General features: G+C 39.6%; 3 protein-coding genes across 5 annotated transcripts; 1 reads left to right on the plus strand and 2 right to left on the minus strand.

Annotated features, from left to right (window-relative positions):
* Window positions 1-93,292: 93,292 nt before the first annotated feature.
* On the plus strand, window positions 93,293-212,921 carry LOC126259270 (uncharacterized). 2 transcript variants are annotated; one of them, XM_049955905.1, is made up of 12 exons: window positions 93,293-93,417; window positions 98,704-98,905; window positions 116,711-116,914; window positions 132,112-132,265; window positions 132,348-132,493; window positions 147,888-148,044; window positions 148,189-148,292; window positions 158,431-158,613; window positions 163,704-163,921; window positions 183,514-183,652; window positions 196,860-197,081; window positions 211,957-212,921. In XM_049955905.1, exons 2-12 carry the CDS (start codon window positions 98,711-98,713, stop codon window positions 212,131-212,133), a joined length of 1,899 nt encoding a protein of 632 aa, XP_049811862.1. In that variant the 5' UTR covers window positions 93,293-93,417; window positions 98,704-98,710; the 3' UTR covers window positions 212,134-212,921. The 2 variants fall into 2 exon arrangements, with proteins under 2 accessions (XP_049811862.1, XP_049811863.1); XM_049955906.1 differs by lacking the exon at window positions 93,293-93,417 and having other exon boundaries at window positions 98,777-98,905; window positions 116,760-116,914.
* A 14,118-nt stretch (window positions 212,922-227,039) lies between these two features.
* LOC126260542 (uncharacterized) lies at window positions 227,040-235,207 on the minus strand. The gene is made up of 4 exons (XM_049957877.1): window positions 235,018-235,207; window positions 228,191-228,388; window positions 227,882-228,080; window positions 227,040-227,229 (listed from the first exon to the last, which is right to left on the minus strand). Exons 1-4 carry the CDS (start codon window positions 235,205-235,207, stop codon window positions 227,040-227,042), a joined length of 777 nt encoding a protein of 258 aa, XP_049813834.1.
* On the minus strand, window positions 234,419-241,917 carry LOC126259272 (uncharacterized). Of its 2 annotated transcripts, XM_049955908.1 has the most exons (4): window positions 241,358-241,917; window positions 237,479-237,717; window positions 236,994-237,381; window positions 234,419-236,582 (listed from the first exon to the last, which is right to left on the minus strand). In XM_049955908.1, exons 3-4 carry the CDS (start codon window positions 237,033-237,035, stop codon window positions 236,205-236,207), a joined length of 420 nt encoding a protein of 139 aa, XP_049811865.1. In that variant the 5' UTR covers window positions 237,036-237,381; window positions 237,479-237,717; window positions 241,358-241,917; the 3' UTR covers window positions 234,419-236,204. The 2 variants fall into 2 exon arrangements, with proteins under 2 accessions (XP_049811865.1, XP_049811864.1); XM_049955907.1 differs by having other exon boundaries at window positions 236,994-237,717.
* Between the last annotated feature and the right edge of the window lie 1,876 nt (window positions 241,918-243,793).

Below are 243,793 nucleotides of genomic sequence, written 5' to 3' on the forward strand. Positions count from 1 at the left end.
TTTCCCAGTAGACATCGGCCCTGACATTAACTTACTACCACTTGGTAGCTCATCGACAGTGGAGGAACCTATGGCATTGCAATCGCACGAAACTGCCAGCTCATAAATCACAGATCTGCAAGTGGCATCATCTTGCCACCTCACATCGACATTCTCTCATAAGGACATCATAAAAACCAGACCTTGTGATGGACTTTTTATGCCAGTTACACCTCTCCCTCTTTTTCATCATGCTATGCTCCTGTACTTCGACATAGGCCACTACATCCCAGGATCTTTTGGCCTATCACCTCTGCCCCAACCTGGTACATCAACTATTGCAGGGAGAGACAGCAGGAAGACAATTGTACATCCTTTGACACACTCAAGCAGTGTGCCTTCTCAGCAGACGAATTCTCTGTGCTCCACCAACACTATAACAACTGCCGTGCATCATCAGAAGCATTCCATATGGAGAGCACGTTGTTCCCACAATGTGATGATGACACATTCATAACCCTCACCATGTTGTGTGAGCAGCTCACAGTCTTGACACACAACCATCGTGACAATGGTGTGGCAGCATATGCCTGACCCCAATAGCGGTGGCTGGTCACACCTAACTAACATATGACCACATTTGTTCCCCTCACTCCAATCCGCATCTGCACTGTCTCTGATCCCGGACTTGCAACAAAACATGCATGACAGTACACCGTGTTTCTCCTTGCACCAGGCTCCTCCACCGCTAGCATTGTCAGGCATGCTTTTCCGGCTGCACAGCACAGTGTCACCATGTCTCTTCTGCATAATTGGATAAAATGCAGCTCAATCCCTGCCTACTGCTGATTTCCACAAGACATCATCTATTCCACTGAGTAAAACTGAAGTGATATCAGGTGTTCCCCAGGGAAGCGTCCTGGGACCTCTGCTGTTCCTGATCTATATAAATGACCTGGGTGACAATCTGAGCAGTTCACTTTGGTTGTTCGTAGATGATGCTGTAATTTACCGTCTATTAAAGTCATCCGAAGATCAGTATCAGTTGCAAAGCGATTTAGAAAACATTGCTGTATGGTGTGGCAGGTGGCAGCTGACGCAAAATAACGAAAAGTGTGAGGTGATCCACATGAGTTCCAAAAGAAATCCGTTAGAATTCGATTACTCGATAAATAGTACAATTCTCAAGGCTGTCAATTCAACTAAGTACCTGGGTGTTAAAATTACGAACAACTTCAGTTGGAAAGACCACATAGATAATATTGTGGGGAAGGCGAGCCAAAGGTTGTGTTTCATTGGCAGGACACTTAGAAGATGCAACAAGTTCACTAAAGAGAAAGCTTACACTACACTCGTTCGTCCTCTGTTAGAATATTGCTGCGCGGATTGGGATCCTTACCAGGTGGGATTGACGGAGGACATCGAAAGGGTGCAAAAAAAGGGCAGCTCGTTTTGTATTATCACGTAATAGGTGAGAGAGTGTGGCAGATATGATACGCGAGTTGGGATGGAAGTCATTAAAGCAAAGACATTTTTCGGCGCGGCGAGATCTATTTACAAAATTTCAGTCACCAGCTTTCTCTTCCGAATGCGAAAATATTTTGTTGAGCCCAACCTACATAGGTAGGAATGATCATCAAAATAAAATAAGAGACATCAGAGCTCGAACAGAAAGGTGTAGGTGTTTGTTTTTCCCACGTGCTGTTCGGGAGTGGAATGGTAGAGAGATAGTATGATTGTGGTTCGATGAACCCTCTGCCAAGCACTTAAATGTGAATTGCAGAGTAATCATGTAGATGTAGATGTAGATGTCCCAAGTTCATTACCACACACCTACTGCAGGTTGACAATGCTCTACAGTGCTACATTCGGGACGTATTGAAGGAATCTGAACTAAACGCAATGCTGATGCGACCACTGTCAGTTGCACTATTCACCTCCAACTGTCACTAACAACTTCAGTGCCTCTTCCCAACATGAGTTCAACACAACAGTGCTTGCACTGACTTTAACAACGACGCAAAATGGTACCCAGAATTCCTGCATCCTCTCGGCCTCCAGCCTATCACTGTCAGTCACCGCACAGGCTACATGCATCACACTGGCTAATAAGTTAGCAGCTCACATCAGTTGCACCACCCTCTTGAAGTAAACCATCACATTGATCAGATCAGAGTCCCTTTGGTATGCACGGTGGCTGCATGCCAACATCCTCATCACTGACATTCCACCCACGTCTCTCTAGTTGCTGTCCGCCCCGATAGCTGAGTGGTCAGCATTTTTTAATATGTGACTTGTAAGTACTGCATCTTTTTCCAGTCAGTACAAACTTTAATTTTATTAATGTATTATATACTTAATATGTTTTAGAACAGTTAGTCTAATTCTGAAGACGACGCTCATAGTAGCATAGAAACTTGGTCAATTTTGACTTAATATTTGTGATCAAGGTCTTATTTGTTCTAATATAATTCTGACATGGTCACTGAACCTTATCATCTATGTTCAGAGTTTTATATTTAGATAAGATATCTGTATGGTGCGATAAGTGGCAATTGACCCTGAATAAGGAAAAGTGTGAAGTTATTAACATGAGAACTAAAAGACATCAGCTAAATTTCGATTACACGATAAGTCACACAAATTTGAAAGTTGTAAATTCAGCTAAGTACTGAGGGATTACAATTGCAAATAACCTAAACTGGAATGATCAAATAGATAATATTGTGGGTAGAGCAAACCAAAGACTGCGATTCATTGGCAGAACACTTAGAAGATGCAATAGGTCTACTAAAGAGACTGCTTACACCACGCTTGTCCACCCTATTCTGGAGTATTGCTGTGTGGTGTGGGATCCACATCAGGTCTTGTGGAAGTGCCTGCCATGGTAAAATTGGTTACGCGCATCTGCACCTCATTGCCTTCGAGAAACGGGCTATGATGCGACAGGTCAGGCAAACTTTCCATACACAATGCCAGTGCTGACTGACCGCCACATTGCCTTGTTGACCTCAGCATTGCTTCAACAGTTCCTCCCTTGGGCTCCACACATTATGTGGGGGGGGGGGGGGGCATTTTAGTGGCTGGCTGTCGACCACAACAACAACATCGCTGACCACTGAGAGCAACTGATTGGACTCTGACTGTTCAGCTAGCACTGTACTCTGATCATGTGCAGATGTCTCATGTGAACATTTTCAGTAGAATGTTTGTTACTTTATGTACATATCTTTGATTTTCTACACCTGTCCGTATCCCAAATTCTCACAGAAATTTTTGGAACAGCGGGTGAAATGTAGGTGTCAACGTCATTGCTTATTGGTCTGTGGTATCTTATCATCAGTGAGTGACTTGAACTGGATATGGCATATCTGAAGAAAGTTGTGGACTCTCTTTCTGCATGAATTAAGACCATTATCAAGTAATGTGAAGTTTCCTGGAAGTGGCTCAGTTTTTGTTCGATATACTTAATAATGTATTTGGAAATAATTATGAGAATTTCTTGTATAAAATGTTTAAAGTGCTTTAATATACTAATGGTAATAATTTTTTTCTGTTGTTATACTTCTCTTGAGCATAACACACAAGAAATTAAGTTACAGCATTTGAATAGCAGTTATCTGAAAATTTGAGAAGTACATATGTCGTGAAATTGATTTAAGAACTACGATTGCTGTTCACCCTGTCCACCAGATCATTTATGTATACAGAAAATAAGAGCAGTCCTTTGCACTTCCCTGTGGCACTCATGTTGATACCCTTGTCTCTGATGAACACTTGCTGTCTAGGACAACATGCTATGTTCTGATACTTAAGAAGCATTCAAGCCACTCACATATCTGGGAATGTATTCAATATGTTTGTACCTTCATTAACAATCTGCAGTGGTTCACATGTCAAATGCTTTTCGGAAATCTAGAGATATGGACTCAGTTTGTTGCCCTTCATCCATGGTTCACAGGATATGTGGGAGAAAAGGACATACTTGAGTTTCACATGGAGTGTGCTTTCTAAAACCATGCTGGTTTGTGGGCAGAAGCTTTTCAGTCTTAAGGAAATGTATTGTATTCAAACTGAGAAAATGCTTAAGAATTCTGCAGCAAATCAGTGTGAAGGATATTGGTCTGTAATTTTGCAGGTCCATTCTTTTAACTTTCTTATATACAGAAGTCATCTGTACTTTTTTTCCAGTTGCTTGGGACTTTTCGCTGGACAAGATATCCACAATTAATGTAAGCTAAGTAAGGGTCCAATGCTGTAGAGTACTCTCTGTAAAACTGAACTGGGATTCCATCCGGACCTGGTGACTTATTTGCTTTTAACTCTTTTAGTTGTTTCTGTACACCAGGGATGCTTATTCTACTTTGCCCTCCATATACAAGTCTGTGTGAACATGAGATGAAGGTATGTTTGTACAATTCACCTGAATGAATGATTTCTTAAATGCGAAATTTAAAACTTTGGCTTTTCTTTTGCTGTCTTCTACTGCTACACCAGATTGGTCAGTGAGTGACTGGATAGAAGCCTTAGACCCACTTAGTGGTTTTAAATAGTACCAGATATTTTTTGGGTTCTCTGCAAAATCTTTTGCTGAGGCATGATGGTGATAGTTGTTGCATGCTTTATGCATCAATCTTTTTTACAGCTGTACAAATTTCTATTAACTTATGCCTGTTATCATTTCTGCTTCTGGTTTCAGACAGATCTCAGTCCCAATAATAATTTGAGTGCAAGAAATTTCCTGGGTGGCTGTAAATTTAGGTGCATGTTACAAATGCTCTGACTATTTACTAATAAAATTTTGACAGTTGGAGTGGCATTATTCTGAACATTGTCCGGTTTCACTATCTGCATGTCATTTGGCAAGTGTTCATCAGATTACCTCAGAGTACTGCACAGCACAAAACACCCCCACCTGCAGTGTTGCCCTAGTAGCTGCTTCCTTTGTGTAGTGCACCCCTGACCTATCAAGGGGAGTCCTACAATTCCCCAACTGCTGCTTGCAACCCCCCCCCCCCCCCCCCCGCTTTCCCCAACTGAATTTCACATGACTGTTTGTTCATTTATATCACACTTGCTTGACAAATATTAAAATTTTCTCTGATACAGTCTTTTAAATCTGGCACAGATGCAATGACATGAGCATCTCTCTGTTTGGAAACTAATAATACTTCTTGAGTTTGAATCTATATCCATTTCCCAATTGCATCCCATTTAAATGGGTATGATATACCGTGTAACACTGGTCTTGTACATTTATTCCTACTACTGGAAATTGTATTTTATTGTGCGATGTAGCATGATCAGTATCCACTCTTAGTGAGATACGCGGTAAAATAAAGCTATATTCTTACTGGTTGGAGGCTTGACATGTTGTAGGCCCTCTGGAAAGGCTCTTTGTGCTTTCTGTAATGTCATCATAATTTGCTTTGGATGTAATAACATTGCACTCGGTTGTGTATGAGGAGCATGATGTGCTGCTTCATGCAGAATGTTGACCTCAATCCTTGCATTGTCTAATCTGTCTGCTAAGACCTCAATCCTTGTATCATTTAATCTGTCTGCTAAGGTTCATAACAATGTTGCTATCACCACCTCTCATCTAGTTTGCTTCACGTGGTTTGTATTTTCTCTAGATCACTAATTAACGCATTCCTGGTGTTGTGCGCATATTGTTTTAATTCTGTTGCTAAGTTCCATGCTGTTTTAGTAACATTGAGTATTCCCTGCTCCATGTTTCCTGTGCATGTTGTGTGCCAATCTTCTTTTGCTTCTGTATCTTGCACTAACTCCTGCACATTTCCAGTTGTATTATTTAAATTTCCGATATCATCATTATCTGCTGTTCCAAATACAGTTTTTAACAGTCTTCCTTCTGCATCCAACTAACATCATTTCTTTTGTATAAGTGTTTGTGGTACTACTTCTGTTAAATGTTCCAACTGAGTCATCAATGTCTCATAGAGGAGTTTTAATTCCTAAGAGAAATGGAAGTACTATTAATCCCATAACTTTTTTATACAAGTACATAAACACAGAATACGACAAGTAAAGAAAATTAAGACTAACCGTAATAACTAACAAATACCGTATGTGCATTTCACATGAAATTCACACTATATGCTAGACCTAAGTGCATAAGGTACATTTTTGTGATGTTCCTTTTTCCTTGCTAGTTCTTCTTTTTCTGCAGTGGCTGAAGGAATCTGTGACAATGCGTCAACCTCACCTCTACTTGACTCTTCTTACATGGACTATAGAAGCTGTAAGTGGCAACTGACTGGTGAAATAACTTAACATATTCTACCCTCTTTAAAGCTTTTGTGTTAGCTTAAAGCTTTTGTGTTAGCCCACTTTATCCTGTACCAAATATCGTTCAAATTTTGTCACTAAATTATTCACAGTTCGCTCTGTGGACCTTGTTTAGGTTGAAGTACATCAGAAGGTGACTGCATTTTCCGCCCATGTATGGCGAGAGGGCCACTTCCAGTATGAACTTTTGATTTATGTGTTCTGATGACAAAGTGTAAATATACACTTCAGTCCAAATGCTGTGCATTTTCGTAATGAATTATCATTTTGTATAAAATATGGTGGACTTGTTCTGTCTGTCCATTCATCTGAGGATGGAATGGGCTGGTATGTAACTTCTTAATCTTCGGTAAGCAACATAATTGTTTCATTAGTTTGGATACAAAGTTAGTTCACTGATCCATCATAATGGTTTCTTCCACACCAAATTTCAGTAACCAATTGTCTACCAATGCCTGTGCTACAGTACTTGTCTTCTGATCTGGAATTGCTACCATTACTAAATATCATGAAAACTGCTCTATCATCATAAGAACATATTTATTACTCTTTTGTGTGCTATTAAAAGGTCCTAAGATAGCCAGTCCTAGAATAGAAACTGGTTTGTCAGCTTCAGGTAGTCACTGTAACTGAATTTCCTGATGACTCCAAAGTGCTCTTTGTGCACACGGTACGCAGTTTCTTACCTATTGTTCTACATTACTGTGATGTTTCTTCCACCAAAATCTTTCAGCTACACTTCTATCAGTTTTTTTTTCCCTCTATGGCCTGATAATATGTGGCTGTGCACTCGTTGTAATACTTCTATTTTCAGCGCAGCAGGAAGTACAATGTGAGGTCGTCACTTTCTAGACCTGCATTCCATGCATAAAATGGATACTATGCTAGGGCCCCCTGTTTTCCACAAAGCCCAAAGCTGGTACCAGGTAACTTACATGCCACTATGGAGGCAATCGATGAATTGTTACTGTCAGGGATTGTACGACCTATGGACAGTACTTGGGCTTCCTCCATCCTCCTGGTGCCAAATGCTAAAAAAAGAACGGATTAGTGGGCTCTGAACACTTGCACAGTGCCAGATAGATACTCCGTACGCAACAAACAGAATTTTTATCCTACATTAGCCAGCACATTAGTTTTCAGCATGCTCAGTTGTCAGACTGTGTACTTAAAGACATATTCATGTGGCCCTGGAAGATGGCATCATTATACCATTTAGAATTTACAAATTACTTTTCATGCTGTTTGGGGTAAATGCTGCCCAAACAATGCAACATTTCATTATTAAGGTCCTCCATAAGTTTCCATTGTGCTTCGCTTATTTGGATGAGTTTCTCATATTCTCAGCTTCTTCAGAACATGTAGAGGGCATTTGCAGAAAATCTTTGAAGTGCCACAGACATTCAGAATAGTTGCAAATGACAAAAAATGCCAGCTGCGCAGGCAGGAAGTTTCCTTTCTTGGCCATTCATTGTCATGGTATGGCATTCAGCCAACACGACAGCATTCAGTGCTTTCGGACAACAGCATACTGTCCCCAGATGGCCTCATCGAATTTTGGCAGCACACACTTAAGGCGGTGCTAATGCGCTGCACCAACCAGTGGACTTGAGCATCCTTGGCGGGGATTTTATATGGTGAATGCATCATTCTCATGGTGGATTTTGTTGATCCTTTTCGCTTTGAAAGAGTGATTTAATCTATCCTCTGTTGAGTGTTTCATAGTGGAATGTCTGAATACAAGCTTCTCAGTTTTCAAGCCGCATCATTTCAAATAAAGACTTGAGCTTTCGATGGCCATCATTGTCAGGAGTGAAACGACTGACTGCTGGGGCTGGAATGGTTTTCTGCTTGTGTAGGCACGATTGCGACATTAGGCACCAGTCAGAGAGGGCCGAATCAATACGTTCACAGAAGGTGAGTTTGGCAGCTGATAGTAGTGTGGGACTGAGTGACATCAAGTTACGCAGGGGCCTGGCACCCGGTTCCCTGCAGGTGCCAAGCATCCATCATTGCTTACTTTTGATATCGAGAGACCGCCCCCATTCCCTGCTAAGTGTGTACGCCTGGTCTCTGTTGTTAAAATTGTTGCTGTTTTATTGTAATATCAGCTGCCTCCTTTTTAACAAAATCCAAGAGGTTGACACATGAACCAGCACTCTCATCTTTTCAAAGTGTATTTTTTGTGTTTTCCAGGCAGCTATGGCTAACTTATCAAGTTCCCTTTCGTTAATATGTCATTTGTGCACAGTACAATACTCTGCAACTGTGCAGATTATTTGACCTACATAGATGCTAGTGCATTCATAAGGGATACGATATGCGCTGGGCACATCAAGAGCTGTATGATCTTGAACAGGGTGCATCTTGGGGGCTAACTGGAACATTGATTGAACATTGATCTCAGCCCAAGTCCTAAGTTTCTGCTCAGTGCCCTACAGTATGGCAGGAAAGCAGCTGGCTTGGCCTCATTTGCCAATTCACAATGATTTGCAATGTCTCCCTTGCTATAATAATTCTCTCTCAACCCATGTCTAAATTGCTGAAATTCAGACTGTAGGTGATTATCAACAGAAATAATCTTTGTTGTATGTACTAATATACTAATGTACTAGCTCAGGGCCACTTTCTTGTGTATAAGGTGCTGAAAACTCTTGGTGTTCAAGTATCGATCAGTATGCATTGGTTTCCTGAATCTTCACTCCTGTTCAGATGGTTGGTCTCTCTGAGAAGCTCCTCGGGCACTACTTTGGACCTTATAAGGTTGTAAGACAGTTGTCTGATGTTACTTATGAAGTTGAAGATTTCGACCCTGACACAAGATGACGAAAGATCAGAGATATGGTCCACGTCCCTCGAATGAAGCCGTATAAGGATCCTGCAACCCAGGGTAAATTCGAAGCTCAAGCGACAGGCAACAAGCGGAAGGTGACGAAATGCATAGTGGCAAAAGGAGTTCTAAGAAGATCACCGCCAGGGTGAGAATCAGTCATCAGGAGTCGGGAGTATGCAGGACCAGTAACTCATTCTGGACGAGGAGGACGTAAACACCGAGGCACTCTTCCTTAAGGAGGGAGGAATGTTGCAGAAGAAGCTGAGTAGCACTGAGATGTAGTGGTTATGATACTCAATTGTTGCATGGAGGGTCATGAGTTCAAAACTCACATGGACTGTACAGTTTTAATTTCTGTATTCTGTTCGAGTACATTCAAGAAGTATCCACAAATGTCAAGAATCATTGTACTGGAATGTTCTGTAGCTATACAAACAAACACAAACATACACACAAAATTCAAGCTTTCGCAACCAACGGTTGCTTCGTCAGGAAAGAGGGAAGGAGAGGGGACGATCAAAGGATGTGGGTTTTAATGGAGAGGGTAAGGAGTCATTCCAATCCCGGTAGCGGAAAGACTTACCTTAGGGGGAAAAAAGGACGAGTATACACTCTCACACACACATATATCCATCCGCACATACACAGACACAAGCAGATATAATTATAATAGAGGGAAACATTCCACATAGGAAAAATATATCTAAAAACAAAGATGATGTGACTTACCAAATGAAAGTGCTGGCGGGTCGACAGACACACAAACAAACACAAACATACACACAAAATTCAAGCTTTCGCAACAAACTGTTGCCTCATCAGGAAAGAGGGAAGGAGAGGGAAAGACGAAAGGATGTGGGTTTTAAGGGAGAGGGTAAGGAGTCATTCCAATCCCAGGAGCGGAAAGACTTACCTTAGGGGGAAAAAAGGACGGGTATACACTCGCACACACACACACACACACACACATATCCATCCACACATATACAGACACAAGCAACATGGTCTTTAAATATGTCTGCTTGTGTCTGTATATGTGTGGATGGATATGTGTGTGTGTGCGAGTGTATACCCGTCCTTTTTTCCCCCTAAGGTAAGTCTTTCCGCTCCCGGGATTGGAATGACTCCTTACCCTCTCCCTTAAAACCCACATCCTTTCGTCTTTCCCTCTCCTTCCCTCTTTCCTGATGAGGCAACAGTTTGTTGCGAAAGCTTGAATTTTGTGTGTATGTTTGTGTTTGTTTGTGTGTCTATCGACGTGCCAGCGCTTTCGTTTGGTAAGTCACATCATCTTTGTTTTTAGATATATTTTTCCCACGTGGAATGTTTCCCTCTATTAATTTATATCATTAATTTGAACCCAACAATCGCGTTTGTTATTGTCACTGTTGTATTTCGAAATCTTTTCTGTCATCTTATTTTCTCTTTTTGTTTGTGCCAGTAGTTTCACTTTGTATTCACCTTCTCCTTTTTACCGTAATCTACTATACAATTTTATCCCGCCTATATAGACTCAATAATACGTCACCCACTTCCAAACCATAACCAAAAATTTTTTTCCGCTTTCAACACTACCGCTGCTATAAAATCCACCGTTTTTAGTCCACAAACAGTTCATTTCACCTATTAAACAACCTTTTCGTCTAGTTCTGATAACTTTCACTTTATTTCCATTTCCGTTCTTCCCACGTCTTTAAATATGTCTGCTTGTGTCTGTATATGTGTGGATGGATATGTGTGTGTGTGCGAGTGTATACCCGTCCTTTTTTCCCCCTAAGGTAAGTCTTTCTGCTCCCGGGCTTTTTTCCCCCTAAGGTAAGTCTTTCTGCTCCCGGGATTGGAATGACTCCTTACCCTCTCCCTTAAAACCCACATCCTTTCGTCTTTCCCTCTCCTTCCCTCTTTCCTGATGAGGCAACAGTTTGTTGCGAAAGCTTGAATTTTGTGTGTATGTTTGTGTTTGTTTGTGTGTCTATCGACGTGCCAGCGCTTTCGTTTGGTAAGTCACATCATCTTTGTTTTTAGATATATTTTTCCCACGTGGAATGTTTCCCTCTATTAATTGTAAGTGTTCTGGCTGAAGGCATTTCGCCCCGTGCTCTTTTTATGTGTAAGTGCTGAATAAACCTTCCTTAAGTGAAGTTAGTGTTCATCATTCGTCTAATTACACCTTCTTCTACTACGGGACAGTATGATATCTTCCTGTTTATGTGTTTCTGAGAAAAAGTATAACACAGGAGGAGGCTTATTCACTGATAATCAGTTTCTTAATTTTTTATAATAATGCAGTGTATGACCTAATGTAATTTCTAATATAGTAGTTCATTATTATATTACATGATTTGAGACAATCTATTGCTGTAATGACTTTGTGACATTATTATTATTATTTGGGATATTAAATTTTGCGTTTTTTTTTTTTTTTTTTTTTTTTTTAAATGTACAGCAGTATGTTCTTTGTTATTAGGTGTCTGCACACTATCCACTGTCACATGTAAGTTACCACAATGTGTCCTGTTCTCCATTACCTTTGAAGAAAGATGCTTCATACCCACTGTACTCTCAGTTCTTCAGCTACTCACAAAGAGATGGTAAATATAGTCACCAATACAGAGAAAATGGTAGTGGATTACTTGTACCTGATAAATACAAGATATTGTACCTTGTGACTGTGAATATGATTTTTTGAATAAGAACAAAGAAGAATCTTTATTTTGTTTGGTTTATAAAAAAAACGACAGTGACATTTTTGAAACTGAAATCAGACATGAGCATACTGACAATATTTTTTGATCCAGTGATTCCAAAATATTTATTTAGTAACTGAATTTACATTATTTATAAATATTTAATGAAGTGTGTTTGGTCATTATACTCTAGAATAAGACAGATTGCTACTTACCGTAAATAAGACACATTAAGTTGCAGACAGTTGCAATTAAAAGACACGTTCATAAAACTTTTGGCCACAGCCTTCATCAGTAAGAGAGACACACACCATTCATACACAGAAGCAAGCACACCTCATGCAGACTGACTGCCATCTCCAGCATGTTAGGCCGGAATGCATTCAGGCCCAAGATGCTGGAGTTGGCAGTTCTGTGCATTAGGTGTGCTTGCTGCTGAGTATAAATGGTGTGTGTATCTCATTTACTGATGGAAGGCTGTGGCCAAAAGCTATATGTAAGTGTCTTTTAATTGTATCTGTCTGCAACTTGTCTTTACGGTAGGTGATGACCTGTCTTTTCCTACATTGTTGGTATTCCTAGGTGGAGTTTCCATTGTTTTATACTCTAGAATATGCATGTATCTTTATAAATATGTAATAGTGCCAGTGTGTTATACCTTTGGATACTGTGCTAAACAAGATTTAAATTAAGCTAAGTTAAGGAAGCAGATATAATTTTGTGTGTGCATTGGAAAATTTGTATGAGATCCCCAATATTTTTATTAGGAACATGTAAAGGTCTCATTGCTACTGCTGTGGAAGCCGAGTTGCCAGTGTTGTCATGGTAAGCCAAGTTTGTGAGTTTTTGAAACAGCTTCTTGTGCAGTACACTGCTAATACAATTTCTCCCTGCCACTATTACACAGCTATGCTTCAGGGACAGGTAACTGGATAGGAGAGTGAAAGTTCTACAACAGTCCAACAAATTAGTAACATTAGTAACAAATTGGCCTCTGTATATGTCTGCATGTGTCTGTATATGTGTGGATGGATATGTGTGTGTGTGTGCGCGAGTGTATACCCGTCCTTTTTTCCCCCTAAGGTAAGTCTTTCCGCTCCCGGGATTGGAATGACTCCTTACCCTCTCCCTTAAAACCCAAATCCTTTCGTCTTTCCCTCTCCTTCCCTCTTTCCTGACGAGGCAACCGTTGGTTGCGAAGATTCCGTAGATTTTCCCAGCGTCTTATATGTTTATGCTCTGCACGGGTATGCTGCCGTATATGATCGTCTTCACTACACGATATTTTGGCCACCATCTTCAGGTGCAATTGCTGAGTACACAATCACGCTGAAACTGAAAGAACATCAGAAACAGCAGAAGATATGGAACCCTATTTTATCTGATATTAAACAACAACGCTCTGGTTTTTGATCCGTTACATCTTAATTTGTGATTTATCACTTTTGCCAGTTTCGCTTTGCAGGGCCGGCAGTGCTGCAATTCTTCGCTTCGCAGGGAGCAGCTCTTCTGCTTCTTGCGCAGGCACAGTGGCCTGGACCCGGGGTATAAATGAGCCCCTGTTTCTGATGTTCATTCAGTTTTGGCGTGACTGTGTACTCAGCGACCGCACCTGAAGACGGTGGCCAGATGGCCTGCCGAAATATCATGTAGTGAAGACGATCATATCCGGCAGTATACCCATGGAGAGCATAAACGAAACATTGTTGTTGCTATTGTGATCATCTGTCTGAAGACTGGCTTGATGTAGTTACCCAAGATAGTCTATCCCACGCACCTCTAAAAAATCTAAACAATTGCTGCAAATTATATCCACATGAACCTTCTTAACATATTCAAGTAGTCGTGTTCCTCTATAATTTTTACCCTCTACATTATTCTGCAATATGAGTGTTGTTTTTAACATTGGAGGCATATTAAGCTTATTTGGTGCTCAGTGCTTCTCTTGCATGGCGAGTAGTTGTTGTCCTTCACACTGTAGTGTATACTGCACCAAGAGTTTTCCATTAAAATATTCCCTGTAATTCTGTGCATTGTTATTCCAAGAAGCTAGACTTTGAAAGACATCAAAAAACACTAACACACCAAACTGAAGTTAATAAGAATGAAAGCAAATCCTTGCTAATCTTCATTTTGACAAGAAACGAAAAAGGAATATTTTTCATCAAGATTGATCCACTCAACATGGACATTGTTTTCTGAAACATGGATAATAAATACAACAGAAAAATACTTGCTTTAGCAACTATCTTGTATCAGATTCTTATGTTTGAAATTGGACACTGAATTCACCCTTTGACTGCTGTTGATGTGTTAATGCGCACCACTGCTGCTATCCCCAGGTGCTCTGGATGTGTTAAGATGGTGAAGGCAGTTACATCTGGTACTAGTCACAAGATGAAAGAAACATAAGTAGAATATCAGATGCCTCCATATAAAGCCCATTGCAGCAATAGGTTACTGAAGAGAGTAGCTGGCAAGCTGATATTACATTTAGCTGTAATGCATTCTATAGGTTGCTAATAGACAAAAGATCTCAATGGAAACTGAAATAGCTATACATTTAGTTACTTAGTGATTAAATCTTGTGAAATAACAGCAATAGGGTTTTGATTAAAACTGAGTATCTCACATCGAATCTTGTAAATATTATTAATGTGTACAGTGCCACAATATTCTTTTTTGATGAAATATTAAATCCTGTTAAAATAAGTACATCTTTCCATCGAAAAAATTGTAGTTACATCTATATTTTGAGGTATAAAAAAGTTTTGATTATTAAACATAATGCAATAGAAGCACATGTTTGCATGTTACCATTTGCGAAATACCTTGTTTCGATATCTTGAACCATTTATGAAATACAGTGTATGTTATGGCCAACTGGCTCATTTTGCACCTGGCCAGAACAGTGGATGCTACATGCACAACTCTCCCATGTATGTAAAAACCAGTATCTTGAGAATAGTATATATGCTCTCAACTTAAAATACATTTTTGATATGTTAGCTAAACTGCACACACTGTGACTGCAGTGTAAAACATGCCATACGCAATCTACGTAAAGTGTTTTTACCTCTGCAAAAATCTTAAAATTTCATTCAGTGTTTTGTTTAACTGAATACAACCAAGTGAGTAAGATGAATAACGAAAAAAAAATTCAGTTCTTTATCAAGCAAAGATACAGTACAGCATGAAAGAATCAGGCTTTTTCACCAAATATTTTGCTAAAAGTCGGGTAATAAGTATTTCTTTAGTGGCTCACATGTCTGCTCAACTGCATTGCTGACTGTGAACAGAATCAACAAAAGTGGAGCGAAAAAGTTATTACTGTGGTTCCTAACGACTGCCGATGTATTAAAGCAGTATCACTGATAGATTTGCCATTTTCCTTATTTACTCCAGTCATGAATATGTGAAGGACAGCAGGTTTATGGAAAGCTATGTATGATGATTTACCGAGATGATCTGAGAGTGATACTTTCGTCATAGGATTCTAACATCCTACCAAAAACACCAGGAAAGCTGTAATTTTTAGACGTGAAACAATATTGAATACTTGTGTGTTTGTCTATGCAGTGTTCATTTCTAGATGGGTTTTAAAGTGAAAAACGTAACCTCAACATAAACAAAAAGTGTGCAACGTGAGAGATAGCACAGGGAAGCAAGTCTGGAATAGTTCACAGGTAGTGGCCAGAACAAGGTCACTCAGCCCTGGCAGCAGTATATTGTGACAACAAAGCCTCGCTCTCCACACAATACATGTTCTGGTATTGTGTGGAGAGCGAGGCCTTGTTGTCACAATATACTGCTGCCAGGGCTGAGTGACCTTGTTCTGGCCACTACCTGTCAACTATTCTTCCACACAGACTTGCTTCCCTGTGCTGAATATACCAGGAGGGTTTTCCATGACAATTTCATCTGTCACTATGGGTTTTGCCACCCCTCGCCCCACCCCGAATACAAAATACACACATCATAAAAAGTTTTGCATCACCTTGGTTCTTAGAGTTCTGGAACTTGTACAGAAAATTGGAATAGAGATCAACATAAACATCATTTCCACCCTTTTTATTGCTCATGGAAACCACACATCGCATGTTGTACCACCATACAGCGAGATCTTCATTGGTGGTGGTCCAGATTGCTGTACAAACCAGTACCTCTAATACCCAGTAGCACATCCTCTTGCATTGATGCATGCCTGTATTTGTCATGGCATACTACCCATGATTTGATCAAGGCACTGTTGGTCCCAGTTGTCCTACTCCTCAATGGCGATTTGGCGTAGATCCCTCAGAGTGGTTGGTGGGTCACGTCATCCATAAACAGCCCTTTTCAATCTGTCCCAGGCATGTTCGATAGGGTTAATGTCTGGAGAACATTCTGGCCACTCTAGTTGAGCGATGTTGCTATCCTGAAGGAAGTCATTCACAATATGTGCATGATGGGGGCACAAATTGTCGTCAATGAAGACGAGTGCCTCGCTGATACGCTGCCAATATGGTTGTACTATTGGTCGGAGAATGGTATTCATGTATCGTACAGCCATTATGGCACCTTACATAATGACCAGCGGTGTACGTCGGCCCCATATAATGCCACCCCAAATCAGCAGAGAACTTCCACCTTGTTGCACTCGCTGGACAATGTGTCTTAAGGATTTCACTCTGACTGGGTTACCTCCAAACATGTCTCCGACGATTGTGTGGCTAAAGGTATACACTTCATTCATTGGTGAAGAGAGCGTGATGCCAAACCTGAGCAGTCCATTCGGCATGTTGTTGGGCCCGTCTGTACCGTGCTGCATGGTGTCATGGTTTCTAAGATGGACCTTGGCATGGATGTCGGGAGTGAAGTTACACAGCATGCAGCCTATTGTGCACAGTTTGAGTCATAACACAACATCCTGTGGCTGCATGAAAAGCGTTAGCCAACATGGTGGCGTTGCTGTCAGGGTTTTTCCGACCCATAATCCACAGGTAGCAGTCATCCACTGTAGTAGTAGCCCTTGGGCGTCCTGAGGGAGTCATGTCATCAACAGTTGCTGACTCTGTATCTCCTCCCTGTCCAAACAATATCTCTTTGGTTCACTCCGAGTCGCCTGGACACTTCTGTTGTGGAGAGCCCTTCCTGGCACAAAGTAAAAATGCAGACGCGATCGAACCCCGAAATTGACCGTCTAGGTGTAGTTGAACTACAGACATCACGAGCTGTGTACCTCCTTCCTGGTGAAATGACTGGAACTGATCGGCTGTTGGACCCCCTCCGTCTAATAGGGGCTGCTCATGCATGGTTGTTTACATCTTTGGGCAGTTTTAGTGGCATCCCTGAACAAAGGGACTCTGTCTGTGATACAATATCCACAGTCAGTGTCTTATCTTCAGGAGTTCTGGGAACCGAGGTGAAGCAAAACTTTTTTTGATGTGCGTAAATACAGTTACTCACAATACATTAGTAGATTGTTATTTCCTATTTATTCTGTTTAACCTGTGTTTTGTGATATGAATTTGCATAACTTTTCCTTCCCTTCATCATGTGAATGTATACTGTACTTTTTTGTCTTTGTCCTTGTAAAAAAAGGTTCAGGAAATTAGAAAAGCTCTTAATTTAAAAATATTTTTAAATTCCTGCTTCAACCAATCTGGTTCCTTTAACTGCTAATTAGACATTCACAGTAAATTTTGTGTGTGTGTGTGTGTGTGTGTGTGTGTGTGTGTGTAACTGACTATTGAGATACTCTTCAATAGGTCTGGATACTATCGAGATACTCTTCAATAGGTCTGGATACATTAACCCTGCCCTCTCCATCATGTTAGGATCTTATTTATTTATTTGTTACACTCTTAATAATGTAAGGCATTACAAACCACATTCTGTGACTTTCCACAAATTTCATTTTTTTAGTGTTGTTTTATATGTGGTGGACTCGGTGAAGTTTCATCTTTATGTCATTGTACAACATTGTGATATTTTTTTCCTTGTACTCTTCTGTCAGATTTTTAACCACTAAATATTTATTGATTACTGAGACTGTAAAATTTTTTTCAGTTGTAGGAAATGGAGCACCTTTATCAGTCATTGCTGCTCAGCCTTCTGATGTGACGACATTTACACCTGGAGCCATCATATCACATACACCACTGCCATCACCATCTAATTATTATGCATGGTTTTCTCAGAGTGAACAACGCCAGGATAAACAATATCACAACAGTCTTCCAGGTAGTGTGCAAAAAGATGAACATATATCTAATAAAAACAAACCTGTGGAAGAAATGTTTTGCCATTAATCTTGTAATTGCTTGAATAGACACAGTTGCTGTTTCCTCCTGTGCCTCACCTACCTACTTAATCTCACAGTAGTTCACTTTCTCCAGTCCACTCCACTAATTTACTCTGCAGACAACTTAAATGCTACAGTTTGAAATTCTACTGTAAGATATGTTATGAGATTGTACTTGATTTTAAGTGGCCAACAGTTGTCAGTGTACAGTGTTTATTTTTAGAATTCTCTTGTTGTTTAGCACTCACATGCTGCAGCTCACCTTCTAGTAACAAACACACTCATCTTATTTGCAAAATCTTATTATCCCTCTCTCTCACAACCTTGCTGAATTTATTTCATTAGTCTTCTTTCTTTTCAATCTAATTTTTATTGTGTTTCATTACTCTTTCCCTCCCAAATTTTATTGCCTGAACTACAAGCATCCATTATAAATTTTCATATCTCGTGGATTATTGGATAAAACCATGATTAAAAAAAAACGCATTTTGCTCAGAATCCAAATATATATATATATACACACACTATGCAGGATAACACTTAATATTAAGTATCTTGTTGTAGGAAGGAATAAATCTGCCTCATTCAGAGGACAAGCTGTAGTCAAAATCTGAAACTCCATTATCACTCCTCAAGTCTGTTATTAAGAAAGTAAAACACTCACACTATGGGGGAAAAATACTTTTAGCGACCGTAAGGCCTCGAGTTCTGTAGAGGACAGGGTAGAGTCATGTTGTAGGAACATGAGGAAGGGTTGTGAAGCAATTCTGGATGTGAGGAATTCTCGGAAGGCTTGTAAGGGATGATTTTGAGGTAGTGGTAGTGGATCAAGTTGCGATTGCGATCGTGGTCGGAACTGTTCAAGACCGGTTTTAGTGTAAGGTTTGCTTTTGGAAATTTTGGGATTGGGTTGCAACCTCCCTGGGATCCATAAGCCTTCAGCCTCTGTTTTGGTTTAGATACATTGATGACATCTTAGCCATATGAACTCATGGTGAAGTCGACCTGCTAAAATTCTAGGAATCTCTAAATGCCTTCTCCCAATTAAATTTCACATGGTCCTCTTCCGAGTCCCATGCCACTCTCCTTGATGTTGATCTCTTCTTCACAGAAGGCCAGCTGTACACTTCCATCCACATTAAACCTACTAACATAAAACAGTACTTACATCTTGACAGTTGCCATCCTCTCCATGTCAAACGCTCCCTAACATTCAGCCTTGGCAATCGTGGGAAACGTATTTGTTCAGATGCAGACTCTTTACAGCAATACACCACTATTCTCACATCAGCCTTCACTGGACGAAATTACCCGAAAGGCCTAGTTCAAAAGCAGATTTCTCAGGCCATCAAATCCAGTCATGGTACTGCTGATCCCTCCAAAAAACAATTTTGGAGCACACCACTTGTGACTCAGCATTATCCTGGTCTTTAATGTATTAATCACCTACTTAGACACGGCTATGACTTCCTAAAATAATGCCCTAAAATGAGATCCATGCTATGAAATTTTGCTCACCACACCTAGAATAACTTTTCATCACCCTCCCAATCTCCGCAGTGTCTTTGTCAGAGCCTATGCTACTTATGCACCGATCTCCCTACCCTGTGCCTCCTACGCCTGTCACCATTCCTGCTGCAAGGCTTGCCCAATGCACTCTTCTACCACCACATACTCCAGCTCTGTAACTGGCAAAACATATAATATCAAAGGGAGAGCTACCTGTGAAACGACACGTCATATACCCCATATACCAGCTGTTATTCAAACACTGTTTGGTCTTTTACATTGGCATGTCAACCACTCAATTATCAGTCAGGATGAATGGGCATGGGCAGATATCCTGCTGCAGAGCATGCTCTAAAACATGACACTCAGGACCTCGGTACGTGTTTCACCACATGTGGCATCTGGATTCTCCCCCAAGACAGCAGTTTCTCTAAACTCTACAGTTGGGAACAAGCACTACATCATGTCTTTGGTTCTGGCACCCACCTGGCCTTAATTTGCGGTACTTCGATCTCAAAATTTCTTCGCTGTAACTACTCCTCTCTTCACTCCATTTTAGTTTTCTACACCTGTCATTTCCTGACCTGTCTATTTTTCGCCATCCCCCTTTCCACCTCTGTTACATACAACACACTTAGATCTCGGTCTTAATAATTTTTGCAGTGTTTCAGTAGTAATCTCTGTCTTTCCTATTACCCTGTCTTCCACAATTAAGCTTTCAGGTTCTGAAACCTCTTCTGGTGCAGTCCCCAACAATCAGTCTTTCCTTCTCATTCCGTCCAGTAAGTCTCCCATGACCCAGGGTTCTGGGTGACTTTTCTGAACTGTACCCCTTATCCTAAACCTCTCCAGTCCTTCCCTTCACCCCTCTTCCTTCCCCTTCAACTCTTCTGGCAGAGGAAGGAGCCATTGGCTTGTATAGCTTGTAAAAGTTAAACCTTTGTGTTATAACTAGGAATAACACAGTAAATATACCACCATTCTATGGTTTATTTACACAGCACTGATACAAAAAGTCTGTTACCAAGCGCCAAATTGTAGATGAACACTTTAAGGAAAATTATATAAATTGGTGGTTATTATACCAATGTCCAGGAAGTGCAAGTGAAATGCAGAATTCCAGCGGAAATCACAAGTCCGTTAAGATGGATTTAATAGTGATGGATACCAGACCCCTTCCCCCTTGGGGAAGCATATGCTGCAAATGAACGCCACATGCGTGGGGTCCTCCTCCTGAGTCCTCAGCAGCATTGGTGACGCAGAGCACAGGAGCATAATATGAAATGCCCTAGCTGGGGTTGAAGGTTGTATGTTGAAAGTGCAGACCATCCTTTCGGCTTCTCCATTCAATTGTGGATGGAAGGGGGGGGGGGGGTGTTAGAATGTTGTGAATGCCATGCTGGGCACATAAACCACAAAACTCTTTGCTACGGAATTGTGGGCCATTGTCAGTTACAAGCACTTCTGGCAAACCTTCAATAGCAAAAATTTTTTGTAAGTTTCTGGTGGTTGACATGGCATTGCATCGGACAGTGTACGGAAATTGGGAGTAAGCATCAACTACTATCAAGAACATGGCATTAAACACTGTCCTGGCAAAATCAATGTGTACCCACTCCCAAGGAATAGCACATGGTGACAAATAAGCAAATGAATGTAATGGGGCTGCCTGCTGGCTTTGACAGGATGTAAATGTTTGTGTCAGTCATTCGGTTCATGCAAGGCCAGTAAGTTAACCTGCGAGCTATGACCTTAATTCAGAATATACCCCCCCCCCCCCCCAATCTCCCCCCAGAGATCTTGGTACAATAGTTGCAGGACAAGCTGACGTAAAGGATAAAGAACGAGAACTCGTGGGAGTCTGTCATTGGAAACAAATAAGAGTTAATCCATCAATCAACTTGAGCTGATGACAGGAATTAAAGAACTGTCAGAATTGTGTGGGAGCCTTGGGAGGTTGTCATTTTTGCCATCCATGAAGTATGTGACTCCGGACTTGTTGTAGTACCTCATCGCTATCGGTTGCGTCTGCGACGCAGGAGCCTGTAATGGGAAGAGAATCTATGGCAGCTGCTGCTTCTTCATCAATGTGAAAACACAGAGTTTCTTCTTTGTCGAACTTTGGATCAGGTCCCTATGGAAGGCGAAAGAGAGGGCATCACTGTTGGCATCTTCAGTTGTGTTGTGGAAGTGAATCTCATACTGGTAGCATGCCAAAAATAAATCCCAGCACTGGAGGCAGTGAGCAGTCCTGTCTGGAATCTTTGCTGCTGGACTGATTAATGAGATCAGTGGTTTATGGCCTGTGACGAGGTGAAACTTTGTGTCATATACAAAAATGTGGAATATCTTTAATTTGAAGATGATATCCAGCAGTTGTTTTCTATTTGGGTGTACCTGCATTGGATGTCAGTCAATGTTTTCGATGCATAGGCCACAGGGTGCTCAGAGCCATCCAGGTTCTCCCAGTTACGGTGATGTTGTCTAAATAGTTAATGCATCCATCCGTTCTGAGTGCTAATTGTTCAAAAAAAACATTGAAAAGGCACATTCTGTACCAAACATTAGGCATTTCAAATGATAAAGCCCATGTAGTGTGTTAAGTGTAAGAAACTGTTGAGGTTCTGCATCAAGGGGAAGTTGGGGGTGTGCATGAAGTAGGTTTGCTTTAGAGAAGAAGTTGCTACCTTTTAATTTTGACAGTAATTCTTCCAGCTTTGGAATAGCGTATGTCTCAGTCTCTGATTTTGCATTGACAGTTACTTTAAAACCAATTCTTCCTTTACTTGGTCTCGATAGCTAATGGAATGATTTTCCCCAATGGCTGTCACAGTATGATTAATGGGGTAGCCCATTGAATAGAAGGAATAGGTTCTAGGACTCCGATTGCAGTTAGGCGGGGTAGCCCATTGTCTAGAAGGAATAGGTTCGAGGACTCCAATTGCAGTTAGGCGATCCAATTCTTCCTTTACTTGGTCACGATAGCTAATTGAATGATGCAGGCCTAAAAATATCGAGGCCATGCATTATGCTTCAGTGCAATGTGCGGCTCAAAATCCTGTGCGGTTCCAGTTCTTGGGTGAACAGGTCCTTATAATCCTGGCAAAGTGTCTCTAGGTCTGAGTATGGAACATCTTCGGATACCAATTTCACAGAATCGTCTATTGAAAATCCACAGTTCTGAAAAGAGTTCAAGTCCAAACCAGTTCTCCGTGAAATCACTGTTAATGACTAAGAAGGTAATGTGGTGGGTGACATTATGATAATGTCATTTGCAGTTTGACTTGGCCATGTACGGGGATGGTATATTTATTATACGCCATTAGATGCCTCTTTGTTTCTTGCAAGGGAGAAGCTCCAAGTTTCAAATAGGTACTGTAATTCTGCTCATGGCTGTGCCAGTGTTGTAATTGAACTGGTTTCTTTGCCATTTACACTTCTACAAAAAGCTTGTTGGAGGTCTCTTGATGGTCTGTAGTGGCTACCAGGTTAATATTCATGTGTTTGGTAGGAGTCCGTATCCTGACGGGCGTGCAACATACAGAAGCTAAATGGCCATTGGCAGAACAGTTTTGGCAGTAGGCCCACCTGTCAAGACAAGTCTTCATGTTGATGTTTTCAAAACAATCTGGACATGATGGCAATTGTTTTGGTACCCAAGACCGGTTTGATGAGTGGCTCGAGTGGGGTGGAGGACATTGTTGGTTAATGGTATGACATCCCGCCTGGACAGCTACACCTAAATCCCTACTAGTGTTGCCATTGGCTGCTGGCTTGGATGTGTTTACATTGACGGCTGCTATGTTGATCCACGACTCCAGTTTCTTGCCTGCTTCTGGGTCACTTCGAAGCTCTGTGCTAAGTCCAAAAATTTGTCTAATGACGGGTCTTCGAGTTGAAGTGCCTTTTGCTGGAAATCCCTCTCTGGAGTACCCTGGATGATCATGTCCCTGATCATTTTGTGTGCAAATGACTCCTTACTTTTAGGGGTAACAAAATGACACTTTCACCCGAAACTTTGTAACTCTGCGTACCATTCCCTGTGTGAGTCTGGTTTGGCTATTTCTTGTGCATTGGGAGGAAATTACATGGGTATGCCACTGGTAATATTTAGCCAGCAACAAATGACTTTTTTAAAAGGTGAGCTCTGAAGGTTTAGATAAGGGGGCCAGTTTGCACAGTAGCCGGTAAATCTCAGGTTTTGACTGTGACAAAAACAAAGATTTCGGAACACATTATGGAAAGTATATAAATTGGTGGTGGTTACACTGATGTCCAGGAAATGCAAGTGAAATGCAGAATTCCGGTGGAAATCACTAGTCTGTTGTCATTCTAAGCCCAGTGAATATTGTCTGAGTTCCAGTATAGAATTCAGATTGTAAGTCCAGAGCACAGCCGAATCAACATTGAATAGCAGGTCCACTGCAGGGTAGCACTTCCATGTTGTGGAGTAGAAACATAGCTCATTGAGAACTGGCTTGTAGATGTCAGTAGTGTCAGTAAATAAAATAAGACTCCATAGTTAATGGAGCCAGTGGCCAGGGTCGCTGTTTATTTCGGGCAGCCAATTGCTGAGTGACCAGTCGCTGTGTTTTGAAGCTCATGTGCTGAAGGCAACCTGCAATGTTAACAGTGAGCTACACACGGAGGAGTGCGGCCAGTGAAGCAGTTCTCGGCTGCATGTAGTGGAGCACGCCACTGTGTGGTGCAGAGATGTAGTAGTGGTGGATACCACACTGTGTGTGTGTGGGATGTCCAGTTGCCGCTTGGTGATCAGGATTTTTTGTCTATCCATTTATGTTATATTGTCAATAATCGATATTTTTCGTTGTTACATTCAACATTATGTCACTCTGAGATTCTGCTGACTTCTATGGAGGGGTTGCTGACCAATGAGATGCATGCCAGTGATCTGTGTTCTTCTTTTCCTTCCATTTGTTTCCTAGGTACAGCCTGCCTAAACACAGTCTTTATCTGCTTGCTGTTGTACCCATTTCTTAGAATGTTGTCTGCGGGTTTGTCAACTCAGTTGGAAGGCTGTCTTGGGTCACAGATGAATTGTGACCTGTAAACAATTGTGCATAAAATGCCTTCGTGCTGGGAGTTGCGGACCTTGAAGTGATCGAGGAGTAATGGCCAGCATGTGTAGGACCTCAACAGGAGTGGAATAGGAATCATCAGGGACCACCTGAAGATGGTAACAAATCTGTTTGCCGAAATACCATGGAGGAATTACCACATTACCTATGCATTATACTATGAACTGCTTAAGCATAAATAGCCAGACATCAAGAAAATTGATTACTCTTGCTGAAAGTTGCTCACTGATGTCTTACTGCCTGAGTGACAACACCAGATAAGAAATCATATTTCTAACAGTTACAAGGCAGTATAATATAAGCAAAGAGCAAAAACGATAGTCTCTACATGACACCCATATCACAGGCCTGTTTTCTGTAAAACAACATTTGCGACACAACAAAATTACATGATGATGATGATGATTGTGATGATGGACTTAGAGGGTTTTGATGGTTTGTAATGATGGACTCGGTGGGAAAGCGTCTGGCCACATGTGCAAACTTCCCAGGTTCAGTCTCCAGTCAGTCCTACAATTTTTACTTGTCACTTATCACATTTTTCACCTATGGGAATGATCATTAATGTAAAAAATACTGTTTTGGACTGTGGTTCAGAGTCTGTATTAAACTGTAGGCCATTCTATAATTGGCTGGGTAAGTCGGTTTAAAGGTCGGGGGAAGGCAATGACATACCACCTTTAGTAGTCTGTGTCTAGTAAAGCACTGTTGTGTTCAAACCAAAAGCTTTTCCATTTTTACATTGAGATTGGAAACTGTTAACTCAACAAAGGCTGCCATTGTTCTTTCCTCCAGAGCTTCAACAATAGCACCCAAAATCACTTCAGCTGGTTCTTCTCAGTTCAGCAAGCTACTATCCTCAGGTCAGCAAGCTAGTACCCCAGATTTTATTGTTCAACTCTCTGATGCACTAAGCACCAATAGAATCAGCATTTTGACTTTTGCCCACTTCTGAAAGTCACACTTTTACATCCTTGCCACCTGCAAGTGCCATGTCTGTGATGAGAAGCAGGAAAAGCTATACAAATGTGGTAATAACTGTGACAGAGTCCTTGGAGACAGATAATAATTTTTCCTCTAGCTTAGAAATAGATTTTTAACTTCATTTCTTCGTATGAAACTTAGAAAACTCATTACCTATGTATAATATAATTGGATAGACAGAAAAATCTACTCACCAAGCAACGGCAGGAGAACACACATGTAATGTCAACTGGAAAAATCACTTTGCAACCCAATCCCAAAACCTTTCCAACAGTAAGCCTGACATAGAACCCTGCTTTGAACAGTTGTGACCTTGATCCCACCTTAATCCACCACCACTATCTCAAAATCATCCCTTACTAGCCTTCCAAGAAGTCCTCACATCCAACATTGCTTCACAACCCTTCTTCAGGTCCCCACAACATGATCCTAACGTATCCTCTGCAGAACTTCAGGCTCTGGGTCCCCTAAAAGCTGATGACTCGAGCATTATTCCCCCAGCAGACAAAGAACCTTTTTTATACTTCTGTTCTCCTGCCACTGCTTGGGGAGTAGATTTTTTATCCATCCAATCACATTATGCTATCAAAAACAGAATATTTTCATTGTTACAGCAGCTGGGGGCGATCTGAATTGTTATATTATTCTGAAATATCAGGTATGCCGAGATTGTTTCTAAATCTTTTATTGATTACCTGTTTCAACAGATCTGTGCTTTCATCATTGTATCTGAAAGTTTAATAAACAGACATTCCAAGTCAAGGTGGCTAATACATATATAACCTCATTTAAATACTGTATACGTTAGTGAAGCATTGTAACATACCTTTTAACATTAACAGAAGCTCATGATTTTTATGAACTTGCATGTCACATGGTGATGTTGCATCATTTTACAATTAAAAGTAGCAAGGAACACCAGCATGTCAAACATCAAATAGCACAAATGTAAAACATATAAAACATACTTCATGTTGTGCTGATATCCTAGTGCACTCATTCACTTAACAGGGACTTAGCTATTATGATATTTGCACAAATAAGTCTGTATACGGTTGTTTAGATTGTGATAATCAACAATCGATATGCCCTTGCATAAATCTCAAACCACATGTGCCACAATAGAAAGTCTTTTGTCACTCCAAACTCTTTAAAATTACTTTGACAGAATTCGGTAACACTTTTAAAAATTGCAAATTTACAATAAATGGTGTATTGAAAGTATAGCATCATTTTTTAAATGTAAATTTACAATAAAAATATAGTTCACATTATTTATCCACACCCAGAATATGTATCGACAGCATTTGACAGAAATAGATCACCATATATTTGACTTGCTGATGTTCATTGCTACATTTTATTATGAAACAATGCAACATCACTATGTGCAATGCAAGTTTGTTAAGATCATGAACTTTTGTTAGTGGTACAAGGTATGTTCAGATGCTTCAGTAATATATACAGTATTTAAATGTGATCATTTATGTATTAGCCCACTCGACTTGGAATGTTTGTCAACTAGACTTTCAGATCCAATGGTGGAAGCACAGATCTGACAAAAACAGTAATCAATAAAAGGTTTACAAACAATCTTGGCATACCTGATATTTCAAAATAATAACCCATTAACATTGTAAACAACTGCTTTCTGACATTCTCACATGTTTTTCACTGCATTTGGCTATGTCCAAAATACTCCCACCCACCACCACCACCAGATTTTTTTACTCATCCAACATACGCAATATTCTAATTGATCTCATTGCCACCCCTGCTCTCAACCCTGCACTCCTCTTTTTTAATCATTATCCTTCTCAGTTTTTCTTGTTTGTTGCTTACTCTCTCTTCTTTAGATGTGTGTCAGCCTATTAAAAAGATATGACAAATTAATTCTACTCACCACACATTATTGCATTTAACCAGATTATTCCAGTTTTGCTTTCCTGTTTCACCACTAATCATCACTTTACTCAGGAAAAATATTTTACTTCTCCTTTCTTTCATATTCCTACATTAATCATTTTTAAATAATGCAGCAGCGGTGTTTGTTAAAACTCATTATGCACTATTGTCCTTAATGAGAAGCAAAAGAAATGTAGAATAAAACTACAAGAGGAAGCCCTATTTACAATTTTCCATAGCTAACATAGTGGAAATATGTCCGGTGGAAATATATAATAGAAAAATGTAATAAAAAAAAAGACATAGTCTCTGGAGCTTTGAGAAACTGGTAGTTTTTTGTTAACAGAAAAATGGAAATAAAAATAAAGGAAACTGGATATGCTGAACTTTATCTTGGAGGGAACAAAAATTACGCTTCTCAGTACATTGTCATTTGTCATCTTGTATGTCCAATTGACCTTCCCTACTCTTCTCCAACACCACATTTCTAAACTTTCCAGGTATTTTCTCTCCTGGTCCACATCTCTGCTCCACATACTGTGGTGCTCCAGATGTAGCACTACATCAGCTCCTTCCCTTACTCAAAGCTCAACTTCCTGGTCAACATTGTCCTCTTCATGTTGAATGAGGCTTTGGCCATGGTGATTCTTGCTCGAATTTCATTTGTGCAGAGACCATCCTTTGTCAGCAAGCTTCCCAAGTACTTGAACTGCTCCACATTCTCCAGTCCTCTCAAAAGGTTGTTGCCATGTTGATATTCACATCACATTTGTTTTCTTGATGTTGATTTCCACGCCATATTTCCTCCCAGTTCCCACCCACAAGTTTATCCAGTGTTGCAGTTGTCTTGACACTACCACGTCATCTGCAGTCATCCTCCTATCCTGAAGTTTCCACATCTTTTCAAAGCTTCTCTCACCATCCGTTCTCCATATAGGTTGAAGAAACTCAGCGATGGGAAACTTCTTTCTCTGACTCCTCCTCCACACTGTTTGTTTCTGCACTGTTCAATCACACCTTTACTATTTGTCCCAGGTACAAATTGAAAATACCAGGTTAAAACATTAAACACTTTCAATCAGCTTTAGAAAGAGGTGATGACATTCAGATAAAAGAAGAAAGAAAATTTATCCAGAATTAATTATCTATGACACAACATACAAAAAAGGCAACACCCATCATGGAGGTATACTCTGATTAAAATTACTTTGTTAATGAATGAACTTAGTGGTAGGGGTCAGCCGCTAGTGATCATAGTCCTTTCTTGAGGGCCACATACTCACTGTTTTGCCTGTTTTGTGCTTACATGCAGAGCATTGTCTTACATTGTTGGCTGAAAACACCCCACATCCCACCCCCCGCCACTACAATCTGTCAATCAAAAAGTAATTTTATGCAGAGTATAGTACCAACAGACGTCACTAGATCACAGGAAAAGGAAAAGATTGAGAATTGGGCTGAATTGTGACTGCAATCTTTTATTTATGTATTAGTTGCAGTTTTTACATACGACCCACACCGTACAAGATATTTCAGTCCATCTTCCACAGTTGTTCGAGCACAGTGCTACAGAAAGATTAGAGGAACAATAGTGGTGCCAAGATTGGCTGAGAACTGGGATTAATATCTTTCTACGAACATCTACCACATTTATACTGTAGATTGATGGCAAAAGTCTAGGTAGAGGCCAGTGGCGTACTCAGGTGATTTGTGTAGCAATATTGTCAATACTCACCAGAAGGTGTGACAGGAATGAAAGAGATGTGTCAGCTACTGGTTCTACACAGCCAGTAAGATAACAGCAAGCAGACAATATGTTTGGAAGCAAGAGATGTTTTAACATTCTCATGTCAGTATAGAAGCAAAATCCAGTAGGTATTTGGAAAAATGCAATCTCAATAATTACAACATATTATAAAGAAATAGCCAAATACAGGGTGTTTCAAAAAGAATATATCAGTTTTAAAGCATTGTAGCATGTACTACATTCAACTTACATTTAAATAATACACCAAATGAAAGAGCAACTCAAATAGTTTTGTTTGTATACCTGTGCACAATGGGAAGAGTTTGGAATGACAAAGAGTGATTGAAAAATGTGTCGAACAAGTGCGAGTCTTTCACGCTTAGCCCCAAGAAATTTTCGGTGAATTAACTATAACCGATGTTTCTTATCTTGATGTGCTATGGCTATGCCCTGTGCCTCAATGGGGAGAAGCTGAACAACACATTATTTGGGAGCAAGATGGTGCGCTGCCTCACTGGCATAACTCAGTACGCAACTGGTTAAACGACGTCGTATCTGACAGGCGGTTTGGGCGCGAGGGGCCGGTTGACACAGCATTTTATGCACGACCTCCACGTTCACACGTGATCTTATGGGATCACGTGTACGTGCCTCCGATACCAGCTGATCTATCCGACTTTAGAAACAGTGTTATTTCAACAGTTACTTCTGACACGTTGATCACAGTTTCGGAACAACTCGCCTATCGACTCGATGTGTGATCGGTGTTCCCACTGAATAATTGTAAGAAAAACTGTTTGTGTTTTTCTTTTATTTGGTGTATTATTTGTAATTGGAAGGTGAATGTAAAATGTGCTACAAAGCATTAAAACACATATATTCATTTTGGAACACCCTTATTTGTGACAACGAATATTCAAGTTCCACTATGTGCTATTAGGATGATGATGGTGGTGATGATGATGATGACTAAAAATAGTGATGCCACAGATGACAACCATAGTAAGCAAAAAATGTAATTAAGACATTGATTAATGTAAGTTTTTTTAAATTTCCTCCTTTATTATCAAAATGTAGACAATAAATGGCCTCAGTTTAGAATAAATAAATGTTAGTTAGATACTTGTCACTAAAACAATTAGTAATTTTGATCAGTTCATATGCTCCAGTTTCTCAAGCATGAGATCAAAAAGTAGTAGTATGAAATTTTTATATCAATTTGGAATCATCATATTCTTCCAAATAATCTGTCTAATGTTCCTGTTTCTTCTCCTTTCTTGTTCTAACAAACAGTCTTACTGCTAATTCTGTAACTATTCCTGCCATTGTAAAAACTTACTAACCCTGCCAGAATCACATGTTCAGTTATCCTGCATTTAGTCTCTGGTTAGGCATTATTATGTGTTCGTAAAACGCAATTTCTGCACTATTCTGCGAAAAGAACTTAAGCGGCTGCTAACTGGGGACTATACAACTGGCCCTTAGTAGTGTAGAGATCTGGCAAAAACTTTCTAGAATGAGATTTTCACTCTGCAGCGGAGTGTGCGCTGATATGAAACTTCCTGGCAGATTAAAACTGTGTGCCCGACCGAGACTCGAACTCGGGACCTTTGCCTTTCGCGGGCAAGTGCTCTACCAACTGAGCTACCGAAGCACGACTCACGCGCGGTACTCACAGCTTTACTTCCGCCAGTACCTCATCTCCTACCTTCCAAACAGTTTCATATCAGCGCACACTCCGCTGCAGAGTGAAAATCTCATTCTGGAAACATCCCCCAGGCTGTGGCTAAGCCATGTCTCCGCAATATCCTTTCTTTCAGGAGTGCTAGTTCTGCAGGTTCGCAGGAGAGCTTCTGCAAAGTTTGGAAGGTAGGAGATGAGGTACTGGCGGAAGTAAAGCTGTGAGTACCGGGCGTGTGTCGTGCTTCGGTAGCTCAGTTGGTAGAGCACTTGCCCGCGAAAGGCAAAGGTCCCGAGTTCGAGTCTCGGTCGGGCACACAGTTTTAATCTGCCAGGAAGTTTCAAAAACTTTCTGTTGAATTTCATTTTCTTTGAGACACTGAGAAGATATTATGTAACCTTTCTTACCTGTTACTCCTGTTAGTCATTTATTACCATTCTGGTAGTCTGAATCTATGTATATAATTATAACAACACTGATCATTCACACACCCAATCGACCACATAAACAAACAGTGATTGGCATTCACTCATTCAGGTTTATTGGGCTGAGCTCGTATAGCCCTGCCCCCTTTTGTCTGTGGGAAAGTTTTTTATGTCTAGGTGCAATAGGGGTTCCCCTGGCAGAGACTAGGGGTTCCCCTGGCAGAGACGTCACATAAACTATGTATACATTCAAAAATCAACTCACGATTCATTGAGAAATCATCTTAGAATGCATTCAGAAATGTTCAAAACCGCAATTGGGATGCGTTTCAAAATCGTAAGAATAATCGATAGACCAACGTGTAATGGAAGCTAGGTGCTGTATGAAACAGGTTTTTTTTTTTTTTCGCCCTTCAAGAATATGAATTTGGCACCCTATGAAATTACTGCCAGGGGTCAATACCCAAGTTTTCCCCCCTATTGCACCCCCCCCCCCCCCCCCCCACCGCACCCAACAGATTTGGGCCTGCTACCCGTGACAGTGCTGCCGCTGGAAATTTTGACACATGCATGGAATATGTACAGCGTGCTGTATGTTGTGGAACCAAGGACATCTTTGTTAGTCTTCGATGGCTCACATGAGGATGATTGGTAGGTGCTTGAAATATCGTGAAATGTATTAAACGATGGCTGACTGATTGGCCCAAATTTGTTTGAATGAACAATTCACTGGGAAAATTTAAAAATTCACGACTTCTTCAATGCCTTCCTTTATTATTTATAATTTTCACATTTCTGTCATATTTCTCTGAACAATGGGGATTCATTAGTTATATTGTGGAATTAATACTTTGTTCAATGAATGACACATCTTTTGTAACCATCAATTTCCCTTATAGCATCTTTGAACGTTTCCTGTTTGTAAATGATCTAGCTTCCTGGTCAACACAGAAATATTGCAATTAATCTTTGTGAATTTATTCCCTCCGCCACTCTTTGTTTCAAGGCATGCCAGTGTATACTCATAATATCACATGAGGTACAATTTTCAAATGAACAGGGTGATTTGAATGAGCCTTATACTTCTGTATGCAATATACTCAGTGTTTTCTGAACAGTCAGACAGGTTATATGAATGTAGAGGCAGTCACTGCAGATCTGAGCCAGCTTTTTCCCCCACCATGCAAAACCAGTGTGTGGCTACTGCGCATGCTGACATCATTGCACATTGCTACATTGTGGTGACTATATTGCTCCCATAGGCATACCATTAAGGGAAACATCATTACCCCCTTCCCCCCATCATCTAACTTATTTTTCACTTCTTCCCACCAAACTGGAATCATCATCTCACAGACTTTTTGTAAACTAGCTCTGCTTCTACTGTTATTGCCATTACAATTATTCCAAACTACTCTCAGAATTTATTCTCACACTTCATTTTATGCTCACTTATGGTTATTAATTTTCTAATGTTGACTAACAAAATCTGATTCTCATGTATCTCCACAACCTAATTTCTGAACAATCTTCATCGTTATCTTCATTAATGTTTCATCATCAGTCGCATTACTATTACGTGATAAAATCTCTCTCCCTTTCCCAAATAAATAAATAGTCATCAGACTTTCCAGTAACATCAGAACCATTATGGTTATTGTTAATTTCTGCTCCCTCATTACTCATGAACTTATTTATACTAATCTTATCAAAATTATTGTTGAAACTTCTTTCATTTTTGATACTTGATTTCTTGACTGGCCACAGAAATTTTTGAGCTGCACTGCTTACAGAACATATGCATCATGCCCCTCAGTTATGTTACCCATAAGACCTTGAATTTCTTTTCCCCTGAAACCCTTTCTTGAAACTGGTAGCCCGATTTCAGTTCACATTCTGTGCCCCAGACAGACAGGCAGCAATGGGTTGACCATCAGTTTCCCTGAACATTCCACAGTTATCTGATATTCTCTTTTCTTGGGTTATATTAATTCTCTCCTGTTTCCTACCTGTGTTTTCAAACTTGCTATGTTCACATTCATCCTCCTTTCACTCCAATGAAAATATCTTCTTTATGAGGTACAACATAATGTAAAAGTGAGGATCAGCGAGTTAGATTAATAGTTTAATTTTTTGTGATTTCTGTCACAGTTGGATTCACAAATTTTTATTTGTAGTGATTACGGACTACATTGTCGCTACTCAAACCATAGCCAAACATTAATTTACATTTCCACCTGTGCACACATATGCATTAGCCATAATTGGGATTCTTATATGTGTATAAAATAATAATGCTTGTACAAGATTCAGTAACTACACAAAGATTAGAATACTATTTTATACATGATAAGAGCACCAGTTATGGCTATATTATATATATGTGGTAATGCAGGTTAACATTTACAACGAACGCTATGGTTTGAGAATGGTCAATGTAATCTAAAACTATTCACCACAAATAAAAGGTTATGGAGGCAACTTTGACAGAAACTGGAAAAAATAAAATATCTTCTGTTTTCAGCTCTCTGATATCCATTTCTGTAATTTCCTGCCTCTCTTCTTTTATGATTTCCTCCATTTTTAGTCTAATTCAGTTCCACGCAGATCACCTCCCATTGGCTGATAACTGCCAAATTCACCCTCACATTTTTCTCTAAGGCTCTGTTTAACTTGTCAGCATATTTAAAAAGTTGCTCAGTGGAGTCATCATGTCCATAAACTAAACTGTGCTTTTCCTGGTAATCTTATTTTAAGAACATGTATTTAGATTAAAAATATTTGTTTAGAAACTTTTTTCGAATTCACTAAAAGACATATCTAAACTAGCATTCTGGCTTGCCCATGAAAGTGCTTCACCATTCAAAAAGTTCTTTACAAATTTAATTTTAAATTTATCGATAATTTCGCTTACAAAATTGTCACAACAATGTTTTGTTTAATCAAATCTTCAGGAAAGGTTTTTATAGGTTTTTTAGCTCACACACCACCACAATTCCTCTCAAAACTTTTTGCAGCAATATTTTCTTGCAGTTAAACAAGTTTCTTACTAATGTTAGATACATAACTCTTTTCATCCTCTAAATTACTAGTAACTAATCTCTTTACATCTGTAAATGTAGTTTTATTTACAGAAGTCTGATTATTTGTTTTATAATTAAAAGTTTCAATTTTCTCATTGAGATTCTGTTTATTTTGACGTCCTTCTGATTTAAAAATTTGATTTTCTTGTTTCATGATCCTATGAACTACTTCAAAATTGTCTGTGATGTTTTCAGTTTCATTTACAATTTTACACCCAGTTACAGCCACCCAAGCAAAGAGCTGTTTTTGCCCCAATTCTACCATGTATTTTAATTTGTTGAGTTCCTCCTTTAATTCTGCAACTTCAGCACTGTTATTTAACATTTCAGATTTTCACTAATCTATAACCAGCAATAGCTTGTCATCAGGTTGGTTCCATTTATTATTATTTCCATTTTATTATTAGTGTCATTTATTGAACTACCTAATTCAATTTTATTACTTAACCCTCATTTCAATTCATTGTCGTTAAGTTTTTGATTTTATTACCTGTTTCAGTCACACAGAGGCTCAACTCTTATTTTGTTTCAGTGATTTTACTGTTAGTTTTGTCAGTTTTGTTGATCTTCTTACAACCTTACTCTATAGTTTTTACAATCAGAAGTTTGCACATAGCCTAAATCCTCCCCCATCCTTCATAATTTGAAATTGGTTCCTTTTTAATCATGTTTGTGCAATTTTTCAGTTCAATAAAACAAAATCTTACAGTCACTGCTCAGAAACACAATGAAACTTAAAAACAGTACTTATCTTTTGCACCACACATTGTTGCAGTTTCAGTTCAGTTTCAATTTGGTCCAGTAATTATGTTTTTATGTCAGGTAGCACACACGGTTCATTGACTTAATTTTCACAAAAAGTTTACTTTCCAATGACTTTACTGGTGTACTTATTGGATGGATCTTAAATAACTGTCATTAGAATGCCAGTCTTGCACACAAACAATCCCAGCTGACATCAGCTATATAGCTCACCTGATATTCCAACTATGATATTATTTTTAACTATGAAAATTTGTGACTTCATGTTGTGCTGAATGTTCAGAACAAAGCTTTTAACATGAAAAATCAAATGACATAGTGGAATATACAATTCAAACTATTAATACTTGAGTTTTAACAATGTAAGGAAATGATAAATTGCTACCTACTGTAAAAATGACCTCTTTAAGTTGCAGACAGGTTCAACTAAAATGCGCTTAGAAATTAGCATTCCATCACAGCCTTCATCAGAAAAAGAAACACTTATACATTCATTCACACAAGCAAGCACACCTTAGACACATATGACCACAATTTCCAGCAGCTTGGACCAGAATGCCATCGAGTTCCCAGGGATGGTGGTCGTGTGTGTGTGTGTGTGTGTGTGTGTGTGTGTGTGTGTGTGAATGAATATGCGCATGTTCCTTTTTCTGATGAAGGCTGTGGCCTGAAGCTAATGTGTAAGTGTCTGTCACTTGTGCCTGTCTTCTAATTAAAGTACCATCTTCAGCGTAAGTAGCAATCCATCTTTTCCTTTAATTTGTTGATATTCCAACCTGGAGTTTTCATTGTTTAATACTTCTATCAGCCAATAATGTAAGCAAACTGAACATTTCTTTTAATCAAAAATTGTCTAGGTCTCATTAGTGTGTGGTGGTAGCTACTCTCAAAATAAAAGCTTGGACACATATTCTGAATTATTTCAATTTTTAATAAACTTTCAGAAATTTTTTGATTGCAAGTGCCACCCTCCGCTAACGCACCTGCTCGTCTTTTCCCTTCCCTGCTCATCTCCTTTTTCACTATCCGTTTACTCCCTCTGCCCTCCCCACTTCCCTGCCCCACAGCCTCCCAACGCTGCACATGTTGACAGTGTATTCCGTGCATGGTCCGCCAGACAGCATTCTTTCTCTCCCCCCACCCATACTCTGCTATCTTTTCCCCTTCCCCACACCCTCCAGATTATTGCTTCCGTTCTACGTGACAGTTACATTCAGGTCTGAGCTGTCAGGGATGGCGGTCATGTGTGCGTGAGCTGTACTTGCTTGTGTGAATGAATTTGTGTGTGTTTGCTTTTCTGAAGAAGGCTGTAGCTGAAAGCTAATGTGTAAATGTCTTTTTGTTGTGGCTGTCTGCAGCTCAACATGTCATCTTTACACTGAGTGGCAATCTAACTTTTCTTATGTTGTTGATATTCCAACCTGGATTTTCCAGTGGTTGCTTTTGCCTAATGGCTTTTCTTCCATTCCACAACCCTGTGAGGCTTTCCTTTGTTACTAATCTCTGTGCCATTACTCTTTTCAGTGTTTGTTCTTTCTCGTCTTCTCTGTGTTTATTCACTGCCCTCCAAATTGCACACACTTCTGAGACACACCATATCAATGATCTTGTCTGCACACAACATAAGGCTATGTGACTGCGTGGATTGTTGATGCAGCACCTGATGCCCCAAATTCTTCGCATTGATAATTATATTTTTTCCTATTGATCCCACTTCCTTCTTCATGCACGCGTTTTATAGCATTTATTTTCCACACCTACCCGTGCCACATGAACTTGTGATCCTCAACCTAACCAATCCCCATTCCCCCTCTGTACCCTTATCCCAATACACACATACTCTCATACCATCCATTCCTTTTCTCCCACATGATCTTGTCTGCACACAACATAAGGCTATGTGACTGCGTGGATTGTTGATGCAGCACCTGATGCCCCAAATTCTTCGCATTGATAATTATATTTTTTCCTATTGATCCCACTTCCTTCTTCATGCACGCGTTTTATAGCATTTATTTTCCACACCTACCCGTGCCACATGAACTTGTGATCCTCAACCTAACCAATCCCCATTCCCCCTCTGTACCCTTATCCCAATACACACATACTCTCATACCATCCATTCCTTTTCTCCCACATTTATGTATTTGTGCATAATTTTACATAGTTTCACACAGTGTTATGTATTTGTGCATATATTTATGCATTTGCATGTATTTTTATGTGTTTTTATGTATTTTTTGATGCATCTTTTCTGTTATCCAGCTCCCCTCACAACCATCTAACACATTCATTAGCCCACTTTCACGTCATTCCCATTTCCCGTGTGCCATCTCTGCCACAATGGTCCCCTGCTCCATTTTTCTGCCCCAATTCAGGAAAGTACCCCCTTCCCTGGCTAAAACTCAGTCCCACATCCTATTTATTAAGCGCTCCATAAACCATGGATTCCCTCTCAATGGCCCACCATAAAAATTCCTTTCTCTGGATTGCACCCCTTCTTTTACAATGACATTCACCTTCTGAGATTGCTCCAGTCCCTGGGTGTCAGAAACCTGATGCAACGAAAACACATCTCCATGGAACAGGAATTCCAGAACCACCTCTCCTCCTTTCATAAGATCCTGCTATTGTGCAATCCCTGATATATAAATGACATCTTTGAAATTGAATCCATTGCTTTTCAGCACCTGGAGGAGCAACTGACCACCATGGATATTTTATATCCATCCTGCTGACATCCTACTGCTGCCTTGGGCATCACTATCCAACCCGTGTCCTATCCACAATGTTCCTCCTCATCAATCCCTTCTAGTACCCAGACTCTGCCTAGCTGACCTTTTCAACTTGCCACATCCCCCAAAACACCCTACCAACACGCCAGTACTTAGACATTCCCATAACACCTTTTTTAACCTTTCCACCAAAACTGTCAGCCCCAGAAAAGCTTCAGTTATGTCTAAAGACCTCACCTTTAGCCCTACACTCAAATTTAAACATGTTGGACTTGTCAAAGACCCACTCTCCTCCTTCCAGTTCCTGCAATGGGAACAATTCTTTGCCACCAATTCCTCCAACCGAAGCCAACCTAATTCCAACATTGAACCCTGCCCCTCCCAGTTCATACCACCATCCAACCGTTATCTTCCCTCCTCCCACCTAACCATCCCCTGGTCACTTTGCACAAATTCCTTACCTTCAACTTGGCCACAGCATCCTTTCCCAGGTCCCTTTCTTAGAACACCAACCTTTCAGCAGAAGAAAGGATAGCCATATACAACTTCAAAACCAATCCTGATCTAATCATCCTAACCGCAGACAAAAATTACACCACTGTTATTGTAAATGCCAGTCACTAACTGGCAGAAGGGCTCTCCCAATTGTCTGACTTCACCACCCATGAACTCCACCAGAGTGCTCCCATCCCAGAAGTCAACCTAACTTTCAGCCCCTACTTAAAGCCTTAGGCCCTTGCCAGAACCTTTCCCCTCAATCCATTTCCCTCCTCACCATTTGATGCTCCAATTGTAGATGGTTATAGTGGCCCCACTGAAAGAATTTTGACCCTCATTAATCAACATCTCCAACCAGTTGCCCATAATCTAGCCTCCCATGTCAAAGATTCCAACCACTTTCTTCACTGATTCTGCACCATCCCCACCTCTTTACCTCACGGATCTCAACTTGTTCCTGTGACACCGTTTCCTTAGACATCCGCATCCTCCATGTCCGTGGTTTTACCACTATTGAACATTATCTTTCCCAATGTCCTCCAGACTCCATACCTACTACCTCATTCCTCATGTCTTACTAACTTGATCCTGACTCACAGCTACTTCTCCTTTGAAGGGATGGTATACAAACAAATCCAGGGCACCAGCATGGCACCCAACTATGCCAACCTGTTCTCTCCTTTTCAGGGATGGTATACAAACAAATCCTTGGCACAGCCGTGGACACCCGCATAGCACCCTTCTATGCCGACCTGTTTATGTACAAAGTAAATGATTTTTACATCTGAAAAATTAAAATATTCATGACTACAATAGTACTTAAATGCTATTTCATAATTACTGGTACCAGTACTCAACGACTAAGATAACTAATTTTTGTATTACATTGTGTCATAAAGCAGTTATTTTTAATATGAAAGATGACATCACAAGTTACATTTGAACAGAAAATACAAGTATGTTTACATTTCATTCGAGTTTGATTTTAATATAGTTGATGAAACATTACATGAGTAGTGATCCATCGTGAAGCCCTTACATATGTAATCAGACGAAAGATGAACTTTCATACATATGAGGAAAATAAAATGTGAATGATGTAATATCATAACAACCATATCAGTCACTTCATTATGATGTATCTTGGTTTGCTACATTAGTTACCAGATTGTACTTGTATCATCCTGCAGACCTAGCACCGTGATTGTTAGGGCCAGTGGTTATGCCCTATCTTTGTGTCTCCATGACAATATCATTCTAGCAGATGATGAAAGATGGCATGCCCATACTGTCCTGACCTACCTTGATACAGAAGACTGTACAACTATTTCCTGGCCAGTGTGCTTTCCAAGTATTTCACCCACTGAGAACATCTGGTCATGGGTTGCTAAAAGACTGTCATACCACAATTTCCTGTCCACTATGGTTGATGAACTACAACATAGAGTTAAAGTAATTTGCAATGACATATCTTTATCTGTTATTCAAGCCCATTTTGATACAGTACCCAACCATGTTAGTGCCATTGTTGATGCTAAAAGTGGCAGCCCTGTGTACCAAATTTCACAACTATATACCCTAAAATCACCTACCAGTTTTATCATTTATTCCTTTTACTGTATTGTAAATTAAAAATAAGTAAAATTCCATTATTTGCTATCTTTCCTACTATTTCAGTTTTAGTAGCCAGCCATATAATTACAGAAGACATAATCAAACATGTGGCTCATTTTGTAGTATAATGAAATAGGGGAGAGTTCCACGGACATGATACTCTAATTGGGGTGGCAGTTATTAAAACAACGGCGTTTTTTGTTGTGGCAGGACCTTCCCATGAAATTTCAATCACCAACTTTCTCCTCTGATTGTGTTTTGTGTATGACCACTTTCGTAGGGAGAAATGATTATCATAATAAAATAGAGAAATCAGGGCTTGCACTGAAAGATTTAAGTGCTGGTTTACGCTATTCAAGTGGAATGATAGAGAAGTAATTTTAAGGTGGTTTGATGAGCCTCCTGCCAGACATTGAATTGTGAATTTCAGAGTAATCATGTAGATGTGGCTGCACATCATCAGTCAGCAGCCGTAATTGCTGCACCCACACTGGTGACCAGTGTGCCAGTAAACTCACAACAATCACTGACACCTTTCAAAGATTATATTTTTATATTCATATGCCATTTCAAGGTAATGTAAATATATATTTAATTGTGATTTGGATTATTTCTATTTTTGGATACTATAAGTAATATAATTTATTTACATAATAATACTGTGTAGTTCACAGCTCAGTAGAACAACTTCAAAATAAAATGCAAAGCAGACAACAGACTACAAGAAGCAAAATGTCACATGTAATCCACTGTATCATCTGATGAGTATGAGGGTGAAGAACTTAAAAATGCATCATGGAAATTTGAATATTTGATAAAAATGTGACTAACGCAGACAATTATTTTAACTTGTCCTGTATCATAGACAGCTGCTGATTCCTACATGGATGAAATAAAGTTAGTCAGAAGTGTTGGGCTGTGTTGTTTAGATGTTGTACATGCCTTGACTGAAGATCATAGCTTCACTCTACACTCCTTCCCTGTCTCTCAAGCTGCAGCTTCAGAGTTGTTCCAGCATGCTTGGATCAGTTGTTAGTGTAGTTGCTGGTTGTATACGCATGTTGATGAGAATTTAAACTGGAAAAAAACACATTTTGGCAGCAAAATTTGGGGAGAGACAAATCAGTAAACTGACATATTTTACATGTTTTTATTCATTAATGTCATATGGAACCCTCAAGGAAAAAAATTTTTCATTGCTCAGAAACATGCTGTAGGAATAATATGTGGTGCTCTCTCGCTGTCGTGTTGTAGATGTCTGTTTAAGGCATTAGGCATTCTGACTACCACTTCACACAGGATATTTATTCCCTCATGATGTTTGTTGTAAATAATCCTCTGCATTTCAAAAGGAACAACATTGTACACAATTAAAATACCAGAAGAAAAAATTACCCTCATTACTCCACATTAAGATCGTCTAAAGCACAAAACGGGGTGCGCAGTGCTGTAACCAAAAGTTTTGATCACTTACCCAGTGATATAAAATGTCTGACAGATGTGAAGAAAAATTTGATAAAAAGTTCTTCCTGACAACTCTTTCTATTCCATAGAGGAATTTTTTTATTGTAATGTGTAAAAGATTGTGAGTAGGAATTACTAACTCACATCTGTGTATTAACAATTTTGTATATGTTCAGCATGTAGCTGCCATATTTACTAATTAATTTGTGATGTCACAACTAACTAGCTAACTAACCTGTTATATATTGTCAGGATTGGAATTATATGATACAAAAGATTAGATCCCACTATATCTCTTAGATTTAAAAAAAATTATATTCTGTTTTTCTCATTGAGGCTTGCCTTGTTTCAGGGTATGAATTGAACAACAACATTTACATGCCCTCATATCAGTACTTCTGAATGTTAATTCAGAATACATTGATGCTGGACTGAAGAAAACTGTGATAAAAAACTGGCATTTCTTCCCTGTGGAAGAATGTACCTTATATACGTAGCAGTATTCAAGTTGTTCAGTATTTTTGAGATTGCACTGGTAAGGTAACATGTCAGATACACAGGGTGAACCAAAACACCACTGACAAAATTTCAGAGGTTTTTGTATGCCAAAATACTCAGATAATACTCCTGAACAACCTCAAAAGTTTTGTCAGTGGAGTTCTGGTTCACCCTGTATTTTAATTTGAGACAACAGTTGAAAATCCAGTGTTTTACCTAGTTTTTAATAATATTTGTTAACACACTTGAGTCTGAAGTGTATATATAACAATAACAAACAAATTATCATCGTTTGTTACCAACTAGATTGAATTTGAAACTTCCTGGCAGATTAAAACTGTGTGCCACACCGAGACTCGAATTCAGGACCTTTGCCTTTTACGGGCAAGTGCTCTACCATCTGAGCTACCCAAGCACGACTCGTGCCCCCTCCTCATAGCTTTACTTCTGCCAGTACCTTGTCTCCTAACTTCCAAACTTTACACAGGAGCTCCCCGCAATATCCTTTCTTTCAGGAGTGCTAGTTCTGCAAGGTTCACAGGAGAGCTTCTGTAAAGTTTGGAAGGTAAGAGACAAGGTACTGGCAGAAGTAAAGCTGTGACGACAGGGCGTGAGTTGTGCTTGGGAAGCTCAGATGGTAGAGCACTTGCCCGCGAAAGGCAAAGGTCCCGAATTCTAGTCTCGGTCCGGCACATAGTTTTAATCTGCCAGGAAGTCTCATATCAGCGCACACTCTGCTGCATAGTGAAAATCTCATTCTAGATTGAATTTGCTTATTATTCCTCAGAAGTCCTCAATTAGTAGTGTCCTCAAATTCATAGTATTTTTTTCACATCATCTCGTATTAACATTGTAATAATTTGGAAAGATGTCATGAACATGTGAATGACTTGCATTTACTAAAATAATCATTGTGTTACTTCATAAGCAGTAATGAGGTGAGTTATGATTTTTTAAAATATGTAGCAAGGTTTTATATAACATTATTGTCTAACTTACTATGAGCTTCAGTGCATTAGTACAGCATTTTTCATGCATATAGCTCCATTGTCAGTCATTTGCCGCGTTCTGTAGGTCTTGTCAAGAGGGAGAACCTTTGGGAATGTGGTACGAGTCAATGTATACATTAACATGAGACGAAGATGTCACAGAAACCTAATCTGCTACTTTGAAAAAAAGCTGATGACCCTTCATTGTCATTATATACCTGGTTTTAGTAGCTTAACATTTATGTCATTATTTGAATTTATAAATACAAGAAGCCTTACATAACTTGTGTAAAATGTGAAACTGTGCCAATATTTAGTTTAGTGGAATAATGACAATATTATGAAAAGAATAGATTGCTACTCACCATATAGAGGAGATGTTAGGTACAGTTCCATACTTTTAAACAAATAGTTGCAGTAACATCAGCAAACACATACGGATTAGTTTTCACATTTTATGCAAGGTATTTAGAGCACATTTATCAAAGTTACTTACATTTAAAAATTCAAATAATAAATTAGTCAGGACTGGGAGTAGACTTTTAGTTTCAAATCTAACTGGGATTCATACCAAGGGTATTAATCAAAGCTAAAGGGAGCATTGTGTGTGTAACACAATGATTATTTTAGAAAATATAAAGTCATTCATGTGTTTGTAAAATCTTTTCAAATTACTGCAGTGCTAATCTGAGTCTAATAATATTGTAAAGATTTATTTAATAAATTCCTACCATTTGTCTTGAGTTGGGAGATGTGAAAACATTATTTTGAATTTGATGATATTATCAATTGAGGAACCTTGAGAAATAATAAAAACAAATTGGTGAAATTGAAATATATTTATTTTCCTCTCTTTTTATTCCTGTCATGCTTACAGTCCAGTCTCAAGTGTGTTTAGAAATATTGTTGCAGCATAGTTAAAGATCATGCTTTTTGCGAGTTCTCAAATCCTCTGCCAGATTAGGTTACTAACGCTACCACAGCAACAATGTACAACTTGAGTAGAGCAGCACGCATGGAGATGAATGAGAAATTTAATGTATTTTTCACCAAACTATGGACTGTATATTTGTATTTCCACCGAAGATATTTTAAGACTCATATATATTCGATGTCAGTGAGCAATTGTATCTCTGTAGCTCTGTATGTGTAAGTGTTTCTTCTTTTGACATTATTGATTTATTTATTATTTTTATGTTCCTCAATATCGACTGAATGCCTTTCGAGGGAGTAAAAGTATTTTTTAAAAATTACTTTTCCTTTAAAATTTAAATTAAAAAAGACACGAATCTGAAATATTATTTTGAACAAAATAGTTAGAAATTACTGCCTTTCATAAAAAGGAAAGTTTAAAGAAATTAGTGAGGAGAAGTAACAAAGTGTAAAGAGAATCGGTTAAGTTCCTGGTATTACACTAAGTATTGCTTTTATTTCATATAATGATAAGTTTTGTAACAATTTAATGTTCAGTAGTTATATAAGTCGTCAGCTGCAGTGTCATAATGCTGTGGATATTTTATGAAATGGGATGACACTTAATTCAGTTTAAATCAGCAATAATTGCAAATCTCAGGGACATATTTGTTTCAATGTGCTGGCAATGCCACATTCTTTTGAACCTTATGACTTATTAAAGAACTGTTGAAGTAATTAACATTCTGGATTTGTAATGTTTATGATTTTATTTCATTTTATAAAAAAGTAGCTTGACTTAACAGTAAATCGTGGCTTGTGTTATTTTCTGTTTCCAATTCTAATAGGAATAAGTTGTTAAGTGATTTAATAAAATAATGGAGCCACTACTTGTGTGGTCAGGGTGAAAGAACTCCTATTAATTTTAAAGATACAAATGTGACTGGTATCATTTGTTTTCTAGAAAATAACAACTCTGAAAATTTTAGATTTTACTATGAATTAAGCAGTGAAACAGTCCAGTAAAATGCATGTTTATCAATGAAGTCATTTCTGACATTGTTTTAAAATTTTATTACCGCTTTTAGAAGGATACGAGTAAAGGCAATGTTTTAAAAATGATGTACAATACTTCTGCATTGTGTTCATTTAGTAGTATGACAGCATTATGACATCACAGTAACTTGGAGGCTTCCAATGTAATTTGCATCATGACCACACAATAGTAAGATTTTTCTTTTAGTATTCATTTCAGTCTGCAAGTTCGGTTAATACTATATATACATATATAAGATAAATGTAATAACGTTGCTATTGGTAAATACAAAATATGTAAATCAAATTTGTATCACAAGTCTGTGTTTGCATGTAGATCCTGGAATACTGATTAATTTATTATTCTAACTCTCACAAACATAAAGCATAACTTAAAAATACTGGATGAAAGTCCAATATTTAGTAGAAGAAAAAGTTTCTTTTGCCAGCTACTTGATGACTGTTTTCCTTTGGAAAATTTGTGCAGTCCTCTTATGTGGATGAAATAGCTAAAAATGTGATGATATTCTTTAAATAATGTGTAAGTTTCACAGAAATTAAAAATGAGTTATTGCTTTATACACAATTTAAAAAATAAAAGAGTTATTATCAAAAATTTAGTGATGTGAAGAAAAGATACTTTGAACAAAGGTGTGACATTAAGGAGATAATACCTGAATAAATTGAAAAACCAGAGGCTATTGAAAGTTTCAAAGAGAGCATCAGGCAACAATTGGCTAAAACAGGTAAAAGAATTACAATAGGAGAGGAGTGGATAGTTTTGAGAAATTGAATGTTGTAAGCAACACATGATCAACTAGGCAAAAAGACGAAGTAGAAATTCTTGGATAACACACAATTTAATTGATGAAAGGAGAAAATACAACAGTGCAGCAAATGAAACAGGCAAAAGAGAATGCAGATGTCTAAAAAATGAGATTGACAGAAATGAATGCTATAGTACAAATGCAAGGCTGTAAAAGCACACATGACAATGTAAAATATAGATGCTGTCTATTACTGTATTAAATAAATAGGGAAATGAAGCAGCTGTATGAATATCAATAACGTCGTGGCAAACAATAAAGACTGAAAGGTGGAAGGAGAATATAGAAAAGTCGTAAACTGGAAATAACTCAATTCCAGACAATATTACAGATATAAAAGAGGAAGTAAATGAAGATCAGGTGATAAATATGATACTTGACAAGAGTACTGAAAGACCTATAAGTAGCAACAAGGCTTCTGGAGTAGATACTTTAAGAAGAGTTGTAACTCTAGGATCTGTGGAGATCAGTTTTGTTGTGGAGAAGTGCAGGAACATATGAAGCAATGCTGACCTTACAACTTGTCTTGAGAACACTGACTGAAGAAGACAAATGTGATTGGAATAGACTTTTTGATATTCTGAAGGTAGCAGGGATAAAAATACAGGGAGTGAAAGATTATGTACAATTTTTACAGAAATGAGACAGCAGTTGTGTTTGTACAGCAAATTTGACTAACAAACGTGTCTAAACAGAAGTCAGGTTGATTTAGAAGTAAGAAAATTCATCAACAGTATAGAAAACCTTTTCCTTCAGTCAGGATTCTATGATCTTTTGAAACTTATTAGTTTTCAACTGCCTCATCCCATTTGGTGATTTGTTAAAAAGAAATCTTCCTATGCACAAGAGATTTCTGTAATCTAGTCCAGGGAATATTCAAAGAGTGCTTGTTCCTAGCATTGTAAGAGTGAACATTCAATCTTGTCTTGTCTATCCCAGTTGTGCATGGCATGCATAAGGCTATGAAAAAGTTAATTATTTGAGACAGTCATTACTTAACATACATTTTGTACAAAGTGTTGACTCTTGGACCATACATTATGTACTGGTAAGGGAATTAGATAGGAGAAAAAGACACTAAAAGGAGCAGATGAATGATGTAAATTGGACAGAGAAATAAGTGACGATGACTGAAGTTGACATGATATAAACTGCAAACTGGCAGAAGCAAGAAAAGCATTTCTGAAAAAGATAAATTTGTTATCATCAAATAATTATTTAACTGTTAGGAAATCCTTTGAGAAATTTCTGTGTGAACTGCTTTGTATGGAAGTGAAAGATGGGTGAGAAACATTTCAGACAAGAGAAAAGAAACTTACGAAATATGGCACTACAGAAGAACGCTGAAGATTAGATGGATAGATCAGATGATGGTATTCAGAAGGGGAGAAAAGAAATTTATGGCACAATTTGAATAAAAGAAAGAGGCTGTTGGCTGGGTGCATCCAGAGGTAACAAGGAATAGACAATTTGGCAGTGGAGAAAAGTGAGGAGGGGAGTTAAAATTGTACAATAAGACAATGGTTTGAATGGAATATGAAGGTTTAAGTGGATATAGGTTGCAGTAGTTACACAGACATGAAGAGGCTACCACAGGATAGACTAACTTGGAGAGCTACATGAAATCAATCTTTGGACTGAAGACCACAACAAGAAGAAGATTTGGTGCTATTGTAAAAGAATCATGTTTATATAATACAAACTTTATTATAAAATAATTTAATTGGATAGATAAAAAATCTACTCGCCAAGCGGCAGCAGAACGCACGCATAAGACGGTTGTAATAGTAAGCTTTCAGAGCCAGTGGCTCCTTCTTGAGGCAGAAGGCTTAAGGGGAAGAAAGAGGGGTGATGAAAAGAACTGGAGAGGTCTAGGAAAAGGGGTAGATTTCGTGAAAGTCACCGAGAACCATGGGTCAAGGGAAACTTTCCGCATGGGATGAGAAGGGAGTCTTTCCTTCTCATCTCGTGCGGTAAGTCTCACCTGACCCGCAGTTCTGAGTGACTTCCCCAAAATCTACCGCTTTTCCTAGACCTCTCCAGTCCTTTTGCTCACCCCTCTTCCTTCCCCTTCAAGCCTTCTGCCTGAAGATGGAGCCACAGGCTCCGAAAGGTTGCCAATTGCAACCGTCTTTTATGTGTGTGTCCTGCCGCCGCTTGGTGAGTAGATTTTTTATATATCCAATTAAATTATTTTGTCAATAATTGATTGTTTTCAATGTTATAAACTTTATTATAAAATTACATGTTGTTCCTGCAAGGTATGCATGACTTAATTTACAAGCTCCAGTAAAAGCTAAATTAGTGAGTCTAAAGGTGGTCACAACACAACTGTGACTGGTGTTGCGGAAAAGGAACAAATTAGTTATTTTAATTACAGTATACCTCATGTTTGGAATTTACCATTCAACCTACTGGAGATACACAGACAGTCTGCTCATCCTCTAAGCCAGCCGAAACACAGTGCTGAAATGATGTAGTGCTAGCTAATGGACACACTGCTCATCTTTAAGGGGGAAGAGAAGAGGTTCGTACTAGCCCTGAACATTTTACCACAACACGTGAATCTTTGACTGTTCACTCCAAGTATTAGGTTGGTTCCAAAGCTCATGTAAAATAAGTGTCTCCTCTACAGCTGTACTGCTCGTGTAAACAAAACCACAAATACCACTCATTTCATAACTGATAGCTAAGGTGTTACTCATAAATGTATAAAATTTTTGAAGTTTAGCGTGCTTTCTGCTGATTGACATTCCCTTAAATTATTTGCCTTTTTAAAAGCTATGCATTATATGGTAATTGGCTATTTTTATTCTGCTCAGTCAAAGATAGTTTTATATCTCTATAATAGATGGTGAAACAGTTGAGATGTCATATTATCCATGACATGACCACCTCCCATAATGTTTTAGAGTGCACAGCTTAAATAACTTTTAACTTACAAGAGTGTAGTTAAACCATTTTGTTTCACAGGAATAAAACATTTTTAACAGAACACTATTTTTCGATCCTGCTTTAAGCATGTCCAGTGCTAAGTACACAGGAATTTCCTACAACATGTCCTGTATGATAATGTGACCCCTTTTTTAGTGTATTACCAGCACCTCCCATTGAGCACAGAGACCCACTAACAACACCACCTATGCACACATTGTAGTCAGTGTCTGTTTACCATACAGCCCTGGGTACTAAGTATGTAAACTTAGAGCTTGCAGCTCAGGTAGGACAGTAATATTATGTTGCCCACTGGTTAATGGAATACTTTTAAATCACTTACCTGTACCAATTAATTTGCTACATACTTATCTGGAACTACTTCATCTGAAAGTGCTACCAATAATCGAAGATTATTGATCCACACACCTTCTTGCCTAACATGTTGGATGCTTATGCCACCATCTTCTTCTGCTAATGATGAGGTTTAATAATTATTATTAGCTCTATACTCCTAGTCTCTATCTTTCTTATGATTTCCTGTTTCTTTTTGGATGTCCATTTGTTTTGTTTAATCATTATGTAATTGCCTACTTTACCAGGTAATCTACTATTACTCTTCTTCTTCCTTTTTCTTCAGTAGTTACCTTTAGCATCAACTGACTTGCAAAGTATACCACACTCTTCCTAACACTACTGCCATAATACTATTCGACAGTTAGCTTATTGTTTCCTGAAGGCATATTTATCACTGCATAATGACCTTTAATTATGCCACTGGTTGGATCCCGTAACAATATAACTTTGAGATGGAGTGTTTCTAACTAGGTTGTTGCCAGGTGTTTTACCACCATGTGCAGGACCTGAAAAATGATGCCCCTCTTTTTAACTACCATCAGTCTCTCCAATAGTCCCCCCATCCTCCACCACCAGCAACATCCAATGACACAACAATGTAAATCTCCCATTATACTTATTGTTAACCAACTTCTGCAGTATGAAAGTGAGACTGTCATGGATTCACATATTTATAAAATACCAATGATATTTATTTCACAACAAAATGATTTCTTGTAAAAATTATAGACTTAAGCTGAAATACACATAATTTACCCATAAATAAATTTTTACTTTTTTCTAAAGTAATTTTAATATGTTAAAAATGTACCTAGTGACTACGATGGGTGATTATTTTAATATGACTACTAAAAATATAACAGTTGGTCTCTTATAAACACCGTTTGCCAGAAGTACTGAGCAATTCACCATCAGTTCATTATATTATAGGAAACTGTAGTTCTTGCTCAGGAAGTGACCCAAGAAAAAGTACACTACAAAATGCATTTGACAATAATATGGTGGAAAATATCGCCTTTTGACAGTTGGTTTCAGTTGACAGATGCAACTTAGAAACAATGCACAGAAGCTCATTGGAGTTCATTGAATTATTTTCTGAAAAATTGATAACACTGATGCTCCATGATTTCCTAGCAAAGCTATTTGTTAAATGAAGTCAGGGAAAACCTGAATGAGCGTGATTATGTTGTTAAATGTGTCTACTCAGAGAATTTTACTTTCGTGACTGAATATGAGGTTAACAGTTACCAATGGTCAGGTAGTGACGCAACAGTGCACCCTTTGTAGAGTATTACAAAGGAGAGAAGACAGCAGCGTGTGAACTGTGTCATAATTTCTAACTGTTCAAAGCATAACACCATAGCAGTCTACAGTTTTTTATTTATTTTTTTAATTTTTTTAAAGAAAGTTCCAATTTTTAAGAAACCAACCTTCAAACTGATATATAGAAGACATATTACTTTTCAGCTGACAGTGCACACTAGTACAAGAATGAAAATAATTTCATAAACTTCTGTTTCCATAGCAATTTTCACATGGAAACACAATTACGTATTTGCCTTTGCTGCGGAAAAGAATCTTTCAATTGTGTCAGTGCACTGTTACGAGATTAGCAGCAAAGCCAAGTTTTATGGTAGCCAAATTCTTCCTCCACAACAACATTTTGACTATCTGTACACTTTGAATTTTCAACACAAGAAGAGTACATTGAAACTGAAAGATTTATAGAAGAGTGCTTTAGTCAATCTGTTAATACAACAGATTCTCCTATGAAACAGTCACAAAAACTGGCTATGAGAGATATTTATGGATATGTCACTGCCATGTAAGGCAAGAAATGGTGGCTAGCTTAGTTTTAACAAAAGACGTAGGTCTTGATGAAGTCAGTTAACTTTCCTTCTTCCAGTTGGCCCATCACTGTCTTTCGTATATCCTGCAAAACTTGACATTCTATGGTATTTGTGAATGATGTTTGTAAAGTGAACCCACTAACACCAAGAGGAAGAATATATCGTATTCATGGGGATGACACTGTGAAAACAAGTGAAGCATTTAAAAAGATGTGAAATCCTTAATCACATACTGTTGGCTTGTGGTTTCGCAAGTGACATTTCAAATATCTGTGTTAACAGTAAATTTGAATGTGTATGTGTTAAGAATAAAGTTACGTACATTTATGCTTATATCAATAAATTTTACAAACATTAATTTTTAGTGAAATATTTACTTTTGAAGTTTTATAAAGGTGTGAACCCATGAGGGTCCCACTTTCATACTTAGGGAATTAGTTAACAAAAGTATGAAGCATTGTGTATCATTTTTCAAAAAAATTTTGGGGATACACTTTTTGATGAAATAAAAATTTTCATTTAAATTTCAAAACTAATTTCACTTTAAACCCATATTGTGTTGTATATCATACAAAAGCTCATAAATAATGCTGCAAAGTGACACCTCCCATCATTTTAACTCTTTATCAGGAGAGTTTCTTCAGGGATTTGAAATCAAGGCAGTGGGGCATTATCTGGTGATTTTTGATAGCTTCACATTGCCATATTTTAAATATGGGCAATGTATTTTAATAAAATTGGTTATTTTTCTTAATCTATACAGAGGCTACCTCTGTGCCTAGTTTCATGAAAATCTGAGGGAATAAAATCACTGTTATCTACTTGACATGAAATGGCTCTATGGAACTATTTTCTGGTGTGAACGAATTTTTCCTTGAATTTAGAAATTATGCTATACTGATGGGAGGGATACCAAAGCATCAGACTAGGTTGTCTGGATAATTGTGACATTATTTCGTTTCTGTTGTAATTGCAATATTTTTAGAATGAATAAATTTCATATGTTTCAGCATCTACTTTCCTGTGTTTAAATAAGTAAATGATGTACTGTTTGCATTTTCTAAAAGTTCTACAACTTTTATTAGCTGCCCCAGTGGTACAGTGGTCAAAGCAATTGGCGTCTGATCATTCCTCTGAGATGGGTCTAGGTTGAATCCTGGTGAGGCATGTGTTTGTCTAAAAGCACTGTCCCTTTCCCTTCCCTGGAGTCAGTGGCTGTAAATAAAGGACACGCGGCTGCTTATAGCTCATGAAGTTGCTCACGCTATTCGTTAAAATTCTAAGAAAGAAAAACAAAAACAACTTTTGTTAAGTACATTTTTTTCATTGAACAGTTTCTTCAAGCAAAGTTACTAGACTTCGAACATTCTTTCTCCTGTGTGATAAATTTTTGCATTTGGATTTTTTCTTGTACAGAATCTCAATTAAATTTCAGTATGAAATCAAAATGTGGCTTTGTTTTTATGTGCTTGCCCCCCCCCCCCCCCCCCCCCCCCTCAGTGAATAACGTGTAAAATTTATTGGAAGTGATATTTTGAATGATAGTTTTTTTTTACACGTATTTCACATAAAAATTATCACTCAGGTTCATCGTAAACCTACTGCACAGTCATGTTACAGTTCATTAACTTTTTGCTAGTCTTTGGCTTTACCATAATGTGCCAGGCATTGCTCTCAGTTATGTCCTCATTTTGAAACTTAATTGTCCTGAATTTTGTGCAAAAAAATCTGGTTACATTACATTAAACCCATTAATTTTATTAACATTTTAACACGGCAATAGTAATTTTGTAACATTAGGGTATTGGAACAGTACAGCGATTGTTACATGGTGTAATTGTTTAATTTCAACATTTTGCATTTTTGAATCATGAGACATGAAGAGGTAGCATTTCAAAATATATTATTGTATCATTCACGCTGCTGCTAGAAAGTTTAAATACATTAGATATAAAAGAGCCTGTATTCAGAAATAAGGAATATACGTAATGAACCATGGACCTTGCCGTGGGTGTGGAGGCTTGTGTGCCTCAGCAATACAGATTGCCGTGCTGTAGGTGCAACCACAGTGGAGGGGTACCTGTTGAGAGGCCAGACAAATGTGTAGTTCCTGAAGAGGGGCAAGGGCTTTTCAGAAATTGCAGGGGCAACAGTCTGAATATTGACTGATTTGGCCTTGTAACATAAACCAAAACGGCCTTGCTGTGATTATACTGCAAATGGCTGAAAGCAAAGGGAAACTACAGCTGTAATTTTTCCCGAGGGCATGCAGCTTTACTGTATGGTTAAATGATGATGGTGTCCTCTTGGGTAAAATATTCTAGAGGTAAAATGGGCCCCTTTTGGATCTGTGGGCAGGGACTACTCTGAGGATGTCGTAATCAGGAGAAAGAAACTGGCATTTTACGGATTGGAGCATGGAATGTCAGATCCCTTAATCAGGTAGGTAAGTTAGAAAACTTAAAAAGGGAAATGGATAGGTTAAAGTTAGATATAGTGGGAATTAGTCAAATTCAGTGTCAGGAGGAACAAGACCTCTGGTCAGGTGAATACAGGGTTATAAATACAAAATCAAATAGGACTAATGTAGCACTAGGTTTAATAATGAAATAGGAGTGTGGGTAAGTTACTACGATCAGCATGCTGAATGCATTAATGTAGCCAAGATAGACATAAAGCCCACAGTAGTACAAGTTTATATGCCAACTAGCTCTGCAGATGATGAAGAGATTGATGAAATGTATGATGTGATAAAAGAAATTATTCAGATAGTGAAGGGAGACGAAAATTTAATAGTCATGGGGGACAGGAATTCGATAGCAGGAAGTGGAAAAGAAGGAAAAGTAGTAGGTTAGTATGGATTGGGGGAAGGAATGAAAGAGGAAGCCACCTTGTAGAATTTTGCTCAGAGCATAACTTAATCATAGCTAACACTTGGTTCAAGAATCATAAAAGAAGGTTGTATACATGGAAGAGACATGGAGATACTTGAAGGTTTCAGATAGATTATATAATGGTAAGACAGAGATTTAGAAATCATATTTTAAATTGTAAGACATTTCCAGGGGCAGATGTGGATTCTGACCACAATCTAGTGGTTATGAACTGTAGATTAAAACTGAAGAAACTGCGAAAAGGTGGGAATTTAAGGAGATGAGATCTGGATAAACTGACAGAACCAGAGGTTGTAGAGAGTTTCAGGGAGAACATTAGGGAATGATTGACAGGATTGGGGGAAAGAAATACAGTAGAAGAAGAATGGGTAGCTATGAGGGATTAGTGAAGGCAGCAGAGGATCAAGTAGATAAAAATACGGGGGCTAGTAGAAATCCTTGGGTATCAGAAGAGACATTGAATTTAATTGATGAACGAAGAAAATATAAAAATGCAGTAAATGAAGCAGGCAAAAAGGAATACAAACGTCTCAAAAATGAGATTGACAGGAACTGCAAAACGGCTAAACAGGGATAGCTAGAGGACAAATGTAAGGATGTAGAGGCATATCTCACTAGGGGTAAGAGAGATACTGCCTACAGGAAAATTAGAGAAACTTTAGGGAAAAGAGAACCACTTGTATGAATATCAAGAGCTCAGGTGGAAACCCAGTTCTAAACAAAGAAGAGAAAGCAGAAAGGTGGAAGGAGTGTATAGAGGGTCTGTACAAGGGTGATGTACTTGAGGACAATATTATGGAAATGGAAGAGGATGTAGATGAAGATGAAATGGGAGATATGATACTGCATGAAGAGTTTGACAGAGCACTGAAAGACCTAAGCCAAAACAAGGCCCCGGGATTAGACAACATTCTATTACTTCTACTGATAGCCTTGGGAGAGCCAGCCCTGACAAAACTACCATCTGGTGAGCAAGATGTATGAGACAGGCGAAATACCCTCAGACTTCAAGAAGAATATAATAATTCCAATCCCAAAGAACCACGTCTGCAAAATACTAACACAAATTCTTTACAACTGAATGGAAAAACTGGTAGAAGCCGACCTCGGGGAAGATCAGTTTGGATTCTGTAGAAATGTTGGAACACGTGAAGCAATGCTGACCCTACGACCTATCTTAGAAATTATATTAAGGAAAGGCAAACTGACGTTTCTAGCATTTGTAGACTTAGAGAAAGCTTTTGACAATGTTGACTGTGGAATACTCTCTTTCAAATTCCTAAGGTGGCAGGGGTAAAATACAGGGAGCAAAACGCTATTTAAATTTGTACAGAAACCAGATGGCAGTTATAAGAGTCTAGGGGCATGAAAGGGAAGCAGTGGTAGGGAAGGGTGTGAGACAGGGTTGTAGCCTATCCCCGATGTTATTTGATCTGTATATTGAGTAAGCAGTAAAGAAAACAAAAGAAAAATTCAGAGTAGGAATTAAAATCCGTGGATAAGAAATAAAAACTTTGAGGTTTGCCAATGACACTGTAATTCTGTCAGAGACAGCAAAAGACCTGGAAGAGCAGCTGAATGGAATGGAAAGTGTCTTGAAATTAGCATGTAAGCTGAATATCAACGAAAGCAAAACAAGGATAATGGAATGTAGTCGAATTAAATCTGGTGATTCTAAGGGTATTAGATTAGGAAATGAGACGCTTAAAGTAGTTATTGAGTTTTGCTATATGGGGATCAAAATAACTGATGATGGTCAAAGTAGAGAGGATATAAAATGTAGACTGGCAATGGCAAGGAAAGTTTTTGGAGAAGAGAAAATTATTAACATCGAGTATAGATTTAAGTGTCAGGAAGTCGTTTCTGAAAGTATTTGTGTAGAGTGTAGCCATGTATGGAAGTGAAACATGGACGAAAATAATTTGGACAAGAAGAGAATAGAAGCTTCGAAATGTGGTGCTACAGAAGAATGCTGAAGATTAGATGGGTAGATCACATAGCTAGTGACGAGGTATCGAATAGAATTAGGGAGAACAGAAGTTTGTGGCACGCCTTGACTAGAAGAAGGGATCAGTTGGTAGGACATGTTCTGTGGCATCAACGGATCACCAATTTAGTATTGGAGGGCAGTGTGGAGGGTAAAAATTGTAGAGGGAGACCAAGGGATAAATACACTAAGCAGATTGAGAAGGATGTAGATTGCAGTAGGTACTTGGAGGAAGAAGCCTGCACAGGATAGAGTAGCATGGAGAGCTGCATCAAACCTGTCTCTGGACTGAAGACTGCAACAACAACAACAACAATGGACAGAGCTTGCACTCAACATGCCATAACGGTTTTCAGAGGATAAAGCATTCCTCAAGCGAGTTTGTTTCAGTGATGAGGCAACTTTTCATGTTTCTGGGCCATTAAACAGACACAATGTGAGAGTCTTGGGATCTGAACACCCCCATGTTGCTAGGGAGCTTTACTGGTATAGTCCAAAAGTGATTGTATGCTGTGGAATCATGTGCAACCAAATAATTGGTCCATTTCTCTTCAACAAGTCAACAGTTACTGCAGATGTTTACCTCGGCCTTCTGACCAAATATGTAGCACCACAACTGAATGACTTACAACCAACTATCATTTTCCAGCAAGATGGTGCACCACCATATTGGGGACAGCATGTTCGTCGGTTTCTCAATGAAACATTTCCAGGCTGATGAATTGGGAGCGATGGGCTAATTCCTTGGCCACTGCGTTCACCAGATATCACTCCCTTGGACTTTTTATTATGGGGGTATGTAAAAGATATTGGTATCAAACACAGATACGGGACATTGCTGACTTGAAGCAAATGATTCGTTATGTCATTGCCACCACTGATAACGCTATGCTACAGCGAACATGGCAAGATCTCGAGTATTGTCTTGATGTGTTTTATGCAACTAAAGCCACCCATTTACAGGTCTATTAAACACTGTTAAAAAAACTTTCATAAACACTGATTACTATAAAAGAAATGTTTTTAAAATATTTCAACGACTGCTGTTGTAATAAAATTTTGAAGTAGTAAATGGACTTTTTGGACACCCTGTATATTGTTCATGGGCTTAAAGTTTAAGGATTGATTCTCTTAACGAGGTTCAGACCTGCACGACTTTATGTGTGGTTAACAAACTCACATATGACTTTCATAATGGATGTTATTACATAGCTTACTGGATAATTTGTTAATGAGCTTAGGACTTGAAAGTAGTCATCAATAAAAAAAATTAATATTGCAACTTCAACAGTATTTGTAATTTATTGCATAGTTTGGTAAACCATACAGTTGCTGACATCATGTCTTCCAGAATCAAGTTAGTAAATATAAACTTATCTTTGAACTGTTGGCAGAAATATTCTTAAGTAATAAACTCATTTCCGTGGGGAATCCCCATTCTGAAGCTTCTTTTCCTAATGTCCCACTGCAATTCTAACTCTCCTCCTATAATCTCTTGAGGTTCGTAAAGTGTACTAGAATGCTCTCGGGGAACGGATAGGATGTATATCAATCCTTGGGCTTAAAATTAAGGATCAATTGGCTGTATGACCTCCACTTCCCACGCTGAACTCTTCATACCAAACATCGGCCATTGAATAGATGGCATTCATATGTTAACAATGCTGCTGTTACATTCAGTTCTCTCTTCTACATTTGAAATGTTACCTACCATCCTTCCCAACCCATTTACCTTGTTGGTTAGCGATATTGTAGAGCACGTAGAAAGTTCCTCATTATACATAGGGAATGCAGCCTTGTGATTTAAATTCATTGTGTACCAGGCAGGAATGGTGGCAATTACACCATCACAGCACAATGGCTAACATTCCTGCAAGGACTACCCAAGTCCAGTGCCCTCCCCAACACAAGCTTCAATTCACATCTTCAGCTTACTTTCCCCCCCCTCAATCATCACTATTGTGCCACGGCTGTCCAGCATTGGAATAGCACCCCAATGTGCGACGTACTGGAAAAATCCTGTACCTCAGGTTTATTTTTTCTATTGCTTTTTATTTACTTTTTTCACACATAGGGGAGGTATGGAAGGGAGGGCAAAGTGGGCTAGGCCTGGCTTCAGTGTTACCCTCTCCCGTCAAGGTATTAGTTATGGTGATGGGAAATCCAATAGTGGCAGATTCTTTTTTATTTATTTTATATTTTGTTTTTGTATTTAATATATTTTTATTTGTATTTCCTTTATATGAACCGAAAATACATGTACTAACACCGCGTTGTACACTAAGTAAACGAAACAAACATCTTGGTACTCTCCTACACTGAGGTAATATGTATGGGGTAACGAAAAACGTGCTTCATACATGATGCAGAAGGGTGCATCGCTACTCTTCTTACACTTCATCATCCACATGTGTCTTCACTCAAGTTGTATGTTATTCCACTGATAATGGGACATGTTCTTGTCAGCTCAGTCAATGGGTATCTTCTCCTACCTGTTGATGATCCAGCTGCGGGGATGGTCGCATAGGGCACACTCTAAGTAGTTAGAAAAATATTGTCCATATTTTGTATTCTGTACAATCTTGCAATGACGTTCTTGTAGGTAGTTCCGGAAGTCCAATATGTCTTTAGGTCCATCATGAAATAAATATTGTACCTCTTGCCCACGGACCCACATGAGTGCGTTGGTTGTGGTGCGCAGGAAATACTGTTCATCCGAAAGCCAAGGTGTGATGTGTTCTGGGGTTAGTCGTAGAAAATACGACAAAATTTGTTGCACCAGGCGCCATATGTCTTCTGCCGCACCACCTCTGAGACAGAGTTCACCCGTGTCCAGCACTCCGCAGTCTGCACAGAAAGGCCAGTCCGCCATATTTATCTTGCGGAGGTGTGATCGGGTGATCTGTTTACCACTGACTGTGATGTACCATGTTGATCGGACGTCTGCATTCAGTGTAATTATGTGTATCATCCTCCACACCACCTTCCAACTAACATGAGCGTTTTTGGCCTTTTCTGGGAGAAGGGTCAGTGACTCGTAACTGACTTTGAAGAGGATGCCTATACTGACGTAGACTCTGAATGCTTCTAATATACATCAAACGATCGGTATTGGAAGGATATGCGCTATGTGTGGAAGGTGCGATGTTAGGTAAACATTGACAAAGTGTGTCCTTTGAAGAATGTCGAGGTCTGGACCCGAATTTGTTGTAATAAGCGGTGATAATTAAGGGCTGCAGTGTGCCATATGTCGTCGTGAAACTCTGAGACATCTGATAGTACCACTAAGTTATAGGGGGTCGACACACGCTGGGTTCAGCATTTCTCCTACAGTCATGGTGACCAATTTGGTGACGACGCAGCTGCCTGAAGCCACACTGTATGTGGAAATCCATTCTAGTGCACTAGTTACATCGTCATGACTGCGGAGCATGAGAACCAGGTTGTCTGCATATGCTGTACAGCAAAATGTGAAGTCACATAAGGGGAGTTTGGTGAGGCGTTTACAGAGGCCACAGAGGAGCAGTTCCAGTGTCAGAGCGTAGAGTAAGGTCATGGTATTGACACAGTTTGTGTGGATGTTATTGATACCCCATAGGTAAGCCTGATCTGGTGACATGACTTGAGGTAGGGACTGTGATATACAGTTTGCTAATAGTCTGGTGAATATCTTCTTGTCGCAGTTGACAAGTGTCAGCCGGCGGTAATCATGTATTCAAGCACCACCTTCTGGTTTGTGAATCGGCATAATAATTCCTTTTACAAAGGCTGCAGGGAGCAGCACTGCAGAGGACATATGTTCCCGACAGATGTCTGTCAACTTGGGAGGCAGTAAATACTGAAAAGATGTATATAACTCCACAGGGAGCCTGCTGGGAGCAGGAGAGCTGTTCGCCACTCCTTTACCAATGGCATTGTTAACTTCGTCTTCTGTAATGTTATTCAATAATTCTGTTTGTGAATCCTGTGGGACAGTACCATAAACCAATCATGAGACTCTTGTCACGATCGCTGGGTCGGAACATTGAGCATAATAAAGTCATCCATAATGGTCGAAGAAGGCTGCACCAATACTGCATTGTGTGGTGTGGTGATGGCCTCTATTAGCGGCCGTCTTCACAGTTTACGTTCTCAAATGACGTGGTACATGGTGGGTTGTTCCAGTGCCAGTCTGTCATGTGTTCATGCTCAGACGATCATCCCTTTGAGGTGCCAGCACATACGGGCTATGATCTGTGCCTTTGCACACTGTACTGTCATCTGTCCAGTGTGGGTGGCAAGGAGGCACATTCGCGAAGGATGGTGAAATAAATCGAGGGTCTGCCACATCCAAGCAGTGGTCTCACGACCTTAAATAATCAAGGTTCTCTGTAGTTGGCACAGTTTAACTACCAACAGATTGGTGTAGGATACGTTGGGAGGCAGCGTATGCACGAACTCCACATGTCCTCGATGGCACGTTGACAATCCGGAGAAACGAGATGACCACGGTTTAACTTCCAGGGATGTCAGCTGCGCCACGCCTGTTGGTGACGAAGGGTGACGGCACACATATAATCCTCGTGATCAGAATAGGCTACTGGCCACACTTCCATGTCGCTCACTGTTGCTGCGAGAGAATGGGAGACGCAAACCCCATCTATGCGACTGGATGAGTGACTCGTGCAATGAGTGAATTCCAGTCAATTTCCTTCTACATGTTCTCATGTATCTACCAGCTGGAGACCGCTGATGAGTGTCCCAAGTTTGCGGCACAGTGAATGGCATGGCAGTTGATCTTTAGGTGCTTGGGTACTAATGCAATTGCCCCCTAATACCAAGCCATTGTGCCTGCCTTGAAAGATAGGTGCTACTCCTTCTGTGAAGAAGAGCGATATTGATTCATTCCAGAAGGAGCATACACATTGATAAACTATGTGCTTAGCACTGTTGTGGCCATTCCTCTAGCGTTGGGAAGATATCGTACTTCGTCTGCTTTGAGGCCCTGCCAGAGAACTGCGACCCCACTGTTAGTTGGCAAAGCGTGGGACACATGAGCCTTATAACCATACGTACTCGGGAAATCGTCGGCGAAGACTTTCTGGAGGAAGACAATGTCAATGTCTGCTGCACTGAGCATGTCTTGAGGCAGCGATAACTTCATATGGTTCTGAATGGTGGTAACATTGATGATCGCTAAGCAATAGGTCTGTAGATCATCCCCTTCAATGGGGGCTGCTGTCAGCATTGCTGTAAATGTTGGGGCCTATAATCTGCAGGCCACGTCCGTGCTGTCATCTGCAGCTAATCAGGAGGGGCCGAGGTGTGGGAGGAGAGACAGCTCTTCTCATCCACCACAGTGAGCATAGAATCTTCTTCAATGTCGTCCGTCCAAGGTCCGTAAGTTAACTGTGGCTGTGGTGGAACACTTGCAAACTGAGTGACCAAGGGAGAAACTGCAGCTGTTTCTCGCTGTGTGCCAGTGGCAGGCACTATGTTTGTGATCTGTTCGCCCAAGAGAGGACACAGGTGTGTTGAAGTAACAGGTGAGGGCGATCCTGTGTCATCCGTTTTTCCCATCTCGTCGGCCGTCCGGTCATCAACTGCAGAAGACATCTGCAGGAGGCAATCGTCTGAGGGTATACGATGTCACTTTTTATGTTTCCTCAGTGACCTCTGTTTGCGGATGTGGGTTTCTGTGTCCAAAAGAGTGTGTGGTTCTTGCAGCGCATCCCCCTCAGGGATAACAGCAGAAGTTGATACAACCCCAGCGTCGAGTTCCATTCCTTCATTCAAATATTCTTGTGGAGTCGATGGACAGCTTTCTGCAATCTTTGTGGACTCTATAATCATGTTGGTCAACCCAGAACGTGTGACAGGTGTGCATTCTATCACTTCCTGTCTTCCAAGTGTTCTTTTGTCTGCCATGACGGTCGACTGTGTCACCCCTGCGTAATTGAGGGGGAGGGCCGTTAGCTTAGAAGTTGGCGTCGTGTCATCTAATTGGATTTGTGTAACCCTCAGCGCAATGAGAACAAATACGAGGCTATCCATTGTACATTATGATTGCTCGATGTCTATCTATGACTATGTAGGATGGCATGTGTACCGTTAATTCAATTTTGACTTTTAGGACCAGGTATGTTTTGAAGGTGTTCCATTTCTGGCCACAGAGCTAATTACTGTCCCATACTGCGGTAACTATGTCCAGCAGCACTTCGAACAGGAGTTCAAAGACTTGGGTGTATAATCCTAGTCCTGCATGGTCAATGATAACCTCCCTGATGTGACCATCGGAGTGTTTCAACTTGAGAGTGTTCGCACATCTGTGCACAACAGCATGACATAATTCATCATCGACCATCTTGGCATAGACGACGCTACCAGTTATGGATAGGTATATACTGGCGATGCGCTTTGGTGGCATTTGAACTTTGTCATGGATGAATCGTCTGATTTCAAATGCTCGTGGCCTTGCGTCGTCAGACGGGAAGTTAATTTTGATGGTAGCTTTTCTATAGGAATGAGCCATAGTAACTCAATGTCAACAGGCACGAGTACTAGCTGCGGCGAGGAAGTAAACAAACTACACGCACTCGCGACAGTGGACAGGATGCAAACAAGACGTATTCGCCATTCACCTGCTGAAAGCAGACTGAATACTATGCAGGAATGGTGACCATTACACCACCGCAGCAATATGACTAACATTGCTGCCAGACTGTCCAAGTACAATGCCCTCCGTAACACAAACTTCAATTAGCCTAATAACTTCAGCATATTTTCCCCCTTCAATCGTCACTGTTGCCAGAGCTCTCTGGCATTTATTCAGCTTCCGCCATTATCGTAGATAAAGATGAGACTCAAATGTCTCGTGGAAAATGTAATTATAAGATCTATACGATCATCTGAGGTACAGAATTTCCCTATTTCAGTTCTGGAGAGCCCTGACAACAGTGACGATTGAGGGGGAAAATAAGCAAAAATATGAATTGACATTTGTGTTGGGGAGGGCACTGGACTTGGGTAGTCAATGTATCAATGTTAGCCATGGTGCTGCAGTCGTGTAATGCTCAGCATTCCTTTCTAGTACGCAAGGAGACCTGTGTGCAAGTCCTGGCTGTGGCGTAACTTTTAATTCATCTGTTCAGCTTCCTTCATTATGCTGATTATCTTTTTTTAATTTCAATTACACCATGTCTTAACAGCTAATTATCCTTTTTAATTTCAGTTACATCATTTTTAAGTTCCATATTATCTTTCATTAATTCTCAGCTAGTTTAGCTCCATTGTTTCTTTAAATTTTTTAATATCTGGAGCATTTCACCCTCCATTCTTAATTAACTGGATTAAAACGTATTTTGTGACAGGAAACTACTCACTGTTAAACACGTACTATATTTTCCTACCCACCATATCACCAAATATAAACACTGAGAATGGTTCAAATAGCTCTGAGCACTATGGGACTTAACATCTATGGTTATCAGTCCCTTAGAACTACTTAAATCTAACTAACCTAAGGACATCACACAACACCCAGTCATCACGAGGCAGAGGAAATCCCTGACCCCGCCGCACGACCACGAGCTGCGGACAACACTGAGAATAGCTGCCATTAGCCGGCCGTGTGGGCGTGCGGTTCTAGGCGCTTCAGTGTGGAACCGCGTAACCGCTACGGTCGCAGGTTCGAATCCTGCCTCGGGCATGGATGTGTGTGATGTCCTTAGGTTAGTTAGGTTTAAGTAATTCTAAGTTATAGGGGACTGATGACCACAGATGTTAAGTCCCATAGTGCTCAGAGCCAATAGCTGCCATTATGAAAACAACTCACCATTAACAAACTTATATTATCGTAGTCTCGCGGCTATAAACAGAGACCATTGACACTCGCATTCATTGCAGTCGACTGCACAGCTAGTGCTGGCCTGTATACTGCCATCGGATCATGGCAATATGATGATCTCAATTGGATCCCTTTCAACTGCGTCCTCAAACGATCACCATCTGCACACAGATACTAGAAACGGGTCTGTTCACGGCCGTCCCATGTCAACAAACTCGGCCAAATCTTCCCCATCTGCATTCTCTGCTACCCTGGCGCCTTGGTTGACACCATACACTGTTCTGCCTCCCCTCATGTCAACTGCAGGCTGCCTGCAACTAGTTATTTTATTGATAATAACTTTTATTTCTTGTGTAGATGTTGTGACCATGTACTGCAATGCTGCAGGTGCCGATTGTAGTCTAATCAGGAATTAGACAAACCTGCATCAGTCTTCATCCAATTAAAATCTTCTTGCATTAAATAGAAACAGGCATATTATTGGATGTAGTATGTTGACGACCGTTCAAGGGAAAAAGCTTGCAGTTCTGTGAAATGAACATAGTATGGGCACAGTCTAACATAACAGTCGTGATACTCACTGCTGTAAAAGTTGTTACCGTTAGACAGCTGGAGTGACACTAGCGCTCCAAGCGGCGAGAAGGAAGAAGTCAGATGCGTTTTGGGCATAATGCTTGTATCGCATCTCATTCCAACGTTGATTTACGAAATATTTGAATAATTTTTTTGCCTCCAGGATTTGTGTAATATAAAAAAGACAGATGTTTCTAAAAATGATTCTAAAATATGCGCAAGTAGGGATAAAAATCACGAATCCAATGGCAAGCTGCAACATATTCGTCAAGAAACACTTGTGACGTTGGATAGAACTGCAGATTACCACGTTGATGTCCAAGGAATGCAAACACACCGATTCACACGGAAGAAGCACAGACATGTACCTCTACGCGTAAAAGGGATCGATGCCTCATTTATCGTTCCTTCAGTGTACTGTGTTTTAGTCATTGTCGCCTGTTTCCACAAGTACGGCCATCATCTTTATATTAAGTGGGACAAGCAACTGCCAGATATTGGGAGAAATATGCTGTGCATGTGAACGTCAAGTCCAAAGCCAATAACAATGTCAGAAGAGCTGTCATATGTTAAATGCGCCATTAGAGACTTTATTTATGCAATGACATATTCTCTAGTTTATTAGTATCGGAGAAATGCTGTACCTTCTGTTTTAAAAGGTGGAATATGTTGTCACTTATCCCACATTTTATTGATATGCCTTCCACATACCTCTGTAATGTATGCAATGATGGAAACAATAAACATTTCGACAAAACCTGTAAGCCTGATTGCTATAATATATCAAATTAGGAGCAAACAGCTTATTTTCGTCTTTCCATCGTGCAGCACGTTTCTCTTTCATTGGCATGCTAATCTGGCTTAAAGACAAGTCAAGGGCATCTTTTTTTTTTTTTAAAAAAATATCGGTATCCTATAGTCTTCAAATTTTGTTTGTCGTTCTTCACTTCATCCTTCTGACATAGTTTCTGTTGCTGTCTGTACTCAAATGATAGACACTTTCCTTGTCTCGTAATAGTTTTCCATGAAGTCTAGCGATCTGCACACTCGGAAATTTCACAGGAATAACTACACGTAATCTAACAACTTCATTGTCAAAGCAGGTCTCTGTTGACGACTCAGATAAACCTGGCACTGACATATGGAGAATGGAACTGGCTGTTACCGTGCCACATGAGTGTTTTGCAACTTTAGACGGATTGCTGAATCTCTGTGGCAATTTCCTCTTCACCGTCAGTTGAGGTGGCTTATTAGGGATGTCAAACAGTGTAGATACTGCATTCCACACGAGTTTATTATTGTCTGCATTCATGAACTGGTTTTGTTCAAAGTGTAGCGAACAACACTTAACATTATTATTAAGGTAAACAGGGCATTTAAACAGAACATTTCTTCATAAGATCTTCTCGTCTGCTAATCACTAGTCTGGCGATACCCTTTAGTGACATCATATTATCTACCTCTCACGGTCCTTAGGAAACCTTAAAAAAAAGATAGATGTGGTATCTCCTTTTTGTTGTTGCTGCAATTTATTGCGCTACAGACGCTCCTGTTTGTAAAAAAAATGTACAAAACAAAACAAACAACTACTATCCGCTTTCGCTTTCACGATCGCGCCGAACTCAACAGATTTACTTACTGTTCGCTTGGAGCGCTGCCAGCGTAATACGCAACAACGAGGCGAAGTGTCATTATGTTAGACTGTGGTATTCACACAGTTCGGTAATTATGCTGGCAATGTCTTATTTCATGAACTCTTAGGGTGAAATTTTCTGTCACTAAGCCTTTTCAGAGTCTATAAGCGTCTAAATAACTGTGTGCAATTTGACATCACTTCGTTGTTGTTGTTGTTGTGGTCTTCAGTCCTGAGACTGGTTCGATGCAGCTCTCCATGCTACTCTATCCTGTGCAAGCTTCTTCATCTCCCAGTACCTACTGCAACCTACATCCTTCTGAATCTGCTTAGTGTATTGATCTCTTGGTCTCCCTCTACGATTTTTACCCTCCACGCTGCCCTCCAATGCTAAATTTGTGATCCCTTGATGCCTCAAAACATGTCCTACCAACCGATCCCTTCTTCTAGTCAAGTTGTGCCACAAACTTCTCTTCTCCCCAATCCTATTCAATACCTCCTCATTAGTTACGTGATCTACCCACCTTATCTTCAGCATTCTTCTGTAGCACCACATTTCGAAAGCTTCTATTCTCTTCTTGTCCAAACTGGTTATCGTCCATGTTTCACTTCCATACATGGCTACACTCCATACAAATACTTTCAGAAACGACTTCCTGACACTTAAATCTATACTCGATGTTAACAAATTTCTATTCTTCAGAAACGCTTTCCTTGCCATTGCCAGTCTACATTTTATATCCTCTCTACTTCGACCATCATCAGTTATTTTACTCCCTAAATAGCAAAACTCCTTTACTACTTTAAGTGTCTCATTTCCTAATCTAATCCCCTCAGCATCACCCGATTTAATTTGACTACATTCCATTATCCTCGTTTTGCTTTTGTTGATGTTCATCTTATATCCTCCTTTCAAGACACTGTCCATTCCGTTCAACTGCTCTTCCAAGTCCTTTGCTGTCTCTGACAGAATTACGATGTCATCGGCAAACCTCAAAGTTTTTACTTCTTCTCCATGAATTTTAATACCTACTCCGAATTTTTCTTTTGTTTCCTTTACTGCTTGCTCAATATACAGATTGAATAACATCGGGGAGAGGCTACAACCCTGTCTCACTCCTTTCCCAACCACTGCTTCCCTTTCATGCCCCTCGACTCTTATAACTGCCATCTGGTTTCTGTACAAATTGTAAATAGCCTTTCGCTCTCTGTATTTTACCCCTGCCACCTTCAGAATTTGAAAGAGAGTATTCCAGTTAACGTTGTCAAAAGCTTTCTCTAAGTCTACAAATGCTAGAAACGTCAGTTTGCCTTTCCTTAATCTTTCTTCTAAGATAAGTCGTAAGGTTAGTATTGCCTCACGTGTTCCAACATTTCTACGGAATCCAAACTGATCTTCCCCGAGGTCCGCTTCTACCAGTTTTTCCATTCGTCTATAAAGAATTCGCGTTATTATTTTGCAGCTGTGACTTATTAAACTGATAGTTCGGTAATTTTCACATCTGTCAACACCTGCTTTCTTTGGGATTGGAATTATTATATTCTTCTTGAAGTCTGTGGGTATTTCGCCTGTCTCATACATCTTGCTCACCAGATGGTAAAGTTTTGTCATGACTGGCTCTCCCAAGGCCATCAGTAATTCTAATGGAATGTTGTCTACTCCCGGGGCCTTGTTTCGACTCAGGTCTTTCAGTGCTCTGTCAAACTCTTCACGCAGTATCTTATCTCCCATTTCGCCTTCATCTACATCCTCTTCCATTTCCATAATATTGTCCTCAAGTACATCACACTTGTATAAACCCTCTATATACTCCTTCCACCTTTCTGCCTTCCCTTCTTTGCTTAGAACTGGGTTGCCATCTGAGCTCTTGATATTCATACAAGTGGTTCTCTTCTCTCCAAAGGTCTCTTTAATTTTCCTGTAGGCAGTATCTATGTTACCCCTAGTGAGACAAGCCTCTACATCCTTACATTTGTCCTCTAGCCATCCCTGCTTAGCCATTTTGCACTTCCTGTCGATCTCATTTTTGAGGCGTTTGTATTCCCTTTTGCCTGCTTCATTTACTGCATTTTTATATTTTCTCCTTTCATCAATTAAATTCAATATTTCTTCTGTTACCCAAGGATTTCTATTAGCCCTCGTCTTTTTACCTACTTGATCCTCTGCTGCCTTCACTACTTCATCCCTCAGAGCTACCCATTCTTCTTCTACTGTATTTCTTTCCCCCATTCCTGTCAATTGTTCCCTTATGCTCTCCCTGAAACTCTCTACAACCTCTGGTTCTTTCAGTTTATCCAGGTCCCATCTCCTTAAATTCAGACCTTTTTGCAGTTTCTTCAGTTTCAATCTGCAGCTCATAACCAATAGATTGTGGTCAGAATCCACATCTGGCCCTGGAAATGTCTTACAATTTAAAACCTGGTTCCTAAATCTCTGTCTTACCATTATATAATCTATCTGATACCTATTAGTATCTCCAGGATTCTTCCAGGTATACAACCTTCTTTTATGATTGTTGAACCAAGTGTTAGCTATGATTAAGTTATGCTCTGTGCAAAATTCTACAAGGCGGCTTCGTCTTTCATTTCTTCCCCCCAATCCATATTCACCTACTATGTTTCCTTCTCTCCCTTTTCCTACTGACGAATTCCAGTCACCCATGACTATTAAATTTTCGTCTCCCTTCACTACCTGAATAATTTCTTTTATCTCGTCATATATTTCATCAATTTCTTCATCATCTGCAGAGCTAGTTGGCATATAAACTTGTACTACTGTAGTAGGCATGGGCTTTGTGTCTATCTTGGCCACAATAATGCGTTCACTATGCTGTTTGTAGTAGCTAACCCGCACTCCTATTTGTTTATTCATTATTAAACCTACTCCTGCATTACCCCTATTTGATTTTGTATTTATAACCCTGTAATCACCTGACCAAAAGTCTTGTTCCTCCTGCCACCGAACTTCACTAATTCCCACTATATCTAACTTTAACCTATCCATTTCCCTTTTTAAATTTTCTAACCTACCTGCCCGATTAAGGGATCTGACATTCCACGCTCCGATCCGTAGAATGCCAGTTTTCTTTCGCCTGATAACGACGTCCTCTTGAGTAGTCCCCACCCGGAGATCCGAATGGGGGACTATTTTACCTCCGGAATATTTTACCCGTTAGTATGGTTAAATACCCGTGTTGACTTTCGATATAACTCGCAGTCAGAGATAACACCATCACTAAGAATCGGGATAAATGAGTGCTAAAATATCACCTCCATATTTGTCATATAGCACTTGAAAGGTAACAGCTAACATAAAACAGTCACAATTCGATAGTATAAGTTGTTTACCAAAGCCTAATTGCCATTAATAAGTCAATTCAGATCACTCAGTATAACTCAGTGTACTGAATTCGTAATTCCATAAAATAGTTCTTTGGTACCTTTTAAGTAACAATTCACTACTACTGATAGCTACAGCAGTCTCTGCAATTCAGAAAATGTCTTTTGAAGTCCAGTAAGTTATTGCATATCGACATGCTAAATAATTAATAAAGTCTTCCTCTATTTATTGTCAGAGATACTATTTTCACTTTTGAGTACACACAATGTGTAAGACCATTTATTAACATTAAACTTCCATTTAGCTTCTTTAGGGCGTCATACAAGTTATATGAATTTCCATTAAAGTTGCTTAGTGAATCATGCTGCAACTAGAAACCCTCAAAATTAAATAGCCTCATATTTCTTACCACTCTTATCCAAGACACTATACGTCTTCTGAAGCATTATTATCTACATTGAATCAAAAGACACATACCTGATAAAACATAACGTTTTAATGATCACCAATCGACATCAGATACAACAATGGTTACAATTTCATTATTTCATTTATTTAGCAAGATGGTTTAATAATCAAAATAAGTCGCAGCAATGTCTTCCAGGTCATTTGTTGCTCGCAAGCTTTCGGTTGTACTTTAACAGTGCCTTGTATACCCTTTGCCACATCTACATCTACATCTACATTCATACTCCGCAAGCCACCCAACGGTGTGTGGCGGAGGGCACTTTACGTGCCACTGTCATTACCTCCCTTTCCTGTTCCAGTCGCGTATGGTTCGCGGGAAGAACGACTGTCTGAAAGCCTCCGTGCGCGCTCTAATCTCTCTAATTTTACATTCGTGATCTCCTCGGGAGGTATAAGTAGGGGGAAGCAATATACTCGATACCTCATCCAGAAACGCACCCTCTCGAAACCTGGCGAGCAAGCTACACCGCGATGCACAGCGCCTCTCGTGCAGAGTCTGGAGTTTGCTAAACATCTCCGTAACGCTATCACGGTTACCAAATAACCCTATGACGAAACGCGCCGCTCTTCTTTGGATCTTCTCTATCTCCTCCGTCAACCCGGTCTGGTACGGATCCCACACTGATGAGCAATACTCAAGTATAGGTCGAACGAGTGTTTTGTAAGCCACCTCCTTTGTTGCTGGACTACATTTTCTAAGCACTCTCCCAATGAATCTCAACCTGGTACCCGCCTTACCAACAATTAATTTTATATGATCATTCCACTTCAAATCGTTCCGCACGCATACTCCCAGATATTTTACAGAAGTAACTGCTACCAGTGTTTGTTCCGCTATCATATAATCATACAATAAAGGATCCTTCTTTCTATGTATTCGCAATACATTACATTTGTCTATGTTAAGGGACAGTTGCCACTCCCTGCACCAAGTGCCTATCCGCTGCAGATCTTCCTGCATTTCGCTACAATTTTTTAATGCTGCAACTTCTCTGTATACTACAGCATCATCCGCGAAAAGCCGCATGGAACTTCCGACACTATCTACTAGGTCATTTATATATATTGTGAAAAGCAATGGTCCCATAACACTCCCCTGTGGCACGCCAGAGGTTACTTTAACGTCTGTAGACGCCTCCCCATTGATAACAACATGCTGTGTTCTGTTTGCTAAAAAATCTTCAATCCAGCCACACAGCTGGTCTGATATTCCGTAGGCTCTTACTTTGTTTATCAGGCGACAGTGCGGAACTGTATCGAACGCCTTCCGGAAGTCAAGAAAAATAGCATCTACCTGGGAGCCATTATCTAATATTTTCTGGGTCTCATGAACAAATAACGCGAGTTGGGTCTCACACGATCGCTGTTTCCGGAATCCATGTTGATTCCTACATAGTAGATTCTGGGTTTCCAAAAACGACATGATACTCGAGCAAAAAACATGTTCTAAAATTCTACAACAGATCGACGTCAGAGATATAGGTCTATAGTTTTGCGCATCTGCTCGACGACCCTTCTTGAAGACTGGAACTACCTGTGCTCTTTTCCAATCATTTGGAACCCTCCGTTCCTCTAGAGACTTGCGGTACACGGCTGTTAGAAGGGGGGCAAGTTCTTTCGCGTACTCTGTGTAGAATCGAATTGGTATCCCGTCAGGTCCAGTGGACTTTCCTCTGTTGAGTGATTCCAGTTGCTTTTCTATTCCTTGGACACTTATTTCGATGTCAGCCATTTTTTCGTTTGTGCGAGGATTTAGAGAAGGAACTGCAGTGCGGTCTTCCTCTGTGAAACAGCTTTGGAAAAAGGTGTTTAGTATTTCAGCTTTACGCGTGTCATCCTCTGTTTCAATGCCATCATCATCCCGGAGTGTCTGGATATGCTGTTTCGAGCCACTTACTGATTTAACGTAAGACCAGAACTTCCTAGGATTTTCTGTCAAGTCTGTACATAGAATTTTACTTTCGAATTCACTGAACGCTTCTCGCATAGCCCTCCTTACGCTAACTTTGACATCGCTTAGCTTCTGTTTGTCTGAGAGGTTTTGGCTGCGTTTAAACTTGGAGTGAAGCTCTCTTTGCTTTCGCAGTAGTTTCCTAACTTTGTTGTTGTACCACGGTGGGTTTTTCCCGTCCCTCACAGTTTTACTCGGCACGTACCTGTCTAAAACGCATTTTACGATTGCCTTGAACTTTTTCCATAAACACTCAACATTGTCAGTGCCGGAACAGAAATTTTCGTTTTGATCTGTTAGGTGGTCTGAAATCTGCCTTCTATTACTCTTGCTAAACAGATAAACCTTCCTCCCTTTTTTTATATTCCTGTTAACTTCCATATTCAGGGATGCTACAACGGCCTTATGATCACTGATTCCCTGTTCTGCACTTACAGAGTCGAAAAGTTCGGGTCTGTTTGTTATCAGTAGGTCCAAGATGTTATCTCCACGAGTCGGTTCTCTGTTTAATTGCTCGAGGTAATTTTCGGATAGTGCACTCAGTATAATGTCACTCGATGCTCTGTCCCTACCACCCGTTCTAAACATCTGAGTGTCCCAGTCTATATCTGGTAAATTGAAATCTCCACCTAAGACTATAACATGCTGAGGAAATTTATGCGAAATGTATTCCAAATTTTCTCTCAGTTGTTCTGCCACTAACGCTGCTGAGTCGGGAGGTCGGTAAAAGGAGCCAATTATTAACCCAGCTCGGTTGTTGAGTGTAACCTCCACCCATAATAATTCACAGGAACTATCCACTTCTACTTCACTACAGGATAAACTACTACTAACAGCGACAAACACTCCACCACCGGTTGCATGCAATCTATCCTTCCTAAACACCGTCTGTACCTCTGTAAAAATTTCGGCAGAATTTATCTCTGGCTTAAGCCAGCTCTCTGTACCTATAACGATTTCAGCTTCGGTGCTTTCTATCAGCGCTTGAAGTTCCGGTACTTTACCAACGCAGCTTCGACAGTTTACAATTACAATACCGATTGCTGCTTGGTCCCCGCATGTCCTGACTTTGCTCCGCACCCTTTGAGGCTGTTGCCCTTTCTGTACTTGCCCGAGGCCATCTAACCTAAAAAACCGCCCAGTCCACGCCACACAACCCCTGCTACCCGTGTAGCCGCTTGCTGCGTGTAGTGGACTCCTGACCTATCCAGCGGAACCCGAAACCCCACCACCCTATGGCGCAAGTCGAGGAATCTGCAGCCCACATGGTCGCAGAACCGTCTCAGCCTCTGATTCAGACCCTCCACTCGGCTCTGTACCAAAGGTCCGCAGTCAGTCCTGTCGACGATGCTGCAGATGGTGAGCTCTGCTTTCATCCCGCTAGCGAGACTGGCAGTCTTCACCAAATCAGATAGCCGTCGGAAGCCAGAGAGGATTTCCTCCGATCCATAGCGACACACATCATTGGTGCCGACATGAGCGACCACCTGCAGATGGGTGCACCCTGTACCCTTCATGGCATCCGGAAGGACCCTTTCCACATCTGGAATGACTCCCCCCGGTATGCACACGGAGTGCACATTGGTTTTCTTCCCCTCTCTTGCTGCCAATTCTCTAAGGGGCCCCATTACGCGCCTGACGTTGGAGCTCCCAACTACCAGTAAGCCCACCCTCTGCGACCGCCCGGATCTTGCAGAACAATGTAGGAACACCTTGCCTGGGAAGAGCAAATGCATGAAATACAGAACCAACATGACATTTTTTAGTACAACAATTCATGTAACACCTGTAACACAAAATTATGACATCTGTTTGTACTTGCTTGGTGTCGCTCAGTCGAACATATCAGTGTTTACCACGATTTATTGTAAACGCTATAACATGAACGGCTAACCATGGGATCAGGATGATTTATTTTATTTATTTACACGTCAAGTTCCGTAAGACCAAATTGATGAGCAAATTACCAAGGTCATGGAATGTGTCTGTACATGAAATTACAACATAAAAGTAATAACAGATAAAAATAAGATGTTTACAAACCCGAAAAAAGTCAATCCATTAGTTTAAGTTAATTCAATCAGCAATACAACAAGAATCAGGTTAATTTTTCAAAAAAAATGGTTCAAATGGCTCTGAGCACTATTGGACTCAACTGCTGTGGTCATAAGTCCCCTAGAACTTAGAACTACTTAAACCTAACTAACCTAAGGACAGCACACAACACCCAGCCATCACGAGGCAGAGAAAATCCCTGACCCCGCCGGGAATCGAACCCGGGAACCCGGGCGTGGGAAGCGAGAACGCTACCGCACGACCACGAGATGCGGACGTTAATTTTTCAAGGAAGTCTTCTACAGAATAGAAGGAATGATCCATGAGGAAACTCTTCAGTTTCGATTTGAAAGCGCGCGAATTACTGCTAAGATTTTTGAATTCGAGTAGCAGCTGATTGAAAATGGATGCAGCAGTATACTGCACACTTTTCTGAACAAGAGTTAAGGAAGTCCGATTGGAATGCAGGTTTGATTTATGCCGAGTATTATCTGAGTGAAAGATGTTTAATCTTGGGAATAAGCTAACACTGTTAACAAGAAATGACAGCGGGTTGGGTCATTGGTCTCATCGGATTAGGGAAGGACCGGGAAGGAAATCAGCTGCGCCCTGTCGAAGGAACCATCCCGGCATTTGCCTGGAGCGATTTAGGGAAATCACAGAAAACCTAAATCAGGATGGCTGGATGCAGGATTGAGCCGTCGTTCTCCAGAATGCGAGTCCAGTGTGCTAACCACTGCGCCACCTCGCTCGGTGGAGAAATGACAGTAACGAATATATATATTGAGAGGCCAAAGTCAAAATACTCAGGCTTGTGAACAGGGGTCGACAAGAGGTTCGTGAACTTTCACCACTTATTGCCCGAACCGCCCGTTTCTGAGCCAAAAATATCCTTTTAGAATGGGAAGAGTTGCTCCAAAATATAATACCATGTGACACAAGTGAATGAAAATAAGCAAAGTTGATTAATTTTCGTGTAGAACGATCACTCACTTTAGAGACCGTTCGAATAGTAAAAATGGCAAAATTAAGTCCATGAATAAGATCCTGAACTTCGACTTTCCACGACAGTTTACTGTCTATCTGAACACAAAGAAATTTGAACCGTTCAGTTTCACTAATCAAATATCCATTCTGTGAAATTGAAACGTCAGGTTTTGTTGAATTGTGTGGTAGTAACTGTAAAAACTGAGTTTTATTGTGATTAAGCGTTAGTTTATTTACTACAAGCCATGAACTTAGGTCATGAACTGTACTATTTGAAATGGAGCCACTGTTGCACACAACATCCTTTATTACCAAGCTAGTGTCATCAGTAAACATAAATATTTTAGAGTTACCCATAGTACTAGAGGTTGGAACTTTAATAGTGGCAACTATTTATTTACAGCTCATACAAAATAGATACGTGTTTCAAAGTTTTACTGGCCTTCAAAGTAGTCACCAGCATTGTGTGTAACCCATTGCCAGCGATGTGGATGTCGTAGGATACTCTTAGCAGTGCCGTTGTGCTGACAGTTCGAGCAGCGCGGTCTACTGCCTGACAAATTTGTTGCAATTCTGAAACGAATGCCGTGAAGTGTTTCCTTCAGTTTAGAAATCGAGTTGAATTTACGAGGGCTTGAGTCAGCTGAGTGCAGTAGGTGGTATAGCCCCATCAGTCAAACAAATTAGTTACACCTTGCACTGTACATGCTTGAGCATTATCCTGTAAAATGATGGCCAGGTCCTGCAGAAAGTGTTATCACTTCTGTCTCTATGTTGTTCATTTTTGGAACACAACCTACGACCAGCTTAGAGAAAGAAGTGATGACACTTCCTGCAGGACTTGACCATCATTTTGCAGGACAATGCTCAACCACGTACAGTGCAAACTGTTACTGATTTGTTTGACTGATGCGGCTGCTAAGTGCCACACATTTTAAGCACCTTACAATACTGTTTGTAATGGGCTACTGTAGCTTGATTGTGACTACTTACAACAGTTTGATGTAATTCCCGCATCGTTCTACATGGTATCCTTATCCCACTAGTTAGCTACCCGAACTGCCTATTACTGCTAGTACCCCGTTTAGAACGTTCTAATGGAAAGCAACTCTCAAAGAGCATGAGAAATGTGTTAAGGCTCTAAGCACTATGGGACTTAACATCTGTGGTTATCAGTCCCCTAGATTTAGAACTACTTAAACCTAACTAATCTAAGGATATCACACACATCCATGCCCGAGGCAAGATTCGAAACTGCGACTGTAGCAGCAACGTGGTTTCCGATGAAGCGTGTAGAACCACTCGGTCATGTGTTAAGTAAAACATTATATTTATCATTTATGTTATTGGCACTATAAACATCCTGCCACTCTTATTCCTTGACAAGGTTTAAAAAACACTCTATTGCTATTGGATTAAGTTTCCCACATACCTTGCAATTATATACGACATTTGTTTGAATACAAAAGCCTTTTAGTATAAAAATTTGTCCATCATGGTCCGAAAGGCCATTCACTTTTTTACTAAGAGAATGCCCGTGTAGTAATGAGGAATGAATAAAAATATTGTCTATGGCTGCGCCACTGTTTCCCTGCACCCTAGTTGGGAAAAACACAGTCTGCATCAGATCATATGAATTTAGGAGATCTACCGACATCCTTTTTCGTGCACTATCATATACAAAATTAATACTGAATTCACCACATAAAACAGGTTTCTCCTACTTCCTACAAAGTGAATGAAAAACACTCTCTAGCTTGAGCAGAAATGTTTTGAAGTCAGAGTTAGGGGAGCTATAAACAACAAAAATTAGAAGTTTAGTTTCATTAAATTCAACAGCCCCTGCACAACATTCAAATATCTGTTCAGTGCAGTGCCCTGATACATCTATGGACTCAAATGGAATACATTTTTTACGTACCTAGCCACTCCCCCACCCCACAAGGAACTCCTTGGAAAACAGCCAGTTAATCTGTATCCTGGTAAAGGAAGCCTATGAATTGTCAAATTATCTAGTGGTGAGCTCTTATACCAATAATTTCTGAGTCAACATCTATAAGCAATTCACTAACTTTATCTGTAATACCTCTTATATTTTGATGAAATATGTCCTCTGAAGGTGAGCCCTTAGTTAGAGGGACTTCCTTTAAGCAGGTATACCTATCAGCTGACTTCATTCTAAAAAAAAATGCAGCTCTAACGCCAACTAGTAAAGGAATTTTTCCATGAATTATGCCACTACCACCCACTACACTGTCACTTATAACTTGTGCCAGCCTCCCCTTCCCATACATATTGAGGTGCAGGCCATTCCTAGTGAAACCATATCAACTAATAGACCCAACTGGCACCACTTAAATGTTACCCATGCCCTCTGTCATCAGCGACCTGTCCAGACCCATGTTAACGGGCCTAACAGCCACATCAAGATGAAGCCGATAAAGATGTTGAAACAGTTGCACAAAATGCACATTCGTGCCACCAGTTTGAGTAGCTATCTTTACAAGGTCACCACCTACATCATATTCCCCATCCATATCAAGACTGTTCCCTGCTCCACCCACTATCACTACCTGATCCTCCTTCGTAAAATTCCTACATAACTCGCCCATGTTGTCAGTCACCTGTGAAAAACCTGCACGAGGCTTCACAATGCTGGTGACCTGGTACTCACTCCCCAACATTTCCTGCAACTGCTGGCCCACACCGCTACATCTACATCTACATCTACATCCATACTCCGCAAGCCACCGGACGATGTGTGGCGGAGGGTATCTTGAGTACCTCTATAGGTTCTCCCTTCTATTCCAGTCTTGTATTGTTCGTGGAAAGAAGGATTGTCGGTATGCTTCTATGTGGGCTCTAATCTCTCTGATTTTATCCTCATGGTCTCTTCGTGAGATATACGTAGGAGGGAGCAATATACTGCTTGACTCTTCGATGAAGGTATGTTCTCGAAACTTTAACAAAAGCCCGTACTGAGCTACTGAGCGTCTCTCCTGCAGAGTCTTCCACTGGAGTTTATCCATCATCTCCGTAACGCTTTCGCGATTACTAAATGATCCCGTAACGAAGCGCGCTGCTCTCTGTTGGATCTTCTCTATCTCTTATATCAACCCCACCTGGTACAGATCCCACACTGCTGAGCAATATTCAAGCAGTGGGCGAACAAGCGTACTGTAACCTACTTCCTTTGTTTTCGGATTGCATTTCCTTAGGATTCTGCCACTGAATCTCAGTCTGGCATCTGCTTTACCGACAATCAACTTTATACAGCATTCCATTGTAAATCACTCCTAATGCGTACTCCCAGATAATTTATGGAATTAACTGCTTCCAGTTGCTGACCTGCTATTTTGTAGCTAAATGATAAGGGATCTATCTTCCTATGTACTCGCAGCACATTACACTTGTCTACATTTAGATTAAATTGATATTCCCTGCACCATGCGTCAATTTGCTGCAGATCCTCCCGCATTTCAGTAAAATTTTCCGTTGTTACAACCTCTCGATACACCACAGCATCTTCTGCAAAAAGCCTCAGTGAACTTCCGATGTCATCCACTAGGTCATTTATGTATATTGTGAATAGCAACGGTCCTATGACACTCCCCTGCGGCACACCTGAAATCACTCTTACTTCGGAAGACTTCTCTCCATTGAGAATGACCACGCGAAGTAGCAGCAGAACCTTCTTCTTTCTGTTAGACTTTTCAACTGACCTAGGCCTCCTAGGTGAGGACTGCTGCATGTTCCCTACATCTACAGCTATGAGAGGCTCCTCTCCACTCAACTCTGACAGTTTGTCAAATCTATTGCATATACGCAAAGTATAACTGTCACAATACCTCCACCTCCTAACTGCCTTCTTGCCAACTGCCAGTTCCCATTGCCCACCATCCTTCACCCTCCTTAACCTATCTAGTTCCTCCTTTGCACGTTGGAATTGCACCTGAAGGGCACAGATTTTACGCTCCTGCTCCTCCATCAAGTTATTTCTACTACAGATTCTGCATTCCCAGGATAGGATCTCGCTAGAATGCCCACTGGCTTCCTCACTGCATTCCCAATGAAAATACTTCAAACAAATCCCACACTGTAACCCACTACTCACAAACCTACGACAAAGCCTACATTTCTCACTCCTGGCAAAACTTTACAGTTACTGAAAAAACTATATGTCTATGTTACGCAAGTTGAGTTACACCAGTAGAACTATTTATAGAACTAACAATAGCAGTCTCGAATTTCTCTGTCTACTAAGAAAGCAACACTTGTGTTAGTAATTGTACACCACATCTAATACCTCAAGGAAGTTAAGACACTGAATGAAAATTGTACTGAAATATTTCACAAGAAACAATATGAACGTCAGCCGAAAACTTAAGCACAAAATTTACTAAACGACTTCAACGCACAGAAAACTCTAAAAAAAAAAAATTATTAAATCGTTATTTCTCCACAAACAGCACGGAACACCTATGAACACTATTTAATAACTGTATAACAGTGCACAAATAACTTGGTCAGTACTTAGCTTTATAGCCGCTACAGCTGCAACTGCACGCCGCAAAAAGTAAACACACTACTGATGTTTTAGGTATTTCAAATTTTGACCTATAATTTCTAAGGAAGCATTGCTCAGAATAATCACTAGCACATGCAAAGGTATATACACCGTTCTGATGGATTTTATGAAGTGAAGTACCCCAGCTATGTATGATATCAACTCTGACGTGTTAGATCTTTTTTTTTTTTCGTTTTCAGACTATATGGGGTTCGATATATTTTGATGATTTGCTTATTATGCTACGATCTCATAAGAAAGTACAGTCCCACAATACAACTCTTTATCTTGACAATTCTGTTACAAATGTACAAAAAGATTATTTCAAACTGGGGCTACTTAATATTGATTATATGACGGGTCGCAAAGGTATGTGGGTAAAACTAGCAAATTAATGAACCAAAGAGGGGTCGTGAATCTGCTCATTGAGTCACGCTATTAGGCAATAAAAGTATAAATAGCTTCAGCGAGAAACTGAAGTTCTCAAACTGAAATAATGTAATACATAATTCCAGAAATATTGAGGAGTCTTGCAGCCGATTTCTTAGTACTCTATCCGAAATTTTCAATACCTCCTGTTCCATAGTTGCCAAATGAAACAAAACTAAAGCAAGCAAGCATGGCCAAACAACTCCACATAAATGTTTCATATCACATTTGAAGAAGCTACCTTTGATGGTACTGACCTACCATGATAAGGTTAAAAGTGGTAGCCATCATAAAGTAGTATACATTAGCCTCAAGAGACAGTACACATCACAAATCAGATTAGCTAAACGCAGAGCAAATGATAACATAATTGAAAAGACCAGTAATAAATATTGTCACGTACAAGAAGGTGTAATTAGATAAATGACGAACACTAACTTCACTTAACGAAGGTTTATTGAGCACTTCCACATACAAGAGCGTGGAGCGAACTGCCTCCGGCCAGGGGCCCTATTCTGTTTCATTCATACCGATCGGTGGAGTAGGTGTGTGTTCAGTCGTCTGTAGACTGTGAGTCTAGAGACAACAGTTCCAGTGGCTGCGGTAAGGTCCCAAGCTAGGCTACCTGCAGTACTCCGTGGCCGTCTGCAGGCACTGATGGTGGTATATCGGTCTTCTTGTGGTGTTGTACAATATGGACGTCCCGTACTGTAGCGCCTGGACACGTTTTCTGTCTGCTGGAATCGTTGCCATAATCTTGAGATTACACTTTGTGGCACACGAAGGGCCCATGCTGTGACTTGCTGTGTTTGATCAACCTCGGTGCCCGACGGTACGCCACGGTGCCCTAGTATTCTACCCCTCATAACGTCATCAATGTGTGTTCTTTGAGCCACTTTCAACACACAGTCACCATTAGCACGTCTGGAAACGTCTGCACCGTACTCCAACATGCACCAACACACCTCTGTGTTTGTGGACTGCTGTCAGCGCCACCGTGCGACGACCGCAGGTCAAATGCGCCGTATGGTCATATCCCGAGGTGATTTAAACCCGCAAACCGCCCACCAGAGCGTTGTTTCACCATGTATCAGCATTATCCTTAATTTATGAGCATGAGTGTAGAAACTAAAATTGTACAGTCCACGTGAGTTTTGAACTCACAGTCCTCCATGCAACAATTTAGTAACATAACCACTACGCCACGGTGCTACTCAGGTTCTTCTGCGACATTGCTCCCTCCTTAAATGGACAACGTATCGGTGTTACATCCTCCTAGTCCGGGAACGAGTCATCGGTCCTGCATACTCCGGCTCCTGATGACTGATTTTCGGACTGGCGGTGATCTTCTTAGAACTTCCTTTGCCGCTACGCTCTTCGTCACCTACCCACTCGTTGCCTGTCGCTGGAGCTTCGAGTTTACCCTGGGTTGCAGGATCTTTATACGGCTTCATTCGAAGGACGTGGACCGTATCTCTCATCTTTCATCGTCTTGTGTCGAGGTCGAATTCTTCAAATTGATAAGTAACATCAGACAACTGTCTTACAACCTTATAAGGTCCAAAGTAGTGCCCGAGGAGCTTCAGAGAGACCAACTTTCCGAACAGGAGTGAAGATCCAGACAAGGTCACCAGGCTGGTAGACAACAGGGTGATGGTTCACGGTATACCTTCGGCGATCGTTTTCCTGAGCCTACAGCGTGCAGAGTCGAGATAACTGCCGAGCTTCCTCAGTTCTGGTTAACACCTGGCCAATGTAGTCGTCGTCCACGTCATCAGGATGTAACGGAAACACAGTGTCCATCGTCGTAGTCACCTCACTCCCATGCACCAGGAAAAATGACGTAAATCCAGTGGTGTCTTGTTTGGCGGTGTTGTAGACAAACTTGATGAAAGGTAGCACCTCATCCCAGTTTCTGTGCTCAACATTGACGAACACTGATAGCATGTCGCCCAAGGTTTTATTAAGGCGTTCAGTAAGCCCGTTAGTTTGCTGATGGTAGCCAGTTGTCATGTGGTGAGTAATGTTGCGCCAATGGTTTATCTCTGTCAGAAGATTCGATTGAGAAACTTTCCCTCGATCCGTAATTAACGATCTTGGGGCACCATGCTTTAATACAATGCCTTCCATGATGAATTTGGCTACCTCGATTGCTTCGGCTGTTTTCACGGCTTTTATAATGGCACAGCGTGTCAGATAATCAGTGCAAACAATAATTCATCTATCACCACTAGCATACGTTGGAAATCGTCTGAGGAGCCCAATCCCAACACGCTGGAAACGCGTTTCAGCTGGTATGAGTCGGCCAGGTGGTTTCTGAGGAACTGCCAATCTCCTCTGGCACTCTCGACAATGCGACACATAGTGACGGACACTCCTAAATAAAGCTGGCCAGAAAAATCTATTGCAGATTCTATCGTATGTCTTAATAAATCCTAAATATCTGGCATCAGGTGTGTCATGGAATTTCTGTAGAACATCTAAGCGCATGTGTTTAGTAATCACTGGTAGCTACCTCTTTTCAAACAGATCAAAGTTTTTCTTGCAGAGTAATCCATTAACTACCTTAAATTGTACTTTCACATCCTCTGACCAATTTAAGATAAGCATAATTTGAGATATCTTGGTGTCCTTCTTCTGCTCAGCAGAGAGATCCTGGAGTGCAACGAGACAGTCACTATCTTCATCAAAGTCTTGATGGTCTTGCACAGGGTTTCTAGAGAGACAGCCAGCATCTTGGTGTTTTCTTTCACTTTGGTACACTATGATAACGTCATACTCCGAAGACGTAGTGCCCACCTGACGAGTCGTCCTGTTGGATCCTTAAGACCTGTCAACCAATGAAGTGAATGATGGTCTATAACAACTGTGAATGGCCTTCCATAGAGACACTGTCTTTCTGTAGATGAGTAGTTTCTCTAGGATTTTGTGTCCTAGAAGCATAGGCTATAACCTTCCCTTCTCCATTCGAAATTTGCAGCAGAACAGCACTGATCCCATACCCACGGGCATCTCTGTGTAGTTCTGTAGGTACTCTCTCATCATACAGACCAAGTACAGGGTCAGTCATCATAGCTTTTTGCAGCACATCAAAAGCATCTTGTTGAGCATCACCCCAGATAAATTTAGCATCAGTTTTTAACAACTCTTGGAGTGGACTGGCTTTGATATAAAAGCTTTTGATAAAACGACGGCAATAAGAACATAATCTGAGGAAGTTTCTCAAATCACTAATACTTTTTAGGAATAGAAAATTCCGTTTTGTATCTGACCTTTTGAGGGTCTGGCCGCACGCCTTCGTTTGACACAAGGTGTCCAAGTATTTTGATTTCTTTTGCTACAAAGGGACACTTTTTTGGGTTAAGTTTCAGTCTACCTTGTTGGAGACACTTAAGAACGGCCCTCAGTCTTTTTACGTTCATCAAATCTCTCTGAGGACATTATAATGTCATCTAAATAACAAAGACACGTCGTCCACTTCAGGTGACTTAGAAGATTACCCATCATCCGTTCAAAAGTTGTCGGTGCATTACACAAACCAAACGGCATTACCTTAAACTCATATAGACCCTCAGGGGTGATGAATGCTGTGTTCTCACGATCAGCCTCATCTACTTAGATTTGCCAATATCCCGAGTACATGTCCATGGTTGAGAAAAACTTAGCCCCCTTCAGACAATCTAGTGTATCGTCAGTTCGTGGAAGAGGATAAACGTCATTTTTAGTTATCTTATTAAGCTTCCTGTAATCAACACGAAAGCGCCAACTGCGATCCTTCTTCCTGAGATGGACCACTGGTGACGACCATGGGCTCTGCGAAGGCTGAATGATGTCATTCTTCAACATTTTCTTTACCTCGTCGCGAATTATTCGACGTTCTGTTGCTGACACATGGTATGCATTCTGGATTATTGATTGATGGTCTCCAGTGCTAATCTGGGGATTCACTGTCGATTTGTCTAATTTGCTCTTCACCTGTGGATTGAAGCATTCAGAGAACTCCTGGATAGTTCCTGTGAATTATTATGGGTGGAGGTTACGCTCAACAACCGAGCTAGGTTGATGGTTGGCTCCTTTTACCGACCTCCCGACTCAGCAGCATTAGTGGCAGAACAACTGAGAGAAAATGTGGAATACATTTCACATAAATTTTCTCAGCATGTTATAGTCTTAGGTGGAGATTTCAATTTACCAAATATAGACTGGGACACTCAGATGTTTAGGACGGCTGGTAGAGACAGAGCATCGAGTGACATTACACTGAGTGCACTATCCGAAAATTACCTCGAGCAATTAAACAGAGAACCGACTCGTGGAGATAACATCTTGGACCTACTGATAACAAACAGACACGAACTTTTTGACTCTGTAAGTGAAGAACAGGGAATCAGTGATCATAAGGCCGTTGCAGCATCCCTGTATATGGGAGTTAATAGGAATATAAAAAAAGGGAGGAAGGTTTATCTGTTTAGCAAGAGTAATAGAAGGCAGATTTCAGACTACCGAACAGATCAAAACGAAAATTTCTGTTCCGACACTGACAATGTTGAGTGTTTATGGAAAACGTTCAAGGCAATCGTAAAATGCGTTTTAGACAGGTACGTGCCGAGTAAAACTGTGAGGGACCGGAAAAACCCACTGTGGTTCAACATCAAAGTTAGGAAACTACTGCGAAAGCAAAGAGAGCTTCACTCCAAGTGTAAACGCAGCCAAAACCTCTCAGACAAACAGAAGCTAAACGATGTCAAATTTAGTGTAAGGAGGGCTATGCGTGAAGCCTTCAGTGAATTCGAAAGTAAAATTCTATGTACCGACTGGACAGAAAATCCTAGGAAGTTCTGGTCCTACGTTAAATCAGTAAGTGGCTCAAAACAGCATATCCAGACACTCCGGGATGATGATGGCATTGAAACAGAGGATGACATTCGTAAAGCTGAAATACTAAACACCTTTTTCCAAAGCTGTTTCACAGAGGAAGACCGCACTTCAGTTCCTTCTCTAAATCCTCGCACAAACGAAAAAATGGCTGACATCAAAATAAGTGTCCAAGGAATAGAAAAGCAACTGGAATCACTCAACAGAGGAAAGTCCACTGGACCTGACGGGATACCAATTCGATTCTACACACAGTACGCGAAAGAACTTGCCCCCCTTCTAATAGCCGTGTACCGCAAATATCTAGAGGAATGGAAGGTTCCAAATGATTGGAAAAGAGCACAAGTAGTCCCAGTCTTCAAAAAGGGTCGTCGAGCAGATGCGCAAAACTATAGACCTATATCTCTGACGTCGGTCTGTTGTAGAATTTTAGAACATGTTTTTTGCTCGCGTATCATGTCGTTTTTGGAAACCCATAATCTACTCTGTAGGAATCAACATGGATTCCGGAAACAGCGGTCGTGTGAGACCCAACTCGCTTTATTTGTTCATGAGACCCAGAAAATATGAGATAAAGGCTCCCAGGTAGATGCTATTTTCCTTGACTTCCGGAAGGCGTTCGATACAGTTCCGCACTGTCGCCTGATATACAAAGTAAGAGCCTACGGAATATCAGACCAGCTGTGTGGCTGGATTGAAGAGTTTTTAGCAAACAGAACACAGCATGTTGTTATCAATGGAGAGACGTCTAGAGACGTTAAAGTAACCTCTGGCGTGCCACAGGGGAGTGTTATGGGACCATTGCTTTTCACAATACATATAAATGACCTAGTAGATAGTATCGGAAGTTCCATGCGGCTTTTCGCGGATGATGTTGTAGTATACAGAGAAGTTGCAGCATTAGAAAATTGTAGCGAAATGCAGGAAGATCTGCAGCGGATAGGCACTTGGTGTAGGGAGTGGCAACTGACCCTTAACATAGACAAATGTAATGTATTGCGAATACATAGAAAGAAGGATCCTTTATTGCATGATTATATGAGAGCGGAACAATCACTGGTAGCAGTTACTTCTGTAAAATATCTGGGAGTATGCGTGCGGAACAATTTGAAGTGGAATGATCATATAAAATTAATTGTTGGTAAGGCGGGTACCAGGTTGAGATTCATTGGGAGAGTCCTTAGAAAATGTAATCCATCAACAAAGGAGGTGGCTTACAAAACACTCGTTCACCTATACTTGAGTATTGCTCATCAGTGTGGGATCCGTACCAGATCGGGTTGACGGAGGAGATAGAGAAGATCCAAAGAAGAGCGGCGCGTTTCGTCACAGGGTTATTTGGTAACCGTGATAGCGTTACGGAGATGTTTAGCAAACTCCAGACTCTGCACGAGAGGCGCTCTGCATCGCGGTGTAGCTTGCTCGCCAGGTTTCGAGAGGGTGCGTTTCTGGATGAGGTATCGAATATATTGCTTCCCCCTACTTATACCTCCCGAAGAGATCACGAATGTAAAATTTGAGAGATTCGAGCGCGCACGGAGGCTTTCAGACAGTCGTTCTTTCCGCGAACCATACGCGACTGGAACAGAAAAGGGAGGTAATGACAGTGGCACGTAAAGTGAACTCCGCCACACACCGTTGGGTGGCTTGCGGAGTATAAATGTAGATGTAGATGTAGAATGCAAGTAGCTTCTTCTGTTGTTCCTTAGTGAGATCTGGTGATAGTCGAGCTAGAAGATCTTGTCTCGTAGTGGTAGCTGTAATTTCGCCCACAGACTTGGCATGGGAGGTTTCTAATGTTTCTATGGCGCACGGCTGATCTCCAGTTAACGGCTCAGTATATGCTACACACATGATCTTGGAAGGATCTGCGCTTCTCGGCGACAGTTAACTATCCACAATTCACCGAATCCGTTCAGAGCCTGGGATGACCAAGTTATTCCCCAGTGGTATGCTTCATATACATTCCACTACAAGATCCATGGGTTGATGCATGGCATGACACGTGACAGTTATCTTTCTAGCACTGACTGCAGGAATGATCACTTCAGCCAGCACACATAATCTCCGCACACGCGGATGCACATCTTTCTGTCCACAGAGTCTCATCTCGTCTAGCATAATCTTCGAGCGACCACAATCTATAATTGGCTGAGAAGCTTTCAAAAGTCCCATCCGAGAATGACGTCATGACTACACTCTTGTAAGACGATGAATTCTCATTGCTGTGTATGACCACTTATACCCACATGAATGGTACATCTTCCTGTAGGTTTTACATATTTCCCATTAGCCACCTTCAGCAGAGATGTTTTGTTGTCGTCGAAGACAGCTTTCTGCAACTGACGACGGTACTTCTCCGAAATGATTGAATATGATGCTACAGAGTGTACAAGAGCTTGGGCTGATCGACCATCCATGAAGATATCGACGTAGTTTCCTATCATTTTTGTAGTGATCGACGGCAGAGGATTTTCCTCTTCGGCGGCCGCACCTCCTCGGAAGATCGCACCCTATAGTCTTCCAGGTTGTGGCGGCTGGGTGATCGGTTGGAGCTTCTGGGCGGCGATGGAGACCTTGGTCGGCGTCTTGAGGAGTGTCCTCCCCAGTGTCTAGCTTGCGGCTACGGTGTCCTAAGTCGTCCTGCACCCACAACGTCTTGTTCATCTTCGTCGTCCTGGAGTTGGCGTTGGCTGAGATCGGTCTGCTGTCTACTGGCGCGGGCGTCATCAAATATCCGCCGCCTTTCTCGGCAATAGCACATCACATGTTCCGGTTGTCCACAGTGAAAACATACTAGTTGGTTATCCTGGCTCCTCCAGACATCAGTCTTCCTTGGTGCGTATACAGGTTCCTCATGCGGCATTGTAGGAACGTAACTCTGCCTGGGTCTCGAAGAATTCACCATTTTAAAGGAAAATGAAGGACGAGAGATTGGGTTCAATGTCTGTTTCACTTCCTCTCTTATGACCTCTTGAAGTGTCTCGGTTTTTTGCTCGTCGTGCAATCCAGGTGCCTTCTGAACTTCATCTCTCACTATCTGACGAAGAACACTTCTTAATCAGTTGCTTCTTCCATCACAGACATCGATACGAAGTTTGGAAGCCGTTCAATCTACTTGCGTGTAATTCTTTTTTGATGCATTGTCTCGATATGCGATTTTATGAAGTCGTCTGCTGTCGAAACCTCCTTCAGGAGTAGGGCTTGATACATGTCCTCAACAACATCCTTCATGAGATGTGCAACCTTATCTTCCTCCTTCTTTCTAGGATCCACTATTTTACACAGTTCCAAGACGTCTTGAATGTAGGATGCTGTAGTTTCTCCAGGACGCTGTGCCCTGCATTTTAATTTATCTTCTGCCTTGCACTTCTGTCATTGTGTGTCGCCGAAATACTTTCGCAGTTCCGCCTGGAATATTTCCCAGCATGTGAACGTGTCCTCATTCTTCTCATACCGTTGCTTGTCAGTGCCCTTCAAGCACAAAAATACATTAGCCAAACACACAGTGTCATCCCATTTGTTAAATTTGGCTGTACGCTCCTATACATTTAGTCACTTGTTTGGATTTTGGCCATCGTCACCAGAGAACCCGTAAAGATGTCTCATGTGGTAGCACACAGTTGCTGTCATCGTAACATCCTCTTCTTCTTCTGTCTCCGATAGATTGCGATCTGTTGCATATGGCTCGAACTCGGGTTTCTCGCCACATAAACGGCGGCTCTGTCGTAGCGGGGTGGGAGCCACTGTGTCGTAGATCATGTGCGCTACCAATCCAATACCCAGCGTCCTCACCAGAATAGTGTCATAAAGGAGAAAGGTGTAATTAGATGAATGGCGATCACTAACTTCACTTAACGAAGGTTTAATGAACATTCCGGAAGAATGATTCTTGACATTTGTGGATACTTCTAGAATGTACTCGAACCGAATACAGAAATTACAATTGTACGGTGCAGGTGAGTTTTGAATTGACCACCTTCTATGCAAGACTTTACTATCATAGCCACTACACATGCTGCTACTCAGCTGCTTCTGCGACAATATGAGCTGCATGGAGCGTCGTAAAAGCAGATTAGGTACGGGTAGATGTTGCGTAAAAGTTACAAATGATGTTAATATCATTCCCGATGAATTTAACCTTTTTTTTTAAATCGATGCTGCAAATACTAATTCCTCATCTGAAGAGTTTGAAACCTACAACGTAAGCCAATTATCAATCTGCTTTAGTTTCAACAAAATTTGGTTGTTACTGTACCAACTTATAATTGGAAAAAAGTGGAACTATGTGATGTAATTAAACCAGTAGAAAAATAAAATTATCATGGAACAGAAGATATTTATGCCCTCTTAAATTTTGTGATTAAAAAAATAATGGACTTAAGATCACTCCACTCCTGTACTTTTTTAAACTGGATACTTGTTAGTGTTATTTTTCCAGAACATCTAACAAGACACAGTAGTAATTCCATTATACAAAAGGATGATAAATCCTGCTCTAATAAATATCGTCCAATTTCTCTGGCACCAATTTTCTCAAAAATAACTCGATGCAAGATTTCCATGCCTTTGTCAAAGAAAATATATCGAATAAGTCTCAATGTGGTTTTAGGTCTCAGTTATGAATAGTAAAAAACTATTAAATATGTTGTGTGTATTGTGGAATCCTCTTGTCAGTCCAAAATATCTGCTGAAGCCACAACAGTGGACATGAGAAATACATTTTATTATGTACATCACAGAACATTATTGGAGAAACTATGGTGTTACATCATTAGGGACCTGGAAGAGCCCTCATTAAATCCTATCTAAGTAACAGGAAAGAAATCTGTAAGCAACAATGGTCAAAAGTCAGAGTTTCTGAATGTTACTAGAGCTGTTCTGCAATATGCCACTCAAATCTGTGCCTTAAACAGTTGAATCAACTCTCATCAATTCTGGTAAGGACATCAATAAACGGAAGGAGCCAAGTAAATAATCCTTCTCATTATCTAATATGTGGTTTGAAGACAATGTGTTAACTACTAACTACGAAAAAAACTGTAAATTTTTGTTTCAGCTTGTTCAATGTTGATGATGTGTTCACTTCTACCAAACTTCTTGGCGTATAACTAGATACAAAATAAAGTTGGGAGAGTCACATAGACTTCATAGCTCGAAAGCTTTAATGGAAATGTCGTGTGACTAGTGCCTCCCATCTGGTAAACCGTTCGCTGGGTGCAAGTCTTTCGATTTGACGCCACTTCGGCGATTTGCGCGTCGATGGGGATGAAATGATGCTGATTAGGACAACACTACACCCAGTCCCTGAGCGGAAAAAATCTCTGACTGAGCTGGGAAGCTTTAATAAGTTATCTATCTAGTGAAAAATTACGAACATTTGTTTTTGAGAAACTGCTAATTAAATCCTATTACGCCATATTTCATTGCCTCCTAAGTTATGATGTTCTTCTATGGGGTAATTCTCTAGGGGCAACTAAAATTTTTATTCAGCGGAAGAAAGCTCTCAGGAGCATCTCTGGCATTACCAAAAAAGACATACCATGTAGGACATATTTCAAAGAGTTACTAATAATGACAGTACCGATCTTTTTATATACAGCTGCCTTTCCTACCTAAAAGAAAACCTTAATAAGACCCATAATGGCTGAAAGAGAAAGCTTTCTTAAATAGTCTGAAAACTCTTCAGAAGTAGATTTAATTCACTAAATAACTAACAATTCTGTTTGTTTGCACTTTCTTTCTGTCGGTTTTTGTCTCCTTTGGTATGTTGTGTATGTGATTATGTAAGTAACTGAATGTGTATGTCCTCTATTCTTTTATTTTGTGGAACCTAGTAACTTAACAATGTTTACTTCCATATTTAACCATCAACCATGTGGAAAAATCTTTATATATCACATGCCAATATGTTGCTTTATCATGTTCCTTGTTTTATTATGTGTACTTTAATTCTGAGTAGTACCATGGTATTTGTAGGTATGTTTCTTAACATGTCAGTCATACTTTATGATACCTCTCGAACATTACTCTCGACAGCATCAAATCGGAGCAAATGCTTGAAGATTGATGAACAAACAGATAAATAAATCTAGAATGAAATTTTCACTCTACAGCGGAGTGTGCGCTGATATGAATCTTCCTGGCAGATTAAAACTGTGTCCCGGACCGAGACTCGAGCTCGGGACCTTTGCCTTTCGCGGGCAAGTGCTCTACCAACTGAGCTACCCAAGCACGACTCACGCCCCGTCCTTACAGCTGTACTTCTGCCAGTACCTCGTCTCCTACCTTCCAAACTTTACAGAAGCTCTCGTTGCAGAACTAGCACTCCTGAAAGAAAGGATATTGCGGAGTCTTGGCTTAGCCACAGCCTGGGGGATGTTTCTAGAATGAAATTTTCTCTCTACAGCGGAGTGTGCGCTGATATGAAACTTCCTGGCAGATTAAAACTGTGTGCCGGACCGAGACTCGAACTCGGGAACTTTGCCTTTCGCGGGCAAGTGCTCTACCAACTGAGCTACCCAAGAACGACTCACGCCCCGTCCTCACAGCTCTACTTCTGCCAGTACCTCGTCTCCTACCTTCCAAACTTTACAGAAGCTCTCCTGCGAACCTTGCAGAACTAGCACTCCTGAAAGAAAGCAATGCCATATAGATTAGGTCAAAAACAATTATAAATAGTTCAGTAGGACCAAAAACGATCAATTGACAGCGCAGGACCTTCATTGTCCCTTAAACAACATAAGTTTGTATATATTTGCCGAATATGTTTCCCTCTTTCTTCCATTGGCCTGGTTTTTGCACAAATGGTGTAACCTACAATTAAAATACTATTTTAACAGCATCCTGACTAGAAAAGAGTAATGTGACTCTTCTCCAAATTCAGCTGGCAAAATCGAGTAAATAAATTCGGCCTGTCACCCAACATTCTGAACAATTCCACACACACCTACAGAAGGAAGTTCTTTTTCCATATTAATGTTTGACAGTCCCTGAGAACCCTTTCTGCCACTGTTAACAATTTGAATACACCATTTGGAGCAGTATAAAAACTATTTTTGATGCAGTTTATTGCAATGAAACCTGTTTTCCATCAATTTCCTCCAATTTATGGAGGTACTGCTGCAGTAAATTAAGTTTCACACTTGCTGTTAAACCATTAAGGAAACAATAGCCAACAGGAATTTTCCAACTCCTATTAATCCCAGTGCCAATAAACACTAGTGCCTCTTTTACAATTTGGCTATCATCACTTTCCTCACATCCTTGCGCTTAGTCAACATAACCCCAGACGTTATTACCATCCCATATTAAGTCTTTTTTAAGAGCCACCTCATCGAACATAAGTGCAGCTAAAATAGGTCCTGAACTACGTTGAACCTCATCTGCTAATTTTTTTAAGCTTTCTTCTGTAAATCCAGGACTGCCATTTACTGTAGTTGCACCTGCAGAGTGTTCGAGGATGGGGAAATTTAACAAACTTCCTCAAATAATTATAAGCTTTGGATGAGTAAAAATTGAGTGTAAGGGCAAACTGTCTTATTTCTTTAGGATATTCAGGAACTGAACATATGTTTTGCATTGCAAAAAGTGCTTCAGAATATCACTATTTTTGTCACATCCTATCACTTCAGAAGCACAGTCTTCAAGTTCTTATTTAGGCCTACAACCACTGTTTTATATGTTACAATTTGTTTCTTCTTTCTTGTAACACTTTGCCTTGCATGTTTCGCTTGCTTCCTCAGCTTCTCGGTCCTTTTCTGTAGTGCCTCATAATTCTGTTTCAATTTTTTGGGGCTAGGCAAACAATAAGAATGATCTGTATGATCATTCTGATTCACTCTTTCACCTACAAAAATGAAGTATTATCATTAAGCTTTATTTTTCTTTAAACATGCATTGATTACTAGTAAAATTCACACATAACCCATACAGAAAATAAATAACAGGAAAACTATTTTACCTGGTTCATCTGATAAGGAAGCTGATTCTTCACTGACAAGTCGTTTCCTTGGTTGTCTCTATACTATAGTTGTTTTCTGCAGATGGTCAGGAAACGTAAATATTGTCGGTACTGCGTTTGCCAGAAGTCGCCTTCTCTCGTTTGTACTATACATGTATCTATCTTCGAAGTGAAACGAGCATATGTAGCTATATTGATTTGGCTGCCACTTATCTCGCCTCATATTGGCTACCCACCGACTTAACAGCTCTTTCTTTTTCAGAGGAAATCTAAAAATAGAGAGACGTGTATACAGTAGCTTATTTACATTTTGTAGACAGCTTAAAGACGAAAATGATGCACAAGACGCTAAGTACAACACGCATTTAGATACTCACCTGAAATATGATATTCCAGTTGTTTTATCATTTCTATTAGCGCAATTGTACGCTGTACATACACTGAGCATGATTCGCGATCGGTCAATAAGACTTTTAAAACAAATTACAACTGGAAAACAGTAATTTTCTAACGCAGTACTACACAGAACACCAGTACTATACACCAAATGTAAATATACTGACATGTAGACGTTTCAAAAAATGGCGCCTGGTGTTGCTTTTTGCTGGCGCTGGGAGCGCTGTTACCTCACAGATGGCCACTCTATGTAGTTTATATACCTCCTTGGTCTTCACGGTACGATTTATCTGCGCAGTAAAAGCAGTGTGCGTCTTTTGATATCTTTGGTAAGTTGAACAACAGTTGGATTCCCTGTATATTCTTTGGACATGTTGTGATAGACATTGGTTAGGTTATGTGTGATGAATACATGGTGTTTTTGTTATTGTGATGCTATCTATGTATTTGAGTATTTAAAATAAATACGGTAAGTATTTTTATATACCTTTGATGATAAGTATCAACAATATCTTGCGATTTTCGTATTTTGTATGTTACATGGACGGCTCGTATCGAACATTTCTCTTTATCCCGGTTTTCTTTTCAGTTATGAGAAATAGTAATAACATGTTTCTGGTACAAAGAAAATAAAGTCAATATATTTGTTGCACAGTAGGCTTAAATTTTATTAGTGCTGATGTGATATTCATTTATATCTGATATGTGCGTTATTTACTTATAGTTTTTTTTATTTGGTTGTTTCGTGAGATGGAACATGTTAACTATTTGCATTAGATGTAGTTATGGCTCTACAGAAAAAAAATGGTTTGCCTCAAAAATTGTCATTCACCACCTTTAATCCACTGACAAGATAGGAAAAGGTTTGTTTGTGTAGCAGTAATTTGCTATTTCGCAGCAAAAGTGATGTACTAATATTGGATATGATACTTATTCCTTGGTGGAGGTCTCTATCTAAGGGGCAAAAGACAGTGGGAATAAAAGAAAAACAAGTCTGGTAGTAGAGTATCATCCAGTGTGTCAGTTCTCTGTTGTAGAAACTGCTAATTTTTTCTTCATGTTGCCCAAGTTGAGTGGTAGAACTGTGAAAGCTATCCACTATGTGAAAACCTTCTTTGGAGTTGATGATTAGTAGAGTTGGATTTGCCATCATACATTATTATATCATTCAACATGACAGCTCATGTATTTTAAAGATGCAATATGAATACATTTTCTCTGATGTCGGGAATTTGAAATGTGTACATGAAATTGATTTCTCGTTGGCAAAAGTGCTGGGTGTGTTTTAGTTCTCAGCAAGAATGATGATACTCAGGATTACTGTTTGTAACTAGTGTATGATAACTGCATATGTTATACACTAAATATTATGGCAGGAGAAATGAACAGCAATATTGGAATGAAAGAAGAAGCTAGGTGAAGTTATCAATGTGGAATAACAAATTAAATGGGATCGACTGCTGATGATGCCACTTCTTTTGTTTGATTAGATGATTGGAAAATGATATTTACTCTCTGCTTCACACAGAATAACTCTTTTCGAATATAAGATGGTGAAAAATTAATGCAGATCTAACTCCGACAACAGAATAGTTGTAGGTAGGCGTACAATAAATCTTTCTAGAAAGAGGAATAGGAAAAAGTACCGGTAGCTTATATTTTAACTAATTTGAACAACATTATTAAAACGTTGCTGGAAGTTTGGAATAGGAAAGAACAGGTGTTGTTCAAAGAAATCCAGCAAAAAAACCAAGGCAAGAGAACTGTTGACAGGAGAGATGGCATTTAATGTGCCAAAGTTAAGGGAAATGTCTGATTCCCATTTTTGTAGCTTTTGTTGTAGGTGTTGGTGTTTTGGTATCGTCAGATGCGGTTGACCTATATAGGTTAAGGGAAGTGTATTTTTTTTTTTTTTTTTTTTGGTGTGTGTTCATAATTTTGTGTGTTTTGGGATCTTGGTGTGTCTTTTTTTTATTGTTATACTTAGCTTGTCTCCTCCCTAAAATCCTCAATTTCCACTGTTGTCCTGTTAGTTTGATTGTATTTTTTGAAGGAAATGTTATTGTCTTATTTATATGTATTTTCGTGTTTGTTGCGGTGTGTATGTAGTGACATCATAGGCGCCATATTGGATATGCTTAGAATAGCTATTTCCATCATATCGTTGACGTCATGGGTCAAATCACTTAGATGGAATCGGACACTTCCATAATCCCCAGAGTTATTAAGCATGCTTGAAGGTGCCCAGAAATAAACTTGAAAGACATAGTGCTACAATCTGACCGGTGTGACGTGTGTCGTAGAGAACGCAGTGGTCCATATCATTAGGTCTATATGTTACTAACTTAAAAGTGATGCTACTAGCAAGATAAGTATAGAGCTTCTACTTTGGGTATCAAGATTACCAAGTGACACATCAAGAATGATATTCCTTGAAGTTCCAACAACACCATAGATCTTTGGGATAGCCTAACTAAGATACCCAAGGATCAATACGCATTATGGCCCTTTGTCAACAGTACTAATTCACCTACATTTCTGAAAGCTATAAAGTTTATATCAGTCAATGCACACACAATTTTTATTTATTTTCTATACCGATTTTGAGTTTTTAGTCTTGATCAATACACCATGATGTTTCGTGGCTGATGGCTGTATCAGAATATAGTAGGGGTGAGCAGTTCCTTGAGGTTCGTACTAGAGGACAAATTGAGGCATCTGGTTGGTCACACACAGTTACATGTTTGGGGCACTGCGCATTTTATCGAGCAGTTAAAAGGCCTGTCCATCTCACGCAAAGGCTAAATTGTGAGCTTCAGTATCAAATCATCCTGTTCCAATACAGGACACAGTGAATATTCTACAGGTGAACATTGCATTGGATGTATGTGATCCTGTGCAGCAGTGCCTGATGAGCACTCACCTCAAGTGAAAGGGAGACTCGGATACAATGGTGTTTAGGAAACCAAATTGCACAGCCTCCCGTCTCTGGCCATCCTGATTTAGGTTTTCTGTGATTTCCATAAATCACTTCAGGCAAATGCCGGGATGATTTCTTTGAAAGGGCACGGCCGATTTCCTTCCCCATCCTTCCCTCACCCGAGCTTGCGCTCCGTCTCTAATGACCTCGTTGTCGACGGGACGTTAAACACTAATCTCCTCCTCCTCCTTGCACAGCCAGTCACCTATTTTCCACAGCTCATCTCCAACCAAAACAAAAGAACTTGGTGATTATTAATGAGAGCCTACTGTATCAGTGGTATTGCCTGCCTGCCAAGTGAACATTGCAAACTATGAACTGTATCATTGCTAATGCCTGCGACGAGAGTATCGCAAAGAAAGTTGTGGGAACAAAGCATAAGATCAAGAATACTCAGGATCAGCTGCCACAGCTAACTGCCCAACTACCACACATAAGAGGCAATACTGATAGGATGGTAAAGATTCTACACTGAAGGGAGATGAAACAAATCTAGTGTTGTAACAACAAAATAGAGAGACTTCCTGACTTCCGCTCTGTGAACAAACTACAAGCTTAGCCACAATTGTGGAGTAGCATGTATTGATAACACGGTATGTCACATCAGCACACACATTGCTGAGCACAAGCAGTACATACAGCATGGTGAGCATACTAATTTTGCAGTGGCAGAACATGTAGACAAGTTTGGTGGATCAACAGAATTTAAACATGTCCACATTTTAGCTAGGCTGCCACTTACTACAAAGTGAAAAAATCAGGGAAGCAGTTGAGATGGCAAAGGTGCCATGCGGCATGAGCCACAAGGAGGTCTCAGGTTCTTGCCATCACTGTTGGCAGTAACTGTGAATCGGGGAGTTGAATTTGGTAGTGCAGCTGCCACATAGGGCACCGTAAGCATACCAAATCAGCGACAGCAAAAGCCTAACAGGTGAACATTGCAAATATGAACTATTTTGTTGCTTGTGGCTATAATGAGAATATCACAAAGAAGGCTATAGGAACAAGGGGTAAGATCAAGAGTACTCAGGAAGAGTGACCGTGGCATATCGCCCACGTACCACATGCAGGAAGAATTCGTGATAGCATGTCTATGCCGAAGGGGACCCAAACCTATGTACTAAAGCAACCATCCAATAAGAGACTTCCTGGCTGTCACTCTGTAAAGGGACTTCACATGACAGAAGTATACAAGCTGAGCTGTGATTGTGGAGCAGTCTGTATTAATGAGATGGTATGCCCCATCAACCCATGTATTGCAGGGCGCAAGTGATACATACAGCTCAGTCAGCATACCAACTTGACAGTGGCAGAACATATAGACAAGTGTGATAGACCCACACAGTTTAAACAAGCCCATGGTTTAGTTAGGCTGTCACTGCAAAGCGAAAAATCAGGGAAGTGGTTGAGATGGCAAAGTGACCATCCAGCATGAGCCACGAGGAAGTCTACAGGCTCTCACCACCGTGGTTGCCAGTAACTGCAAGCTGGAGAGCCGAATGTGATAGAGGAACTGTTCCACTGTGTGCCATAAACACCATATTGCAGGCAGCAGGAAGCACAGACAGCTCAATTGTGCTCATACGAAAGCAGCACCATCTTGGTATGGCAGCTTTCACCAGAATCACCAGTGGCAACTAATAAAAATTTACGTAAAATGAAAACTCACATCAAAATTCCCAGCAACAGCATTTGACGTCCCAATCAAAACTTAGTAAGGCCAAAAGGCCCAGACAATTTCAGATAAGTGCAAAGCAGTACCATCTGGTTATTCAGAAGTAAGTTTATGTGGTTTCTGTAATTTGCTTTGGTGAATGCCAAGCGGATTTGAAAATGCTGCTATTGATTTATTGATTTACCTAACTGAATCCGGTCTTCCTTTTCTATAGTACCCTAGTTTGTATTATGGGAGGAAGTGATAACACGTAAATGGAATATTTGTGCCCATATTGTTTTCCATGTTTTCCAATTAAGGAAGTCTATATCTTAACTTTTCACAGTTCACATAGTAGTGTATCTAGTATTTTATACAAATGTTGCTGGTTACTAGTTTATTTATGTAGTTAGGTGCAATAAACTCACAAGAATGCGGAGCCTAAGGGTCTTGCGTGAGAGAACAGTCATTACTCTCAGCTAAGAGCTCATCTCTGTCGAATACATTACATATATTTCAATTAAAAATGCAAATTCGAGGATGCAAACCGAAAGGTGATTTGTATACACAATTCATCAATTATCTAGAAGGTGACATGCCATTCAACAGGCTGTCTTCTTTGTAACTTAGTCAGTTCTAATGAAAACGTCAACATCTTTCAGGAAAAATTAAAATCTGATGTTATGCAGATGTCTGAGCTGTTCTTGTTCGATTATCCATCACCAGAGATTGTATTTTTGAGGGAAATGCTGATCTGCTCATGTGATATGTTTTTTAAGTTTGTTTTACTGGTGATTATACTCTCTAGCTACAAAGTCAGAACAGCTGCTACGGTATCGGATGTACTGTCATTAAAATGTGGTCTGACACTGTAGTGTGTCTTATTGTCACGCAGAGGACCTGGGCTTATTCTTCAATACTGCCAGGGATTTTTCCAATGGAACGGGGTCCTCTTAGCCTCATGATGTTAGTTGAGGAGATACTTGGATGATAAGTGTTGTTTTGACAGAGGCAAATGATGATGTATGGGTACTAATGTATTTTGTTTACGTTTTTGCCTTTTGTGAAAAACTTTTGAATCAATGAAACTGTATTATGATCGTGTACATTTTATGTTCTAGTTGAAACATGTATCAGCCTCTCGTAGAATTGGGGGATTTGAAATCTGTCCTGAGAAGTGTGCTGGTGTCATCAAGGAGTAAATTGACACCAAAGGAGCTCCAAAATGATTTCCGAAGAGTAGAGGGCAAATTTGTTCCATATAGAAAGTTTGGATATGCCACTTTTGAAGACTTCTTACAGTCAATCTCAGACGTTTGTTCAGTAAGTGCTATTATTTTTTTTTAATTCAGATTTATTTAACAATATTTTATTGGCAGAAATGCTATACTTAGTTGTAAAGTTGAGTAAGTGATGAACATGTAATCTTACATGTTGTTTTCTCTGCACCATTCATTGGTGAAGGCATCCAAGAAAAAAATAAATGAAAATCTCATTTGAATGTAGTCCTTTCATAGCTCGTAACTTAGCAGTTTTCTCCTTATATGGCCGGCCGCGGTGGTCTAGCGGTTCTAGGCGCTCAGTCAGGAACCGCGCGACTGCTACGGTTGCAGGTTCGAATCCTGCCTCAGGCATGGATGTGTGTGATGTCCTTAGGTTAGTTAGGTTTAAGTAGTTCTAAGTTCTAGGGGACTTATGACCACAGATGTTGAGTCCCATAGTGCTCAGAGCCATTTGAACCATCTCCTTATATGCAGAAAGAAACAATCCCTGTGACATTTTATTGTATATTTGTTATGGTTTTCTTTCACTATTGCAGGCAGATTCTGGGATAGTTCCTTAACTAGAACACAGCCTTGTCCTTCCTCCTTCTGAACCATTGCTTTGCCTCAAATGGGCATGACACTGACACTCAGACTTATGTTATCTGAAAGTGATAATGGTCTGGACATCAACCTTGTTTGTAGTTGTCTCTCCATCTCCAGTGCCTTCTCCCACTTTCTGTTCAGGAAGTAATCTCAAGTTCTAACTCTGTTCTTGCTATAGGAAAGAATCTTGCAATCTTCTGTATTGCAGTACTGCCAGGGCCAGGATTGTAGCATTAGGTCATTCCATGTCAAGTGGTCCAATTCGTAAATTATCCCCACCTTACCAATCAGATTGTGTTCATATTTTGTGAGTACCTACCTATTCATGTTACAGGCAATTCCACAAATTCTTAGCTCTCAATATTAGTCATTAGGTGCCACTAGAGTTCAAGTCTGTCGCATTTTGTAGTGAGGATGCAAAAAAAGTTCAGGTAGAATTATTAAATGAAGTAATTCTCAGAGAAAGCATTGCTTTTAGGAGTTTATTCTATATTTATTTCATTGTGAATCTGCGAAATTTAGCTTTCAGAAGTGGATGCTTCTGGAGAGAATTGGGGGAAAATTTTACTCTTTAAAATTTTTCTTGATATTTGGGCAATTTTGAACTTGTACATCTTAAAAAGAGGCTACTCTAATGCAGTTTTGGTATGTTTTATCCCTTAGGCCACAGACTCTGTTTCATTATCAAGAGGTTTCCTGATTACTTGAAAATAATTTACCAGTTACCCAAAAGCGCATTTTGCAATCGAATACTTCGCGACCATACTAGTGTGAAATGTTGCATTACATTTTCAAGCTCTGGGAGTGCCTCATCTCCCATTAGAACATAAGTTATTATTTCTACTTAACCATTTACTTGATCTGATACAGGTAATTCAGCTACATAATTTGTTATTTATTATTTTCTGAATACATTTCCATCGTGTAATTGACTCACTGTGCCCACATTCATTGTAGTAGCCTTGTAGTTTGGATCAATTGTTGCTGTACATAAATTGAAAAATGATTTTTATTGGTATAAAATGCTTGCATTTGTTTACCAACAAGGAAATAGTTATGCCTCCTCCAGCTGTGACCATGTCCAGTAAGAGGTTTGTGGCTATATGCGCAAGCTGCATCCCATTGCACAGCTTTGTCCTGTGCTATGCTGTCCTAAGTAGCTTGATGAAACTGTCTCCAAGTCTCTCGTCGAGAGAGGTCCATCTGAGCATAAGAAATACAAATATGGCTGTGGACTCATGTGGAATTTATCTTCTTTATGGACCTTAACTGTACCATCTGAAATTTTACATGTGTCATCTATAGGAATGTGACAGACCGTCATGTGTTTTTCAAGAAAGACCTGTGTCTGGATCAGTGTGTTGACCTTTGCTTCAATTCTTTGACTCACTATGAACTCTTAACAAAATTGTTTTAGTTGAAGTATTCCTTACTATTTACAACACGCTATCCACCTCAGAAGATATTTGGAAGAAAAACCCATAGGGATTTTTGAAACTGTGTTCTGTGAATGAACAAACATAAAAATATGAAGTTATTGTTCTAGTTTTCATGTGATAATCTTCTTATTTTCTTTGAAATTTTTATTTCCTCCTCAGGGCTAGCTGGCACAGTAGCCCTGAGACAAATCCTCATCCAGCAATGCAGATGTAGGTTTCCTTTGGGTTCATAGCATTGTTTCCGGCAAACCCATGCACCTCACTCCACTGTACTTTTCTCTCATAATTGCTTCCTGTAGGTGCCTTTTGTTGCCTTTTTGTCTAAAATTCCCTTCCATTATGTCCTTTATGAAGTTGCGACATTATAACCATCTTAGTTAGCACTCTATTTCAAATACTTCCTGTTTCATCTTTACCATTGTCTCCAGATTTTGTGTTCCAATCATGCAGTTTCAGACACCTTTTCATTAATTTATGTCAGAAGATTTGTTGAGAGAGGTTTTTCTGCATCAGACTACTCTTTAATGTCATACTCACTTCGTATGCCATTACAGTTTTGATTCGCAATGGTTACAAATAAGCGTGTTGTAACAGCAACTTTAAAGGGTAGTTGTGAAAAGCCTGTTTTAATAAAATGAATGGAATTTGTACAACTAAGCTTCGCTTAAACTGGTTCCTGCTGGATCTGTATTTAATAAAATTACACATATTGGTGGTTGGCTCAGTATTCACGAAGCGAAGATGTATGGCGGTAACTTCATGGACTCTGATTAAAAATGTTGAAATGCTGATTTTGCATTTATGTTTTGCATAGTTTCTCTAATTCGCTCAAGAAGAATACTGGGGCGTTTTCTGAATCAGTTTCCACAGCTGTTTCCTTTTAGTGTCCATATCTGCTTCATCTAGGACTATTGTGTGTTAATACCTGGGTAAAACTCTAGATAAGCTCCAGAGCCATACTGAAGTGTTTTATATGCTGCAATGTTGTCAGAGCTTGCTATGAGATATGTTGGTGAAATAAGGAGGGTGTGCCATATGCTGGGTCTATACAGCCATTGAGAGAGCATGGGACAGATGTGTTTCAAAGGTATAGTGTCACATTCTCACATCAGTATATTATAGCTTTCAAAACCATAACAATTCAGAAGAAATGGGCAAATATTTTGTAATTGAAGATTATCAGTTTAATTTAAGTTGAGCTATTAGGTCCCAACCTAATCACAATATTTTAATTCATGACATCTTCAGGAGATAAAAAATATGTGACAACAAAGATTATTAATTTAATTTATGTAATTAACACTGTTGTATTCCAATCTAACTTAAGCCTTGGACTAAGCTACAGATTTCTTGGTCACCAAAACGAGGTTTTGTAGTTTTCACATTTGTTGGTTTTGCCAACTCACAACTGAGCTGTCACATCGTAACCTAACCACAACCTCGTAATTCATAATGTATTCAGGAAAAAGTCACTCGTATGTAACAGTGAAGACTATACACTGAAGAGCCAAAGAAACTGGTACACCTCCCTAATATTATGTAATTATGTCAGGACCCTGCGAGCGTGTAGAAGTGCTGTGACATGACATGGACTTGACTAATGTCTGAAGTAGTGCTGGAGGGGATTGACACCATGAATTCTGCAGGACTGTCCATAAATCCGTAAGAGTATGAAGGGGATCTCTTCTGAACAGCACGTTGCAAGGCATCTTAGATATGCTCAATAATGTTTGTGTATGGGGAGTTTGGTGGCCAGTGGAAGTGTTTAAACTCAGAAGAGTGTTCCTGGAGCCACTCTGTAGCAGTTCTGGATGTGTGGTATGTCTCATTGTACTGCTGGAATTGCCCAAGTCTGTCGGAATGCACAATGGACGTGAATGGAGGCAGGTGATCAGACAGGATGCTTACGTACATGTAAACTGTTAGAGTCGTATCTAGACATATCAGGGGCCCCATATCTCTCCAATTTCACATGCCCCACACCATTACTGAGCCTCCACCAGCTTGAACAGTCACCTGCTAACATGCAGGGTCCATGGATACAAGAGGTTGTCTCATACCCGTAAACATGCGCTCGATACAGTTTGAAACGAGACTTGTCTGACCACGCAACATGTATCCAATCATCAACAGCCCATTGTTGATGTTGACAGATCCAGACGAGGCGTGAAGCTTTGTGTCGTGCAGTCATCAAGGGTACACAAGTTGCCTTTGGCTCCGAAAGCCCATATTGATGATATTTCATTGAATGGTTCACATGCTAACATTTGTTGATGGCCCAGCATTGAAATCTGCAGCAATTTGCAGAAGGATTGAATTTCTACCACGTTGAATGATTCTCTTGGTCCTGTTCTTTCAGGATCTTTTTCTGGCTGCAGCAATGTCTGAGATTTGATGTTTTACCGTATTCTTGATATTCACTGTATGCTCGTAATTGGTCGTATGGGAAGATCCCCACTTCATCGCTACCTCAGAAATGCTGTGTCCCATTGCTTGTGTACCGACTATAACACCACGTTCAAACTCACTTAAATCTTGAGAACCTGTCATTTTAGCAGCAGTAACCAATCTAACAACTGCACCAGAGACTTGCTGTCTTATATAGGCGTTACCAACCACAGCGCCATATTTTGCCTGTTTACATATCTCTGTATTTGAATACTCATGCCTATACCATTTTCTTTGGCACTGCAGTGGAAATTTAATCTGTGCACACTGCATAACTATACCCTTGGAAATCACAACATATTTGGGGAAAAATATGTGAATATTTGTGACATGAGTGCACACAGTGAAATTTGTAATCGTGTTTGTCACAGATACTGAGCTGCTGCAGTTGAAAGTATGCTATTAGGTTCTGACCTAACCACAACCTCATAATTCTTGACCTATCTGGGAAAAAAAGTCAAACGTTTGTGACAAGAATGAAGGAGAGAATAGTTTATGGTTTGGCCCTAGAAATTCATTGCCTCTTTTTTCACAACTCATTGGTTACATGGAAGTATCCTGCCAGTGACTGTGCCAACCTGTGAGCAGTAGGGAAACACTGCCATGACTGCCACTGGTCCTGATCTAGACTTTTGCCTAATACTTGTCATCTTCACTGAAGTGGTGCTCCTTTTCAAGCTGCTGTGTTTTTAACATGTTGAATCCATATAATGATACACCAGTATTTCACAGTTTAGTAGTATATTATGAAAACTTTATTACCCTCTCAGTAATGTATTAATCTGCCACCAATATTCATATTTACACTTTCATTGATCCTCTCATAGTGTATTCACCAAGAAGTTCATCAGTGAGCCGTCTTGATCTTCAGTACAGTTCTTGGTAGAAAGTATGCAGTTTATGGTGGCTCTCACCATCAAGCAGGTTCATCACTTCTGGTATCGTGAAATACATGCTCATTTAACAGCGAAAAAATTGTTCCATGTGATTTGTGTCACAAAATTAAATATAAAATCTCAGTGGTGCATCTTATGTATGAACTGTTCAAGAGTATTTCACTGAGTTTATAAGAATATCAAGTGAATTTAGCTGGGTTCCACCAGAAAATCGGCGAGCGATATGGAGTTTCTAAACATTTATTGTGATGCTGCCAAGTCTCAACTACACTAAGAGTCGGAAGAATATGTATGTTTTCATAGCTCACTTGTTTTTTTGAGTAGATCTAAACATCTTGCACCATGAAATATACTTGTGAGGTGAGGTGTTGTCAGGTACTGAGCAGAAGTAACACTAAAATAGCAAAAGAATGCTCCATGGAGTAATATTCTCATTTTGGTAACCTGTGTAAATTGTCGAAACTAGTAGTAAAGTAAAATAAGGAGAGATTGTTAATAAAGCTGAGCTAGATTCATGTTTTCTGAATAGTGGCATGCAGTTCATTTCAGATTTAATTCTCAATTGTCTCCTACTAACAGCATCTTTTAGGTTATCAGTATCCATACTAATTTCAATCTATCCACATTGAAGACAGTCTGAATAAAGTTGCGACATCTCTGAATGTTGACAACCTTGTGGATTTCCCAAATATTGTGTCAGCTAATTGTTGAAACTAAAAGCAGACAAACAGAGCTCTTCGTCATTACGGTGTGCTGAGTCAACTTTTCTTTGCTACATGTACAGTAATTCGTGAAATAGCCAAGGTTATACCAAGTAGTTTCCTGTTGTCAAATTCAATTTCCAATACTTATAAGTTTTGTGGGTAACCAGTTCCGGTTGCCAGGAGGAGCAGGTGTAGGTATGTCTTCTGGTAATGCTAATCTACTCGACTGAAAGAATCTCTGAAAAGTTTTTTAAGATTTTGTGTTTGGTAAAACTGACAGAAAAAAATCAAAAGTTAACAATGACATTTGTTTTCTCCATCTCACCCAATCATTTTCAGGTTTTTAAAAATATGTAATTTAATAGATTTCTGAGTGAGGTCATATAAATTGCTATTTATGTTCCCTTATATGGCTCATCCTGCCAAATTTTTGTATATTATGGAAAATTCTGCATGTACAGGATCTGTTTTGAGGCCAGTCATATATCAGCTCAACCCCTTTACCATTAATTTTAATGTAAGCTAATAATGATAGATGTGTGGGGCATTTGAATTGTCAGATATCAGGTAAACACAAATATTTATTGTCTTTATTAAAATTTCTTGAGTCGTGTACCAATAAAATTTCTTGTGTCATGTACCACATTACTAACATTGATATCTTTGTCTGAAATTTTGAGTCACTGTTGTTACTAGCCACAGAGCACCCTATACTTCTGCACTAAATAGCTATCAAAATAAATAAAGTAGGAGTAAAGGAGACCACTCATTGAATAGCAGAAATGCTGTGTCATCAAGAGGCACACACAAAAGAAAATGAAAAATTTGCTGGCTTTCAGTAGAAATCCTTTGAAGAGGTGAAGTACGCAAGATTGCATTTGCAACCCCCCCCCCCCCCCCCCCCCACACACACACACCAGCACACCAGCTGAACATATAATGCCACCAGGAAATTGGGGTGGGGGTTGTGTTGGGTGGGTGGGTAGAGGGAAAAAGTTTTTTTTAGAGTTGGGGGGGAGAAAGGTAGAGGCAGCAAGCAGTATGGGGGTTCAGGATAGTTTGCTTGTGCACTGCACCTCAGTGGCTCTGACTTCTATGAGTCACATGCCTAGCCTGTACATTTACCACCCCAGGCTGTAAAATTCCTATCCTTCACACATGCTGCCTCCCTCCAAGTTGCCAGCTACCTGTCCTGAACTCCTCCCCCTGCTTACCACATCTTTCTTTTTCTACCCCTCCAACCTGACACAACCTTTACGCCAGTCTAACTGCTAATGGTGCTGTATGTCCAGCCTATGCAATGTAGCTGCGCAGGTATGTTGTGTGTGTGTGTGTGTGTGTGTGTGTGTGTGTGTGTGTGTGTGTGTGTGTGTGTGTAGGCGGGGGGGGGGGGGGGGGCGCACGTGCACATACTCCAAATTTTGAGTTTTTTCTTGAAAGCTAGCATGATTTTATTCTCTTTTGTGTGTGTCCCTTGACATCTTGTCACTTCTACTATTTGGTGAGTGGTCTTCCATACTCTGAAATTATTTACATCCTATCAAATCTTTCCATACAATTCTGGATGAAAGCTAGTTTATAAACTACTTTATCAATTTGTCAGCTTCAGTTTTTCGTGTTTCTGTAGATGCATCTCCAAAGTGAATGGTGTGTTTTTGTCCCTGTCATATATGCTCCACACAATACTTAGTCTGTTTGTAATAAAAACTTTGGATGTTAAGTCACATGACAGTAAAGCACTTCATACTTGTCAAAATGATTACCAGAAGCAGGCACAATGTATTGTAGTTGATCATTGCACTAGTATGGGAATGACTGTATCTTTGGATGCACTGGAGGGATCTGGAGGATGAAGTGCTCAGAGGTGGCCAGCTAACCAAAACCTCCGTTATGAACATATTTTTGGAAAAAACTCATGACTGTGCTGTGCTTATTCATGTACTTCAGAAAATGGATGAAATACATAATAAAAATGTTGGAGAATGAGTAGACTTTCCACTTAAATTGTTTGTTTCAGTGCTGCTTTACCCACTAGAGCTCTGGAACATCCAGCAACATTCTCTTTAAATACTCTCTCTGTGAACTGCCATCACTTACTGCAAGGTAAATTAGATCTTTTGGCTGGTGTTTCAACACATGTTCTAATAAATCTGTCCTTGTCATGTTACTGCTAAACTATATTTTGTTTCTCTGCCCAGCAAACAATGTTGTTGCCTATGTGGGCACCTAATCTTGTATAACGAAATGATATGAAGAGCTATCCATAACAGTTCTAGAGTTGTTTTGTTAAGTTTTGAAACACAGTGTCTTCAAACAATCTCACAAAAGTATTGTAATTGATTTCTTCATTGTAGTTGGAGGTCTTGTTTGAACTGAATAAGAGTAGACAATTAGGAATGAAATCTTTCGATTTTCTGGCATGTGCTACAGTTATTTTTTTCCTCTACTGGTTGGAGCTGCCACACTACCACTTTTTTTAAACTTTGTCCCGCATTCCCTACTAATACCCTAAGAAAGCAGAATTATCAGGCTGCAATATCTTGACATTCCATTAGTAACCTGCGGCCAGGAATAGGTGTATAACGGAATCCTAGCTTTTTTGCTACTTATTCAAGGGTGATTTGCTATCCTGAAACAGATTCGCCGCTACAAGGGTAGCTTATAGCTTTTTGAGTGTTAGATACTCCTTCCTCGAGTAATATATTTCATGATGAATCCCATCTTCTGAAAAAAGTAGAGATTTGTGACCCTTTCCTTTAGGCGTCTCTTCTTACCTGGTGTCACCAATTCAGGTTACTCGTTTGATTCTTCTTTCACTAATTTCTACTTGCACGTCCTTCTGACTGACCATTTGCTGATTTGTAGAGCATCTGCAGTTGGTGTCATTACTTCATCCAAAGGAATGAGAGGTGCTCCTGCACCCCCCTCCCTTCTTCTCCCCCTTCCTTCTTCTCCCCCTCCCTTCTTCTCCCCCTCCCTTCTTCTCCCCCTCCCTTCTTCTCCCCCTCCCTCTTTTCCCCATCCCCCTTCTCCCACTCCCTCTTCTCCTTATCCCTCAGAATTTGCGTTTACATAATACACGAATTCATGAGACTGACTGTGTGTATTCACATCATGTCTGATACTTTTTGAAAGCTTCTTGGGAGTGAGCAGCCTCAGTCTGCCCCTCTTTTGACTACTTTTATCACACATTGTAAGGCATGTGAAGCTAAAAGTCACCCAAATACCTTATAACAATGCCTCACAGATGACTGAATGATATAATGCTGTAGGCAGTGCAGTGGAATTGGCAATGCAGAGCTGATAGTGCCAGGCTCCCATTGTTTAATAGATGGTGGTATCCATATAGTCCACTATCTGTCAAATGACAACTAGTTTAAATCAGACTTTAGAGAATCTACTAGATATGTGGGAACTGGATTCTGGCTTGTTTTAACACTGGACAGAATAGTGAAATGATCAGCACATTTTAAAAATATCCATTTTTAAATGTGACGTAACGAAAAAACTCTTACTATGTTTCTATGTTTGGTGTCAGCTTCAGGAGGCTTGACTACAAACCAAATATGTGGCTGAGAGATGTGATTCTATTATGAACAGTGACACTGTGAGCTACCATATGACAAGCACAATATCAGTCTTAACTAGCAAAACATTGTACTGCTAACAAATCGTTATTTTCCTCAGAAAGTGATGTGTCAATGTGGTAACGGAAGACAGGGTGTCTTTCCACAGGTCAGTGACCATGTTTATGTACTCACATAAAAATTTTTTCTGTCTTGTTTGCATTTCATTTTTTTCTGATACAGATTTCAGCACTTGACCATCCTCAGACCTAACGTCAGACAAACAATATAAGCATGGAATATATATTGTATGGGACAGAAACCCTAAGCACAACAAAGAAAACTTGTTGGTCCTCGAAAGAAAAATTATGAGAAGGATCTTTGGACCTGTCCAGGAAGGGAGCTCGTGGATACATAGAAAAAAACCAAGAATTGTATGAGCTGATGAGGCAACCGAACATCGTTCAAAAACTGAAAGCTCGGAGAATAAGCTTGGCAGGCCGCATTGTTAGGAGACCAGACACCTCTTGGGCATAAGCCTTACTTATGGGAAGGCCTGATGGTACCCATCCAATTGGAAGACCCAGGAAGCGATGGAAGGATAAGCTACAGAAAGACCTTTGCCAGCTAGGAGTCCATGGCAACTGGATCCAAAGTGCACAAGATTGCCATCTATGGAGAAGCATTGTGAGGTCGCGCATGATCTACAGAGTCCTCGATCACAGATTTGATTGATTTATTGATGGAATATACATTATTTCTCATGTTATGGGAAAGATTTGTCATAAGAATATAGAGTGTATGTTACTTCATCACATTACAAGAACAGCCAGACTGATAGGAATTTTGCAACAAGGTATAGGAACCATACTTACAAGTTGAAGAAGAGTTCATTGGGGGCTATTTAAATTCTGAGAAGTGTAACTTCACTTAATTAGAGAAAGCCTTAATGTGCTTAAAGCCATCTTCGCATGGGACAAAGAATCCATTGTTGATAAGACATGAATGGGACATACATCCTCATGAGACAGCACCCGCCTCACGTGGGATGTATTAATTACCATGACTTGTGATTGCAGCCTTCTTCAGCAGCAGCTGTCAGCATTATCTGCCTTGCAGACCACATATATTGTTTATGAAAATGGATCTGTGTAAAATTTCTTTGTTAGCTCTATTAAAATGCATGTTCTCTCCTTATCCGTGTTCTAGTCACATTGTTCTGTCAATAGTATACATAAATAAAATGTTAAAAGATAAAAAGGAAAGTTCCATGTTCTGTCAGTAAGGACATCAGGTTATAGAACTTCATAAAATTGGAAAAAAACTCACTCCTGAGAGACAGTGCACTTACATTTACATAACATTGAATATTACAGAAAATATTTCTGTTAATTTAATAAGGAAGTCCTACTACCTTTTAGAAAATGTGAAGCTGAAAACAGAAAACTGATACAGGAAGACATTCATTGTGTCATCATGTGGCGCCTCTACGAACTACACTACACCAAAAGTCTGCAACAAATGACCCTGTATTTTATGTTACTATCTTCTGATGGGTTTAATCTTTGATATGTTATTAACCGACATTTTTTATAACAAATCCAACCAAGAATGACACATTTCTTATTAATCTTCAGTGTGCTGTTTCCGTAAAAGGGTGTACTATCATAAGATGCAAGTTATAGTATGAAAATAATCAAACATTAAAGTCTTTAACCACCAATATGGTGTTTCCCATCATTTTATTACGACAAATTGTACCAGTAGTGATGTGGTTTGAGGAGGTCCTCAGTATGCTGGTGCTGTGAAACAGTATATACTCATAGCAGAACCAAATGTGGGCATCAACTGAAAACAACAAATACAATACAGCATCCCACAAGTTTTGCTTGTGACATAGAGCATTCTTCCTTCTTATTGATTCAACTTTTCATAGCATGTTACTGAAATATCACAGAAATCTTGCTCAATGCAGTCCCCAACAATCAGTCTTCCTTTCTCATCACATCCAGTAAGTCTCCTTTGACGCGGTATTCTGGGTGACTTTTCTGGACTCTAATCCTTTCCCTAAACCTTAATTAGTCTTTTTCCTTCACCTCTCTTCCTTTGAACTTCAACCCTTCTGCCAGAAGACGGAGCCACTGAGTAGATTTTTTATCTATACTATTACATTATGTTTTCAAAACTTTATTATTTTCATTGATATACAAAACTTGTGTTTCATACAAGGCATTGGTACCTCAACAACAGGAAGTGACACACAAAACTCTTACAGCTAACATGTCCCATGTGAAGAAGTCTGAAAGGCCATGTATTCAGTAGCTTAGAAGAACTTAAGTAAACTGTCTCAGAAAAAAGCAGAATGAGTGGAAAGGAGCAGACTGATTTTATTGAGAATCGGTTTTATGACATTTTCTACGACTTGTTATCATGCCTGACTGCTCTTTTATTTTGTGACGAAGAATAGAATGTTTCTGCTCAGGATCCACAGTTGGTTTGGCCAGTAGTTGGTTTCCTTCTGTCACTCTTAATGTGTTTTGCCATTGTGAGTCGTTTTAATAAAAGGTGTCTCATGTTGCATAATTCTTATGTAACTTGATGTTTCTTAAATATTTTACAAGAGCTGTATACAGTACCTGAATATGAATTAATCCACATTGATATTCACTGAGAAGCACAAATACAAATGTTAAATAGATTTTTAGTGTAATTTGCATTTTACATATGTTTGAACTTACATTACTTCTGTTAGAGTGTGGTTTTCTTGTGCTTGGAATGCCACCTGGTGGTGCTTTAATAATTTATTTTCTCATCTGTGGCTATATTACTGCCAGTGTACACTTATACTTGGTACAATCATATACTGTTTGACTATTTGACTCTTTAAGTTTATGATGTATATATTATTCATATTTACATACTGGTCTTCCATCGAGTGGCGAGCACATATTATTTCTTATAATATATTGAAATAATGTGTACACCATGTTTTCTCTTATGACAAATTTTTCTTGTAATGTGTGAAAAAACGTGTATCCTGTGTTCATACTTTTTGTGTTGTGACAGATCTGAGGATGGCTGATTGCCAAAACAAGTAATCAGAAATAATAAATTGTCACCAAGACAAAAAATTTTGTGTATTAAGTGTCAGTGTCATTGAGGAATGTGCAAGTTGCAAGGCATCCGTTTTGCCCTCAGATATATTCACGAATCAGCTTGAGGAAGTCATGTGACAGCAGTACTGTGAAGTTTAATCTGTTTTTGTGAATTTGAAATGCTTCTCAGCATAAGTGCTTGACTTGATACCGGATACCGCCTGGTATACTTTTGGCTAACATCACAATTTTATCTTTGTGACAATTACATCCTGAAGGAGTAACCTGCCTCCAGTGTGTATGTCAGTGATGGTACATGAGTGATTTGCAGAATATCACAAGATACTCTTCTCAGCTGTGCTCCTGGTGCACCAGATCATAATCCCCATTGAAAAAAAAAATATGGATGGAAAAGAAATAGGATGTTGATGAGTTGTCATGAATATAAGATAACCTTTGGAATGTCATCCTAGTTGCTTGTGACGAGGAGCAGAAAATGAAATCTTAACTGAGCATTCCATAGACTCCCTTTTTTCAGAAATGCAATTCAGCATTGAAATCATGAAGACAAGGGAAAGCGATAAATTGTTATGGAGAATCCACAGTCTTTGTTATTTTTTGGACCCAGAACACCTTACTAAGAATTATGATCATTTCATTCTGTTAATTTTATGTCCTCTACAGTGCAACAAATTAGAGCAGTAACAACAAAAACAGCACTCAAGGTGAGATTCAAACCACACGTAGCAACAAAAAGCCATATGCAAGTCTCTTGATAATCTATCTAAAAAGAAAGATGATGAGACTTACCAAACAAAAGCGCTGGCAGGTCGATAGACACACAAACAAACACAAATATACACACAAAATTCAAGCTTTCGCAACAAACTGTTGCCTCATCAGGAAAGAGGGAAGGAGAGGGAAAGACGAAAGGATGTGGGTTTTAAGGGAGAGGGTAAGGAGTCATTCCAATCCCGGGAGCGGAAAGACTTACCTTAGGGGGAAAAAAGGACAGGTATCTAAGGTAAGTCTTTCCGCTCCCGGGATTGGAATGACTCCTTACCCTCTCCCTTAAAACCCACATCCTTTCGTCTTTCCCTCTCCTTCCCTCCTCTCTTGATAATCTCTCTGTCATGTGACTGCAGCACTGTGTAGTTTGATCTGTTTATGTGAATTTATGTTCATTTTGCTGAATTAAGAATTTATGACCATATTATGCCTTTACTCATCATAACCAAAGTGGTTTCATCTTTCAGTTCTGTAATAATAGGAATGATAGTATAGTAAGAATTAGTGTAATAACAGGAATCAGACAATGCAGTTCATCTTGTAAATTTTTTGATAGTACATTCTTAGTGCCCAATTCCAAGAAGGTGCAGCTCTTTAATCAAATTCCCTACTACAAGTGTTTGTACTTTTAAGAGCAGTACTGTTCACAATTTTATGTGAGGCTCCCACATAAATAGGAAGCTCAGATTACAGCTTGGCCCATTTTTTGTAATGTGTACAGCTGAAGATCTCCAAGCTGCTTTCTTATAGTGATCAATTAATTAAGTGGCAAATTTGATGGGAAGGAACTGCTTAGTTCACTATTGTTGTTGACCTGAGACTGGTTTGATGCAGCTTTCCTTGCTACTCTATCCTGTGCAAGCTTCTTCATCTGCCAGTACGTACTGCAACCTACATCCTTCTGAATCTGCTTAGTGTATTCATCTCTTGGTCCCCCTCTACGATTTTTACCCTCCACGCTGCCCTCCAATACTAAATTGGTGCTCCCTTGATGCCTCAGAACATGTCCTACCAACCGATCCCTTCTTCTAGTCAAGTTTTGCCACAAGCTCCTCTTCTCCCCGATTCTATTCAATTCCTCTTCATTAGTTATGTGATCTACCCATCTAATCTTCAGCATTCTTCTGTAGCACCACATTTCAAAAGCTTCTATTCTCTTCTTGTCTAAACTATTTACATCCACGTTTCACTTCCATACATAGCTAGACTCCATACAAATACTTTCAGAAACGACTTCCTGACACTTAAATCTATACTCGATATTAACAAATTTCTCTTCTTCAGAAACGCTTTCCTTGCCATTGTCAGTCTACATTTTATATCCTCTGTACTTCTCACCATCATCAGTTATTTTGCTCCCCAAATATCAAAACTCCTTTACCACTTTAAGTGCCTCATTTCCTAATCTAGTTCCCTCAGCATGACCCGACTTAATTCGACTACATTCCATCCTCGTTTTGCTTTTGTTGATGTTCATCTTATATCCTCCTTTTAAGACACTGTCCATTCCGTTAAGCTGCTCTTGCAGGTCCTTTGCAGTCTCTGATAGTATTACAATGTCATTGCTGAACCTCAGATTTTTATTTTTCTCCATGGATTTTAATTCCTACTCCAAATTTTTCTTTTGTTTCCTTTATGCTTGCTCAGTATACAGATTGAATAACATTGGGGAGAGGCTACAACCCTGTCACACTCCCTTCCCAACCACTGCTTCCCTTTCATGTCCCTCGACTCTTATAACTACCATTTGGTTTCTGTACAAATTGTAAATAGCCTTTCTCTCCCTGTATTTTACCCCTGCCACCTTCAGAATTTGAAAGAGAGTATTCCAGTCAACATTGTCCAACATTGTCAAAAGCTTTCTCTAAGTCTACAAATGCTAGAAATGTAGGTTTGCCTTTCCTTAATCTTTCTTCTAAGATACGTCATAGCATCAGTATTGCTTCAAGTGTTCCAATATTTCTACGGAATCCAAACTTATCTTCCCCGAGGTCGGCTTCGACCAATTTTTCCATTCGTCTGTAAAGAATTCACGTTAGTATTTTGCAGTTGTGACTTATTAAACTGATAGTTCGGTGATTTTCACATTTGTCAACACCTGCTTTCTTTGGGATTGGAATTATTATATTCTTCTTGAAGTCTAAGGGTATTTCGCCTGTCTCATACACCTTGCTCACCAGATGGTAGAGTTTTGTCAGGACTGGCTCCCCAAGGCTGTCAGTAGTTCTAATGGAATGTTGTCTACTCCCGGGGCCTTGTTTCGACTCAAGTCTTTCAGTGCTCTGTCAAACTCTTCACACAGTATCGTATCTCCCATTTCATCTTCATCTACCTCCTCTTCCATTTCCATAATATTGTCCTTAAGTACATCACCCTTGTATAGACCCTCTATATACTCCTTCCACCTTTCTGCTTTCCCTTCTTTGCTTAGAACTGGGTTTCCATCTGCGCTCTTGATATTCATACAAGTCGTTCTGTTTTCTCCAAAGGTCTCTTTAATTTTCCTGTAGGCAGTATCTAACCCCTAGTGAGATAAGCCTCTACATCCTTACATTTGTCCTCTAGCTATTCCTGCTTAGCCATTTTGCACTTCCTGTCGATCTCATTTTTGAGATGTTTGTATTCCTTTTTGCCTGCTTCATGTACTGCATTTTTATATTTTTTCCTTTCATCAATTAAATTCAATATTTCTTCTGTTACCCAAGGATTTCTACTAGCCCTCATCTTTTTACCTACTTGATCCTCGGCTGCCTTCACTACTTCATCCCTTAGAGCTACCCATTCTTCTTCTACTGTATTTCTTTCCCCCATTCCTGTCAATTGTTCCCTTATGCTCTCCCTGAAACTCTGTACAACCTCTGGTTCTTTCAGTTTATCCAGGTCCCATCTCCTTAAACTCCCACCTTTTTGCAGTTTCTTCAGTTTTAATCTACAGTTCATAACCAATAGATTGTGGTCAGAGTCCACATCTGCCCCTGGAAATGTCTTACAATTTAAAACCTGGTTCCTGAATCTCAGTCTTACCATTATATAATCTATCTGATACCTTTTAGTATCTCCAGGATTCTTCCAGGTATACAACCTTCTTTTATGATTCTTGAACCAAGTGTTAGCTATGATTAAGTTATGCTCTGTGCAAAATTCTACCAGGGGGCTTCCTCTTTCATTCTTCCCCCCAATCCATATTCACCTACTACATTTCCTTCTCCCTCTTTTCCTACTATCGAATTCCAGTCACCCATGACTTTAAATTTTCCTCTCCCTTCACTATCTGAACAATTTCTTTTATCTCATCATACATTTCATCAATCTCTTCATCATCTGCAGAGCTAGTCGGCATATAAACTTGTACTACTCTGGTAGGCATGGGCTTTGTATCAATCTTGGCTACAATAATGCGTTCACTATTCTGTTTGCAGTAGCTTACCCGCATTCCTATTTTTTTTTATTCATCATTAAAGCTACTCCTGCATTACCCCTATTTGATTTTGTATTTATAACCCTGTATTCACCCGACCAAAAGTCTTGTTCCTCCTGACACCGAACTTCAGTAATTCCCACTATATCTAACTTCAACCTATCCATTTCCCTTTTCAAATTTTCTAACCTACCTGCCCGATTCAGGGATCTGACATCCCACGCTCCGATCCGTAGAATGCGTTTTCTTTCTCCTGATAACGACGTCCTCTTGAGTAGTCCCCACCCTGAGATCCGAATGGGGGACTATTTTACCTCTGGAATATTTTACCCAAGAGGACGCCATCATCATTTAATCATACAGTGAAGCTGCATGCCCTCAGGAAAAATTACGCTGTAGTTTTCCCTTGCTTTCAGCCGTTCGCAGTGCCAGCACAGCAAGGCTGTTTTGGTTAGTGTTACAAGACCAGATCAGTCAATAATCCAGACTGTTGCCCCTGCAACTACTGAAAAGGCTGGTGCCGCTCTTCAGGAACCACAAGTTTGTCTGGCCTCTCAACAGATACCCCACCGTTGTGGTTGCACCTACGGTTCGGCTATCTGTATCGCCGAGGCACGCAAGCTTCCCCACCAACGCCAAGGTCCATTTTTCATGGGAGGGAGTTCACTATTAATATACTGAAAGTCTAGTGTATAAATCAACTGCCTGTAGAAACAGGTGAAAGCAAACCGTCAGTTTTTTTTTTTTTCCAGAAAATATTTTTGTTGGGTATTCATAGTTTTTGTATTCGCTGAAGAAAATATGACAAGGGAAGAAAAAATTGATTTTTTACTGAATGTTATTGTGATATTACTTTAGTGTTGAGACTGTGTGCCACCATGCTAATACTTTGCTACTTGTTGCAGATTGAATACAAAAGTGACGGTTCTGTATATGTGGTACCTGTTTTAACAGATTCTTTGAAGTACATTGCAGACCTTGTGAGCAAACAGAAAGTGCTAAGTCTTAAGCTTAAACATAAAAGATCAAGATCAAAGCACATGGGTAAAAAATTTATTCCAGCATACTTGCAACACAGTCTTGAAAGTTTTGTCAGAAGTCGTCCCAAGGTATGAATGTTTTCATTTTGTTTTTTCTCTTCCAGTGTTTAATAAACTGAAATCAACATTTGCGAATAATGGTGACTTGGTAAAATATTTGTACTAACTGAAAGTAAAAAATGATTGTCTTATATGGAGATTGCATGTACGCTCTGCGCATCATTGCTAAAGCTGTTTGTTCTGAATTGAATATTTTAAGCATTACAAAATATTTATAGTAACAAAATGCATAGGTTAGATAAAAAGAAGGCTTCCCAGTTGGAAGTTACAGCTTTAAATCAATAATTATTGAAGAAAAATAGTTTTCATAAACGATGGGCGTTCAGTAAATAATGCAACACATTTTTTCCTCAGCCAGTTTCAGTTGGAAAAATGTGGATTTTGTTGATGGACATTGTAGAATATTCTCTATAGTTTCATGAATTCTGATAGATGGCAGCACCATATGTAGCCTTCAAAATCATGTCTGTAAAGGAGGTATGTTCCAAGCAGAGAGCTGTTATTGAGTTTCTTTTGGCGGAAAACCAGAGAATCGAATATTCATATGTGCTTTCAGAATGTCTGTGGAGACCTGTCGCTTAACAGAAGCACAGAGAGTAGTTGGGTGAAGCATCTGTCATCATCGCAACAAGGTCGCACAGACTTGTCCGTTCTCCTGCTTGCCAGCCAGCTGCACACAGCTGGGACTGCTGCAGTGTTGGAATGTGCGGGCACTCTCATTCGAGATGGACCCGTAGAAAAAAAACCAAGAATTGTATGAGCTGATGAGGCAACCGAACACCTTTCAAAAACTGAAAGCTCGGAGAATAAGCTTGGCAGGCCGCATTGTTAGGAGACCAGACACCTCTTGGGCAAAAGCCTTATTTATGGGAAGGCCTGATGGTACCCGTCCAATTGGAAGACCCTGGAAGCGATGGAAGGATAAGCTACAGAAAGACCTTTGCCAGCTAGGAGTCCATGGCAACTGGATCCAAAGTGCACAAGATTGCCATCTATGGAGAAGCATTGTGAGGTCGCGCATGATCTACAGAGTCCTCGATCACAGATTTGATTGATTTATTGATGGAATATACATTACTTCTCATGTTATGGGAAAGATTTGTCATAAGAATATAGAGTGTATGTTACTTCATCACATTACAAGAACAGCCAGACTGATAGGAATTTTGCAACAAGGTATAGGAACCATACTTACAAGTTGAAGAAGAGCACATTTAAATTCTGAGAAGTGTAACTTAACGTAATTAGAGAAAGCCTTAAAATCCCAGTTGGAAGTTACAGCTTTAAATCAATAATTATTGAAGAAAAATAGATATACGAGGGGTGTTGAGTAAATAATGCAACACATTTTTTCCTCAGCCAATTTCAGTTGGAAAAATGTGGAATTTGTTGAGGGACAATGTAGAACATTCTCTATAGTTTCATGAAGTTCTGATAGATGGCGGCACCGTATGTAGCCTTCAAAATCATGTCTGTAATGGAGATATGTTCCAAGCAGAGAGCTGTTATTGAGTTTCTTTTGGCAGAAAATCAGAGGATCGAATATTCATATGTGCTTGCAAAATGTCTGTGGAGACCTGTCACGTAACAGAAACACAGAGAATAGTTGGGTGAGGCATCTGTCATCATCGCAACAAGGTTGTGCAAACTTGTCCGTTCTCTTGCCTGCGAGCCAGCTGCACATAGCTGGGACTGCTGCAGTGTGGGAATGTGCGGACACTCTCATTCAAGGTGATCGACTGATCACAGTCAAATGCTTCACTGGGGAACTGTACGTTTCTATTGATAGTGCTGACACACTTGGCCACCAGTGGGGGCACTCAAATGTGTTTGCCCAATAAGTTCCTCGCCATATGACAGAAGATCACAAAGAGTAATAAAGGACCTTCTGTGTGGAATTGCTTGTTTGTTAGGAGGGTGATCATTGTCACAGGTGATGAAACATGGGTTACATCACCTCTCCTCTGAAGAAAAAGTTCAAAGTCTTGGCTCTGAAGGGGTTATTCTGTTTGATGTCTGCCATCGTGGTGAAACAATCAACTCTTAAGTATATTGTGTTAACCTCAGGAAATTGAAGATATGACTTCAGTGTGTTCGTCATCACAACAATGCAAACAAACTACTACTACTCCATAAAACCACATCTGAGAAGAACTCACACAACATGATTTGGCTGTTCTTCTTCATCCACACTACATTTCAGATCTCACTCCTTCCAACTTCCCCCTGTTTGGCCCAATGAAGGATGCACTCCATGGGAAGCAGTATGTTGATGATGGGAGGTTGTTGACGTAGCTAGACATTGGCTCTGACATCGACCAGGAGAGTGGTACCGTGTGGGCATACAGGCCTTCCCAGTAAGGTGGCATAAGGCCATCATACTGAATGGAGATTAAGTTGAAAAACGAGGTTTTGTAGCCAAAACATGGGGAGCAATGCGTTGTATTGGAATCCTGAATAAAATCATCCCGCTTTCAGAAAAAAATGTATTGCACTACCCATTGAGCATCCTTCATATATGGTTTTCACCAAGAATGGAGAATAATATGGTATATTGGAATCCTGGATGAAACCAACGTGCTTTCAGAAAAAAAACTATTATATTACTTGTTGAATGCCCCTCATATTTGGTTTTCACCTTAATCAGTTTATTACAGTGGCACCGTATCAAGTTATATAATACATGGTGTCTTAGATGAAGCACTTCTAATTTGAAATGTCTTTAATACAACGTATAATCGATATGTAAAAAGATTCATCCAACAACGTATACACAAAGTTTTGAAGATTCATTTGTTCAATCTCACGTTTTTACAGGAGCTCCATTAGTGGCATAGAGGTTGTCTAATTGATACTTGATTTCTCTTCAGGTATTCATTGGCATCTATAGCGTAACTGTCTCAGTTGTAGCTCTAATCCTCCCACGAAGCTGTTCCAAATTTGTCTCTTTGGTATCGTACACTCTGTCCTTGACATATCACCACAAGAAGAAATCCAAGGGAGTAATGTCAGATGACCAGGGTGGCCATGAGATTGGTGGTCCAATCCATCATATGGGAATTAGTCACTTTGGTGGTCCAATCCATCATTATGGGGATTTGTCACTTAAATACATTAAAAACTTCCATTTGCCAATGTAGATTTGCCAAATCCAGCAGGAAGAAGAGATGTGGGTGTTGATGCGTTACCTGAGAGGACACGAAATTAACCAGCATATCAAGATTTGAGTGATCAGTGATAGTTGTTTCTGCAAATAAAGACATCCAGTAATTTCACTAAACCACCCCAAACAACCATTTCATTTTCTCTTGTATGTAATATGTAATTCTCAGGATAAAAGTTTATGATCACCATTAATTTTTTGATTATTGTGCTGCTTCTTGATCTAACTTTGCAGCAAAACCATGTCTTTTCTTCGTAGTGAGAATCCGTCTCCTCTCCAACTCTGTTTCTGCTGGAAACTGGGAAATGTTCACTAGTCTTAAGCTCTACTAAATGATCAGAACATTGCCTCATAAACCTTGTGTATTGAACATTAGTTTACAGTCGGGAAACACTTTGTAACTATTTAGGCTATTATATGCTACCTGTATGACATGACATGAATGTTAGCTCTCCCTATTTTTAATGACAGTTCAGCTGCTTCCTTCTTGTTTCCACAATGTAATGCTGGTTGTCACAGTGCTCGTTTTCTACACTGTGCTGCACATATCTGAGCTGGGACAAAACTACATGGAATAAACCATTCAAATCAGCGGGTACCGCAACTGCTTTGGTCACCTTTTTCAGAAATGCTGTGTTCATCAGCATCAGATTTCATGCACAGATGAGACAAATCTCCAAAAAACAAGTCTAAACTCACCATTCAAACTGAAAAATATTTTCGTGGTGGTGATCATAACTCGTCAATACTATAGGCGTGCAACTAATCACTTCACCAAATTGATATGTTACATTACTACCTTCGGGCTGTTTTTTTTAAAAAGTTCATGGCCTGATGAGGATGCTCACTACCCCAAATTCATACCTTGTGTCTGTCTTATTAGCCTTTACAATGAGATGAAATGTTCCTCATCATAATCTTAGCGAAAAAGTTATTGTCTGTATTGATGCGCTGAAGCGTGTTTTCAGCAAACATTGCTCATTTGGGTTTGTCACTATGTTTCAACTTGCATAAAAATTGCACTTTGTATGCATAAAGCTTTAGGTGCTTACCTAGCACATCACGGAGCGTTGATTTTGGGACACCAAGCACACGTGATGACATACAAATGAATTTCTTAGGGCTTCTTGCAAATTCATGGAAATGACAAAGTCCTACATACAGACTGTTTTGACCCTGTGCCACATTGCGAATCCAAATATGACAGAAACTGACAATAATCTCATACTTGGTAAAAGGAGTTTCAGAAAACGTATATCAAGCTCTTCTGGGAAATACATCACAACAACCAAGACTTTAATTGAGTGGTACCAATGCATTGAGGAAATGCAACAGAAAAGAATCGGATCAAAGAAGTAGATTGACTCCCGAATGTGGTCCCAGTGGTGGCTGTGGAAGATCAGCATGCCCGCAACTCTCTCTTACGACACTTAGTAGGAGAAAAGGTACCACTTTTTATGGCGATGAGAATGGTTGGACGGAATAAGCAAGAGATCGCAGAGATGAGTGTTGACCCAATACATCAGGAGGTAATAGAGTGTGTTGGAGAAGAGGTACATCGACCTGTAGCACCAACAACCACCACCAGCCAAATGTACCAGAAAGAATGGACTTGGCTAACTTGGACTTACGAAGCAGCCATCAAATGACAGTCCAGTTCACAACCAACACAGGTACAACCAACTGCAGTGCCAATTATAATGCCTGTAGAAAAACAGACATTTGGAGGACAGAAGAACACTCCAGTGTGTTTTTGCTGTGGATGCACTGGACATTTCTTGTGGTACTGCAGAGAAAGAACGTGAGTTTCTGACAACTTCTACACTGCCAGATGTCTATCATCTCATTTCCAAATTTGCTGATGCCAGTGTCCGTTGCCGACAGAGGTACTAGCCGCTTACTTGGCCACTGACTTTAGGAAAACTAAGTGAGGCAACCATCTTTGGAGATGAGGCCGCCAAAGATGTAAATCCTCCATGGATGAACATCATCAAGATGTTAGAAAATAATGTTAATGTCATCAATGATGGCCAGCCTTTCCAGCTGCTAGTTGAACAGGCTACATTTTCTGTATTGGCAGATGCTTATCTTTGTCAGTTAAGGAAGACTATGTTTTGTGATACGGAAGCAAATGTGCTGAAAGTCACAAATGGGAAATTCGTCCGCTGACAGGCATTTATATTGCAAGAGTAACTATCAGTGGTAGAACGAGGGCCTTCAGATTTGTCATTTTTAATGGAATGTATTCATAACATAATTTTCAGATGGAACTTCTTGAAGGCATCAGAAGCAATCAAAAACTGCGAAGATCAGGGCTACAGAATGGCAAAGCTATTCCAACTAGCACACATAACAGAGATTGCTCTGGGCACTTGTTTGCTGTAGAAGATTTGTTATTCTTCCATCATCAAGACAAGTTCTACTCATCATTCTAGATGCTCAATTAAAATTTGAAGCTTCTCTCAATTGTAGAAAGCTATTTAACCTCACAAAATAAATCTGCGTGCTAGTGATGATCTAAGCATTGTAGATGGTCAAGGAGTATGAGTTTAGCAACAGCTGAACCAGTCCAGGAGAGGCAGTTTAGTGTCATTGATGAAGAATCATGCTCCACTACCACTAAAGGCATGCAGTCGAGGAATCTACTGTTAAACTGCCTGACCAAGGAACAATGTTGGTGAGAGACAGCTGTTCTGTATCAATTTTCGGATTGGTTTCAGATCTGGGGTGTGGAAAAGATAGGCGAAATGGCCCATTGTAAAACATCATGTCAACACCTCTGGATCGTCCACCAATTGGCCAGCACTCGTATAGTGTCACCAGCTGAACGACAGATAATCCAGGAGGAAGTGGAGAATATGATGCTATATGACATCATTAAACTTCAAAGATTCCGTGGTCCTCTCCTGTGGATCTTTGAAAGAAGGATGGCACATGGCATTTCTGCATCAACTGCTGACAACTGAACAATCATGAAGAAAGATGTCTGTCCATTACCTCACTCTGATGACACTGTAGACTGCTTGAAAGGAGCAGAGTACTTCTCAACTATGGCCATGAAGACAGGCTACTAGCAAATTGAGATTGATGAGGTGGGCCAGGAAATGACTGTTTTCATAACTCTTGATGGCCACACTGTGTAATGCTTCAGTCATCTTCGAACGTATGAGGTACAACCTGCTTGGGCACCTTAAATGGGCTGTCTGATGATGATCTTTTTTCAAAGACTTTTGAAGAACATCTTTGCTGCCTAGTAACTTTGTTGAAATGTGTTCAGATATAGACCTCCTCTTGATCTGAAAAATCGCCTCTCTGCTGCCTACGAAAAAGAAAACTCTTGGAGCATCTATAGTGGTGTGCACATAAGAAGGGGTGATGCAGAGTAGCAAGAAGCAGTGAACCACAGAACGCTCCAGCCAGTAGCATCATTCTGCTGCATCTGCCTGTAGTGCATGCATCGAGGTGTGTGTAGAAAGTCTAGTATTGATTTTCATATTAGTTTAAATATTGTGAGGTTATGTAGGTACTATAGTGTGAATTGTGGATGGCATAAGGCAAACAAGAAAAATGTGATATTAAAAAGTGACAGAGGTACGTAGACTGAATCAGAAGCAGAGAAACAGTGTCAGAACATAGCACTCACCCCTGCATTGTCAGTTACCAGGGTAGGCAACAGCTGGAGTGAGAAATGTGCAGCAGGGGCAGAGCACACACTGGCACCACTGCAAAGTATTCTCTCTCTCTCTCTCTCTCTCTCTCTCTGCACAGAATGCATCACACTATCATTGTCTTATGAACATTCCACTATTTACAAATCTTTAACATAATGCAGTGCTTCAGCAACTGTGAATTGTTCAGACAATAAGAAATTCAGCCTTCACTTGCAATTGAAGGCTGAATTTCTTATTGTCTGAACATTCCTCTGTAGTGAGTGGCAATGAGATCTGTCCCAACTCTAAGTAAAAAAAAGGTGGTCACAAATTTTCAGACTCCTCAGCACATTCATGACGTGAATTTTCTTGCTATTTCCTTGCAGCACCAGCAGTTCATGAAGGAGTTCTGTACAAAGGTGCATCCCTTGCAAGAACTACTGCAGGGAGATGTCAAATTGTGCCGGAATGAGGTGCAAGAAGGATCTTTCTATGTGCTTAAGGAGGTGCTGACATTTTCTCCAGTTCTAGCATTGTGCAGTGAGGATGATGGAGGCTAACTTCATGCCTCGCTATTAGATATGGAGGAGGTGCAGTTGTAATACAAATACAGGAAGGTGTTAAAAAGATGATAGTGAATGCTTCAAGACTTCTCTTCAAGCCCAAGAAAGAGCACTTTGCATTTGTTTGGGCCATCAAGAAGTTCTGGGGGTATTTATTTGGCAAACCATTCTTTATGCTGTCTGACTAGCCTGAAGGGTTTAGTCAGGTTGACTAGCAAGATGGGCACTGAGGCTTCTGTAATACAACCTCGCAGTGGTATTCAACAGTGGACGCAAACACAAGGACATCGACAGCTGTCCGATGATTCCTTTTGCGAAGTGCAGTTGTGTGAGTGAAATCTCACTCATCTCTGCATTAAATGACATTTCTGCTGAACAGAGGGAAGATCTGGTATGCTAAAACCCCTAGAAGTCTTGAAGGAGAATTCCAATTAATAAACAGAGCATTGTATAAGAGGAATTATTATGCATGGGGCAGAAATGGTTGCTCATTGTTCCAGCTCATTTACAGGCAATTATCCCGAGGCCCTATACAAAATCAGATTCAGGCATCATTGGCAAAGTCTACACCAATCTGTTATATACTATGTGAGCCATTGTAAGCAATGCCAATGCTCGAAACACATGCTGCAACTATCTCTGGGGCATCTGGTATTAATTCTCCCTGCAGCAGTGCTATTCTGTGGAATTGCAGTCAGCCTCTCAGGGAGGTTTACAAAGTCGACAAATGGGAGTTAATGTATAATAGTCTGCCCTGACTATCTCCCCCCACTATGCTATGAACAAAACTGTGCCAGCTGCTGAAGCTGCAGAATTGCAAAGTTCCTCGTAGAGTATATCATTTTGAGGCATGGAACACAGTATGTGATGACCTCTGATTGTGGAAAAATTCTGGAGTCTAGGCAAGTGTATGAGGTAATTCCACACTGTAACATCACCTACAGGAAGACAACTACCTACCACCCATTGATGAATGGCCTCACAGAGCACCATTTTTTTCTGCTCCATGGTTGCAGGTTAGAAATGACAGTCAGTACACTGTTCCCATTTCAACTGAACTATCCTTAGGATGGCTACATGAAATGCTTCATCGCCATGGCTAAAGATGCAAGGCAGTTGGCTTGCATATGGACCCTGGATGCCCAAAACAAAGACTGAGAGCTCTATAACGCTAAGCACTAGCCAGTGAGTTACAATCCAGGGGTTGTGTGGAGATTATTCGATGCCTGTGCGGAAAGTGGGGACTATCAGAAAAATAAACAAGTTAGTACTTTGAGCTGTGTTATAGCCTTCGTTGCTTGTCAACATCACATATGAATTATAAGATTATGATCCTTCATCAAGAAGACAAAAGTGCAGAGCTGCTGTCCATGTCCTCCATATAAACCCATACTACAGTCCAGAGATGCAGATTGATGATAGAAGGTTAAGGAAAAATGAAGACCCACTCGGTGATCTTGAAACTTCAACAGGAGGGGCTCATTCTATTGCAGAGGATGTAACAACATGACTGGAACCTGAGGATCTGCCAGTGTCACCATACAGACGACCATTGACAAGATCTTGATCCGGGCTGCTGTAGTCGGATCGAATAAGAACTTCTGAAGCAGCAGGTCACTCTTTCTCCACAAAAGGGAGCAATACTCAAACCTGTAGTGCATGTAGTGTCATGTAGCGGTTAGTCCTACTGGCTGCCATGCTGCAGGTTGTCAGTTCAAACCTGTCCATCAGCAATTATTTGCTTTTTAATATTTATCATTTCTGGAAGGTTCTTGGAATATGATTTGTATATTCTGGAATATTTGATTTTTGTGCTCATAAAAGCACTCTTAGTTCAGGAATTCATTTCTGTTCTGGCTGTACATTGGTGTTCGCAATATAAGTGCTTTTAGTGCTAAGTGTTGTAATTCATTGATGACCCTGCTGTTGAGTTTGGTCTTGAGTGTGGTTACCACATGACAATATAAGAACATGATGCAGTGCAGTGTCCTTGTCATCTGGACTCCCAATGAAGAAGAATGCCTTCACTTCCTGCAACAGATTAACTCTTTTATCCAACTCATACTCGCTTATTTCTTTTCTAAATCAAAAGCCACATTTCTTGACATTTACCTCCACCTCATTTAAGCTCACACCCAAATCTCTGTGCATATAAAACCAACAGATCAACAACAGTACGTGCACATTGATAGTCGCTACCCCATGCACATCCAACATCTCTTCCCTACAGCCTAGGCAGTAATGGCAAACATATCTGCTTTACCACCGAATCCCTCAATACTTACACCGAGAACCTCTCCCAAGCTTTCCTCTCCAACAGCTCCAGTATGGATTGTGTCCATAAGCAAGTGCTCCTGGCAGTTTTATTCTCTTACCCTTGAACAAATTCTTAATTCAAGCCCTGAAATGAGATCATGTTTCCCTGATATCCTTCCTATACCCTCCTAATTTCCGTATCATCCTTTTCATGCCGTATCATATTCCCAGATCTCTATCTCCTCATACAAATTCCTACCCTAGAAATTGATCCCATTGCAAAACCTGGACCTTGCACCTACATACTGCCACTTACTCCGGCCCCACCACACACAAAACTTACAATATCAAACATAGAGCATGCACTGAATTTACTGAATGCATGAATGGACCTAGAACAACTGTACACCTTTGGGACACCCAGTACTGAGTTGCTGAGCATGTTCCACAAGATGACTCAAAGGACTTAAGTGCCCTGTTACACCGCATGGGCTGTTTGGTTCCCTCCACACACCACTAGTTTCTCTGAATTCCAGAGATGGGAATTTGCCCTTCAAAATATGCTTGCATCTTGTCATGCTACATGACATAAATCTACATCTGCCCTCAGCAAGCTGCCTTATGGTGTGTGCTGTGGGTACTTTGTATACCATTGTCACTTGCTCACTTTCCTGTTCCAGTCACAAATGGTGTACAGGAAGAATGATTGTTGGTAGGCCTTAGTGTGATATTTAATATATCTTATTCTACTTTCATGGTTTTTTCCCCAAGATAAAATCAGAAGAAAGCAATAGATTGGCTGAATCTTCTAGGACCCTGCTCCTTCGAATTTTAACGGTAAACCATACAGTGATTCACAATGCCTGTCGTGTAGCATCTGCCACTGGAGTTGGAGGACCATCTCTGTGATGTTTTTGCACTTACCAAATGAAACTGATGAAACACTTTCAGCTTCTTTTGAATTTATGACTGCCTTGCTGCTACACACTTATTGTCTGCCATATCACAGATATTTTCTTTCTTTCTTGTTCTAAAGTGGGATGTGCTACTGATTCGAAGACTGAATTTAACCATCTTACATGAAGGTTCTGACTGATAAAAGCTATTTATTTTTACTGATAGCCTTTCCCTCCAACAGCAAACTTCATAGAATACTCTTGTCTGTTCATAAGTTGATGAACTAATTGTGAAGGGGGTGTGGGGGGTGGAAGAAGCAAGTTTCACCCACTGACTCCCAGCACATTGACTGCCCAGGGGTGAGGGGTGATGCAGGGGGAACAAGTCCCGCTTATGTCACATGCTTCTGGAACTAAACTTGTGCCAATGCACACAGGAGTTCCTACAGTAAACAACAATGCTTTTTTGTACACAAAATGGCCATTTTAAAGTAATTTGGCTAAAGAGAAATGTAGTATCAAAGCACTGTCAAACTGAAAAATTTGAATTTACCTCATTTTGCTGAGAGTTTCTGGGGATTTTTCAGGTTTATCTTTCCAAAAATTCTGAATTCTTGTCACAGAGTTGAAGCTTGTTCCTGTGTATGCCGCTGTTCTTCTCATCAGCTGAGAGGGAAGGCAGAGCAACTCTTTAGTTTTGCTCCCCTGGTCTCAATGTTCAGTGACTTTTTAATTGTTTTCTAGCTCCACTATGTAAAGTACTATCCCCTAGCCATTCTCCAGGGAGTAGAAAGAGCATTGTGTGCTGCTTGTGATAGGCAAGGAACTGCTTTGTCACTCATCAAGAGACGTCTTAATTTGCGACACAGTACAACGGTCACTTCGCAGTACCTACTTACACATGGTTCTCTATTAGATTACTAAAGTTGGCAGCTGCTGAACACAAAACATGAGCAGGCTTAAGTCAACTGACTTCTAATCGTTTCTTCAGATCTAGAGCTAAAAGCCTTTGTTCATCTCTTCGTGAGTGGATTGTATATGCCACTGACTTTAACCTTTTTGATTGGAGTACACTTTTTAAGGATTCAGCCAATGAACCTCAATCTGACACCTATCTTTATGCGATTTTTTCACTTTAAATCATTCCGTGCATATAATCTTATAAATTTAATGGGTTTGATTGCTTCCAATGATTGCAGTGATTGTCCCACAATCAAGTCATCATACAAATATATACCCCCACCCCTCCACCCCCTAAACACACACACACACAAACACCGCCCCACCCAATCACCCACCCACCCACCCACACACACACACACACACACACACACACACACACACACACACGGTGTGTCTTCTTAGAGTTGTCAGGTGCATTTTGCCTGGCATGTCAGCAGATATTTGCAATGTGGAGCTGGAGTCAGCCGAACAAATACTGCACATAAAATCTTTCATGTGACATCCAGTGCTAACAAAAAGCATTTCCCTTCATGAGCAATATTCTTTTTAAGGCAGATTCTTTATGTGCCCATTCACTTGAGCAGTTACAAAATAGTCTAGTGAGATATTTTGTTTATCAACATGTATTAACAGGAACAGTACAACATAAGAAAAATCAGTACTCCAGCAGCAGGTACTGAGCAGTGCTGCTGCATGGTGGGAGCAGTCAGCATAGGCCTGGGTGGTGCTGTAGCTGTAGGAGTACTGGTTGTTCTTTGTGTTTTACTGCCCCTGTTAATGTATGTGTGTTAAACAGATATCCCACTAGACTAATTTGGGACCACTCAGTTGAATGTGAATGTAAAATTCAGCTTTAAAAATAATTTTGTTTGTAACAGGAAACAAACTGGCATTTTCCATTGATACTGGGCATCGCATGAAAGATGTGACGAGCAATGTTTGTTGGGCCCGGCTCCAGTTACACATTGCAAAATCAAAATAGCAAATACCAGCCAAAACACTAGAGAAAAGATGCACGATGACTCTTGGAAAGAAACCCTGTATATGTATATTGTACACAGTAACAGACGTATAACATTCCCTTGCGGTATGCAGGAAGTTACCTTTACATCTGAAGAGTTCTCTTCATTAAGAATGACGTGCTTTGTTCTGTTTGTAAGAACTCCTCAAGTCCATCACAAAGTTTGTCCAGTATTCAGTATGCTTACATTTTGTTCATTAGGTGACAGTGCAGAATGATATGAAATGCCATCTGAAAGTCGAGGAACATGCCATCAACCTGGGAACTGGCATTTACTGAATTCTTGGTATCGTGGACAAACAGAGCTAGTTAGGTTTCATACAGTCATTGTTTGTGGAATCCATGTTGAATTCTATGGAGGGGATTTTCGACCTCCAGAAAGGGCATAATCTGCCAGCATAAAATATATTCCAAAATTCTGTAAGATAATGTCAGTGATACAGATCTATAGTTGCATCTGCTTTTGAAGCAGCCTTCTACTTATCTGTTACGGAATGTCATTACAATCTGTCACAGTTTTGTTCACTTCATACCTGTTGTCGTGTCAGCACAGCATGGAATTCAACTTTTACATGACACAAGCTCAGCACAGTAGGCTGTGGGGTGGTAGGACTGGACCAAGTGACACATTAGGCAATCACCATCAACAGTTGAACTTTTATTTGGCACATTTAAACAAGACAAATAACAAATAAAATCATCAACACATTTTTAAAATTATCATTTAGGTGAGAGCAAGTTACTTCAAAATTGAAACATTCATAAACCACGGCACTTATGGCCTATTACACATCTATCGTAATGAGTTAAAAATTATTTACTCAAAAACTATGATCAGCCTGAAGAACAATTTACTAAAATTTAACAAGGAAATGTAGTCTTTTGTTACTGCAGTGATTGGTATTACCAAAGTAGTTCAGAGTACAGGCAACAACAAATCAGATACCATGGCACACAACCACATTACTTAAATGGCAGGCACCCTGCAATGTAGGATATAAAATATAAAATTTCACGTGACCAAGCAACCTCATGGGATTCCACAAACTACACCCAGAAGCGAATGCCTGCCCACTCAGCTTTTTTTCAATACAGCCTCGGCATGGACCCCTGAACGGGAGCAGCAACCGTCACAAATAGGCATGAAAAATCCCAGAACTAGTGGGTATCTACAACTGACTGACATCTGCCTTGAGTAACTATAAACACAATTATTCATTACAGCACATCATCTGTAGAATTAATCAACCTATTAATGAACATCAGCTAAGCAGTACAAATCTATTATCTTATTTGCATAAGGCCAATTATACATTAAGCCACGAGCAAACTAGATACACAGCCAGCCGGCACGCGCGTGCTAAGGGGGTGGAAAATACACAACAGCACAAGCAGGACTTAACCCAAGACCCCGCACCCGCTACCAAGACAAACAGCAGAAATCCTGATAAAATGAAATCAAATGCAAGTAACTATCGTGCAAGCTAATGGTATATCTCCCACTGATACTACAACATGATCAGAAAATTTATGCACAACCTTCAAGTTTTCCCTGAAATGTGCTGCAGCTACTGCACCTAAGGCATGAGATCTCTAAAAGCTTTGATTACCATGTTTAATACATATTTCACACGTTTCTTCATCCAAATTATTTGGCTCTCAGAATCTGTATTAACTGCACTAGATATGTAAACACCCTTCCACCACTGGCATACAGAATATCATTGCAATATACAATGTATTTGAAATTTACAATTTCAGTGCTATTTACAAATGTTTCCCCAGCTTTCATTTCCTAGGACTATGTAAGCTCACTCTTTCACCTTTCTCACTCTGTCTTTCTATCATCTGTAGACTGAAGCTTACTGATGAAATATCTGTGACCTCTTAATAATCCCTCTGACACCTTCCCCTTCATTATTTTCTCCCCTCACTCTTACAACTTGTATGTCCCTCACATCCTGACCTCTCTTCCTAACCTTCCTCAACCCATCCCTCATTCCTCCCCGAGGAAGGAACTAATAATGATGAAAACTAGAGCAGTTTCTCTCATTGTTGAGAATTTTCTTCTGAATTTAAGTAGAGGCCAGCAGTTCTGTCTCATAATTTTAAAGTTGTAATTTATAGTCATAAAGTCAAAATTTGATGTAATAATATATATTGTATGTTATAAATTGGTTTTCAAATTTATGTGGGTACAGAAGCACGTTGCCACCAATCTTTCATCTTGAATACCACAGATCTAATGATGATGTAATTTTTAAATGTGTAATAAGTTGAAGAATAAAACATAAGTAAAAATTTTTAACCTAGGTTAAATATTTTATGCGTGTGGACTTCATCAGGCTAAAATTGTATTTCTGAAGAATATTTTAGTACTGTTTTTCTGGTATCTTTTTGTACTACTAACTATAGACCTGATTAGAAAACGCAATATTTCTCTTTCAGTTTGTTTTGTGTTGCTGTGAACTACTCAATATTGTCAAAATAACTAGATGCTCCAGGGCATGAATGTGTAACATTTTATTTAATTGTGTTTTGTGTGTCATGCATATTGCTAGCATAATTTCTTTGTCTGTGTTTCCAAGCCCCCAATACACCATTTGCCTTTGTTTTATTTTACATAAGTTGCAGTCAGTTGATATATTCTTGATATTTAGCTAATTTTACACATACACTGCATTTTTGTTTCAGGGGGCTCCTGTAGAGGTTCTTGAGAGAGAGGTATTGTCAAAATTCCCTCACATAATGCAAGGATTCGATGATATAGAAGAATTCCTTGAGTGTGCCACCCACATATTGAGATTTGACGAAAAATATGTGTTTCCATTAGTATTAACCTCAGAAAGTAAGTTAAACATTTTGTTGTGGATAGTTAATGTCATTACGCTCTCTTATGTTCTACTATGTGAAATGCTTTTGTTTTTTAGGCAATTACCATTCAGTCAGTGGAAATGGAAAGGACAAAGGAAATGACTGTCAAATGCTACCTTCTACCATTGTTTGCAACATTAAGCGCCTGATGAAAGCAAACCCAAATGGCATTTTAGCATCAGAGTTTTCATCAGCTTACGGGGTAAGTAAAGCAATTATGAATGCAAACTGAACTCCTAGAATAGCTCTAATGGACAAAATTTTGCCATTGTCATCATGCATTCTTATGTTCTAGTCCAGTAATCAGGCAGAAGAGGGAAGTTTGAACGGCAGCTTTACATTAAAATAGAACTACATTGGGACATTCTTTGTGTATACAAGAATTGGAGAACAGACTGTAATCAAGTAAAGGGTCAAAAACAAATATTGACATAATAATCTGCAATATAAGTCAAGCATCTTCTGGTTTCCATCCAAATTCCTCAACTAATGAGCCATAAAGCCTCATGCATTATCCTCATATTATGGTAAATCTCAGCTAGATTTTGTCATTGCTATTAGTGAATGATAACCTTCTCCTCTGACTTTCTGACCAACTTTGCTGAGTGAAGACCTTTGAATGATCGAACAGGGCTAGTGTGCGTGAATTACTGTGCACAAAATGGCTACAGAATTGTACAGGGTGTACGTAAAATCCGAGAACACTTTAAATTATTTATTGCACAATAACTAAGCATTGTACAGATGTCATACATATTTGCATTTTGAAAAGAAACTCTGAAAGTTTTTTTTTTTTTTTAACAAACATTCAATATGAAAACAATGAGTGACCTGGCAGACATCAATACAGTAATCGAATTCTTGCCATACTCATCCTAACATGGCATTGTTGACTGTGGCAGTCACTTCCCATAATCTCTCCCTAAGCTCTGCTTCCCATTAGTGTGAAAAGTGGCTTCGTTGCTAAAAATTAAGCAATCAACAATGCCATCCCCATCCTCATTCAGTTGTTGCAACTGCGAACAAAACTCAATATGCTTGTCTTTGTCATCGTCATTGAGCTTCTGCACTAGCTCCAATTTGAATGGTTTCATTGACAGCTTCTGTCGCAGGACTTTCCACACTGTCAATGGAGCTATTTCGAGTTCACAGGATGCATGACACATCAATTTCTTTGAACTCCTTATGAATGTCCTTCATATGCGCTCCACATTCACTTTGCTCACACTGGGACGTCCGCTTCTCTTTGCCGGGCACAAGCAACCCTTCGTAACAAATTTGTTGTGCCTGTGGTAAATGGTCTTTCTTGTTGGTGGCTTCTTACCGTACTAGGTTCTAAACATCCGTGGAACAGCTGTAGCATACTTGTTTTTGTCGAACTTCAGCACACAGAAAGCTCGCTCCGTACCTGAACTCGCTATGTTTACAACTAGTGCTGACTATTGGCAAATTACCAAACTACACTGTGGCGGTATACATGAAAAAAAAAAAACTTTCAAGGTTTCTCTTCAAAATGACATATGTATGATATCTGTAAAATGTTTGGTTCTTGTGCAGTAAACGATTGAAAGTGTTCCCTTGCTTTATGTACACCCTGCATACTTCTTTGACATGATAGTGTATCGATTTAATTGTAAATCTCTCTCTCTCTCTCTCTCTCTCTCTCTCTCTCTCTCTCTCTCTCTCTCTCTCCCCCCCCCCCGTCTCTCCCTCCCTCCCTCCCCCTCCCCCGTTTCCCTCCCTCCCTCCCTCCCTCCCTCCCCCCCTCTCTCTCTCTCTCTCTCTCTCTCTCTCTCTCTCTCTCTCTCTCTCTCTCTCTCTGTATCTCACACACAGACACATACACACACGGAGAGAGAGAGAGAGAGCGCCTTCTGGGTCTTTGATCTCCTTTGACAGAGCTAGCAAGTTCTTTAGTTTCATTCAGGTGTGGAATACACTTTTAATGTTGTGATTGTTGAGGATTCTTCTGATCCTTCATGAGATACTGCTACATTGTGGCAATAAGCTGTAGTGGCCAGTATCTCCATACATTCTCGGTACTTGATTAGTGACACTTTCCTTGGTAGAAATCTAAGGTGATTTTGTTTTCAGACTAAAAATAAATTAGTATTGTCACAATTCAACTGAAAAGGGCTACCCAGAAACAAGAACAATAGCTGAGTAGTAAGATGTCAATGAACAATAAACAGAAATCTGTATAGTGTGTAATACAGCATAATTGTATCTTTGTACATGGTTGTGGTTTCAGTATGAAAACTGGTTTGATTTAGCTTTGCTTGTTAGTCTACACTGTGAAAGTCTCATCATCTCTGCATAAACACTGCACTTCACATTCACCAGAATCTGCTTACTGTAGTCAACTCTTCATCTCTCTCTGCAATTTTCGCTCTTCTCACTTCCCTCTATTACCAAATCAATCATTCCTTGATACCTCAGTGTATGTACAATCAACCGATGCCTTCTAGTAGTCAAATTGTGCCTTAAATTTGTCTACTTCCCAGTTCATTAGTTGTCCAATCTACCCATATAACCTTCAGCATTCTTCGGTCGAAAACTTCTGGTCTCTTCTTGTCTGAATGGTTTGTTGTCCAAGTTTCACTGCCATACAAGGTAAACTCCAGACAAATAACTACAGAAAATATTTCTATAAAATAATTCCTAACACTTAAATTTACATTAGATTTTTAGAAACACTTTTCTCCCTATTTTCAGTCTTTATTTTACGTCCTCTATATTTTGACCCTTGTCAATAGTTTTTCTGTCCAAATAGCAAAACTCAGCTACAACTTTTAGTGTCTCACTTCATATAATTACCTCATATTCATCTGATTTTATCTATTACCCTTGTTTCTTTTAAAAATACTATCCATTCTATTCAATTGGTCTTCTAAGTAATTTACTGTTTCACTACAGAATTACAGTGTCATCAGCAAACCTTAAAGTTTTATTCCTTCTCCAGGACTTTTACTACTCTATCCAAATTTCTTCTTGGTTTCCTTTATTGCTTGCTCAGTGTACAGGTTGAATAACATCAGATATCGGTTACAACCCTTTCTTACACCGTTATGAATTACTGTTTCGCTTACTTGCAGGTCATGTCGGCTGGTGTATACAATTCCAAAAGAGGGGATAGTCATAATCATGTCTATATGCTCGTTCCAAAGCTAAGTTGTTGAACCATGCTTCGTCTTGCTGCAATCCTTGATGAGTCTTCTGCTTCTGCTGCAGTCCTCAGTGACACCCTTCAATTTGTTTCAGTTAATGTTAAATGCCCTCATCTTGTGCTTGGTGTGATCTGTCACTTGCAGTGCAGGCCTTCCTAGAAGTCTTTGGGCAGATGCTATCTCACAGTATAGAGTGTGTCAGAGAAGATGGAAGTGACTGATGCATTGTAAGTGTGCTAGCCACTGCAAGTGACATTCCTTGAGAGTGACAGTGATAATTGGCAGTTTCACAGTATTCAGGAACATCTCTTGTGTTCCTCCATGTTATGCCTAAAATAGTTTGTAAGCGTCCCTGATGAAAGATGTTGAGCTTACATTCTTGTTTAGCATATAATGTCCAAGTCTTAGCTTAGTACAAGAGTGTGTCAGCACACATGCTGGATAGACAAGTATTTTTTTTGTCACTGTAAGGTATTTATTGTCACATGCTCATGTGCTTAGCTTCTCAAAAGTTTTGGCCGCTTTGCCATTTCTCGCATTTATCTCATCATCTAGAGAGGTATTTTCTGACACTAGTGAACCAAGGTAACAGAATTTGTCAACTACATTCAGCAAGGAACCATCCAGTCTTATGGTAGGCAAATCTGTGTAGCCTTGCACCATAACAACAGTTTTCTTTACATTCACAAGTGTAGAGTAGAGCTTACATGCAATAGGAAATTTATTCACATGCCTTTGAAGATGTCCAGGTATGTAGAACAAATGCTGCATCATAATTGAACAAAAGGTTGCTTACAAGTAAGCTAGCAAGATAGCACTTTAGTCTGATTGGGGATATGCTTTAAAGTTTCCTGTTAGCCCTGGTATGTAAATATGCCCCCCCCCCCCCCCCCCCCAGTTTATTTGCTGAAAGCAGCTTTGTCAAATTAGCAAAAACAATATACCAAATGCGGTAGATGCCAGTACACAACCTTGAAGTACTTTCCTTTCCACAAAAGATGGGTCAGATGTGCTTTTGCTAAATATCACACCGCCCTCCATATTGTCTTGAAATGCCCTGATCATCTTCACTAGTTTTGGAGGAGACACTATCTTCACGAGTAAAGTAAAAGCCTTATCCAGGTCAATGAAAAAAATGAACATTGGGAATTTCTGTTCATGCCACTTTTCCTGAATTTTCAGTGTGTGAAAATCTTGTCATATCATATCATGTCAACAGTAGATTACCAACCTCAAAACTCACATGGAGACTCAGGGTACACATGATCTGCGAGCTTCTCCAGTCTACACATCACATACAGCCCACTACTTTTCCAACAACACCCAGCAATGAAATTTTGTGGTGACAATCACTGTGACTGTCTTTGTATAGAGTGACAATGTGGCATAATACATATTTTGTGTCACAGTATCTTCAACCCAATTTTTCAATAAAACCCGTTTGATAAGTTTTCTGAGGATATAAAAGTAGTGAAAGCTTGGTACTCCACAACTTGTAAATATTTGTTAAAGAACAGCTTGAAAAACAACATGAGCTGCATTTAAAATATTTAATAGCCAAACCAAACAGTGAAAAGTCCATGATGGAATAATGACAATACTAAGACAAGAATAAATTGCTACTCACCATAAAAAGGAGATGTTAAGTTGAAAACAGGCCAACAAAAAGACAGCTATACATTTGAACTTTTGATCAGAAAACCTTCTTCTGAAATGGAAAACACACACACACACACACACACACACACACACAGAGAGAGAGAGAGAGAGAGAGAGAGAGAGAGAGAGAGAGACCACTGTGTCCGGCCGTAGAGGCCAGATTGTGTAGAGCCAGTGTGGTCATGTGTATGTATAAGTTGTGGGTGTGTGAATATTTGTGCGTGTGTTTTCTACTTTTGAAGAAGGTCTTTTGGCTGAAAGCTGTAATGTATAACTGTATATTTGTTGTGCTTGTCTGCAGCTCAATTACTCCTTTATACAGTTAATAGCCAAACTGCTGCTTGAGTGTATAACCCACCGTCAGTGGCATCTAATACAGAGAAAACAATGTCATTTATTGATGGCATGATGACTTGTACATTGTTACGCTTAAGGCTATTTGGAGCCGTCAAGGACACTCCAAGGTAGGAAATCAGAGACACAATGCAGAGAGCAAGCAAAATTGGTAGAGTTTAGGTTACCGGGGATAAATAGCAACACTAGAACAATACACATTTCAGGCACTCTGTGCAGCTGTCCTGGGGGGAAGCTTCACTTCAGAGAATTATCTCTTAACTCCATCAACTCCCTAGACGCTGTCGTAAGGTGTCACTGTAGAATATAGCCATGAAAAGGCACGTCAGAACAGAGGCAGCAAGCTTCATAGTTGCTACTGAGAACTAGTGTCAGTGGGTTTCTACAGGTGCTACTACAGCAGTCCCCACCTACAGAAGGGGGGCCAAGTGATGTAAAACACTGTTGTTGCTGGCCATAATAGGAGTGGCAGTTACATTTAGCTTTCAGCTGAACACTGTTGATACCAAACGTGGAGTTTGTTAATGTAAAATCCAGAAGCATCCCTACCTACTGGGTAGGAGTAGGGGAGGAATCTAAATGTGGTTGGCCACTGCTCTGTGACAGTGTTTGGTGCTGATCCAAGTCATCAACCTGCCTTCACTGGGAATTTGTCTTTCTGCATGTGCTCCTCACTGCTTGGATAGAGCAGACTGACCACAAACCCCCTTACTTCCCTCCATCCCATGTCAGGACACGTCAACAAACAATTGCATGTACACTCATATCTACAACATAGCAACTGTGTACATAAGAGTAGAAAGATAAAGTCTACTTATGCATTACATAACTCTATATCAGTGGCATGTGTCAATTATACATTGTTTGTGATGTTCAACTCTGTGTTCGTCTAGCAAGCAAACAACCATGTGGATACCTAGAATCCAATTATAACATTGTCTCTTAAAATGAAAGGATATGAAATATGTCCTACCTCACAGTACACAGGTTGTCGTGAATGTTAATGATGTCAAATCTCAAACGGTGATGTTTGTTTGTTACATTGGAGACAGCTGTCATAAAGTATAAACATGGAACTGACTGATAGGTCAGAGAGACTTTTGGTCCAGTCAGTGAAGGAAGAAAATGGGGAAGTGGGGGGGGGGGGACCTCGTGTAGTTATAAATTTTTTTTGTACAGGTTGGGTGGAGTACCCTGAACAAGAAAATGGGGGGGGGGGGGGACCTCGTGTAGTTACAAATTTTTGTACAGGTTGGGGGGAGTATCCTGAACAGCATAACAAAAATCCTGATTGTTGGGGACGTGTGTTCTCTGCCTGGGGGGGAGTGTTTAAATGTCACTTTTTCATCTTTTTCTCGAACGACTCAAAACCCGCACCTTCTAGTGAAAATATTTCCCAGTACAAGATTAAACTGCAATAAATACCTTATTAAAAGGGTCATATTCATTTTTTCTATAGGGCTGGTAGTTTCTACATAGCATATATTAAAAATAGCATTTAGGGGTATGAAGTTAATGTTTATTGTTAAATGGAGTGGTTTAAGAACAAATATTAAATATGTGTACCATATCTAATTGCAGTAGAGCAATATTAAGGGGTAAATTGTGTTGTAGGTGTGTAGCTTAGTGGAGTGGGGTGGAGAGTAGAAGCGTGGGTGTGAGGCAAGGTAGCTCACCAGATTGTGTTCATGCTCTTCCCTCGTTCATAGGTCTGTGAACTGAAGAGTGAACAGGTGATTCCCCACCCTTTTTACCCCAGTACATCACAAGAAGCAACTATATGGTGTTTCACAAAATTCTAATGACCCTCCACAGTGTGCCTTATGAATCACTGGTAATACGGTGTACAGACATGCCCAGGCAGCATCGACACTACGTGGAGTGCAGATATGAGTTACGAATTACACTAACGCAAGGAACACACATGGACGTGCACACTGTTCTCAATGCTAGAGTAGTAACTGTTTGTTTTATTCCGTACAGCAGCTGTAGGAAAAGGCAACCTCTCCCAACATGAGTGCTGCTCATTTTTCAGTTTAGAAACAACTATACCTCCCTAGAACTTCACTGAGCATATCTTCATGGAGGGTAGTTGTTTTTCTGCTTATTAAATGGGTACTTATTTGCAGTTGTTACATGAAGTTTACATAAAATGCATCCCTGTTAACAGCAGTGGCTATGAAGTGTTAAATTTGTAATTGTGGTGTTGTCATTGACCAGTGTAGTGTGTGTGTGTGTGTGTGTGTGTGTGTGCGGGAGGGGGGGGGGGATTGGATCAGTAAATGTGGTGCCTTGCTGTTTTCTATTGTTGATAGCATATTGTAAAGCACTTACTGCACTTCTCTCACCATAACTGTGTTACTGATAGATTGAATAAATCTCAGGAACTGATGGCACTTGTAGAGTGGGCTGCAGTGAATGGAGCCACTTATCACACATCCACAGTATATCTTCCAAAGGAGGGAGAATATGCTTGATGGAATGGGACTGATCATGTTCAGTTCTAGAACAGTATCTAATGTAATGCATTTCTTGTCTTATGCTTCAATATCTGAAGTTCCATAACACCTAGGTGACCTACTTCTGTTGCAGAGGGAGACAATTTAAATTTTTAGCCTCTTCACTTTTTGAGAGAACTGAAGCTCGGGTGATGCAGTTGATACCCCTCATGCCGTGAAAAGTATTCCAGCCAATGATAGTGGAAACAATGAAATCAACATTGTCGAACACGTTTTGACAACAGATTATCCTTGGGACAGGCTCTTCAGTTTGGTAGGCAGTTGGCAGCTCCAGTTGTTGAGAATTTTTTCTTAATAGCTCACTCAACAACTGGAAATACTCACTCGCTTGCTTGCTTAGTTCCTGTCGTTCCCTCTGGAACATAGGGCCGTGGCGAAATTCCTCCACCTGGTACTTCACTCCAGGTTTTCCCATCCTCCGCAGCTTCTCTCTCGATCGTCCGTTTCCACGTCTGTTTGGGATGGCCATGTTTTCTAACTCCTTGAGGGCTTCAATCCAAAGCCATCCTTTCAATAGCTTCATCTGGTTTCCTCGATGTATGCCCAATCCAGTTTCATTTTCTTTCTTTGATTTGTATATTGATTGGTTGCTGATTTGCCTCCCTCCAAAGATCTTCATTTGTTATTATATCTGGCCATCTCGCATTTAAAATACATCAGAGACAGCGGTTGATAAAAACTTGGAGCTGGTTTTTGATGTGGTTAGTCACCTTCCAAGTTTCGCAACCATACAACAGAACAGCCTTCACATTGCCATTGAAAAGCTGTAGTTTGGTCTTCTTTGAGATGTTCCTATTTCTCCAGACAGGGTACTGTTATACAAATGCACCATTTGCTTTGCGGATGTGTCTAGGGATGTCCTCCTTAGCGCCTCCTGTAGTCATGACTATACTTCCGAGATAGAGGAAAGATTGGACCTGTTCTATGTCCTCTCCATTAATGGCCAGCCTATTTGTGATGGTCAAATTTATCCGCATTTCTTTAGTTTTGCGAAAATTTATCTTGAGGCCTGCAACTTCCACCTCTCTTTTTAACCTGGCAAGTTTCTCTTCGATGTCTCGATATTGTTATGCCATTAAGCAAATGTCGTCTGTGAAATCTAGATCTTCGAGCCTATCCCGCATCCCCCATTGTACACCTCTGTTCTGTCCCCCCATCACTCTCTTCATCACATGGTCCAACACCAAAAGAATTAGTGTTGGTGAAAGAATACACCCTTTTTGTACTCCCAAATTAATTTGGAAAGGCACTGTTAGTTCTCGATTATGTAGTACTTGGCATTCATAGTCTTCATACATTTCCTTGATGATGTTAATAATCTTTGTTGGAATGCCATATTTTGCAAGAGTATCCCACATGACTCTTCGAATGACAGAGTTGAAAGCCTTTTCAAAATCAATGAAGGTAAGGTAGAGGGTGTGTTGCCACTCTGCACTTTGTTCCAGAATAATTCTGAGAGTATTGTTAAGGTCCACTCAGCTTTGATGTTTTCTAAAAACCACCTGCTCTCTCCACAGTTATGCTTCCACAGAATCTTTAATGCAGTTTAAAATGATCCTCGAAAGTACCTTACTCAGTACTGACTATAGGGTGTTGCCCCACCAGTTGTTGCAGTTAGTAACATCTCCTTTTTTGGGTATTTTCATGATAACACCTCGTTTCCAAGCTGTTGGCAGTTTCTCCTCTCTCCATATCTTCTCTAAGAGGATGTGCAATAACTCGACAGTGGTGTCCAAGTCTGTTTTCAGCATCTCATAGGTTATATTATCTGGTCCTGGTGCCTTCCCATTCTTGATCTGCTTCAGTGCTATCTGAATTTCTGCTTTCGTGGGTGCATTTACACCAATGCTGGAACTAGCATCATTGTATTCCGTTTGTTCTCGTTGTTCTAGCTCCCCATCAAGGTCTCTATTTAGAACTTCTTTAAAGTGTTCCTTCCACCTATGTGATTGTTCTTCATGTGTAGTTAGTATCTCCCCTTTCTTATTCCTTACTGGTCGGTTCCTCTGGAAGCTTTTCTTTGAGAGCATCTTAGTGATACCATATAGTTCTTTCACATCCCCCCTCCGCGCTGCCTGTTCTGCTCTATCAGCCTGTTCATCTATCCCTTTTCTGTGGACTCTTCTCACACTCCTTTTCACTTCCTTATCCGCTGCTCTATAATCAGCTTGTGCCTGTGCTTTTTGTTGCCTGGTCCTGCTCTGATTTACTCTTCCCTTGGCCTCCTTTCTATGGGTGATTTTCCTCCAGGTATGTTCGGACATCCAATCTCTCCGCAGGTGATTTTTAAAGCCAAGTTGTCTCTCTCTCTCTTGCACAAAAGTATTCTTAACTTCTGTCCACATTTCCTCCATGTCCTTATCCTCAGCCATCTCCAGTTCCAGCACCTGGAATCTATTCTGGAGTTCCAGCTGGTTAGTTCAAATGGCTCTGAGCACTATGCGACTTAACTTCTGAGGTCATCAGTCGCCTAGAACTTAGAACTAATTAAACCTAACTAACCTAAGGACATCACACACATCCATGCCCGAGGCAGGATTCGAACCTGCGACCGTAGCGGTCGCTCGGCTCCAGACTGTAGCGCCTAGAACCGCACGGCCACTCCGGCCGGCCAGTTCCAGCTGGAACTCATCAGCTATCTGTGGATCTTTCAGCTTCTATTCCTTGGCTCGAATTTCTTTCTGGAAGCCACACTCTTCATTCGGAAACTGGCAGTAATAAGATGGTGGTTGCTACTTGCATCTGCTTCTCTTCTATTCCGCACATCTTCCAGGCTTCTCCTGAACTTCCTGGATACTACGATGTGGTCAGTTTGATTTTCTGTAATATGATCTGGGGATACCCATGTTATCTTATGACATCTCCGACGAGGAAACAAGATCCCTCCTATTACAAAGCCATGGCTCGCCTAGAAGTCACTAAATCTTTCCCCATTATCATTCATTTCACCCAAGCCATGCACCCCCATTATCTGTTCCAAACCCTCATTGTTATCTCCCACCTTGGCATTTATGTCTCCCATAACAATGAGGATATCTTTCTTGCTCACTTTCCTTACAGTCTCTCGTAGCAGGTAATAGAACTCCTCCTTCTTCTCAGTCTCTGATGTCTCTGTGGGGGCATAGCATTGGATAAGTGTCACGTTTCGGACCTTCGTCTTAAATCTGGCAATCATGATCCTACAGGACGCAGGTCTCCATTGTAGAAGGCTCTTCTTTGCTTTCTTGGTCAACAATAGCCCAAGTCCATCCTGGTGTTCCTTTTCCTCTTCACATCCTGAATATATTCACTCACTTAATAAACTGAAGAAGAAGGGATCGGTTGGTAGGACATGTTCTGTGGCATCAAGGGATCACCAATTTAGTACTGGAAGGGAGCATGGAGGGTAAAAATCGTAGAGGGAGACCAAGAGATGAATACACTAAGCAGATTCAGAAGGGTGTAGGCTGCAGTAGGTACTGGGAGATGAAGAAGCGGGCACAGGATAGAGTAGCATGAAGAGCTGCATCAAACCAGTCTCAGGACTGAAGACCACAACAACAACAACAACAACAACAACAACAATAAACTGAAAACAAATCCATTATATAAAAATGGGCTCAGTGAAATTGTTTTGTCTACTCACATAACAGTGCTGGACAGTAAATGCTGGGGAGGTACTGTCTTGTCTGTAAACTGTAAAGTGAGCAGCACTTGGGGAAGTTGCTTTTTCTGTTAGAAAACTATAGCTGCCATACAGGATGATGAAGAGTAATTTTCTCCCTAACAGTATATAACAGTGTGCAGAGATTTAGGTAGATTCTGTCTGTGTACATGTCTTGCATTAGTACTATTAGTTTTTCATGGTCTCCAATGTACTTAACCGATTAAGAACTCTAACATTCCAGGGTCTGACCCATTTAGTACTTTTTTTTCCTGGTGGCAACATTGTCATGAGTAGTCATTGGTCATAGTTGAATGGATCTATTTTACCTCTGATATATTTTTATCAGGATGATGTAACATCATTAAACTGTACAGTAGAGTTACAACTTGGTGGGAAATATAACAGTTGTAGTTTCTCCTTGCTTTCAGATACTCACATTAACAACGTAGCAAGGGTATGGCCTTCCCGGGTAAGTGTGCTATCAACTAAACTATCAAAGCATGACTCACAACCTGCCCTCACAGCCTTACTTCCACCAGTACCTGAGTCAGCACACATTCCGCTGCAGAGTGAAAACTCATTATTGATAGCAAGGCTATGTTTGCTGATGTGACTATTCCATGTCAGTCCATCATACAGGGTGCTTACCCCTTTTCAGGAGCCAAATTTTAGTCTGGTTGAATCTTTGGTATAGCTGTCTTTATTACTGAGGGATGCAAACCACTCCACCACAGCAATGCCCAGTATTTATTTTGTGCAACCATAGAACATCTGAGTTGTTTTCTAATTTGTAACGTATTTTGGTGATATTCAAAATCTTGAAATTCTATAGGAACAATGTTGGTATGAGCTTGTAGGATATTTGTGTCAGATCTGAATAAGAAACTGTGTAAATCAGAAACAGCAAAACTGGAATATTGGCTACAAACTGCAATGAAATGATTGAGCTTTGTGACTTGTTTAGCAAGAATACACGAGTTGGCGATATATCCTTGACTTCTGGGATAATAGTTGCTTTTGAATGTATCTGAAAGAAAATAAAATAAAAAGAAGAAGTTTTACTTCCTGTAGTATGTCTAATGTTGTCTTTGACAGGTCCAATGGGCTGCAATATGTGCTTGTAGTATATTCCTAGGTTCCTAATGTAATATTGGTACATGAAATTGGTATTCATGGAATAGGATCTCTCAGATTTTCTTGATATCATTGTTTAATGGTGTGCTTCCAGGAGTTCTGCCAAGTTGTTGTTTCCATTTTATGCACAATATTTCGACAACCGACTCAGCCACTTCTTCAGGTGTTGAGAGTTTTGCTGTTATATGCACTCGTGTAGTGGACATCAGGAGGCAGACTCAGCTATAAATGGAAGCACCAGACATACAGTAGTTCACAGTCTCGTTGGAGTCCAGAGAGCACATACACAGAGCAGTAAAATTTCTACCGTGAAGAAGATGGCTCTTGGAATATTGTGCATGAAATAGAAACTACAACTCGGCACAACACCTGGAAATGCATAGAATAATTGTTGTCTATCCTCAAGCATCATCTAGTTTACGTTTTTCAGCAGTCCTTCTTTCATCTCGAAGCACACAGGGTAACTGCTATCTATCCTCAGACATCGTCCAGTTTTATTTTTTCAGTAGTCCTTCTTTGTATAAACTCAATATCTCCTGTTAGTCCTATATGGTGTGGGTCTGACACACGTAAGTAATATTCTAGGATGAGTCACATGAGTATTTTGTAAGCAGTAGTTGGACAGCATTTTCTTCAGTATCCTGCCAACAAATCGATGTCTGTTTTCCTATGATTGTTTGTATGTGATCATTCCATTTATTTCCCTCCAAATTCTAACATCGCAGAATGCATAAGTTATCTGATTATAGTTGTGAGTCATTCTCATTTCATTCATAGGACACTATGCTTTTGCATTTTGAGAAACTCCCAAAAGTATTTATATTCCTGTACATTAAAAACAAGTTGCCATCTTTTCACCACTTGGAAATCTTATCACAATCTGACGAATATTTTTCAGTATTTTAAGACATTGCTTCATTGTAGGTAACTGTACCCCCTGCAAAAAGTTAAGAGTTCACTATTAATATCTTTGCGTGGTCATTAACACACGACAGGAACAATAAGAATCGCAGCACACTTTCCGAGGCACACCTGAAGTCACTTCTGTATCTGTCAAAGAATCGCAATACATGATAACATTCTGTTTCACTTGTACCAAGAAATTTTCAATTCAGTCATTTATATGTTTGTACTTTTGTTATTAAGCTTTGGTGTGTTACTGAATCAAATACGTTTCAGAAGTTAACACACACTGCATCAAAATGGTTGCCTCGATCTATGACTGTCTTGTGAGAGAAGTGTGAGTAGAGTTTTACACAACTGATGGTTTAGAAATGCATGTGATTTTGCAGAAATCTGTTCTGGTTGGCATATATGAGGTCAAATAGGTATTATGTATTCTGTGCATGGTTTGTGTTGGTATGTTCCTTTTCTCCAAAAATTGGTTGGTTAGACATAGTATAGTTGCATCTAGTTGTAGAAATTACATATGAGACCTGTCTAAAAATTATCTGACCTTTGGCAGGAAAAAATTTTTCGAATACCTGATGGGGTTGGGACCCTAATCCCCTTCAAAATAGGCCCCTTATGCTTGCATACACATTGCCCACTGATCCTTCCACTGCCAGAAACACCTCTGGAAGTCTTCTTTTGGAATGATGTTCAGTTCCGTTGTCGTGTTCCCCATTATTTCTTCTCTACTCTCAAAATGGGATCCTTTCAGTCAGATCTTGAATTTTGGAAACAACCAGAAGTCGCAAGGAGAGTAGGGAGGTTGGTGAATGGCTATAATTCCATGTTTGGCCAAGAAATTTTGGATCAAGTGGGATGAATGTGTGGGAGTGTTGTCATGATGCAGTTGCTAGTTTTTCGCCGTCCACATGTCTGGTCTTTTGTGCCGAACTACATCACGGAGTCATTGGAGAACATCTTGATAGTACTCCTTTGTCACTGTTTGTCCTCTCGGTGCGTATTCGTGATGCACAATTTCATGGACATCAAACAAGACAGTCAGCATCACCTTGATTTACTTCGCATCTGTTGCACTTTCTTCGGCCTTGGTAACTCGGGATGCTTCCATTGCGACGATTGTTTTTTTGTTTCTGGGTTATACCCATACACCCATAACTCATATCCAGTTATCACAGCGTTCAGAAACCCAGGATCAGTGTTACTGGTGTCCAGAAGGTCCTGTGCAATGTCAAAACAAAGGTCTTTTTGTTCCGGTGACAATAACTTGGGCACAAATTTTGCAGCTACTCGGTGCAAGTTCGAATCATCACGCAAAATTGCATGTGCAGAATCTTGACTCGCTACAACCTCTTGGGCAATCTCCCGCATTGTCAAACGACGATCTACCATCACCAAGTTTTGCACCCTCTCAACAAAAGCTGCACTCTGAGCTGTTTGGGGCCTGCCAGAACACTGGTCACTCTCCGCTGATGTCTGCCCATTTTTGAATTGGTTGAACCATTCCTTAATTTGTGTAACACCCATCGCATCTTCTCCAAACATCTGCTGAATCTTACAAATTGTGTCGCTTTGAGAATCACCAAGCTTTTGACAAAATTTGATGCAGTATCTTTGCTCAACACCTTCAGTCATCTTGAGAGAATCGATAATCCAACGAACGCATTGTGTAGCACGGCACTCAGTGATTGACAGGCAGCGACTGACGCGCTGGAAGGCAGAGACAAAATTCATGCATGCGCATAAAGTTCTCTTCCTTTACTGTGTACAGAGGTGCAGCACTATCATCTCTATTTTGCGCGGGAAAATCAAAGGTCGAATACTTTTTAGACGGACCTCGTAAAACTTTTTTTGAATAATTCTATCAAGGGAACTTCAGCTTATATTCACTCTGTATGCTTCATAACAAAAAGTTTTGTGTGAAATACAAACAATGGAAAGAATGAAGTTCACTTCTCACTGTATAGTTGGGGGCTGAGTGGTGTAGATGCATCAACTACATGGTGAGTGGTTACATTTACTGCTTACATAGTGTATTTTTTATTAGAAAAGTTCTGATCTTATCATTTACATAGATGTTATCAGATCACTGTAAAAGTGATAATGTTATTATAAACTACTTCATGGCCATTTCTTGATCACTATGAAACTAATGTTAATGTTAAATATATTTTGAAATGTATTTGAATGTAACTGTTTTCATTTTAGGAAATGTTTCATAGTGTCTTCAATATTACAAAGTACGGGTACATTAACATACTATCAGTAGTGTCTGCATATCCTGGTATGCTCCACTGTTTTCGAGTGACTGATGAAGATTTTATTATTATTGAAGCTCCAGAAGAACTGGAAGAAAAAGATGATGGTAATTTTCTGTCCGCTCATTTTTTATGATAATTGTCCTTATTGTATTATTTTAATCTAATTGAATGTTATTTTTATTATTTTTGTATAAGATGGAAGAATCTCTCAGAAAAGTCTGTACACAACTTGTTATTTTTATTTGCAGATATTGATGTTCCAGAGGTACAAACAGTGAAGGATATGTTGATCTGGTTGATAAGCAACTTTCCAGATGGCCTGAACAGTAGTGAAGTTGAACAAGCATTTGAGGTACTTGGCAGGCATTTAGATAGATGTAAGAGGCACTATAGCTCTGTTAATCATCACATACAGGCACATCTTCATTGTTAAATAATGAAATTTAAACACATTTGTTTCTGTGAAGAAGCCACAGTGTATATTTCTTAAATATTATGACGTAAAGATCTATGAGGTGTGTTTATTAAGTAAGTACCATTTTGAGATAAAAATAAAACAAGTAGTGTTTTCTTAGAAATTGTATTTTTACTTGAAAGCCAATAATTTAAACTACTTTCCTACATTATTCCCACCAATATTAAGGTAGTTATCATGTTGGACAACCAGCAGTGAATACCATCCTCATAGAAATCTGCCAGCCGAACATAACTTTTGATAGTTTAAGTGTTTAATTGCATAAAGCACACTTCTTGACACTTGTGAGGAGTGGGATGGTACAGAAATATGTGAGAGCTTTTAAAGGTGACCTTATGAATGTGCATGATGAGGAATGACGTGGATCAGTCATTACTGATGATTTGCTACAGAAAGTTGATGAAAAAGTGAGAGAGAGCAGATGGTTTACAATTTTGATGCTATATGATGAGTTTCCTTAAGCGTCAAGAAGTGTGCTTTATGTAGTTGGTACAGAACACTTAAACTATTGAAAGGTATGCTCAGGTGTCAAATTTTTACAATGGTATTATTGAAAGCTGGTTGTATGATGCAATAAACACCTTATTATTGTGGGAAATTATGTATTAAAGTAGATTAAAGACAGGTTTTCATGTAGAAATAAAATTACTAAGAAAGTCTACGTGCTTTATTTTTAGTACTAACTTTTTTTAAAAAAAAAATGCTTTGTATAACACGAGATATTATTTAGTGCCTTGTCTTTCAGATTGGTGATTTGTAGGGATTGTTATAGTGTGTTCTGTGATTACACAGTCTGGAGAAGTGCATTGCCATAAACATTTCCGTTAGAAATCGAAACTGCGAACAAGAGCTCTATATCTAGGTATGGAAAAAATTCACATTTGCAAATAGTACCTCAGAATTTGAAAACATGAAATTACCTATTTCATAGTGAATTGTATCCAGGTGAACTATTTTACTATGGATACTTTGAAAGATCTTTTTTTTATGCATAAAAATATAAAAAATGTAACCAATTTGTGGTTGCTGTTGTTGCACACTTCAGGGCATATAGGAGGAGAAACAATGGAGGTAGTTTCTATGTTCTGCAGCCTCAACTTCCAGATTTCTTCTGCTGGTGATTGCAGCCACGAAATTAAGAGCCGCTTGTTACTTGGTAGAAAAGCAATGCCCAGCCTTTATAAGGTTTTAAGGAGTAGGGACATAACTTGAACAACAAGGATCCTTATAGTAAGGGTTAAGATCTTTGCAGTTGTGATGTACAAATGTGAGACCTGGACCATAAGAAGGGTTAAATGGCATAGAATAAACACCTGTGAACTATGGTTTTGAAGGAAACTCCTTAGAACTCCGTGGACCACAAAAAGAATGAATAGGTCAGTATTACTGCAGATAAAACCAGACTGTTTCTCAGAAGGTCTGTTCCTAAAACAAAACTGACCTACTTTGTGCACAATATGAGAAAACATTGATTCTTTGGAAAAGACCATAATGCAAGGAAAGATGAAAGGCAAAGGAGAAGAGGGCAGCAAATGATGAGATGGGTTCATGGCATCTAAGAAGTAATAAATTCTGTTTGTGACTCTGTCAAATAACAGTAGAGCTCAGGTCTGAACTACCTCATTTATGACACTGCCAACCTCAGTAAGCAATTGCTCAGTAGCTGTTACCAAATGATTTGTGCTGTGCATTACTCATTGTATTCTTCTCTTATGTTCTATTGAGTGAAGCGACTTATCCTGGTCCATCACGGAGTTTGATTATGACCTTCACAACAGTAGAAAGTATTGATCATTCTATGACCATGTGGCAGTTCTCCTCTCACAGAAACACAGAACAGAGTGTGCCCTGCAATAGGGAGGCAGGCTTGTTTCCCTGCACCGCTTGTCTCCCCCGCCCCTCTGGCAGTCATAATTCTAGTTTGTTTAGGATCTCAGTAGACTGTCAGTTAATAATGTCCACACTTGCACTATAAAAACCAGAATACCAAAATATTATATAGAATACCAATATTTCAACCATGCCAAAAGCCTTCCCATAACATGTGAATTCAGTTATTTTTGATCTTATTTTCGTGCTAAGTACCTTGTTGGTTCTGTCTGTAGCATTGTCAGGTACTGGTTGCATGGCTATGAATACCCATGAAAAATTGCAAATAATATTCTGAAAATACTGTAATTATCAAATTGAGTGGGAAAAGAAAAATAATCTCGAGGGAATATCTCAAATTGGAGTGGCACTCTGTTCACCGAGGGTAAAATGCTGCAGTTTCCCGACATTCTCTACAACATGACAGTCATGACCTCATTGTCTATTTCACCAAACGTGCCATCTGGATTGTTCCACCCAGAAACCAGTTTCTCAGAACTCCACAGAAGGGAACTAGCGCTACAATGTGTCCTTGGTTCTTGCCACCCACATGGCATTAATTTACATTAATTTCTTCCACCTCAGCATTTATTCACAGTAACTATTTCTTTCTTCGCTCCATTTTAGTTTTATACATCTTTCATTTTCCACCTGTCCATTTTATTGTCCCCCCTCCCACCCCTGTTACATACTATGCACTTAGCTTTTCACTCTTATTAACTCATGCATGATGTTTTAGCAATAGTCTCTGTCTTACATATTACCTTGTCTTCAACCTTTAAGCTCTCAGATTTTCAAATCTCATCCATTGCAGCCCCCAAAAATCAGTCTTTCCTTCTCATTGTGTCCATCAAGCCTCCCCTGACCCGGGGTTCTGGGTGACTTTTCCAAACTCTACCCTTTTTCCTAAACCTCTCCAGCTCCATTCCCTTCACCCCTCTTCCTCCCTCTTCAACTCTTCCACTGGAAAAAGGAGCCACTGGTTCCGAGAGCTTGCATACATGAAACCTTTTTTAAATGTGTGTTGTCCTGCCACCACTTGGTGAGTAGATTTTTTTATCCATCCAGTTTCATAATATTGTCAAAAATTGATTATGTTCATTGTTATATTAGCCCATGTGTTCATCATTCTTTCTTATGTAACCCTCTTGTCAGTCTATGTCGTCGTCTGTCTTGTTCAAACTGTCATATGTTTTCTACATTAGCGTTTCCTACTACTTGTTTATTTATCTGTACCACCCAGATTAATCAATGCTTTGCCCCAACATCTTTTCTAGTACTGATTTCCATGCACGTAGACAGGTCCACCGTTATTTATGAATTTGCGTATTACAATTCCTTTGTAATCAATGAACTTGCCTATAAATATTTGTTTTCAGTTCACTACACTGCAAGACCTTGTCCCGATCGTCTTTTGCTGATTTATTTGCAAATTTGACAGCTATTTTCTCTCCCACCCCCCTCATACCTTGCTTACACGTAATTCTTTCATGTTTTTGTGCATTTATTTTGGGCCAAAGTGCTCTGCTCGACTTTTACTGCTGTCTCCTACATTACTTTATTTGCCAAACAAAGTAGCTAACATTTTCTCTTATGACTTTCTGTTTGCTCGGTTTTTAAAATTTTGTCTCTGTTCCTGACTTCCCCTATCAATTTTTTCTTTTACATTCATTTGTTCATATCATACAGACCATTTCTCTGGCAAGAAATTCTCGCCCACTCATTACCTCTAATTGACCATTGTCTGTTCTCATGATTTTTGTATGAATTTTTCTGATTTTTCTGAATTTTTTCCTTGCAGTTCTTCTGTTTTTCTATCTTTCTCCACCCTCTGCTTCCCTTTTTGCCACTCCCACCATTTCTAACTGTCCTCTCCTGCCGTTATGAATCCCATCACATATGACATCCATTCTTTTTGAAAACAGGCTTTTGCACTATCAAAACTATGGTCCCACATCCTGTTTCTTGAAACCTGCATGTCCCTTGGAGTTACTCACAACGGTATAACAGTGAAAGTTGCTGTTTCTGGATGTAATCCTACTCTACACTAGGCTCTTTTACAGTTTCAAATACAACAGTCTCTTGCACTCGTGCGGTTAATCTGTGATTTGTATGCCTCATCTGCCAATTTGCACTCACCAGACTTCACTCCTTCTAAAAACCATGCACTTAGCTCCCCCTCATGTTTCCTTCCATGGTATCATCCACTAAACCAACTCCAAACTGCAACAACATGCCAGACTTCACCTCAAAAAGCTATCCCACCTTCTCCTAAACTACCTCAACAGTGGTGTTTTACTTCCGGTCCCTCTGCAGCTCGCTAAACAGCCACACCGTCAGTCACCACTCCTCTTCTACTCGCCTACAAACCAAGTTTGGCAAACCTCCTTAACATCCCACAGCTTTCACCACTACCTCCCAAACCAATAATAACTCATAGTCACAAGAACCAGTTACAACAGTGTAGTGTTTTCAACCCCTCATCTAAAGTACTCTCCCCTCTTGAATTATCTGTATTATCCAAGGGTTTCACTTTCCAGCCTTAAACCTGCATTTAATCATGCTGCTTTGGTGAAGGATCTACTTTCCTTCACATGTAATGTCAATTGGAAATATGACTTTGCAACCCAATCCCAAAACCTTTCCAACAGCAGACCTGACATTGAACCCTGCCTTGAACAGTTTTGACCCCGACCTCAACTTGATTCACCACCACCACAACACAATCATCCCTTACAAGCCTACCAAGAATTCATCACATCCAGAAATGCTTCAGAACCCATCCTCAGGTCCCTGCAAAAATGGTTCAAATGGCTCTGAGCACTATGGGACTTAATTTCTGAGGTCATCAGTCCCCTAGAACTTAGAACTACTTAAACCTAACTAACCTAAGGACATCACACACATCCATGTCCGAGGCAGGATTCGAACCTGCGACCGTAGCGGTCGCGTGGTTCCAGACTGTAGCGCCTAGAACCGCTCGGCCACCCCGGCCGGCTCAGGTCCCTGCACTATGACCCTAACCTGTCCTCTGTAGAACTCTGGGTTCTGCATTCCCTAAAAGCTGATGACTCCCACATCATCCTCTCAGCTGACAAAGGATTTATCGGTGTGTTACTGTACCGACTGGAGTATGTTATTGAAGGTCTAAGCCAGCTCTGCATACAGTGTCTGTCAAGATCCCATCTCTGGATTCCAACTGACCTAAAGTCCCTCCTTAAAACCTCGGGCCCCTCACAAGGACTAAAACCTCAATCCATGCAACTTCTTACCCTACCCAAACCACGCAACCCAACCTTTTACCTTCTTCCTAAAATCCACAAATACAATCATCCTGGCCATCTTGTTGTTGCTGGCTTCAAAGCACTCACCGAATATGTATCTGCCTTAGTTGATCAGCACCTGCAGCCCATAGTACAAAGACTTCTCTCCTATACTAAAGACTCCAACCATTTCCTAGATTGTCTGAAATCCCTGCCCATCCCACTCCCAGCACACACCTTGCTTGTCACTATTGATGCTACCTCCATCTATATCAACATCACCCACGTACATGGACTGTCTGTTGCTGTATGTTTCCTCAGTGCCCACCTGATTCCAAACTTATGACATTCTTCCTGCCACCCTTAATCAACTTTATACGTACCATCAACTACTTCACCCTTGAGTTACAGACATACAAACAGATCAGGGGTGTGGCTGTGGGAACCAGGGAAGTCCCCTCCAAGCAACCCACGACAATCCTGTCCAGTATAAGTCTCCTATGACCTGGGTATTGGATGACTTTTCTGAACTCTACTCTTTTTCTAAACCTCTCCAGTTCCTTTCTCTTCACCCTTCTACCTTCCCCTTCAACCCTTCTGCTGGAAGGAGATTTCATTAGACATAATTACCCCACCTGGCTAGTTCAAAAGCATCACATCCAATCCTGGTATTGCTGACTCCTCCAAAAAACAACTTTTGAGGACACCATTTGTCACTCACCATTATCTTGGTATTGTCTGTCTTAATCAGCTACTTAAACAAGGCCATGACTTCCCAAAATCATGCCCTGAAATGAGATTCATTCTGTCTGAGATTTTGCCCACAACACCTACAATAGCTTTTTGTCGTCCTCCCAATCTCCGCAATATTCTTGTCAGAAATGATGCTCAGCTGTTCTGGTTTCATGTTCTTCTGTATATGCTATTGCTTACAAAACTAGCTACTTACAAAAATATTGTACTGTTAATGATAACACAAACCACTTTCAATTCAAGTTCACTGGCACCATAGACTGCAGTGATGCATCATAGTTTATACAGTGTTCTGAGTTTCTGATGGCGGAACAGGAGGGAGATGGTGTTAGCAAGCTTGTGAATCTCTGCAACTCATTTTTGTCACATCGGTGCCAGATAGAGGTAGATTTCTCATGGCATCGTACATGTGCCATTTTTAAGACTGCAGGAATTTAAAATAAGACACTGGATGTTATTGTATTGAAATGAAATGTTGTGTGGCAAGGGCCTCCTGGCAAGCATACCCGATTGCCTGGTGCAAGTCTTTTGAGGTGGTGCCACGTCGGCGACTTGTGCTGCAACCCAGTCCTTGAGTTTAGAAAATCTCCAACCCAGCCGGGAATCTAACCCAGGCCCCCCGGCATGACAAGTTGGCTCGTTGTCCACTCAGCTGCGACGTGGACATTTTTATATTAATTTTGAGTATGAAATGCACCTGAATTTTGGAGGCAATTTTTTAAAGAAAAAGTATGTCTTTTAGTTCTTAAAATATGGTAATAAATTTGAAGTAGAGAAAGGAGTAAATATAGTGAAAAGAGCTACCCTTTTTGATTTTGATAAATTCATTGCAAATGTGATTAAAGCACTTATTGAACTCTGAAAACAGGTGTTATATATAGCTATGATTGAGTTTTGGCAAGATAATTGATATCCAGTGCTATAGCATTGTTATTTTTATGTTTAAGAAATGTGATTGGGAAAAGTCTACAATTTACGAGGTATAGTTCTATAAACCTTCTGTTTCAAGAGTTGAAATTCCAAGCACTTGTCTAAAGAAATAGTTAAAAGTAAAGAAACAAACTATACAGCCTGACAGCAGTGGGGTCTGATTCAAGATGGGGCTTGTTCCAGCTGCCCCTCTTTTTCTGTCTTAACCAAACTATCCATCATTTCTCCAAGAGGAGGGAACATAAAAGTTCTGAAACCTGAGTACAGTTTTTTCCCTACTTTTAAATGAATCTTTCAAAGTTGTTAGAATTTTGCTGGACGGGAATTCTATCTTGTTTTACAATCTTCTTAATTGAACTTTTATCCATTATGGATGGAAAACACAACTGTAATGAAGAGAGGTATTGAGAAATAGCTGCAACCAGTCACCATTTTTGATAGTTCGGTTTTTATTATGTCGTGGCTGGTTTCAAGTCATCAAATTTGCCTAGTGCTGTAGGATAAATGGAAATTTGTGTACCAGGATTAAACTTGTGAATCCTATCCTCTGATTAAAATTACTTTGTGATTGACTTTTCAGCAAGTCGAGTGGTAGGTGTCTTGTCGTCAGCATATTGTAGTTGTTTCACAAGTGGCACATGCAGAGCCTTGTGAAGTGTGGTTGGCTACATGCCAGCAACACTGCCCCATGCTACTGTAGTCTGTCAACCAAAAAGTAATTTTAGTTGGAGTTTAATAACTCTAATGCATTCAAGTCGACCTTATGAGGTAACTAATTCCCAATACCTCACCACACTGAGAATGTATGTATTTTTTTTTCTGCCTTGCCACAGCTGTGCAACAACCCCCAAAATGTTACAATCATTGAAACTCTAATGGCAAGTAGCTAGGCGACTTGAAACCAGTTATGGTATAATAAAAGTTGAACCATCATAAAAGGCGACTGTTTGCAGTTATTTCTGAAAACCTTTATAATTGAATTTTGCTTTTTAATATAGTAAACCTTCTGTTTCACTAGTTTAGCTATGCAATTTATGGTAGCCTTTAATGTCTGCTTGTTTTTACTGTTGACTAACTGCTCATTCAGTGCTTATATCTGCTACCTCAGCTTCAGTTGTCACTCAGGATGAACAAGAATCCATATGAAAGCTGCATGAAACAGTGAAAGTTTGAATCTACACTTGATTGGAAGCAAATGCCATTGTGTGTGATGTCGTTTATTTTGTTAATATCCTGTGTGCATGTTTTTAAGGTCATGCAAAAGAATTAGACTGACATACATTGTTTATAAACTACTAATCACCTAATTAAACCAGTTCCAATAAAATTCAAAATGCAATGTAGAAAGCAGCAGCAGAATTATTGAATTCACCTCTCTAAAGTGGTAAGGAGTTACATATTAAATCATAAGCAAGAACAAATGGGCTCAGAGAGGAATATGGGTGGTAATACTGTAAATGCGTAGGAATGGAGGAATGAATTTGGGCCACGGACTTAATCTTTATTATGTGAAAGCCCTTTGAAAAGTTTTAAAAGAGGAACAAGGCAATTGTAACATATTTTTTAGCACACAAAAATGAAGGTGATAAACTGATACAGATGTAATGTCCAGAAAAGTCAATCGAATCCTTCAAAATGTAGTGGACCTAAACAGCAAAATAAAATGTTGTGACGCAAGATTACATACTACCAAAAAAATATTACAAACCTACTCTGAGACCTTATGAAGGCATATGGCCATCCACAAAGCAGACATATATAGAAATTTGTAAAAGATAAGGGAGCACTAAATAAGTTCTTATCGGTCAAGAAAATAACAACCAGTTTGTGTATCCTTCGAAGATCCAATTAAGGTTTTCTTTGTTATAGTGAATGTAGTAGTATAGACAGTAATGAGAAAGAACTGCAGTAAATGTTTTATTATTCACCTGTACTGTGATGATATAGAGGGAAACAGAAGCAAAAATTCTGAGTGAACTACTGTAGATATTGGTGAATCACTATCTCTGAGACTTGACCTAAAGTCATACAGTTAACTTATCAGTGTGGAGAAATATTTGGCACTTCCGTTGGAAGTTGGAAATGAAGAAATAATTTCATGGAAAACTTAAAATATTAAGGTTTTTATTTTGATGATATAAATTTGGTATTCAATTATAGATTAAAATGTCATCTGGAATGTACCCACCTTTTTTGTCAAGTACTACAAACCTGACTGGACAAGTAGGCAGTCATGTCTTAGCGAATGAAAATAAGTTCTTTGTTGTCATTACCTGGAGAAAAGATAAAATAAAAAAAGTGTATTGTAAAATAGCAACTCAGACTTACAAAAAAAGAAGACACACATTCCTCGCCAGGCCGTGGAGACCCAATGGATGTCTGCAGGCTGTTGTGTCATCCCCTGCCTTACGGTGTCATGCAGGTGCAGTATCGAAGGGCACGTGGTCAGCCGGACATTTTGTAGACTTTCCAGACTGTGAAGTCGCTACTGCTCAGTCAAGTAGCTCCTAAATTTGCATCATGAGGCTCAGTGCACTCTGTATCAGTCCTCCGACCAATGGAAAATCGTTGGCAGTACTGGGAATTGAAATCAGATCATCCGCATGGCAGCCGTCTATACTGACCTCTCATCTTTGGAGGCAGACTTAGACTTCAAAGGTACACAGTAAATGCAATAGATTTGAAACAATGTGATGGTTTATTCATCTAAAATAAATAATTTTGAGTAGGATCCAGAGTCAGTATTTTGAAAGAATCGTAACTATATATGATCAAGAGTAATCCTCGTGATATTGGAAAAAACAAATTCTCAAAGCCATTGAAAAGGTACACACCATTGTGGGTAATGTGAACCAAGAACTTAGCTTGGACAGGAGAGATTAGTATAATTTTATATCCCTCCTAATTCAGTTTGCAGCAACAGTATGTCAACTGTGATGCGTTTGTAGAAGACCATCATTATATTGGATTATTTGAGCTCTGAGTAATACATTCTTCCCATTGGAAATGGGAAAAGTGCAGAATCTTTTAAAGTTGTATTGAAGATTCAAATGATGATAAACTAAAAAAACTGAGCAAAATGTAAAGTAAATGGCAGAGCACCAGTAATTGTGATAAAATTTTATGTTGTCTTTTTTGAACATTTTTTACTGGTCCTAATTAATAACATACGCTCTAATTCCATTTTATTTGTCTGGCAGGTGCACTTTCTGAGAAGGCTTGAACCAACAGTGTTAGGATATAACAGTTTGGAGGATCTACTGCATCATTTGGAAAGTGAATCTTTGGTGACTCTGAGTACTGTGAAAAATGATATGTGGGTGTACCCTGTAACTACTTTTAGCAGCTGTAACTCATCTCTCCTAGACATAACACAGGAAGAGGTAAGATATGAGGTAGATTGCATTTCCTTGTTAATGATTGCAACTAGTTTGGGAGCATTATATTTTGTATAGGAACCACGTAATTTTGCTTTGTTTCGTTAAGAGATAAGCTCAGCAGTTTTGGTGAAATTGGATTCTTTTCAATGGAAGTTATCCGTTGCTCCAATTAATTCTCTTCACAGTTTAAATTCTGTCATTACTTCTCGTCTAATCCTCCCAGCCACCCCACCTTGCGGGTCCGGGGTTAGAATAGGCCGAGGTATTCCTGCCTGTCGTAAGAGGCTACTAAAAGGAGTCTCCCACTTTTCAGCCTTATAAGTTCATGTCCCATTTTATGGTTTGACCTGCCACTTTCCAAATTCTACAAAAGTGCGGGCCATATGGGAAGGATACCTTACATGCATCAGTAATCCATAGTGCCATTAGATTCGATGTCCTGCACCTCTTCTCGTTATGGCTTTGCATCTCCACCTGCAATTCAGATATTTGGGCGAGGACACTTTCTGGGTTACATCATCTTCTTCCGTTCCTGTCCTCTTTTGCCCCCATGACAATATTGGATTTCTCTGCACCCAATATCCAGCACGGTAGCCAGTCTGTTATGGTGGGGCCGTCATGTACCCATTTGGTGGTAGCCCCCTGACAACTCAGGGATCGCACTGCTGATGCCGGAGCTGCAAACTCCCCATGCGTGCCAAGAAATAGGTGCCCATCTTCTTGGGGCATCAGGACTCCTGGCAGTGGCCATTGTACCAGGTGGCCTTTGGTGTGGCTAGGTGGCACCTGTGGGGAGAGCCGCTGATCAGAGTGGGTGGCATCAGGGCGGATGACCTGCAATGAAGTTGACCAAGTCATCTCTTGCTGGTGACCGAACGGTGCCAGCAGTCTCTAAGGAAGGAAAGATGCTGACAAGTATGACCGTAAATCGTTTCCCTCCCTCGCTACACCATGGGAGGAACACAGGGCTACAGAAAGAAGAGAGCTGTATTCGCCTCGGTATTTAGTCTGTAGCAGAATGGGGACTCCTTTCTACCTATGAAGCCTCAGTTTTTTGTTGAACATCTCGAGGATAAGTTTGGGGAAGTGACAGCACTCTCCAAGATGAGAAACGGTGCAGTCTTGATTCAGACAGCCTTACTCGCCTGTGACCAGTTGGATGATATTCCTGTTTCCGTCACTCCCCATAAAAGGCTCCACATGGTCCAGGGGGTTATTTCCCACTGCGACCTCCTCTTGCAGTCTGATGATGAGCTCTGCACCAATTTAGAATGGCAGGGTGTTCATTTCATCCAGCACTTTTACGGGGGACCCAAAGACAACAGGGTTGCTATTGGTGCCCTCATCTTGGCCCTTGAGGGTGATTAATTACCTGATAAGGTCAAAGTGATGCTTTACCACTGTGACATTAAACCATATGTCCTTCCCTCCTATGCGGTGCTTTAAGTGCTGGAAATTTGGGCATATGTCTTCTCACTGCACTTCCAACACCATATGTCAAGATTGTGGACGTCCACTGCATCCAAATACTACATGTGCGCCTCCACCCACTTGTATTAACTGTGGAGAGCACCACTCCTCCTGCTCACCCGACTACACAGTACTCCAAAAGGAGGGGAAAATCCTGGAGTACAAGACCCTGGACCAGTTGACATACGAAGAGGCTAAATGTAAATTTGAAAGATTACACCCCATTCGGTTGACGTCCACATATGCTGCAGCTACTTCAACAATGCCGCCATGAGTGACAGTAGTTCCACACTCTGTGCCACGAACAGTGGTCCCTCTGGGCTGCCAGAATACATCTGCCCCCTTAGTGGTAGGAGGCAAAGCTTCTTCCATTGCTCCCAAAGTACCTACTTCAGGAGCAATAACCCCCCCCCTCCCTCCCCCCAAGCACAGGGGACATCGGTCCTGTCCCCCCAGCCCGAGAAGCAACAGCCTCCTCCTTCGAAGGTCTCCACTAATGCCACAGTGGACACTCGCCAGTGGCTAAAGGAGCCGAAAGCTGCTGGACAAAGAGCTTCACGGTCTTCCTCTGTGCCTGAAGCTACTTTAAAGAAGTCCCTAAAGAGAAGCGAGAGGGCAGGCAAACCAAGAAGAAGAATGTTAAGAAACAGGACTCTCCAGTGGCCCCAACACCACCACTCCCTAACGGTTCTGCATCTGAGGATGAGGTGGAGATTTTAGCGTCCCCTGAAGACCTGGATCTCACTGATGCCTCATTGGCAATGGCAATGGATACAGATACTCGGCTGGTGGCAGCAGTTGATGCTGGGGCATAACCTGTCTCCTTGGTCACTACATGCCTTCCCCAGTTTCAGAAAGTGTCATTATCCAGTGGAACAGCAGTGTTTTTTTCTTCCACCTGGTTGAATTACATCAGCTTTTAAGCATTACACCTGTTTTTTGCATTGTCCTTCAGGAAACCTGGTTTTCTGCAATGTGGACCCCTGCCCTTCGTGGCAATCAGGGGTATTACAAAAACTGTCCTGCCTGTGACAGACTTTCAGGTAGAGCTTGTATCTTCGTCCTTACCTCTGACTGTAGTGAACCTGTGCCCCTTCAAACACCTTTAGAAGCTGTGGCTGTCGACGGTGAGCACAACACAGAAAATTACCGTCTTTAACATCTACCTCCCTCCAGATGGCGATGCACCGCCCCGTGTATTGGCTGCACTCATTTTGCAACTCACTCCACCCTTTCTCCTTCTGAGTGATTTTAATGCCCAGAACGCTTTGTTATGGGGTGGCACCAAGGTTACTGGCCAAGGCAAAGGTGTTGATCACCTAGTAACTGAACTCGACCTTTGTCTCCCAAATACAAGTGCCCCCACATATTTCATTGTGGCATATGGCATCTGTTCAGCCATTGATCTCTCGGTTTGCAGTCCTGGCATTCTCCCATCTATCCCCTGGAGAGCACATGACGACTTGTGTGGCAGTGATCACTTTTCACTCTTCCTGTCCCTACCCCAGCATCCCTCATCTCGGCGCTTTCCCAGGTGGGCTAACTGGGACACTTTCACATCCGCTACCAACGTTTAGTATCCATTACATTTCACCATCAATGAAGTGATCCACATCGTCACTAATACCATTGTTGCTGTAGCTGAATCAGCAATCCCTTGTTCCTCTGTTTGCCCCCAGCAGAAGTCACTGCCTTGGTGGTCACCTGAAATCGCTGTGGCCATTAGAGACCGTAGGCAGGACGTCCAATGTCATAACTGCCACCCCTCCCTGGAGAACCTTATTGTCTTCAAATGGCTCTGAGCCCAGGTTCACCTCCTCATCAAACAAAGGAAGCAGGAGTGTTGGGAATGCTGTGTCTCCACCATTGGAACATGAACCTCCTCCTCCCAGGTTTGGACCAAGCTCTGCCGATTTTACGACTTGCGGATGCACCTAGAATTTCCACAAATGGAGCTGTATCTGCCAATCCAGACGTAATTGCAGAGCGTCTTGCTCAGCATTATGCTCGCATCTCTGTGTCTGAGAAATACCATCTTAGCTTTCTACTCCTCAAACAGAGGGTGGAATGACAACATCTATCTTCTACTCCACGCCACACTGATCCTTATAATCCACCCTTCAGTGAGTGGGAATTTCTCAGTGCCCTGGCCGATGGTCGTGACACATCCCCTCGCCCAGACCACATCCATTCACAAATGCTGAAACATCTGTCAGCGGATTCCCAACGCCGCCTCCTTGCCATCTTCAACCTCATCTGGAGCTATGGAGAATTCCCATAGTAATGGCGGGAAAGTATCATCATTCCAATGCCAAAGCCTGGACATCCCAGGATGGTTTTCGTCAAGGACACTCCCCCATCAACAACATGGTGGACTTGGAGTCTGCCATTCTATCGGCCTTTTCCCGGCGACAACACTTTATTGCCATCTTTTCGACCTGACGAAGGCCTACAATACCACTTGGCAACACCACATCCTCGCAACTCAGCATGAGAGGGGTCTCCAGGGCCTGCTCCCGATTTTTATACAGAACTTTTTGTCACTTGGCACTTTCAGATTTCGCGTCAGTGCTTCCCACATTGCACCCCAATGGGGTCTCACAGGGATCTGTCCTTAGCGTCCCAATCTTTTTAATTGCCGTCAATGTTCTTGCATTAGCAGTAGGATCGTCAGTATCTCCCCTCCTATATGCTAACAATTTTTGTGTTTCCTTCTGCTCCTCTTCTATTGTTGCGGCTGAATGCCATCTGCAGCGAGCTATACGGAGGCACAGTCATGGGCCCTCTCTCACAGCTTTCAGTTTTCGGCTGCAAAAACTTGGGTCATGCACTTCTGTTGTCATCGTACCATCCATCCTCATTCAGAACTTTACCTCGATGACCAACTATTAGATGTAGTGGAGACATGCCGCTTTTTGGGACTGGTCTTCGATGCCCGCGTAACTTGGCTTCCCCATCTTCGTCAGCTTAAGGACAAGTGCTGGCAGCACCTTAATATTACTCGATGCCTGGGCCGCACTGACTGGGATGCTGCTCGTCCTACACTGCTGAAGCTGTACCAAGCCTTCGTACGGTCTAGTATCCTAACAATAATCAGGAGTAGAAATTAGATCAGTTAATAGTACAGTCAGAATCATTGTGATCAAATGAAGAGCAACTGAATACGTCTTTTAGATACATTGATTTGTTATCATATACAAATTGTAGTATTGGAATTTATAATTTCTAGTTTCACTGGATAAATTCTTGCCACAGTTTCAGAATCTTACAGAAAGAATACATGTTTCATCAAGTAGGATATTTAAAGTTATGAAGGATACTCAGTTGTAATTGGAGAAACTGTGGTTATTATCACGATATAGTAAAGTCACTATGGATTCAGATCTTTTATCTTCTTAAAAAAAGTACACAATACTCAGTGACAGTGTCTGTGAGCCCTGTACCTGCCACACAGATAAGTTTATCCTTTCTGTTAGAACACTTGTTACACAATGAGTCTACCACTTTCTTTTTGAGTAGGAATGCTCATTACTTTTTTGTCAGTTCTAACTAGTATTATCTAAGATTAAGAAAAAGTAATATGGAATTGAAAATCACAGTTGCACTATGTAAAATATTTTTAGGGTGCTGAGGATGACCTGGACACCATACTCACAGCCTATTACCCTCCAGGTGCTCTCTTGGCTCATGAAGAAGTTCCATGCCAGCAGCTTCCCAACACAATGCCTGGTTTTACATTTGAAGTTGTTGTTTCTGATGCTTTGTCACCAAGCAAATTTTGGGTTGTTCTCAACTATGACAGCAACTGTGCTGCCTTTGATTGTCTTGTTGATGCAATGCAGTAAGTATTTATTGTACTAATTTTGATTTATGCCAGAGCACAACATGAAGTTTTTTATAAAGATTATTGTTATAACTGAAGCTTTTAGTTCTGCATTGACTAAGAGTGAATGTCATTATGCGTAAAATTGTACTCTGCCATCAGACATTTGTTGCTTAATCATTTGGCACAAAGATGATTTGTGTAACTTCTAGTTATTACAAATAATTTTTATGTTGACCACAGCTCATTTATGACTTTACATAGGGCAGACTTACATGGAATAAATACGGAATGAGTTCACATCTATATTTGGTCCACCCTCTCACTTTCTTGATCTGTCAGTATGTTCTTATTGGATGCTCCTTACTGGTTTCTTACATGTTAATACAACTGAAGGATAAATTCTTGCACTCTGTTCACTGAAGTCATTGTGTTGATGTAGTCTCTCCACACTCTCTTATGATGGTTAGAAAAACCATCAAAACTGTTATATTTAATGCTTACTCTGACTATTCGCAGCAGTAGAGTAGACAACTGAGTCCACTTTTCATTAGCATAGTCAGCTTAGTGCATGGTATTTCAGGAATTGTTGTGTCATCAAAGAAAAGTGAATGAAATAAAACATAAAAAAAAGGAAATCCTCATGTTGCTCACACACATTTCTTCTGATTGTTGTTGTTGTGGTATTCAATCCAGATACTGGTTTGAGCAGCTCTTCATGCTACTCTGTCCTGTACAAGCCTCTTATTTCCGAGTAACTACTGCAACCTACGTCCTTCTGAATCTACTTAGTGTATTCATCTCTTGGTCTCCTTCTATGAGTTTTACCCTCCACACTTCCCTCCAAATTGTTGATCCCTTGATGCCTCAGAACATGTCCTGCCAACCAATCCCTTCTTCTGGTCAAGTTGTGCCACAAATTCTTCTTTTCCTATTCAGTATCTCCTCTTTAGTTATGTGATCTACCCATCTAATCTTCAGCATTCTTCTGTAGCACCACATTTCGAAAGCTTCTATTCTCTTCTTGTCTACACTGTTTATCGTCCATGTTTCACTTCCATACATGACTACACTCCATACAAATACTTCCAGAAAAGACTTCCTGACATTTAAATCTGTATTCCATATTAACAAATTTCCCTTCTTCAGAAACAGTTTCCTTGCCATTGCCAGCCTACATTTTGTATCCTCCCTATTTCGAAAGTCATCAGTTATTTTTCTTCCCAAATAGCAAAACTCATTTACAACTTTAAGTGTCTGGTTTCTTAAACTAATTCCCTCAGCATTGCCTGATTTAATTCTACTGCATTCCATTATCCTTATTTTGCTTTTGTTGATGTTAATCTTATATCCGCCTTTCAAGACAAAGACACTGTCCATTCCGTTCAGCTGCTCTTCCAGGCTTCCGCTGTCTCTGATAGAATTACAATGTCATCAGAAAACCTCAAAGTTTTATTTGTTCTCCATGGATTTTAATTGCTACTCCAATTTTGTTTTGTTTCTTTTACTGTGTGCTCAATATAGAGATTGAATAACATTGTAGAGAGGCTTCTGATGATCAAATTGCTAATTCATTTGAAAGAGGGTACCCCATTTCAAGACCTTCTCTTCATCCTCTCCTTCTGTATTTAGGGAGTTCATATGACGATGAACAACTCATAAGCCAGAATATTGAATTAGAAGACATCAGCTGTTTGCACAAATCTCCTAGAATTCCAATGTAAGAAATGGCAAGTTTCCAAAACATAATCATAAATGAATTCTTGTTTGACGAGAGACATACTGGTCAAAAACTGTAGTCATTTGTTTGTTGAACAGAGTTCTTCCAGCAAAAACTTGTGCAGAGTCATGCCTGAACTGTTCAATGTCGCCATTGTGCCACAACCAAGCTTGTGTTGTCTTCCAGCATTAGATTAATGCACAGCATTTGATGCAGAGGGCAGCCCCATGTCTATCTGACTGCCTTAGCCGAAGGACAGGTGACAGCTGTTCTGGCAGCACTATGGTGATATGTGACAAATGCAAACTGACAAGTTAATTTAATTAGACTATAATTTTTTATTTTTTATTAAATTTTTACAGATAATATGATCATTTCATTAGTTAAAAGAATTTCCGCAATCCCCTGTTTTTAACAAGTGATTAAAGTTTACATTCATAGCACTGAATAAGAAAGTGCTGTAAGTAAATGATGAGCTTCAAAAAAAAAAGTGCACTCATGAAATAATTGCTCAGTGGGAACAGCTGGGTCTCAGGGGAATGCTCCCATTTAGAGTACTGGGCCTCAAGCATACATTGTGCTTTTGTTATCTATTCATCTGACTCTTGTAAATACAGGAATCATTATAAGTATCAGCAGTTCTGTTCCCAATCAATTCAGAGCTTTCTCATATCTCACCACACATTTAACTTCGTAGGGCTACTATTGTTATAAACTCTTGTTGCAGAACAGCTTCCAGCTCTGCCATTTCATCCTTCCAAAGTTAGAACTTCCCAATGATTGTTATGTTTATAGAAGTAACAAGTCATTAAATAATTAAAAGAAGAATGGCAGGCAGCTACATTTCCTTGTTTAGTCAGAATACTCTGTAAACTAATTAGCTTTTACAATGTTCCATGTGACTTCTGTTTGTTATGCATGTTGTATTACAAATATGATACAAGGAATCTTCATAATACTCTTCAGCAAGTGTAAATGGATGCTTGAGTAAAAAAAAAATGAGGCATACATATTCTCATTTTCGGGAAAATGCATTTATGTGTTATTATTTGTTTACTGTAAATAATGCAAGTAGCACACATCCAAACATTGTTTTATTATATGTCTGAGAATATCCTTATAAGAAAGATTCAGTTATGATGAAAGTTCCCTCTGTTGGTTACTTTTGCAGAAAAAGATTCTGACCCAACTGAAGAGCAGTTAGAATTTGAGGAAAATCAGACTATGTACATGTTATCTATATTCATTTCTAGAATTTTTCAATGACATGCTTTAAATTGGTGCTGTTGTTGTTGTGGTCTTCAGTCCTGAGACTGGTTTGATGCAGCTCTCCATGCTACCCTATCCTGTGCAAGCTTCTTCATCTCCCAGCACCTACTGCAACCTACATCCTTCTGAATCTGCTTGGTGTATTCATCTCTACGATTTTTACCCTCCATACTGCCCTCCAATACTAAATTGGTGATCCCTTGATGCCTCAGAACATGTCCTACCAACCGATCCCTTCTTCTAGTCAAGTTGTGCCACAAACTTCTCTTCTCCCCAATCCTATTCAACACCTCCTCATTAGTTATGTGATCTACCCATCTAATCTTCAGCATTCTTCTGCAGCACCACATTTCAAAAGCTTCTATTCTCTTCTTGCCCAAACTATTTATCGTCCATGTTTCACTTCCATACATGGCTACACTCCATACAAATACTTTCACAAACGACTTCCTGACACTTAAATTTATACTCGATGTCAACAAATTTCTCTTCTTGGGAAACGCTTTCCTTGCCATTGCCAGTCTACATTTTATATCCTCTCTACTTCGACCATCATCAGTTATTTTGCTCCCCAAATAGCAAAACTCCTTTACTACTTTAAGTGTCTCATTTCCTAATCTAATTCCCTCAGCATCACCCGACTTAATTAGACTACATTCATTATCCTCGTTTTGCCTTTGTTGATGTTGATCTTATATCCTCCTTTCAAGACACTGTCCATTCTGTTCAACTGCTCTTCCCAGTCCTTTGCTGTCTCTGACAGAATTACAATGTCATCGATGAACCTCAAAGTTTTTATTTCTTCTCCGTGGATTTTAATACCTACTCCGAATTTTTCTTTTGTTTCCTTTACTGCATGCTCAGTATACAGATTGAATAACATCGGGGAGAGGCTACAACCCTGTCTCACTCCCTTCCCAACCACTGCTTCCCTTTCATGCCCCTCAACTCTTATAACTGCCATTTGGTTTCCATACAAATTGTAAATAGCCTTTCGCTCCCTATTGTTTACCCCTGCCACCTTCAGAATTTGAGAGAGAGTATTCCAGTCAACATTGTCAAAAGCTTTCTCTAAGTCTACAAATGCTAGAAACGTAGGTTTGCCTTTCCTTAATCTAGCTTCTAAGATAAGCCGTAGGGTCAGTATTGCCTCACGTTTTCCAATATTTCTACAGAATCCAAACTTATCTTCCCCAAGGTCGGCTTCTACTAGTTTTTCCATTCGTCTGTAAAGAATTCGTGTTAGTATTTTGCAGACGTGACTTATTAAACTGATAGTTCGGTAATTTTCACATATGTCATCACCTGCTTTCTTTGGGATTGGAGTTATTATATTCTTCTTGAAGTCTGAGGGTATTTCGCCTGTCTCATACATCTTGCTCACCAGATGGTAGAGTTTTGTCAGGACTGGCTCTCCCAAGGCTATCAGTAGTTCTAATGGAATGTTGTCTACTCCCAGGGCCTTGTTTCGTCACAGGTCTTTCATTGCTCTGTCAAACTCTTCACGCAGTATCGTATCTCCCATTTCATCTTCATCTACCTCCTCTTCCATTTCCATAATATTGTCCTCAAGTACATCGCCCTTGTATAGACCCTCTATATACTCCTTCCACCTTTCTGCTTTCCCTTCTTTGCTTAGAACTGGGTTTCCATCTGAGTTCTTGATATTCATACAAGTGGTTCTCTTTTCTCCAAAGGTCTCTTTAATTTTCCTGTAGGCAGTATGTATCTTACCCCTAGTGAGATAAATCTCAACATCCTTACATTTATCCTCTAGCCATCCCTGCTTAGCCATTTTGCACTTCTTGTCGATCTCATTTTTGAGACGTTTGTATTCCTTTTTGCCTGCTTCATTTACTGCATTTTTATATTTTCTCCTTTCATCAATTACATTCAATATTTCTTGTTACCCAAGGATTTCTACTAGCCCTTGTCTTTTTACCTACTTGATCCTCGGCTGCCTTCACTACTTCATCCCTCAAAGCTACCCATTCTTCTTCTACTGTCTTTCTTTCCCCCATTCCTGTCAATTGTTCCCTTACGCTCTCCCTGAAACTCTCTACAACCTCTGGTTCTTTCAGTTTATCCAGGTCCCATCTCCTTAAATTCCCACCTTTTTGCAGTTTCTTCAGTTTCAATCTACAGTTCATAACCAGTAGATTGTGGGTCAGAGTCCACATCTGCCCCTGGAAATGTCTTACAATTTAAAACCTGGTTCCTGAATCTCAGTCTTACCATTATATAATCTATCTGATACCTTTTAGTATCTCCAGGATTCTTCCAGGTATACAACCTTCTTTTATGATTCTTGAACCAAGTGTTAGCTATGATTAAGTTACGCTCTGTGCAAAATTCTACAAGGCGGCTTCCTCTTTCATTCCTTCCCCCCAAACCATGTTCACCTACTACGTTTCCTTCTCTCCCTTTTCCTACTATCGAATTCCAGTCACCCATGACTATTAAATTTTCGTCTCCCTTCACTACCTGAATAATTTCTTTTATCTCATCATACATTTCATCTATTTCTTCATCATCTGCAGAGCTAGTTGGCATATAAACTTGTACTACTGTAGTAGGAATGGGCTTTGTGTCTATCTTGGCCACAATAATGCGTTCACTATGCTGTTTGTAGTAGCTAACCCGCACTCCTATTTTTTTTATTCATTATTAAACCTACTCCTGCATTACCCCTATTTGATTTTGTGTTTATAATCCTGTAGTCACCTGACCAAAAGTCTTGTTCCTCCTGCCACCGAACTTCACTAATTCCCACTATATCTAACTTTAACCTATCCATTTCCCTTTATAAATTTTCTAACCTACCTGCCTGATTAAGGGATCTGACATTCCACGCTCCGAACCGTAGAATGCCAGCTTTCTTTCTACTGATAACGACGTCCTCTTGAGTAGTCCCCGCCCGGAGATCCGAATCGGGGACTATTTTACCTCCGGAATATTTTACCCAAGAGGACGCCATCATCATTAACCATACAGTAAAGCTGCATGCCCTCAGGAAAAATTACGGCTGTAGTCTCCCCTTGCTTTCAACCGTTCACAGTACCAGCACAGCAAGGCCGTTTTTGTTAGTGTTACAAGGCCAGATCAGTCAATCATCCAGACTGTTGCCCCTGCAACTACTGAAAAGGCTGCTGCTCCTCTTCAGGAACCACGCGTTTGTCTGGCCTCTCAACAGATACCCCTCCGTTGTGGCTGCACCTACAGTACGGCTATCTGTATCGCTGAGGCACGCAAGCCTCCCCAGCAACGGCATGGTCCGTGGTTCATTGGGGGGGGGGGGGCTTTAAATTGGTAACATACCAACATTGGTATTTAAATTGGTAACATAACAAAACATTGATTAAACCATAGCATTTCCTTCATTACCAGCACTTGTCCTGCTGGTTTAGTCATCATCATTTTCAGTAGTGTATTTCACATGCTCTTCATTAATTCTAATGTTATATTGAAATACAAGATGTGGGATATGTAAGGAAGATTTTTGAAGGACTTTCTGTGTATCTGTTATTTTTGATTCAGAATGGCCATAGGCTCCAGCGCAATGGTAATCTTGCAAAGTCCACATTTCTCTAATCTTTAATGTCAACCACGGAGTATTTGAATTTCATTACTATTGGACAGATACATTTTACGTTAAGCCTGTGCATTTGCAGCCTCTTTATATTTTTTGTCCATCAGAAGCCCTTTCTATGTGAATGACAAGCTCTTTAATCCACTTAACAAGTGACACAATCATTAATTTGTATTCTCACCATCTAATATATTTTATTGTTCACAGCTTTCGGCACTGGTTCCACCCAGTGATCAGGCACATAAATGTCATTCTTGTAACACGCTTTCTCATTGGGAGCAACATTGATATCATTTGGTATAAAATTTTGAGCCGTTCTCATAAATAGTTGCACGAAATTCCCTGTCTCTTTGTTAAGAAGATAACATCTGTCATCCTGCCTTTTCCTACTAAAATATTATTCTTTTACATTCTCATTAACTGCAGCTCAGGCAAAGGCAAATCACAAAGATGAGCAGCATCAAGATAGTACAACAGCGATTTTTATAAGCTTTGCTAATGGTGTGTTAGATTTGTTGCCACCAATCTAATTGTGGCACTGCATCACGAAATTTTGAATCAGCCTATTTCTTTCCAAATAGAGGAATAAATGATTGACCACCATTTACCAAGTTATGTAGCGGAATGATAATGGCCTGAAACATATACGATCCGAAAGTTATGTGATTATGTCAATGAAAAATTGATTTCACTTCTCAGATATTGGACTTACTATTCAGTAAGATGCAGGTACTTTATGTTAAGGATAGATTACAAACACATTTGCTATGTTACACCACAGGACGGCTTCGCCACAGTACCAGACCACATCTATGAACTGCCGTCCAAATTTCTTTTCACTTCTCAATAAATGAAATTATGTTTAAGATTCAGATTTCACTATGAAATGATAGTCAACATCCAGTTAAATTCATCATTATTACTTTGATATTACCACATCTGTAATTGGAATAAACTTACAATTGATTGTTGTCAGAATGAAAAACAAAAGAAAGGCATATTTGTCACAAAAAGAGTTTAACTACATAATGTCAAAGGTCGCATATCATTTTCCTTTTCGTAGACACATCTTGCTATAACAATATAAATATGATAACCCCAGTTCAAACTCCTTTTTTGTCCTTCATCTACAGAATAATATTGTCGTTTAAAGCACAGTTTTCCAAAAAAGTTTAGCGTCACATTTCATCTCGTGTTTTGACCATTTCTATCAAATAATCCTTGTACATGTCTTGAAGAAATATTGGGACTGAAATTAAGTAGCACCTTATGTTGTTCCCCCCCCCATGAACCATGGACCTTGCCGTTGGTGGGGAGGCTTGCGTACCTCAGCGATACAGATGTCCGTACCGTAGGTGCAACCACAACAGAGGGGTATCTGTTGAGAGGCCAGACAAACATGTGGTTCCTGAAGAGGAGCAGCAGCCTTTTCAGTAGTTGCAGGGGCAACAGTCTGGATGATTGACTGATCTGGCCTTGTAACATTAACCAAAACGGCCTTGCTGTGCTGGTACTGCGACCGGCTGAAAGCAACGGGAAACTACAGCCGTAATTTTTCCCGAGGACATGCAGCTTTACTGTATGATTAAATGATGATGGCGTCCTCTTGGGTAAAATATTCCGGAGGTAAAATAGTCCCCCATTCGGATCTCCGGGCGGGGACTACTCAGGAGGACGTCGTTATCAGGAGAAAGAAAACTGGTGTTCTACGGATCGGAGCGTGGAATGTCAGATCCCTTAGTCGGGCAGGTAGGTTAGAAAATTTAAAAAGGGAAATGGATAGGTTAAAGTTAGATATAGTGGGAATTAGTGAAGTTCGGTGGCAGGAGGAACAAGACTTTTGGTCAGGTGACTACAGGGTTATAAACACAAAATCAAATAGGGGTAATGCAGGAGTAGGTTTAATAATGAATAAAAAAAATAGGAGTGCGGGTTAGCTACTACAAACAGCATAGTGAACGCATTATTGTGGCCAAGATAGACACAAAGCCCATTCCTACTACAGTAGTACAAGTTTATATGCCAACTAGCTCTGCAGATGATGAAGAAATAGATGAAATGTATGACGAGATAAAAGAAATTATTCAGGTAGTGAAGGGAGACGAAAATTTAAAGTCATGGGTGACTGGAATTCGATAGTAGGAAAAGGGAGAGAAGGAAACGTAGTAGGTGAACATGGTTTGGGGGGAAGGAATGAAAGAGGAAGCCGCCTTGTAGAATTTTGCACAGAGCATAACTTAATCATAGCTAACACTTGGTTCAAGAATCATAAAAGAAGGTTGTATACCTGGAAGAATCCTGGAGATACTAAAAGGTATCAGATAGATTATATAATGGTAAGACTGAGATTCAGGAACCAGGTTTTAAATTGTAAGACATTTCCTGGGGCAGATGTGGATTCTGACCACAATCTATTGGTTATGAACTGCAGATTGAAACTGAAGAAACTGCAAAAAGGTGGGAATTTAAGGAGATGGGACCTGGATAAACTGAAAGAATCAGAGGTTGTAGAGAGTTTCAGGGAGAGCATAAGGGAACAATTGACAGGAATGGGGGAAAGAAATACAGTAGAAGGAGAATGGGTAGCTCTGAGGGATGAAGTAGTGAAGGCAGCAGAGGATCAAGTAGGTAAAAAGACGAGGGCTAATAGAAATCCTTGGGTAACAGAAGAAATATTGAATTTAATTGATGAAAGGAGAAAATATAAAAATGCAGTAAATGAAGTAGGCAAAAAGGAATACAAACGTCTCAAAAATGAGATCGACAGGAAGTGCAAAATGGCTAAGCAGGGATGGCTAGAGGACAAATGTAAGGATGTAGAGGCTTGTCTCACTAGGGGTAAGATAGATACTGCCTACAGGAAAATTAAAGAGACCTTTGGAGAGAAGAGAACCACTTTTATGAATATCAAGGGCTCAGATGGAAACCCAGTTCTAAGCAAAGAAGGGAAGGCAGAAAGGTGGAAGGAGTATATAGAGGGTTTATACGAGGGCGATGTACTTGAGGACAATATTATGGAAATGGAAGAGGATGTAGATGAAGACGAAATGGGAGATAAGATACTGCATGAAGAGTTTGACAGAGCACTGAAAGACCTGAGTCGAAACAAGGCCCCGGGAGTAGACAACATTCCATTAGAACTACTGATGGCCTCGGGAGAGCCAGTCATGACAAAACTCTACCATCTGGTGAGCACGATGTATGAGACAGGCGAAATACCCTCAGACTTCAAGAAGAATATAATAATTCCAATCCCAAAGAAAGCAGGTGTTGACAGATGTATAAATTACCGAACTATCAGTTTAATAAGTCACAGCTGCAAAATACTAACGCGAATTCTTTACAGACAAATGGAAAAACTGGTAGAAGCAGACATCGGGGAAGATCAGTTTGGATTCCGTAGAAATGTTGGAACACGTGAGGCAATACTAACCTTACGACTTATCTTAGAAGAAAGATTAAGAAAAGGCAAACCTACGTTTCTAGCATTTGTAGACTTAGAGAAAGCTTTTGACAATGTTGACTGGAATACTCTCTTTCAAATTCTGAAGGTGGCAGGGGTAAAATACAGGGAGCGAAAGGCTATTTACAATTTGTACAGAAACCAGATGGCTGTTATAAGAGTCGAGGGGCATGAAAGGGAAGCAGTGGTTGGGAAAGGAGTGAGACAGGGTTGTAGCCTCTCCCCGATGTTATTCAATCTGTATATTGAGCAAGCAGTAAAGGAAACAAAAGAAAAATTTGGAGTAGGTATTAAAATTCATGGAGAAGAAGTAAAAACTTTGAGGTTCGCCGTTGACATTGTAATTCTGTCAGAAACAGCAAAGGACTTGGAAGAGCAGTTGAACGGAATGGACAGTGTCTTGAAAGGAGGATATAAGATGAACATCAACAAAAGCAAAACGAGGATAATGGAATGTAGTCAAATTAAGTCGGGTGATGCTGAGGGAATTAGATTAGGAAATGAGACACTTAAAGTAGTAAAGGAGTTTTGCTATTTAGGGAGTAAAATAACTGATGATGGTCGAAGTAGAGAGGATATAAAATGCAGACTGGCAATGGCAAGGAAAGCGTTTCTGAAGAAGAGAAATTTGTTAACATCGAGTATAGATTTAAGTGTCAGGAAGTCGTTTGTGAAAGTATTTGTATGGATTGTAGCCACGTATGTAAGTGAAACATGGACGATAACTAGTTTGGACAAGAAGAGAACAGAAGCTTTCAAAATGTGGTGCTACGGAAGAATGCTGAAGATAAGGTGGGTAGATCACGTAACTAATGAGGAGGTATTGAATAGAATTGGGGAAAAGAGAAGTTTGTGGCACAACTTGACTAGAAGAAGGGATCGGTTGGTAGGACATGTTTTGAGGCATCAAGGGATCACAAATTTAGCATTGGAGGGCACCGTGGAGGGTAAAAATCGTAGAGGGAGACCAAGAGGTGAATACACTAAGCAGATTCAGAAGGATGTAGGTTGCAGTAGTTACTGGGAGATGAAGAAGCTTGCACAGGATAGAGCAGCATGGAGAGCTGCATCAAACCAGTCTCAGGACTGAAGACCACAACAACAACATTATGTTGTTCAAAGATAGCATAGTATATCGTCCCTTTAAAAATTGCTCATCCTCTTGCGTTTGTCAGTCATACATTTAGGAATGTGAATTACTGTTTCACCAGGCCAGCAACTACATTGGACCTTGTTACTTCTCGCATGTTCAAGATTCATGCAAAATACATCCCAGATATTAAAAAATATTATTATTATAGAATTACCCATGTACATATATGTACATATTCTATGTTTTGATTATTTATTATGTTTTAGAATGGTTTTTGTTTATCTTTTCCCTTTTTTATAAGCCATGAGCAATGCCACTTATTCACTTTTTCTGTACATTAGCTGTGATATATGTTATAAAATTTTGGACGCTAATAATATTCTAACCACAAAAACACACAGACCGCGATGGCCACAACACATTAATAATCTAGAAATAACTTTTTTCTTTTTTTTTTTAAAAAAAAAAGAGGTACTTGTTATGGAGTGGCATGTTGCTAGTCCAATAGTCCTAGTCAATTTCAGTATATAACTGAGGGTGAGGCTGACCGGGCCCAATTCTATAAGCTATCAGCTTGCTGGTAGAGTGCATAGCGTAAAGGCAACACACGCGTCTATGAGTGACAGCGTCTGATGCTTCTAGCAACTGTCAACTTCTGTGTCACACCTCACAACACTGTATCCAGATTTCGTGTGTGGAATCTATGTGGATCACTAGAAATATAAGCTTTTTATTCAGGCTAAAGGGTGGTAAAGCTTTTGTTTCACACAATTCTGTTGCCAACCATTCGGAACCCACTCCTAATTTTATATCTGCTAGTGTTAATTAGGTTTTATAGTTTAAAAAATTCATATATTAAGTTAAAATTCCACCTAATCTATTATTACTAAATTATTTTTGTAATGTGATTAAAAAAAGGTCTCAAACACCTTTTTTCTTATATAACCAAAATTCAGTTCTTCTTATCTTCATTGTTATCCGCAAACTTATGTATAAAGAACCCACAAACAGCATGATTCAGTAATGCCCGCATGGGGAAAGCATTTCCTCCCAGGTAACTTCATCTATGGGCAGACGAGGAACAGGCTCTAACCATTCATTTTCTTTTTGATCTTATATATCAAATCAGAAGTCAAATAAAGAGGAAGCTTATTCATGATTATTTCAAGTACTCCAAGACATTCAACCTACTGTGCTTGCTTAAGTGAATCTGTGAAATTTATGGAAAACCCTCAATTGGGTTGGCTTACGGGTAAAAATAAATGGAAATGCCGTGTGGCTAGGGCCTGCCGTCGGGTAGACCGTTCGCCTGGTGCAAGTCTTTCGAGCTGACGCCACTTCAGCTACTTGTGTGTCGATGGGGATGAAATGATGATGAAAGACACACAACACCCAGTCATCACGAGTCAGAGAAAATCCCTGGCCCCGCCGGGAATCGAACCTGGGACCTCATGCGCGGGAAGCGAGAACGCTACCGCAAGACCACGAGCTGCGGACAGTGTGAAATTTATATAGTAAGATCCACTTAATCTGTTGTTCATTTAAGAACTGCTTCCATTTATTGATTATGAAATTAGAAGTATTGTCTAACAACCTGTCCATAGGCTTTTTCACAGTTGATATGTAATCATATAGCTTTCTTTTAATGATTGGAGCTGCAGCTGAGGACTTTACAACATACAACTTGACGTATTATGAAAAGTGTCGTATAAACCTACCAGCTCCTTACACCTTCTATAGCCAAAGGTAATGGTCCATATAGATCAGTAGAGACAATATGTAATGATTTCATAGGTATTATTGGCTGTAATTCCATTCTACAACATGTATTCGTAGGTTTAGCCTTCTGGCAAATTAGACAGTTTTGTAACATTTGTCGAATATGCCTCAGAACGGTAGTAAAATAATAGTATAAAGCAACTTTCCTTGCACATTTTGAAATACCAAAACCTCCTCACACGTGATGTGTGTACCAGATTAGTGCATCTTGACTATTAGCTCGTGTATATATGCACCATGTATCAGAAAGTATGTTCCATCTATAGAACAACGTATTATCCTTCAGCTTATAATGTGGCAATTCCCTTTGGTCCTGATTCTCAGTAAAAAGTAGCTTCACTTTCGATCCTGTAATAACTCCATGTTTCTACACATGTCCATGGAGTACTGTTTACAATTACTATGCTTCATTAATAATATTCTATAGTCTGAAGTTCTGCTACACTATTCCTTCGAATACTGGTAAACCTTATGTACCCTTCATGCATACAGTTTCAAAATCATATTCTTGTAAAAATATTGTCCATTGAGCCAGTAGAGTATGGAACAACTTACAGGTCAAAATAAAACGTAATGAACTTTCGTATTTTCGACATGTAAATAATAACTGAACTTTTTGAAAGCGCACACCATAACTAATGTTTCTAGTTTTGTGGTTGAATATGCACACTCACATTCTGACAGGTTTCCAGTAGCAAAACATATTATCCTTATTTCATGTTCATTTTATTTTTCATGAATTTGAAAAAGACATGTCCCCAGGCCAGAATGTCGGGAAGGTGTAAAATTTCAGTGTGCGAACTTGTACATGTGTGTATTTAATTGGCTCGAAATCTTCCTGACATTCTTGTGTCCACTTCCATTGTGTGTTCTTCTTTAACAGATTTACCAGTACTAAGCTATTCAGTAGCTGATTGGGCAGAAAACATTGAAAAAATGATTGTAACCCTAGGAAAACCTTTAGTTGTTTTCTTGGTCTGGAAAAGCTCCATTTTTTTGCATTTCTGTGTCTCTCTCTTGCTGCCTGTGCCTTCCACAAATGCAGTTCAGAGCATTTCAGTCTGGTTATAAATTTTAAAATTATTGACAGGCATCCTATTTTAGAATATGGAAAGGCAAATTAAAATCTATATTGAAACATTGTCTGTAGGCCCATTCGTTAGTAACCTGCAATTCTCTTTCCCTACATACTTGCAAATACAGATCATTTCTGAAATAAATTAACGGTACATATTGGCCTTACATAATCATTACAAATCCTAAATAATTTAGGAGTGAAGATCACTCACCAAATAGCAAAAGTATTTTGTGTAGAGGCACACACAAAAGAGAGAGAAAACTTGTTATATTTCAGAATAAATTTTTTGATGAGCTAGAGTACAAAAAGAAAAACAACCCCCCCCTCCCCCCTGCCCCCCCATACACACACCTATGCCCCTACATTGTGCCGACTGGACACGCAGTACTGGGATTGCATTTCAGCATGTTGACTGGGATGGGTAGTGGGGGAGAGGGGCGGGAGGCAAGAAGAGGTGTTTTGGATGGGTAGCTAGTGACTTGGAGGGTAGCAGTAGCTTTGCTGGCTAGTAATGTGGCAGGGTGGGGTGGCAGATGCATGGGCTAGGCATCTGATACACGGGTATAGGAGCTGTTAGGGTGCAGCGTGCGATGAAGTTGACGTGGAGGTATGGTTTTGGAGGGCTTTACGGGATGAAGGAAGGGGAACTGTTGGGTGAAGGATGTGGGGACAGTGGGTTAATAGAGATTATGGCCAGGATGGATGGAGCAAAGGATGTGTTGCAGAGATAACTCCCATCTCTGTAGTTTAGAAAAACTGATGCTGGAGGGAAAGATCCAGATGGCCTGGGTTGTGAAGCAGCCATTGAAATTGAGTATGTTATACTCACTTGCATGTTGTGCTGCTGTGTGGTCAACATTATTCTTGGCTACAGTTTGACATTGGCCATTCAGTCTGGTGGATAGCTGATTGGTGGCCATGACCATATGAAATGTGGTGCAGGAATTGCAGCAGATCTGTTATATAGGAAGTGATCAAAAAGTAATGGGAAATTTTTAGTTTTGCAGGCTTTATACATTCGATTTTCAAATTTTTTTATCTTGTTGGTACACATATTCCTCCTGATATATGTTTACATTTTCAGGTTTTATGAATATTTAGTTTGTTGTTGCCTGTTGAAAGGTTATACATATTTTCGAGTGGTGGATGAATTTTTACTTCCAAAAAAGATGGATCAAAGAATTTGCATTAAATTTTACTTGAAATATGGAATAAAGTGCAGCATCACATTTGAAATGTTGACTGTGGCTTTTGGAGAATCTACTATGAGTAAGACAGGAGTTTAGGAGTTGTACAAACATTTCAGAGAGGGTTGTGCTGCTGTGTGGTCAACATTATTCTTGGCTACAGTTTGACATTGGCCATTCAGTCTGGTGGATAGCTGATTGGTGGCCATGACCATATGAAATGTGGTGCAGGAATTGCAGCAGATCTGTTATATAGGAAGTGATCAAAAAGTAATGGGAAATTTTTAGTTTTGCAGGCTTTATACATTCGATTTTCAAATTTTTTTATCTTGTTGGTACACATATTCCTCCTGATATATGTTTACATTTTCAGGTTTTATGAATATTTAGTTTGTTGTTGCCTGTTGAAAGGTTATACATATTTTCGAGTGGTGGATGAATTTTTACTTCCAAAAAAGATGGATCAAAGAATTTGCATTAAATTTTACTTGAAATATGGAATAAAGTGCAGCATCACATTTGAAATGTTGACTGTGGCTTTTGGAGAATCTACTATGAGTAAGACAGGAGTTTAGGAGTTGTACAAACATTTCAGAGAGGGTTGAGAAGGTGTTGAAGACAATGACCACCCTGGACACACTAGCACATCATTTGCTGACATTACTGTGAAACAAGTAAAAAGAGACATTGCTAATGATGTCTGCATATCATTTGGCTATTGCCAAGCAATTTTTTCGGGTGTTTGGACATGAAACGTGTAGCAACATAGTTTGTTCCAAAATTGTTGAATTTTGAGCAAAAATGATATCATGTAGACATCACTCAGAAATTTCTGAATGAAATCAACAACAATGCAGAACTTCTAAAGGAGGTTATAACAGGTGACAAAACATGGGCATACAGGTATGACTTTGAAACAAAGACTCAACTGTTCCAATAGAAACTGCCTTAATAGCTAAGAAAAAAATAAATAAGTAAATAAACAATAATAAATAATAATAATTTAAAAAGTCAGCAAGTTGAGGGGATCATGTGTGAAGGTTCTTCTCACCGTTTTCTTCAATTACGATGATATAGTACATCGTGAGTTCCTACCTTATGGTCATACAGTCAGTAAGAAATCCTAGCTGGAAGTTATGCGACATTTGCATGAAGCAAACCAAAGAAGGTGACCAGAGTAGTGGCAGAACCACTGCTTGAAACTGCATCACAATAATGCTCCTGCTCACACCCCAGTGCTTGTTCATGATAAAAAACAAAAACCATTATGTTGCCTCAGCCACCGTATATGCTGGATGTGGCATCGTGTGACTTCTTTCTATTTCCAAGGCTGATGAAAAAAATGAAAGGAAGTCATTTTACCACCACTTATGAGATGAAAACAGAATTACTGAATGAGATGAATGAAAAGAGGGTTCCAGAAGTGCTTCCAACATTGGAAAAGGTGCTGGCATAAACTTATTATATCTCAGGTAGGTTACTTTGAAAGGAACAAAGTTGATGTTGATGAACAAATAAAGATTCTTTAAGAAAAATGTAAATTCCTGTTACTTTTTACTTTTTGATTACTCCCCATATGAATGTCTGTTTTCACGGTGGACTTGCCTCTGATGGGATAGGATAGGCCTGCAGCAGGAATGGAATAGAATGTGCTGGGTGGGTGAATCGGGTAGTTTGTGCAGCTGTGTCTTCTACTGGGATATGACCCCTGTGCCAAGTGGTTGGGAGTGGGAATGCCATAGAGTGGATGACGATGTTGTGTAGGTTGAGTGGGTGACGGGGAAGCGCTTTAGGAGGTGTGGGAGGCGTCTCACGATGGATGTACCTAATTTTTGATACCTTCAGCATTTTGGGCACAGGAATTCTCATCACTGCCATCACACCATACATGTGAAAACTTACCTACACACACACACACACACACACACACACACACACACACACACACACACACAGAGAGAGAGAGAGTAACTTATCCAACTACCACTACAACAATAAAAATCATACCATATTATTTTATGTGTTGCTTCTTTAGAATAAAGAGGACAAAGCATATAAAAAATTTGTCGAAACTGGTTGTCGGAATTACTAGCATAAAGTAATAATATTTACATCTACCTCATTTATACTTCGCAAGCCACCCAATGGTGTGTGGCTTGTTCATCATTGCATCAACAGTGGGGTTCAAATCTCTTCACTGCAGCTTCTGTCTTTCTGGCTTTAAGTGTTTGTGGGACTTTGCTGTGACATTCTGATGAAATTGAGGAACACATGATTGTAATTTTGACTGAAGTTTAGTAAACTTAAATAAAATGCTTTTCACAAACATTCACACACTGCCTAAACTGTCATGAATTGCCTCTGTAAATGAATTCCTGTGAACTAGTTTGGCAGACGCAGCCACCGATCTATAAGAGTATTTCTAAAAGTTAAAACCAATCCACTTGTTAATGATATTACAATTTGAATAAAGTTACAGATACTGGAATTTATAACACTTGAGGTGCACTATGGCGTATGTAATAAAGTATAAAAACAGATTTGTTACTCAGAAAAACTGAATGTGTAAGGGCCACTATAAAAGATCAAACAGTTTGTCAATCTTAACTAGTTGGTCAAATTATTTGGCAGTGTATGACTTTTCTTTCATATGTTTGTCAAGCATAGTGCATGTTTGAGAGAAATTTTGATTGATGGCCAATTTGATAAGATGTTGTATGGTGTTGTGTTCATGTTTTACAACATGTTTAGTGAGGAAGTTTTCATTACACTATATCTTAGTGTATCACAAATTTCCACAGTTGTGGGAATATGATCAAAAGAGTACATGAATAAAAACAAAAGAACACTGACAATGATGAAAATGGTAGAGGTGTTGCCTCTTGAACAGCCATATATTACACAGGAAGATGTTAAGAAGAAAATTAGCTTCCCAGGTATAACAAACAGCGGGTGTGTGATAAAATAAAAAAGAAATAAAAGTTGATTTTTCCAGAACTATTGTTCAATTTGGTTGCTTTGTTGGCTCCAAATACCATATCCTTACTTTTTTTTCTGAAACACATTTAAACAGTAAAGGTGATACACTATCCCCATCTTTACTTCCAATGGCTAACATACTTTTCATATAGATTTCACTTCAGATGTAGTGCTTGTTAGAGTTTCATGAATTATCTAGACTAACTTTGCTTTAACACCAAATTCTCTAACAATTATATATATATAGTTTCTCTATCTACAGAGTGAAATACTTTCTTGGAATCAATAAATAATACTATTACAAGTTACCCTGGTTAACATTGTGTGGTGAATGATTAATTTTATGTTAAAGATCCATTCTTCCCTTTTATTGTCTTCACAATTATTGTAAACATGAAACATCAAATCACAATCTGCCAAGTTCAGCACTAGATAAATAAGGCTCATTAGCTGCAGAACAAACAAATTTCATTTTTTAGAAGTACACTAGTCTATTATCACACTCCAGAACATGATTCTTTTTCCCCCTTGTCTTGGTTACAGCAATCAAAACATAGGTCAAAAATGTAGAGATTGTATAGTCTCCATTTTTTACTCTGTATTTTATATTTTTTGTATGAACTTAACATCAGGATATAAATATTTTGCATATCTTCTGTAGTAATTTGTTGTTATTCTGATTGTTTGGATATTGCTTTCATTGTCACAGCTCATGGAGTCATATCCACTGCTATAATACGTATGCAAGTCTTGCAGTAAGTACTTCCTGATCACCAAAGAAATGAAATATTTTGTTATTCTTCACAGCACGTTCCATGTAATTTTGCCACCGAGGCTTCTGGGCTAACCACCTTTAAATTACCTCTTATTCTCTTTCAGTTTGATTATAAATAATTTAGATTTTAACGACTAAACCAATCAAGTTCGTATAAAGTGACACATAATGTCCGTTTTAAAACCATTCTATCACTGTGGATGAAGAATAGTACAACAGTTCATAGACAGGCTTATTGGTGTTATCATGAAATAATTGTTTTGTCCATATACCAATAAATATGTATACATATGGATTTATCCTCTTCTGTTGGGCATAGATTGAACATATGATTGCAAATCATAATATAATATTTTATAGGCATTAGGAAGCAAGTTGTATTAGAGTATATGCCTACCTTCAGGTCTGAAATTTGGGCACCTTTCTAAGTACTGAAAGGCAATGGTAAAAACTGTTGTATGGTTTCTTCTTGTTTTTGTTGAACTTTATTCAGGTCATAATTATATGATAATAGTGAGAGAGTCTTTCCAACATGCAACTTTGTAAGTCAGTTAGTTAGTAAAATGCTGTTTCCTTTTAACTTCGTAGACTGAGAAGCTATTTGACATTTCCATTAAAATTTAAGAAGTACTTATTGGCTATATTTTGAAACTGCTTATATGACTTAATGTATTTCAGGTCATTCTACAGTCTCCACAGTGAAAACTACAAGATGATTGAACCTACAATTTGTGTGGGACATTATTGCGTGTGCCCATATAGGGGCCAGTGGCATCGGGCTCGAATAAGTAACATCACAAATGTATCGGAAGTGCAAGTAAGTGTAGGCCTGGTGCATATACTGTACTGGTCTTGATGGTAACAGTTAATGAATATGTAATATGCCATTAGAAACTTACCAGAATAATTTAATACCGTTTTCATGAAAACCATATGTGTAATTGGGAGAGGATGTAATATCTGCCGGCAGAGTGGCGATTCTTCTGGAAAACCCGGAACTCTCAGGAATTAAATTTTACCTGGAAAAAATCAGGAATTTTGCAAAATCTCAGGGTATTTTGTGTTTCTAATGTAATGAGGAAAGAAAGGTAATTATTGTAAGATGCTCAAAGTTCCGCATCCTCCCCCCCCCCCCCCCCAAGTGCTTTGCTCATTGTTAATTTGTCATGAGTATCTTATGGCAGCATCTTCCTCCCCATATCTGGAATTCTCAGGGAATCCTGCCCTGAGCTGAGCAATGTGGATGAAGTCTTTTGTTCTGCTGCTGAGCGGGGATTATGCTTCAGTCTGCTAGATAGTGTTACCTCGTGTGAATATTCCAGCTGCACGCTAGTGTTCGCTCTGTGTGCTGACAAAACATGTTCTGCATATTTTACTGTGGCAGACAATACAGAATGGAGTACCTGTTAAGGAAATCTGCAGCTGAAATGTAAAAGTACTGAAAGAAACATTTAAATGAGTGGACGTAAAAAAGGCAAATCCGAGAGGATTTCATATTTCAAACAGAGGGAGATGTTGCTTTAAGATCAGCTTTGACACCACCAAATACGAGTGTGATTTGAAAAGTTCGCAGAACAAAATAGAAAAAAAGTACTTCCATCATCGATTTTTTTTTATTTTTATTTTTCAGTGTAGTCTCCTTGTAGATAAATGCACTTAGTCCAACAATGTTCCAGTACCTTGATCCGATCTTGAAAATTAGTGTCCTCCAGGCCGGCAAAATAGTTGTCAACTCCGGCTATCAATTCTTCATTTGAAATGAATCTTCATCCACCAAGAAAAATTTTCAGTTTTGGGAAGAGATGGAAGTCTGACAGAGCCATAACAGGTGAATAAGCCAGGTGTGGCAACAATTCATACCTTGGTTTGTATAATTTTGCCATGGCGATGGCACATGTGTGCAGACATGCATTGTCTTGATGGAAGATGACTTTCTTCGTTGCTAAACCTGGACTTTTGTTGCAATTTGTCCAGGAGGTTAGCATAGTATTCTTCAGTAATTGTTTGCCCAGTGGGGAGATAGTCTACAAACAGAATTCCCTTTGCATCCCAGAACACTGATGCCATGACCTTTCCCGCCGATGGGTTGTCTTTGCTTTCTTTGGTGGTAGAGAATCAGCATGTTTCCACTGCTTTGACTGTTGTTTTGTCTCTGGGGTACAGTAGTGCACCCACGTTTCATCTGTGGTCACAAATCGGCGTAAGAAATCTTGTTCATTTCTCCTAAAACGGGCCAAGCATTGTTCCGCTATGTCCATTCTCATGCATTTTTGATCCAGCATCAGGAGTCACGGACCCATCTTGCAGATAATTTTTTCATTTATAATTCTTTAGTTAAAATGTGATATACCCTTTCAGATGACACCTGGCAAGCATGAGCCATTTCACGCATTTTCAATCGACAGCCCTACATGACCATTTTGTGCACTTTTGCAATGATTTCTGGAGTAGTGACACACCTTGTCCAATCACAGTGTGTGTCATCATCTAAGCTCTCCCAACTGAATTTAAATTCATTTGTCCACTTGACACAGTTGAATATGAAGGACCACAATCCCCCAGTGTATTCTGGACATCAGCAAGAATGTCCTTTTTCTTTTTTTTATTTACATGTCAAGTTCCATAGGACCAAATTGAGGAGCAAGTCTCCAAGGTCATGGAACATGTCAGTACATGAAATTACAAAGTAAAAGTAATAACAGATAAAAGTAAAATGTTTATGAACCCGAAAAAAGTCAGTGCATAAGTTTAAGTAAACACCATCAACAATACAACAAGAATCAGCTTAATTTTTCAAGGAATTCTTCGACAGAATTGAAGGAGTGACCCAAGAGGAAACTCTTCAGTTTTGATTTCAAAGTGCGTAGATTACTGCTAAGATTTTTGAATTCGAGTGGTAGCTTATTGAAAATGGATGCAGCAGTATACTGCACACCTTTCTGCACAAGAGTTGAGGAAGTCTGATCAGAATGCAGGTTTGATTTCTGCCGAGTATTAACTGAGTGAAAACTGCTTATTCTTGGGAATAAGCTAATATTGGTAACAAGAAATGACAGTAAGGAATATATACAAGGTATACAACTTCGCTTCCGCTGTTTTTTCCCCAACATTTGAGGCTTTAATGAAACGAATTGGTTACACATGTATCATTCAAAGTATTTTCCATTGCTGGTCACTACTTTCTCCCACCTTTCGGGCTGTGTACGAATCCCGTGTCAAAAAAATTGTTCATCTTTTGAAGCGATCTGCGAATTGATCCAATTTGTGACTTCTCCGTGAGATCGAAAGTGTTGGTCAGCCAGGCCATGCGCCATTGATCTAAACCGGTGATAGTCATAGGGAGCAATCTCTGGAGAATATGGCAGGTGGGGTAGGACCATTTTAATGTTTCCAAGTACATTTTGACATCTTTTGCAACATGGTGTCGAGCGTTATCGTGCTGCAAAATCACTTTATCGTGCCTCTCGCTGCATTGCGGCTGTTTGTCTTTTAATGCTCTGCTCAAACACATTAATCGCATTCGATAACAAGCACCTGTGGTTGTTTCACTTGGTTTTAACACCTCATAGTACACATCGCCAAGCTGGTCCCACCAAATGCAGAGCATGATCTTGGAGCTGTGAATATTCAGTTTGGCTCTCGACGTGGAAGCATGGCCGGGATAGCCCCATGATTTTTTGCATTTAGGGTTATGGTAATGAACCCATTTTTTGTCCGCGGTCACACTTTCATAAACAATATTTTTTAAAAACAGACATAATGTCTTATGGGATAACAGCAATCAGTGATTTTATAATGTTATTTAAAATCCGTCTTGATTGCAAATTTGTTTTTTATTATTCATATGACCGGTTTCGGTTCATTCAGAACCATCTTCAGATCTGTAAAAATAATTATACTAATTTACTATTTCACGAAAGCAAATCTTTTTCATCCTATCTAATCAACATCAAATGTACCAGAACGTACCTGATATTTCAGTTACAGGAGTAACCCGTCCAAATCCAGCAACTTTCACATGCTACGTCACATAAAATTGGTTGGCAGAGTGCCCGTCATTTATATTAATTATAACACTATTACCGACAGGTGGCGTCTGGTACATTTGTTACATTCCATTTGCACATACTGTATTCAGTAGATCTTTTTTATTAAAAATATTTAATTAAAATATGTAGATGTCAAAGCTAAAATCTGTACTTGTCAGGATTAAAAAAACAGTAAAATTATCATTTTTATACGATCTAAAAGGCATAGGGCGATTTATATATCTATGGTGTTGGTGTGAACTTGTTTTCTTCTACGGTCTGCTTCTGTGGTTCCCGCCATTTTGGTGTTGTGCTGCGGTCTGCTCAGTCGTCTGCTGTCCATCGCCGCGGGCAAGAGGGCCGCACAGGAGGGCCCCGTCAACGACGCCAGGCGCTGCACGCGTCTTCCGGCCTCTCCATCGCGCACCATCTCTCATCCCTCGGCCCGGATCTCCACACGCAACAGTTGTCATCTTAGTAGGTCGTCATAAATGCTATAATAGGCGTTATGATTGAATTCGCTTTGTTCGTTGAGGATTAAATCCGGATCTTTATTTTTGTGGGTGTATATTTCGATCTCTTCTAAAATGTTAAGAAACCGTCCCTTATGAGCTCTATGCAGGATGTCTAAGTTGTTTTCAATATTCGTGACTGAGTGCTTTGATGCAGCCATATGCGCCCCAAAAGCTGTTTTGTTTTGAGAGTAGGTGTGCTCCCTGAATCTGGTTTCAAAGTTCCTACCAGTCTGCCCTATATATTGTTTACAGCAGTCATTACATTTGATTTTATATACACCTGAATCCTGAAATTTATTCCTACTATTACATATTCTATGCCGGAGCTACTGAATACAGTATGTGCAAATGGAATGTAACAAATGTACCAGACGCCACCTGTCGGTAATAGTGTTATAATTAATATAAATGACGGGCACTCTGCCAACCAATTTTATGTGACGTAGCATGTGAAAGTTGCTGGATTTGGACGGGTTACTCCTGTAACTGAAATATCAGGTACGTTCTGGTACATTTGATGTTGATTAGATAGGATGAAAAAGATTTGCTTTCGTGAAATAGTAAATTAGTATAATTATTTTTACAGATCTGAAGATGGTTCTGAATGAACCGAAACCGGTCATATGAATAATAAAAAACAAATTTGCAATCAAGACGGATTTTAAATAACATAATATTTTTTAAATAATCCCACAAGAAAAAATAAGGAGATGTTACGTCTGGTGAACGTGGAGGACACTTAATTGGTCCTCCGCATCCTATCCACTGGCCAGGGTACAGTAAATTTAAAACATTCCACACATTTTTAGCATAATAGGGAGCTGCTTCATTCTGTTAGAACCACAGTCATTGCCTAGTTTCTAAATCAACATCTTCTATTAGCTCCAACAAATCATCGCGGAGAAGTTGTAAATAAGATTCCCCAGTAATATTTCTGTCAAAAAAAAATACGATCCTATCAAGTACCCATTTAAAATTCCACACCACACCATTAATGACCATTTGTGTTGATTGTCAACGGGTCTGTGCCAGTGTGGACTGACAGGGGACCAATAATGATGATCATGACGATTTAATTCACAATTGTTTTTGAATGTGGCTTCATTGGTGAACATAACGTATCTAAAAAAATCATTGTCACCTCTTATCATTTCCAAGGCCCATTGGCAGAAATGAATGCATATTTGCATATCTTTCGTCGTTAATGCCTGTATCAGTGTGATATGGGACGCATGATATTTATGTGCCTTCAAAATCCTCAAAACAGTTGATTTCGGTATTCCAGTTTGTCTCTGAATCGCACGACTACCTACTCATTTCGGGATCCAGTTGAACACAGGCGAGAATGGTAAGGGTACAAGCGTCATTTTTATTGTATTCACGATGACGAGGTGGACGGTGCATGTATCCATTTTGAACTCATTGAGTGCAATTTCGAAGAATGTTTTCGCTTGGATGACGTCTGTTTGGGAAAAGATCCGCATGCAATTGCGCAGCTGCATCGTAATTGTTATGGCATTCACCTAAAATGAACATCATATCAACATTCTCTGTGGGAGGATAGTGAGCCATGTTTTGCTAAAGAATAATTTACTTTCGTCAGTTGATGTTTATGGTTCACTATCTGAAAGTGAAGTGACCTCTGATCGCATTGCTCTGACATTTATACTTAGCCATAGTTCGCAGTTTGGTCGTGGTAGCACCACAGTCGGGTGAGTAATGCAATTGTGAAGAGTTCCCTGATGAGATTTTAATGCCATTCCACCTCCCTCCATCAAAAACTGTGGCGGATAGAATACATTTTATAAAAAAATAGCTTAATTTGGCATAATAAAAACATTGGTGCACATTTTGTATCGATTAGGTGAGTCCTTCTCAGATCATTCTAAATAAATCAGAGTTCTTCCCCAATTTTACTTTTTTCTTGATTTCAGCACCGTCTGTCAATGGTTTAAAAAATGTTTCAGACAAAACGTGATTACTTTTTTATGGAGAATCCAAATCTGCAATAAAAAATGGGGCTGGGGGTCACATGTAGTATCATTTGATGCCCCCCTTTGAGCTTACGAACTCGTCTTACCCGCTATTTTTACGCGATGTATAGTTTTTGAGATAATCTCATCCGAAACTTCAGATATTTTAACATACCAGTTTTGTACTGAGATGTTTCTCAGTATTGTTATGTATCTTTTTTGAGAACGTATTACATTAGTAATATTTTTGCCATTATTGGAAGGGGCAGATTATGCAACATTAGGAATGTTGTTGATTAATTTTGTATGGTGCTACAGTGTTATTGAAAGATGTGGAAAGCCTATGTTTGTTCAAAAGGGTATTGCCTTTTGGCCAATTTATTCTCGCCAAATGAGGTAGCGTTGCAGTGGATATACAGTGACAACAGCTAAATTCCATTGGAGCTGGGGTCTTACTCTTTAGTTCAAAAACTGAGATTCAAGCCTAAACTTGTTTCTTTGGCTTCATAGCCACAGAATTGGGAACCATATCCACATTCACCTTAAGCAATTTAAGGAAATCTGGGTGACCTGACAGAGATTTGAGGCACCATCCTCCCATTTACGGATCGATTGTGTCTCCACTGCACTCTTTTCCTCAGTTCAGTAAGTACAGGTGCAACATGTCAAAACTGCAGAAGCAACACAGTCCATGTCAAACAAACAAACATAAGTGAAATGACAAAAGAGAAGAGTGAGTGATTGACCACCTGTGACAAAGCATACATGTTTATAGTGGAAAATGATGATTAGACAGCATTAAGAAATTGCAATATGTCTTGTGTGAGGGCTGTTGACAGTTGTTGTGCCTGGAGGCCTAGTGGTAAAGCGCATGATTAGAAATCCAGAGGCCATGGGATCGAATCCTGATCGGGCCAAAGATTTTTTCTTTTTTAGTCTGTCATTAAACTGGCCTTTACCTCAATGGTGTGAGGATTCGTCAGGAACAACATGTTGTTCAGATTACATGTTACACTGTAGGCCCCCTTTTCGTGATAGGATTATAGAGTACCGTATTTACTCGAATCTAAGCCGCACTCGAATCTAAGCCGCACCTGAAAAATGAGACTCGAAATCAAGGAAAGAAAATTTTCCTGAATCTAAGCCGCACCTGAAATTTGAGACTCGAAATTCCAGGAGGGAGAAAAGTTAAGCACCTCCAAATCGAAACAAAGTTGGTCCATTGTAATATGAGACACAATTTAGGTCGAATGAATGACGATACAGCTGCAGTAGTTTGGTTCGAGTCATAAGCTTAGCAGTTAAGCTTTTCCAGGTAGCCATTGCTATGCGTCAGGCACTCCGTCCGTATTTATAGGGGTGCCCTTCCTTTTTCACGTGCTTCGTCTAGTTTGATTTGGTTGCTTATTTTTCTTTGATCTGATAAGTGCCGTTCTCTTTTTTATAGGTGTTTACGTCACTCTAAGCTGAAAATGCATTATTGTACTGTGTCATGCATTGTTTGTCGCATTCTGATAATGAGTGTTTACTGCTTACAATAAAAAAAAGAGAGGAATTGTCTCATAAGCGAAACAATGGCAAGAGACTGATATTTGTTGTTACTTACACTGCTGCTTTCTTTGATAATGATCAACAAGAACCCAATAATAGACTGTGTATGATAGAAGATGGTCTGAACGAGAGTTTAGGGAAAATTTTTCTCGGTTTGAAAATCTTTGCAGACGCCTCTTCAGTACATTACATTGTGCACAGAAATTAGAGTCATCTTAGATTTAAAAATCTAGTCAATTGCCGTGCTTCATTTCTGACTGTATCACTATTAGGCATAAGAATAATACGAATATAAACATGACATGATATGCATATTCTTCCGCATTTGCTGTTGTCTCACTCTAGTTTCATAGTTTATTAGGCAGACAGGATTTAAATGAGATAGCAGCAAACACGAAACAATACATGGCAAAATGTTTATATTCATATTATTCTTATGGTGAAGAGAATACTGCATGTGATTGACAATTCATAAAAGTTCCTATTAACAACCATCTCTTCTCACAGGTAGGAAAAAATTCAGAACGTAGAGTTGGCCATATTGACAAACATCCCGAACAGTCTTGCCAGTTGGATTTTCGTAGTACATTGAAATGCTGCTGCTACATTCGAAGATGAACAAATCGGAATTTGTATTTACTTTGTTGGATAATGTATGAAAATGCAGTGGTTGAAACTCGAGGCGGAGAAAAAAGCTCGTCTTCCACCTTTTTTTTAAATTTATTTAATGACGCAGAGGTTTTGGCGCCAGTATTTATCTTTGTGCCTGCAAAGCATGCCTATATATTCGACGGCAGAAGTTAGTTGTGGCGGCACCTATCAACATTTTTCAGAACTTCCGCTTACTTTGCACTTGATTCTAAGCCGCAGGCGGTTTTTTGGATTACAAAAACCGGAAAAAAAGTGCAGCTTAGATTCGAGTAAATACGGTAGGTTAGGGACAAGCAAGTTGCCGAAATGGTGTCCAGTTGGAAGACTTGCACCAGATCATTGAGCCACATGATATTATCGTTGACCACTCTCACATTTTACTGACTTTACCCCAGTCAGTGCACAAGACAATGAAATGCTGAGAGTTTCTTTTCCATATTTTGGACCTGTACATTTTAAATGCCCATCCACTCCACAGAACCATAATGGAGGATAAATGTCAATAGAAGATTTTCTTTTCCTTCTGACAGAAGAAATTGCTGAAATTTATAGAACAGAATAAAGTGAAACCAGCAGAGGAAAATGCCTCCATTAAAAGAACCTACAATTGGTAGACTTCAACAGCTGCAACCCATTCCATATCAGGAAGTCCCTCCCATACAGCCTAGCCACATGTGGGCGTCACATCTTTAGTGCTGAACGATCCCTCTTGAAGTATATTGAGGGTTTCACTGAAGTCTTCACAGACTGTAATTACCCTCTTAGCCTGGTACAAAAAGAGATGTCTTGTGCCTTATCTCTCCAGTCACCCACCAACTCCAAGAGTCCCATTGTCCGGTCACAGAGGAGCATTCCCCTTGTGACTCAGTACCACCCAGGACTGGAGCAGCTGAACCACATTCTCTGACTACCTCTCGTTGTGCCCTGAAGTGAGGAATGTCCTACCCACTATCCTTCCCACTCCTCCCATAGTGGTATTCCACTGCCCATCAAACATACACAATATCCTCATCCATCCCTACACAACCCCTGCTCCCAACCACCTTGCCTCATGGCTCATTCCCCTGAAGTAGACCTAGATGCAAGACCTGTCCTGTACATCCTCCCACCACCACCTGCTCTAGTCAGTTCATAAGCATCACCTATCTCATCAAAGCCAGGTCTACCTGTGAAACCATCATGTGACTACAAGCTAAGCTGTAACCACTCTACTGCATTCTACATGGGCATGACAACCAACAATCTGTCCACCTGCATGAATGGCCATGTATAGTCTGTGGCCAAGAAATAGCTGGACCACCCCATTGCTGAGCACACTGCTCAACACAACGTTCTTCAATTCAATGACTGCTTCACAGCCTGTGCCATCTGGATTCTTCCCACCAACACCAGCTTTTCTGAATTGCGCAAGTGGGAACTCTCCCTACAATATATCCTATGTTCCTGTAACCTTCCTGGCCTCAACTTTCATTAGTCATTGTTCTTATCCATCTAGCCCCTTTCCTGTTTCCATTCTAGCACTACATACTCCTCTATTCCACCAATGCACCCTCAGTCTTTCTACTTCTTTTCTTTTCCACTGTGTCGCCCCCCCCCCCCCTCCCTTCCTGTCTAACCACCCGACTGCACCTAGCTGACTTACCCTCTCTCCACCTCGTCCCTGTGTCACAGTATGCCCCCACAAGCAGCACTTTACTGTCCCCAACCCCTACACTGCTATCCCTCTCGCTACCTGCCCCAACCTACCCCACCATCCAGTTGCCTCTTACATCACGTGCTGCTGCTCACAGTCTGGCCTCAACAGCCAGAGACTGTGGTCGTGTGTGTGTGTGTGTGTGTGTGTGTGTGTGTGTGTGTGGGCACACATGCATGTTGCCTAGTCTGATGAAGACCTGTTTATCGAAATCTTTGTTTAACAGTCTTTTTGTTGTGCCTCTCAGCAAATCGTCATCTTCGCTATGTGATGTGTAACAACAATCGTTTTTGTGCATAAGCTACAGATAGATGTTTATGCTTTTCACAGTGAATGTCAATATAGTAACACAAGTGGTCAGGATATTTCACTCTCCCATATTTGACATAAATAGGATAGTTTAGTCCACAAAACTGTTCTAAAGTAAGTCACGTAGTGGACTGCCAGTATTCACCATAGCCAGTGAAATAATATAATCTGCGTCCCCATCGAACAATAGCTCATATGAGTAGTAGAAGCACAATAAGGGTATTACATGTGAGTAGTCAAAGTGAATTGGAAGAGATGTGCTAATTTTTTATCTTGTTTTACAGAACTCTGGTTAAACTACTGAAAGGGGTTGTTGTTGGTAGTGAAAGTAATTTTCACACCTCATTGTGTTTCCTAATGTAGTAATTCATCTACAGAGTAGGTTTAAAATCAGAAACTTTATGGTACTGATAATTTTTGATTCAACAGAGAGTTGCCATAACCAACTCTCAAGAAATATTCAGAACTAGACACTGCAAGCAATATGGATAACTTGACCACACACAGCCCCCTGAAGCAGAGGCACTCAGATCACGGTAGTCAAATTAGTGGGTAATTGACTCAACTTTTAATAAGTTTACATGCAGCAGCCAAAGGCTTGAGCAGATGAGGAATGGTGATCTTCCTTGCCTGACCTCACAGAATTATTTCTGGGCCTCAATAAGTTCAGTGTAGCGTGTTGCAAAACATTGTTTTCAATTCAAAGTAGTGTGCTCAAAACATTATCATAAAATTGTGCTTAAAAGAGATCAGTCTTTAGTCTTGGAAGAGATCAAGTATCAGAATCTTTTGTCAAATGAAGAAGGAATTGCTCTTCTGCAGCTACACTGCTGGCCATTAAAATTTCAATATCATGAATGCGACGTGCAGTCAACATCAAATTGGCGTGAAGTTACTACATGATTTGATACGCAAGTGATTATTGTTTCAGTGTAACTGCCTGATGTAGGTAGAACAATACTATCTACATTCTGTATACATGGACAGATAATGCAGTGGGTTTATCATTCAGAAATTACTCACTGGCAGTGTGGTTTCAGTTGCCTGAGACTGCAGCCGCGCGCACGCGCTTGTGTGTGTGTGTGTGTGTGTGTGTGTGTGTGTGTGTTTTGTTGACAAAGGCCATTGCCCAGTGTGAAAATCTTTTTGTTGTGCCTATATGCGACTCAACATCACTGTTACATTGTTGTTAGTAATCCTCAAACATAAAAAAATAAAAATGACCATTAAATATTCTAGCCAATATATTTCTCCAAAAATATAATAAAAAGTATGTCTCTTTATACGAAAAGTCACAAAAGCCATGTTGTACTAACTGATTTTTTTAAATAAAATGATTACATAGGATTTTAATGGGACGTTCAACTTTCGCAGTTATAGCAAATGTATTGTTAAAAGTATTGATGCTATAGACGCTATAAACTGTATACTAAATTTTACATCCTATACAACCCCCAAATCACACACAAATTTAATCATATATTCTTGCTGTTACACTGAATATGTGCCGTAAATAAAATTTCATTATTTGCCAGCCTTTCTGGTGTTGTAACTTTAATAGCCAGCATTGTAGTTGTCTTCAGCAGCATTTATATAGCTGGTCTGATGCTATTGAGACTGAGTACAAAAGTTTGAGCATCTACCAGTTGCTAGAGGTTGCTTTCAGTGAAGAATCAGAAATCAGTTGTACTTCGTCTTTCCTGAAGGCAGCTGTAAAAAATTTTTTGGTGCAAGAATTGTATACTTTCTGAGATAAGATAAAACTGCTAGGCAAGGTAAAGATGTCTCAACCTGGAGGTTGTTTTGAAAACTGCAGTGCTTTCCTAGGTGTCCTGAGGAAGTAATCATAAGTTTCTTGATATGAATTTGAATTATCAGCTGCCATAGCCTGTTGTAATTTTCTTAGTTTTGTGGTTAATTGTTACACAGCAAGTACTCAAAGTATGCTATCAAGAGTAAGAAAGTAATTTCAGAATTCATTATTTGTAGATAATTTTTGTGTTTTCAGCAGTTCTTTGCAATTGATTCTGCTCAAGCTGCAGTGTTGAGCAACAAGTGATTAAATAAAAAGAATTTTATGTCACAAGCACTGTAGGTAAATGTCCCTACAGTCTCCTGTTGCATCAATTGTGATGGTTACTGGTAATTATTGGGCTACAAGTCCAAAGGTGGGCACAATACTCAGTTGGTAGTAGGATTCTTTTTTTCTGTTATTAGTTTCTTCTTTTGCCTTTGGCAATGATTTGCGTGTGTGAAAAATACAGAGTTGCGCTGTGGTTTGGATTCTGCATTAAACTGTAGGTTCCCTATAACAGGTTGAGTAAGGTAGGTCAGAGAAATATAAGATCATATTATCAGCAACATGACCATGTGTAGTAAAACATTGAATTCTAAATTATTGACATCAGACTTGCCATAGGTTTCTGCAAAATTGGGAAAAGTGCCAATATGTTTGTGGTGGTGATGTAACAGGCACATAAAGACTAAGCAGTTCAGTGGGCACAATTTTTAATATGTTCCCCGTATCGGGATTTAAAATGCTTTCTGGATACATTCATTGTGTTAGCTGCAGGTGTGAATTTGATGCTGTAAATAGTGCAATTGGAGATATTAAAGTACGGTGACATTTCCTTGATTTCACAGGTACTGTTAGTGATCCATCAGATATTCAGTGAATATAGCAAGCAGAGAAAAGATGTTGCAAATTCTGCTCCATTACTGGCAGAGGTATTGAAAGAAAGTAGACTTCATATAGCTCCCAGGGTATTTTGAAATCCACCAAAACATGAAAACTGCTACAAGAGTCAGAGGTACCTTCTTACGGTATAATGTGACATATGATGTGTGTTCCTTACATACCGTTGCCTAGCTTCAGAGATAGAAATTATTTTAGCGAGAATACAAGGTAGAAATCATGTTAGCAGGAATATGAGTGAACAGAAGTGAAGGAGAATAAGTTTGTTGGCACAAACCATCAGTCATGTTATACTGTACGTACTTCCTCTTGGTAAAAGGGGACATTCTCATCTTTTTTTATCTGTAGAGTATTGTTTTCCACACACACATATATATCTACTTCAGCAATGGGCAAAACATTGTGGTTTGTGTGTCTTGTCCAAGATCCATTATGCATTGTCCTTGTCATTTTTTTGAAGAACGTATTTTATTTTCTACCACTGTAATAGCTTTTTGTGGACTGGAAGACATACTGTGAACTCATTAGTTAACAGGTATTGAAGTTATCATTGATTAATGTACAAATATGTGGTTGGTTTCATATAACCTCTGTTACAAATGTGTGTAGGTGCAGTTAATTGACATTGGTGCAGTAAGCAAGAAGAAGAAAGAACATCTTCGATATCTTGCAAGAGATTTTGCAGACCTGCCTTCACAAGCAATGTGTTGTCGCTTGGCAGGCACAGCAGCAACTGGGCGGACAGTGTGGCCTTGTGAAATTAGAGAGCTCTTCGTGGAAGCAGTAATTGGTAGAGCATTCACTGCCACACTGATTAGTATTAGCCACCAGGTTAGTAACATTTAAACTTCCCAATGTCCAGCTGTAGATTTGTAGTTTAGAGATATTAAATGCATGGAAAACTGCTTCTGTTGACTGATAACAAAGGTGTATAACATTTGAATATGAAGCAGTTTTTATTACGTTGAACGTCAACATAAATCAGTATATGTGAGATGGAAAGTGAAAAGGGGCCTCTTGTCAGAGAAGTAAAACTTCCAGTACAAGCAATAACATTTGATAATGTCTAAAATATCTATTTTTGTTTTTTGTATATTTTAGTAATTTACTTCATTCTGTACAGGCTCATATAAGTTCAAAAATTTTAAAAAATCTAACAGGGCTCAATAATATCATTAAAAGCAATTGATGCAAATCTTCTGAAAATGGTCCTCTTGCCATTACGGGGAAGTAACATTAGCCTGACAATGGTCTCTTTTTCTAAATGTCCCAGTTGTGTATTCAATACTTCAGAAAATAGTATCTCCTAAATTTTATCGGCATTGTAAGGAGCTTAAAATAGCTTTACTTACGATGAAGACAGATAAAAGAAATGGTCCCTTTTCTATGAGAGTTATAAGAACCTACAAATGTTACCAATTTGAATTTGGCAACCCTAAAATGCCAGCTGATAGTTCATGTTTCTGTAGCAACGAAAACCTACACCTACAATACATGTTACACCTGCTGTTGCTGGTGCAAATGATGGAGATAAAGTTGCTGTGAATATGTGTAACTGACTAAACATCTTGAAGAATAATAATGCTAACAAGATACTTCACATAACTAAATATAACCTTGAGTTCATTGTTAGCTATGTGTACAGTATTGCAAAATAGACATTAATGGAAATGAATCTGCACACCACATCTTTCCTGAAGAAACTGGACCCGTTGAGTTTACTTGTAAAGTAGTTACTGCAGGAATGACAAGACAATAAAAAGATTACCTATATGAAAACATCATGATCTAATGCAGAGAAGGAAAAACGACTTTCTGTGTTCTGAAGTGGAACCAGAACCTGAACCAGAACTCAAGGCAGTGAAAATGAGGGTACTGAGGAAGAACCTGACCAGCCAGAAAGTCCAGAACCATAGGAGGAGAGATGAAAACACTGCTCCTGAACGATCTTGAACACCATCAGGAACAATTATTTCAGAAGCAGAAAATCAAATCCTTTGGCCAATATAAAATAGTTGATTTTAGTAACCTATATTTGAGGGTTTTGTGAATTCAGAACTTTAGGTGGTTTTGTGCCCATTAATAGCTTCAGAGTCCGAATTTGATCTAAAATATGCCATAACACAGGGTAAACATACCAGTAGTGTGAATAAAAGTGCAGGATATTCTACTTTTTTGCAACTTGGGGCCAGTTTATTTTGTTTTAAATTTTTGTACACTATAATGTGCTATAGGTCTGCAGGGATTAACTACTTACTATGTTACATTAACTTGAAAAAAAGATGTCAAGTTGCAGACAGGCAGAATTAAAACACGCGCACACACACACACACACACACACACACACACACACACACACGCACACGCACACTTCAAGCACACACGACTACTAACTCCAGCATCTTGGGCCAGAATGCAACATCTTGTGGGATCCAAGCAGCAATCTGGAGGGGGCAGGGAAGGGGAAGAGATGGTAGTGTGTGGTTGGGGAGAGAGACGAACGCTGTCTGATGGAGTGTGCAGGGACTAGACTGCCAACAGGCGCAGCGTCAGGAGGTTGTGGGGCAGGGAGGTGGGGAAAAAGGGAAAAAAAAAAGGAGAAGTGCAGAGAAAGACGGGCAGATGCACTGGCAGAGGGCTGTAAAAAACAAGGTGAGAGACGAGAATGGGGAGGAGACAATAGGAGAAAGGGTGTGGGGACAGTATGTTATCGTAGGTTGAGGTGGAGAACGTGTTGCAAGGATAACTCCCATCTGTGCAGTTCAGAAAAGCTGGTGGTGGAGGGTAAGATCCAGATGGCTCGGGTAGTGAAGCAGCCATTGAAATCAAGTGAGTTATATTCAGCTACATGTTGTACCACAGGGTGGTCTACTTTCCTTTTGGCTACAGTTTGGCTGTGGTCATTCATCCTGCTAGACATCTGGTTGGTTATCATACCTGGAAATGGTGTACTTGCAGTGACAAAACTTCCTTGCTAAAGTATGCTGAGGATCTTGCCAAGGCTCTCACGGACAAGCATTAGCCCCCAGACCTAGTCCGCAAACAGATCTCCTGTACCATTTCCCGTTACAACAACAACCCTCTCACTACCTCAAAAAAACAGCCACAAAGGGGTGTTCCCTTCGCCACCCAGTATCACCTCAGTTCGAACAACTGAACCACATCCTTCCCCAGGGCTTTGATTACCTATCATCGTGCCCTGAAATGAGGAACATCCTACCTGAGATACTTCCCAACACTCCTAAAGTGGTGGTCCACCGCCCACCCAACCTCCACAACATTCTAGTCCATCCCTATGCCACTCCCAATCCCAACCCCTAGTCACAAGGATCATATCCCTGTGAAAAACCCAGGTGCAATACTTGGATGAACGGCCATCGCCAAACTGTGGCCAAGAGCAAAGTAGACCACCCTGTGGCACAACATGCAGCTGAATGTAACACACTTGATTTCAATGGCTGCTTCCCTACCCGAGCCATCTACATCCTTTCCGCCAACACCAGCTTTTCTGAATTGCACAGATGGGTGTTATCCTTTCAACACATTCTCTGCTCCCATAGTTATCCCAGCCATAACTGACAATAACACACTGTCCCCATACCCTCCACCCAACAGTTTCCACCCCCTCTGTGCTATCATCTTCTCCCCATTCTCGTCTCACCCTGTTTATTTGCAGCCCTCTGCCAATGCATCCGCCTGTCTTTCCTCACTTCTCTCCATTTTTCTCCATCTCCATGCCCCACAACCTCCTGACACTGTACCTGATAGTCTAGTCCCCACACACTCCACCAGACTGTGTTTGTCACTTTCCCCACCTGTACACTACTATCCCTTCCCCTTCCCCTTCCCCATCCTCACCCCTTCCAGATTGCTGCTTGCATCCCATGTGATGTTGCATTCCAGTCCAAGATGCTGGAGTTGGCGGTCGCATGTGTGTGAGATGTGCTTGCTTGCTTGCTTGCTTTTGTGTGTTTGTGTGTGTGTGTCTTTACTGACAAAGTGTCTGAAAACTATATGTGAGTGTATTTTAATCGTGCATATCTGCAGCCTGACGTGTCTTCAAAGTGGCAAAATATCTTTTCTTACATTGTTTGGTTTAACTTAAAAAAAAAGTCTGTACCATTTGATAGAGGGCATTCTAGGGGTAATATATATGTAGAATTTTTGTCTTAAGTATGTCAAGTTAAACACTGATAGTAATGAGAAATTTTAAAATGATACATTACCTCAAAAAACATATTTTCCATGATCAGTATTCATACTGTTATAACTCACTCAGAACAAATTCAAAATCCAAAATTTTCAACAAGAGAGTTCCTTTTGCTTTCCATCCCACATATATCATAATGTGAATAATTCCCTGTTGATTAAGTATTGAGTTATGTGCAATAGATGTTACTTTTACAGTATGATTGAAAGGAAGAATTATTTTGTTAAAATTCAGAAGGGCCATCATATTTGCGAGCATATTGTTTGTCAGATTCATCATGACACATAGCTCTCAGAATAATTTAAGTTATCTTCGACTGAAGCTTAACTGCAGAAAGCCTAAGGATGTAATGCAGTCAAATCAGGATCTCAGTCCAACTTCCATCTCCCCTGTTGGACTTTTAGGCAAGAAAAAGAAAGGTGATCTCGAATTCCTAACAGTAGTTTCTCCATACGCAGCAGATGCTTTGCTGTTATTTAATGGGCACAGTATTTTCTAATGTCTATAATGCAGGCAGACTGTGTAGTCTCTCACTGAACATGATTATTGTTATATTGTTTGCTTTCTTTTGGATTTAAAGCTACAAAAACAATTTCTTAGTCTCAACTTCTGGATGTTGTACTGTATATTGATTATTCATACCTTTGTTATTTATTTTATCATGTCAGAAACCTACACTATACCTTACAGATACCACAAACATTAACAAAAATACTCTAGACAGATTGTTGCTATAAATGTTGTCATTTCCACTAACAGTTACGGCATCAGCAAATTATGTGCTACACAAATACATACTAAATATAATGTTATCAGTACGCAGATAATTCACATGCTTCCTTGGTCAGTTCAACCATGTTGGGGGGGGGGGGGGGGTAGCATGCAGTTGGGCATCATTTTCAGACAAGGATATGGTTCGTTGTCTCTTCTTCACCACATCCATGTAATGTAGATTCACATGGAAATTCCCCTGTTCTCATTTTGATCTTAGTTTTGCTAACTCTTGTCTTCCTTATAGGCTAACTTTCCTTGAGGCTTTTTGTCACATGAAGCAAGTGCTTTCTTGACTTGAGCCTTTGGGTTGCTGGTTGATACCTGTATAAGTTGTGAGTCCTCAAATTCAGTACCTTAGATTTCTCCAGTCTGGATGCTCTCTTGCAGCAGATAACTGAAGGTGGAATACATGCTAGACAATAATTTTCTAAAGGATTTAGATCTCAGACAAACTGTCACGAGTCTGCAGGTCTCATTTCAATTGAGATCTTCTTGATTTGCATCAGATGGGGCAGGCATATTCTGCAGCTGAATAACAAAGGGCTGTAGCTGAAGTCTTTCAGGTGCGAGGATGTGTCCCCCAGGTTGTTCTGGGTAATTTCCGGAGAATATTATTTCTTTCTGATACTTGAGTTTGTCAGATACAGTATCTGATCAAGTGTATCTAGACACCTATTAGTGGACATTATTATGGAGTGTATCCACCTTTCACTTATATGGTGGCATGAACCCCAAACCTCAAGAACAAATCATTGTTACTGCTCAAGGCATAAGTTTATCTATACATAAAGCTGCTTTCTTGATAGCTTTTAATATTTGTAATTGCTTTGGCACTCATTATCTGCTACCATTTATATATCTGTTTGATTATTCTCAGCCTTGACAACTGTTCAGCACTGCAGCCACTACACAACTGACTACCAAAGACAGCCGCAAGACAAAGATGCCATACATTACCCCCATTCATTTCTTTTTCAAATCTGGAAAGAAAATTTGGAAAACACCAAATGCAGGAACAGACAAAAACTTGCAAGTAACAAAATCAATCAAAGCCACATAACCATTACAGTTATTACACTCGTGCATTTAACATTGTAGTAAAATCAGAGGCAACTTATATGTTGTATGGTAAAAACACAAACCATTGTGCAGATATAAGTAAAAACTAAACAAACTCATTCTGCTCACATGATTCCGTGTCCTCTGATTTTTAACACAGCAATATAGATAAAAACAATAAAGCACATCAGTCATTAAACCACCAACTAGGTTTGACACAATTATTAAGTTATTCAATTGCACAACATCCACATTGTCAATCACCTTACATCTTTAGTTTGAATCCATTCAGTGAAAACAAATAAAAAACAAATTTGTAACAGAAACACACTTGTACTTGCACACTGAAACACTTTCACTAGATGCATGACTGCCATGCCACTCTCTGTGGTACAGCAGGTGTGCCCCTGTGCAACTGCACATCAATACTTAAAGATCTCATTAATGTGGTGTGGAGGGCCATAAGGTCATCACTGCCACTCTGTCACTAGCTGCTGGGGTAAGCCTCGAAAGTGCATAATTGCACCAGGCATCCGAAGCATGGCTGCTATGTTCAGTGTGGAGACATATTCTGTGACTGCACAGTGTTGATATTTCGAGTGGGGTCAGCTCCATGCTGGGTACAATAGGAGGGTGCAGTCCCATACCTTGCACTGATGCCATGCTGATGTTCAGGCATGCAGTTGGCAGTTAACACTCCCCATGTTGCAAACTCTAAGAAAAACAAATAGCTCCTAAGTGTCCACTTGTAGATAACACTTATAACACTGTCAAGATAATTTATGCTTGTGAAGTTCATTACGAACAGAACTGTGTCCTGATTGTCACCATCACAATAAGGCTTGCAATGTCTTCTCTCCGTTGTTCTTTCTCAAGCCACAAAATGAGCTCAATTCCCCCCCCCCCCCCCCCCCATGGCACACATGTGACATTTTTTAAATAGTTTTGAGTTGTCCGTCTCGTTCAGCTTTCCTGTCTCATCTGCACTTCCCTCTCCTTTCTTCACCACCTTCTTTCTCTGTTCCCTTTCCTTGTATGGTATTTTGGTCCTTTTCTTCAGTTTTGGTATTATTCTATGTGATTTCTTGGCCAGTTTCCTCTTCTTCCAAAAGGCTTTCTTCCTCATCTAGATGATGATTCAATTTAACATATTTTACATGACATCCGGTCTGTGACGAAGGCTAATGACTTCTTAGAGAGAGTAGGTTCCTTGAAATGGCAGTGGGCTGGCCACGTTGCAAGAAGAAAAGACAACAGATGGACGAAGCTAGTACTGGAGTGGAGTCCGAGAGAGCACCGGAGGCCTAGAGGAAGACCACCACACAGATGGGACAAAGACATCAAGAAGATCGCTGGTAACACCTGGCAGAGAACTGCCCAAGACCGTCCCACTTGGAGAAGACTTCTGAAAGCCTACCTGAATCCACAACTCGAAGAGGCCACATCATCTAATGATTGAATTGGCTGATGATGATGATGATGATGATGATGATGATGACATGATCCACTTGTGTCTCCTTCCCATAGTCTAATTCTATCATAGTCCAATCTAATCTCATAGATGCTGTTGTGTTCTCTATAGGTTTCTTCTCTTTAGAGGTAACCATTTGCTCTCCTCTGCCCTCCTAAATCTCCAACATACTTTCACTAAAACTAACCTCTACTTTTTGTTCTATTGTACAGTCTGCTCTTAATGTGCCATCCACACATAAATTTTGTACTACTGAAGCTCCCTAGTGTATGCAGGGTGTCTCAGGAGAAACGACCAGTATTTGGGGATATGACAGGAACAATAATTGAAAGCAAAAGTGTCTAGTAATCATGGGCAGTAAAATGCATACCTTAAGAGCTTTGAGCATTTGTTGAGTAGAAGAGGTGTGCTTAACAGCAGTGAAAATTAACAAGTGGTAATAGAGCTCATATGTACTAAATTTTTTTGCTTTGAATGATCATTCCTGCCATACCCTTGAATTATGACCATTCCTCCTGGGACCCCAGTACTCTTGGGACCCCCAGTATTTCTTCCTCTATTTCCACTGCCTGTATATTGCTGTTTTCTTTGGAACAATCTTCGTGACCTAAATCTGTATTTGCAGGGCTTGCTACACTCTTATCTGCAGCTGCTTCAGTTTGATCTTGTTTTTGAAAGACTGTCCACTTCGAAAATTCTTTCTTTGTTATCAGTTTCTGAATCCTTGTAGCTAACCTTATATTCTTCTGGCTTACTAGATGATGACAATGAAACGTCTTCAGATTCTATCACTGTTTCTGCCCAAAATTCTTCTCTTATTTGTCTTATTCATTCCTCATGTTCTTCCCATTATTTCCACCTTTTTCTCATTTGTTCCTAACGTTCTCCCATTAATGCTTCCAGCACCTTTAGTAGCCTCAATTCACTGATGGTCATTTATTCCTTCTGCTGACCTTCAAATGACAGTTTAGTCTTGACAATTTGGCCAAAAACATAAAGTACAGTTCTAACACAGTTCCCTTTGAACCATCATCTGCTGTTCCACACCCCAGAAGTATGACTGTTTCAGTTGTTCACTCAGCACTTCTTGGGGGGGGGGGGGGACAGTTTTGTTTCTTGCAAACTTATTCTTCATTGTCTTGGATTGTTGCTGTTGTACATTGTGTCCTCTTTGATGGTGAATGCTGCTCCATGATGATCTTGAAATTTCTTCCATCATTTCACTTTTGCAAATATGATCAACCTATTCAGTTCACTGTTAAGAAAACTCCGTTCCAGCCACATAGTCTTCAGTACAGCCCATGCACTCAAAACTGCAAATCTTCCCATCTGTTGTCAGCACACACCTCCCATTCTTTTGCTATTATGATGTTAATTTTATCAGTTCTCTTAGTTTATCTTGTGCGCGTTCTTCTTCACCAAAGATTGTATAATCAGCTAGCATTTCTCCAAGCATTCCTGTATTTATCACTCTCACTATTTTGGCGTAGGCTTCTGGTTATCCCAAGGGTTTCCAGTTTTTAACCTGTATGCCACTGTTTCCATCTCCATTGTAACTCAAAAGGTGTAATGAGGGCATGTCCAGCATGGTCTCCATCCAAGAAGTGGGTGTGCTGCTAATTCTGCTTGTTATGGCAAAGAAGGCCAATCTCTGCACCTTGCCAAGCTCCTTAGCAGCCACCATTCTACTTTATTCCACTGTACTGTAGCTCCATAAATTATCATAGATCTTATTCAGTGGTGTTTACCCAGTACTTATTTCTGGAACTTAGTCCTCAGTTTTAGCCTCAATATCTTTTAGTGCACATTAGAGTGCTTCCAACTTATATTCTTTAAGTGTCAGGTCCATGAGAGTTTTGCATCCAAGGTTACTTCTAGTTACTTCACTGTCACACTGCCCCCACCAGTGATAAGAGTTTCTTCAAAAAGCTTGAGATTCCTTTATGTGTCCTGGATATGCTTCCTTGTGAATGGTGCCTAAGCATAGTGACTTGATTGGTTTCAGTGTTCCCCAGTTCCCCATAGTTGGTTTTCTGGTGAGATTTTATGAATTCCAGCACAGTTAGCTGTACCTTTCACCTCCTCACAGAATACCTTCCATGATGATAGTTTCACTTGCTTAGTCACAAGGTTGTACTTTGCCCATTGACCTTTCCTTGTTGCAAAGTTGAACAGTCTTCTTACCTGGTTTCTTTGCATTTCCGTTTTATTGCCCCACCAATGTATGTTCTTGTTTGTGCACTTCATGGTGACTGGACAGTTTTCTAAGTGTAGCATCACTTCATCTGACATTTCTTCGAGATCTACTGGATTTCTTATCAAGCAAAGTGAGTTCAGGTTTTTTTTTATATTAGTCCCAGTCTGTTTTCCTAGGGTTCCTGTTTCAACACCAAATGCAGTATATATGTGGTCAGCTAAGGATTGATCCAATGTCACATCACATTGTTTGGCATAGCTACCCATTAAGGTGGACCCAAATGTTATGTCACATACTTCTTTCCTTCATATATTCCTGCATGTAGGTTCCCTATCCCTAATCAGGATCTCTAAATTGCTCACAAACAGATATTGAAGTAGATGCTCACCTCTGCTGTTGGTGTCGCAGCTTCCCCTCACCAGGTTGTAGGCATTGGCATCACAACCAATCAACAGTTGTTCATTCAGTTGTGAGCATCTGGCTACCAGTCTCCCCACTTCCTGGGAATGACGAGCATTGTCCTTGTAAGGAGTCCAATAAAATTTCCCTTGTGTTTTCCTCCTCGCACTGTTTCACGCTGATGGTCACTAAGTCTCGAGAACAGAAGTCCACCATTGGTATGAATGAAATTCCATTCTTGACATAATTGCATGTTCTGGAGTTTGTAGACTTCTAGCGCCAATCAGTTTACCTCCAGTTCCTCTGAGGCCTGATACAGCCGCTTTACACAAATAGGGTTCCTGCCTTAGGGCCACATCCACATCCAGAAAACGACTCAGGGCAGCAGATGGCTCCTCCTTACTGCAACACATGCAGCCACCAACTTGCCGCCATAATCACTTCTGATGTCTTTAATTATGTGTGGGAGCCCTAAATGCAATTTCGGGTCCTGTTCTTGCATTGCCCTCTGAGATTTTTCACCGAATTCCATCACAAAGGTTTGGTCACCAGACACAACCTCCCAGTTGATTGAGCCCTAAATGCAATTTCGGGTCCTGTTCTTGCATTGCCCTCTGAGATTTTTCACCGAATTCCATCACAAAGGTTTGGTCATCAGACACAACCTCCCAGTTGATTATCTTCCAGTCCTCTGTCGAGACCTACCAGTTCTACATCTGTACTTCCTTGATCCAAACCTTTGGAGGAGCATTCTAAGAAGTTTTGATACCCAAACTGCTATCTTTGCAACATTGAAGAGTGTAGTTGCCGTCTTGACCAGCAGTTTCACCTTCTCCCATGGAGATATCATGGACATCTTTCCACACAGACCCTCCTGAATTTGAGGTCTGGCCTTGTGTCCCCCCCCCCCCCAATCTTCTTAAAGAGACCCATCTGATCTACTTCCTGCTGCTGCAAGGCAGATATCCGTGTTAGATAACTGCCATCCTAAAAACCAAGACTGCATTGCTATAGGCCTGTTTCCCTGTTTCTTGTTTAGACTTTTTCTGGATCCAATTATCCTTAGAAGTGGGATGTTACTCTCCCTTGTTCTCTTGTTCTTTGTCGTAGAAGAGGAGAGCACAACTTGGGGAACTCAGATTGTAATGAGGCTTGGTTGGTTTGTAGTTTACCTAAAGGGTATTCTCCTCTAGCAGCAGTAAAATGCTCTGGCCAGTCAATTCCTTGAAAAAAGGTTTCAAAGTTTTACCCACACTTTATATAGTGGTTTAATGAACACTCGAGCTTGGGTTAAAGTAACTCATTGTTAGCACGTTTGATTTTTAATCTGCTTCCACCAAAATTTTTTTATTTAGTTATAATTAGAAGGATTTTTAAATAAAATGAACAACCAAAACTATCATAAATGAAATCACTAATGATTTTATTTTGTATATGATGCAAATGTTTGTTAGACTTAATGAAACAAGTTAAAATTAATATAGTATTTTAAAATAGTTAAATGAAATTTTATTGCACCTATGACAAATCATCTGGTAGAATGAAAATATCTTTTTTATTATATTACAGTTGATTTAGATTTTTCTTACATACAAAAACTTGAATGAAAATTATCATAACAACAATGAAACAACTATCCCGACATGTGGCACAATTTTTAAAAGATGAATTTTTATAAGATCAGCATTTTTTAAAAGATCTATGGGAAAACACACTTCACTGACATTAGTAAAAATTCCTCTTTCATCCGAAAGTTAGGAAGCATGCCGAGCATACTGGAGTATTTCATTAAAAATTGGCGATGAAAGTTATGATGTAGTGTTAATTGTATTTTTATGCAGTCTTCACAAGAATGTATTTCTCTATCATATTTGGTGAGACAAGTACAATTTTGTATGTGCTTTTTTTAGATTTTTCACTTGCCGATAAAAGTAGACCTCAGAAGGCTGAACAAGAGTAGTACATTTTGGGGGAATCACTTTAATGGTGACTTTTTCTCATCTTGAAAGACCTCATCATATAATTCATCCTTTGTTTGGCTACTCCAAGAGTGAATAATCAACAAAAACTTTCCCCACAACACATCAGACTATTAAGGAAGTCGACATACAGTTTTGTTGTTAACTTTCCAGATTTTGACGACGTTATTACAATATTTGTATATTTTTTTAGAATGTTCGTTTACTGTTTGTTTAACTTGAGGGCCAAATTTACCAGTTGCTTCTTGCAGACAGACACATACCCTAGCTGCTAATCTCCCAGACAGAGTTCGAGAGTACTGTGCAGTGTATCTATGTGCAATTTCATTCATGTCACACCTTTGAATGAACATCATTTTGTTCCTTTTTTCACAAGAGTTCTATTGTAGACAGACTGATACTGATATCCTAGAAAGGAGAAACAGGATAAATTAAAATATATTGTATGGAGGGTGAAAAAATAAAGCAAAATTTTGTAAAGTGAGTGTGTGTGTCTATTGGTGACAAAGGCCTTAATGGCCGATGAAAGTTACAATTGTGTGAATATTTTTGTTGTGCCTATCGCGACTCAGCATCTCTGCTATATTGTGAGTAGTTACTTTCCTTCGCTAATATTGTTAAAGTAATCTCTGATAATTTACCTGTCTGGTCAGTGTTAATAATAAAATCTTTATTGAAAGTAGGTATTAATTTCAGTGTCTGAATTCAAAAAATCTCAGCAGATGCCAAGGTTTGTTCTATAACTGCAGTTTTATTCTTTTTAAACAAGTTTTGTCACTTTTTTTTGATGAACTGATGCTTACATTTGAACTTCTTGACCCGTCTTACAGAGGCTTTAAATTCAAAATGTGCAAACTGCCCTGCTGCTGCCAAGGCCAACTGTTGCAAATTCTATGTAATCACTTGTTGATAACTTTCTCTAGCTTCCACAAAACAGTTATATGTTCGACGACTGCGTACTTGTGAAAGTGATTCCCACCTGTTTTTTAATTTCTTCTTCCCATTTGGATATATATTCCTTCTTTTTTAATCAGCTGCAACCTTTTTTGGCAATGTTTGTAGATCGAACTTTTGCAACATTAACAATTTTTGTTTTATTATCCAGAGAGAGAGAGATATTCTGCCTTTCTTCCTTTTTTTCACTTCTAGTTCATATTCATTTGATGGTGTAATATGTTGAATTTCTTCAAAAGGTTCCTAAACAGAGTTTTCATGTTTCTGCAAGAGTTCTTCGTCAGTATCAAATATTTGGTCAGCCATTGTGTCTGTAATACATGCCTAAAATTCTGCGCCTGTCAACATTGCTTTGTGAGAAATCGAAGTTGAAGAGTCTGGGGCAATCAGATTATTATCGGGCAGCAAGCCTATGTAATGAGCAACTGCATCTCTCAACAGTAACTTCAGCTTTTCACTGTATAATGAGTCTTAACTAATTTCATGTCCAAGTTCTGATACACCCATGGTTTCCTTATTAACAGATATATTCAGTTCAACAATCTTTAGCAATATAAACACTCCATACTTAGCAATTGGCTATGTATTTGAGTTTACTCAATACAACCAGTTAACATGTAGAATATGGGAATGTGCTGTAACCTGTAAGTAGAATGATTTTAATAGTCCCCATAGTGTGTGCTGTTTAATACTTTCCCGACATAGTAACTGCTTCATTGGTTCACAGGCATCACGTCAAATAATATTGTGCAGCTTCCACAACATTATCCGACACGATGCCCATGAACAAATGAAGCAGTTCCCATAGTGTCTCCGATATTCTGAAACATCTGCCTATCAACAACAGATAAACAGTTTAACTCGTCCACAGGATAAACGTATTAAGAAAAGTTCTAATGAACAACTTACACCTGTTCACATACAGTAATAGTTAAAAAACCACTAATGACTTTTTAATGACAATTGTACTGTATTAATATTTACCTCTCCTCTAAAAGTGGTTTTACTATTATTTAACTATTTTAAAATACTATATTAATGTTAACTCTTTTCATTAGGTCTAACAAACATTTGCTTCATATATAATATAAAATTATTGATGATTTCATTTACAATAGTTTTCATTATTCATTTTACTTAAAAATCTTGCTAATTATAACCAAAGGAACAAATATTTTTGGTGGAAGCTGGGCTTGAACCCAGATCAGCAGGTTAAAATGTAAGTGTGCTGCCAATGAGCTATTTTTACACAAGTTGCACAGTTCATGAAACTAGCACATAAAGTGCAGGTAAAACTTTGAAACCTTTTTTCAGGGAATTGGCTGGCCAGCACATTTTACTACTGCTACAGGATAACACCCTTTAGATAAACTACAGGCCAAACAGGTCTCATTCCATTCTGAATTTTCCAAGTCACACCCTCTCCTTGCTAGTGGTGGAAAGGTGATAGGGAGCTGAATACCCTTTTCACTCTGAGACAATCTCATTTTTTGGAGGCCTTTAGTCAGATATATTTTAACGCTACAATTTATGTTTAAGAAGCCATTTCTTGCCTTCCTATTCTTTTTGTTCTCTGAGAAAGTTCCTCCTGTTGATCTGGTCCAACTTCTCACGGACAATTTCCACTCATTGTACTAGTCTGTTGCCCAATACAGTTGCAGAAACAGCTTCCGTTGGTATCACCCCCAATGCTTGAATGTTTGAGGTCTTATAAAGACCTTTGGTTTCTGTTTTATTTTCTGTGTTCTCCATTTTGGTCCCATAAGAATTGGAGTTATATTAGGCCAACACCATGGAGCCTCACATGGCGTAGCACTAATTACTCTGGAAGACTGCCGGTACCCTATGCTAAACGCCATGTGATTCCTGGCAACTAAATGCTGTGTGCCGCATTGCAGTCATTGATGATACTGCATTCTGCAGGACTTAAAAAAAATAGCTTTAGTCTACTGTGTGGGCTATTTATAACATTAATGAGACTTGCCCTGAAAGTAATTCCGGACAGTTTAGATGTTGGGAACAAAAATTGCCTTTTTCATAAGCAAATGAGTGTGATGATCACAAAGTAAGTGCTGAAGAGTGAAATGACTCAAAAAGTGAAATGCGAACACTGTCTTGTTTTGGTAAGGAGTTATAATATGCTACGTTGGAAGCAATGATTGGTTTGTGCAAAATTCAAGCTTATAGTTAAATACTCCTACATATGTTTTCAACCAAAACTTAATAGTTCCACACAAAACAAAAATTCCCACAGTTCTGGTGAGGTACCATACACCGAAGTTCGTCATGCAATGTAGCCAGAACAGGAGCTCAAAACCAGGGGGCAGTCATAAAGTAATACATCTATATCTGGTTATTACTTCCTGTATTACATGGAAAATTAATTATGGATAATTTTTGCTTTTTATGGAGGCTTCAGATTAGAATACACACAGCAATTTGTTTTGAGTGACGTTGGAAAAACTTAGGGAATGACAAATATTGATATACGTGGACAGGATATATAAGCCAGTCCCCGTCATTGTATCCATAATATATTTTATGTAATTCGTTTTATATTTGTTACACTTTCTATTTGAAAAAGTGAAGTGAGTATGCTTTTCAAAGTTGATACTTGTTTGTAACAAAAACAAAGACATTCACCAAAGCAATGCCTGTTACAGAGTGGGATCCTATCTGTGGATCTTTTTGAAGAAACAGATGATGACTGTAGTGAAAGGGTTGCTGACTGGCTATCAAGACTGCAGGAGGAGGAAGCAGAATCGGAGATCGAAGAGAGAGTAATTTTGACTGCTAAGCCATCGCTGCAGGAACAGCTTCAAAAATTCACCTGTATTTAGAGTTTAAAGAAGTTCTTGCTTAGTAAACATTCTGGAGTATTGATTTAAATAATGCAGTTAAAAGTATATATTGTGATTCAATTGTGAAAATATGTATAGGTATTTATTCTGTTGATCCTAATATATTAGATGTATGTAGTAAATTGGGCTAGTGAGAAGTGCGTTTTCCACATTTATTCAGTTACAATCATGTGACAGCAAAATGTATAGGATTTGTGTTGATTTGAGCCATTATGGCTCAAATTGGTTTGTAAAGCACTCAATTTTATGAGGAAATTTGTGATATGCAAATATACTACAGCACTAACTGGTAAGGCTCTACTAACATAATTGAAATTGCGAGACTGTTGTAATTTATGTGACAGATACTTAATTTTTCAATTATACTACATTTTATTTTACAAATGTGTCAGACAATATATGGGGTGATTCAGGTTCCCATAGATTTGCTCCTGAGTAATGTTAAGATGTTTGGTGTATTTAGTACATATCTGCTAAGTAATTACCAATAATTAACCCTGAGTGAGTGACATGTACTTGTTGTGGACACGCAAACACACAATTTTAAACATGTAAAGTATGGGTTCTTTAACTTTTGGTTTACTGAGCTCTCATCCCTGTGGAATCTGAGAGAATTATTGTGATTATGATACCCTTCTGGTGTTGTCACTGAGCATATGTCATACTGTTGATATTTTATAGCTTAGCACATGTTATTAATACAGTAATATTCTTTGGAATAGAAACAACATTTAGGGAAGAAGAAAATATACAGAATGCTTCACGTATTGCTTTTTGTTATTTTGGTATATGTCTACATATATCTGTGGGTTATTGATGTGTACTGACCAATGTGTGCCAGCTACAAGATTGAGCAGTGGAAATGGTAACTGGCATTGATGCTTATTGGTAGTAATATCTAACAATGTTCAACAATGCTGACCCCGTATACAAATGGGAAAGGGCAAAAGTACTTTCATATACCTCACATTATTAATGTTCTGGTTGTCAATGTCGAGGATAACCTCACATCTCTCGCTCTTTGATTCTATCTGCTTTGTACATTTATAAATATTTACTGTAGACACAGTATTAAATTGTGCAAGTGTTTTGATTTTTAGTTGCTTCCTCAAACAAAAGATTGAGACACATTTTCAATTTTTTATTTTGTACCAAATTTACCTCAATTTCATTTAATAGTGCCATCTTAATTTATGTTCTTATCTTGTGTAAAAGTGAGAAAGACATATTGATTTTCCTGTGACACAAATTTTCATCATCTTCATGTTCTTCTTCCAACATTTCAGCCACATATCTTGCAGCCATCTCCAGAGTTAGCCAAGAGACTAAAGCTATGGTACTTATACCATTCTTTTAAACCACAGATACAGGGGCACCAGAGACTTGGATCAGCAGCAAAGAGTATGCACAAATTAAATCTGTGGCTCCGCTGTTGATGTATGTTGGGATATCAACATTTTGTTATGAATTCTTCTGTGGAGACATCTGTTTGGGATTATTAGAGAAAGTAATGAATTTCATGGTTTATCTAGTTTGAAACCACTATCTCTGTTAATGACATTCTTCACCAAACTAAGTCTAAAAACATTAAGTGGATGCTAGAAATTTGACATTTTCATTTCACACAGAGTGACCAATGCTGATGCAGTTTTCTGGCACAGTTGGTTTATTGGGCTGTAAGAACCGGATGTACTCACAGTGTTCCATGCATCTTTCGTGAATGGAACTAGTACTGTAGCTCACTCTGAGGATGGCCAAAAGCTATACAGTCAGAATATTTGAAGAAGAGAGCGAGTTTGTGTGGCCGCACTCCAGAAACTTAATGGCTGAGAATGACACCATATTTTCCTGCACGGCATTGTCTTTGTTGTTGTACATATATAAGAAATTAGCTGATATTTTTAAGTTTAATTTAAGTTAAATTTAAAAAGTTGTAAAAATTGCCAAGAAAACACTGTTTCCAATTTTTATAATTGTTAATTTTTTTCAATTCATGTGATTAAACTATTTAAAAATGAAATTTTTCAGCAACTATTGAGAAAATAATTGTGACCATCCTGTGAAAAAAATGAGAACCATTGTAAAAAGGGGGCAAAGATTTTATGTCAGATTAAAATTGTTGTAATCAACATGCACAACAGAGGTGCAGAAAGAAACAAAAACATGCAAGTGACATTTACATTTTCTCAGGAAGATGTTCATGCTACATCAGTAGAAATCCACCAAAGGCAAGAGGTAGAAACAATCCCTGAAAGGAGGCTTGTAATTTTGTGGTGTAGACCAATTACACAGAGTGGCCTGGTCCAGCAAGAAGCAAAATTTTATGAACTGCAATAGTGATGAATAATGAGCTGGCAGACAAATGAATGGCAAAACAATTCATACAGTAAAGTAAAAAGTACAGATTGTGTAATTGCCTTAGCTGCTGTATTTATGTTGATATGGCAGTAATGGACATGGAGGGATGGAAGAAATCAAAACAAAATAATAAAAGGGTATAAAAAAGAAAACAGAGAATATCTTGACAAATCAGAGACAGGAGGTACACAGAGCAGTTTGAGGAGAAGACAGTATAGGTTAGAATCAATGGGAAAGAGGGCAGATTTGGTTACATAACAGGCCTATAAAGTATTGGAGCTTCTTATAGCTTTGAATAATTTTTAGATAATTCTAAATGTCAGAGCTGATGTACCAGGCACCACCCATATCCCTAACATCATACTGTTTAGCAGGTTTTGTCATCAGGTCTCGTTGTCGCAGTCCCTTTTGTCGCAGTTCTGTCTGCATGTAGAGCTTTGCAGTATTTGCGTTACAGCTAATAAATGAATTAATGGCCTTCGAAAATAATGTCTCCTATATTTTTTGTCCTTCATCAGTATCTAGAATTTCAATTTAACAGTTTTATTGAGGGTTTATACTTCTTGCTGGACAACTGTTTTGTTGTTCCCAGCTGAGAGCAGTATACTTCATTTAAAAGAACTTTGTGATTAACATTTTGCAAGTTGAGTGGTAGCACCAGCAATCAGCCAATCAGTCTTTCTCATGTGCCAAGTGGCCACTGCGTAGTGTGTTTTACAGGTACGCACAGCGCTGAGCCTTATCTAGCACGACTGATTGCATGCACCAGCACTTGCCTTGTCACTACAATCTGCCAATCAAAAAGTTATTTTGATGAGATATAATGATTTTGCTAAACTGCTTGCACTGGTGTACAATTTAAATAGTGCACTCTGCTAGAATTGCTCACTGTGGAAGGTTTTATATCTGTTTCCATGAATGAATGCTCCTGAGGGTGCAATAGTGCCAATCAGGATTTCCAACAATTGGTGTGGTACAGTAATAAAATGGAACAGGTATAATGGAAACTTGATAATGCAAGCCTGAGGAGCTTCCTGCACGGTATACTGTCATCCAGCAACATTCTGTGTTTCAGTTATATTATTATTAACAAATCCTGCATAACAACATATGAATTATATTTCTTCATATTCAATGTAAAGGAAGTATGGTTTCAGTTTCTGGCAGTATGGACCATTCAAAAGTTTGTACAATCGAATTGTATGGAGAGCAGTAATAGCTGAATGTTATTGCTAGGAATGGTACATGGATCCATGTACTTTCTGGAGGTATTTGTATGAAATGAAAGCATACAAGTTCCCTGGGAGGTGGTGGTCGGGGGGTGGGGGAGGTTTATATATAAACTTTTTAAAAATATGCTCTCAGGAAGAAAGTGGTTTTAAATTCTTTGGTTGCAATATTTGGAGTGTGTCAGTTACTTGGAGGAGGAGGGGGAAGGGTTGGCATATGTGCTATAAATATATTAGTGTCTTACAAACATGTGAGAGTTCTTAACACACTGTGAAAGATTTCATTCTGTAATCATATGAAAATTACAGGAATAATTATGACTGCTCATTGGTTTACAGCCAGTGGTGTGCAAGAGCTGAAATATGGTCCATGAAAGGTTCTTAACATTTCCAATTTTTTACTCTTACGTGGGCGGTGCACCGTTGCATGCACTGTGAGTAATGGCAAGTGTAGGTGACCAGGGTCGGTGGGGAGGGTAGTGAAAGGGGGGTAGGTTGGAGGAGAACAAGTTAATCGCACTACACTTTCTTTTGGCTCACTAGGCAGTGTCAGTCAGTGATTGTTTTTGGCTGTTTAGTAGTTCAATGGCATCAGTAACTTAATTGATAATTAGTCCTCTACATTGCTACCAATTTATGACTTATGCAAAAGAGGTAAATACAAATGAAGTACACCTTTTTCTCTGTTAAACTTTTTTAATCAAAACTAGGTATTACAAAAGCGAACATAGGTGTGAGTAAAACTACTTGTTTATATGCTTTTGCCTGTTACGCTTATTTTCAATTGCATTTCTGTTTTATTTTTGCAAAAAGGCATTTAAAAAATACAACAGTAATATTGTTAAACACTGATTTACTTCCATAATGAATGACGGAGAAATAAAATCACAGTGTTTTATACACACAATCATTCTTGTGAATGGTTTCTTAAAGCCAGCAAAATTAAAATGCCACTGAGAAACAGTGCATCCTAATCTCCTTCACCATCCACCAGATGAAACTCAGGTTTAGTGGTACAAGATTTGTGTCATTAGAAAACATATAAGTAGAGTTGCTTGAAATATTGAAATTGACAGCACGACCAAAAATGCCTCATACAATTGGAGAAACATTCATGAAACTTTGTTTGTTCAAAGCTGACAAAATAGTTTTAGGGCAAGAAGAAACAAAAAAATTACAAGAAATACCTCTCATGAACAACATGCTAAATGCACAAACTGAACTCGTGGAGTGTCCAACGAGAGCAGTGGTCAATGACAAAGATAGCTCGAATTTAACGAGTGTACATTATATGTTTTGTCATATCTTTGTTGGTCTTTTCTTTGCAGATTTTATTTGTGATATTTGCTGTGTATGCTCTCATTTTGTTTGTAACTAGGATTGTGCTGTGTTAAATAAAGTAGGTGTATCAGAATGCATTTTATGTGACTCTTCACCCAAAAGTGGTGACCCCAGCATAATCAGTGTGTAGATGACGATGCCCCTTCCATCAAGAATGAGCAGCAAAAATTGCAGACAACAGGTTCTTCTCTACAATCACATAATGTGTGTGTCACTTCCTGCCTCCCCTGATGACACCTTATCGAGACGGGGTAGTGTGAAACTACTGCCATTTTTGCCTATTACGCCACAGTTATGGTTGCACAAGTGGATGCCATTTTTCAGCTGTGCAATGTTGTTTCAGACATGGACTGTTTGCCATTGTTGTTGAACATTATTAAGCAAGTTGAGGTTATTCTGTCTCTGCCTCTAGGGAGACTCTCTTGCAGAGAACTCTTGTTCATCCAGCATATCATTTGAAAAAGATAGTCGACAGTGATTTTGGTATCAGGGAATCGGCATTTCACCTACTGTACTCAATCTATGCCTTGGTGGGTCCAGAATTTCTTTCAGAGCAATCGTTCAGATTATTTTGGGTGTGGCGGCTCCCATATGCAGTTTGTGACTCTAATGGCAGATACTGTGGGACTTGCATTTGGTGAAACTGTTAATTCGTGCTCAGCAAAGGATGAAGTTATGGGTGCTGTGCGTATCCGGCACAGCACGTTGTGTTTCATAGCTGAGCATTCAGCCAGGCAAAATGCAGACCGACCTATGGAGTGAACCCTCACTGAACTGGTGTGACTCAACACCAAGATAGCATATGCCAGTCCTAGGAGCATATGGTATGCCAATGACCAGCCTACGCGCAATTTTTAGTGCAATGCTAGGTAATGATCGTGACCTTGCAGGTTCCCGAATGACGCCAGTGGATGCGTATAGGTGCACGAGTCTGTTCCAAAGTCATCAAGTGCACTCCTGAACTACACAATGTCACAGTTTCTGCCAAATGCAAATCTTCACGATTGTTTGCCACGGATAGAAGATCCGGAATGGAGTTTTTGTTTGACACATGGTCATGCCACATGAATTGAAGGATAAGTCTCAGTCTAATGGTGTTCCTATACCAACAGCCACAAATCAATCTCTAGTTAAGACATATGAATGGAACATATAATATTGACTCAGCAGGATGGTTCTCCCCCCCCCCCCCCCCCCTTGTGGCGTTTCTTAGTGGCTGACATAACTAGGCCCATATTGGGTGCCGACTTTCTTAAGTTTTTTTTGTTATCTCTGGACCTCCATAATCATCCTCTTGTACAGTCTCCTTCTGTAGCCACAATGCCTCCAGTGTTAGACACCAGTAGATGAAAACTGCCGATCTGGTCACTCAGGGTGGGATAACTGGCATTTTTCATGTACTACTACTGATCTTTGTCCCGCCTAACTCAACCCTTCCAACCATCTGTAAAAAAATAAATTTTACTGAATATAATGAACAAAACTAAATAAAAATTACACATTTAACCAAATATATAATGATTTGAAAATCATTTAATTATAAATTTTTAACCAAATATAAAAACAATTAAAAAGCAGTTAAATTTAAATAACTAACCAAATAAAAAAAATATCGCACACAAAAATTTTAAATTTTTTCTATATGTAGAAGGAATAGCTGTTACTCTCCGTTTTGCTTGCATATCAGTAGTTTTGTTATGGTAAGTAAGGAAGCTAGTAATTTTACAAGATGTCCGTGATGTCTGTGTATGTAGTGGTTTACAGATATATGAATAAAAAAATCTATGCTGTGCCAGTATATAGGTAAAGTATGAAAATGTTTCTGTTATTTTGCTGTATAGTGAAGCTGAAAGCATGTACCATATTTTATAAGTATATTTTAAAAAAATGCATCAATTCATTACACTCGTGCAGAAGTACAGTATGTAGGGGTCCCTCTGGCTCACCAAGTACTGGATGTGAGATTTTGCCACAAGAGTAACCTATGCCCTTTTCATTCTAATCTATTATGTTGGCTACATTTTTGATCCTTCCCCCTATGATGACTAATTTATGATTAAAGGTAAAGATAAGACTGTGTTCGTCATACAGCCTTTTTAAATGATGCTCTTGTCGCGAGTCTTAAAGCACCTTGGAAGCTGTAAGAGATGTTTGAAGCTCAGCATCTAAAATGCGATGGACTTGCGACTATTCTAATGTCTATGTAGCTCTTACGGCCACCTGGCATTCTGCATCCATGTTCTGGCGGACACGATATTGCTCTGAGGTTCGTTGGATGTAAGTAGCTTGAGCTCTCTTAGAACTATATGCTAAATCAGACAGGTTTGTGAGGCTTATTAGTTGTAAATGTGGTTCCCACGCTTAGAGTCTGATTTTTCTGTATCTCCAACAAAAATCTCCAGCTAAGTCAGGCTGTGTAGGAACTCAGTATCATAGACTATGCACTCAGTAACATTGGATTTGCACTGCCATGGAATAATCTATAGACATAAGAGTTCCCAACCATCATGCGAGCGTCGTTGGCATGCCACTGCGTACATCATATTTAGAAATGTTAATAATACTTAAAAAGATACAACTTTCTAAAGTACCCTGCGGCCTTCCTCAGGGTTCAAGCTGTCTGCATACTAAATACCAATGGAATCGGTTCAGTGATACTTGTGAAAACATACTAGAATGAGTTACTTTCATGACTAATAAGATTAATAATACTGGTATTAGTATGGAAATATGTATTAAACACATAGAGAATTGAATAAGTATTGTATTGAATTTATTACATACAGCATATCAACCAATGACCATTTTCACAAATATGACGAAGTTTGAAAGTCAGAGTAAATAGCTCTTTCAAAGAGTAATTATTGTTACATATTTCATGTTATATTGTCCAAATCAATAATGTGTTGCATGACGCACACTCTATAGTAGCCTATGTTCTTCCTCAGTGCACAAGCTACCTCCATACCAAATTTTATCAAAATCGTGTTTTCGTCATGAAAGTACAACAGATAGGGTTATTCTTGCATTTATAATATTAGTGTGGATTCATTTATTAAGAAGCACAACAATTCTAATCTTTCAAAAAATTAATGCGTTAGTATTAAATTTTTATGTAATGTTACTAACTGTGAATATTAAATACTAGACACGGTCATATAATTTTTGTAGAGCTTAATGATGAGTTTAAAATTATTTTCGCAAAGCAGATATAATAAATTAATTAATGACTATGATTTAAATTGTTTTGAAGAAGGAAATATTAAATTAAAATATAAAAGAAAAATATAGAATTCTTAAACTAAAATGTATAAACCTAATACAAAACATAAATTCATTTTTTCATTTTTTAAAAATCTAATAAATCTTTCATTTTCTTAAAAATCTAATAAATTTTAATCATATGAATTAGCTCTGCCAAAACTAGTATTCAAATATTTACAACATTTTTTCATTTTTAAAAACCTAATAATTTTTTTTTATATTATAAGTTATCTCCCCCACAAATCTAGTATTCAAATATTCAAAACTTAAATAAACTCGATTTTTCCATTTTTAACAGAAACCGAACAGATTTTTAATTTTTTAATCTATTAAATTACTTGTTTTTTTTATTTTTTAAAGAACATTATAAAATTTTTTCCTCATAAATGCAAGAACAATTAAACCACATCAAATATCTCAACTACATCACTTTTGTATATAAGTGATTTAAAGGGATATTATAAATTAAGAAAACTTAATTTAATTAATTTTGTAATTAAACACATCATAACCTATCACAAGAATTGAAAGAAAAAATTGGAAACAATTACCTTATTATAATATTGAAAATAGTGATGAAGTTTTTAAAAATGAAGAAGGTAGACCATTAAAAGAAATAATTCTTTTTTCTACTAATATGTTTGTGGGAAAACAAAAAAAAAAAAAAAAATAGAACAGTCCATCAATATTTAGTTGATTAAACATTAAAAAAAATATATTACAAACTATACATTCTGACCCCCCCATGAACCATGGACCTTGCCGTTGGTGGGGAGGCTTGCGTGCCTCAGGGATACAGATAGCCGTACCGTAGGTGCAACCACAACAGAGGGGTATCTGTTGAGAGGCCAGACAAACGCGTGGTTCCTGAAGAGGAGCAGCAGCCTTTTCAGTAGTTGCAGGGGCAACAGTCTGGATGATTGACTGGTCTGGCCTTGTAACACTAACCAAAACAGCCTTGCTGTGCTGGTACTGCGAACGGTTGAAAGCAAGGGGAAACTACAGCCGTTATTTTTCCCGAGGGCATGCAGCTCTACTGTATGGTTAATGATGATGGTGTCCTCTTGGGTAAAATATTCTGGAGGTAAAATAGTCCCCCATTCGGATCTCTGGGCGGGGACTACTCAAGAGGACGTCATTATCATGAGAAGGAAAACTGGCGTTCTACGGATCGGAGCGTGGAATGTCAGATCCCTTACTTGGGCAGGTAGGTTAGAAAATTTAAAAAGGGAAATGGATAGGTTAAAGTTAGATATAGTGGGAATTAGTGAAGTTCGGTGGCAGGAGGAACAAGACTTTTGGTCAGGCGAATACAGGGTTATAAATACAAAGTCAAATAGGGGTAATGCAGGAGTAGGTTTAATAATGAATAAAAAAATAGGAGTGCGGGTAAGCTACTACAAACAACATAGTGAACGCATTATTGTGGCCAAGATAGACACGAAGCCCACGCCTACTACAGTAGTACAAGTTGATATGCCAACTAGCTCTGCAGATGACGAAGAAATTGAAGAAATGTATGATGAAATAAAAGAAATTATTCAGATAGTGAAGGGAGATGAAAATTTAATAGTCATGGGTGACTGGAATTCGGTAGTAGGAAAAGGGAGAGAAGGAAACGTAGTAGGTGAATATGGATTGGGGGAAAGAAATGAAAGAGGAAGCCGCCTGGTAGAATTTTGCACGGAGCACAACTTACTCATTGCTAACACTTGGTTCAAGAATCGTAAAAGAAGGTTGTATACATGGAAGAAGCCGGGAGATACTGACAGGTTTCAGATAGATTATATAATGGTAAGACAGAGATTTAGGAACCAGGATTTAAATTGTAAGACATTTCCAGGGGCAGATGTGGACTCTGACCACAATCTATTGGTTAAGAGCTGTAGATTAAAACTGAAGAAACTGCAAAAAGGTGGGAATTTAAGGAGATGGGACCTGGATAAACTGAAAGAACCAAAGGTTGTACAGAGTTTCAGGGAGAGCATAAGGGAACAATTGACAGGAATGGGGGAAAGAAATACAGTAGAACAAGGATGGGTAGCTTTGAGGGATGAAGTAGTGAAGGCAGCAGAGGATGAAGTAGGTAAAAAGACAAGGGCTAGTAGAAATCCTTGGGTAACAGAAGAAATATTGAATTTAATTGACGAAAGGAGAAAATATAAAAATGCAGTAAATGAAGCAGGGAAAAAGGAATGCAAACGTCTCAAAAATGAGATCGACAGGAAGTGCAAAATGGCTAAGCAGGGATGGCTAGAGGACAAATGTAAGGATGTAGAGGCTTATCTCACTAGGGATAAGATAGATACTACCTACAGGAAAATTAAAGGGACCTTTGGAGAAAAGAGAACCACTTGTATGAATATCAAGAGCTCAGATGGAAACCCAGTTCTAAGCAAAGAAGGGAAAGCAGAAAGGTGGAAGGAGTGTAGAGGGTCTATACAAGGGCGATGTATTTGAGGACAATATTATGGAAATAGAACAGGATGTAAAGGAAGATGAAATGGCAGATATGATACTGCGTGAAGAGTTTGACAAAGCAATGAAAGACCTGACTCGAAACAAGGCCTCGGGAGTAGATAGCATTCCACTAGAACTACTGACAGCCTTGGGAGAGCCAGTCCTGACAAAACTCTACCATCTGGTGAGCAAGATGTATGAGACAGGCGAAATACCCTCAGACTTCAAGAAGAATATAATAATTGCAACCACCAAAGAAAGCAGGTGTTGACAGATGTGAAAATTACCGAACTGTCAGTTTCATAAGTCACGGCTGCAAAATACTAACTCGAATTCTTTACAGACGAATGGAAAAACTGGTAGAAGCCGACCTCGGGGAGGATCAGTTTGGATTCCGTAGAAATGTTGGGACACGTGAGGCAATACTGACCCTACGACTTATCTTAGAAGCTAGATTAAGGAAAGGCAAACCTACGTTTCTAGCATTTGTAGACTTAGAGAAAGCTTTTGACAATGTTGACTGGAATACTCTCTTTCAGATTCTGAAGGTGGCAGGGGTAAAATACAGGGAACGAAAGGCTATTTACAATTTGTACATAAACCAAATGGCAGTTATAAGAGTTGAGGGGCATGAAAGGGAAGCAGTGGTTGGGAAGGGAGTGAGACAGGGTTGTAGCCTCTCCCCGATGTTATTCAATCTGTATATTGAGCAAGCAGTGAAGGAAACAAAAGAAAAATTCGGAGTAGGTATTAAAATCCATGGAGAAGAAATAAAAAGCTTGAGGTTCACCGATGACATTGTAATTCTGTCAGAGTCAGCAAAGGACTTGGAAGAGCAGTTGAACGGAATGGATAGCATCTTGAAAGGGGGATATAAGATGAACATCAACAAAAGCAAAACGAGGATAATGGAATGTAGTCGAATTAAGTCTGGTGATGCCGAGGGAATTAGATTAGGAAATGAGACACTTAAAGTAGTAAAGGAGTTTTGTTATTTGGGGAGCAAAATAACTGATGATGGTCGAAGTAGAGAGGATATAAAATGTAGACTGGCAATGGCAAGGAAAGCATTTCTGAAGAACAGAAATTTGTTAACATCGAGTATTGATCTAAGTGTCAGGAAGTCATTTCTGAAAGTATTTGTACAGAGTGTAGCCATGTATGGAAGTGAAACATGGACGATAAATAGTTTGGACAAGAAGAGAATAGAAGCTTTCGAAATGTGGTGCTACAGAAGAATGCTGAAGATTAGATGGGTAGATCACATAACTAATGAGGAGGTATTGAAGAGGATTGGGGAGAAGAGAAGTTTGTGGCACAACTTGACTAGAAGAAGGGATCGGTTGGTAGGACATGTTCTGAGGTATCAAGGGATCACAAATTTAGCATTGGAGGGCAGCGTGGAGGGTAAAAATCGTAGAGGGAGACCAAGAGATGAATACACCAAGCAGATTCAGAAGGATGTAGGTTGCAGTAGGTACTGGGAGATGAAGAAGCTTGCACAGGATAGAGTAGCATGGAGAGCTGCATCAAACCAGTCTCTGGACTGAAGACCACAACAACAACAACATACATTCTGAAAATAATATAAACTTGTTTGACTCAAACTACTTCTTGAATGCATCGAAGACAGAAATTATGAAACTTGTGAAATATTATCTACAAATACATCATGGATTGAAGATAAATTTTATCATAGTACAAACTGAAGACAAAAGATAAAATTATGGAACTTTGGCATGAAAGTCAAAATTATAGGCTCACTAGGGAAAAAGATATATCTAACAAATTTCAGAAAGGAAAACAAAATATTTTAACACACATATCTAATCATCAATTTTGTGATTCACGTTGGGCATTAAATAAAATATTTAGAGTACAATTATCAATTAGTAGACATGTCCCATTAAGAGGTTCATCTTGTACTGAACTACCACAATAATAAATGAGAAACAAGCTTGTATTAATGTTAAAAATAATGCTCAAAGTGATTTATATGGTCTATAGCTTCAGCATTAAATCCAGTAAATAGATAGAAATGTAGAAATCCAGATAGAACAAGTAATTATACAAAATTGGTTACAGAACTTGACGGGAAAATACCTAATATTTCGTTTCCTATTGAAGGTGGTGATATTGCAAAAAGTTAATATATCTATTACTCCTCATTCTTCTCATGAAAATTATGAAGCATGTCCATTGAAAATAACAAAATCAAAAAAAGAAAAACATTTACTATATTTCAAAGAAGAAAATAATTTGCACTACTGTTGGATAAAAGATTCACCTAAATTAGTTTCAAGTCCAGTTAGTAAAAATGGACATCAAAAGTTCATTTGTGATTTACGTTACTACTTATAGATCAGTTGCTGCAGTTCAAATGGCAGGTTATCAAGATTTAGTGAGTTTGAATGCAGTGTTATAGTTGGCGCACAAGCAATGGGACACAGCATCTCCGAGGTAGCGATGAAGTGGGGATTTTCCCATATGACCATTTTACAAGTCTACCTTGAATATCAGGAATCTGGGAAAAACATCAAATCTATGACATCACTGTAGCTGAAAAACGATCCTGCAAGAACAGGACCAACAACAATTGTAGAGAATCGTTCAACATCACAAAAGTGCATCCATTCCACCAATTGCTACAGATTTCAGTTCTGGGCCATCAATAAGTGTCAGCATGTGAGCTATTCAACAAAACATCATCGATATGGGCTTTTGGAGCCGAAGGCCCACTTGTGTACACTTTATCACTGCACAACATAAAGCTTTACACCTCACCTGGAACCGTCAACATCGTCATTGGACTGTTGATGACTGGAAGTATGATGCCTGGTTGGCAGATGGACGTGAATGAGTATGGAGACAACCTCATGAATCCATGGACCCTGTACATGAGCAGTGGACTTTACAAGCTGGTGGAGACTCGACTCTGTAATGGTTTAGGGCTTGTGGAATTGGAGTGATATGGGATCCCTGATAAGTCTAGATACGACTCTGACAGGTGACATGTACATAAGCATCCTGTCTGATCACCTGCATCCATTCATGTCCATTGTGCATTCCGACAGACTTGGGCAATTGCAGCAGGACAACATGACACCCCACACGTCGAGAATTGCTAGAGAGTGGCTCCAGGAACACTCTTCTGAGTTTAAACACCTACACTGACCACCAAACTCTCCAGACATGAACATTATTGAGCGTATTCGGGATACCTTGCAACGTGCTCTTACAGGTTTATGGACAGCCCTCCAGGATTCTTGATGTCAATTCTCGCCAGCACTACTTCAGACATTAGTCGAGTCCATGCCGTGTTGTTTTATGGCACATCTGCATGCTCGCGGGGCCCCTACACAATACTAGGCAGGTGTACCAGTTTTTTTGGTCCTTCATTGTGTAAGTAATGATGAAATTGAAGTTTTTAGCACATAAACAAAGGGTATGAACATAATATCAACTATAAAACATGTAGGTATACTAAAAATAAACTCAAATACAATATTAATGCCTAAATACATAATAAGTAACAAAAAAATCATCATGTAGTTACTTCCAATGCCCATTTAAAATTTAAAAAAATGAATGAATACATAAAATTAAACTGAAGTACTCAACTTTTCATTAATCCTCTCCTGATGTGAATGAATTGCTAAGCTAGCAATTAATAAATAATTTGCAAGATATTCCCTGATGGAATTTGCGGAACTCCTGATTTTCAGATATAATTGTGCAACATGGATGTAACTGACTGTTCCCCCCCTTCCCTGCACCTTCCCTCCTCCCCATGCAACTCCACCCTGAAGAAACAACAGGCCCATCAAATACATGGAAGTTTGATGTTGGTATTCCAGGTGCACGTTCTACTGTCTTGCAACCTATAGTCAGTCAAAGATTGAAAATTCATTTTTCATTTGCCAGAATAGCTCTTGGGTATGACTGCATGACATAAGTTTTCAGAGGGAAGGCCTCGTCACCAATGAAAAAACAGGGGACAGGAACCTGATTTGCGTCTAATGGTAGTGGGTGTGGTTGTGATAAATTCAACCCCCTTGAACCCACTAGCGACCTAAACATGATGAACAGGATACACCTCAATCACTGTTCTCCCACTGTTCTTCCACAGTCATCTGCATATAGCACATTCCGTAAACTGAACTGAGGGATAACCTCTGTAATAATAGTAATTGATCCTATTTTTTGCGTGCGTAGTCCTGGTATGCTCGCCACCTATTGAACTAATGCAGTGGGGCAAACTCCAAGGTTGCTTCCACCATTCCCATCAGGAACTGCAATGTACATTGGTTGCAAACAGATCCCTATTCCATCTGTTGTCTTAGCTACAGCCAAACCAATTGTTTGTTCTCCTCTAATGAAATATGGAGTCAAAGATTTGAAAGATCTGCCAGTATCAAGGTATCTGAAAAATAATAAATTTGTTAAATACAGTAAAATAAAATAAATAATGTAACACATTTTAAATGACTAAAATAAACGAACAGTTTTTAATTAATTCTATATTCTGTTTCAGTGAAAGAATGTACTGGAGATATGTGAGAATCTTATTTACAAGGAACATGAAAAAACCACCATCTGATTCCAAGACCAAAAAGTTGTCATGGCCTCCACTGCAAACCATAACGATCCTAAAATCACGTGTGACTGCGAAAGGAAATGACGTACCTTGGAATCTTCCATCTCAATCTTCTCTTTCAATAGACACTGATGACTCATCAGTTGTAAGTGAATTTGAGCAAAAAGAGGAAACTGGTGAGGCCATAAATGAAACAGTAAATCCACATTCAGAGCAAGATTGTGCTATGAGAAAATGAAATGAGGAAATACATCCAAGTTCGGAGAAAACTGGAGCACTGGAACCACTTCCCAAGAAAAATAAGGAAAAGAAGAAAATCCAGTCTAATGATGCTGATGAAATACTTGTGAATTACATCAGTTCAAAAAATCGTGCCCTCAAATGATAACCCTAGAAAGCATTTTTATTGAGTTTGTTTTCAGATCTCAAATATATGTCTAAATTCCAATTAAAGAATTTCTGAAAAGAGGTTGTTCACCTGATAAATTGGATTGTTGCTCCAGCATGGTCTCCAGCAGTTGACAATTCCCAGTTTGGCCACCAATAGCAGCCACCTCTGAGCCCAATCTTTACACACTCATGGTCAGGGGAGTCCAGTTTCCACTTCATGAAAGCTTCAATATGCCACAACGTGATCCACTCTGTACTGAACTCGTGTCCTTTCTTGTAAAGAACCCCTAGTATAATTATTTTCCATTAATTTTACACAAGTACATACAATTTTCATACAGCTACCTTTTTTAATCTTAAACACATGTATTTTATTTATTTATTTACATGAACTGACCAACTAATGACCGTGTTGCAAATTTTATTTCATGTTCACATTTTTCTTTCTCCTCACGGGCTGCTCTTCTGCCTGCTGCTATTTTTTCCACGTGTTCAGCTGTTAGATTCCCGTTGGTCTTCGGTTTTGGAGCCTCCTGAATAACCTCGAATTCAGTTATTGCCTTTCTGTATTTGTCCCTATTCATTGCAACCATTTCTGTAAACCGAGCGAGGTGGCGCAGTGGTTAGCACACTGGACTCGCATTCGGGAGGACGACGGTTCAATCCCGTCTCCGGCCATCCTTATTTAAGGTTTTCCGTGATTTCCCTAAATCGCTTCAGGCAAATGCCGGGATGGTTCCTGTGAAAGGGCACGGCCGATTTCCTTCCCCATCCTTTCCTCACCCGAGCTTGCGCTCCGTCTCTAATGACCTCGTTGTCGACGGGACGTTAAACACTAATCTCCTCCTCCTCCTTCGTTTCTGTAAGTCCAAGTTCTCCGAGGTCTTTCTTATTTCTTGCAACCAAGAGTTGGGTGTTTTCCTCTGTTGAATTATATTGAAGATTTTCTTCATTAATCTGCCATCCATTCTCACCAGATTACCAAAGAACATCAGCCTTCTCTTTCTAATTCCCATTGTGACTGGTTTAATAAATTGGTAGATTTTCTCATTGCTCATATTTACCCAATTTTCACCAATTTTTTTGTGTCCACCAAGAATCTTCCTCAGAATTACTCTTTCATTCTTCTTCTAGACACATTTATTTCATATTGTTCCTTTCCTTTGTAGAAATTGAGAACCTCTGGAAGTAAAAAAATGGTTTTCAGTTACCTCTATATTATTGTTATCTCTTCCTGAGGACTCAAAGCTAACCAGCAGCTCGTTTTCTTCTTTATTATTTTTGGACCAACTACTCCACCAAACCCTCTCCATTGGATACTGCCCTGTCAAAGGCACCTTATGTGCTGGGTGGGGAGGCTTGTGCGCTCTGAAGGAACTGGGAGCTATACTGGCATAGTGTAGCTACTGGGCAGGGTCACCCAAGCCAGATTGGCCCCAGTGGAGGAGCCAGACAAAGTGTGTCCCACATCATAGATCAGAGGTAGCTCTATAGTCTAAGTCATCTACCTTTCTAGTGGAGCTAACCCCGAAATGAAAGCTTGGTCCTCCAGGTTGGGGGTTGAGCACAGGGTTGATGCCCCTGCCTCACAAAAAGCCTGTCACCACGCATAATTTAAGAATGAATCCTGGACTGCCTTTATGAAGACAAGGTGTGCCAAAGAACAGGAATATAGATATCCAGGTGCTTAAATTTGGGATATGGAATGTGCGTACCCTGCTGCACGAAGAGCATTATGAAAGAGACGCTAAAGTATGAGATGGGAGTTGTTGCACTTCAGGAAATCAGGTGGAAGGCAAGAGGTGAGATTCATCAGCATAAATTCTCCCTATATTATTCAGGAATAGGTAATACGAGGGCATTCAGAAACTAGCGAACGTTTTGGCATTAAAGAAAACTAAGTACAAGAAATACATTTTATTATATACATCCGAAAGAGTGACCGACGTATTACTTTTCCACATAGTCATCAAACACATTGAGACACTTATCATATCGTTGGACAAGCTTTGAAAAACCTTCGTCATAAAATTGTGCCATCTGAGTCTTCAGCCAGTGAGTCACGCCCACCTGGAGTTCTGCGTCGTCATCAAAGCACTGCATTGGAAGCCAGTTCTTCATTTTGGGAAACAATTGGAGTAGTTTGGTGCAAGATTGGGGCTGTAGGGCGGATTAGGGAAAATTTCCCATTTGAATGAATTAAGGAGTTATTTAGTGCGGTTTGCTGTGTGAGGTCAGGCACTGTCGTGCAAAAACAAAATTTTGGACAGCAGCTTCCCTTGGCGTTTGTTTTGAACTGCTCTTCTAAGGCTGTGAAAAGTTTGACAGTACCAGACAGAATTTATGCTTCCTCAACATCTGAGAAAATCAATAAGTAGTATACCTTGCCTATCCCAAAACACTGGCGCCATCAATTTCCTTGCTGACAAGGTTTACAAACATTTTCTTGGTTTTGGGGGGGACTTTGTGTGTCCCCACTCCATGGACTGTAATTTTGTGTCCCAATTGACATGTTTCACCCAAGTGTCGTCACTGGTTATATTTCAATCCAGTAATGAATCACTATGTTTGTGATAGGTCTCCAGATATGTCAAAGTTGCCCTCATTCGCTGTTCTTTATGGTGCTCTGTAAGCATTTTGGGCACCCATCGTGCACAAGCTTTGTGGCAGCCTAGCTTTTGAGTGACAATTTCAAACAACAAAGTCTTGTGGAAAATAAAGCGAAAGCTCCGTTATTGCGAAGCGACAGTTGTCATGACTCGTTTTATCAACTTTAGCGACAAGATTGTCAGTCACAATGGCGAGGCGTCCACTCTCCTCTTCATCATGAACATTGGTTCGGCCATTTTTAAACTGAATGCACCATTTCTGGGCTGAGCATTCACTCATTACATTGTTTCCGTACACTTCGCACAGTTCACAATAAATTTCTATAGGTATCAGATCGCACCTCACAACTGGTGAATTTTCGATTGCAGCTCACATTTCAAATTTGTGTATTGAAAAAACGAGACATGCATAGACGTTCCAGCTGTCACAGATAGATGCCGACTGAGCTGGCGAGCACGCACATACCAAAATATACGCGATTGGGGTGCGCATAGCGGCGTCAGACAAAAACGTTCCCTAATTTCTGAATAGCCCTCGTAAGACAATGGGAGCATGGAGTTGGGTTTATAGTTTCCAAAGATATTTGTAGATCTGTTATTGCTTTCACTCCACATAATGAAAGAATATGTTCTCTGCATATCAAAGGCAAATTTCGAAACATGACATTTGTGAATATTTACGCACCAACAGAAAAGAAAAGATAGGGATTTTTACAGTCAGCTACAGGGAGTTGGTGATAAAATACCTAGATATGATTCCAAAATGATCTTTGGTGATTTTAATATCAAACTTGACAAAGGAGAGGGTTTTAAAAGTGTGTTTGGTAATAAAAGTCTGCACAATGAAAGTAGTAACAACATTATGAGGGTTGACCAGTTTGCTTCTTCGAATAAATTAAAGGCATTAAGTACCTGTTTCCAAAGGAAAAAAATCTATAAACGGACCTGGAAAATACCAGGAACAAATGAAGCAAATTAAATAGACCATATACTGATATCGAAGAGTAGGCATCTGGTATGGAAAATATGTGCTCTTTCAGAGGAGCTAATTCATATTCTGACCATTATCTAATGGGATCCAAAATGAGCCAGAAACTTGCTATGTCTGCCAAAGGAAATGACACCAGAATAAATAAATTTATTACAGAACAACTGAAACATAGGTCTACTGTTTAAGAACAGATTGAAACAGGAGTTATGAAAAAAGATGGTGAAGATGGTACAGACAAAGACTAGAACTCTATTAACAATGTCATTCTGACAACAGCACATGAAATACTGGGGGAAACAAGGAGAGTTAAAAATGAAGAATGCTATGATGATAAATTTTGACAGGCAGTGGAACAGAAAAAGGAAGGAAGGCTGAAGTGCTTTCAGTGAAGTACAAGATTAAATTAGGCATTACGTGATGACAAGAGAATAGAGGTTGCAAGAGTGTGTAGGACAAAAAAGAAAAGGGAAGCCATAAGGATAAAGATAGAGGAAGTGGAAGAGCACTATCAAAGGAATGAGAGCAAAAAGTATTATAAGAAAATTAAAGAAAAACTAAAGAATATCCTGTTATTTTTGGTCTATATTCCAAACATAACAGACTGTAAGGACAAAGAGGGAAATTTGCTGACAGATAAACAAAATGTTCCTGATAGATGGACAGAATACTTCAAGGGAATTCTGGAGGGCAACCCTACCAAGAGTGTCCAGCCATTCTATTACATTGCAGATTCAGAGATAGAAGAACCCACATTAGATGAGGTACAGAAGAAAACACAGTGTCTAAAAAATTTCAAAGCACCAGAAACTGATGGAATAACAGCAGAACTGTTGAAAAATGAGGGAATTGGTCTCCATAAGCGAATCTGCAAACTCATCAAGCTAATATGGGATCAGAAAAGAATCCCAAAATAGTGGACCTTACAGGTAATCGAATCAATCTAGGAGAAAGGAGAGAAGACTTGTTGTTCAAATTACTGAGGAATTACCCTGCTGAATGTAAGCTATAAGATTGTCTCTAGTATTATCCACAACAGGCTAGTTCCATATCCATTGTGGATTTTGGCCTAATAGATCAACAACAGATTAGGTTCAAATGGCTCTGAGCACTATGGGACTCAACTGCTGAGGTCATTAGTCCCCTAGAACTTACAACTAGTTAAACCTAACTAACCTAAGGACATCACAAACATCCATGCCTGAGGCAGGATTCGAACCTGCGACCGTAGCGGTCTTGCGGTTCCAGACTGCAGCGCCTTTAACCGCACGGCCACTTCGGCCGGCAACAGATTAGGTATTTGCGCTGAAGCAAATACATGAAAATGCATCTGAGTGTAATACTGAGCTTCATAACATGTACACAGATTTCATGCAGGCCTTTGATAGTCTTGATAGAGCATAAATGCTTTGCTACTACTTGGTATTCTATTATCTAAATATGTTTCACTTATCCAGGTAACATTGGCTGGCTACAAGGCTGCAGTGTGAGTGGCTGGGGGACTCGGTAAATGGTTTAGCGATAGTAAAGGATTCACACCAGGGGATGCCTTCTCTACAATACTTTTGAATCTGATTCTTGTAGCGGCCATTCTAAAACATCAAATATCTAGTTACATAGCCACAAAGTCAAGCCAATTTGTGCATATGCTGATGATGTAGCAATTATTAGCAGAAGAAAAGTTTCACTAGAGAGAATAATATGTGAGCTGAAAGAAGCCACACTAGCCAGAGGCCTAGCAATTAATGAAAAGAACGCTACATACACGAATTTCACCAGGAAGGAAAATAATAACTTCAGTGTGCCCAAGAAGTGGTAGTGATCTGGTGGCCTAGAAAGTTAATTTAAGACTTATCAAGCACATACTTAGCAGTGTTCAGAACCACTCTGTAGTGTCCTAAATGCTTAAAGACTGCTGTTCTGCAGTAGCCAAAAAGATATGGATATTGTCCAAAGAGGTAAAACAGAATTGTAGACACTGTTGTACTAAGCTGAGAAACCTTTTCTATGACTCTGCAGTGTTACACAGGCCAAGTGTCATAAAAAGATTCTCAAATATACCAAATGGAGTGATGATGGCTGCTTTAGGGTCTTAGCACAGCCAACCACACTGAACACAGTTGCACCACATAAAGTGTAACTGTAACCCACAATATGAGTACCGGCTACCAGCCTGACACTGATGGAGTGTTAAGTGTTCGATATTTACTGCACCCCACTGCACATCACACTTCGTCGGCACAAGGTGGAGAGGAGACAACATAGAAGACTGCCTGATGGTCGAATGATGCATTCCTTGAGCACGGAATCAAATTCTGCCTTCACAATGGCCAGACAGTCAAGAGCTAATTGTCCGGGCCTAGACAAGATAGATGGGCCATTGCCAGTCTTAGTATGGTGGACAGTGCTATGATGTACCTTCTTAGGAGCTACAGGAGGTCAAATCAAGGCTGGAATCTATTGCAGTAGATCTGCGTACTAATCACTTGCCAATTGAACAATCTTGGCAGTGTTGACAGCTGTGCTGCATCAGAAACCTGTAAGGTTAGTTGGGGTATCTGGTCCATGATTTTACAAGGTGAGCACGTAGTTCCTAATTTAGTACTAGCCTGAGAAGCACTAATACGTTAAATTAATATCTTAAATATGTTTTCTTATAATTCAACATGCAACCTTCAAATATATTATAAATTAACGTAATTTTATTGATGTTTAAACTTAAAGGGAAAAAAAGAAAAAAAAGCCTAATGGGCCCAGATACCCCTAAAAAGTGGGGCAAATGGGCCACAAGGGCATTATTTCCATAGAAACTGTTGTTGTTTCAATTGAGGCAACTGGGCCTGTTGGCAAACATGTAAACCCCATGTGAAAATTAATACAAGTCATTACTGTGACCCTGTAGTTGAGCTATCGACACTGCAAGATAACATCTTCAAAGTGAGTGGGTATTAAATTAATTCAAATTTTCGAATAACACAACTTTTATTGAGGATCAGGAGTTACAATTATTAGTAAAGATCAATCCAATTACAGGTATTAATATTTAAGTTTTATACTATATGTGTAGTTAAAAAATGTTAATAAATATGTGATAGGTCACTCAAATCATCAGTAAAGCTAATCATGTCCTTGAAGCTAGCAGAGCTGCTTTTAAGAGGCTTTGACAGCTTCCTTACTACATCTTTTTTGGCAATGTAAGCCCCTTCTTCTGTTTTCATAAATTTCATTGTTTGGGAATGACGTCTGCAAAACATGACATCATATCCAGTGTGTGACTGGTTTGTTACTTTTGCTATGTACAGCCTGAAATTCACTTCTGATTTTTCATAGTCTTTGACAACACAATATTCACCCACTTCTATTGAATTCACATCGTGTTCATCTAATTCTTTGTCAGTATAACTTATAAAAGCATAATCATCGTCACTGTCACATGCAGAAAATTGATCACTTTCTTCACTAATTTTTGGCTGGCAACAGACTTAGAAAGGTTGATCTTTGCCAACTCTTTCTGCGTTTCTCTTGCAGTGTGGTTGAGTGTCTTTCTGTTCACTTACCACTCTTTTTCTTTCATTAATAAATATTGTTTTGATGTAATAATCTCACAGTTGGTCAAAAGTCTTTTACGCTTCTTATCACCTATTTCAGGTTTTTTCTCACTCTTAAGCATGTCTAATGACAGGTCTTCAAAACTTTCACGACATACTCCTGTGGATGTATTGGCTACTGCTGGTGGGCTTGCAGCTGTGGATGTACTGGCTACTCCTGGTGGGTTTGTAGCTGTGGATGCAGAAATAGCAACCATTCCCAGTGGCATTGTGTCTATAGGGTTAGAAGCTGAAGTGATTTCTGAAGACACTATGTCTGTTGAGTGGAAGTCTGTTTCTTGTCAGATAGTAGCTGCCTGTGGTGGCACATTTGGATTTAGGCAATTTTTTTGTACTTCATCAGATCAGTTGTCTTGGATACTGAAGTTGGGATTACTTCTTTGTTAACCCCCTGTACTTCCCAATCATAAATTCCAGTAGTCTTAAATCCAGTGATAATATTTGTTATTGGCACATCTTGGGCCGGTCTGGTTAAAAGTGAGACAAATGTCTGCTTAGGGATATTTTTCCGTGGATTTCCTCTTTGCCATTTACATAATTCACTGTCCCATTTGCTCTTGAAGCTTTTAAAAACTGCCACATCGAGAAGCTGTCATAGGTGTGTAGTATGGGGAGGTAGCTTAATAATGTTGACTTGATTTTGTTGGGCTAGTCTTATCAAATTAGTTGAAATATGTGTAGTATGACCATCATAAATCAACAGCACTGGCCTTTCTTTACCTATATTTCGTAGACACCAATTGAAGAGTAAAGTGGTTTCCATCCATCCGCGTGCACTTGCTGAAATTGCTGTTTGCGAAGCAAGATCTGCATTAATCCAACTCTCCATTACATATTTGCCTTTGAATATGCACAGTAATGGAAGCTATTGTCCTGCAGCAGAACAACATAAGAGCACCGATGTATTTTCATGCCCAGATGCACTTGTTTTGCATCTGCTTTTTGCGCCAATGACCCAAACAATTCTGGTTTTCGATGGATCATGACAAAACGAGGTTTCATAACAATTGAAAATGCTCTCTGGTTTTCCATGAAGATTCAGTTCCCTTGCAGTTTTTTCTAAAACATCAAAGAAGTTGTGTACTACCCCTGGGTTGACTTGCTCACACTTACATGTTCAATACTTTGTGGTTTCTTGAGTGACAAGTGGTGCCTAATTCTAAAATTTATAAACCAGTCTACACCAGGCCTCTGGTCTTTGAATCTTCAAGGGATGCTGTTTTGTCTGATGTAACATTGAACTAAAACCAAAACTCCTTGTCGAGATAAGCCACAACCATTTCGGTCCAATACTTTCAAACAGTTCCCAATCTCTTCTTCTTCAGCAGCAGACAAGAACGATTCAACACCACTACCACCACCACCACCACCACCTTCTTTGCTGTTTTTTGAAGTGAATCCTTTACCCCGTGTGCCCAGAATATGGTGTTTCAGTGTAGATCTAGGAACACTGTGGAATGTAGCTGCTCCTCTGGTGGTACAATTGCCATTCCGAACATATTTGATAGCTTTTTCTAAATCCTCTTCAGAGTAGTTAATGCCAGCTCCCCTCTGAGTTTTTCTGGCGTATGTTCTCACCATTATCTGCAAAAAAAAAGTTAGAGAGATAGTCAAAAGAAGTTTAGGCTAGGTTAAATTAAGGTTAGATTAGACAGTCACAGTTAGAACTCAAATAGTAGACATCAGGTAAAATTCATTTAACATAATTCACAAGTAAATAATAAAAACTGACTTGAGTAATGAATTAAAGAATAACAATAATGATAATTAATGTAGTTGGGGTAAATGGATATAATTGGGGTAAAAGGGTCCTAGGTGAGCCCAGTTACCCCAAGCACCTGGCGCAATTGTCCCATTTTTGACAAACTTTTGGGGTAACTGGGCCACCCCCTCAAACTTATAACCTAAAGGATCACATATGCTGCCAGTAACATTTCAAATGTTTGTCATGCTTCTACTTTATGCTAAATTACTTGTAACATTGATAATACTTACAGTGAACCCGTAGAATTCTGTCAAATCGTGACGGCACCACATTGCTATAGAAATCCAGCACTACAAAATTGAAAACTTTCAAACAGGGAAGCCAAAGCACTGTAAAAGATGAGACTGCTTGCTCAAGGAAGACGCCATTGTCCTTCAGTGCTGCCAACCACTTGAAGTGAAATTCCTCTGACAACTCTTATGGAAAAAAACCCATAGCCCAGTTACCCCCTGGGCCACATACCGCAACTGACCTTAGCTGTCAGCCTGGTGATGTTATCATGTCTGGCAGCAGGTGGTAGTACACCCGGAAGTGTGCTCCAGTTATTGGTTACACGATGTCAGCAATCATAAAATCCATTCAAAGGCACAGCACAGCCCCAAATCTTAATTCAGTCTGCTGCGTGTTGATAACAGAGAATTGTTTGCTGCAGGTAAGCAGAACAAAGTCGATTGCCGACTGCCATGTAACAAGGTACACGATAAAATGCACAAACCTGATTCAGTGTCCACCAAGAATTTCCATCCTGACTTTCGATTGCTGATGAATAGGCTGATGATAACTGTAGTCAGCAACCGAACGTGTCTAATCCCGACTGCTGCTGACATTTGGGTAGGTGGCTGATCGCCAAATTTTGTGTGATATCAACAAATCGGCTCTTGTTCTACACCAGGTGTCGAAGACTTTGTTGAAGAACAGCTATGTAACCTCTTGTGATATCAACCCCTGTCATTGCTAGAGTGACAAGACAACAGTTTAGTGATTAGTTTTGAAAACAGATTGACCCTGAGTGCAATAGAATAACACTCTGTGCATGCAAACATTGATGCCGATACACTATTACACAGCACTGTCACTGTACTAATTCGAATGGATGTCACGGCATCTTGTATTTTGCTAGGTCTGCTATTGCATCTAAAGCATCTCCATTTGCGATGCTAGAATAGCTTTGACTTATGGCGGTAGGCACCTATTCCACAAGGTACATAGCAGGCTATCTGGTATAGCGCAGGCATCAACTTTGCTCCTCAAATGACTCAGTTTCTTCAATGATTTCCGATCGCCAATGTCTTTCTGCGTCAAACCCTGACCCATGCAATCTTCTTGTAAGGCAGAGACACTCTGGATCAGTTCTGACGAGTTTTTCGTAGGAGTTAGTCACAGGTGGCGCCAATACCATGTCCTCGACGTACACTGTGAAATTGTGCTCCATTTTTTGTGGGGTTGGGGAAATTACCCACTTACTATATCCAAAAATTCATCTAATGAGTAGGAGTTGCCATTAAGAAATTCTTTTAATTTCCTTTTAATGCTATATGGCTATCTGTTACGCTTTTGGGCCGGCCGCGGTGGTCTAGCGGTTCTAGGCGCTCAATCTGGAACCGCGCGACTGCTATGGTCGCAGGTTCGAATCCTGCCTCGGGCATGGATGTGTATGATGTCCTTAGGTTATTTAGGTTTAAGTAGTTCTAAGTTCTAGGGTACTGATGACCACAGATGTTAAGTCCCATAGTGCTCAGAGCCATTTGAACCATTTTTTTACACTTTTGAAGCTATTAGGTAAGTGACCAAAGACTTTTGTGGCAGCATAATTTACCCCCTTCTGAGCCAAAGTTAGATTTAACCTTGAGTAGTGAAGATCATCCTTTCTCCTAGTGTTGTAGCCATGGACACTGCTATTGCTTTTGAATTCGTTCGGATTGTTGATAACAAATTTCGTAAGTGAATATATATATTGTGAGGCTACAGTGAAGATCTCTAGCTCTTTAAATAAGTGTCTGCAGGATGATCTTGGATGAGCTCCAGCAATTATTCTGATTACACGCTTTTGTGCAATGAACACTCTTTTACTCAATGATGAGTTACCCCAGAATATGATGCCATACGAAAGCAGAGAATGAAAATAGGTATGGTAAGCTAATTTACTGAGATTTATATCACTAAAATTTGCAATGACCCTAATAGCATAAGCAGCTGAACTGAAACGTCCCAGCAAATCTGCAGTGTGTTTTTTCCAGTTCAACCCCTCATCAACGATACACCTAGAAATTTGGAATATTCTACCTTAGCTACCGATTTCTGATCGAAGTCTATATTTATTAATGGTGTCATTCCATTTACCGTGTGGAACTGTATGTACTGTGTTTTGTCAACGTTTAATGAGAGCCCATTTGCAGAGAACCACTTAATTATTTTCTGAAAAACATCGTTTACAATTTCACCAGTTAATTCTTGTCTGTTGGGTGTGATAGCTATACTTGTATTATCAGCAAGAAGTACCAGCTTTGCATCTTCGTGAATATAGAATGGCAAGTCATTAATATATATTAAGAACAGCAGAGGACCCAAGACCGAACCTTCTTGATTGTTCCTCAGTTTGAGAAATCACCAGTTTTTTGCATATTATGTGAACTGCTTATTTCAACTTTCTACACTCTTCCAGTTATGTATGATTTGAACCATTTGAGAGCTGTCCCATTCATACCACAGAACTTGAGCTTATCTAGAAGTATTTCATGATTTACACAGTCAAAAGCCTTTTAGAGATCACAAAAAATCCCAACAGGTGACTTCTGGTTACTCAGAGCATTTAATATTTCATTGTTGAAAGTATATATAGCATCTTCCGCTGAAAAACTTTTCTGGAAACCAAACTGACATTTTGTTAAAACTTTATTTTTACAAATGTGTGAAGCTACTGTACAATACATTACTTTTTCAAATTTTGGATAAGGCAGTCAGAAGAGAGATTGGGCGGTAGTTGTTGACATCAGACGTACCCCCCTTTTTATGCAGTGGTTTAACAATGGCATACTTCAGTCTATCTGCAAAAATACCCTGCTTCACAGAGCTATTACATATGTGTCTAAGAATCCCACTTATCTCTTGGGAACAAGCCTTTATTATCCTGCTGGAAATGCCATCAATTCCATGTGAGCTTTTATTCTTGAGAGAGTTTATTATCTTCCTAATTTCAGAAGGATAGGTGGGTGGAATTTCAATTGTATCAAATGGTGTTTGTAACGTCTGTTCTATTAACTGCCTCGCTTCTTCTAATGAACATATAGATCCTATTTTCACTACAACATTTAAAAAATGATTATTCGAGATGTTTTCGACTTCCAGCTTGTTGTTTGTCAAGTTTCCATTTGCTGTGATGGTAATGCCATCATCCTGTACTCTTGGTTGCCCTGTCTCCCTTATAATATTGGTGTGACCTGAGCAACTTTCCAGTCTCTGGGATACGGATCTTTCATCGAGTGAACAGTTGTATATGATTGTCAAGTATGGAGCTAATGCATCAGCATACTCTGAAAGGAACCTAACTGGTATACAGTCTGGACCAGAAGACTTGCTTTTATTAAGTGATTTAAGTGGCTTCACTACTCTGAGGATATTTACTTCTACGTTACTCATGTTGACAGCTGTTCTTGATTCGAATTCTGGAATATTTACTTCATCTTCTTTTGTGAGGGCGTTTCGGAGGGATGTACGATTATTAAGTAACTGTGCTTCATCAGTATCTGCATTGCAATCGCGCATAGAAGGCATAGAAGGGTTGTTTCTTGCCGCTAACATACTTCACATACGACCAGAATCTCTTTTTGAAAACTGTTATAAACATCTCGCATTGATGTCCGCGCTAAATTTCAAGCTTCTGTTAAAGATCGCCAACCTTGGGGATTTTGCGTCCGTTTAAATTTGGCATTTTTGTTTCGTTGTTTCTGCAACAGTGTTCTGACCCGTTTTGTGTACCAAGGAGGATCAGCTCCGTCGTTTGTTAATTTATTTGGTATGAATCTCTCAATTGCTACCGATACTGTTTCTCTGAATTCAAGCCACATCTGGTCTACACTTATATCATTAATTTGGAAGGAGTGGAGATTGTCTCTCAGGAAGGCGTCAAGTGAATTTTTATCTGCTTTTTTGAATAGGTTTATTTTTCGTTTATTTTTGGAGGATTTGGAGGTTACAATATTCAGTCTCACTACGACAACCCTGTGTTCACAAATCCCTGAATCCGTTTTGATGCTCGTTATTAACTCAGGATTATTTTTTGCTAAGAGATCAAATGTGTTTTCACAACCGTTTACTATTCGCGTGGGCTCATGAAATAACTCCTCGAAATAATTTTCAAAGAATGCGTTTAGTACAATTTTTTATGATGTTTTATGCATCCTCCGGAATTAAACATGTATTTTAGCCAACATATCGAGGGTAAATTTAAGTCACCACCAACTATACTCGTATGAGTCGGGTATGTGTTTGAAATCAAACTCAAGTTTTCTTTGAACCTTTCAGCAACTGTATCATCTGAATTCGGAGGTCAGTAAAAGGATCCAATTATTATTTTATTCCAGTTGCCAAAACTTACCTCTGCCCGTACTAACTCACAGGAACTGTCTACTTCAATTTCGTGACAAACACGCCACCGCCAACCGTATTTAGCCTAACCTTTTGGAACACCATTAGGTTCTTCGCAAAAATTTCAGCTGAGATTATCTCCGGCTTTAACCAGCTTTCAGTGCCTATAACGATTTGAGCATCAGTGCTTTCTATTAGCGCTTGGAACTCTGGTACTTTTCCAACACGGCTATGACTATTTACAACTGTTATATCGATGGTTCCTGTTTGTATCTATGTTCTTCCTGTGTTCGGCCTGCACCCTTTGTGGCCAAAGCCCTTCATGTGTTTTTCCAAGACCCTCTAACCTAAAAAAACGCCCAGTCCATGCCGCACAGCTCCTGCTACTCGTGTAGCAGCCTCCTGCGTATAGTTGACACCTGATGTCTTCAGCAGAACCCGAAACCCATCCACCCTTTGGCGCAAGTCGAGGAATCTGCTACCTACGCGGTTAGAGCCGTCTGAGCCTCTGATTCAGACCCTCCACTCAGCTCTGTACCAGAAGTTCGCAATCGGTCCTGTCGACTATGCTGCAATTGGTCAGCTCTGCTTTCATCTTGCGAGCAAGACTGGCAGCCTTTACCACTTCTGTTAGCCACTCGAAACCAGAGAGAATCTCTTCTGATCCAAAGTGACACACATCATTGGTACTGCCCATAGAGTAAATATCTCTGGAGTGAGTATTGCGTTCTGCGCGTGTTGTCAACATAAAACCAGGATTGTCACGTGTTTTCGGGACTTTGCTGTGCGTGTGTGCTTTCCACAGAGTTTGAAGTTTATAATATGAAGAGTTTTTGTTGTGTTTTCACCGTTTGTTGATAGTGTAAAAGCGATGGTGAATTACTGTTGTTGCTACGGATGCAAAGAAAAATATGTGAAAGGAGAGATAGTAACTTTTCATGGGTACTATGTTTAAAAATTTAGAGACGCATTATAATTAAGGCTTGATTCTGTAGACCTATTTTTCTACGATTTTATGACTATATAATAGATATTACGGCTCGTACAAAAGCTTACAAACAATCGCCTCCTCTCGTAAATTTGCTAGTGGAACAGGAAAGGGAATGGTTAGTTCTTTCAGCAAATACTATCCTCCATGCATTTATCAGTGACATGTCGATTATGTATATAGATCTGAAAGACAGGAGACAGATAAATTCAATAGAGTGGCAGTCTGTAATTGTCTTCGTATAATGTGTGTGTCCAAACCTTTTTGTTTACCATAAAGTTACAGTAGGAGACCATGTTAAGTGTGTCTAGGGCATGGAGAATGATTATGTGTGATTTATATTTTAGTTTCCCGAAGGATGAACAATGAGTAAAGATGTGGCTCCAGAAAATACGGAGGAGTAATTTTGTCCCCACAGAATATTCCAAACTATGTTCAAAACACTTTGAAGAGGAATGTTTAGACAGAGAAAAATTTGGATGTGTGTGGCTGAAGGTAGATGCTATACCAACTATTTTTAAGTGTCCAAAGCACCTACTACCAATTTCTACATTCATCTTAAATACATTTTGTGCACAAATCAAATAAAAAACACAATATTGTAGCTAATCAAAGTACACATTCATCTTCTTTGGTGGATTTTGCCTTCAATTTATTTCCTTCGCCATTTGATTAAGAAGCGTAAAATATTAGTAAACATGTCCCCAAACACTTTCATATGTGTTACTTTCCACTTCCCTAAATGGTGTTATATGGGTTGACTGTTACATGACCAACTGTATTTACTTTACACTACATTTATTCTCCGATCGCCTTTTTTCCCCCTTCTTACTCAGTCTACTATTTATTTAATAAACTGGGAGCAAGTACGAAAAGTGCGTTAAATAAAAACATGAAAGTGTCACCAGCAAGAAAAATTGTGCTTTAGGTCGCAAAAACGAGAAAATAAATACGCAGAAATAGCAGAAAAAAGGACGAATTAGCAGGGATATTATCGCTAATGTGTGGCAAATTCGGTGTTTTTCAGACACTTGCAAAAGTACTAGCGTACTGTCAAGTCGTTTTGCAAGACTAACACTGCAAAAATGTACGTCAGGCTCTGTAATACTATAAAGTGCCGTATCATACCGAAAACTACCAAAAATCGAGTGCATCTGAACTGTGACATCTATCGCAAAGAAGCAGAATGCAATATCACTTGCCCTTAAGAGTTATGTAGCTGGTTTATTCCCGGTATCAAATGGATATTGTCAAAATTTCTGCGCAACATATATAAATAATCCACGACACGTACGAAAATAATCCGTCTGTACTAGGGATGTAGTGACATTCGAAATGTACAGGGCGCTATACGGACAAACACACGACGTTCCGAGAACATGTGACCAGACTGGCAATGTATGTTAACAATACAAAATCTGTTCTGCACATGTGAATTCTCACTCCAGAGATATTTAC

The sequence above is a fragment of the Schistocerca nitens genome, chromosome 5, assembly GCF_023898315.1.
Source record: "Schistocerca nitens isolate TAMUIC-IGC-003100 chromosome 5, iqSchNite1.1, whole genome shotgun sequence".
NCBI lineage: Eukaryota > Metazoa > Arthropoda > Insecta > Orthoptera > Acrididae > Schistocerca > Schistocerca nitens.

What these genes read in the sequence shown, in the direction of transcription:
- LOC126259270 (XM_049955905.1), top strand. Translation starts at nt 98,711, where the DNA reads ATGTATCAGCCTCTCGTAGAATTGGGGGATTTGAAATCTGTCCTGAGA. An exon ending in ATTAGTATTAACCTCAGAAA is followed by an intron (nt 132,266 to 132,347) that starts GTAAGTTAAACA and finishes TTTGTTTTTTAG; the next exon opens with GCAATTACCATTCAGTCAGT. An exon ending in CAAATGTATCGGAAGTGCAA is followed by an intron (nt 183,653 to 196,859) that starts GTAAGTGTAGGC and finishes AAATGTGTGTAG; the next exon opens with GTGCAGTTAATTGACATTGG.
- LOC126260542 (XM_049957877.1), bottom strand. Translation starts at nt 235,207, where the DNA reads ATGCCACTGGGAATGGTTGCTATTTCTGCATCCACAGCTACAAACCCA. An exon ending in TGAAATAGGTGATAAGAAGC is followed by an intron (nt 228,389 to 235,017) that starts GTAAAAGACTTT and finishes CTCGGTTTACAG; the next exon opens with AAATGGTTGCAATGAATAGG. An exon ending in GCAACAATCCAATTTATCAG is followed by an intron (nt 227,230 to 227,881) that starts GTGAACAACCTC and finishes ATTATTTTTCAG; the next exon opens with ATACCTTGATACTGGCAGAT.
- LOC126259272 (XM_049955908.1), bottom strand. Translation starts at nt 237,035, where the DNA reads ATGTGGTGCCGTCACGATTTGACAGAATTCTACGGGTTCACT. An exon ending in CAGAATTCTACGGGTTCACT is followed by an intron (nt 236,583 to 236,993) that starts GTAAGTATTATC and finishes TTTTTTTTGCAG; the next exon opens with ATAATGGTGAGAACATACGC.